A 250,372-nucleotide genomic window follows, 5' to 3' on the forward strand; every position below is an offset into this window, starting at 1 on the left:
GGGCAGCGCAGACACACTGAGATGGGGGTTGTTCAGTTGTTTAATAACAATAATAATAATTGGACTTCATTTGACTCAATTGGCGCACAGCAAATGGTTTGACACCAATGGGGTAATGCGTGGGGCTAGTCGAAATGGAACGCCGTGCTGGATGGAATCAGAACAAAAGGGAAAATGGATGAACTTGGCTGGATTTAAACGGACCACGCCGATGAGCTGCAACCCAAAAATATCAAACACGCACACACGGGAAAAAAAGTTGGTGAAAGTCAAAGAATCGAAAGTCACTCTGGCTAGGTGCTGTTTGCGTTATATTTCCATCCAAAAAACAAAAACGTTTCAAATGTCTCAATCAAATGTGTTACTCTGGCTAAATGCTACTCAACAACAAATCGTCAGCCTGGATAATAAAACAACCAAAAGAGAAATGAGGGACACTGGCGAGTTGTCGCAAAAACAGGGAAAAATTGTGGCAATAACAATAGGGTTTTTTGCGGGTTATTCAATTTGTGATAATGTGTCTAAAATTGTCTCTGATTATTATTATTATTGGGTGGTGTGGTGAAATCAAAGCTTGGCCGTCGAGCGTCCGTCCGTTCCTTCCACCAGCCAATTTCCAGACCAACTAAATTGTTTCGGCCAGACAACACTTGCCTATAGCTGCCCGGCTGCGCTACCCTATAGTCTCTAGTCTATTCCACTGTTGCTGGTGGCTCATCATCAACCCCCTATACTAGAGTAATACTGGGGCGGCCGTTGTAGGTATCACCGAGTCTTATCCAGCCTCCTCCTTCTTCTTCTCTTGGGCTGGGGCTGGCCAGCAGCTAATAAGAGCCGCTCGTAAAGTGGCGATGATGAAACAACCTATTACGACTGGACGCTGTTGGGCTGCTGTTGGGCTGCTGGAGGAAATTGTTGGTTCTATTTTTGGTTCTATTTTTGGTAACCCATCGAGGACCAACGGCGCGTTTTATGTTGGCGGGTCTGGCCGGAGACGACGACGGTGCGTATAGATAGTAGATAGTAGTAGTGGTAGAGCACACAGGTATTCCCTCGCAGCGAGGGGTCAAATTAGAAAAAGAAAAAAGATAATCAAAATAAGCAGGAAGAAGAAGAAGAATATGCTGCTGGGAAGATAGTCGAGAGAGAAAGCCATGAGCGCCCCCTTTTTTGTTCTTCTTCTTTGGTTTGGTTGTCTTTTATCTCTCCTTATCTTATCTTATCTTATATTGGATTGTATATTCTTTTATATGTGTATTCAGACTGCTGCTGGGTATCTCTCTCGTCAGCTCTATAGTCGATGTGGCGTGTGTGTGCCGTATAGCCTTTGTCTGTTTGCCCTTGTTGTTGTTGTTTAGAGACAGTAGGAGCAAGTTCTTCTTCTTCTTGTGGGCTAGCAGCAGCAGCAGTTGACAGTAATAATAATAGAAGAAAAAAAGGCCATCGTCGCCATGGTAGTCCACCAATGGTAAGATGAGCTAGGAGAGGCGCCCAACAACCTACCCAAAAGACTATCGCATAGACCTCAAGGAGAATGAACCAGCAGCTAGCATACAAAGAAGAACAAGAAGAAGGTCCTCCTACTGCTGTTGCTGCTGCTGTTGCTGGGTCATTTAAAGGTCATCACCTGTGTGTGCCGTGTGCCCGTCTCTCTCTACAACATATACAGGCCACCACCACAGATAGTCTAGTCTCCTGCTCACGGGCCTATTCTATTTTTCTCGACATTTTCCGACGGCCGCCCTTGGATAGAATTCGGCCGTCAGATGACATCCGCGTCATGACGTAATAATACGCAATAAATCGGAAGGCGCAATCAATTGCGTCAGTAATTGATAATATCGACCATCTATCGACTTGATTTGGATCAGCAGGAGAATAACATGAACTACACACGACGGTGGCGACGGGCTATAATGTGGCCGGCCCTCCGGTCGGAATAAGGTGAAAGATATACGGACGAGAAAATGATGATGATTACCTTGGCGGATGACGGATGAAGAGGCTACAGGCGATCAGCACACTCATCGGGAAATAATGCCTAAAACATTGTCTATGGCAGACAATGTCTGATGTTGTGGTTGTCTGAAAGGCCTTGCGTGTTGTTGTTGTTGTTGCCTCGGTCAATAATTCCCGGCACTGGTCGTACAAACTGAGTATAGCTGCTGATGGCACCGGTATCATCAACACAAGATAGTTCTATCTGCTGCTGGATGGATGGATGGATGGCGACTACATATATATACGGCATCAGTCGGCCGACCGGTCGGCGCGTACAGCAACAAGTCATCATGCACCACCACCATGAGAAGAAAATATCCAAGGAATAAGATTGGCTGCTGGCATGGCAGCAGCCAATGATGGAAGACGATTCTCTTTTCTTATTTTTCCCTTTTTTGTTTTTTGTTTCCCCAGCAACGTCACCACCACCAACGTTTTGTGCTGCGCTTGTTGCCAAGGGAAAATGTAGAGGCGACCAACTCGACTCTATACGGTCGCTCTTCTCCCATCAGCAACCAGTTTGCCCATCCATCATCCACCCCCCATATCCCCTCTAGATCGAAATGAAAAGGCGCATCTCGAACGATGCCATCGCACACGCAATTGCAGCCTCTTGCAGCAGTAGCAGCAGCAGCAGCAGCAGCTCAAACGGCCATCATCAAATGATCCAATCAAAGTTTATTCGTCTGATCTGGAGAGCGGACGTTATGCTGGGGCGAGGGATAGAAACGAGCATCCGCTATAGAGAGGCTGTGGCTGCTGCTGCTCATTGTCTGTCTATGTATAACACACACGAGAGTATAGGCTAGAGGCGTAGGCTGGGGCTAGACGGTGCACGCGCACCCCCAAGGCTATATCCTCCTAGCTCCCCTACATTTTGATCTCTTCTCTCTACTATGCACTTGGACATGTCAGGGCCGTTTCTCTCTCTCTACACAACAGCACATCTATATAGACGCACACAAGTATATAATCCGCGCAATTGCACGCACAGGGAATCCGGGCGATGTGATGAAAAAGCCTTGAACCGAACCCCGAAATTCTGCCCTGATGATGAGACACACGGCCATCGCCGTCAGTTGGACGTGAGACAGAAAAGGGCGACGCGAAAAAATTTAGATCCCAGCAGAAAATCAATCAATCAGCAGAAAGAAAAAGAAAAGAAAAAGAAAAGAAACAAGTTTATGCCGAATTTGCATATGCGTTGCGTGGTTATATGTTGCGCTGGTTATATAAGAGTGGCAGCTGGCCTCCTATCCAGATTGCGTAAAAATTTGGACACGCGCGCGCACGACTACACATTTTTCTGATTCTCCAGTCAAGTCAAGTCATTTTGAGTGACGTCGCCTCGACCAATAATAACCGCTGAAACATAAAAATAAAATCGATGGGAATCAAAGATTATGTGGCACCTGTGTGCGGACTGGTCCGGGCTGGTCAACCTTGGCCAACAAAGGCCATCAGCAGCAGTGACTATATTATACCCCGAATGTTATTTTTATCCGCATTTTATTGTGTGTCGCCATTTCTGCTCTTTTTTTGTTGCCTCATTTGCATGATGATGATGATGGAGATATGCAGCGACTGTTGCTCTATTTTTAGCGACTGGCCATTTTTTTTCCATCCTCTTCTTGTCCGGTTGCTAAGCTGATGGATGGACTCTGGTCTTTGGTCCAGGGAAATCTGAATCATATTTCTCAAAAGGGCAGCAACTATGAGAAGAAACTAACAAAAAAGGGTCCTTCCTGGACGTTGCTCAACCAACTCTACACCAAATAAAAGAGCCTATATACTACGTATTGGGTTACACACATCAACTGCCGGCCGTTTGGGAAAGAAGGCCAAGGGTGATTTCGATTGCTGGACAGTTGACTAAGGTCAGTCCGTTGCTGCTGTGGTTTCAAACATGCTGCAGTTTACATCAAACTGCTATACCAAGGGATGAATAAGAAAGTGTGGCAACTTGTCATCCGAATACAGAATGTAAACCAAGAGAGAGAGAGAAACGAGAGCGATTCATTTATTAGAATGGACCTGCTAGCTCTCTCTCTTTTGAAAAACACACCTGTCATATGCAAACACAATCTCCAGGTGTGGAAAAAAAGAGAGAGAGAGAGAAATGTTGTTCCTACCTGCGGATTTATTTATAGAATTACATTTTAGCAATTCGTGACAGCCCAAAAAGAAAACCCCCCACCTGTTGATCGAGTTGGCCAATCCAATTCCAGCCAATGTTTACTGGACCGTATTATTATAGGTTGACATTATATTTTTAACCGAGTTTTGCATCACTACACATATCATGTGGGAGAGAAAACCGCTTTGATCGTTTTTGAGACGTTTGAATTTAAGCGGGGTCGATATTTTAAAATCATTTCAATCGATATCTTATTTTTATAATTGCAAGATTAATGTCGTCTGCTTTCGTTTTGGCGAGTTTCGAAAAAGATGAGAGGAGGATGACGAAGAATAAACGAAAAGAGCACTATTGTTCACGTGGCTGCACGAAAAATAACACGACACAATTAGAATTACCAAAATGTGGTCGTCGTGTAAACTTTAAAGTATCTCTTGATGGAATAGTTGAACATACACACTCCAATCACTCCATGCTGTCTAGCAGGTTTTTTTAATAAAACCAAGAATACAAATGGAATGATTATTATGGGAACTTAAAAAGAAGAGCCTGTTCTACAAATTTATGAAATGTAAGTTCTTGATTAGCATTTATCATGGTAGCCCCTGTAGATGCACAGTTTGTTTGAGCACCGTATGTAACCTTTTCCTTTGTGCAAATTTCAGGCCTGAGCCAGTCGTCACATCATCATATGCAAATTTTTCTTGTGCTGGTGATATTGACCAGCAACAATCTCACTATCATCGCTTGGGTAGAATGATTTTCGTTACTTTTATTACTAATAACCTGTAACCTGCCTTAGGTATTTTATTGTTGCATGACTTGCACAAACCCAGTGTGTTTACATGGAAACCTTCAATTCTCCTGTTTATTATACCAATTACGATTACCCAGTGTCTCATTTTCAACTTTTCCTTATATTATACTTGTTAAGTTTCCTGTCAATATTTGACGTAACCCATTTAAAATTTTTTTCATGCAGATAAACAGCATGGCGTTCCATTGAAGGCACTTCCGGTGTCAATCGAGTTATAGGAATCTCTCTTCCTCCCCCTTTCTTCACATATCCCCCGTGACCTCGCGTGCATATATACGTGAATGAGCGTGGGTGTATCACGAGGACGCCAGACGTCCTTTATTTCCCTATTCCTCCTCCACTGGTGCAACCTTTTCAGCGGATGCAGCACGTGTGTGGAAGTCTGGCCGTACTTCCCAGACTGTAAGGTAGGAAACATTTATTTCCAATTTTCGCTTTTTTGACTATTTGAAGCCGTTGATTATAAATCAGAGTACGACTATTCCAGATACTCTAGGCGGGGCAACTCTTATCTCTTGCGGTGTTTTTATTTATCAGTCAGGGTTGAGGGTTCCTTCAATCATTGATTTGTAGAACGGCTGCAGAATGCATGTCAGGCCCAGTTTTGTAGGCTGACAACTTTGTCTGCGGATTTCAACAATATGTATTGAAGCAAAGTGCAACTGGAAAATTTTATGAGCCAGACAGGCAACCAACCTGCCGTCACGGCGGGCTACGTCCTCCTAGTTCTGCGCCACTACACTTTGCATATCATATAGGAAAAAAGTTATTTTTAGAGTTGAAAAAAAAAATTTCTTGTTTGATTGACACCAACTCTCTCTGCTCTTTTTCCTATAAATGGTCAAACCGAATGCAAAGTCTTAAAATAGACGAACTTGATTTCTTCTTCTTTTTGTGATTATGTAAATGTGGGGAAAAAAAGAGCAGCCAGGGAAACGTCAAACACCGAAAGGTCGTACATTTGTAGGCCAGTCCATGGGAACAATAGGACCTCGGTCGACGTCAGCGTTGGATGCAGTCATTCATCAGCTGACGCCAGCAAAGACGAAATTGATAATAAAACAACCGTCCGCCGTGGGGATTTTTTAAATTCATTCAACCGTGACGCAACTGCTCTTCCAACCCACCTCTTCGTCGTCAGACCCCCGCTATACACATTGACAAGTGTCAGTGTCGCATCTTTCTGTCGTCTGTCGTGATTATTCGTTATGTTGTAGCCCGAAAAAGAAATGATGGTCGCCACGAATTTGGCATTGCTCGGCACATTTTTGTGCGAAACAACCCCATCACCTCTTTTCTCTGGCGGGCGGGCGCGCTCTCTGTCACCTGACACGGCACCCGATTGACTTTTGCGATTGTCCATCAGGTCGGTTGATGGATGGCGTAGTCTTGTTTGCTGGGGCAGCAACACCTTTTTACACACGTACGCTCACGTCTTGCTGCTGTGATGGAGATAAATATAGAGCGATCTGGTTTCGCCGTTTGTTCTGTGGTGGTGGACGGCCAGAAGAAACAAGACAAAATGCGGTTTAATCGTATTCACGCGTATTCCACACAAACTCGTTCTGTCGTGCGCCCAGCAGCAACAGGGAGTCTCACGGATGACGGATCGATCGTACAACAACAGCAGCGGATTGTCACAGCCAACGCAATCAAGATTAGAATTTTCTATTTTTATACGCACGCATAATAATGTCGACGACATACAGGGCCAGAGACTTATATAGGCGAACTTGTGCTGCCATGTCTCACGTCATTTTTGTTCTCTTTGATCCAAAAAGGGGAAAATAAAAACAACCAACCAACAACTAGAAACTCGTTTTGTTTTTCTGTTGCAAACAACAAAGTTTCGCGCGCGTATTTACGTGCGACATTTTCCATTTCCAACATATGGGAGGAGGAGAATTCTTTCCGTATAGCTTAGAATCTCTCCAAAGTTGAACGCAAATTCCATCTCTCTCTCTTTCTCTCTCGTCGCAGTCTGTAGGAGCAGCCGGCCGGCCTCTCTCAGGAGCAGCTCGAATCGCCTTAGATGGCCAATCCATTTTCGCTCCTGACTCCTGCAGCTCACTTTTCTCTTTTTTTTCCCTACATGCAACTTTGTCGTGATGGAGAATTTTTTGTTTTTTGATCGATTGATTGGGAGCTGCTGGCCCGTTTGGCTTAGCACCTGGGCCGCTCACTGCATCCACCACCTATAGTCGATTGTAGTTGTATCAATTTGGCAAATCGTCTGACCAGCTTCACATTCTTTTGGGCACTATCTATTATAGTTACGTTAGCTCTGGTTATAGAATAGCCTATAGATATATGTAACATGCGAACCGGCTTTATCGCTCAATCAAATATGTTGGCAGCTTCTATTTTCGGCTTCAGCACATATTCACATTCAGAAATTGTGGAAATTTGAATCAGCCGAATTTCGAATCCAAACGACAAATAAGGCCAGCTAGACGGACGGATCGCTCTCTCTCTATTCGACGTGTTGTTGCTGTTGGAGCTCTCTCTCTTTGCTGCTTACAAATTCAGACTGTGATGTAATGGCACTAGATTGTAGAGAATAATCACATCAGAAAAGAACAAAACAGAAAAACAGGTTGGCCGTCAACCAGATTAGGCGACGATTATAATAAGGCTATAGGTTTATAATAATCAACAAACTCTAGTCGCATTTTATAAGTAAATAATGCAGGTGAGAGGAAATTAATCAAATCAAAAGGACAATGTAAAGGCCAGGCTGGAATCTATATTCATGGCCAATCACCAGCGCTGCTGCCGATCTATCCGAGTTTAGACCTTCAATTTCTGTCATGACTGACAACAAAGAAACATGCGCTTATATAGGCAAATCAAATGTGTCTCTCTAATAGAGCCTGACTGACAACTATAAGGCCAAGGTCGTGCTCCGAAAGGTCACGCTGACAACAATTTCTGGCGTTCACATTGCTTTGATCGAATGACATTCATTTCATTTCTTTTTTCCCGTCGATACGTGGAATTTGAACGTTCATGAATATCAATCGTGACTGCGTTTGCTCATTAGACGTTGTTCATCATCATCATCCATCCAATAATAAATGAATTCAATGGCTCTAATAATAATAATAAAATAGTAGCGCTTTGCCGAGTCGTAGTTGTTGTTTTCCCAACCAGCAGCTGCAAACCAGGGTCTTAGATGACCGGCCAACCGTTAGATAGCGCCACTCAATTGGACGTCTCGATTAATAAAATCCCGAAAAAAATGAGCGACCCCAATCGAGTGAATATAGCCCGAGGCGATGATGACTCGTCGTCGTCCATAAATCAAGGCGTGTATAAATGTGCATTGCATAATGACATCAGCATAAAGACATGTAGATTTATTTATAATCAAAACGGGGGGATCGTATATAGGATAGTAATTGCAATCCATTACACACAGCAGCGCAGCAGGAGGGTCTGGCCCAAGAAATCGAAAGCCGATCGGTCCCATCTCCTTTTAACACGGACGATGAACCAGTTGGCATACTCATAATTATAATATAACAGACACACACGTAGTCGTCGTCGTCACCTATGGTACAGCCGTTCAAAAAGCCGGTAATAATAGTCGGAATAATAATAATTCACAGATATTTATACGGAAATCATAATATGATGGGTATCTCAAAAAACAAGGTTCGTTTCATGCGGACATTGACAACAAAAATGATTCTGGGCTCTCTCATTTGGAATGTGACGATCCTAATTGATATCGAAAAAAGGGGAATAATGAACTGGGAGATATCACTCGGGTTCTCATCATCTGATTTGCAACTAACTTGTACACATTGGCTAAAATTCTGATTATAAATCGGGTTAATAAATTGTCTTTTTTAAATAGTGGAATGGCGAAAACACGGTGGATTAAGGGGAGGCATGGACAATGTTTTGCAGCGCGGCGGATGAAGCGGAGAATGAAGATAGACGCACAGATAAATGGTGTGGCAGTGAGGTCCTATAGTATAGATAATAGCCGATGGAATCCAATTGCATTAGACAGAGAATGAAAAGACTTTGAAAAGGTCAAAAAAAAAAGCCAAAAAAGAAAAGCCAAAAATTAGAAGCAAGAAAAATCCTGGGAAATAATCAAATGATAGCCTCTCATTCGTTCGTTGGTTGTTTTGTCGTTACTGTCGGATCACGGGCATCCGCATTCGTCGACGACCATTTTGGGCAGGTCCCGTTTGATGATGTTCATGTCGGGACCAAAGTAAATGAGCGACATGCTCGAGAATTTCGTCGGAGCGCAGCACGGCTGCAGGTAATTGGCGAACATTTGCTGTTGTTGCTGCTGCTGTTCGGCCAACAACTTTTTCTTTTTGCTCTTTTTCTTGTTGTTGGAGTGGCTGCTCAAAGCCAGCGGCAACTGCTTCCGCACCTGGTCGATGACGTGCGAGTGGTAGCTGAGAAACGATTCCGGCGCTCTCACTCCGCCAGCACCAGCACCACCTCCGCCACAGTCGCCTCGGCAGTAGTTGGCGTAGTATCCGCTAGGGGCGATGATCCAGTCGTCCCAGCCCAGGGCCCGGAAACTCACAAAGAATCTCTGCTTGCAACAGGCCGATGTGGTGGGGCTGCAATCCAGCGGAGTCCGTCGTCGCAAACGGCGCGAACTGCTCGAGTCCGTGTGGATGACGATGAACGGCCGGTGTTGCACCTGTTGTTGTTGTTGCTCCTTATTCCGCTGATCCTCTTCCTGTTGTTGTTTCTCTTCTTCTTCCTCCTCGATCAGTCGCCTCCTCCGCTTCTTTCGCTTCTTGCGCTTCTTCTTCTTCTTTTTCTTGCTGTTGCTGGTCTGCTGCTGGGCATGGCCGTCACCATCGGAGCCCAGCGCATCGACTTGCTGCTGCTGCGACTGAGGGACGACGAAGAGCACCGGCTGGACGTTGGATCCGCAGCCGGAGCAGTCGACCAGTAGACGCAATTTATTGTCACTGCCGGAAGTGGGTGACGACGAGGTGCCGAACCATTTCTGGACGCCTTCGCTAATGTTGATCTTCATCCAGCCGCTGTGCTGGATCGTCACTTTCTGCGAGGCCAACAGCAACTCGTTCCAGCCCTAGAAGAAGAATTAAATTAAATGAAATGAATCGACAGGTGTGTGAAAGGTGCAGCTAGGGTCGGGATATGGAAATTGCACCTTGTCGCTGGTGCCGCTGGCGTTGGCCAACGGTTCTGGCGAGGAAAGGAGCCTGAAGACGTAGAGCGTCGGTGACCTACTCGTCCGCTGCTGTTGTTGCTGTTGTTGGTGTTGTTGGTGTACGTGCCGATCGGCTCGAGTGGGGTGCGGCGGTGGCGGGACTATTAAACTGCCATTCAACTGGACGTAGATCCACAGGGTGGCCGATTTGACGCGGAGGCTAGACTCGGGTGCCGTTTCCTGGACCCGTGAGAACTCGGCCAGGATTTGGCCGTTCAGTCGGGGACCTACAAAATCAAACGAGAGATGTTCACGAGTCAATTTCAAAATTGTCGGGCGTGCGGGAGAGAAATGGAGCGAGAAAAAAGATTGTGGGGCGTGTGTTTCTTTTGGGTACAACTCCATAATTGAATCGAGTCTGGAACGCAATTTGATTTTTTCCTTTTTAACTGGGGATTGTCTGGTGGTTGCCTTCCATTTTCGTCCGGAATAATATTTTCCCTTCTAAAAACAACCACAACAACCTTTTCTATATATAGTCTGGCCACACTATTTAAAAAAAAATCTATTTCCAGCCGCCCATCTATTTGTGAATAAATAGTAGCCGTTCCCCGTCGACTCTTTACACAGCCATAACTTGCCATAACTAAATGATTTACCATTATCATGTTAATCATCCAACATGGGCCATCCAGGCCTGATGCCCAGCCCATTTGAATGCGTCCAACGGGAGAGCGAAGGTAAAAATAGACTGGGTCGAATAAAATATCCCCCCTCAAAAAGAAAAAGTGACGCAACCTACAAAAAGATGTCGGGGCACATGGGGAAAAAGAGAGTCTAGCCCCAGTCTAGACGGGCGCACACACAATCAAGAGCTTCCATCTGCCATAAGTCGTGAGGGCGAAAAAAGAAAAGAAGAAGAAAGAAGAGAAAGTGATGCTTAGTTGTTGTTTGTTGTCTGACTGCATGTCTGGGATGTTCGCATACTCACATAGCCCCCCATCCAAAACAAATTGACTCTTTTTTTTTTTTTATTTATTTGTTTCCCTTTAGTAGAGCAGAGAAAAGAGAAACAAGTCCCTCCGTGACAGGGAGGAATGCCAGCGTGAGTTGCACGCCGCGGCACTCCAAGGAATTTCCCGCTGTCCCACTCCTAGAAATGATTTCCAGTCACGCGTCAATCATTGCCCAGTCTACCCGACTGACTGCTTATGGACTCGTCGTCCTTTTCTCATCGATGGGCAGATGGCGGAGGCTTTGATGATTGGGCTGGACGCGACGGAATCCGATTGATCCGCCGTTGTGAATCTTGTTGTGTCTGTGATGTTATCGGCGGATCGATGGCCGGATCGATGGTGGGGGAAGGACCGGTACACGCTTGGCCGTTTGATACGCGCGTAAAAGTCTGCCGAGTTATGGGTCGCGGCCGAGTATCGACGGTCGGGAATTCACACCCGTGTCGTTCGTTGGCCCTGGTCGCCGGGCCAGTTTGGGACCAGACAAGCGAATAAATAGACGTAGAGAGAATAAGAATAAGAATAAGAATAAGAGAGAGAGAAGATATTTATACACGAATCGTGCTGGGCTATAAAGGCGCCTGTGTGTGTGAATATAAAAAAGGGGAAAAAGAAAAGAAATAGAAAGGGGCCAGCCAAGCCAAGCGCCGAGCCAAGCCACGACCGCGCCCATCCAGCAGCAGCAGCAGTAGTTCCTTCTTCTTCTTGTGTCTGTGCCCTTTCTCTTGTTTTGCCATCAGTTTCAGCCAAGAGCTTCATCTCTCGGCTGTGATATGGCAACAAATAAAAATCTTTTCCTCTTCTTCTTCTTCTTCCTATTCTTTTCTTTTCTTTTCTTTCTTCTCTCTTCTTCTTCTTCTTTTCCCATTTTTTATTGGCAGCCGGCCCGACAGAGAACGAGTTGGCTGGCTGGCAGCCCCGCCATCGTCTATATAGTCTTTCGTTCGCCCTTGGTCCGAACGTTCGCTCTAACCGTTGCAACTAGCGGCTGCCCAGCCCAGCCCTGCCCTGCCAGACACATGCAGTGCATGGACGACAAGCTCCCGCGGTCGTTGTGTCCTTCATCATTAAGACCGACCGCGTCACCACTCTCTTCTCCTTCCCTGTCCCACTTTACCGGGACCGGGACCTGGACAGCCGGGACCCGTTATGGATCCTAATTGAGTTATAGATTACCTGGCTCGCCGAATGCGATAATCTCCGATGTCTTGCCGTAGAAATCGTCGTCCACGATGACGTTGTCCACGCTCCCGTCGGCCTGCGAGTGATGCGGATGATGCGGCTGGGCCTGTTTACCCTGAGGCGACTGGGACTGGGACTGATGGGGACGGGACGAGGAAGAAGACTCTTCCGCCCTCAGCAACGTTTCCAGGATGAAATCCCTGGGCGGAATAACGGACGAGAGCAAATTCGGTTTGGCGTTGAGTCCCAGTTTGATGAGGATTTGACGTTTGATGGACTCGAGACGGGCCGATTCGCCGATCGTCGTTTGATGTTGTTGCTGAGCCACAACCACGTCCAGCGACGACTTTTGTCCGTCCTCCTCCTCTCCTTCCTCTTCTTCGCCTTCCGTCTGCCGATGGACGTGGATGGGCGTCAACGGCAGACGACACGACGGGCAATGCCGGCGACTCCTCCGGTGCGGACGGGTGGCGGCCACGTCGCCGATGGACGCCGACGACGAGTTGCTGGCGACAAAGTGTTGCGGCTGCTGGACCTGTAGATGTTGGACCTGGAGATGGACGTTGGCGGGGTCACTGAAACGCACCTCGGACACGGCAATCAACTGGGAACTGCACAGGATCATGAGAAGAGCGGCCAGGATGATCAAACTGTTGCTGCTGGCCCTTGTCCTCCTGCTGCTGCTGCTGCTGTAGGCTGACGACAACGACGGCCAGCCACAGCAGCAGCCACTGAACCACTGCACTACCACAAACATGATGGTCATTTCCGAAAGCAGCCGGCAGCAGCTGCAGGGATGTGAAATGTGACGAGCCGGCCGGCCGGCTTCTTCTCTGAACTGTGGCCGTCGTCTGCTTCTGCTGCTCTATCTTCTTCCGAGACGACGGGCAAAAGCGGTCGACGATGTTGCTGATGGATCGATGAGAAGCGAAGAACCGACATCCGAACCGACCACTCCAAATCCTATAAAAGAAAACGTCTTTTCAAACACTGTCGGCCGATCGTCAACACTTGTCACGATCTTCACTTATTGCACTCCATTTTCCGCTTCTGCTGCTGCTGACGATGTGCTGCTGTGCTGGTGTGCGGACGGACGGATGGACGGCGGGTAGTCGACTGCTGCTGCTGCTGTCGGCTAATAACTCGGCAAGTCGAGTCGAGACAGTCGACTGTCTCTCTGGCGAAGGCCACCACCACCACTGCTGCTGCTGCTGCGTGTAGCTCCTGGCTCCTGGCTGGTAGACTCTCTCTCTCCCTCCTCTCTCCTCCTTCTTCTTCCTCCTTCTTTTCGGTTTCCTTTCCAGCAGCAGCATAGACTCGTGCGCAGGCAACCCCGTTACAAACAACTACAACAACAACACACGAATTCTTTAAGAAAAATAGAAGAGACGGAGAGGGGGGGGGAAAGAGAGAGAGAGACTACATGCATGTTTATATCTCTGTCTGTGTATCTACTACACACACCAGCTAGACTATTCTGCGGCGATATATTGTGGCCGTCGCCTATAAGGAAAATAGAAAAGCCAAAAGGAAAATATACATGGTGATACTACTATACAAGAGAGAAGGAAGGAAAGAAGAAAAAAACAACCTCGCCCAGCCCAGGAGCCCAGCCCAGTCAGCTAGTTTCTTTTTCTCTTTTTATTCTTTCTTCTTTTGATTCCGAAATAATCTCAATCTTGGATCTTTTCGACTATCCTTATTCTTCGACGTTTTTTTTTTATTGTGTCTTGACGCTGTTGTTGTTGTTGTTTGTTCCATCACCAATCGGCCAATGTCTAAACGTTTTCTTTTTGTCTTTTTTTCGCGTCTAGCCAAAATGAATCCCGACCGATGTCTGAGTTGCCGAATTTTATAATTGGGGTGGAGATTGTTGGCTCGACCAATGTCGAGGTCTAATAACATTCCGTCATCACCACGAGACTTGATTAACAATCAATCATTTCGTAAGTCTAATGTGTCCAGGAGTCCAGTGAACTACAATCGCTTCATCCATGTCGAAGGGTATTGTGTAGTAATGAATGCCGTCCAATAATCATTGCGATCCATTAAGCCTTGACTCCCGACAGACTACACCGCCGTGGCAATGCACACCGGACAGTATAGTGACCCCCCCGCAGACACAAAAAAGATGATGGATAGAAATTTAAAAAGAGAAAAACAAAACAAACCAAAAAAAAAAAAAATCTCAGTCAGAGTCTGTCGGGCTATTGATTGGACACCCCCACGGAAAATTCACGCACGAGGAATAAGGAGGAGGAAGTCGATTGCTGCTGTTGGCCAAGTCTAAATGTGTGCAGCGACATTCAACCGGGTACATTCTATCCGCCTACACAATGGATGACATTGCTGCAAACAACAAAAACAGAACAAGCAACTCGAAGCATCGCCGATAACGGTGATTATATCCCGAATAAAAAAAAAAAAAAGAACCATCAACCGAGAACCCATGGACAGAAGGAGAACTCTAGTTGGGCTGGGCTGGGCTGGTCTACATCACCGAATGGCCGGCATTGATTTTGTCGATCTGCCCATATCATCCCAAGTATTTTTTGGGTTTTTTTTTTGTGATTTCCTTTTGGCAACAACAAACCAACAAGCGAATATATAAATCGGGGTCGCTCGTCTGTAGACTCGTCTGCAGATAAAGACGTCTAATATATCTTTCCATACGAGTCGGCAGCAATAAATCATATAAGGGCACTTGCCCATCCAGGGGGCTTCCATCGCCCGGCAAAACTGAAATTCTGCACTGTGTGCGTAGACATCAGACGACTGCTGAGATTTATTCCGTTATTCAATTCAAAAACATGACGGCATTTTACTCCTTATTTCGCCCGCTTTGATTGATATTATCGCCCGTGTTCGACTGACTTTGTTTCTCCTACAAAATGTTTTTTTCCGTCGTGGACCCGACCTGATAGCGACTGACACGTCATCTATATAAATTCACAACTAGATTTCAGTTTCCAGTGCACAAGCAAAAAAACAGCGCCAGAAACATTTCCTTATTCGGGTAGGGAAAACCCCGCCCTCAACGGGATTCCCATTTGCATTTTATTACGCTGTGAATTTTTTTTTTCTCTTTTATTTTATTTTTATTTATTTATTTTTATTTTTATTTATTTTATTCATTTTATTTTATTTTCATTTTTTTTGCCACTCATAATCCACCTGCTAGCTGGTAGATGGCGCTGTTCTTAAATTCAGATTTCATTGGCACCCGCTAGATGTCGCTAGTGTCGCTCGTTTTGAGCGCGTGCAAATCTGTACGCATAGTAAACGCATTTTCTTGAAAGGCCCGGCTTTTCTGAAATTCCCTTTTGAAACAGCTTTATAACTGTGAGTGTTGGGTTAAGCCGAATACCGATCGACAACATCCAAAGTATCTGCCCAATTTACAGACAGCAAACGACTCAGTTGACTGTCAAGAATGGACGCCGATCTCTACGACGAATTCGGCAATTACATTGGACCCGAACTCGAGTCAGATGAAGACGAAAATGAGGAAGGAGACGAGGCTGATCACGATGACGAAGCCGAAGACTATGGTGACAATGATTCCGAAGAGGCCATGGATCAAACGGTGGTTGATGGCGACGCACAGATGGCCATTGTTTTGCATGAAGACAAAAAATACTATCCATCAGCGTTGGAGGTTTACGGACCTGGTGTGGAGACACTGGTGCAGGAAGAAGATGCTCAGCCCTTGACTGAACCCATCATCGCACCTGTCAAACGAAGGAAGTTTCAGGTACCACAAATTGTTTCGCTGCCATATTTCATTTTGTTGATTAACCTGTTTCCACCCATTTTCATTAGGTTGCTGAGCAAGAACTCCCTGAAACCACGTATAACATGGAGTTTTTGGCTGATCTCATGGACTCTGCAGAACTTATTCGTTCAGTGGCCCTTGTTGGTCATTTGCACCATGGCAAGACTTCCTTCATGGATTGTCTGCTCATGCAAACACACCCAGATCTCCAGACGGGAAAACCTGGCAGTGGAGAGGAGAAGCCTGTCAGATACACAGACACACTCTTTACTGAACAAGAGAGAGGTGTTTCCATCAAAGCGACGCCCATTACCGTGGTCATGCCCGACCTGAACGAAAAATCCTTCCTCCTCAACATGTTCGACACACCTGGTAAATTACAGTTTTCCAACTTGCAAAATGGGGGGGAAAAATGTATTTAATCGATTTTGATGTTTCTTAAAGGTCACGTCAACTTCTCAGATGAAGTCACGGCTGCCCTGAGACTTTGCGATGGTATCGTCCTCTTTGTCGACGCTGTCGAGGGTGTCATGCTCAACACGGAACGAATCTTGAAGCACGCCGTCCAGGTAATTAAAAAAAAAAAAAAACTTCAACTTGGTTATTCCAAGAATTTCTTTTTAACCCTGTCCTTTCATAGGAGAAAATGGCCATCACAGTTTGCATCAACAAAATCGATCGACTCATTTTGGAGCTCAAGCTGCCACCTCAGGACGCATATTACAAGTTGCGCTACATCATTGAAGAGATCAACGGTCTTTTGGGCCTGTACAGCGACGAAGAGAATCCAAAATTCGTGTCGCCCTTGTTGGGCAACGTCTGCTTTGCTTCTGCCCAGTTCTCCGTTTGCTTCACCCTTAAATCCTTCGCCAAACTTTACAGTGACACGTACGCACACGTCCACAATGGCAATGACGGTCTTAAATGAAACTTCATTTTCTTTCATTTTAGATACGGATCCGATATCAACGACAACGAGTTAGCACGTCGTCTGTGGGGTGACATTTACTTCAACAGCAAGACGAGAAAGTTCACCAAAAAGCCGCCACATAGCTCGGCTCAGCGAAGTTTCATCGAGTTCATTTTAGAGCCGTTGTACAAAATCTTTGCCCAGGCATGTACCAAGGACAACTTTGCAGTTAATTTGAACAGTTGATTCATTTCCAATATTTTTTGCTTGTTTAGGTTGTGGGAGATTTGGATTCGAGTCTACCGCAGTTGCTGGACGAACTTGGCATTCGCCTGACTGTCGAGGAACAGCGGTTAAACACTCGCCCCTTGTTGAGACTGGTCTGCAGTCGCTACCTGGGCACTTTCAGCGGTATGTCAATTAAAATGTATGTTGAATTGAAGCAACGGTCTTTAAATGTCAATGTTTGACTGGTGTGTGTAGGTTTCGTGGAAATGTGCGTCAAACACGTCCCGTCGCCCGTAACGGCTGCTCGCACCAAAGTGGAACACATTTACACAGGTCCCCTGGAGTCCATCCTGGGCGAAGACATGGTCAACTGTGATCCCAACGGCCAACTGGTTGTCCATACTACCAAACAGTATCCCACAGAGGACTGCACTGGATTCTATGTCCTGGGTCGTGTCCTGAGTGGGACCCTTCACGCTCACCAGAACGTCCGACTCCTGGGTGAAAACTATTCGCTCAATGACGAAGAAGATTCACGTGTGTTGACGATCGGTCGACTTTGGATATACGAGGCCCGTTACAAGATCGAAGTCAATAGAGTAACGGCAGGCAGTTGGGTCTTGATCGAAGGGATCGATGCCTCAGTGGTCAAGACGTCGACCATCGTCCAGGTTCACGTCGACGAGGACTTGTACATTTGCCGACCCTTGAAATTCAACACGCAATCCATCATCAAAATTGCCGTTGAGCCGGTGAATCCCAGCGAATTGCCCAAGATGTTGGACGGTCTGCGTAAGGTTAACAAATCTTACCCGTTGCTCTCGACGCGAGTGGAGGAGTCGGGCGAGCACGTTATTCTTGGAACAGGCGAACTTTACCTGGACTGTGTCATGCACGATCTCAGGAAAATGTACTCGGAAATCGACATTAAAGGTTTGCCATTCATTTCTTCCCAACTGTTAATTCTTCTAATTTAACTAATTCACTTTGGTTTTTCTTGTAGTTGCTGATCCTGTGGTGTCTTTTTGCGAAACGGTCGTGGAAACGTCCTCACTGAAATGTTTTGCCGAAACTCCAAACAAAAAGAATAAAATCACAATGATTGCGGAACCCCTGGAGAAAGGTTTGGCCGAAGATATTGAAAATGGGGTCGTCCAAATCAATTGGAACAAGTAAAAAAGACTTGGAATTCTTTTTCAGAGAGTAGTTGAATAATTATTTCCTAATTTTCCAAAACGCAGGAAAAAATTGAGCGAGTTTTTCCAGAGCAAATACGATTGGGATTTGTTGGCTGCCCGATCCATTTGGGCATTTGGCCCCGATTCCACGGGACCCAACATCCTCGTTGACGACACACTGCCGTCTGAAGTCAATAAGAGTTTGCTCAACACGGTCAAAGATTCCATCGTTCAAGGATTCCAGTGGGGCACACGAGAAGGTCCCTTGTGCGAAGAACCCATCAGGTACCAAGTATTTACGAAAAGGAGTTTCATTGATCGTGGTTGTAATATTCGGACTCATAACAGGAACGCAAAGTTCAAGATTCTAGACGCCGTCATTGCCGACGAACCCGTTCACCGAGGAGGAGGTCAAATCATCCCAACGTCGCGACGTGTCGCCTATTCAGCTTTCCTGATGGCCACGCCTCGATTAATGGAACCCTATCTCTTTGTGGAAGTCCAAGCACCGGCTGACTGCGTCTCTGCTGTTTACAGCGTTTTGGCCAGGAGAAGAGGTCACGTCACTCAAGACGCCCCCGTTCCCGGCTCACCTCTCTACATCATCAAGGTTCGCGCATTTGGTCTTTGAATTCCTTTATCATTACATAATCTTTCTTTTTTTTCCTTTTCCCTTTAGGCTTTCATACCTGCGATTGATTCCTTTGGCTTCGAGACAGATTTACGAACCCACACCCAAGGACAGGCTTTCTGTCTGTCCGTCTTTCATCACTGGCAGATCGTTCCCGGCGATCCGCTGGACAAGAGCATCATCTTGAGACCGTTGGAGCCCCAACCGGCGACGCATTTGGCTCGTGAGTTTATGGTGAAAACGAGGCGCCGTAAGGGTCTCAGTGAGGACGTGTCGATCAACAAATTCTTCGACGATCCCATGTTGCTCGAATTGGCCAGACAAGACGTGACGTTGACTTATCCGTTTTAAAGGAGAAAAGACGTTGAGACGGTGAATGAAAGTGCAACACACTGGTACGCAATTAAGAATAGGCCTAATTGATGAAGGTGGGGTGGCCCCAGGTGTTGTAGTGCTCTCCCTTTTAATTTTGAATAAAAACAAGTCCTCGATTACTTTTTAAATGTTTCCAAAAAAAGAAATCGACAGAAAACAATTGGCAATTTACAGATTTTATTTTATTTTTTCTTGGAAGAAACACCACCCAAAAATCATCACTTTTAAAAAATACAGATTGAAAAAAAAAATTAAAAAAGGACGGGTAAAAGGGGCAAGTCAAATTATGTGGAGGCAGTACGATGGAAATGTTTTTTGGTCATTTAGACCACGGAAAAGCTTTCCAAAAGGAGGCGACTCCACTGACGACGCTAACGACACTGTTGGTTACTGGATTATCGACGCCCCTTGCGGATATTGGAGGAATCGGACTGGTCCGCTGCTTGTTGCCGTCGTCCGTGATTTCAGCTGTGGAAAGGTGGCCCACCTACAAAAGACAATGACATATTCATGTAAAGAACAATTTGATGGAAGATGAGAAAACAATATTAACTGATTCCCAATCTGCGTTGATGTCATCTTCACCGTCGGAAGAAGAAAATGAAATCAGGCAACCCTCTTCATCCCCGGCCTCTTCGAACCCCCACAGTTCGGGGTGGAACTCAAACGGGCCTGATCTGTATACAACCAAAAAGGGAATTAACTCATCATTGACTCACAGGAGAACTGCAGAAATCTTTTCTACCTTCCCAGGTCGCAAATGTTGGGATCCAGGAGGGTGGAGAGTCGAGCGAGTGGATTTGCATGTCGTAGGTGAATAGGAGCCACTCCTTGTGACGTGCAGAGATAAAGGACGTTGGCATGGAGTCGAGCGATTCGTCCAGCGAAAATTTTGGCATCCAAATCGCTGCTGATGAAATCCGAATGGGCAACTTTCTTAGGCAAACGGACGCCGAAGTAAAAGGCCAGGAGGTTGCAAAGTTGAGTGACGTGCGACAATGCCACTTTGAAATGGCGCAGTTTCTCTTCGTTACCGCCCTTATTGACTTGCTCAACTGATGGGGTAAGTACAATATGAATAAGCGCGTTACGAAAAAGGCGACACATCAACAGACTCGATTGCACGTACCGCATAGCAAGTAGGCGGTCATGTCTCCAGTTCCGGGCAAATCGGCGCCAGCGATCTTGTAACGTCCGTTGTGTCCGGTGTCTGCGTAAATCCACTGGCCACGAACGTAGGTTACATGACTAGCATCGTCCAATTCGTTTTTCACAGTCGCTAGGCTCTCACTGTCTTCCTCCCTTTAACAGTTGAATATAAACAGTTGAATGGGCAATTTAAGGGTTTGAATGATGGAGAAAATAAGATACCCAGTCACATTCAGGCCTTCACAAGTGATGGGAAATATGGTCTTCAGCAACAGCTTCACATTTTCCTGAATGATTTCTTTGAGCAGAGTTTTATCAACCTCAAGCTCTTGTCTGATTCTGGTTAGGCTGCTTGTTGGATTTTGTGGCAACTCTTGAGCAGCACAATTCAAAGAGATCATTTTCTGAGTATCCAGTTTTCTTGCTCTTAGTTCATTCAAAATCGGTTGACCTGTGAATTCAATATGAATGAATAGAGAGCAGAAAAGTTATATAGCCAAAAAGATTAGTTACTGGATTCTAAAGACTTTTGAACTTGCTCTTTCCATTTTTTGAGTAGCTGGATCCTTTCTTTAGTTTTCCTTAAGTTGTGTTGCTTTGAATAAATAAATAGACATCAGGAGGTGCATGAAAAGATTCAAATAAAAGGAATGTGATGCTCACCATTGCCTCAATTCTATTTTTCTTCGCCAAAGCTGTTTGAGAAAGACTCAGAAGCTCTTGAATTTCCCCTTTAACCTTGAGTAAAGCCATTTTCTTTTCAACAAACCTAAGAAACAAAAGAGTTTAAGAGTTGTCGAAGACGGGAAATATAACATTTCAGAGGGGGGGAGTGGACCAAACCTTTGTGAGCTTTCTCTCTGCACAGAGCGAGACGAATAAAAATCTCCATTTCTGATACAGTCGGAGCAAAAGAAATATTTTTTAGCACTGCGACACAGTGGACATTTGTCGGCTATTTCGTTCTTATCCAACAATTCGTCTTCAGAAGAATTTGATAAAGGAAAAACTGATGGAGCAGAGTCGTCCGACATTACAGACGTAATTTGTTTTGTTGTTTATTTATTTATCTCCAGTTTCTCTCAAAGAGACCACAGGTGGCGCTGCTGTGCCTAGTTTTTCTTTTCTATTTTCGATTGAAAATGTTTTGTTCAATAAATTTGAATAATATAATTTTTAAAATTTTATTTAAAAATTCAGAAAGGGATTCAAGCATAGTTAAGTGAGAAACTCGCGACTGTTTGCAATCGGAATTTATAGTTCGCAGTAACAAACAATTCCACAATATGGCAACTATGTCACACTTACATTTCGAAAGAAGAGTTTAAACCAAAACGGTCGAGGTAACAAGTTGTGAATCTATAAAATTGTATTAGCCGTAATACGTGGTTGTCTTATTATTTTGTGTGTTAACTAAAATAGTGTTAAGCAATGGGGAACGTTGCAAGTTATTTTTCTGGCAAAGAGCCGTTAGAGGAGTATGTTATCTGTCAAACTGACGAAAAAATCGTCGATGGCAGCCATCACACACCAGCACGTTGTGGCAAAATTATGGCAGCTAATCAGTTATGTGATCCTAGATCACCAACATTTGATATCGATCGTACGCCTATCGAGGTGAGCATCTCTTTGTAATTCATGTTATTTCAAAATGTGAATGCTTTTTGTTTCAGTTTCAAGTGGAAGATGAAGGGCCAGTGGACCCAAGATCTCCATCATTTGGAATTATACGTACACCAGTGAACCCCACTGTTTATAAAATTCCAGATGTACTAGAAGCTAGTATTGAAAAAGAACGAGAGGGCCTGATTCAGGTTCTGAATTTTGCCGATTTGGACTGCCTCTCTCTCTCTAACATTGAAGAGGATGATTCAATAGTCTCTGATGAGGTTCCTGCACGAATGGTCATTAAAGATATTCCTGTTCCAATGATCACTGATGAACTTCCTGCCCCATTTATTGAAGAAACTTTGGACTTTTCCTCCCTCGTCATTGCGGCGTCGAGCACACCGACGTCAAGCCCAGTCAAAATTTCTAGTAAATCTAGACGTACCGTCACCAACAACGTCGTCATCGATGAAAATAGTATCGGCAAGAGCAACAGTCCAGTGAACGGCGGAAATTCTCTGTTGGCTCGACCCCGAGTTCCTTTTGGTGAAGTTAACCGTCCTTCGTTGGCTTCCCCTCGTCTTCAATTGCAACACAAACAAAGGCATGTTGTGCGAACCGAAATCCTTCAGCATCAACAGCGGTATTGCAACAAAAACGACTAATCTATTGTCCCTTTTATCTTCGAAAACAAAGAAAATTTCAACCCCGTTTGATACAAGTGTAGCTCGTGCACAATAAAATCAAATTTAATTCCATCATTTATATATTTCAACTATCGACAAAAAGTGATTCCTACACAAGTAGAGTCACAAGGTCTATATTTAAGACAATTTGAATAAAATTCCCTTGTCTCCCATTTCTGGATTAAATCCTTTGGCGAACTTGCAGCCCGGAGTCTAAAAAGAATTACCATAGTTATATTTTTGCACAAAGTAGTGTAACAAGTAATGATTCATTTACCTCATCCATTACAGCCGCGCGCACTTTGTTATCACCTGCGCCGATAACGATTTCGTTGCAATGGATCGGTGGCACGTTTAGATGAGCCATCAAGTAATGTTGAGAGTGGGTAAACCTGAGAAAGGTAAAATGGTATTGTAAGAAGGGAGCGTAATGCTTCAAGTTGAGAAAATTTACTCTTGACGACTGTTGTTCCAATCCCACTCGTTGATGCGCCTCCAGTCCTTCATCTTTTCATCATAGACGGTGTACTGATCGAAATCTATGCGTTCAATGTCCTCAACGACGATTTCGGGATCTGCCACTTTCGACCAATCGTAAACTAGAACTTCGGCATGGGTACTATTTCATATATCAATAAACGATTTGTTAAAATACGAAAACTCTTCTGGGCTTATAATAGAGAAATACCTGATATCCTTCAAATAGTCTTTCTTGTAAGAATCTACTAGGGCTTGGAGGTAAGCAGGAGTGGTAAGCATCGAGTCCTTTTCGTTGGGTAAGTTCCTGGCCTCAATTCGTCGACGTGTTTCATCAACAGGAACGTCCAGATAGATGACCAAATGAGGTCGCCACAGTGCAAACAGTGCATTGTTTCTCACTTGGTGGTAGAAGTTGTAAACTATATGGAAATGTTAATTTAATATTTTTAGCTGTTCTCTTCCATAACAAATAATAGGATACAGAGTTGAAAATCGTACCATTTTTGCTGATTACACCAGTTTCCGTCATGGCAGTCATGTAAGCAAGGTCACTGAACGGAGAACGATCCATGACGACTCCTTGTCCTGTATTCAGAATGTGAGCCAAAGCCTCCAAATGAAGTTTATAACGGAGGGAAAGCTTTGTTAGTTGGAAACGCGCAGCTTTGGAACCATTTCCCCGCATAGGGTCTTTCAAGAAATCGTTCTCATCATAACTCTTACAAGATTCTGGCAGTTTGTGATCTACTTGTCTTAGATCATAACCATATTTATTAATGTAGCAATCTGCTACATTTGGCGATGGAAAGTATGCCATATCCAATTCTTCAGCCAACTCTTTGGCTAGAGCCCTTTTCCCAGCAGCAGGTGGCCCTTCAACAACAATCAACTTTGAATTCTCATCTAATCGGCTGGTGGTGGGATCAAACAAAGCTCGTAAAAAGTTGTATCTCTTTTCCTTGTATGGGAATGGAGCTGGCTTTTTAACAGGGGGCAATCCTTGGCGCATTACTTTTCCAGAGATAGAACGCTGTCCTACTGTAATCACACATTGTTGTTGTTTCCTTGCTATGATGACAACACTTCCGCATAGCTTTGGAGAAGACACTCTGCTGAAGAAGACCATCTTGTATCGTTTTAAAGAAGCAAGTTATTCTTTACCAATCTGGTTAAACCCTGCAAACAATCAAAAACATTTAATATTTAACAAATTGCACTCCACATTTCTACTACAGCACATTAAATACAAACAAATTTAACTCTAATTTAATAATGAGTTGGAAGCAACGAAAACGAAAGTAGGCATGGACAGTTTGAAACTACCTCAAAGTTACGAAAATGCTATTAAATACTCAATTTGTACCGAAACAGTTAGTTTTTAAATTATATTAAGCAACCATAACATAATAATGAAAATAGTGTTTTTCTTTTACCAGACGGCCATGTAAAATTTTCTTTACCTTTCCTTCTGGACCGCCAACGTTGCCTTGCAGAAAGAACAATCTTAACAATGAATAAAAATATAATCAATATTTGTCCGATTGGCTAGAATAAAATTAAAATAAAATAAAGAAATGTGTAAATTTTAAAAATCTAATAATCTATACATTTTTGATTTGCTGTCATAACTTGGCAACTGAGTGAGTTTAGTTTGATATTCCAATATGGCGGCATCCATAACGCAAGTGTTCCGTGTCAACTCTTGTCGGCTATTGTACTGTAATCGTTTTTCCAAGGTCGCTTTCCCAGCATTCTCTACTCAGGCCACAAATCTTAAGGTGAATAATACTGAAGTTTCGCTATCGAATTTTGCATATCAATAACACGTAAATCTTGTACAATCTTAGAAAGGTAAAGGCCTGATTTTGGGAGGCTATTCTTCCAAGAAGACCGAAACCGACGTCGACTCTACAAAAGATTTCATTTGGACTCAGGCGGCTAAAAGTTTCAATGATCAAGTGGCCAATCGCTTAAACGATGCGTTGAACTGGTAAGCCCATCCAATAAGTCTTGATTCAATCAAAATTAGGTTTGATGTCAGACATATGTTGTGCATTCAGCAGCTAATCTGACCTGAAATTCTTTATAATGATAGAAACAAACAGAAAATTCTGACTTGTTTGTGATGTGTTTCAGGTCAGATCATCTGTAAATGTGACATACGAAAATTCAAAGCCTGAAGATGGCAGGCCGTGGGGTTAAGAGGGGTCCCCAGTCTCTTCTGTTTGGGGGTGTAAAGGACACGTATGAAGACAGAGATAGTGATCTTCTCTGCCCGGTCTGCTTGGATATGATGTCGGAACCTTACGTGACTACATGTGGGCACAGCTTTTGCCATGGATGTATTGTCAGAAGTCTGGAGTTAGCGAGCAAATGTCCCAAGTGCAGCGGTCCCCTCGACAGTAGTGGCCGAAACCCATCCGTTTTCCCCAACGTAACCCTCAACGCATTAATAACCAAACAGAAGAAGAAATTAGTCGAGAGTCAAGATGGAAATATTTTGATGAAAGACTTTACTACTCTGTTGGATACTCGGGATTGGCATCCATCAGAATTAGTTCGCATGCAAGAAGTTTTGCTTCGGAAACAATGTGATCTTGATGGAGAACGAAAACTGACCGAAGCCCAGCTACTTAACGAATTCCTCCAACAGCTCAAAACCAAGAAGAACAACGAGTTGAGAAATGTTCAACAAGAACTAGAGGTGCTTGACAAGGATTTAAATATGGCGCAAACCCTAAATCCTGGCATCGATTCTGCTGCAATTAAAGTGGAAAATTGTGAAGTCAACGAGACGGCCTTCAATTCATCCATCGCGTCCACACCGTTAAGCATCAGTCAACGTCGTGTAAGAATGCACCAACATTTCGAAGATTTAGAGGGGAAATACTGGGCACTTCGGAACAATCGTCTCGGTGGTGAGGAAGAAGAAAAGAAAAGTTTACTCGACTTTCAATCTAATTTGAACCAGTTAACGCGATGGAGTAGACTAAGGCCTTTGGCTAATTTGAGCTACGGAAGCGAACTCCTCAACACGGCACACATTGTCAGCTCGATCGAATTCGACCGAGATGCTGATTTTTTCGCCATCGCTGGTGTGACCAAACGCATCAAAGTGTACGACTACGCAGTGGTTGTACGGGATGCGGTTGATCTTCACTATCCTGTTATGGAGATGGTGGCGGGCTCGAAGATATCGTGCATATCTTGGAGTGCCTACCACAAATCGGTTCTGGCAAGCTCCGACTACGAAGGCAGCGTATCCGTTTGGGATGCGTCCGTCGGTACTCGTCTGAGGGTCTTTCAAGAGCACGAGAAACGCTGTTGGAGTGTCGATTTTAATCGCATGGACAGTCACTTGATGGCCAGTGGCAGCGACGATTCCCGAGTCAAAATCTGGAGCTTAAACGCTGAACACTCTGTGGCCACTTTGGAAGCTAAAGCCAATGTCTGTTGCGTCAAATTCAATCCGTACTCGCGTTATTGCTTAGCCTATGGCGCAGCCGATCATTGCGTCCATTACGTCGACCTACGTCAGCCCAAGGAGCCACTACGGGTCTTTAAAGGCCATCGCAAAGCCGTCTCTTACGTCAAGTTTCTTAGTGATCGCGAATTAGTGTCGGCCAGCACGGATAGCCAATTGAAATTGTGGACGGTTGAAGACAACGTTTCATGTCGATCTTTTCGCGGACACACAAACGAGAAGAACTTTGTGGGCCTTTCGACGACGGACGGCAGCCAAGACGATCGACGTGATTTGATTGCTTGCGGTTCGGAAAATAATGCCCTTTACCTCTACTCGAAGGGACTCAGCCAGCCTTTACTTCATTATCGTTTCGACGTTGTTAAAAGCGCTTTGCTATTGGACAAGGAGCGGGCCGAGCAAGAAGAGAGCGCCGAGTTTGTTTCTGCCGTTTGTTGGAAACCCGACTCCAACGTAATCGTCGCTGCCAACAGCCAGGGAACTATAAAAATTCTCGAACTGGTTTAGGGTGGTAATTTTATTGTCAATTCCCATCATCATCCATTTTGCGAATTTTCTATTTGGTTCTGGGTTGTCATTCCCCAATGACTTGAATGCTGTGTTCTGCCAAAACGTGATTCCCCTGTTGTGCCTAATCTTCATTTAAATTTTATCCTGCAAATACAGTTGTGAATTTCCTTTGACTATATTTTTCATTTTTTGTCGTTGTTATCCCCGTGTTTATTTCCCCTATCCCGTGTCCTCTTTCAATTCCAATCCCACAGGAGTGGAGTACCGAAGAAAGGCAAAGCTCGAGTGCTGTACGGACTAGATCGTGAGTTTCCGGCTGTAGCCGTCGTCAATTTGGGCCCAAATCCTTTGGATGATTCCACCATTTTCCAAAAAGAAAATATCTTGGAGGAGAGAGACACAGCCAGGGAGAATCTAAGATGCGGAATTGCAGGCACCTTATACTTGTCTAAAATCTTTTTTTTTTTTTCTTTTCTTAATGAATCGTATCTTGCAGCTGGTGTGAAGGCCTTGCAAGAAGTTGGAATTGAAATTGTTTCAGTCGACCCTTGTTCTGATGCCGAATGCGCTGCTGAAAGTGCCTCCCTGACCCGCTGGCAGTTTCAAGATTTGAAAAATGCCGCCAAACGTAAACCCGAACTCGATTTGGTATTGCACGGAAGCGATGAATATGGGTTAGCGAGAAAGAATTTAACGTAATTTTTCGACTTCGGCCTTAATTTATGTTTTGCTATTATTAAAGGGAGGCCCAGTGGGAGAGGGGTTTGACGAAAGCAGCTGGGCAGAACTTGGCCAGATGGTTGATGGAAATGCCCGCAAATCACATGACACCAACTATATTCGCTCGTCACGCAGTTGATTTATTGGGTCGTGCAGGAGGAGACGGAGTATCAATCAAAGTTGAAGCTCATGACGAAGCGTGGGCTTCCAACCAAGGAATGAATTCGTTTTTGGCAGTGGCTCAAGGATCTAGCGAGCCACCCGTTTTCCTTGAAATCACCTACAACAATCTACCAAGCAAAGAGAAGCCAATAGTCATCGTCGGTAATATCCTATTTCTTTTTTTTATATAGGATCATAGAAAGGCGACACTTATAACTTTTTTTTCGATGAATGGGGATAGGCAAAGGAATCACTTTTGATACCGGAGGTATCAGTATCAAACCTTCAGCCAATATGGATAAAATGCGTGGGGATATGGGCGGAGCTGCCTGCACTTTGGCCACCATTCTTACTGCTGCAAACCTCAGATTGCCTCTTCACCTTAAAGGTCTTTAGACGAATGACAAATTCTTTTCAAGCTGCTACAATTCTTATTTGATGTTTAGGATTAATTCCCCTAGCCGAGAACATGCCGGGTGGAAAGGCCATTAAACCAGGTGATGTAGTGAAAGCCATGAATGGCAAGACGATCCAAATTGATAACACGGATGCAGAGGGTCGACTTATCCTGGCTGATGCACTTGCTTATGCTCAACAAACATACCAACCCAATCTCGTCCTGGATATTGCCACATTGACGGGTACATTTTCAAAACATTTTCGTCGGCTAATCATGTTAAAACTGTTTGGTTTTGCTTCGTTGGTAGGTGCCATCAATGTTGCTCTTGGCAGCTCTGCGGCTGGGGTTTTCACTAATTCCAACGCCTTATGGCATCTCGTTCATCAGTCGTCTTTCACCACAGGTGACAGAGTATGGCGAATGCCTCTCTGGAAACACTTTCAATCTGCTTTAGGTAAATGATTTATGACATTTGTAAAGAAAACAAAAATTTGAATTGTTGCAACCGTATTCTCTTTTGTCTCTGTTGGAACAGAATCCCAATTAGCAGACTTAAATAACGTGGGCAAAACGGGAGCTGGAGGTTCGTGTAGCGCTGCAGCTTTCTTAAAGGTAAGCTGATATTGCATAATTTTCTTTTCTCAACAAAACAAGTGTAGGACTACAAATGACAATATTGTTTAAACAGGAATTTACAGATGCTCCTCACTGGATGCACCTCGATATCGCAGGAGTTGGTGGAGTGGTGGATGGCTCTGATGTGCCTTACTTGGCTAAAGGTATGAACACATTTTCTTGGAATGAAACAGAAAGGTGAAATTTATTTCATCCTCTAGGAATGACCGGAAGACCGACTCGTACTTTAATTGAAGTTCTAAGTCGTATTAGTCAAAGCAAAGATCTCCAAAACATGTTTTGAACGCACATTTATACAGTGTTCGGGAAATAAACACAGCATCATTCTTAATTTACATTCAAAATTATCTATGCTGGAACGGGATATTTTGACTTGGTTGCTGTTGGGGTGCCGACGATCCATCACCAACAATAGGTACACCATTGGCCACAGGTGCAGGAGGGTGTGGTTCTCCCAACATATTGAGCCATATTGAAATTTTCTCATAATGTTTTTTAATGAGTTCATCTTTCCTGGCCAACTCTTGTTTGAGCTCAGAGCAATCCTGTTCAATGGACAAGTTGTTGAGAATCTTATCGTTTGGGTGAATTAATGACATTACCTCTTTGATAAGCTGTTCAGGTTTCAAAACAGAGATTTGCAAACGTCGCTGTAGGAAAAATGTTTCCAATTGCTTGGCTACTTCAATGAATTTCGCTACATTCTGCTCGGCATCTGTTCGCAACTCTTCCTTGTTATCCTGAGTGTGTGACAAGCCATCCTCTTTAGTGAAACCGCTTATGATACCCTAGATTAAGTATTTTTGTTATTGGATTGAAAAACCTTTTTTTCATTTTATAGGACAAAATACCTGGAATGCTTCTTCAAAATCATCGACAAGGTTTGTGTTATTGGCCAAGAGACCATGATTTGAGTGATCAGACGCCATCACTTGTTTACTTTTTACTGTCGAATACGACGTTGCCATCACACTTTAAATTAAACATCTTGGACCCTTTGTTGCCTAGCTGCCAGCCTGCCTTTGAAAAATTTGGATAAAGGGTATCAGAGTAAAATTTATTAAAATTTACTTCTTCCTGAAACTTTATTTCTCTTTCCATTATTTGGTCATCCACCCAAAGGTAACTTTCTATTTCATCCGTGGTCATCAAACTGGCTTATCGCTACAAAACTTTTTATATTTATAAATTGAGTCCGGGAAAGTATGGCAATTCGATTCACAGGAGGGTTCCTCTTAAAAAACCAAGGACAGTGAAGCTAAAAATACTGATGAAGAACACTTAACTAGTGATGACGTAATGTAGTACGTACAATTCGGAATTGCTCTCACACCAAAAGAAAAGTTGGTTACCATCGACAGCTAGAAAGGCGGATCTGGGAAGAACAAAGCTTCGTTCGCATGGTTAACTCTTGCAAATTTGACACAGAAAACGTACCTTCGAAACCTTGGGAAATCTAAAATAATTATAGTGAAAAGGATGACTTGCACCTTTTTGACTTTGGATTACTCTTCCGCCCACAAGTACAGTTTAAAAGCTCGTCAGCAAGTTAATTGAAAAAGAGGTAATTTATTATTGTACACAGTTTTATTTAATTTATTTAAAAATTTAAAAATTTTAAACGGTTTGGACTTTGGTTTTATAGGTGATGCATAAAATTTGAGAGATGAGCCCTTATGTCCATCGAAAGAATGCTCCTTTCATAACATCCATGCGGTCAAGGTGAATACGTAAATGTAAGGTTCGTTTATCCTTGAAAGTTAATGTTACACGAGACATCATAGTCACCGTAGTGTAAAACTAGTCCAGGAGTTCCTTATTTGGCCATGGAGAAGTTCCAAGGATAAAATGACGTGAAGAAGATTTGTAAAGAGAAAGGTGGAAATCCACCTTACCCGCTTTTCCCGCTTAGGGCAATAGAATCGAATCATTAGGGTCATTATTTGTCTAGCAAGTACTACTCATACAAGAAACATCGGAGGCGATATAAGTAGCCGAAATTGGCAGTGCAGAATTCATTCGTCCTACTCTCACCTTCGAGATCGGCGGTGCTCACGCTAGTTCCCTGCACTTCATATTCCTGCCATCATGGGTGACTGTTCAACAACGAAAATTCGCAAAACTATCCCGCCGTTCAAAAACTGGCCTAAAGTGGCTCCGCAGGTAAAAATAATATTTTCAATTACAAAAGAAAAAGTATTTCTTTCATTGTTACATTTTTAAGGTGATTGTGTTGTCAGCAGAAAAATAATGCTTTGTGATTGTTAAATAGTGGGTCTGCGATACGGTCTTAATTTAACAGAAAAGCCTACCAATTATTATCCTTTATTAATATAGTGCGGTCGGTTTTGAGCGTACAAACCGATCTGATAGGTAATCAAATTTCTCAGTGGGAAAACCGGGAAACAAAGAAAAAGAGAAACGTGGGTCAAAGAAAGTAAAGGAATTCCTTCTTGAAATAAAAGTGGTCCATTGAAAGGAAAGAAAGTAGAGAGTTGTTAACCTTATGTCCATGTTAATAAAATGACAGTTTTCTCTTTCTTTGTCTTTTGTCATTTAGATTATTTGCGCGGCTTCAGCATCATGGGCCATGCTCTGCACAGGTCTCGTTCGTGGATGGTAATAATAGAATTCATTTTTATATGTCTGTCTTGTATTTTTATTTAAACACTTGTGTTTTATGCGAAAATTACAGGAGTTCGTCTGCCGTTCCGCAGTTGACTTCTGCGAACAACGAAACCTTGCATCTCGAACGAGAGGAAGCCGCATGGATAAGTATGACTTAATAAATATCCAAATACATGATAAGGATTTACTTTCTAATTTTAAAAATAATTCTATTTTTTTTCAGCGTCTTTGCCTCCCCTTTGTGCCATTTTTGGCAGTTTGCTGATCGCCTATCCAATGGAAATGTACGGCCGCCGCATGACATTGGCAACCATTTCAATACCCTACGTTCTAGGATTTTATCTGATGGGATTGTCGTATTACGTGGATTGGGCGCCCCTTCTTTTTATTGGTCGCACCATCACTGGCTTGATTACGGGTGCATCGGCACCCACTTCACAGATTTATGTAACCACATTCTCACTACATAAATGTGATCTAATCACCCATTATTAATGGTTAATTTCTTCATTACAGGTGAGTGAATGCGCTTCCCCAAGGGTGCGAGGAGCTCTAGGATCATTTACATCCACCTTCATGTCGTTTGGTATCTTGATTGCTTACATTATTGGAGCCGTCGTCGAGTGGCAAGTAATGTGCTTCGTCATTGGATCCCTGCCTATCGTCTTGGGTTTAGCAATGGTAAACAAAAGATACATTCTAGAGACTGTTATTGAAGAGAAATTACAGGTAGTTATATGTTGTGACCCTCGGTGTAACCTTGTGAATATGTTTTTGCTTCGGCTATCTTTATGGCATAGCTTTTGATGCCGGAGACTCCTTCTTGGCTCGTTTCTCACGATCAGGAATCACAGGCCAAGGTTGCACTTCAGCAACTTCGCGGCAAGTGAGTATACGATTACAGCAACTTGACGTTGACTTGATATTCCATTTCCAGTTCCATTTTCCCTTGGATTCATGGCCATGTTTACTCTTCCTTATATTTTCAGATACACGGACGTTGAAACGGAATTTGAGCGCATCAGAACAAATGCCAACGCGCAACTACCAAATTCAAGCTATGCCAAAATACTAACCAACAGCTATTTAATGAAACCCTTGCTCATCTCCATGACATTGATGTTCTTCCAGCAGTTTAGCGGCATCAATGCTATCGTCTTTTATTCCGCCAGCGTGTTCGAAGACGCCGGTAGTAGCTTAGATCGTTTTGTATCCAGCATCATTATTGGTCTTGTGCAAATGGTGTTCACTATGGTTTCGGTTCTCTTGGTAAGCATATTTCTTTGGCTTTGATTAAGGACAATAACTGTCATGTTTCCGTCTTATTTAGGTTGATCGATTTGGACGTCGAGTACTACTAATGATTTCCGGAACTTTTATGGCGATATCGCTCTCCGGATTAGGTGCCTTTGTTTATGTGAAAAATTCTTGGAAAGAGTTGTCTGTTGTTGTGGATGACGGTACAGTGGCAGAGCCGACTGTAATTGCTGAACTGGGCTGGCTTCCCTTACTCTGTCTCATGACTTTCATCATCTCTTATTCCATCGGTTTCGGCGCTGTACCTCAATTAGTGATGGGCGAGCTTTTCCCTTTGGAGTATCGTCATCGACTTGGTACCATTTCCGCCTCATTCAGCCTAGGCTGTACATTTTTGGTGGTACGAACTTTTCCTCTGATGACCAGCACTATGGGACTTGCAAGTGTTTATGGCCTTTATGCAGCCTGCTGCTTGACGGCCGTCGTTTTTGTCGGACTTTTTCTCCCTGAAACTAAAGGGAAAACTTTGGAAGAGATCAGTAAATTCTTCGGTCAGCCAGTACCAAAAAATGTTGCAACTTGCATTCAACCTGAAAATGAACCTCTAGCCCTTGCAAATGCGACAGTAGAAGGAATTTGATAGAATTTTCTTTCTTTTATTTTTTTAGAGCTAAATTTGTTTTGATAAATTCTGAGCTGTTCTGTGATCATTATAACTTTATCGATGTCAATGCTGAAACATAAGTGTCAATATTTACCAGATACGTTAAATAGCCTTACCTGCGGATATTATTGGAGCGACCGAAAAGTAAAAAAAATGTTTTGTAAATAAAGGAAGGGCTCGCTTTGTTATTTTTAGTTTCCTTTCACATAGATTTCTTGTTGTATTTTTAATGAAAAGGAACATAAATCCAGTATCGACACAATTAAGTCAACACAATTAAGTAATAACAAAATAAAATAAGTAAGTAAACTTTTGGAAAAGTTCAGAAATTTCGCTAACACGGAAGTCCCTCGATATTTGCCACACATGGTTTTTCATGTTATAGGTGCATTTCACTTCACTTCGTAATTACATTTTGCCGGAATTGATTAAACATGTAATAAATAACTGCGCGGATTATGCGGAATACTTTGTCTCGAGTATCGACTGCAACAGCAGTTCACAGTTTGTAAATTTGAACACGTGTTTAAACCTCACTTTCTCATTTTGTTTCTGAATTTTTACTCTCAATTTATTACGAGTATTAAAGTGGAACCACTGACTGTGAAGCAAGGTGAAACTAATTACTGTGTCTATTACAATCCTGTTGAATAGCATCACAGACTAGGCTAAAAGTTATAAGATAATTAAAAGGTGTTCCAGACTAGTAATTAACGTGCTACTTTTGACTCATGTAGACTCTAGACTGCATATTATTGTTGCCTATTAATGTTTATTTCCTCCTTTCTGTGAAATCTAAATTTGTTTGCCTGCCTATATTATTTGTGAGCTTCTTGCATCGTTTTTGGCCAATGGCTGCCTTGCTGTTGGAATCCACGAGCCATGCCATATAGGTATTTAACTTGATACACAATAATGGAGAAGTACTTTTCATTCTGTATCATCTGTATCATGAGACATTTACAGTTAAATGGATTGTCTTTGCGAACATCAAGTTAAATACCTCTTTGCAAATAACCTTTCAAAACAATTGTTTAACATCTATCTTGCAATTAAAATTTTCATTTGCTGATTGTGTGTGCAGTGAAAGTTTAAATAATTAAAATGTTATGATGTTAACTGATCCATGAAAAAATTTTTTTTTGCTTAATAGGATGGAAAACAAATTGATAAGATTGCAATTGGGCATCAGAAACAGAAGCTGTTACACTTTTCCTTGTCTGCCAATTGAAATGGCAAGACTAAGGTTTTTTAAATCAGATTAAAAGTTGTTTTTTCTTCAGCGTATTCATCCACTCAATTTGTTATCATGTAAGGGTATCAAACTGATGAATGTTCGAAATGTGAGATAGATGATTCGCTGATTCCACAAGGAGAATGTTGTCATCTGGCAAGTATTGCACATTCCCCAAGCAACCATCATGGTCCGGATGCTACTCACGCTTGTTCTGTTATGTAAAAGCGGTAAAAGTATCCCCTTTCAACCTTGAGGGCTTTTTCTTTTACATCTCTACCGATTTGTCCAGCATGATGCGCTCTACCGAGACTATTGGTCATTGCGTAAGTACTAATCGATAATCGCTAATATATGATAATGATTTTCACTTTCGTACTTTTCAAGGATGCATATGGAGTGATGCAAAGACAAGAACTTGAAAGACCAACAATCCGGAAAAGCAAGTAAAAAGTAAAGTAACTTATGGGGGAGAGTCATTAGGGTCATGTTACCTATGCAAGAGTCGTTGGAGGCGATAAAAGTGACCAGTCTCTGACGTTCAAAAAATCATTCACTCTTGGGACTTGGAGAAGAGCGGTGAAACTTGTGCGCGCCTTATTCCCTATCAACTACCGCCAGCAAAGTAGTTGGATTTAGACAATTATGAAGACTCGCAAGACTCTTCCTCCCTTCAAAAATTGGCAGAAAGTAGCTCCGCAAGTAAGTTATTTAAAATTCTGCTCTAAACATATTTCTCGTTAAATTTTTGTTTGATTCCTCCATGGTGATTGTTCGGACTCTCATTTAAAGTTGTCTAGGATTTCCTATTGTCGATGGGGTTCCTAAGACAGCCTTAGGCTAAATTGCTCTTAAATATCATTTTGATGAGGGGAGAATAAAGATAGGCCGAAGGCGATATTCTATTGAATTATAACCTCTAATATTGCGGGTAGTCGAAAGGTGAGAGACGCAAGAGAGTGGAAATGGATTTTTCGGTTTGAACTCCACAAGACAAAGAAAAGAGAAACATGGAACAACATAAAAGAGGGGGCGATAGTCACAGAAAAGAAAGTTGTGGGGGTTTGTCAACCCCGTTCTATACAAAATTGATTTGTTTTATTCTTTCTTTTGTTATTATCGTTTATAATTTAGATTGTTTGCGCAACTTCAGCCTCATGGGCCATGCTCTGTACCGGTCTCGTTCGTGGATGGTAATATCCCCCTTCTCGCTTTCGATTTCTAATTGTCTACTTAAATTATCTTATCTTACTTTTATTTTACAACCTAATGTTTGTTATTTATTTAACGCGATAATATAGGAGTTCGTCTGCCATCCCGCAGTTAACGGCGGAGACAAATGATACGCTGCATCTGGAACAAGAAGAAGCTGCTTGGATAAGTATTGAAATCTTTGGCTTACAAACGTTACCGTCTATTTGCCTTGTGTTACCCCATTTGGAAGTCTTACTCATAACTGTTGCTGTTGACTTTTCTCAGCATCTCTGCCACCACTTTGTGGCATTTTTGGCAGTTTGATGATCGCATTCCCGATGGAATTTTTTGGTAGACGCATGACTCTTGCCACCATATCAATACCCTACGTTTTGGGTTTTTATCTGATGGGATTGTCATATTACGTGAATTGGACGCCGCTTCTCTTCATCGGACGTGTTATCACCGGATTACTAACTGGAGCTTCTGCACCTACTTCCCAGATTTATGTAATACCTATTTTTTTACCTCTCTTTCTTTCAAATTGAATTATTTGCGTTAAACCTTATTTAATTGATTCAATGTCATAGGTGAGCGAATGCGCTTCTCCAAGGATACGTGGAGCTTTGGGTTCTTTCACAGCCACATTTCTTTCATTGGGGATCCTAATTGCCTACATTATCGGGGCTGTTGTCGAATGGCAAATTCTGTGTTTCATAATCGGATCCATGCCAATTGTGTTAGGCTTGGCAATGGTAAATAGGAGACGTACTTTAATTTACCGATTTCTTTTTTCCCGTATAATATAACCCTATTCACCTATTGTGTTTTATTGGTTTGTACTGATCTGTTTTAGATGTTTATGCCAGAGACACCTTCTTGGCTCATTTCTCACCATCAGGAATCACAGGCTAAGGTTGCACTTCAACAACTTCGCGGAAAGTAAGTTAGATGTTAACTTTTTTAGCGGTTGGGGATTAAACAATGTTGTTTAAACGTAACATTTCCTTTACTTTCAGGTACACCGACATTGAGCCGGAGTTTGAGCGCATTAAATTCAATGACAACTCGCATGGGTCTAATAACATCCGCTATATCAAAATATTGACAAGCTGTCATTTAATGAAACCCTTGATCATCTCTATGGCACTAATGTTCTTTCAGCAATTTAGTGGCATCAACGCTATCGTATTTTACTCGGCCAGTATTTTCCAGGAAGCTGGGAGCACTATAGATCGATTTGTATCCAGCATTATGATCGGAGTTGTGCAATTGATTTTCACAGTGATATCGGCTCTATTGGTATGACTGCAATCATTTGATAATAACTTTTGACATTCACAATTAAAGTAGGTTATTTTTACCTATAGGTTGATCGATTTGGACGTCGTGTACTACTGATGACTTCGGGGACTTTTATGGCGGTATCGCTCTCCGGATTGGGTGCCTTTGTTTATGTGAAAAAGGCATGGGAGGAATTTTCTGTTGCGGATGAAAGTACCGTGGAGGAGCAGAATTTACTCGCCGAACTGGGCTGGCTTCCTTTACTCTGCCTCATGTCTTTTATCATCTCTTATTCCTTCGGTTTTGGTGCTGTACCCCAGTTGGTGATGGGCGAGCTCTTCCCGTCGGAATATCGCCATCGAATGGGTACCATTTCTGTCTCGTTCAGCGTCTTGTGTACATTTGTGGTGGTGCGAACCTTTCCTCTGATGGCCACGACAATGGGACTTGCTAGTGTTTATGGCCTTTATGCAACATGCTGCCTGACGGCCGTCGTTTTTGTCGGACTTTTTCTCCCTGAAACTAAAGGGAAAACGTTAGAAGAGATCAGTTCATTTTTCGGTCAGCCACAACCTAATGATGTGGCAGCAGAAGATCCTTGCATTCCATTAGAACATAAAACGGAGCTTCAAGATTCCTCGTTGGCTGATGGTTTCCCCATGAAGCCTGGAATGAAGTGATTTCATATCGACCAACTTTAATGTAGTCGTTATGTATTTTGATAACATTTTATTATCAACCCAAGAGCTTTTTGCCTTTTCCTGTTATTATTTCACATCGTCGATAGGATAACAATTGATGTCAATACACGTATTCGTGTTTGAGCTTTTTTTGTTAGTTTTATCCCTGTAAACATTTATCGGCAGTTGTTGTGCGGTAAACATTTGGTGATTACTTACGATAACTATTCCACCAACAAAGCTCAACTTGTTAAATTTTCGAAGATTACTTTTTTTATCTACTTTTTTACCTTTCTAAATTCGTTAATAAGTTTTAAATATTCGTGTAGCACCGCAATATTATTGGACTGCTTGGTCTTTGCATGGATAACGAATCGAGTGATGGTGACGCATCGATTAGAGTCTCGCTCGTCTTTGAATTCGCCAACGGAGGGACTCTTTTCTTTTCGCTGTTCTTTTCTTCGGTGGCCAAGCAAAAAACAGCAAATTCAAATTAGTCGTGAATCAAAAGATGCTAATCGCTCTCCATCTACTCAGCAGCATTCCACTCAGCAGGAGCCGGGCGGTTCAGTTATGGTCCACCATGACGTGAAATCCACCAATGTTTTACTGCAACGGGATGACGAAGGAAAAGTCGTACGAGCTGTTTTGGCCGATTTTGGTTTGGCACGTTTTCATTCGGATCTCAACGAAAGTGGCTCCGGTTCTGGCCTAGCAGCCAGTTCCATGACAGCCGTGGTAAGTACTAAGTACCCACGGCTATGGCGATCCTTTGTATGCGGAGGTACTGTATATTTTCAACATGTTCCAACTGATGCAGTGTTTATTAATTATTTTTCAATTACCATTGTAGAGTTCAACCTGCAGACGGGCCGGCCAGTTTGCATGTCCTTCACGCTTGAAGGTCACGGTGAAAATTACGTGTAAAACTGTCAATGCGGTGGTGTAGAGGTTGGGTGAGAAAGGTACGTGTTTCATCATTATCAAACAGATAAAATACCCGCAAGGCTCAGCTATTTGGTATTCATTTTGATATTTGTTGTTGTAGACCCATCCCCAGCAACGCCAACCTAAAGAAGGAAAGGCCCTAGTTTGCATTTCCTTCGCGCTTGAAGGTCATATCATTACATAAAACGTATCATGCGACGGCGGAGAGGTTGGGTGAGAAAGGTACGTGTTTCATCATTATCAAATAGCTACAATACCCGCAAGGCTTAAGAGGTGAGGGTGATCAAAAAATCGTATAAAAAGGAGAGAGAAAAGGCCAGAGACATCAGTCGAGTGAGCATCTCCGACACGGCAACAACTGCTGAGGCCTATCTGTCACCATCTGCCACCATCTGCCTTCTTCACCGTATTGCCAGTTCGCATCCATGGGTAAATATTCTCTTTTTTACATTGAGATTGGTGTCAATCCTACTTTTTTTCTTTATGTATGCCTGTCATTATTTAATATTTACGTTTGAATGTGTTTTAATGTCTAGTTAATAAGGCGTCATATGCTGTTGGGTGTTGTATCGTTGATGGCTGGGTCGACCACTGGTGTACCGATGTCTCCTGGGTATGGCGGAAACCAAACCGCAACGCCGCCGCCTTACTACCCAAAAGCAACTTACGCAACGACCAGTTACTGCACCGAGGTCTACAAGTACTACTAAGGCACCGGAGTTTTATACCACAACTTACGCTGCCCCGACCCACTACAATGACGCCCTGAAGTATTACTCTGCCCCGAGTTACTACACCACGAAGGCGACGGAGTGCTACATGACTACGCATGCTGCCCCATCCTACTACACGAGGCTCCCAAGTACTACTCTGTTCTAAGATACTTATTGCACCGATTTTCCTAAATACTGTTCTGTTCCCAGCTGCTACACCGAGGCTCCCGCTGATTACTCCACCAAAACGGTCGAGTACTTCACCGAAGCGGCAAAGTACTTCTCTGCCCCGATCTACGCAATCACAACTGAGGCGGCCAAGTATTACGCAGTCCCCACTTAGTATACAGAAGCTGCTCTTTCGTGCTACGTTGAACAGAAATACTACGCTGATGCTCCAGTTCACTACACCACGACCTACGCTACACCACAGCCCCCAAGTACTACACAGGAGAAACCGCCTATTACACAACAACGTATGCTGCCTAGTTTACTACACCGAGGCTCCCAAGTACTACATCACTAAGGCACCGGATTTCTACACTTGATGTATGCTGCCCCTGCCTACTACACCGAGGCCCCGCATTACTACAACACTGAAGTGCTCAAGTACTACACCACAACCTACGCTGCCCCGAGCTACTACACCTACGTCCCGAAGTATTACTGTGCGTAAAAGGTGTCGTTAAGAAAAAAAGAAGTCGTGCCCGAACTGCAGTGCCCTATCTGTCAGCAACTGCATTCCTCATCGTGTAACCGATTTGCAATTATGGGTAAATATTCTTATTTTTACATTGAGTTTTGTACCAATTCTATTTTTTTTTTCTATTTGTTAATATGCCTGTTAATGTTTGATATTAATGTTTAAATGTATTTACTGTTTAGGCAACTATGGTGTCGTGCTCCTGTTGGGTGTTGTATCGTTGTTGGCTGGATCGAATGCTGTTGCAGCGATGTCTCCTTGGTATGGCGGAAACCAAACTGCTACGCCGTCGCTTTCCTACACAACTAACGCAACAACCAGTTCCTGCACCGATGTCTTCCAGTACTACACCACCAAAGCACCGGAGTTTTATACCACAACTTACGCTGCCCCGAGCCACTACACTGACGTCCTGAAGTATTACTCTGCCCCGAGTTACTACACCACGAAGGCGACGGAGTGCTACATGACTACGCATGCTGCCCTATCCTACTACACCGAGGCTCCCAAGTATTACTCTGTTCTCAGCTACTTGTTGCAACGATTTTCCTAAATGCTCCTCTCTTTTCCAGCTGCTACACCGAGGCTCCCGATGATTTCTCCACCAAGACGGTCGAGTACTACACCGAACCTTCAAAGTACTTCTCTGCCCCGATCTACAGAACCACAACTGAGGCGGCCAAGTATTACGCAGTCCCGACTTCCTACACAAAAATTGCTCTTTCGTGCTACGTTGAACAGCAATACTACACTGATGTTTCAATCTACTACACCACGACCTACGCTACACCACAGCCCTTAAGTACTACATAGAAGAAACCGCCTATTACACAACAACGTATGCTGCCTAGTTTACTACACCGAGGCTCCCAAGTACTACATCACCAAGGCGCCGGAATTCTACACGTCTATGCATGTTGCCCTGCCTACTACACCGAGACCCCGCACTACTACAACACTGAAGCGCTCAAGTACTACACCACAACTTACGCTGCCCCGAGCCACTACACTGACGCCCTGAAGTATTACTCTGCCCCGAGTTACTACACCACGAAGGCGACGGAGTGCTACATGACTACGCATGCTGCCCCATCCTGCTACACCGAGGCTCCCAAGTATTACTCTGTTCTCGGTTACTTATTGCCCCGATTTTCCTAAATACTTCTCTGTTCCCAGATGCTACAACGAGGCTCCCGCTGATTACTCCACCAAATCGGTCGAGTACTACACCGAAGCGGCAAAGTACTTCTCTGCCCCGATCTAAGCAATCACAACTGAGGCGGCCAAGTATTACGCAGTCCCGACTTACTACACAGAAGCTGCTCTTTCGTGCTACGTTGAACAGAAATACTACACTGATGCTCCAGTCTACTACAACACAACCTATACTACACCTAGCTACAACACCGCAGCCACCAATTACTACACCGAAGCAGCCGCCTATTACACAACTACGTACGCTGCCTAGTTCACTACATGAGGAATTTAAGTATTACCCTGACCCAAACTACTACCAAACTGAGGTTCATATGTATTACATCAGCAATTCTCCCGACTATGTCACCTACTTACGTTACTCCGACCTATACACCGAAGTTCTGAAGTATTTCTCTGGATGTGTTGAAAGATTGCTGAAATACAAGATTGATTGATAATTAACAAGTGCATGTTTCTATTTTCTCCTGCTGCTGATAATTGCATGATGTGAGAAAATATTTCTGAGTGCTATGTAAACTTACAATATTGATCTTGCAAAATACAACAAAAAAATTCAAACTCGTGTTTTAACATTTCAATAATATTCAAACTTTTCATTTTATAAATTTTTTTCTATCATTAAAATTCTAAGTTCAAGTCCAACAAACAAATATTATATTTACAAATATTTTTCTAAAAATACAAAGTCCACCACCTATTTTTTTTTTGCTAAGTCCAGACTTTTGTTTTTGAAAAAAAATTTTAAAAATCCCCCCTACACAAAATTTAAAAAAAAATTTTCGCGAAAAATTTTATACAAATTGTTTATTGCAACAAAATTTATTTTATTTTATTCGAATATTTTATTGCATACAAAAATTTTTTTTGAAACATTTACATTATTTATTTTTCCTGTGGCCCCCAGGGGGGGGGGCCTGTCGCTTTCTCTACCGCGATAATAACATGATGCAAGTTATATGCAAGTTATTATTTGTTTGGCGCAGAAAGCTTGTTTTATCTAGCAGTTCTCGACTGTGTCAAACCTGATATTGATCAGGTTGCCTCAATCGTATACTGCACAAGTAAAAACGCAGACGACATATGAATGAAACAATTTCAAATCAGCAACTCACTGGCAGAGCAAAAAACACAAATGAGAACAGATTAAAATATTTCAAGTCAGCAAGACGGGATATCATTGGCAGAGCAAAAAACACAAATGAAAACAGTTAAAATTGTCCAAGTCAGCAACCAAGATATCTCTGCCACAGCTACTTCAGCAAAACACCAGCACAGCAACTTCTGGATAACACTGGAACCACATGCAGCATACAACGGGGCAATTTTTCTTGACAACACCTTTCACCATCTGGCTGCAAGAAGGTGACCACAGCGTAAAAAGAAGTGTGGTTGTTATACCTATTAAACAAAAAAAAATTACTGTTGGAAAACAACGAGATTAACAGCTATCAATTATACTTTTGCTGTAGCATGGGATGAGACATACACCTGGGAATAGGCCGCTAGACACAAGCACAGCTACCTCTGGACAACATCGGAATCACATGCTGCATACAACAGAGAAATTTGTCTCCACCACACCCTTCACCACCTGGCCGCAAGAAGGTAACCACAGCATAAAAGAAATGTGGTTGTTATACCTATTTAACAAACAAAAATTACTGTTGGAAAACACGAGATTAACAACTATTAATTATACTTTTGCTGTAGCATGGGATGAGACGTTCGCCTGGGAACAGGTAGTCGCAGTCACGAGGCCAACACGAGGCACGACATTTCGGGCAAAATGTATAGGACACAAGTTCAGCAAAGTGGTTTTTACTTGCTAAATCACCTGTAAACTTACACATTCATATTTTACATTCAATAACCATCAGAAATTTGCCAAAAAATACCTTTACATTTCCATATTGAGAAACGTCACGACCGACAAGACAACCCATCTCGGCTGCATATTGAAACAAAATGGCCAAATTTTTTCCCTCAAGACACTCGCGCTCCCTGGTGGACTGGTGGTGAACATCATTTTAGCCACCTAGTGACAGCCATTAGATTCCTGTTCAAATGAATGAACGGAACGGCTTAGCTGGATTGCTTGCTAAACAGCAGCTCAACTGGAATTCGTCGCGCCTTTCACTAGCTGGCACGAAATAAAGTGAGGATGAAAACTAGATTACTCCAGCAGCTTTCCCTATGACACAACATACAAATGATTTAGTTAGCTATTTCAGACTTTCGTTAATTTTTTCAACATAAAAATCGATAATATTAACAGAAAGTATATGGGGTCAAGACAAAAAAATAAAACTTACAATTTTCTGAAGAAGAATAATTTTACTGCCTGTGGATGTAAGGTAGCAGCAACGGTTATCTGTGTTTGAGTTAAGACTTAAGAGTTTGGTAATTTCTGGTACGCAACGAAATAATATTAATAAAAACCGGAAGGTGGCAAAACTATTTGAAAAAGCCTTCGACAATGACGGACGATGGACTCGCTCTGCTGCCCTCAGCTACAGCTACACTAAGGCCTGTGATACTTCCGCTCCAAGGTAAACGAAAAGAATATGAGGCCAACCTTTTCAAGTGCTGTTCCTTGGTGATCGACATCGACCGAGCACTCGCTATCGACATCGACCGAGCACTCGCTGCCATGTTTGATGAGATGCCTGGAGATTACCGTAGTCAAATCACAGCAAACACGACTGCAACAACCAGCACGGACTTGTCCCTCTCAGCAGCTTCTATACCGCTGAAGTTGTTGACTTGAAGCTTTCTTGCACCGCAGATGGTTCACGACGCAGAAAAATGAGTCCAAGATTCAGCGAATGCGTTGATGAGACGAGAACGCCGTTCTACAGAGAATTCGATATGAGAAAGGTGAATAAAAAAACCTTATTTAGAGAAAAAGAAACACATGTACATTAATACAAATATAGAAAACTTTGCTTCATAGTATTTTCAATCCAATCTGAAATAACATCAAAACTACCAACGCTTTAGCGTCGGGGGAAGGATTTGTTTTGCTTTCAGTGCATAATTCATGCTTTCAAATATAACAACAACAAAGCAACTGGTAGTTATCATAGAAATTGAAACCGTCGCCCTTGTACCGGAAACATTTGGTAGATATGTTTACAATAAAGGCAAATACTTCAACTTGTATAGAATTCGGAAAATAATGGAACCAGAATGCAGCTATACTCTTATCGTCCAGATTGCAGTTGAAAAAAATTAACGCAACAACATCAGCAAATAATTGAATCTAAATTCAATGCTATCTTACTTTCCTACTGCGCAACGTGTTAATACAAATAAGTTGTTTGATATTACAAATGCAAACACATAAAACTTAAATTCAATCCATTTTCTATTGGAGCTTTCTTACACTTTTCTTAAGTTGAAAAATGTCTTAGAACCAGCTAACGCCCATTCCTTTTAGTTCTTCTTTCCCCAACTCATTCAGTTGATGACTAAAAATGAATCAATCGAAAATCATAGTCGGCACATTTTAATTGTAACTGGGGTAGTTTCTTTGAAAAAAAAAACACTTCAACGCTGATTCATTAAGAAACCAGGGAATGCAAAGAACCCTGGAAGAATCAAAAACTCTAATTATTATTACTAAAATTAATGGAATGGAATGGAATTAACGGAAATTAAACATCGACCCTAAATTATGAAGTAGCTAGGCAAGTCTGAATAGAGTCACATCCGCTTACTTAAACAGCTTTTGGAAATAGAAACACTTAACAACAATTATAAGGTTTATAGTTTAAGTGAGAAATGAATATCAGTTACAGATGATTGCAAACTTTATTTCCACGAGAAAGTAGACGGTCCCAGCTAGAACGTATCCTCCAGAGACAAAACTGAGAAGCGCGCTAATTCCTTAATTAACATTTCATAAACTAATCTATTCGGGAATATGCTAGTAGATTGATGATTACGTGTAGCCTTTCTGTATGCCGTATAAAAAGTCTGTAAAAACGTTGCTCGTCATCGATCGAACTCTGCCCTTTGATTACAAAGTGGATTCATCCTAAGCCAGAAATAATAAATAACCTTGCGTTTAAATCATTTATACAAAAAAGTTGGTGCAATCTATTGGTATTTTCTTAAAAAAACTAGTTTTCTTGTAATAGAACAAAAGTTAGAAATGTCAAATGTGCCGCACGCACTGAATCTCATTATTTTGTTACCATTCGCAATGCTGCACAAGGAGGACGAAGTTTTACTCTTATACAACAGTTTGGGATACGTGGTAACATCACTCGAAAGCATCTCTTTTTCTAAAAAAAACACAACTTGCCATTTCAGTCATGCAACGAATATCTGCTCATGACGAGATATCAGCTTAACTATGAAATAACACTTTGAAATGGAGCCTACGTACTACGTGTTATGGCGAGAATGATCCACTTTACCAACTTTGCCCCATAAGATATTACGAAATCAATAGCACGCTACACTGAATCCGGCAACGGCCTCGAACTAACAGTGTTCAACGCAAGAAGTACTTTATACGCGTGTTCCCGCTGTATTTGAATTGGAATGCAATCTTTTAATGGAACCTCAATTCTGTTTCAAGGAATCAAGGTACGTATTGTACTTGGCATTCGTAGACGGATATTGAGCACGTCACCCGGTTTGTTCAAAAAGTCAAACCTGTCAAGTGGAAGAAGCTTGGGAAGCCTCAATCGCTTGCACTAACAATCTGTTCCATCGATCTTGCATAAGTCGCGCAAATTTCGGAGAGTTATTCCACTTTCCCAAAGGTGAACTTGAAGAATAAAAAATAAGAGAGTCACATGGTCAAGTGGACGTCCATGCACTTATAGGACGTGAGTCGAGGCAATTTGATTGTTCCGCGAATTATTGCGGCCGATAAAATCGTTCAAATTCTACCCTTGTTTTCTTTTTCAACAATAGAGATGTGCACCTCAAGTACCACAACGACGGTCTAGCACTTTCCATTGCTCATCCAAGGACGGAGCCATTGAGTCCATTTGGGAATAATTAATTTTAAACGATTAATCACGAAACAAAAAAGGTTACTTGTGCGTCAAGGGGACAGAGGAATCAAATCAAATCGTTCTTAGTCGGCTTCCCTTAAAGAGTGTAGGCCAATTGGAGAATTTTCATAAAGCCCGTGATTAAGACGTTGATATAAAACGATAATGTTGCTTTCGTGGAAGAAGCGGAATTATGGCAGCGTAATATTGATGCTCATAGATACTACTAGGGTGCCCCCTTCAATCATCTTCCAGTTTCTAATAAATCTCAAATTCTCTGGCGTCAGTGCCTTGAATAATCAACGGCATTTGGATCGCAGAGCGGGGGCGTGCAGAGCCCTGTGTCTGCTTGTGCGACTTTAGCTTTTAAGCAGATCTTACGCATCTCAAAACCATTCCGCAAATTTGGGTGACACGAAAAGGGATTCGCCCTTCCACGCACCCTAGTACAAAGTTATTGTCCAAAACTATTTGTGGTGCAGGCGTCGCAGCACATTCGACCAACCAATCGAAATATCTGACACGCACTTAATGAAATTTAACTAATACGGTACAAATTGAAGGCTGCAAATAACTTGCCAAGTCATTAAAAAAAAAAAGTGTGCATTTGTAAATTTAAAATGTCCTAATGACCGATCCGAATGCCGTGCTCGCGAGTTCTTTTATGCAACACAGACAAAAGTACCGCGGGAGCTCGTTAACGGATCGCCTCATCAATTTCTTCGAAAGTTCAATGAGAACCTGCAAACTCGAATCACAAGTCCTGCGGTGCCTATACAGATAATACGACGTCTTGTCTCATTCAACATCAATTTCCCTAGGATGCCATAGAGAACACCAATGTATGCCTACAATGACACCTACACACATATCTGACAGCGACTCGTGCGGAACGAAGAAGCTCAAGTCGAGTACTTTTTCCCGAATTTTACTGTGAATTATTTAAGCGGAGCTTTCCGTGTGTCAGGGAACATGAAAACTCTTCTCGCCGAGCATAAATAGCCAAAAAAGTAGACATTGCATACAGTACATCAGCACATAAAAGGATCACATTTCTGGGGAACGTCCAAATCAAAGCCGAGAGATCAAACTCTGCTGCGCAAGAGAGAAAACATGGAAATGTCGTCAATGTTATATGGATGTTTAATAGGGTTGTATCATTTACGAGCCGGATGTGGCAAACGGCTTACTTGCAAGTGTACGACGACAATTCCGCGCAATCCGGAAGCAAACTGATCTGTCTGTCGGGAATGACACGTGACGAGTTGATAGTGGGGTGCGAACCCCAAAACGGAAGAGACGGAGGTGGTGCCCTGATTGGATCCCAATTCTCTTTTAGACACAAGACTGCTGACTTTGATTGACGTCAACTAAGTAGCTTCCACGTCATTTCTTTTTCTTCTTCTTCTGGAAATGGCTCATGACTGCGTGCAGCAACGACACCAGGAACACGACGCGAAACTGCCAACGATAAAAGCGACCACCCGTAAAATGTGCTCAAACTGTTTGGGATTTGTAAACCCCAACGATTCAGCCATATTATTACGCACGTCTATTTGTGGCCGTTTAAGTTGCGGCTTGGTGAATGGGCTCATCAAACTACAAAAGCTGTTTGCCTGCCTATAGGATAATTCGGGGCGGCCTAACAAACGACTCTCGCCGCCGTAAAGTAGATGGCTCTGCGCATTCATCTGTTCCTTGTTTCTTGCCATTCGAAAATTCGAGATACTGTTGAAAAAACCAAAACGCTTTTCGGGAAATTGTTTCCCCACGCTCGTCGTCGCCATGTTACGCGTTTTTGTGTGTGCATGACTTGCGCCCTACGTTGATAGCATTACTACGGTACATATCCATAACGTTTCCTGTCGATGCTGTTTGGCTCTCCCATTTTTTTCCCCTTTCTCCAGCGATTCTTGACTGTGGAAAATCGCATTTTCTTTTGCCATTGAAGTCAAACAGTTCTACAGCATTAGGCCGCGCTCGGCTGAGCATTGCAACATTCGATTATTTCCAAACTTGAAATGCATTTCATACAGGCTATACAGGCGGTTACGTGTGCTGCTGCACTCTCTCTCTCTTGATGATAGACCAAGCGTATAATTTCCTTATCTTGCCGGAAGCAAAAGGTTAGATAGCGCAGCAGCCTGTGTAGTTGTTGTAGCAGCACAAAAGAACTTAAACTCGCCAGAGAATACAGTATCTTTGATACAACCATCAACTTGATAATAATAATAATAAAGAAGCTTCCAGCTCTATTTTTATTGCTCCATTTACTTTTGCCTAGTAACGAAACTTTTGTGCTAGTCAGGAGAAAAAAGAAAGAAAAAGCAAATAGGAATTAATTGCCTTCTGTCGACGACGTACGTCATTCAAACAGCAGAATAAAGGTACCGCGATTATACCACGTAGACGATTACGACTTCCGAGATTTCCCACTGATTTGAAAAAGGTGAGCGTTTATAAAAGGAAATGCCCAGGAAAAAAATGTATCGACAAGAATTGTTTTAATGAGATATTCAGGAAAAATTCCCTTAAGAAAAATACGGAGAAGAGTCGACTATTGGCAGCAATTGAGTTCGTTTTCTTTTTTTTTTTGTGTTGGTTGTGTTGTCGCCCCCCCATTCAATATGCCAATAATGTCAGTTATAAATAAACTTTTGCCATTGGATTGACACAGGAAAAGGGGTTTGATGTTTGTAGGTCTATAGAAATTCTGGGCTTTTTGACAAGAGCTTCATCATCATTTAGAGGAGGAGATGAAAAGAAAAAGAAAAATCGGCAAAGTTCGAACGGTTGCCATCGAGTTTGTGTGTATAGAAATGATGATGAATAGTCTGGGGACGAGAGCTGAGCAAAGAGAAAGAGAGAAATTACTGGTGGGCCTGCCTGCAACTCCAGGATAGTCGGATGTTTGCGAACTCTTTTGCCAGTGCACACACAGTTAGAGAAGAGTCGCTGCTGCTGCTGTACAATCAGTTATAGAGCATCGCATGCTGAGTGAAATGATGGATGATTTTCCCCCAAATATGGAATAGACTCTGGGAGCAGCAGTCTATGTTTGCCCGTCCATACAACGCCGAGCTGCTGCTGGGCTCAGCAGCGAGTTGCATTCCACTGGGCGGGTTGTTGATGATGGATGCGCACAGCCGCCGCCGCCGCATCAAAAGAGCGAAAAGAAACGAACGATCGAGAGATGAGACGACGAGGCTTGAATCGCCAACGAACCCGAAACGACATCAAGAAATTGGACAAGGACTTACGGAATGCGAATTCCAACCCACGGGGGCAAAATATAGAGTGGCACGGGGTGCAACCACACACAACAACAACAACATGAAGCCAAGATGCTGGTCATTGGCTTCTTCTCAAGAGCCTTGATAAGAGCCAGTTTGAAATCGTCGTATACATTAAAGAGCTAATGAAAAAAGCCGACTGTCCGTCGCTATATTCTTTTGTTCTGCCGGCCAACAACAAAAGGAGTCGGTTCGGCAGTTTTTGGCTATTCCTCAACCGTCGTCATTGACATAATAGTCGAGCGGAGAGGCTCGTATATTACAGATATTGAGGGCAGCAGCTAAAGAAAGAGCCACCACATAAACGCTGGGCTGCCTGGCCCTGTCTGTCTGTCCGTCCTCCTCCTGCTATTTATTCGGCGACCTTTTTTTCTTCTTCTTCTCCCTATAGCGCCAAATCATCGAATTGGAACAATATAACATCATTCACCGACTGGCCATCCCGTGAGTGCAACTGCCATATACAAGCGCTCACTCTGGCCGTCTCCCTGCCCGCAAAGCACATGGCCAATCTCCCGTTTGAAAAGGGTTTTCTCCCCATCGCCCTGCCCAGCCCTGCTGAATTGGCAGCCATCGATCTGCCAACTCGACTCAACCAAGCGATGCTGTTACGGCGTGTGTGTGTTTTATTTCCACGCCGGCTGGCTTAAACCAAGTCCACCATTCCGGTTAAAAGACTTGCTGGAAGAGAGAAAGAAAGAAGAAAAGGAGTTTCTCGTGCTGTCGATCGATCGCCGTCGCTTTTTCTTTTCTCCCGTACAAAATAAAGGCAACGATTAGCCATTTCCACTCGTCTTCCGCACACGATATAACCGCAGTAGTAGTCGAGGCCAGCGAAACACACACACACACACAGAGGAGAGAAAAAGAAAGGGGCAATCAACGCGTCCGACGAATTAACAATGAATTCCAAGCCTATATAGCCTAGCCTAGCCTAGTCTGGCCTGGCTTGGCTTGGCCGCTCTATCGCCCCAGCTATTTATAGTTTGCCCAATTAGTTCCAACGCCAGCCCCAATTTCCAGCATTTATTCCTCGCAGCAATGTTCTTTCAGTTGGCCGCTCCTACTCTACGCCATCAACTTTTGGTTCCTTTTTTTTCCGCTTTACAACATCACCACGGCTCAGCCCAAAAAAAAGAAAAAGAAAATTAAACTTTCCCCATTTCAATTAAAACGCAAGTTACCGAGAATCGAGCCCCAAAACTATCGAAAGCCTCCTCCCAACGTCTTCAACTTCCGAAAAACGGGAATAATTGAGAGAACCCCCCCCCCCCCCTAGCGGATGTTTTCTTACTTCCGGCCTGTGCGACAGTTTATAGGCTTCCGGGAAAGTGAAATTTGAGTGCGCCATCCCGTCGTCGAAATAATTCCTAACGCAATTCATCGAATATTTGGGCGACATCACGTGGACCATTAGGTGAGCAAAAGAGTCGACAATAATCGGCTTGATGATTCATGCACGATTCACGTGCTGCAGACACGTGTGTGTGTGTGCAGCGCGTCGTGCAGCTGCACTCTGTTTGTCAATTATTCACCGGCTGATTTGACCAGACTGGGAGCTAGCGGAGCTCCTTATGAAAACCAAACTGACGCTGCCGGCTGTTCATTTGCATCGCCTTGCCGTTTCAAATGAAAATGTAACGAGAGCAAGTGAATCAATTTAGAATTTACATGAGTGAAATCGTCTCTCTCACCGTTTCGATTTCCCTTTTTTGTTTTATTTTTGTTGCTGCTGGCGAAGAAAGAGAAGAGGAGGAAATGCTTTTCCCTGCGCAACACTCGACGACGACATCTGCCCGGCTCGAACAATACACTTGTCAGCCTCCTACCCGCACACACACACACCCAACGCACATCACAACTGTCTCCGGGCAACAACATGTAGACGACGACTACAATAACGAGAACGCCTTGGCCAAAAGAAGAAGAAGAAGAAGAAGACGATTCCGGCTTCGTGAATTATTCACGACGACTGTATGGGGTTGGGTGGGGGGGTTATATAGAGGAGCCAGGCCCTGGTACTATATATCCATATCTTGGCTTTTCTTCCTGCCTTCTTGCTGGTTTTTGCATCGGCGATGATGGCCCCAGCCCGGCTGTAATCGAATCATCTAGTCGAGTCTTCATCGGCGAGACGCGCAGAAAAAATACGAAATGAATCGTCATTGCTCTCGGCTCGACTTGTATGTAAATATTACACGAAATTCATGCAAGGTCCATTGGCGGGAGCGAATCCCCCCACCCCCACCAGCAGGCGATGGGCGTCGGTGCAGCGCTGCGCAATTGAGCGGAAAGCGGAAGCGCTAGACGGCGATGCCGAGTGAAAAACGGCGGTAAATATAAACGCATCAGCCATAACTAATGACAAAGAGAACGATAAATTGTTGAAGAAAAGACTGGGGGCCAGCGAGAGAGAGAGAAAATGGCGAATCAATTGAAGAGCGGCTCGTGCTGCACGACTTTTTGAATTATATCTATCGGCGCCAGAAAGTCCAAGAGAGAGACGGTCATTATCCAGGCCACTAAGATATTTAAGATGGCGGCACACGGCCCACTTGGAATCTACGAAAAGGAATAAGCGGCCAAAGAAAAATTCTTTCGAGATTGTAATTCTCAGTTGGCCGGCGGCAGTGGGCCCGGCCGTCGTGACGCACGACACACTGTTGTTCCGCATTTCTATTCCATTTCTATTCTATTGCATCTGCTCTTGTTGTTGCAAACTGCTGCAACGGGCTCTGCTTCTCCGACGCTGTTTGCATCAATGCACGGCGATAAAATATTTCTTGGCTCTCCTGTCGGACGGGCGGGCTCTCTTTTACAACGGCAGAGTCACAATGTAAACGAGTTCCTGGTAGACGGACGCTGACGAGAAAACGCCAAAGTATTTTGCGAGCGTCTACCATCCGCAGGAAGGAGAAAATAGAGCGGATGAGAAAGGGACGGGCGGGACTTCAACTGTCACTCTGCTGATGTGATGCAAGAAGTTCGCAGAAATCCCATTTCCACGATTCCCCGCTGCTCCTTGTGTGTACACACCGGGGCTATAATGGAGGTTTAATGAGCGGAGCGCGTATACACAAACCCCACCCACCTACCCATCCATCCACCCATCCATCGAGTTGTTAGACACCACCAGAGACGACGCAGCGACTGGAGCGACGCTTTAAGTGAAGACAAACTACAAGACAAGAGAGGTAAACTTAAATAAGAAAACGGACAGCATCAGTTTCAAGTTGTTGTATGCAGTCACGCCAACAGAGAAATGTTTTTCTCGCAAAAATATCTAAAAGAAAGATGCAACAGCAGCAGCAGGGAGAAATAGATCTCTTTCGGTTCTTTCTCTTTTTCTCCATTTGAAGAAAATCATCTTCAAAAGCTCCAGGACGGCTCTGCTCGCACGACTCGTTAATGAAAGATGAGAGGAAACGGAAAGAAGAAGAAGAAGTCGCTGCTCTAGAGTCGGTCTCTGTCTCAGTTCGTTATACGGCAGCAGCAGCAGCTCTTTGCCGTTTCCTTCCCACTCGCTAGTCTCTAACGGTTTATTTATGAGCCCGAGAGAGGAGGGACGGGAGGACGTCTCTCGCATGCAGAAATGCTAGCGCAACTTGCAATTGAATTTTTTCGTTTCTTTTTCCTCCTCCGCCGGAATAAATGGGTCGAGGAGAGGAGTAAAAAAAAATAAAATAAACCGACGCGAATCGAAAAGCAAAGATATAAGACTCTTCTTTTCATGTGTGCGCACAGCCCAGCAGGAAAGTCCGTGGAAATCTCTTTGATGCCGCGGTACACCAGCAAATGTACAGAAGAGGAGAGAAAAAGTAACAGAAATTAGTACAAGACTACGGGGAATTTCGTGCCCATGCAAATGTTGCGCGCGAGTATTACACTTCGTCCCATACGCCATTTCCAATGGCCAGGCAGCTAGGAGAAAAAACATCAAATGCATCGGTCGTCGAGGTAACGCCAAAATAAGAGGGCAAGATTTTAACAGCAGCAGCAGAGGCGTACTTCCGTGTAAATGAATCAAGCCAATCTAATCCCGATTCTCGAGACCCAACCCGGTTGTATAATTTTCAAAAAAGGGCTCAGACTCCAATATGCTGCTATATACTACACGTCCAAAGTGAATCAGTCGGCACTCTGCATTCGAGGAAAAGCTTCTACGAAGACGACGACGACTTGAAATATTCCTAATAGCAGCTGCTCGGAGATGGGCACGATTCATTTTCTAAATAATATGCACCTCATTATGTAATTCGACTCAGCCATCAGCGCCTTTTCTTTTTAAAAACAAAATAAAACAAAAAGGGAAAATGTTACGGAACGAGGCTTTGCCTTGTCCAAAATAGGTTGCCTTTACGTAATGTTTGAAGTTAGCTCGGTCGCCAGCATCAAAGACGATGGGGGGAGAAAAAAGAATGAAAGGCTGCTGCCAATAGCTCTACAATATTAGGATCTTCCCCCCCTTGGAAAAAGAGTTGATTGTTTTGCTGGCGCGCTACTCCCGCCCAGTCACGAAGCGAAGCGAGAGAAAGAGAGAAATCAATAAAACAACAGCTTCCTTTTTTTCGTTGGTTCGTTCGTTCCCCTTCTTTTCTTTCTCCTTTTTCGTGTTGTGTAGATCGAGTGAAAAAGGGCCGAAAAGAGAGAAAAAGGGACGACATGTCAACTCATTAGGTCGTTGATGTATGGGGCCCGAGCTGAGGCGACGGGTCAGTCGGCAGCGTCTGAAAAAGTCATTCAGCTCACGCACGAAACCTTGCGCTGCCCCTTCTCTCTCTCTCTCGTCTACAAGTAATTGAAGATTACTTGCCTCCCACTACTATCCTATATACTTTAAGACTTAATTTTAGACTTTCTCTTTTTCTCTGTCTGTCTGGCCGCCCTTTTGTATTGTCCGGCGGCTTATTCCGGCCAGCTCTTCTTCTTCTTCCAATCTCTTTATATACACTGTCCATAGCAATCAATGGATGGCCGGTTGCTGGTTACTGCAAAGTCTATTGAGTTTGAGATAAAAGCAAAAAAAAAAAGGTTTTGGCCATTGGCAGAAAACGATCCAGGCTGAAAAGAAAATAATAGGAAAATCCACGAACAAGTCCAGGGCTCTTTTGACCCGAAATAAGTCGATAATTGGTGACGTACTATCTATACAATGTGGGAGGTTGAGTGGAACGGATGTGGACTGGCGGGGGGGTTAATGCGATTATTACAGAGAGCTGAACGTCGACATCACGCGGCCAACAGCAGCAGCAGCAGCAGCACCCCATTCTTTATATCAACGACCGCACTGGACACTCGGCCCAAATCTCCCCAATTTACCCTGGGCGGGGATAGACGTTTCAGGATCCTGATGATGGATATTCCTAAACGGTGCCCTCCTCCCCCCCCGTTCACCTCGTTACCGCCCAGTATACGCACACACGTCGGTCGGGATCCCATTCAGGAAACTACTGGGAAGGGAGCGACGCTAGTAAATTGCCGTATTATTTCACACAAGCAGAGGAAACAAATGGGGACGTTTGGATGCAATCAGTCGACACACGAACGTATCGATTCGGATGGATGAAACTCCACCCAGCACCGGCGTCAAACATTCAAGTTGAAACAGGTATCAAATGTTTAGCTCGAGTTTCTGTCAATAAGTTGCCTGATATGTCAAGTTTGACATTTACACAGAATTATAAGGTCAAAGTTTCGAAGGATTTCGACGTTGTCGGCGCCAAAGTTTACCCGTTTCTTTTCTCTCGAAGAAAAGTTGTTCGTCTTTTAGGAACGATCCTCTTACGAAAGGCTCAAGAAAGTAAAAAAACAAAAATTTTATGAAACTACATCTACGAAATAGAGTCAGGTATTTTGCCTGGGAGGGAGAAGAGATTGTGTTTCAACTTTTTTTCAGACTTAATCAGTTGCACGAGGCAACTTTCTGGGGGCCAGAAACATTGTGAATCAAATTAGATTCCTCCTATTGAGCTCCATTGAGAGAATCACGTAAAAAAAGATCATTCAGAGAATATGTTTGAAACAAGAATGACAATGGTCTAAAGTGATTCGAAACGGGGTTGCAGCAATACATCGAAACAAGTCCAAAAGGAGAAAAAAAAAGAACGATAATGAAATAAAACGTCGGGCAGTAAAAGAACGAACGAAAAAGTTCTCCCGGCAGCTTTCTTTGTCAGACGACAGACACGAGGGAATAAACAAACGGGAAAAAGAAAAGGTTTTTCCAAACTTACCCATTTCCAAAGGAACTTCTTTTCGTCTTTTCTTCTGTTTCAAGTGACAAGTTTGCTGGATTTCCATTAAATTGCAGGGTCTCTGTCGTGTGTGTAAAACGTGTCACTCACAATGACAGCATTGATCTCTGTCTAGTCTAGCAGACGACATTTTTCACCAAACGTTTTCCAGTGCCACCTGGTGTCTGATTAAAACCCAACGAAAATTCGATTCGAAATGGTATGTATTGAAGAACACAACATCATTCATAAATATGTCATCATCGTTTTGGAGGAGGTTTTTCGACAAAATCTGAGACTCGGGTGGATCAGAGGAGAGAGAAATCAACACGAGGGCGGTAATAATTATAAGTGGAATCGAACATAAATCAGACTGGGTAAATATAATTTTTAACCTTTTTTTTTCCAAATGGTGGGCTGCTTTCAACTGTTGGACACCTGTATTATAGGAGTGACAATAATAACGTATTTACACGAGAAATGATGATTGGTGAGGGCTCTGATATTAATTATCTGAAATTTCTTATTTGAATATCGAAAAGGGTGTGAAGCAGTGAATAAAAACACGTCATCAAATTTTTGTTTCTTCTTTCTTTTTCTTCGATTATTTTCTAGAAATATTTGCAAAATGATTTTATATTTAAAATTTTTTTTTCCATCGGTGGATCAAATGGAATTACAATATCCCCTAAAGAAAAATGGCCGCCTGTTGATTGATTTTGCTGGATCAAAAAGAACGATGATGCATCTTGTTTTTTCATACTCGCTGCCTCTAAAACACTACGTCCTACAGGATCACGCTCTTTCCCGCACTGAAACCTCCTTCCGTGTAACCACGCCCACCTAGTCTGACAACCCAATCGCCGGGCGTCCGCCGCCGTCACGAACAATTTTGTTGTAGAAACGTGAAAAAACGGCGCCATTCGTAGATATAGACAACTTTTGTCAATAACACAATCAAAATGAAGGAGGGAAAAAATTCTAAACGAATCAAAGATGACCGCGTGTGGTTTTGTTGGTTTTTATCGGGCGACAATCATAGGAAGAAAGAAGAAGAAAAACGAATCAAAATTGAAACCAACGCGCACAATCATCAACTGTTGCTGGATGCGAGAGTGTCTCACATCCGAGGCGGTTGTATCATGAGTATGTGTGTCACGATAATCATCGGGAGGAGGAGGAGGGGGGGATCGATGCGTACACAATGGTTTCACGCACGGAAAACGGCCTAGACGCGCGCGTGCACTATAGGATATAATAGTATATAAATATAGATATAGTTGGGTTGGGTGGGTTTTGAACGGGTTCAGACATGAATGAATAGTTGGTAAATTGGACATCATTTCCATGTGTACAGGTCAAAAATAAAATAAAAAAATAAAAGTTCCATTTCTTCTGGGTGGGTTTGCACCACCATTTCTCCTCCCCCAACAGGATCGCTCCCATTGAACTCGACTCGTTTTCTCTTCTCCACATTTCCGCTAAACATTTCCTACCAAAATGACCGAGGGAAACAACTGAAATATAAGTTAACAAATGGAAAAATAAACTGATTGGGTGCTTCTGCTGCGCTCATTCACATTGACGAATAATAAAATCATTAAAGCCTCTTCTCATCTTTCCCAACTTTTAGTTTGTTTGTTTGTTTTTCGATCCTGCACAAAGTTGAAGAAACTGGTCACGGGGTGGCGCTGGGTGATCACGTGATCCAGGCGACGAGACGATGATCGAACCGGCAGCAGAGCAGTGGAAGGAACAGGAGGAGAATCCAGTGGATCGAACAAGGTGATGCTCCGTTGCTCTGCATGGCAGCTGGTCTCTCACCTGAATGATTTTCGATTTTTTTTTTTTTTTTTTTAAGTTTTGAATGAATCAACGTGTTATATAAATGAGGGGGATTACCTTGTAGGACGTGAAGGGTAACGGACGCCGGGTCAGCGTTGGACGGCGTGCACGAATATTTGCCGGAATCGGAGAGCCGCACTTGGCGGAGCAGCAGGGAAGTCGAAGTGACTGGATTTGTCTTATCCGTCACGATGGCGACGCCTCCACGCGACGAATCGTGTCTCAGCTCCTTTTTTTCCCATCCAGAAAAAGATGAAAAATATTTTCAGCTCAACTTCTCTCGTTAGGTCGGTGTGAAATGAATACGCACGACATCAGCATCCAGTCATGTGATACCATCTCTCACATTTCTTTTTTGCTAAATTACAAACGACGTGCATGCAGCACACGGAAATGCAAAAACAAGTTTCGGGTGGTAAACCCAAAAAATTGGGTGGGAAAAAAAAGATTTTTGGAAATTTTCAAATTTTGGCGATGCGACTTTTTGGACGCATGTCGGGCGGCCGAGTGAAAATGACCGAGTACCTTTCACTATGCAAAGCATCTGGTCGTGTTTGAATTATTAGCCCCCACCAAAAATATGTCGACATTACGAATTTTGACACAAATTCTCGACATTTGAAAAATGCCCGCCAAAAAAATATTTTTCAAAATCAAATAAAAATGTGACGATGATTGAAGGGAGACAAAATTTTTTTTGTTGTTCTTACTTGATCGTGATGATGCCAAAAGACGTACTCTGGAGGTTCGGGACTGAACTGGACGATACAAGTCAGATTGACGTGACTGCCCACGTCGACGTGGAACTCGGGGCCGCCCAGAATCACCGCCTTGGGAGCTGGAAGCGTTCAGAAGATTTTTTTGGTTTCACAACGGCACACGATAAAAAAAAAAACGGGACAAGAAACACGAAAGAAAAAGCAATGGCCAAAAAAAAAAGAGATACACAAACGCGTCAGATTTGGTAGTCAATTGGAATTTTGGATATTTTTAATATTATTATTTGATGAATAATTAAGAGAATTGAAATGAGAGAAGTCAAATGATGTACTTCAATCAATTGATATCAGGCGAGAAAGAGACAGAGTACGTAATGCCAAGCGCAAATAATAATAGTAAAAAAATATACTATTTCAATTCATAAACAACAGCAGCGATAGTAGTAACAAAATGTAACTCAATGAACTCAAATTACGGTACTGGGCGAGATTCTTTTTGCCTAGTTTGGATGACTTTGATCCGGTGCTGGCCGCGTGACCCTGATCACCGACGGGACTGTCATCTGCACACGACGGAGAAGAAGCGCGGGAGAAAACCAGAAAACAGAAAAAATAACCGAAAAAAAAAGAATAAAATAAAAATAGAAAACAAGTTGACACACGGCAGAAAGGGAAAAATATGAAACAAGAATAAAAAAAAAAGACGCTCAAGTTTATCAAAAAAGAATTGGAAATAACGAGCGCACCCAAGTCTATGGCGAACGGAAAGAGAAAATAAAAAGAAGATCAACTTCACGCACACAACACTGGTGGAAGAGGAGGAAGCAAAAAGAGTCGACATTAACAAGGCCGTAACGACCGACGAGCTATAAACATAAATCAAAAAAAGAGAATATTGCGGAGGGAAAAGAAATAATCATAATAATAATAATAACCCCCTCTATATCTTTTTCCGAGTGCATAAACATACGCAGCAGCAGCAGCTGGTGACGATATGGATTTTTGTTTGTTTTTGGGGGTCTCGTCTTTTTATATGGGACTGGCCCGAATTGTATCGCCTCGACTTTTTTGTTGTTTTTGCCCAGGGATATAAATCAAATTCCTTTTTATTGTTTCCTAATCGTCACTTTTCGCACGACTTATGGACATAAAAAATCTGCAAAATCCTGCGACCAGTCCCGAAGTTCAATCCACCCACTCCCGTTTTTTTTCCAGCAATAACTATTGGACGTTGATCAAAAGTAAAAAAATTGAATCCCGTACGTATGAAAATTGCGGTCACTGCTGGCGGAATTCCGCACACTAGGCTATACGACGGTCAAGTGCCGTCCGTCTGTTTGGAATAAATTCCATATAATAAAACATTGTTCTTGACTTTGATATTTTGGCCGGGCAGCTCTCAGAGCAAAACGGGCGGTGCGGATTGCCAGCAGCAGCAGCAACGGCGTCGGCCATGTAGTAGACGGACGTGACGTAAATTTGAACGTCACCAACACAGAAACGGGCCGGGATCTATGGGCAACAGCCGAGGGCGACAGTTTTCGTGAGTGTTCTTTGTCTCTCTCTCTCTTTCTTAGTTATTGACGGAACAAAGGCACAAGGAAAAAAGACACGCCGGATGCGATCCAGTCTACATGATTCGACGTTTTCTCTTTTCTTTGAGCACTTCATTATCGGGCACGCCCCTCCACCCCGTCGAAATGGCAAGGCCGTGAGTCTGAGACGAGACGGCGCCCATCGATTGGAATGAACGACGATTGATTTTTTCTTGGTTTTGATTTTCAGATATTATTATTTGGGTAGGTTGACTAACCGACGACATTGAGGCGGATGAATTGGCTGCGGTGGGGTTGAGTGGAGACCTGGCACTCGTACAATCCGGCGTCCCTGGCCTGCGTGAATTTGATCTGCAGCGTCCAGTCCTCGGTGGGTCGCGACTTGACGATAGTGAACCGCTGGTCGGATGCGTACGTGTATCGACCCACAGTCAGGATGTGCACGTCACGGTGCCGGATCCAGCTCACCTTCACCAACAAGAAAGAAAAGAAAAGAAAAGAAGAAAAGGAGAAAAAATCATTTCGGGACTATGGGGCCCCGCCCAGGGTAGCTAGCAGCTAGCTAGCTATCTAGCCGGCCCTTCATTATTCATAGGCCAAACACACACACGTCTCTCATCTCTCAAGGCGTGTGAGAGAAAGAGCCAGCAGACGCCAAAGTCTGTTTTCCTCGTGATTCAATTGGCCAGTCTGACATCAATGCGGGACTCTCTATGTGTTGTGTCGGGAATAGAAAAGAAAAGAAAAGAGTCTAGCGGGGCGCCAAACAGTTTGTCAAATCAAGTTGACTGATGCTGACAAAAAAAGATGGCCGCTTTGAATGCAGAAAATGAATCGAAAAAGAAATCGAATCAAATGGGCATCTCCATCTCCAGCAGCCAGCAGCTGTACAAGTGTATAGCTTTTTTCCGGCTAGGATATATATGGGGCGAATGACTGGGCCAAACTAAACAAGTTGCTGTTTTCTCGTTATAGCGACGGATGTGATCAATGGCCAAACTCCTTTCGACAAGAGAAAAAAGTGCCTCGTGTCGGACGAGTTTTTCTTCTTTTTTCCAAGTGACACGAATTGTCATTCTTCCTGGAACCAACGCCGATCGGATCCCGTCCGTATGTCCGACGACATTGTGTGTGTCGCTGGCCCCGGCTAAAGTGGCGGATTGGCTGTTCCCCCACTCGAGCGGGAGGAGAAATGTGCGCATCACACATTGTTGTCCGCCTCGTCGTTGGCATTTCAAACTCCCGAGGCAACATGCAACTCTGGACCCTGGACTTTTAGACTCTTCGACTCTGGACGGATGGATATGCTCCATGTCCCAGGGGTTGACACCGGGTAACGGGCGGATCCGGTGGAGCGTGAGTTGTGCGCTGAGCGCAGCCAGGTGGATAACAACAAAAGAAAAGAATAAGAATAAGAATGGCGCGGTTGTGCTGGGCGAGACAACCACCGAGGAGGAGATTTCAGAGGGCGCCTGGCCTCCAGCGCTGCTGGGCTGGTCGTGATGGTCTCGTCTTCTTAATTGGATCGAACCTGATCCGCTTCTCCGAGCTCCGAAACAAACAAGGAACGTGTCGATATCTCGGCGTGTGTACACATTGCCGCATCTCGGCTCCTCTTTCTCACGCTCCACTGCAGCCACTACTACTACTACAGCCGGGCAACTCTTTTAAATAACCAGACGGGCGACGACGACACAAGAGTCCGTCAATCAAAATTGGCCAATATCAGAAACAAAACGCCAGTCTGATGGGCATGAGGAATGGCCAATCAAAAGTGTCGAAACCCATTTCATAAGTGGACAATGGGAAATTCATGTCCGGTCGCTAAGCGACAGACTCGTGTGTTAGACTCACCGTTCGGTTGCCAAGGTAACGGACGCGGCAATGCAAATTGGCCGTCCGTCCGACCAGGACGGTGACATTTCGCTCGGTGGTCGGGTCGAAAAGCGGACCGGATTCGCTGCCACCGCCCGAACTGCTGCCGCCGCCCGGCTGCAGCTGCTCGTCGCCGTTGCCGGCCAGTAGTCCCGTCGAGTCGAGTCCCATCAATCCGGTCGACAGGTCCATCAGTGACGGAGTGGCCACCCCGTCTCCGTTGACGACGGGCTGTTGTTGGTTCGGGTTGTTGTTGTTGTTGCTCCAGGGCTCGTCGGCCTGGACGTCCGGGGCATCCAGCAGCGGATGAGACGGAAAAGAAGAGGATTCGCCGGATTCCATTTTCTCGATAGCTCTGGTGGCCTCCGCCGCAGATGCTGCAACTGTTCCTATTTGTTTTGGGGAGTTCAGACGAATCAATCAAAAAATAATAATATAATAATGTGCACTGCAAACACACGCCCCAATCCATCAAGCGGGCGTGATCCAATATCGAAAGCATTACTTCTCCCGCCGACGCCATAATAATAACAACAACACAAATGTGCACACAAACAGTCACCAATTTTTCCTTGTGCCAATAACTCGATCCGAATAATATCGAGGCGGAAGCGGAAAAATAATACGAGAAAAAGAGAGGCCTGTGTGTGTGTGTGTGTTTAGCCCAGGCTTCAATTCTCATAATAAATAATCCGAATATACACACACATGTATAAACAGTAGGATCGTCGCGTTGTCGGGAATCCCGACAAGTGAACCGAGCAGCCATCCAACCCGACCCGCCGTGAAAGGCTTAAATTTAACGGCGGTGCGTGCGCCAGCAGAGAGACCCGATAAAAGTCTGACCCCTTTGACACTGGACTCCCCCTGGACAAGAAGAAGAAGAAGAAAGGAAGACCTTGACGCCCAGGAAAAACATCAAGGGGGCTAGAAAGAAAACGTCAATTGAATTTGTGTGACTTTTTTTGGGAGGTGGTGGTGGTGCATGCAATGTGTATGTCTGGCCCAACACTTTTTTCTCTCTAGCAGACGACGTTTGGGGTGGTAAGCGCATTGACTTTTGATATTTATGCACGTCGCGCGTTTGACACGGCGACACACGAGTTGATTCGATTCCTCCTCCTCACTTTCACCTTTTTTTGTATGGCCGTCGTCGGGTGACGTGATCACACAGACAGGCGGCGGCCAAGCACTCGCCTTTAGGGGGCCAATGAATCAAAAGGCCCAGCTTCGACATCACTGCCGAATGATTGACGCTAACTCGGAAAAGGTAGACAGTCTCTAAAAGCTTCTTTTGAATGATTTCACGTGGGCGCATTAGATGAGAAGTGGAGTGGGCCTATCAGATGTGATTCCTATTCAATTAGTTGCCAGCCCTTATTTTCTGGAAAAAACTACTCGGGCCGGCGAATATCTAAAGAAAGGCCGTGCCATCTCTCATTTCGTGTCGTCGCCTTATATTGTTTGTCTCTCCTTCTTCTCCTGAGTAACCCAACTTGATTTCATCACGTACCGGAAGAACATGGCCGGACTTTTTTTGTCTGTTCCCCCCCCCCTCTGCCCGTGATATAGTAGTGTACGTAAGAACTGGGCCCGTTCATTTGGTGTCTCTCTGGGTGACAGACTCTTTTATCCTTTGGTCCGGGACACAAGAAATAGGAGAAGAGAGCAGCCGGATTGCCAAGTGCTGCGGGTTGTCCACCCTCATCTCTCAATCGCGGCGCGGCCCGTCTCCCCCCGTCATTCACGTCGTCGTGCGTTTCTTCTTGATCGCTGGACCACCACCACCAGCCACTTTGATAAGCGGCCGACTGCTGTCATCTCTGGCTGCTGAGCTGGGAGCTGGGCCTCTCTCATCGCATCCATAGTTGATGCCATCCATCCAGCCCATCCAGCCCAAAGTGCTAAGAAGCAAAAAGATTTCTTCGAGTGGAGTTTCTCTCCAGAGACATTTGATCTCCTACCGCTCCCAAGAAAATCCAACCGGAGAGAAAAAAGGGAAAAAGTTTTTTCCTTTTTCACGGGAAAAGTAAAAAAAGGAACTGGGGAAAATGATAAAATCAATATTCTTATTCGCGGTATCACAACAAGAGTATCGGCCGTGTTTCTTCTTCTTTTTTCCCCTTTCCATCTCATTATTTTTGTCCCATTCTATGGAAGGTCTGTACGGGTTACAAACTTGGTTAATTGGTAAAGTGATCCAGCATTGAGAATCAAAGGCATTTCGTCATTTTTCCTAATTTTTCTTCTGATCTTCTACTTCTTCTTCTTATTGGACGAGGTGAGTGGACAACCATCTGAAGCATCCGAGTACACATCTCACTCCCGATTAACACCCCGCGCTCTTGTTTTGACGCCCATCAATCCTCGGCGACGACGAAACGGACAAACGGATGGGGGAGAGGCCAAAAAGTTAATTTCACACGAATCGATGGCCTGCTGGACATGATGTGGGGTGGAAATGTTAAGCAACTTTTGAATACAGCAGAGGAGGAGGAGCAGCGAGTTGCAACCAACGGGCAAGTTGACATTGTCTCCGGTCGTGACTCTCGTCGCTTCCATGGTGAATCTATTGAAATTGTATCTCATCTCTCGTTTCATCCTAATGGACGACGGACAGCAGCTCATCTCCCGCCGTCGTCGTTGTACGTCATCACGAGCAGCAGCCAGAACAAGAAGAACAATCTGACGTTGTTGTGTGTGACTGAGAGTTTGAAATGACAGTTGGGCGCGCCCGTCTACTATCTCTCCATCCGCTTGCGACTTATACATACACGAAACACACAAACAGAGAGACACATGAACTACATATTGCCTACAAGAGAATTAGAAACTGGGCATCCGGCTGCTGCTGCTGCTGGCCAAGTTGAGTCTCTCATCAAAGGAATACGAGCCGGAGGAACAGGGTGAATCTAAGGCAACAAAAGCTTGAAACTTTAGAGTCGAGACTACGTACTGTAGATATTATAGAAAGGTCATCATCTAATAGTTCGGGCGGGGCTGGTGCTGCTCAGCACGTGACGACGTGAATCGACATTTTCATCATGTCGAGCTGCTGCTGCTGGCAACATAATCAAGCAAGCCCTGCTGGGCTGGGTTCGGGAGTTTGGAACTTGATTAGGGAAATAATTGTGCATGTGACCATTTCATTTCGGGATCAACCCCCCCACCGACAACTTGAGGCTAAATTCTATATCGCTATCTCTTTCTGGCCAGCTCTAAAATGCCAAAAGTTGCATCCACCCGGCACATCATCACACATCACAGCCTGGCAGTGCGGCGGTGCTCCTGATTTGGCCTCCCACCTCCGGGCCAAAGTTTTGCGCATCAGAGGACAATAGTCAATCAATCGTATGAATCCAATGAGCCGCAGCACGCAGCCACCGCCGACGCAACTCTTATTCTTTCTCTGCTGGACGTGGTTCATTTTCACCGGCCGACGCCTTTCCCTTCCACCCAGCAATTCTTCTTCGCCTTCTCCTTACCACCACCACCAGTGCCATTGCACAATAATAATAAAAAAACATAAAACAAAAAAATAAGAAACAAAAAAACGAGCCCCGTGCAACGCGTTGAATAAACATCAAAAGCCGCCAGTCGACCGAAAGGAAATCGATGGCCATCGATCTGGGTCGTAGTAGTACAAGAAGAATGGCGCCATTCCAATTCGAGTGCCGTTGCCATCATCATTCCAACCGCCCGCCATCTTCCACGACGACGAGGCCTCAAATAGAAAAATCAAAAGAGAAACAAACACAAAAGTTTGTCCCCGACCGAAATCAAGACAGGGAAACGGACAATTTATACCCATGCAGGAGTTCGACTTTGATGTGCAATGGGGGGAGGCTAAAAGTTTGCAGCCGGATCGATCGATAAGTTTGTGCAGCACGGCAGTCGATTCACGCAAAATGTTGCCGCGTGAATAGAATTCCAGACCCACCAAAAAACCAAAATAAAAGTCTCGAAAATTCTGGCGTACCTGAGAAGAGGAGGAGGAGACTCGTCTGGAAAATGAGGAAATAATAAACGCAGAGCGGCGCTATTCTAGTCGTTGTCGTTGTTGTCGCTTCCCTCATTTTCTTCATTTTCGCTTTGATGATCCCCCAGCGGGAGCCAACGGGAACTCTTTTAGGCAAAGATTCAAAGCAAATGAGCAACTTTTCTCCACCACACCGTCGGGACGACTTTTCCGTTCGAGATTATACCGTCCCGCAATCTGCAAATAGACAAACAACAAAACGACACGACAAGATTTATTAGAGAGACAACAGTAGCAACAACACGCACGTTTTTATTGTTTTTGAAATATTTTTTCCAATTGTTTTAAGCGTCGTCGTCATAACGGAGAAAGGGGGGAAATGCAAATAAATAATTGGTTTTAAAAAATGAAATAAAATACGGCGACTGGGCGAGAGGAAACGAAGCCTGTAATGATCCAACAATCGCCGACATGATTCACTTTTTTAATCACCCGTACGGAACTCGAAGGAGCGCCCAGGAGCCATATGATAAGTGACAGGCTGGGCATATACACATATATTATCTCTCCTTTTATATTTTTTAAACGAGTTATGTGTCCGGGGCTAAACATAACAGCACAACTCTGCTGGGCCGGAATAATAATAATAATAGAGAAGAGAGAGAGCACACACACAGTTGGACATCAACTATAGACACAATAACTCATTGGGAAGAAGAAAAACGGAGCAGCTGGGGGGTGGTGGTGGTGGGCCAGCAGCTATTTCCAACTCTTGGGTGGATGCGTGTCGTTTGTCCCTGTGCGAGGGGACGACACGCAGTGACGTCAAAAAATCTTCCTCTTTCTGCGGGTTTGTTCATATTATTAGAACCGCTGAACTGGTGTAGCGTTCAACTACAAGAAACAACTACAACAACAACAACAACTGGAGCCAAAAATAGGAAGAGAAGAAGAGGCTCTAACGTTCGTCTCTCCGAGTCGGTGGCAACATCTTTTCTCGGTCGTTCGGGACCGGGGGTCCTTTTCCTTTTTGTTCTTCCATTACGGTAATTAACGCCCTCGTACGAAATGAATCTACCGGCAGAAAATAAGCCATCGGGTCCCATTTGAAAAAAGCAACTTGGCTCTATCTCCAGTTGAATTTTCAGGATCGCGTGCGGGGGATCTTGTCTTTCTTTTTTCTATACTGGCCAAACTCTTTTTTTTTCTTTTTAAACTCGTCACGATCACGCGGATCCGCCCGTTTCCAGTTTGATGCACATCTTCTTCTTCTTTCGTTCTTTTTATTCTGGCTGGAGGACCCGCATTTTTTAGGGGTTCTGTTCTTCTGCCGTTAGAGTTAGGAAGGATCGGGTGAGTCTGATTATTCATTCGTGCCGATGCCTCGTTTTAGGCAGTTGCAGTAATACTGCAGCACACCCTGGGCAATGGCCGATGACGGACGAATTAGAAACAAGGAAGAAAGGCGGGCATGACCGCGACAGCACACGCAATAACCCCCCCAAAAAGACACAAGAAGAAGAAGGAAAAAGACGAAAGTCTAGATAGTAACATATATAAAGTACTCGACACACGTAGTCTGTACTCGGCTATAGACTCGGCTCTGCTGGGCTCCTCTCCAGCCTTTTGAGAAAAATCCCAACAAAGTTGATGTTTTGGCACGGCGACAAAGGCACAAAAGGCAACGACGAACGCAAAGAAATAAAATAAAAGAAGAAGAAAAAGCCACTTTCTCTTTTATATATATCGATGTAACAGTAGTGGCAGCCTGGCCCTTTTCTCTCTCTCTCTCTCTTATATCTCCTTAAATAAATATCAAATGCTGGCCGGTTTTATTTTCGAAGCCATTCCGTCCATTTGTGTCGATGGGGACTCGATTCTTTGATGGAGAGAAAAAGAAAAAGAAGAGACTGGCCACCACCACCGCCGTCGACCGGATTCGATTTGTCGGTTTCAAATGTCCCGCAATAATCTCAAACGCACCATCACGACACGCCACGACATTTCTCTTTCTCCAATGCCAAGCGCTTGGATTACTTTTTTTTTTCAAAAAAGTCAAAAGACTTGCCGGGAATCATTTTAAAAATGGCAACGGTGAAAGAATAAAAGCAGCTAGAATTCCAGGGGAAAAAAAGTACTTTGGCACTTTCTTGTTTTCCTCGTCCTCCCACCCTGGAAATAAATAAAACAGGAGCTCAATATAATATACAGGCAGCCCCGTCGATTCGTTTGCCCTTTGTTTTATTTTATGCCCAGCATTTTATTATTATAGATAAGGTTGACTCTCTCTCTCTCTCTCTTATCAGTTTATACGACGGACATTTGCGCAGACGGTGGCACAGATGAAAGAGAAAAGGGCGAAATCTTTGGCTTCTATTGTATTTATTTGATGCCTCTGTTTATTCGTCGTTGTTATAGTTGCTGGCCCCCATCGACTCCTCGGCCGGCTCTATATAGACTACTCAAAATCTTATTGCTTGTGCTGTCCGGGTCAAGTACCTTCTACTCGATCCGTACGAAACCCAAAAAAGGAAAGGAAAAGAGAAGAGGAGAATTGGACCGTGACGATCATTCAAGAGCATCACTCGACTCGTTTTCTTCTTTCTTTTCCTTGTCTTGGCCAGCCAGAAATTTTTTGATTTTTCATCAATAATCGACCTATCTCTACCTCGTCTATTATTTAACTAGAAATGACAATTTAAAAAAAAATGATTTCCGGCCCTAAGAATGGCTGTGGGAATCATCTCACGGGACTAAGATGAACAAGTTGGGCGAAACTCTGCTGCTGGTCTCTCTACGAAAAGAAGATGGTAATCAAAAAAAGAAGAGAAACGGGCCAAAGTGTGTGCACACACTGAGCTGACTGGGCTGAAATGGAACCACTTAATGGGATAAGAGAAAAAAGAACTTTTTCTTTTTTCCTTTTTTCTGTTGTTTCGTCCGTCAGACGAGTGATGCCATCATCATCATCTACAGCATCAGCAGAGGAACTTTTGTGTTTTTTTTTCCGCCTATCCCAGCAAACAATAGCCTGGCCGTCTATTTATCCGCCCCGGGCTTTCATCTCTCTCTCTCTCTGTACACGAACGTATTAGAACTCTCGTCGTCGGTCGACTCTTTTTTTTTCCTTTTTTTCTGTATTTTCACTCTGGCTGAGCTGAGCGCATCGCAAACAGTTTGAACAATCTCGCGTCCCGCCGACAAACGTTCCCCCGGCAACGCCCGGCGCCACAAGGGCCTCTCTCCCCATCATCCCATCGCAGCAAACTCTCACTGATTGTACAAGGGCAAAAGCAAACTCGATATTATATATTGCCGGCGTCGAGAGAGAGGGAGAAACAACAAGCGGACGATATGATGATGCTGGCCCTGGCAATACTCAACACGCCGCCCAGCACAGCCCTTGTGGCTTGACGTCTAATACTACAACTTGCGTATTAGATTTACTTAGGCACCAAACTCTTTCATTTCATGCCCATTCCCAATATCCTCCATGTTCACCGGGAGAGGAACCCAAAAAATTATGGAAAAAAAAACAAAAGAAAAACAAGCCGGGAATCTTTTTTTACTGGTCCGGCGGGAGTCAACAGTTTTCGTTCACTAGTCATCATTTTTTCTCAAGTTATTTTTTTAGAGGCTACACTGCGACGCGGCCGGCAGCTGGATATTCCCAAAAGTGGCCACGTCGGGCCTATTTTTTGGGGGGGATTGGCCGGCGTGAACTCTTGGATGATATGACGACACTATTGTGCGGATTTTAGTGGCTGCCACCATAATAACGGCCGCCGCGACTTGCGATCCCCCCTGCCCGTCTGAGATACGACAATAGCGCTAAAGCAATTCCAGCAGCAGCAGCAGGGGGTTGGGCCGGCCGCAGTGCAGCTCAAGACAAAAGCCCCAAAATGCAATCCACACAGTCCAGTCGAAAAGGGAAGGAAGGAGCGTTTCATTTCCTGGGCTGGTGGATGGACGACGACCATCACTTCGACTGGATTTATCCCAACCTGCCGGGGTTGGCGGGCGGTCCCAGCAGTGGCCGAGCCCAAAAAGTTCGAGTTTTGACTTGTATACCCCCGACCGACATTGTCAGGATTCCCCAGTTTGCTCCTGCTCCTGCTATTTGGCTTTCTACCAAAGAAAGAAAAAAAAAGTCGAGAAATGTGGGAAAACATTTTGACAATCGGCCGGCAGACTCGACTCGAGTGCAAAGTCGCTGGCGAGAAGAGGAGGGTGAAAATATTAGATAATCCTCCCTACTTCTTCTTCTTCTTTGTGATGGTAGAAACGACACAGTTGCTGGGCGTGCCATCTCAGCTGCTGCTGCAATAAGCTTTATATCATCACCGGCACTTTTGCCAGCAGCCGGCCAGGATTTCCTCTCTCTCCTCCTCACTCAAACAAACTTTGGTCTATAGTGAAGTATATTCTTATTGTTGCTATTATTATTATTCTCTTTCGATGCTTTTAAAAAAAGATATAGGCGTCGAGGGGGAAAAAGAAAATCCTTTTTTTAAATGTTGGTCGCCGTCGTGCTGGATGTGACGGCGGAATAAATCCATTCCGACGACGGACGGGCAATGCTTTCCACCAGTCAGGTGGAATGTCGTCGAGGAAAAAAAGTTTTCTCCTATCCCCATGCACTTTATTTGTGTTGAATTTATTTTCCCGTGGACGGACAATAGGGTGCTGGTGCTGTTGCGTCGCCAATCCGATCCTCTTATCAGAGTTGATGTGTTCCCCGTGTTCAAGTTGAATCTCATTCTTTACCCCCCCAGGCACAAGTCCCGAATTTCTTTCTGCGTCACGGCACTTTGTTCATTTTTGCACATTTCTTCTATCGGCAGAGAAGAACCCTCTCCTTTCCCTTGTGTCATCGCCATTGCGCGTTTCACTCTGCCCAGTGTCACAGAGAGAAGAAAGAGAATCCTGGGCCAATCTTTCCAGCCCCAAAAGGCCCCGGTGAACTGATTTGATACTCTCGTGAAATGACGTGAAATGCCACCAGACATCAAAACACAGATCGATAAATAGTATATAGGCGCTCGGTCCTATTTAGACTCTTTTCTGCCATTACTCTGTACTCTACTGTACTGCACTGTACTGCAGTTTAGCGGGGTGTATTATGGAAATGGAACCGGGAGTTGTATAAGAGGCCGCACGCCGGAGGATTAGAGATCTGAAATATGCCGTCGGACGGGATTTGAGAAAATGGATTCCCCCCCTGCCATGTTGTCCTACTTCCGCCAGCGCACACAAGTCACGACGTCTGTCAGTCTGAAATAGACAACGGAACAGCTCAGAAAGAGAAAAATGCCGTGAGTGAGTGACGAGGTGGCCCAACTTTTTTCGGTTTGTTCCAGTCGACAGGAGCACCGCACAGAGCCAACGACGCCGACGCCGCCGCTTATTATTATTATTCATTCGTGACAAAAAAGAGAAACGGAGACTCGATCGATTGAGGAGGCAACACCCACCCACGTCAGGCCCCGTCGTGTGTGTCGATTGCAACACGCACGTCCAAAACGGCGGGACTAGGGAAAATCCCCGCCGTTCACTTGTTACACGCAGCCACGACATTCACGACAACGACGACGCCTACGCCTTGGAACGGCGTCAGTCTACCGATTCCAGGTATTCGACGAGTTATTTTCTTTTGTCAAAACACAACAACTTGTGTGTTGTTACCTTAACCAGAGCTGACAACTCGACGCTTATTATTGTTGTTGTTGTTATTGCAACTGTGGGCGCGTTGAAAAGAAAAAAAAAAGAAACTCGACGCTCCTGTTGGCAGACGCCAATCGGCTGTCACAACTCGTCAAAAACTGAGCGACACCCAACCAAAACAAATTGGCAAAAAGAACAACAACAACAACAAGTATTTTTCTTCTCGTGTGTGTTTGTGTGCGCGCGTCGGCATGTGTCCGGTGTCGGTCGGCTTTCATCTCGTCATCAGCCGCGGCCAACTCATTGTCAGCGACGCCTCACGACAGGATCACGACGACAACAAAGTGATTCACGCCACTCTCTTTGTTCTTGCCCCAAGCCCCAAAAAGATGACAAAGGAGCAGAACAATCACGACGGCGACACAACAAGACACGACGAGTCAAAAAGAATCAAGAAAAGTCAAAAGGAGCGAAATTAAGGATCGATTGGCGAAAGATAAAGGAAACAACAACAACAACAAGACGAGGACGACATCCTGGTCGTTTGCCAACCGAAACCTCAAACACATAAATATTCGGGAGTGGGTGGGGATGTGACGGATCTGGCGACGTTATTGAACACGACGTCGCGTTGTGACGCTGTGGTGGGGGTGGAATAACAAATCTGAAGTGTAATCGAATAACGGCGCGCCTCGCATTATTTCCCACCGAGAGAGGAGAAATATTACACACTACAACTCTTCATGGCTTAAATCGATAATCAAATGCACACACAAACTTGTGTGCAACATCGATCGTCGCTCATTATTCTCTTCCGGCCCGCCAGACTTTTGTTTCACGGCTGATTGGAATCATCGACCTCCCAACCGACCCCCAAATTGATTAGAAAAGTCTGCCGGGGGGCCCGCCTCCGGGTCTGGTGTAGCGCAGCTGTTGCCGTCTAATATGCCAAGAGGATTTATTAAAAATAATCATCAGAATAATAATAATAAAGTAGAGAATGACTGACAGTTGTAATGCTCCCCCGGCGGATGCAAAAGCGACTTGTGATGTAGAGAGAGAGAGAGAGTCGAGATAGTACATCTCGGACTTATGGCAGTCTTAATACTACTACTACTACTCTCGCTAGATCCCTCGTGGGGGCCGCAAGTTGAACCTGTTAGCTCTCTCGGTTATCAATTCAACCAAAGTTCGTCTTCTTCTTCTTTTTCAGAGTTGAGAGAAGAAGAGTCGCCCCCCCCCCCTTTTACTCTCCACAAAGTGAAAAGGAGTCGAGACAAAGTCGCTTAGAGATGAAAAGAAGAAGGCGGGCGCCCGCTATCTTTGTACAACAGCTAATTGAATTTGCATTCAGCGATTGCCTCCCGGCCATCCATCTCAACACACAAAAAAAGAGAACCCTCTTCCACCCGTGTGTTTCCTCATGGAAAAACAAATTGTGTAGCCTGCTGGCGCTCGGCAGTCCCGATAATGAGCCCCTCCCACCACCACCACCTCCATCCAGGATTTTCTATTGTGTCAATTTATATTTGACAGCCCGGCCTATATAGAGTCGACGACGGAATTAGAATCAAAAATGGAGACTACGGCCTATATTACGGCCAGGACACACCTATCGACGTTCCCGCAGCAGGAACAGCCCAAACACAGACGACTGGACGCCTGCGGGACAGACACAATCCACTATAAAGGGGAATAGGAATGTAGAAATGGGCGGGCGAAGGGTCTAGCGTGTAATTAGCTTGGCGGTCGTGCGGAGAGCCACACGCGAGATGATTGCGTCCCTCCTGTTTGAATTTTCCTCCGTGAAATGGTTCGACGACGACGACTTCATTTTCTTTGGGGGGTTCATCACGGCGATTGAAGGCAAAGCGACGAATGAGGTGATGAACTGGCCGTGGGCTGGTCGAGGGATGGACGTGAGCGGCAGATAATCAGGGGCAGTCGTTACGCAAGAAAGGTGAGTGGGCGGGATTTGGCCAGGACTTGGCAATCATCTCAAACTGGACTCGATGAATGTCAAAACACGGCGGCGGTGGTGGTGAGGCTCGACTGTGTATCAATATCTCTGGCTGCTGCTCCTTCTATATCAGAGCAATTCAATTGCTCCCACCTCTTATTGCACCGTGGCCGATCCTGCAGGACAAGAAACCCGCCGCCGCCCCTGGCAATTGTGTGTCCAGCCCGAGACTCGGTGGAAGGATCAAAGGGTCCGTGGAAAATCCGAGCTAAATATTGAGTGGGATATCATACGACATTCATATCCAGCTCAAAGAAAAGCAGATGGACGGACGGACCAAGCTTAGAGAGAGAGATTGGTAGGCAGGGGGCGGAAATGTCTATATTGAGCAGGAACGAGGAGAGAAAAATAGTCGGTAACCAACAAGAGATCCTGATATTCTTCTCCTTGATCCACCCACCCACTACCGTGGATTACATTGTGCAAGGAGTCCGGTTGTGCTGTGATGGACGCGCACGCTATTCTATATCGACACATCCTTTTCGGTTGGGCAGACGAAATGAATACGCTCCGTCAATCTCTCCTAGGAGCTTTAGGAGCCGGGAGAAAGAGAGTGACCGGGTACTTTTTTGTTTTGTTTTTCTTTTGACCCTCACGTTGCGATGGCAACGTGAAATCAACGAGGCGAAATCCGCGGTTCAAAGTGAAATCTACCGCAGCTGCTGCTGCTGGCCGGCAGCACATTCCTCTGTGTGAACCCGACCGTCGACGGGGTGACGCAATAGACATCGACCTCTCTCTACTGCTCGCACAAGATGAAGGATTTATCTAAAGCATCGCCCCTCAGATGCTCTGATCAGAAAATGGCTTCCCTGTCCTCTCTACAAAGACACACGGGAGGTAGGAGCGGGCCGTTGATTAACTTCATCAGGCAAACGCCAGCGACGCCAGCGACGTCGACTAGGCAACCGAAAGAAACTTGTTCTTTTTCCCTCCTTTTTTTGATATCGGATAGACAAAATGGAAAGAAAATGAAGACAATTAAGTGGAGAGATGTGAAAGTCGTCGTGATTGGAGACAGACTCGTGGAAAATTGTGTGTGCCGATCCCGCCCGTTGGCAACAAGTGCCGTTGCCCCTTATTGTTTTAGATTCCAAAGAAAAAGAAAGGAAAAAGAAATCTCGCTAATGATATCGGGATCCAGTCGGGGAAATGCAATACAAATGGAATCTTCCACCCAGCAGTCAGACGGGAGAACCGAGACAATAGACCCAGCTCCTGAGGGCTAGGGGAAGCGAGGCTTTTGCCGGATATGTTGATGATGATACAGACAGGATCAACTGGACTATACTGTTGGCCCAACTTTTCCTCTTTTTTTTCCCCATTGGCGCTGGCAATGATGACAGGAAAGAAGAAAACAAGAAATCCATCACATCCCGTCCGCCGGAATAATCAGGGGCCAAAAAAATCCCGAGCATAACTGCAATCGTCGGCGATATAGAATCGAGAGACGTCCGTCCATTACAGTCCAGCAGCAGCAGTAGGTGAGCATCAGAAGAATATGAGATTATGAGAGAGACGGGCAGACGGATGAAGAGAGAAAAGAGGAGATCAAACAAATGTCCGAAAGGAATTGCCATGACAGCGGGGCACGCCAAGCTTCGCCGGAATATAGGAGAATAAAGGGAAAAAAGATGAAGCATCCGGAAGAACAGAAGGGACCGCATCCAGTGGGGGTATAAAAAAGAAAAAAAAAAAGAGGAAAAACAATGACGGATGGCCGAGCTATTCTCTAGACAACTGAAAGACATGATCCGTCGCCCATCCGGCACGATGAACACTCCACCCTATACTCGTCTGCTTTTGCTAGACTGTGCGGCACAGCTGGAATAGAGATAGATATCCGTCTCATAGATTTCTCATTCTTTCTGCTCCGATTCCATCCCCCCCCCAACCCCCAACAAGACGTGCAAACATATTCACTCCCGACCCCCCTTTTCACGATTTGAACGGTCCACACTGTGTGTGTGTGCGCCATCATCTCTTGCTGGGCGACTCACTTCAAAGTGGCAACATTTCTTCTTCCGGAATACATTCAACGAGCATACCACCCTCCCCACCCTTAAGAAAAAAAAAATCCAATATCAAGTAGAGAAGAAATTCCCAGCAATGTTGACATTCCAGGCGAAAGCCAAAGGAATTTCCAGGAGCAGTGCTCTGGTATTGCCGTGCCCCATTTTCAAATGTGGCGTCTTGTGCTGGACGACGGTACACACAAAGTTGATGTGTGTGTGTCGCCTTAGATATTGCGACACGCGGGTATTTGATGCGCACACGACGACGATGAAGCCACTCAATCAGCAGACGGGAAAATCAACATTCCTTTAGATTTCGCGCGCGCCATTTTGTGTCCGGCTGTGGTGTCTCTATCGACGGCTGTGCGTTTTCCCCTTTTTGCCTTGGCCCCCCTATGATATTATTTATGGCCTCGTCGAGTGTTGGGCCGGCGTATCGATCCGGCGAAAGGAAAAGAAGAAATGGGATCGGAAGGAGCAGCAGCATCCCACACCTTGTGGAGAGTCACATCATTTCACCGAAGAAGAAGAACACGAATCTATCCGACACGCTCCGGTGCGCTCAATAAGACGCGATGCCGCGATCAAATTCGCATGTGATTTTCTTTTCGTCTTGTGGGCATGTCGACAAGAGGATCAGCTTCTTCCTTGCAGCCCATCCATTCCCATCACAGCGACTCTTTTCTGTCACCTCTCGTGAAAAATGTCTTTTAATAATATCAGAAAAATTGTCACGCGAGAATGTCGTCGTGGTCGACTGTCGAATACGTCCGTTTGATGCGCATCTACTAACCGCTGGGGTTTTTTTTTTTCTTCTCTTTTCCCCCGTGCGTAGATGACCGTTGGAATCGGGAAAAAAAATATTGAAATCTCCCGGGGACGGAATAATCTGCGAAATCTCAACAGGGCGACGACACGGTGAACACAGCCAACAACTGACAGCCAATATGACACGACGGATACTCAATCCAATATCTAAGCTGCCACACCCGAAATAAAAATGATGAGGAGAAATCCAAATCCAATTTCATCTCACGACGACGGCACATTTCCTCGAGGAGAAAAACAAAATTTCTTCTTTTTCTACTAATAATAAACGAGCGAAATTGCGCAGCTGCTATGCAATGAAGAAAATGGGCGAATAAATCAAAAACAAAGGCAAACACGGGTCTGGACGAGAGAGGGGAAAAAAGGTGGCCATATCATTTTGGCCGCAACGGTTTATACCCCCGGCGGCAACAAACGACCCGCGAACTCGTGTTGCGAAGAATGAACCATGAAAAAAGCCGAAAACGGTTATTTTTTGGCGGGATCATAAAAAGAAGCCGCATATAGTATAGACGTTTACATCCCGGCCCATGAGCTGCAAGGGACTTGATATCTATCGTCAAAAACAAAATAGAACCCCCCGAACGTCCGTCCGTCCGTCCGTCCGTGTGTGGAGGACGATAATACAAAATGTTTCGTCCATAAAAACCTCGGCTAGAGTTTGTGGAAACAAAAAAATGAATCACCCAAAAAAGGCGACGAATAAAAGACCAAAAAAGTGTCAAAAACACACAAAACCTTCCACAGCTCGGAAGTTGTGGCAATAAAAACTTGGCCAGCCAAAAAGTTATATTCTCTCGTATATGCACAATTTGAGACTCGCAAGTTAATGAGTGAGACATGAGTTGCAGTTGTACAGTTGTATTCTAATTCGCCGTCATTTACCTAATGGCCAATTGCTGGCCTCTTGCTGAAATGAAACACGGCTCGGCGTGTGTAATTGCCGATTACATCATTGGCTGTGCTCCGTGTCTAGTCGGATGACGAGAAATGATTGAATCGACTCGACAACTGCTACTACACCAGCAAATTATGGTAATAACAAGATCTGACCTGTTGTCAATCGATGGGAGGCCACCAAAAGTCCTTTCACATGATGATCCGTCACGCACTCGAGACTGTAGCAAAAGTCCCGTTCAAATCAAACAATTGGCGGGATCCTGTTTTGTCCACTCGATAACCAACAGACGGAAATGTCTAAAGAAACGATCAAAAGCAGATCAACCAAACTGGGCAACTTTGTTTTAAAAAATGTTTGGCGCAAATAAAGGAACTTGGAAACAATTTCAAAGAGACGTGAGGTTAAGAGAGAGAAAGAGAAAAGCGACCGGTTGGCTCGACGTCGACGACGGCACTGACGCCCCCCGTCCCTACACTGTCTGACTTGACTCCCACCGCGCACCTCTTCCCGCAGAAAAATAAAAAATAAAAAAACCTTTTGCCATTTTGACTGGGAAATAGCGGGCGGCCGTATATATATTCTCTCTTCCAGCAACCGGATCTTTTCTTTTTTTTTTTCTATTTCTCTCTTTTATTCTTATACGCATACGTTGTGAGTTTTTATTGGGTTTTATGTGTCTCGGCTGCGCATCTTCCCGTCGTTCCGCTCCACACCCCACCGACTCTCCTAGCTCTCCCAGGGCCTCTATTTCTCTCCATCGTCCCTTTTCTGTTTTTCTTCTATTTTTATATTTAGTGATGGGCGCGCAAAAAAACTTTGCATTCTTCCGCCAGCAGGCTGATTATTATATAAGAGCCACGATTATTATATGGTGTCGACTTCATTGCGGCACGGCCGTATAATGTATTGCAGCTCGGCTATTTCAATCGAATAATGGAAGACAAACAAACGGGCCAAATCGATTTAAATGGAGGACCGCGGCCCTTTGAATAACAAAATAGAAAAGTTGCAGATTATGTAGACACAGCACTCGTGTGGGTGTGTGCCGGCCGTCCAGCCGTCCGCGAAACTTATCGATTTCCTGTCAACATTTCAACTTCAATTTGGGCATCAAATGGGATCCTCCTCCCATTTCCTCCAGGAAGAAGCGGAGATCCATAGGAGGAAGAAGAAGAAGAGTTTTGTTTCCTTTTGAAAAAAAGTTCAAACGACGAGAGAATTTATAAGGAAAAAGGAATTTTTTGAATGTCCCGCTTCCCTCCCTACCTCTCCCTCAACACACATGGCCACACATACCAGCAGCAGACCTCCCGCGTCCGGCTGTTTCACTGTCTGCACGGCTGCCTCAATTTGTTGTTGACTCGGATGTTATAGCGGCTGGTTTTCTCTCTCCCCCACCCACTCATCCAGCTCACCTTTCTCCCTCCTTCTAGTTGCTGCGTTGTCAATAGTTTCACCCTGAAAACGGGCGAGCTGCTGCTGCTGCTGCTGCTGTAACGCTGAGAATTTTGAACCATTGTTATTTGTTTGTAAAAGTTTGTTGCGTTCGAGCTTCTCTCTCTCTCTCCTACCAGTTGTGTTTTCCATCTATCTATCTACTAGCTGGCTGGCTGGCTGGCCGTGGGCTTTTCTCTGAGAATACCCACGCCACAGTGTACTGTATAAGCGCGTGGGGTTCGGGGCCCTTGTTCGGTGGGGCCCAAGTTGCTCACGACAAAAAGAAGAAGAAAACGCCGTAGAGTGGAGAGAGCGCCCGTTTTAAGAATAGAACACCACCACCACCAGCGGGCTGCTACTGCTGCTGCAGTACGGCTGCTGCCGAGAAATAGTAATACAACGACTATACCCGTGTAAAAAAAAAAAGTACGCGCTAAAGACGTCGTCGCCCACCCACCCCACCCAAAAATGTACAACGACGATGAAGATCAAAACCTTTTTTAAATTGTTGCGGGAAGAATTCCGGATGGAAGATTCCGGCGGATTCCCGCACAGCAACAGCAGCAGATTCCCTTTTCATGTTGGGAAAACCACACAATCTTTTTCGCAGAGTGGAGGAGGATAATAAGAACAAGTCCCACAATGCACACACACACACACACAATCGACATGATTATGGTAATGGCCTATGTGTGTTAACACATTACTATGCAGATCGCACAAAAGAGAAGGGCTGCTGCTATTGCGTAGAAAAAGAAAATAAAAAAGAAAACAGGATCGAGAGAAAGAGAGAGAGAATCCACCAGAGAGATAACGACTCCGGCGGGACTTGTTCCAACAGCCTCGGCTGATATATACCACCCATCCAATCCACCGAGGCCGCCGCAGATTTTCTTTGTGGCTGGAGCAATAAGAGACATTTTCATTGATTTCGCTAGCTGATTCCATCTATTGTTTCCAGATAATAATAATATCTTTAGGGCATGTGCGGGCTGTAGACATGTATATCTAATATGAGCTCTCTGAATGTATGTGTGTACACATGGGCTGACGTGCCGTTGTTGGGGAAAGAGCACGTCTATACTAGACCTATAGTCCCCCCCCCCTTCCCCCCAGGCTATATAAACAGATCCCAGTCCGTGGAGTGGATGGGAAGGAGCAAGTATTTGATTGGTTTGTGCAGTTTGCACTGAGATCCCCGTGCATCCGGACAGAAGAAGAAGAAGAAGAAGAAGCCAAGAAGGCCTTGGATGTATATTCTAGATCCATCTCTCGACTGTTTAGCCAAGCAAGAATGGATTTATACGCCGTCAAGTGCTGCTGCTGGATCACAAAAGAAGCTCAGACGGACGACGGGCAACTCTTCAACAAAAAAGAAAAATCGTGCGGGACCGTTGGCGTGTACACGGGGGGCGCAGTCCATCGGAAGACGAGAGGGCGTCGCAGAGTGGCGAAAGCATTGACATGTTGTGCCATCAACTGAATTGAATCCAGCTGCTGCTCCGGCTGGATGTTTAAGAGTCTGAAACAATGGGGGGTTGGAGTTTAAACAAACGACGACAACGACAACAGGGCGATTCCCGTCTGCTTGTTGTTCCCCAATTGTAGAAACGTCAAGTTAAACGGATTTATCACCCGTCGTGTGTATGGACAATTGAAGCGAGCGGCGCTGAACAGTGAGCACTTCTTTTTCGATCCTGAATATCTCTTCCGCCGAGTCACTAGCTGGATTCGAAAAGAGCTTTTGTGCAAATAAAACCCATCGCGCTGCTGCGCCAAACGTTATCTTTATTGCTGCTGCTGCTGCTGCTGCATTGTGTCCAGCAAGACGACGATGGCCAGCAGATTTCGCCGACGTCCATTCGTTTTTTGGACCGAAATTTCCAACCTTGAACTTGACCCGTCCGCCAGTGGGGAATTCATTCGTCTATGACACAAAGCAGCAGCAGCACATAAGGCAAGTCGGCAAGTGCAGTTGACTGGGCGATGGTCAATAAATCAACAGACGCCAAGCAGACTGCTAGCAACTGGCCTATATAAGCTGATGCTCGAGACTCGAACCGCAACTCGTATCATTTCCCCCCGTCAACCCAGCAAAGTTTGACCTTCCTTCCTGTAATCATAACCGAGCGAGACGCACATAACTGTAATTCTAAACGCCACGGCTAAAGGCGAGGGGGGGGGGCGCGGTTCATTCAAAAATGATTCAACGGCTGCGGTCACACGCGGAGGACAATTTCAACCCGCGCGGGCTGGAACGTTTCCAAATACACAACGAATGGCAATCGCCATTACCATTAGCAACCGCAACACAACTGTGTAACTAACTAATGAACATTCGAGTTAAATAGCGGTTGCGATGTTTCACGGTCGGAATGATTGGGCGACGTGATTCCGCGATGCATTGATGAGCGCATTTTTTCGGGCCCTACTGTTCTGACGTAAAAGCGAATGGGATCCAAGGCTACTTTCAATTAGATATTTATAGTCGAGAGCTTCTTTTTTGTTCCCCGTAAGGATCGAGTGGTGGTGGAGGTCGTCATCCATCTTTCGTCATGTGTAATAGCGAAACGATACGACTACTGGGCCAGCACCAGCAGCAGCAGCAGCACTACTACTACTACTATAGATAGATGGATAGCTGGAGCTGCCGAGGCAACCGAGGAATCCCGATTCGGAAACACGGCATCAGTCAAGAGGAAAAGAATGGGGAAAAAAGAAGCTGAGAGAGAAATATGACGTGACATTTCTCTCTCGGCTCTTTTTCCAACAGCACACAGTTGCCAAAATGGCAAAAGACAATCTGAAGCTCGTTACGCTCGACTTGATCACACGCAGCAGCTCTCAACACATCCCAGTTATGATGTTAATTGAAGTTTGGTGAGTCCCATTTTCTTTGTTGTGCCCGTGAGTTCTTTATTGTTTTCGCACAGCACATCATTCACGGCTTTGCTGCTGTACATATCTCGACTCTTTCTCAACGTCCGCTATTATATATCTGCGTGTGTGTGTGTGTGTATTACTGAACATCATCATCATCGCCGGCAGCACTTTCTTCCACCCCACCAACAGATTCCGGGCCCCTTTGAAATGAAACAACAACAAGACAAGTCAAGAGAGAGACTGAGAGACGGCCAGGATTTTTCAAGTGGACTGGAAGAATGATGGAATGATGTTGCCAAGGCAATAAATAATAGGCGCCGCTTGCATAAATATACATCTAAGAGACACGCATCGCTGCCCCGCCTATCCTTTTGTCTTTCCTTTTGATTTGTTAAAAGAAAAAGAGAATAATATTCCACCCGGCCTACACACAATCGCAATTTTAGACTGATGATAAATAATAATACAAACTGTAGAATCCTGGGAGCTTTTGTAATGAATCCAAATACTGAAAGGGGGGATCACATAATGTAAACTGCGGGCTAATACATCTTTAAACGGTATTATAGCTGTTGGGAATGGATTAATATGTAGTCCGACTGATTGACGGATTACGGCAATTTACTCTCGAGTATGGATTTCCACTGCTCACACGGAATACTCATATCACACGCCCACCCACATCTCCCCCATGTTTATTAATGGCCGTGTGTATAGTGAGGAGGAGGACGCACTAATCGCCGGAGCGACTATATATAGTATACACTGCGTAATCTCAAAGTTGATTCATTCCGGACTTACTAGATACACATAATACGAACAGGGTTGGTTTTTATTTGATTATCTTCTGCTGCTGCTGCTGCTGCTGGAGAGGGACGTCAATGAGATTAATTCTTTTTTTTTGTCTTTGGAAAGAGCGCGGCACATCTCATCAATAAATGATGTACACTAATGTTCTCCTTATTCACTTCGCCGTGCTCCTTTGCTGGTGTGGCAGTCATGAAAGACTGCGTCTTATTTATGGCATGTTACAATCCGACTGATCATTCATTTAGCCCCAGCAACAGCCAACAAGCGCCCAGGCACCCCACCCTATAGTACACAAGTGCGCAGATTTTCATAGAACGACGGAATGGGAAAGAGAGGGAAAAAAAGAAACAGGGGCGTGGACGCGGATAGATGGGCTACTTGTATACGGCGCTTGATTAAAATTGCACGAGAGCGACTATTGTCAATGACGGCCAAAGAAGAGGCTGTCGGATCCAACCTCGGGCGACGATATTGCTCATGTCTAAAAGATTCGCCCACTTCAAAGTGCGTTTCAAAGTGAAAAAATAAAATCCCCAACAAATAATTCGTTCGTGAAATTCGAAGAATTGCTTCGGATAGCGGGTGGTGGACTTTTGCTATCGACCCGATTTCTTGCAGTTCAAATAGTCGAGATTAAAGTTAAGTTCCAAAGTGCACAAATGCATAACCAAACAGCTAGATGCGTTTCTTGCTCGTTAAATAATCGAGGCCTTCGAACTTTCCGCAAAACAGTTAGAAGCTAACATAATGTTAAAAAGTCAAAACACTGCTGTGCTCGAGAAAATGCTGCCCACCTGAATCTTGTACTACTAGCACCTTAAAATACTGCTGTTGGAATTTTTGATTGCACGCTGGATACGGTAAATAAAGTCAAAGGCGAAAAAGCTCGTGTGAAATAATAAATGAAGTTGAAATAACGTATGTCGTCAAGTGGGAATAAGCTTTTCAAAAAGACAAGAGGAAAAACAAGAGGAGGAACAAACGAGAGCAGCAGCAGCAGAGGGCCGTGGCTGTTCATCCATCAAACGAGAAACGATTCCTCAGATATTTATCACATTGTGTATCAGCTCCTTTTTTTTATTATTGTATAAAGGACTGGTCACAATAGAGTCTGCACATCAAGCGTCCGGCTGCACCCCACCCACTCGGCGCTTAGCTATTGATCTCGGTAACGGACACCCGATAAAGCCGAGAGCAATAAGACGTCAAGGGAAACAAAAAAGAAAAGAAAAGAAAAGAAAAGACGATCAAGTTGGCGGATATTTGTTGGAAAAGCCCCTCGGCTTTGCTCAACGAGTCGCACCCATTTAAAAACGCGACAAAACTAATTGTGCTGTCACGAAAAATAAGCGAAATATTTATTTTTCGTTTCAATAAATCAAGTGGATCCGCATCGATCGCGTTAACAAGAAAAACGCTGGTAGAATCTTGACGACGAGTGGCTTCCAGAGAAGGAGCCAAAAACGGCAAGACAATCTCCAATTAACGTGCATAATGAATGTAATCGCTATAGGATAATACAAAGACAAAATTAGAATCATTTGATGATTCCAAACTCTGGCCAACAGAGTTGTTGCCAGCAGATCCAGGAGGAAGTCCTGGCCAACACGTTTGGCAACTTGGCCGGACCTTTGGGAGATTGCTGGTCATTAAAGAGGATAATACAAAAGTTCATCGAGTGTAAGACCTTTGTGTTTGCATGTAGAGAGCAGTAGCAGGAGCAGTAGCATCTCTGTGGAGAGATACCGCCTGGGCAGAAACAGGATCCCGACTCTCGTTTTCCTTTCGGGTCGATATAGACTCGACTACGCAAGTCCCTACCACTAGTCTATACGTACATGTAGACTCAACACATTGGCCAAGCGATTTTGACGACGAGCTCTATAGAACCAAGAGCCCTGGACGGTTTTCATGGGCTTAATATATAGACGCTGGAAGCAGGGAGGGCCAAACTGCGCGCCAGCCCGGCCGATGATGATGGTGGGCGACGTCGTAATAGTCGAGTATATACAGGAACATCCAAAGAATCAGAATTGATAGCCATTCGTGGACTACGTATAGATGTAAGCAGTGAAGCCGCTTGAATAGAGCCCTCAAAAATACGTGCCAACACACTTTCTTCGCCGCGAAAAACTCCACCAACCAGCGGCCACCGACGTCGGTCTGACAAGAAATATGATTTCCCGCTCCCTTAAAGAAACTTATTCAAACGGCCCCCACTCGGATCCTGATAAATCGACGCGGCTTTTTCTCTCTCTCTCTCTCTTTTTCATTTCAATAGCAGCTCCTCTCTCTCACTATACTTTATATGCTAAGAAGAAGAAGAAGGGGTCCTTCCTATCTAGCACTGATTGACTCAAGTCCCTTCGGTCTCCGTCGTCAAGTTTGTAAATCCTGCGCTCTCTGTTGTTGTATCATAATTTCCCCCCAAGAAAAAGTCGAAGAAGAGACCCGAGTCTAGAACAAAATGAAACACACAGCCGAGCGGCTTTCTCATCATCGCATTCTTTTTCTTGGTTTATTAGACAACCATAAAGTCAATTTGGTTATCTATACAAGTCTAAGAAAGAAAGAAATGGGATCGTCGGCTATTTTATATTTCTAATCTGAAAAATCTATTTTCTGGGCGCTGCCATTCCATCAATCCGCTGGCATGACAGGGTTTAAGAGAGTCGGCCAGAAAAAGAATAAACAGGGGGTGGGTGGGATCCTTTTAATTGGCAATTTAGGAGCGCAGTTCTTCTTGTTCCATAGCAGTTTGTGCTGCTGCTGGAGCAAATACGGAGCTCATCAATCTAGGGGGGGCGGCGCTTGCGATCCCCATTGCCCTGTGGAGATGTGTTGCTCCATGTAAATTGATTAGACAACCCAACTCTGTCGCAGAAGAGAATCCAGCCAGGCGATTGAGTGAATCACACAGACACCGACTGTGTTTTCTCGCAGGGGCTAGACGACGACGACGACGCACACACACAAACGGACACAAGTGTGGGTATACAGAGTGCTGCTAGACGGATGGACGGGCCTAGCTCGTTAAAAGAGTGTCGCAGAAACAACTACAAATGAGCCACTCGAGATGCTGGGCGGTATAGGGGCGGCCCAAAGCAAAACGGGATGCAGCAGCAGAGACGAAATTCGCAGCCGTTGCTGGGCTCGTGGGAGAATCGACACGACGGCCAAGGATTTATGGACTGGTCCTTCACGCAATCTCTCCTGATTTCTTCGTTTCAGAGGAGTCAGAGGTGGTAGTAGCCCTACGAATGTCTTTGTTTGTGTGTGGCATCGGCCACCATCAATCAACTCGTTGGATATCTTTCCACTGACAACGCACTCGTTTGTTTAGAAGCACCAAACACTTTGGATGATTGCTTTGTGGCTTCAAGGTATACTATAACTTGACCAAAAGTCAAGACAATAACACAAAGAGTTTTGTAGAAAAGGTTTTCTAACTCGTTCAAATGCTCTCCGATATATCTGACGACATCAGATATGTTTGATTCAAAAATACTACGTGACGGCTGTGGATGTTTTTCCAGGAATTGCAGGTAGAGCCTACTAATCTTCTTTTCAACCTGCCAACATCACCTTATTCAGCATCAACAACACAACCAGGAATACAGTGTAGGCTACAAGCAACTTGATCATTCACCCACTTAAAAATTAAGAATAGCTGCTTTCGGTGCGACAAACTTGACGAGATCTATATAGAGAGATAATTTAACAGTTTCCTACCTGGTTATAGTGACAGTGGCATGGCAACCAGGTTCCATTGAAGTTCTTTCCGGGTTCTTTCCTGTTTCCTGAAAACGATCGAATAATAAAATGGTGATTCATCAAAAAATGTAACGAATTTGAGTGAGGGTTATATAAAAATGTTATTTCTACATTATTCTTGTGGGATTCCAAATCCATTCCAGCGAGCACATTGTTTTGAAAGATTATTTTCTTTCTGGAAAAGACCAGTGGAAGGAAGGATTCGAAAAATCGTAACATGAGCATGAGCACTTTCAATTTTCATCAATAGGCCTACCCTCTCACTTTTTTCATTCTGCACCCATCTGCACCAAACTACAGCAGTCAAAAAGAGTTAGTTCAACAATTGGACAAACGATGGCGCTCGTGAGATATGCGAACTAAACTAAACGCCGCGATTTATTTGAAATTTTAACCGTGAATTTGCAGGTATAGCATAATTCTTACTACCGTAGGAAGGAGGTAAAGTAACACCAAACTACCAACGGAAATTTTAATCTTTACCTTTGGCAATTATCGTAAAATGTATTGAAAAACTTGGTTAGTTGGTTGAAAATAAAAAAATAAGTTTCATCTTATGAATTCGAAATTATATTCCATCTAATGAAAAGTCACATAAGAAAAACAATCTATTATGCATTTGCACTGTGGATATTGAATTAGCAGAATTAGCTCATTTATTAGCAGAAAATTTCGCCCATTCATTTTCATCAATGTTAAATCAGTTAAATTTCCTCCAGCAGGCAGAATTTTTAAGTCTTGCAACTCAGCATCCGGTCTATCTACACATTTTGTTTCGTCTGCTAACCCATAGCCTACTTTATTATAGGAAGCCCAACGGTTTGGGCTTTTTTTGGAAGCCAATTTGGGTTCCCTTCCTCTTATTTGGCTCCGCCCTAAGTGGACCCACGGGAGCCAATTTATCGTCTAGTGGCGATATTTGAAAACACGGATTTGTTTACGTTTCTATCGATATGATTTCATTTGCGAAGGAATGGAATCAGATTGAAAGATGGAGGTGTTTGTGAGTTTGTTTTGTTTTGTTTTCACCCCGGTTCTGTAGCAAGTTCGTTTGAGAAGTAATCCCCATATTAGAAAGTAGGAGAGAGAGAAGTAGGAGGTGTCATTATTTCGCTCACCAGATGGCCCCCCTGGGTCCACTTGGAGGATGCTAAATCGGAGGAAAGGTGAGCAAAGTAGGCTTCACTTTTCCAACACGCGAGAGATATCCTTCCTTTGGGCTTCCTATAATAAAGTAGGCTATGGCTAACCTCGTGTGTGAAATTGAAGTTGAGCACTTGAGCTGTCCCAGTCGTTGCTTGTTACTTTGCTAAATCAGTTGCGAAAATCCGACAAGTTTCATGAGTGAATGTATTTAATGCCGTACTAAGAAATAACTATTCATCATGGTGAAAACAAAACCTACAAAACACAAGGAAGACAATACGTTCAAGGTTAGACAGAGTTTTTTTTTTCAAATTAAAGTGTTTCAAATTTCTACCTGTTTCCTGACACTTAGTTTTAAAATTTAATTGCTACCCAAAATTTGAGATTCATACTACTTTTTATTATAAATTTATATTTTGTCTTTAGTTTAAAACATTTGCTGAGCGGCTCTCTTCAGTGAATGTTGATGTCATCCATCGAGTCAACCTCAAACGAAATGTTGTCCCTGATGAGACAGAGACTTTCTTTTTCGAAGCTTTAGAAAAATGGACAGATCTAAACTGTACAGAAGGATTTACCATTTTCTGTAAGCGTGTAGGAAGAGATGTTCAAAGCTTAGGTCAACTTCTTTTACATGAAGATAGAATCCTAAATTTGCTCTTGGAGCATATTGACAAAGAAAATGTTCTTTTTCTGGAGCCAATTTTAGAGTAAGTCAGATTAATAGTTTCATAACCAAACATGATTTGATTGGATATGTGTGATATTTTAGCTTGGTGGTTGCTGTTGCCAAAGATCTACAATCAGATTTCTACCCAAAGTTTCCAAACTTTTTCAGCAAGTTAGTTGATCTTCTTCAAGTACGAGAACCTGAAATAACAGAGTGGACTTTCACCGCTCTAGCTTATTTGTACAAGAACTTGTGGAGATTGTTAATTAAAGACATTGACAATGTATATGGGCTTCTACTTCCACTTTTGGCCTCCAATCAACCAGAACATGTTCAGCAGTTTGCCACTGAAAGCTTCGCGTTTATTGGACGAAAAGTTGGAGACCGAGCTGGATTTGTGGAATTAATTTTCACAAAGCTTCGAGAAAATGCTGGTGACAGCTTGGGTGTTGGTCAACTTTTGTTCCAAATTGTAAAGGGTATAAAGAATCAGTTCCACACTTCATTGGAATTGTTCCTTCCCATATACTTCAAATCTCTACTTTCTATTGAACAAAATGTTTGCAATGACCCTGTTTTCATTGCTGTCAATCATTGCTTCCTTCTAATGGCAAGGCACACTTCTCAGCAACACTGTGCCAGAGTCTGGATTCTTCTTTTGGTAAAATTCATCATTATTTTTTTCTGATTACGTTACTATATCATTTTTTTTTATATTGCAGGCAGCGATTGATAGTTCTAAGAGACCAGGAGCTCTCGGTTTGTTACTTCTATTCCAGCAATGGGTAGAATTTAGAGAAGGTGAACTAATTACAGACACGCTTGCTGTATCGAAGACTCTCGTGTCTCTCTTGAACGACCAACAACTGGATGAAACAGAGCAACAAAGCGTGTCGGTAACTGTTGCGGAACTAATGAAGTCAACTAAGGTCAGTTTACCAATTGAACAGACATCGAAACTTGGTCATCTGGTTTTCGCTTATCATTGGAAACCTGAAATTGTTTTGGAATTTACTCTACAAGTGTCGACGTACGGCTTCTTCGAATCCCATTTGCTCCCACACTACATCACTTTTTGTCACTCACTTGGCAAGAAAGATCGAGAAACACGCTCGCAGTTATTGAAAAACCTGGCAAGTTTGATCTCCATCAAAGCTTCCCTCCCGAAAAATGGCAACGACATGGACAACTTCAAGATCTACCCGCTCGAATTTACTTTTGCCATGAGAAAATCATCGGATACGGACAGTGTTCCTCATCTTATTCAAACTATTCTAGAAGAAAATTTAGAAGTAATGATCAACGAAGATTTTCAAATGTATGTTAATGCGCTGGTCTGTCTTCCCCATCTTCGACCGATTGATTCCGTCAAAGCTATCAAAGTTTTAAAAAAGATTGTCAAAGAGATAGCCGATACGGTTGAAAGCAATGCTGAAGAACCCCATACTAAACGGGCGAAAACTACCCGCCCAGTGGATTATTCCGAGAGACTGGGTCTGGTATTGAGTCTTGCCATTCTAGGCATCCGACATTTTTCATCGAATTTGGAAAAGGATGTCCCTTGGCAGATGATAAAATCCGCCTTCCTCAACGAGACTATGTCTACTAGCTTATTTTATCTACGTGCAGCAGATTTTTATTTGACAAGCCTTCACGAAAGCGGTAACGAAGATACTTTTTCGTTGCAAGTCCTTTGCCAGGTCTATGACGTCATTGGCCAAAATCTTGGATCTCCCTATCACGAGGTAATAAACATTTTGAATGAATTTAATTGAACTTTTTTATACCACTAGATTTGTTTTAAATTATAGGTTAGGTTGCTGACGCTTCACATCTTGTCGCTCTTTTCGCCCCCTATGGCAGCTCCTCCGGAAAATGTAAATCCCACACCGGTTTTCCAAACCTGTCTCAATGCAGAATTGATTTCTGCCGGCGTGCGAGAACAGCGTGAAAAACTTGTACATCTACAAAATTTGGAGGCCGAACGTGTGATTTACAGCTTGCCTGCTGGTGGTCACTTCGCGAAAGCTCCCTTACAATACTTGTTGAGCCAACTTTACATCAACTTCCGACCACTCTGGGAGCCGGTCCTTAAACTCGTAGAGTCTCACGCTTTCAACATGGATTCTCCCAAGTTTTGGTCTGTGTATTTACCTTTCTTGGAGCGAGTTCGTCGATGCCAGGCAGAAGAAATTCGTGATCCCTCGGCTCAAATGGAATATTTGAATCTTGCAGTTACCGTTGAGCGAATTGATTTCACCAATACTCGATCCTTGGCATGGTCTGGTCTTTCAAGAATCGGGAACGTGGCCGAAAAAGAGCACGCGATAATCGTCCCTTTGTTCTTGCATTTTTGGAACACTGAATATTGTGTAAACGACGGGAACATCGCGCAAACCCAAGATCTTACTGATGGAGTTCAAGTGGAATCAACTAAAGGAGAACGAGGCAATATTATAAAGCTACTGTCTTCGTATCTCTCCGTTCTGGCGTCATTTCAGCAACCTCAGAATATGACTAGTGAACCGGAAGTAACCAAAATTCTTCTCCGTTTGCTTTCCCATCGTTCGGGTGACATTCAAAAGCAAGCCCTGGACTGTTTGGTGGCGTACGGATATCCCTACTTGATGCCATACAAGGACAATTTATACCGAGTGCTTGACGACAAATCGTTTCGGAATGAAATTACTTCTTTTTCTATCGACACTCTCAGTTCGTCCATCAAGTCCGAACATCGTGCCGGTTTGACATCCATTCTCATCAGGATTTTATATGGTAAAATGATGTTCAAAGCTGGATCCGGATCAACTGGTAAAGATAACATCCAACTCAGACAAGCTGTTATTCTTCGCTACGTTGCCGGCCTCGCCGATTCTGAAATCGATGTATTCCTCGATTTGGCTTTCCAACTGTTTAGTGAGTTTACGCGAACGGAAGACGTCTACCAGCATGTCGTCCGAACGATGCGAGAAGCTGATCCCAAACTTGCACTGCCCCTCAAACGAATTCAAGGAGCTCTAGTTCTTATGGGCACCATTTTCTCCAAATTGGGAAATATTATGAAATCCACTTTGCCGAAACTGCTACATATGTTACTGAACATCAGTGCTCACATTATGGGAATGCTCGATAAACGAAATGAAGTGGAAGCGAGGCATATCGCACAGTTGAAGAATTTACGAACGATTGGATGGCAGCGAATCACACAGTTTTTCAAGAAGTTTGAACGGTATCCTTGGTCATCAGCCGAAATTGAAGCCGTTTTCCACGTGTATATTTGGCCTCAACTGGAAATGTTGTCCGATCAAGCTTTTTCTGGTGTTACTCCAATGCTTCGCTTATTTCAAGTGTGGTCTGAAAATCCGAGGTTTGCATTTTAAATTAGTTGATCGATTTTTTCTTTATAATACAGTTTATTGATTGTTTTTTTTTCCCCCCTCACAGATACTTTGTTCTCTTCGGTAAAGCTCACCCAGAACGCCCGGAACTTACCGTTCTACAACCTATGCTGACATTACTTTCTGGTGGCAAAGCGGTGACCTTGGTTTGCTCATTTCTTATGGACATAGTCGACAAGTTGGTCACAACAGCGGATTATGGGACAGTGGTTGAAGAGGACGACGATGAAAAAGAAGAGCCAATTTACATTAAACCCGCTTTTTCAGTGGAATGGGATTCTCCGTTGGATTCGATGGTGGTGGATGATGTCGGCGAGGAGACGAAGCCTAATCACGGTTCGAAGCTCCTTATTCCCCACATGTCTTTGGTGCTGGTTTATCTCCGCAAGTTTATCACTCACGGGTTAAATGGAAGGGATTTGAATGTACTTATGCGAATATCCGAATACGTCAACGAACCCCAACTGAGCACTGAGCTCGCACGGATGATTATTCCAGCTATCAAAGTCGCCGTAAATCGCAATCGCAACAGTTCAAATCTTGAGGAGAAACTTCTTCGATATCTGAGTACTTTAGCTAATTTAGTAAAGACTGCCAACAACCCACAGGAGTTTATAGGGTAAGGGAAATTTTTAATTCAGCGGAAATAAAGTTTACAGTGATGTTTTTTTTTTTTTTTTTTTTTTTTTAATCTAGGGCGTTATCTGCGCTATTTGGGACTATCGAAGGAAGAAATGTCCGACACAGTTTGTGTAAAGTTATGGAAGTCATATGTGTACGAGATTCTTCACAAGGATCTCTCGGTGAATTGGTGTCGTCGATGAATAAGTGGGATCCTCAACGTCTTGAAGAGCCCGATTACACGCATCGTCTGAAAACACACAAAGAAATCAATGTTGTTCTCGAGACTGGAACACCCTCCTTCGAATGGGCAGCCTTGGCATTGTATAATTCGTTCAACTTCATCAGAACGGTATGTAGTCCAATTTTTTAGAAGGCGTACGTTTCTTTATCACGAAATTCAGGCGGTCCCTACTTCTTATGTTAGTGGGATCGCTGGCATTAGTGGTATATTAATTGTTGCATTTCAAATTCGAACGGAAAACTGAAATAGCTTCCACTCATTGATGTTAAGCAACTGACATATGTTGGCGACTGACAATTACCCTCTTCTTATAGCAAGCAAAAATTAACACAGTTTGCTCATTTTTATTTATAGGAACCTGATTCCTCGTTGATCGACAATGCTTCGTTGACTCTTCAAATTATGACAAGTGCCTTTGACCGTTGGAATTTTGGCAAGACTTTACTGAATGAGCATTTTATACCTCAGCTGCGTTTACTCATCCGCTCCCCCAAGGAAACAGTGCGACACGAAGGTGTCTCAATCTTAAGCAAAGCGGTTTCAAATTGCGGTTCAATGAATGCATCGCTTAATAGTTTGCGAAAAATTAGGAAAGAGGGAGATGTTGAAGTTGATTTTTTCGAAAACTGTCGTCATTTGCAGACTCATCGACGCTCACGTGCCTTACTTAGGTAAACGTTTTTAAATGTTCTTACTCTAGTCAAATCTAATTTATTTTGTTTCTTAATTAGATTGTCAGGTCTTTTAAAAAAAGATAAGACGTGCATAAATGGCGAAACCATCACTCAGTATCTTTTACCGTTGGCTTCCTGTTATCTCTTCAATGAAGAATATGCCAAGCATAATCACTTGATAGATGCTGCACTTGAGTGTCTGCAGGCCATCGCTCGGTGTCTTTCTTGGCAGAATTATGAAAGTCTTTTGCGCTTTTATTTGTCCAACATGACTCGTCAAATTGAATATCAGAAACAAGCTGTTAAAGCTGTTGTGGCGATTCTAAACGCGTTTCATTTTGACTTGAAGAACTCAAAATTTAAATCCTACTATGCTGCCAAAGCTATAGCCGCCCAAACATCTGAAGTTCAAGCTTCTGTTCCTGAAGTGCCTGATGTTCCTGACACTCCAAAAGAATCTTCCGTTGCTGCTGTTGTCGAAGATGGCGTGGTGCCACCGACTACTGAGAATGAGAGCGCCGATCACCCAGATGCTAGTTCTGAACTACCGGAGATGGTACCCGAAGCAGAAGAAAAATCTTCGCTCAATGATGCTATGGCAACAAAAATTCATTCAGTCATTTCACAACAACTTCTTCCTGAACTGAATGCCATTCTCACCGCACGTTCAACTCGAGAGAAGCAACACAAGACTGTTAAGGATCACTACCCAGAGGATGATGAAATCTTGCGAGTTCCGATTGCATTGGCCCTCGTTAATCTCCTAAAGAATCTTCCACCAGGAACGTTGGAACGTAGTTTGCCTGGGTATTAATTTATCACATTGTTTTTTAGAGCTCCAACTACTTACACTTTTATTTGATAGAATGTTTTCAAAGGTTTGTACCTTCCTCAAATCACGCTGCAATAGTGTGCGTGAAACCGCCCGCGAAACTTTGATCGAGATGGTGATTTCCCTTGGCCCGGAATGCCTCAGTGCGCTCATGGATGCTGCCTATCCCATTCTTCAACGGGGATATCAAGTTCACGTTTATATTTTCACAATGCACGCTATACTGGCCAAGTTGGGTGAAATAGGCCAATTGAAAGCTGGATCTCTAGATGCAGTTGTATACCCACTAACAGAGGTAACTAGAAATTTTCTACGATTCATAATTGACTTTATTTTCCATTTTAAAAATTATTAAATATTGCAATCGTTTTCCGTTTTTACAGTTGTGTAAAAAAGAACTCTATGGTGACACGGCAGATGAAAAAGAAGTTGATAAGATTGTCAGCAAGCTTAAAGAAGCCAAAGGAGTGAAAGCCTTTAACACACTGCAGATCATTGCGAAGAACGTCTCTCAGTCATCTCTTTTGCGATTGATTGTCCCTTTCAAAGACGTAAGTTAATTTGGGTTTCTAGTAAGTTTATTTTTTAAATTTATTTCATAGTAATAAAAAATTTGTATTCTTGCAGATCCTAGCTTCGACAAAGTCGTTGAAAATGACCAAAAAGGTCGAGGAATGCCTTCACAATGTTGCCTTAGGCCTTGCTGCTAATTCCGGGCTGTCGATTGAGCCATTGCTAATTTTTATTCATGGTGTGATTTCATTGTCTATCCCGGAGTTGAGACTCCCAGTCCAACGTGTGCAACAAGATCCAAATATGACGGCTTCGGGTCGACCTATGAGAACAGATTCACTAGTACTTGCTCCTGTTCCTAAAAGAAAAGTTGCTGCTGCGGCGCTTCCGTCCGTCACTGGAGCGTCAAAGTCTGCTTACATAATCAACAGCCACATTGTGATTGAATTCGGCCTTCTCATCTTCAGTCTCATCTTGAAACGCGAAAAATGCCATGAAAACGCCAGCACCAAAGTCATCCCCATGCTTGACCCCATTGTGCCAATAGTCTACAATAACCTAAATGACCCTCATTCCAAGGTGATTCATTGAACAAATAATTATCAAAACATATTTAACTTTTGTCTTAATTGTGTTGACAGCTGGTGGCGTTATCTTTGAGATGTATTTGCACTTTGCTCCGGATACCACTACCTAGCATAAATGAATATGCGCCCAAGATGTCTACATCTATTTTTGGTCTTCTACATAGGTATGCTGGTAGCACAGCAGGTGAAAATTTAGAAATGGTGCAAACCGCGTTCAAGGTAAAAATTACGTATTCTCTAGTATTAGTTTTCTTGAGAAAAATCCACAAATTCAGGCGATCAAGCTCGCTAAGAAGCTTTATCGCTGGCAAGAGTGGGAAATTAAAATAGCAGATTGCATTTTGTGTATGAGTCGAAAGCCATTTTGGCTCGATTTACGTCAAATGTTCGGCAACATAGTTTTTATTATTTTTATTTATCGGACTACCATCTGTTGCCCTTTTTAACAAAACATTGTGATTTGTTTTAGGCGATTTCCATCTTGGTTCGACACGTTACAAGCCACAGCATTGATACAGATCAGTTGAGAGTTTTACTGGTGTATTGTGAACAGGCCTTGTTCGACCCCAAACAGCAGTCGATTGCGTTTGGTATGTTGAAGGCAATTGTGAAGAGGAAAATGACTCTAGAAGAATTGCCTGATGTGATGTTACGAGTCGCGGAGCTTAGCGTCAAAGCCGAAGCCGTACCCGTCCGTGTACAAAGTCGAAAAGTACGTGTTTGAATAAGTTTTTATTAATGTTGGGTGATCCACGAATTCAGGCGATTACGTTCGCTAAGAAACGTAATCGCTGGCAAGAGTGGTAAATTGTAATGACAAACTGAAGTGTATTTTTGGGGAAAATTCTTTTTTGAGTTTAACCTGCGTCCGTGTTTGCCGACATAACCTTCAAATTTTAATATCGCCTTTATCGTTGTTAGGTTGTTTTGCAGTACATGGTTGACTATCCACTTGGAAAAAAGTTGATGCGTTATGTGGAGTTCTTCCTCAAACAACTAGACTACGAAAAAGAATCTGGAAGATTATCTGCCATTGAGTTCCTGGTCTCCGTCTTCAATTCTTTCCCGAAAAATTTTCTCAGTCAACAAAGCACATTCTTTTTGGTCACCATGAGTCCATACTTGATAAACGAAACCTCATCCAGTTGTGTTAAAGCTGTGGCTGCTGCAATCAGGATTCTGATTGAGAGGCTTAATACTCCCACTGCAACCACGCTCTTCGAGGTATTTATCGCTCTTTTTTATCTATTGAGAAATTTCTTATAATCTAAACTTATTTTTAGATTTGCCTTGCTTGGCTAAGAGGTCAAAACACTTCGCACAAACGCTTAGCCGTTCAGCTTTGTGGTATATTTGTGGCAGCTGAAAAGTCTGGCTTTGAATTCCGCATGAAAGAGATCCTACCGGAAATAGTTAAACTGTTGGATCAAACCCACAGCGATTCTGATGGTCGGGAAGATCGTGAATCTGACCTGCTACTCATCCAGACGCTTTACACAATTATCAAAATGACTCAACATTGCGCTGCCGGCTTCCAAAGTGAAGACAACAAAGATTTTTCAGAACCAATATGGGAAAAGATCATTCACCATTTATCGCATCCTCATTTTTGGATCCGCACGCTGAGCTCCAGACTCGTAGGCACTTTACTCGGATGGCATAAGCCTGAAGAATTAGCCGCATACGTAGTGAAACCTTCTGAAGAAGTGACTCGTAGTTATTTTTTCTGTGGCGAAATATCCAAACGACTTCGATCACTTGCAAGAGATTTAGTTATGCAACTGCAGTCCGAGATGCTAGACAATCAGTTGGCAGATCAAGTCATCAAGAACTTGGTGTTTATCGGCAAAGTTGCAAACCGCATTCCAGTATCGGAAGAATCCGAAGAAGAATCCAAGATCAAGGCTCCAACGCTTGCTTGGTTGACCGGTAAATTGAGACGAGAAGTTAACGCTGAAGTTGTTCTTCATCCCAAAACACCTACCAAGGTAACATTTCTTACTACTTCTTACTAAGAATGCTAGTGTATACAAGAGTTGGTATACATACCTTATTGGTTAAATCTTGACTGTTTTCAGCGTCTTGCCGTGTTCAAATGGATGGCGGCTGTAGCTGTGGACTTGAATCAAGTTGCTGGAAAAGAAGGACTTGAGACGGTCTTAAAGTTTTTCGTTTCGCCACTTACGCGCGACATCAACGACGATGGATCCCCTAAGGAAGTCAAGGACTTAGCGCATGAAGTTTCAGAGCTTATAAAAGGTACAATAATTTCTTGTTTGTTAAACTTTAAATTTTAATAACCATTGCATTTAATTGATTCAATTTTAAGGATTGGTTGGTACGGAAATGTATAGTGAAGCCGTGGTGGCTGCTAACAAAGTTTTGGCTGTTCGCCGAAGAGATAGGCAGGCAGTCCGCAAGGCGGATAGCGTGATTCGTCCCGAGAAGGCGGCTCAATTGCGCATCAAGAAGCATTTTGCCAAGAGGGTTGCAAAGAAAGTCAAGATTGCTAGACTGAAGGGTGTCAAACCTAAACTAAAGAATTTGGCGATGAGAAAAATGACCATAAAAAAATAATGTTGCTTTCTTAGTTCCATTATTTTGCATTACAGGAATAATTTGACATCGTCGATTTGCAAAAGAAAAAAATGTTTTTGACTTTTGTTTCTCGTGTATAAATACTGACTTAATAAAAAAAATTTCCCCCTAGTTTTTTGGCGTTGGTGACGTTTTTACCAGCTTCTGTTCCACGTTTCCAGTAAGACAAATTCTATAATTTTTCATTCAGAAATTACAATATTTTTTAACTTTCTTTCAAATTCCTGTATATATCAAATCAGTATATTTATTCTTTGCTTTTTAATACTTGGTATACCCATGAGCAAATTTAAAATGTGAATGGACTTGTGGGGGTGCTTTTGCGCTGGCGTTAAACCCTGCGCAGGCGCATCGACAAGCGTAAAATCAATACTACTGTTCCCCCCCAGTTGCCGACGAGTGTAGTCGGCGGAATGGCTTGGCGATGTTCTTTAAATTGTATCGCCTGCCTTTCATTGCATTCTGTCTAAAGCAGGCCTTAGTTTAAATTTTCGGTGTGTAAAAGAAAAACATGAAAATGGATTCGGATCCTGATTTAAGTTTTTCCGTTTGGGGATCTTTTGGTAAAGCACGAAATCAAATGTCACAATTTTGTGACCTTTGCAGCGAATTCAGTCGATTCATTGCTCCAGCCTATCATCACGACCGATGCGAAAGGTATAGTGTATCAAAAACCTAAGGAATATTGTTCACATTTTTACAACCGTCTTTTTAGGTCCGTTCAAATGCGATTGTATTCGATGCACAAACGAGAATTTGGATTGGTTTTCTTGGCCTTTTTTGCCTGTTTTGGCATGTGCGTTTTCATCGGTCTAGCAGGTAGGTCTAGCAATACAGAAACGCAATCAACCAAAATCTTCCACCTTACTTTTAATTATTTTTAAATAGGTCCTCCCATCACGTCCACCACCAACCAGAGCATTTCTCAGGTCAATGGTCATCCCAACGGGAGCGATATGGCTACCGGACCGTACTATCTCGCCACCCCTTTGCTAACATCTTACCATCAACAGTTTTGGGTGATTGCTCAGATCGTGACTGAAAATAAAGATGGTACTCTTGACTTCATTTTAATTCATTTTCCTGAATTGATTAATATAATTTTTTTTCCCAATTACGACGAATAGACGAAAGTTTCGAAAAAAAATTTCACGTGAGCATTGCAATGGACGGAATCATTGAAGACGATCAAGTTATCAAGATGGTCTCTAACGATCACACGCACAACCGGTATCAAAATTTAATTTATTGGTAACAACACTAACTTATGCCATTTCTTCTTTTTTTTTTTTTTGTTTTGCTTGAAAGGACGAGGGATTTGCAATGTGAACGGCAAAACTGCAGTGAAATTCTAATTTTACACATGGGTTACTTTGACTACTCCCATTACGCCTTGACAATACGTTTTTACGGATTGGAGAGCATCCATAACAGATACGTCATCAGAGATGTCATCTTTTTCGTGAGTGCTATTTCTGAAAACGAAACCATAATTATTGGTTGCTCGAGGGATGGCTCGGCCATCTCGACGGGCAACCGGAATTGGACGAAATCGGAGAGAATCCTTAGGGTCCCCCAGCTAACCAAAAATCTGTTTTATCTCGTCATGATTTCTTCAGTTTCGAAGCTACAACCCGGCATTCACGCGTCTTGAAATTTGGTTCCGATTCGTTTTCTTGCTGAGCACATTCATAGTTACGGTGAGTAAAATTTTGTTTCCATAGAAAAAAAATTCCTTTTTTTTAAACGCAGTTTTAATTTGTATTTTCAGTGCTGGTATTTTCTCTGCATGAAAAAATATTCGGTCGTCAATTGGTCCCTGGAACAGAAATGGATGTCAGTTTTGATGCCGCTGCTTATTCTTTACAATGGTACTAATATTGTTAATATAGATATTTTATTTACTAATTATTCCCCATGCTTTTCATAGATCCCTTATTCTCATTGAGCTTCTTGATCGATTCGTGGTTTCCAGGAGCTCTTGACGCCGTATTCCAAATTACCTTCATAAGTGCACTGCTCCTTTTTTGGCTATGTGTTTATCACGGACTTCGACAAAATGATCGGCGTTTAATCTTTTACCTACCGAAAATACTTCTTGTCGGTTCCATCTGGCTTTCAATGATTATAGTAGCTGTATGGCAAGAAATCGAAGAAGTCAACGACCCTACTTTCAGCTACAAACTAGATACGGAACATTTTTACGTAATCAAATTTGATTTCACAGTAAAAGGGATTTGTATTTCATTTCATTTTTTAAATATCCTATAGGGATTTAAGGTATTCCTCATTGTAGCCTCAGCCATATATCTGGCCTATTTGGTTTTGTTAATGATCAAGGCATACAGTGAACTCAGATCGATGCCTTTCTTTGGTACCATAAATTTTTTTTTATAATTTTCGGCGATAAATCTGATCTTCTTTTTTCTACAGATATGCGATTGAAATTTTTGACTCTACTTGTGCTATTCGTGCTTAGCATCAGTATCTCGGTGACGTTTCTCCGCTACGGCATTGGTGTTCTTCAAGATAATTTCATAGCTCAGCTCAGCACCAACTACCGCAATTCAAGCGAATTCCGTAATTTTTCTTTTCACAGAATAATCTGTATTTCGGTTCTTACGGAATTTCCGGGATTTTTTTTTTTTTCAGTGGCTCTGTACGGACTACTCAACTTTTACATCTACACAATGGCCTACGTTTATTCGCCGACAAGCAACGCAGTTTTAGGTACAGCATAATTTCAACTTTCTTTATTCTGATGCTAGTAAAAGTATTTTAACTAAATACTTTTTTTTAAATATCGTAGAACATAGTGTCATGAAAGACAATCCGGCCTTCTCTATGGTCAACGATAGCGACGAAGATGTTGTTTATGGATCGGATGACGACGGTCGGAAACCACTTACTATTAACCTTACTTCCAAAGATGATGACAGTGATTAGAATTTAACATTTAAAGTATTTGAAGTTTTGATTTGACTTTTTTGAATTTGAATCAAGCTTGCAAATTACTTTGTCACAGGCTGTGAATTCATCATTGTGAATTTTCAAGGTATGTTATTATATTTTCATACGCAATCTTGTTTTTCTTACCCGTTCATTAAGAATCGTAACGTACTGTCTCTTGGTCTTGGTTCACAGTACAGTATCATGTCAAATATAATGTACTATCTATCAGACTGAGAGTTTTTTTTAAGTACAGGGTACAAATTAGTACTTTGAACAATATTTTTTTTTCTTATATTTCAAAACGACAGGTAGAGTAATTTTGATTTCTAAAATAATAAATTATTCTATCGTTGAATTAAAAGCTCACTTTCGTAGAAAGAAATTGAAATAGTGATCTTGCGTAACTAATGTAAATAAATGAACATATAAAGTAGGATAATTAACCCCATAATCAAGTAAATTTTCTTCATTATTTAGTGTACAAATAAATGCAATTAGACTAAATACTTAAAACTACTGAAACAGAATCAAATGCAAAATGGCACCTCATAAGGTCTTTAACAACAAAAAAGGAGGGGTAAACACAAGCTGATAAATGCCAGCTACCTAATGAATTCAATCAATATGGGTACTAATAACATATCCCTTGTTTTTTATGATCCCTCTGCAGCGCAAAAGTGTTTGATATCTTACAGTCCACAATACTTCTTCAAGGGATGGTACAATGTTCTTCAAAGTCTCAGTTGGTAGAATATTTTGAGGGTCATTGTGAGTTAGCAGTTGAATGTTGTTCTCCCTAGTAAAGGTCACCAATTCAGGTGGCACAACACAACAACTTTCCAAGTTTATCTGAATAGCCTCAGGTTTGATTCTTGCAGAATTATGCAGCTCCACAAATCCTTGGGTGTCAACATCACTTACTCCTAATGAATGTGCTTTTTCTTGATCAAAGACATTCTCCATGGCATTCCACAAAGTTTCACTATCCTTCAAGTTGATCCCAGAAGGCCAAGAGATTAAAAATAGGTCCGCATAAGTTGCTCCAAGTTCTTGAAGAGCTAAATGGTTGAAACATGTGTTTTGAATGAGAAAAAAATTTATTTTAATTTAATATACCTGCATCTAAGGCAGTTTTCACATATTCTGGTTGAGGTGTGGAAAGAAATAGTTTGACCGTAATTTTCTGTGAATTACGTTCCTCTGGATTTAGTAGGGATGACAACTCGGATGGAGCAAATATCTTGCAATTAAAATATCTGGTTTAGACTTCTGAAGATCAGATCACAAATTAAAACAAATTACCTCATGACTTCCCTCAGCCAATGGTTTAGACAGTTGAATTTTCAAAGTATCATTAAGCTAGTAAGGAATAAAAATGTAAAAAAAGAAAGTATGTAATTTTATTTATTTGCTTGGTAATTCAAACCTCGTCAGCAGGTGTGTGGCCGGGTTTTCTTTTCAGATCTGGAAGCTGTAAAATGTTACCCGTGTGAATGATCAATCCTTGTGTCATTTCAGTATTTAGACACTTGTCATCGGCAGAAGGATATAACAATTAACAAGTAACTGTGAAATTGTGAATGTGTATACCAATCGGAACCGGCAGGAGATTCTACAGTGACTTTAGACGAACTAAGGGCGATTAATATAGTACACTTATCTGACAAGAGACAAGAGATCTACTTTCTAGAATCTTTTTATGGTAAACATTTGTATTTCTAATCATGACTTGACATTTATACTTAGTTTTTGAAGTATTTTATTTTGTAGACACTAGGTGGACAATTTGTCGAGCTCTATTGCGCAAGATTACTGTCAAATCCCTTCGTGAGTCCTTGTTTGATTTTCTAAAGATCGTGTACCGCACCTTCAGCAGTTAAGCAAAATGATACAATGCCGAACTTAGGTAATTTTTTGAAATTAAGAAGAGGTATATTTCTCTCTGTCACATAGCTAAACCCAGTTTTTATTGTTTTTTTAATAGATATTTTAACACGGTTAGACACTGCTGCTTTTTTACTATGCTAGTGCTAAGAAAAACATGGTAAATTATTAAATTTAAATATCATTTCTCATAAATTGCCTGTTTAAATACATCGAACATTAAACCACCAATCGCAAGTCTGTGATTCGAGGTCGAATATCGTGCCAAGCGGACACAAGAAAGAATCCTGACGACCATCATGATGACAGGTGTGAAATACCTATACGACGAGGGATGAAATATTGAAATATCACGAAACAATTCAACTATTACACTGAATGATTTTAACACACCTGGCATCCAGCTTCCGGATCGGAGAACATGTAGCTGAAATCGGCGTTTTTCAAATTCAAGCAGTCGAAGGAAGTCTCCGGTATGGCCGTGTAATTTGGGTAGTCTTCTCCGGGATTGCCTGGAATGTGGCTGGGACGATAACTAGGGGTGGTGTATTTGTCGGCATAGGCGTTCGACTTGAGGGCCGTGCTGGGCTGCAGCAGAACTATTTCCTTGGGGTAGGTAGGCCGGGGTTTGTACGGTTTTGGGACTATAGGTTTATATGGTTTAGAGACTACAGGTTTCACTGGTTCATAGTCGTCGTATTGCGGTGGGGGAGGGACGTAAGGTTTCGGATCTTCATATTGGTCGTATCCGTCGTATTCCGCTTCGGGTTTCTGGTGATCAGAGCCATAAAAGTTGATGTCAAAATCGACCGGTTTAAAGAAAGAATTTTTGTCATCGTCAAATGGCAGTTTGAATTCGTCCTGAGTGTTCTGCCATGGCTTGTTATCTTCACCATAGGTCGGCTTGTCGTCATAAGCGGGTTTGTAGTCATCTTGATAATTCGGTCTGTAATCGTCATCCTCATAAGTTGGTTTGTAATCGTCTTGGTAAGGAGGTCTCTCCTCATCTTGGTTATTTGGATTGTAATCGCCTTCATACGAAGGTTTATAGTTTTCTTGGTACGGAGGTCTGTCGCCATAATTCGATGGGTAATCGACGTCTTGGTTAGGAGGTTCATAATTGTCCTAATCAGTCTTTTGTTAAGTCTTTGGTCAATCTAGTATATTGTCACTACATAGGTCGCATTATTATCGTCACGTACCTGATACGTTGGCTTATAGTCGCCTTGATTCCCTGGTGGATAATTATCTTGGTACGCTGGTTTAGTCGGCCGCTCGTAGTGATCTTGTTCCTGCGGAGGGAAATACCCCTGTTGATTGACTAATTCAGGTCGTTTGATTCCTTTCATATGGGCGACTTCATCACGGAAAATCTGACGTCGTTCTCCTTCCTGTTAAAAAAAAAAAAAAAGTTCCAAAAGAAAACAATACAAATTATTTTATCCACCCAGAAAACGACAATAGAAGAAGGTCAAAATTACGGGCTGATGTAAAGTATTAAAAAAAGAACAAAGGATAAATTTCCCCATCAGCATTTCGACTTGGCCCTATGTACTGATGTTCGTTGCCATAAATCCACTGGTAACTTAAAGTCCATTAGAACAGAGCAGTTCTTTTTCTGCAAACCGCAAATGGAACCATTCCAATGGAATGTCCTCCTTTTAATGTCCTTATGCAATGGTTTGTTTCGCAAACGACCCCCCGAGCACAACATAGGCACTCGTTAAGCATTGGTGGGCTACATGCACTATGTCTAAGATTACAAGCCCTTTAGATGTTTCCATTTATAGCGCCGGATCTCACTAACGATGTTCGCAATTAATACGAAGCCTCTCGACAGTCTTTCCATACAGACAGCACAACCATTAAGACATCCCGTAGAGTTAAATCAATCACAAGTGGTGTCGTGCAATCAAAACAAGAATACGGATCACATAGTTGATGATCTAGCCCCCCCCCCCCCCCATTTGGTAAATGAAATTGTAGCCATGAACAAGAGTCGCCGCAGCAGGAAAACAAGATAAAAACGGTCAGTGGAACAAAATCAACTTTACCGGCTTCGTTGATCTTGCGGCGGAAGTCACGGCTAGGCAGCTGACGCAGAGGACCATGGTCAAACGTAGAAGAATGCTCGGCTTCATGATGGGAAGAGACGATGCACGAGAGCGGAACCTCCAAGCAAAAGCAAAAGAAATCTGGTGTGAGGGCGAGAAGCAACACGACTTGATGATGATCTAGACGACCGAGGAAACCAACGTAAACTGAGAGCGAAAAAAGTTGGCGATTTCGCGCTACGACAGCGATACGAGAGAGTCTACGTGGTTACAAGACTTAAAAGGAAGGAGAGAGGGAGTCAGACCACACCCTTGTCAAATGCGTTTCCCCCCCTTAATAACCACGGCACGAAAAGCCGAACGAAACGAAAAGTTGAACCAATGAATCCGTGGAAGGATTTCGAAAGGGAAACCCAAGTGCGTCTGCTCCATTTCTACCGCAAAAGTCTCCGCAAGAGAATTGTTATTTGGCTCAGACGACCATACTGGGCGTGGTGGAGGTCCGTTCATAAAATAACACACACGGTAGTTTATTAGTATGAACTACCTGTAATGAGGCAGAGCCTTGTATCTATTGGTTTTAGGGTATTGGCCTTCTCCTGCATTGCTCGCAATTAGCCTTCACCGAGGGAGCGTGAGGAGAGCGGCGACGACGGCCCGTTGATGGGCGCGGACCGACAATGAAATAAAGACGAGTGAACGGCTTAGGGTCTTTGGTTGAAAAAAATAATTCAAAATCAAGGCGTGGCTGAGCCTCGCGTCCTCGACACCAATTCCTAAACTCGATCTCCCCAACTACCCCTTCCATCCTATATAATGTCTACCTTTTGAAACACATATAAACGGACGCGGCAAAATTCGATTGCCAAATCTAGCGATTATCTCGGTGAATAGGCACGCGCCAAACCAGTGTACGCCGGTTAATAATAATGGGTACTGACCAAATATCAAGTAAAAGCAACTTGTTGGACACGCTTCAATGCCAAGTCGAACGTTTATTATCGGCATGATTTAAAGCTAAACTTTTCCAAACATTTCGCAACGCCGCCCTATTTTTTCAAATCATCTGCTACGATGTTGTAAGAATTGTGTAAAAACAAAAATGACTTTTACGTCATATTCCCATTAAATCAATACCTAAGAAAAGAAGAGCGCACGTTCAGCGATTAAAGACAATTCACGGCATAACAGGCGTAAATGATGCGACCTATCCCAAGTGAAACGTGTTGGCAAAAAAACTAGCCTCCTTTCATTATTTGCTTTTCTAGACTTTGGCCTGTCCTACTTCTTCTATCATCATTTAAAAAATGGAATTACTTTTAGACTGGGCTGACGTCTCGTTCAGGATCATTTAAAACAAAAAATCGGAACCAAGCCTCACGGTGACAGACGTAATAGCCGAGAGAATGCTTCCCTTGCATGCCACAATTTTCCTCCTGGGGGTTGCATCTGTCATGTTTTTAGTACGGTACTTGGAAATGTGCTATTTCTAATTTTCCACGGGGACCCTGGCTGATATCAACGATAATATTCCGCGCTGGATTCCAGTAACAGGATGAACTGACTGTCTTTAAAGAAACGGGCCAGTTGGGTTCAATAGAAAGAAGGAATGAAGAAAAGAGAAAAAAATCAGCAAGAAGCGGCTGGTTAACAAAGGGTTTTCGACAGTCTCAATAAAGAAAGAGGAAACCAAACGAGGAGTTGGTCAACTTACTGACTGGATGTTAACCGCCGATTTCCGTCAACGGCGTTGGAGAATTGTGAGCCGCGCTAGCAGCAGGAAACAAACGAAAACGGGCAAAAGAATGGAGTGAGAAAAACCAGTGAAGAAACCCGCACGCTTCGGAGGATGATAGTCGACTGATGGCCATCCAACAGTGCCCTGGAAAAAGTGGATAAAAAGAAAACCAAAAAATAAATAAAAGAAAATAAAATAACTGAGGAAAATGTAGACCATATGTTGTGTGTGTTTTCTTGTGTGTGCGTGCTGCATAGAAGCGTGAGACTACTGCCCTCCATTTCCTCCTTCAGCTCCTCCACCGTTAGGCTTCACACCATTTCTCCGTCTCTCAGAGCGGGAAAATGGGCCATCCGACGGCGAGTTGTAGTCGTCATCGTGCTATCACTTGGATTGTTGAGTTGTCGTCGCTTCTTCTCCCCCTTTACCTAAACATTTTACACGGGAAGAAAAGAAAAATAACTGAGATTGCGTGATTGAATTGGAAGGGGGGTACAAATTTCATCGTAAAAAATATTCAGAGTCCCGTTATAGAGCAAAAAGGCATTCAACTCGACGACTATTTCGAATACGACGACACGTGCATGAAATCGTAGAAAAGATTTACACCTGTCGTGTGGTTTTTCCATCCCATCACGAGTGATTGGAAAACCGAATCAAATTGAGATGAGTGGCCATGGAGCCGAGCTCTTGTAGTTATTTAGATCGCCGAGGGAAAGAGTGGCACGCACGAGCAAGTGATTTATTTCTACTCCGTCCAACAATTTGGGTTGAAAAAGCAATTCGAATGGATGGAAATCCCGTGAAAATTAGAGGCACCTCTCTCAATGTGAAGAGAAATTGAGGAAATTCAATAAAGAAGCTGATCTCTACATCGATTTTTAACTTGCCATAAACGGGTGGGAATCTGGCTTGATTTCCTTTTAGAATTACAATCGGAGGGGAAATTGCGATTCCGGTTGAAAATTTATATATAAACTCGATTGCCATGAATGTAAAAGGAAATTTCATTGCCGTCTAGGTCTCACTCCCATGTGACGCCAGCGTCGAGGAGCGCCGCACGCATGCATCCATTTCAGTGGCTGATGCACTACGATAAGAGCTTTTAGGCTTTTCCCCCCAAAAAACTATTCAAGTAACAGAAATAAAAAGAAATCCCAACCGTCTTAGTATAAAAAGATTGCTGCTGTCTTAGATGTAACACCATTTTTCAAACGCATCGATCGCAGAATTGACTATTCAGTCAACAAACAGAAAACAAGTGAATCTTTGATAACGATTGCGACATGCGTTGAATCATCCATCAACGCTCTTCTTCCTCTTTTTGATTTGCCGCCAACTTTATTTTCGTTACAACATTCCCCAGCGGGAGTACTTAGCCTTGAAGCGTTGGAAGCGCATCACGAAACTCAATCACAAAGGCCCCGGTCGATACCGCCAACAGCTTCGCACACACCCAAAGAAAACGGCCGAAAGAAGCAAACACGACGACCTTTGACGTTTGGCGACACACACAAAACAGGCGTTGCTAGTAGTATATGGTGATGTTCACGCTTCTGGACATGATGCTAAGATAGAGCGATTTGTCGACGCAAACGCAAGCAATCCCCACGTTTCTTAGTGTTTACATAATCAAGAAAAAAAAGGAAAAATGTAAAACCTTCGACAAACTTGGGCGACTTGGCAAACACTTTGAGTTGACGTGACCTCACGTATCGACAATTCCGGCAAATACCAAAAAGAAGATTCACAAAGTCAAGAGCCAATATAACGTGGTCTTTCCATACCAAAGAAAAGAGCAGAAGAAATACTATAAACAATCACGAGAGTCGAATAAAAGTCTCGAGACATTTTTATGGTAAAAAGAATGACAGGGCGCAGTAGTTTTATCTGTAGTAGTAGCCTTTCATGTATGAATGCTACTTTTTCTCGCCGATCGATACGAACGCGACACATATTTTTTGGCTGATGCATGCCAGTCTTTTGTTATGCTACTTCCTGTTTATTTTGAAAATTGAAAAATAAATAAAATAAAATAGCTGAGCACGAAAAAATGAAACTAGGTCTATCTACTCAGCCGAGTGTGGAAGAATGTTTGGCATGTTTATCAAAGTGGAAGCCTATTGCGGACACATAACAAATTCTGGTCTCGATTTTGAGGCTTCTGTTTTCGACTAACTACGCAACCTACGGCAAACTAGGGTCTTCATAACAAAGTAGTTTGTAGCAGCACATGTTGTCCCTGCTGCACAATTGAGTTCCAATCAAGTGGACTGGTGCGGAGCTGTTGGCGGTTCAATGGACAAGGCAGGAGGAATCCATGCATCAACGCCGAAACAGGAAACTTTCCTTTCTGTGAGCCTGCATCAGTCAGTCAGCTGCTGCTGCAACATAACTAACTAATAGCTTTAGTCCCTACTTCAAATGCGGAGAGTTTGGCTGGCGACTTGCAGACTCAAACAAAGTATCTCGTGGCAATCGAAATGGGAAGCTCAGCTGTACTACTTACACACTCTACACCCACTCTCTGCTGTCTATTTTCGGGGAAAGCGGGAGAAATAAAGAGAAATACAAGTGGCCGGTGTGCAGGCTACTACTACCTGGCAATAAAACTCATTACTATTTGACAGAAGAAATAAAAGGAAAGAAAGCATGTCTAAATAATTAATGGCGCATTAGGAGGCAACGTCCTTCGAAAGCAATGGCACAGAATCTTTCACGTTACAAGGACCTGACTGCTGAAGTTTAATCTTTGTTCCGAGTAGAACGCTAAAAACAAAAAAAGCTAGCTCTCTTTTTTGAATGCTAAATTTAGGATAAAACATTCCCCAAAGGAAAACCAATAACCAATGCGACGCTATGCAAATTACAGCGGAAATTTGAATCTAAATTGCTTCTTGAGCAGCCAAAGGCAACTCATAAAACATTCCCGTTCTTCTCGAGTTATTAGTTATTCATTCTACGCAGTATGTGGACAATGTCTCGGTCCTAAATCCTATCCCAACCGTCGAATGCCATGAGGATCAAGCGTCTCTCTGCAAGCCGTCCGTTAAATAATCAACTTTGGATGTCATCCATTTTAAAATACTACGTAAGAGAGGATTATAGAACTTTAGCAAGTCAAATTTCCAGAAAAGGTCGTATTCGTGTCGACGAGGAGAAGGAAAATAACCACTCAAGACTTCCTTTCCATCACGCGTCCTTATTTGCAAAGACAAGGGCTTCTGTCAGCTGACATGCTCCCGTCGTAAATCCTTCGAGGATATTGGATCAAGGGTGTCGAGACCTATATACTGTAATAATACTGATACGAATATAAATCGGTCAAAGAGGGGGTGGGGGAGGAGGCAACATTCCAGCAGATTAAGCTAGTCTTCAGACAGAACCATCAGGCAAACTAAAAATATGATGAAGAATGTAATACTACCCTTTATCGTCTGAGTTATATATTAATGGATAAATCACAGATATTACTGAACTAGCTTTAATGACTGCCATCAACAAACATCAGTCCTCTCAATATGATTTCGAAGACATCAATTCAACATGCCATTGAGCAATTGGGAATTTTTTGAAGACAATTGTTTGACGGTTGACAATTGACATAATGATAGAGGTCACTAATAGCTAAATTTTCATTTCCTTGGTTTACCAGAGCAAAAAGTTCAATGGACAGGCTCTAGATCGTGGCCTACATTCCCAGGAATTCAGCAACCATTTCTCTATAAAAGATTTCTATATCTAGATATATACAAGTGTGGGTATAATAAGTTTAACCGATCGAACGGGAACGGCAGTTAAATAAGTATTTACTGCAGGTGACTCAGTCGTATAAACCCATCAAAAGGAATTGGAATATGTTGACAAGCACCAAAGTAGTAAAGTTGTAGTGAGCACAAGGTCAAAAATAAAGCAGAAACATAATTACCTCAATGATCGAATGTCGGATAAGACGAAACGGGACTCTGGTTGCACGAAGGTCGTTAAATCAAAGTTGATTTCCATGGTACCGTGAGATAAAAACCACTTTCAGATTGAAATGAACTCGAGACTTGTTCGTGATCATGTTGTTTACCTTAATAATGCTGCCACCTGGTGACCAGGTAATGAGTTGTAAAATTCGATAACAATTTGAAAAGAAAAATAATAATAAGAATTTAAAAAAAAATTGTTCCGAAGCAAAGCACAGTAGTAATAAGAATTACTATTGACAGGATTATATCGTAAGAGATTGTTGGAGGATATCGATTATTGTGAATGTTGAAAATGCAGGTGGGCGAGCCTACATTAATGAAAGATGAAATCCGAGACTCACGAAGTTCGGCGATTCTCGGAATAACTTTAACGATCCCGTTATTAGCTCCCACTCCCCGAGTCAGAGAATTTTATCCAATTTTCCTGCTAAACTCTGCCGGGGTTTTAGAGAGTGGAATAGGACATCTTAACATTTTTGTATAAAAGGATTAGAGCGAAATGGATTTCAAATGTATTGAATGGAGATAGTCTGCTATATAAATGTATACAAACAGCATTGTCATTCTGTACAACATAAACGGTCAAACGGGAGCGACAACAAAAAAGAACATCCGACACTTTGACAAAAAACTGTAAAAAAAAATGTCTTTTCTGTTTTTATTTTTGGTTGATTGTTTTGTTGTAAACTGAAGGAAAAATTGGGGACGACGGGCGCAAATCGTAGTAGAAAACAGAATTTATAAACCATTTTTAAAGCCATTTTTTTTTCACCGCACATTTCATTTCGTCGTTTTCGCCAGCGTAATTTAAAAAAAAAAAAAGACACATATGCTGTTTTTTGATTGGCTACAGGCACTTATTGTGGAGTCATCAACACTCGACAAGAAGATCTACACATTTCTGTTTTTTTTTCTCTTTCTAAATTACACAAAGACAAAGAATCAAAAGTACAAAAGCTATAAATGGAAGACCGATATTCAATTCAATTCATGGTATGTGATATACCGGAATAGTCGCTCAAATTAGTGGTGGCGCTGCTGCGGCGTCCTGTGCATCATGACGACATCGGCTGGTGGTGATGCCATCTTGTAGAAATGATGATGGTGATGGTAATCCTGCTGCTGCTGTTGCCTTGACGAAAAGACTGGAGGCTGCTGCTGCTGTTGCTGCAACAGCTGGGCCTGGTGGTGGTGATGCTGCCAGGTTGCAACCGACTGCGGCGTCGGCGTCGATTTCATGACAGAAGGATGGGCCGGCATGTGGTGTCCACCACGTCCGCCGTGAGCAAAGTCCCAGCGGTAATTATCCGATTGCATCTTGTTGGAAATTGCGGAAGACGTCGACGAAGATGCCGCCGATGACGGCAGCACTCGGTGGCCCGGCTGTCCAGCTCCATAATATCGACCTGAATCCAATTTCAATTGCAAAGTTAATCAAGATTCGTCCGTCCGTCTTAATTAAGCCAAATCGTTTTCATACCTGGGGATGTAATCAATTGCTGCTGATGGAGACGGGGACTGCGGAAGTCGTGGTACTCGCGACGTTCTTGACGGTATTCGCTCAATTCTTGGGTCATCACTTTGCCGTTGTTAATAGTTGGGTTGCCGTTGGTGCTACTGACTACGTGCTGCTGGACGGGCGTGGCGGACAATCTGGACTGAGGCGGGGCCGGCTGCTTGACATTCATTCCCGATGGATTGGAAGAGCGGGCCAGAATGGTAGGGACAGGGGGCGGAGACGAGATGCTCTCCTCTTCCGACGTGATTTCGGCCAGCCGTCTGTAAATGTTGCTGCTGGATTTCTTCTTCTGCTGGGCGGCAGTGGCAACGGCGTTGCTGTTGTTGTTGTTGTTGTTATTATTGCGCTCGGGGTTGTTGTTATTCGGCCGCTGATCAGCGAATTGAGCGACTCCGTTCGAAGTTCCGGCCGGAATTCCAGATTGAGTAGTGGTGATTGCAGCCGATCGGGAACGTGAACTGTTGATGACTTCCCGACGGTAGTCCATTTGCGGCTGGATCGTCGTCTTCTTCTTTGCGGAATCGACCACGTCTTCCGAACGGATGTTGCTCGATTTGCCCCGGTTGTTCCGCAACTGCTGCAAGGCGGAAACTGGAGTCGATGTAACAATAGTCGGTTCCTTCCGCTTGTCTCGAGACTCGACGGCAGCTGTCGATCGAGCGTTCACGGATTTCCTTACGGGCGGCGACTGCTGGACAGGAAGCTCATCGCTCGATGTGCGATGGTGCGAAATGGAAGAGGGAGCTCCTTCCGGATCGAGCCGAGCGATTCTCTGCTGCTGGTGGTGCTGCTGCTCTCGTAGAATCATCAGCTGTTCTTGATGTTTGTAGTGATCCAGCTGGAGTACCCGCAACTGCTGCCGGATGTTGGCCTTCTCCCTGGCTCTCTTCTTCTGGAATTCCTCCTCCACTCGCTGCATGGCCTGCGTCTCTTGCAGACGCTTCCGCTCCTTGTGTTCCGCTTCTTTCGACAGTTTCTCCTCCAGCAGACGCTTCTCGTGGACGCGCACCGTCGACTGGAACGTGAATTTCTTGCTACCGGGCGACTGGCCGCTGCCAAACAAACGCTGGCCGACCGATTGCTTCTTGGCTTCCAGGAAGACCGCATCCGCCGACCTGGCTCGCCGCATCATGTCCGATTGGTCCATGGACACGGGGCGGCCCAGGCGCGGCTGGCGCTGATGGGCAGAGACGATCCGCGAATCGTATTGCGGCAAGTAGACGATCCTCTGCGTGGACAAGACGGATGGCTGGCTGTAGGCCGGATACTGTTGGCCAATATGGACGAATCCACCGTGACTTTGCTGGGCCAGAAGGTCGGCCTCTGAGCGGCTCTGCAATTTGCGGATCGACGGATACGATCCATCGTCACCGCCAACAGATCCGTTGAGGACCGAATTGGGAGCGCTGCGGCTCAGCATCCAGTTGCCGTCGTCGCAATTGTTGCCGGACGAATGGTGACCCCCACGAGTCGCACACTCTTCGTCGTCGTGGTCGTCGTCGGAAGGCGAACATTTGCCCCGGCGGAAGGCCGTAGCGAAAGCCCCGGAAACGGATCGTTTCAATTTGCGCAAACTGTTGTACTTTTGCGGAATGCAATGAGCCCCGGCGCCGGCGGATCCGCCAGTTCCTTCGTCCCCGGTCCGACTGCTTCCGCCCGTCTCGTTCCGTTTGCGATACTTGCGCCCTCCTTTGGACATGGAAGAGGAGCGTGATCCGCCCGTCTGATCCGTCATGGAAGAGTCGTTGAACATTTGAGATTTCGGGATGATCTTGGGAGGTGTTGGATCCAACGAGTTGCGCTGTTTGCTGGACGGGAAGCAGGAGCCGTTGCGGGCGCCACGTTTCATGTGATTGCCGGCCTCGTCGTCGCTGCTGCTGTTGCTACTGTCATCGTCCAATAGATCCTGCTGCGGAGTCCAGTTGCTCTGCAACTGATTCCGTTGCTGCTGCGGAGGCACCGGCGAGGACATGGCCAGAGGCTTGTCTCGACCGCTGGCGCCACCGCTGGCCACCATGGCCGCATCTGGACTGCCAGCGTCGCCGGAAATGCCGGAATCGGCCGATTTCTCGTTGGAGATGCGAGGCGGATGCGGGGCCACGGGTCGGAGCGCGTTCTTGGCGATCCTCTCCTCCATGACGTCCTCATCTTCATCCTCCTCGTCGCTCAGATCCATGGCGCTCATGTCACTGGCCTTGCTGCTGGATGCGTTGAGCTTGTTGTTGCTAACGCTGCTCATCGAGCTGGAGCGCTGGTGGTAATTGTCCGACTGGCCCAGGGCCCTCCAGGCCGCCGACGGCGAAAATCTGGGCAATTGTTGAGGTTTCTTGGGCAGGGTGGGTCTCAGACTGAGTGCAATGTCCTGATCGTAATCGTCGTCGTGATCCAGTTGGTCTTCGTGTAGAGTTGCCCGGCGACTGCTGGACGAGTGGCGGATGACGGGCGGGGGAGTTGACGAGTGGCGCCTTGGCTGGTTGGAACTGCTGCTGCTGCTGCTGCTGGCACTTTTCGACGCCCGCCTGGTCGACTGCCGAAGACGGACAACTTCCTTCTCGTCTTGTTCCGATTTCCGATCGATTCCGCTTTTGCTTTCCGCTAGCACGGCGTCAAACTCTTCCATCACTCGTCGACTTTCCTCGTCGAGATCCAGCGACTGGGCGGTGCTGGCCGGAGTGCCAGCCGGGCCGGCGGCTACGGCGACATCACCCGGTGCCATTCCAAAGTAAAACTGTTGTGGCTTGCTGTTGTTGTTGTTGTTGTTGTTGCTGTTGATGCTGGTGTTTGCCTGCTGTTCGGCCGGAACTCGTGCGAAGGAAGACGACGGATGCATCTCCTCCCAATCGTCGTCATCCGTCATGGTTCCGTTCAGTTTCTTCTGGCTGCTGAAAACCGTCACTGGGCCGTTTTTTATGAAGGCCAGCAGAGATTCGTCGCCCGACAGATCTTCCCGGCTGTTGTTGTGACGACGGCGGACTTCCTGCGTCTCGTCGGCCACATCCGCACGGAGATATTCCATACTGCGAGCCCGGATGCGTCCGTTCTCCGAGTCGGCCGCTTTGCCATCGGTCGATTTAGTTTTGAAGAGCCGCAGTTTACCGCGTCCACTCGATTTGCCCCCTCCGCTGGTCGGCTGCTGGCCGTCGTGATCCACTCGACTGCTGCTGCCGGACTTGGCCGAAGCCGCCGGAGTGGACGGGGCCGTGTTGGGAGCTTTGGCTTTGGAATTCTTCTTGCTCTTTGAGGGTTTTCGGCTGCCGCTGGACGAGCGCTGCTGCTTGTTGTTGGCGTCGTAATCCGGCGTCGGACTCCGCATCTCGTCGGCGACGTTGGCCAGGAGGTTGGGGATGATGGGCGGCTCGGGTTGATCGGCGACGATGAGGTTGTGATTCAACTCGGTCAACTTGTTGCGATTGGCGATGTGAAGAGTCCCGACTTTCTGCAGGGCCAGACCATTATCGGTAGCTCTTAACTTGACGGCGCCCACTCCGGTAGTGCCCGTGGCCCCGTTGGCTGCCATGGGCAAGACCCGAATCTTCTTGGCTTGCTGGACAGGAGCCTCCGCAACACCCGGTCCGTATCTAAATCAAACAATTCGGTCATCATTCATTCTACAGCAACACGTACAGTCAGCTGAGCTCTCACTCCCGCCATAACTTTTCCCTAGCCCCGTAAAATGTGGATTTTCGAAATGAAAACTCGATTCGCTTTCTAATTTTCTTTTGACTTGGGTCTACTCCTCCCTCCGCCGTCGGATGGAAAAGGAAACTCGCCAATTCATCACGAAAAAAAAAGAACAGCGCTTGGGGAGAAAAGAGAGAAAGGATAATACAATAGCCTTCAGATACGATTCGTCTTCACCGTCGGCTTCACTACTCGACTGGATGGATGGCGAAGTGATTGCTGTGCGGAGTAACAAAAGGGAGAGCTGAGCTTTATTCCGTGTCCCAGAGGGACTCGATTACGTGTGTCGTAAGGGGCGAATTCGGGGCCCCTCGCTGATTGCGGAAGAGAAAGGCGATTTCTTTGAGTTGACTGTCCTATAAATCGATTGCCCCTGACTACATCAAACGAACTTCACGGACGAATAACTGTAATCATATCACGGGAGAAGAAAAGTACTAGTTTTGTATATACGGCACCGACTATATAATAAGAGCGGATCCAGCGTTTTCTCTCGCCGTCTAGCAATCGCAATGGCTTCCTCTCTCTCAATAGCACCAGCAGCGGCCATCAATATAATCTCTAAAAAGGTTATCGACGTTTTTGGCCAGCAGGACACTTGCGATGCTTCGGCTGGGAGATTCTTTTTCAAAAGAGAAAATGCGACAAATCCTATAATAGCCACGGTAAAAACTATCTATTGTAAAAATAAATAGAAAAACGGGGTAATATCATTACGATTGCATTAAAAGAAATTGTGTTCACAGTTTCTTTCTTTTTCCGACTGCTGGGCGACCGTCGTCTTTGTTGTATAGGACACTCGATGGACTGTCCATAAAAATCAATAACGAATGGCGAATGGGGAAAAAAAGGAGTCGACGACTCTTCCAAACTCTTTTGTCCTCGATTTCCCAAAAGGATTACACTTTTGGATTATACGAGTGCGGGCTAGTAGTAGAGCCATGGCTGTTTTGTTTTTTGTTTTTTCTCACTAGAGGAAATGCTGAGCGCAACCGTGTCCTACCCCAAATAGCTGTGCGGGACATTATCGATAGTTAACAAAGTCTAGCTGACCTCTTTTTTCTCCCGGCACCACTACTGGCCTATAGGCCACCAGCGGAGCATATGGTCGTGTCTCGACTGTTGTGCACAATCATTAAATTATTCTCCGCTATAATTGCAGACACTTCTCAATGGATAGACAACAGTACATTTTGGTGTGCGTCCTGAATGAATATCAGCTGTAATAGTAGTAAAAATAAGGAAGCCCGGAAACTCTAAGCAAACCGGGTGCTATGGCCAGGCTACTCTGATGACATTTCACAGGAAAAAAATACCATTAGACACCTGACCTCAAAAAAGTAGTAGAGACAAACTGTACTTATCTATAATACTACTACCACTATCTAAGCTCCAACAACAACAACAACAACAAAGACAAGATAATTTGGTGAAAAATAACAATAATCATAAATTGTGTGCAAACAAAAGGTAAGACAGCCGTAAAAACGGTAATCTTTTGTTTTTGGTTTTTTCGTTAGTTCTTTACCGGCCGTCTGGCTGGATGCGACCGGACCGAGTTCGGTGCTGGGCTACTATTAACTTTATATTAGGAGAAGCAACGATGGGGGTACTACTCATACTATACAACCAATCAGCTTGGTTGGACCTCGTACGGGTTAGCTGGGCTCAATCTTTTTTTTCTGATGATAAACGACGACAACTACTACCGAGCCGTGCAACCGCAAGATCCCGCTTCGACCCTTCGCTTCAAATAAAATAAGAAAAAAAAGGGACTCCGTTAACGACCCGCAACATCGGCATGGATAGCCCGGAATTTACTACGTCGGGATACGGTAGGCGGAAAGAATCATGTCCCAAATTTCTAGTAGTCTGAGCAATTGTTTTGCAAACTTTGACGCACCTGGCGAAGCGTAGAGGCTGTTGATCCGATAATTTCGACTGGTGGTGGTTCTGCTGCTGCTGGTGCTGGATGCATTCCTGTTCGAATTGATCGTAGTGAGCGGAATTGAGGTGGCCGTTGACCATGACGCCGCTACCGGAAGCCGATGATGCCGGATAACCTCCTGCCGAATGCTTTTGTTTCGCTTGATTTGGTTGGTGTTGTTGTTGTTGGTGGTGTTGAGACTGTTGTTGTTGTTGTTGCCACTGCGATCGGTTACTGCGCTCGCGCTCGGCTTTCGGATAACTGTTGTTCCAAGTCTGATCCAGCGACGACGGATCCGGACTGCGCGATCGGTAGCGAGGTGACGAGTTTGTATTGCCCATTTTTTTTCGTTTTTCTCTTTTTTCTTACAATCGCCGGAGAAAGTTGGTCGGACTCTATTGACAAAAACGATGGCGCGTCGCTGCGGTTTCCGCGTGTGTTGGGTTACAGCCGCCGGAACGGACAGCGACGGACGTTGAAGGAGAGAAATGAGGGAAACCACTCAAGTCTATTCTCTCTCTCTCTCTCTTCCGGCCGCAGAGGAGTAGGCACTACAACCAAACGACGATATTTTTCCTGCATAACATAATAACAACGGTAATTATGAGACATTTTCGGGTGCGCAGACATATAAATCAGTCGGAAAAAAAAGAGAAAGAAAATCCAATCAAAATAGAAACGAATCGGCCGGAAAAACGAGACGGGACAACGAAACCAGACAGTCGAATTTATATATTGGGCAAAGTGATCGGTGGTGGGTGGGTGGGAGGTTTACAATACTCTAGAGCGCCGGAAACGTTTGGCTACTTAAATTAAAAAAAAAAAAAGGAAAATAAAGAAAACGCAGCAGGCCATCGATTTTTATGAATAAGAAGAACAACAACAACGACAACTGCTGGTCAGTTACACAGGTTGGCTTCCAACGACGCAAGAACTCGGGTAAGTGTGAAATAGTTTTCCAGCCGGAAGGGCAGGACGTCCGAGCGCGGTCACGAAATCATAATAACCCAAAGGTAAAAAAAAAAGGGAAAGAAGAAGAAAACGACGCATCCGAATAGAAATCTAAAAATATGAAAATAACTAATTTAACAGAAAAATAGAAGAAGAAGAGTTGAGGTGGGCGTTACCCATTGGGAAAGGAAGTACCTCCACACCCTTAAAATAAAAAAAAATATATCCAGCCGCAAGTCGTTCTCAACTTCCGGTTAATTTCTTCCAGGAGTTTTTCACAAGAAATTTTGTTTTGTTGTTTTTCTTTTTTAGATTTTTTAATAACCACAACGTCCAATTTTTCTCACGCGGAAAATTTCCAAAAATTGTTTCCTTCCGCCTTTGCGGATTGGACGAAAATCCCCCTCCTCGCCCAATAGGTCAACCGGGTAGTGTCTTAGTATTTGTTTGTATAGTATCAAATACTAAATACTAACTCCACGTTTTTAAACACACACACACACGCACAGGCATTGATTTGGCTTTGGTTTCTTTTTCAGGAGGCTTGGCAGATGTGGCTTCTCTCTCGCCTTACACCTGGGCACACCAGTCCTTTTTTCAAAATGGCGAACGGAAATCATTAAACGAAGAGAAACCAAACAAAAAAAAGGAGAACAAGGGCGCAAAATAAATATTTAAGATTCTTTTTTTGTTCAAAAGAAAATGCGAAATTGAATCTAGTTGATCTTGTTGGCACTTTGATCTCGTTTGTCTTTCGCTTTGCATCCGGATGAGAAAATCAAAAAGGGGGGCGATGGATTTTTTTTTAAATCCTGGGGAAATTTTCTTCCATTCTCCTTGTTTCTTTCTTGTCTTTTTGTGTGTCATTTGATGTAAAAAGGCAAGTCCTTGACAATTGAGGGGAACTCGAAAAAGGGGGGTGGAAGACAATAGCCCTCCCTGAAGCGACTCGATTATACACGCAGCTCGCAAATATCTATACTACCTGGAATAAATAATGAACGACACGGCCCTGGAGACACAATTCCGAGAGATCAGACTTCCTCCGTGAGGTAAAAATAAAAAATAAAAAAAACGAAATGAAATAAAAAGCTGCTGCTGCAATCATTATTAGGGTGGAGGTCGTACACGTAGAGAATATGTAGGCCAATTGCCGCGCGGCTCTCCTCGGATGGAGAGGGGGGAAAAAGTTGATTCGATCACGAAACGCTAAACAACGGCAACAACATACAGCCGACAGAACACACACAACAACATCATCCGTCATAGATAAGACGGCCATCAGCGTTCAAGGAATATCCCCCCACCTTCTTCTTTTCCACTTTCAAAACAAAAGTGGAGGAACTCGTTAAAGAGATACGAAAATGCCTGCCAGGTTGTTGTTGTTGTTTGGTTGTTGCTATTTTGAATATTCAAAGTGAAATCACCAAAAAACCGTCGGTCGTCAAAATGGTGGATGATGATGATGATGATGTTATCGTGACGTCATCGTCTCCCATGTCCGGTCGTCGCCACCCTGTTTACCAGACATGAAAACGGACAAATTTCCTGTTCAATCGGCCGAATCCAAATTTCCAATGAAACGCATAAACCTGTTTCAATTTCTGGTCTTTTTATTTCCTTTTTCTTCTTCTCGGTGTGTTTCCCTGGCATCGGGGTGTTAACCCACAAAAGAAACTGAGAATAAAAAGGTTTCAACCTGAACGAAAAGACAGAAAAACAGCACAGCTGGCTGCCTTCAGTCCAGACTGTGTGCCAAACAAGCTTACATGTAGCATTATTATATATACCTATAAAACTAGAGAAAGAAAAGTTAACAAAAATAAAAAGGCTACATTTCCTTCTTTCTTTTTTTTACACGTTTTCCACTCGCTCGGACGCTCGTATAACGCTGGATAGAGCCAGCAGGAGTCGAAGAGTTCGAGTTTTTAATGCTCCCAACCTTGTGGGGAAGCTCAGGTGCAAGAGGAGCAGCTGCGTGGCCGGCCCGCGTGAGTTTGTTACATTCCCATCGGGCCGAGAGAAAAACGGCCAGACGTGGCCAACAGTTTTTCTTTCGCACACACAGACACACACAAAAAGGGTTTCACAACCCAAAAGGATTTTTCCTCGTTTCCACCCCACGATAACGACGATCCACTTGGCCAATCAAGTGAATAATCAGGTAATTGGATTGATTATGGATGGCGAATATTGCGCCGCAACGAAATCGCAATATTTGTGACACTCCAACGTGTGTCCAACTGATCGCATCATCCATCTGTTGCGATCGGTTGACCAACCACCGCAACAACACACTGTGACTCCCACCTCCCACCTCTTGCGTTCGTGTTTGCGATTAGGTTACATTCGCCAATATCCGCCACCAATTTTATTGCCGCCCATCTGCGACTGGTCGTCCGGACATTGTCGTCCACTGGTGACCGGTGATATTTTGTTGTCGCCTGTTGCTGGCCTCGTTCATTAAACTCATTGGCAGGGAAGGGGAACAAAAAAAGAGAAGGTGGGCAGTTGGGGGGTGGGGGAGATTGGGTTTGTTGGCCACTTGCGTCAACAAACGTGAGCGCCGACCGCAGAGCGAAACGCTGGCGCAACTGCCAACAACATTCACGAATTGCGGTTCACATTCGTACACGCGAGATCCACTTTCCCTTTCAACGAATTCAGCCAAGCCAAAAGGAGCCAAAACAACAACCAAAACTGTAGCCAACTTTTCTCTTACAAAATTCGACTTAAAGTCCAGCGTTGCAGAACAACTGCAGACCCACCACCACGGCGTCCATAAAATAATCAACGTATAACGACTTAACAATTATAAAAACATAATAATGTAAAAAAAAAGATTCTTACACGGCAGTTAAATGGAAGACGATGAAATTTCGTTTACGCGCCACTCGGTTTGAACGGCGACTAGAAATTTGTTCACTCATTAAATTTTCTTTTCTCTCTCAAAAACAAGTTCTTTTTTTTCTTCCCCTCAGTAACGCAAGTCAACACAACACACGTCTCTAAGCGGCCACTGTCAGGAACTGAATAAAGAAATCAACAAGCCGAAACCGGGACTGAACTCTGTGCGGCCATGGCGAATCATCGCCAGATTTTTGCTTTTTTTTTACAGCTGCCCTTGACCACTATTATAATATTAAAGATAGAAAGAAAAATATGACTTCTTTCCTCATATAACATCTTGTGAAATGGCAAGGAGAATTTTTTTTTGGCGTATCTCTACCAGCGCGCGCATGTAATTATATAATCACATGAAAGGTAAAGAAAAAAAACGAACGAACGAGAGAGAGAGAGTCGTAAACAAAATGAATCGTCAAACGGACAGAAAGAATGATTTGTGCAACATTAGCCAATAAATAAATAAAGGCCCCCAACCCGGTGTGTACGTAAAGTATAGTATTTCAAGGACTGATCTGGCGCTGGCCTGGCTCCATCCAGTCAGCCACCAGCATATCTGATTGGAATTTACTGCGGGGGAGTCTTGGAATATTATTATTATTACTAAGCTCTTTCTGTGTGCAAGTGTTGATCGTTACACCGAAAAAAGCCTTTCCCTTTTTTTTTGTGGGTGGCTGTTGCGCATTGAAAAGCTTTTTGACGGAATATTTGCATTGTGTTATGCACATGCATCACATGGAAAAAAAGGACAGCGCAGAAAGAAATAAGAAAAAATAGTAACCGGACGATAAAGGACGTTGGAGAGATAGGAGTGCCCATTTGATGTGCTTTAGGCTCGGCCTCTGATGCAATAAATGATGCTGGGGGGTAGCATGAGGCCAGCACCAACAACAACAACAACAACGCAGTGAAAAAAAAAAGGGGGTGAAGGCAATGGAGCGTGGCCAAAAATCTAAAAAAGAAAAAGTTTCGGTTGCTGCAACTTTTATTCTAGCTTCGGAAAAAGCTTGCCAAAAGGCCCTTGGGCCTCAGCCTCTTAAATTACCATCAGCTGCCGTTGTTGTAGTTGTGTGTATCGTGTCGTGACACACGTTTTTATTTCGTGTCTTGCGCTCTCCGCCAAGAGGAAGAAAAAAATAAGAAAATGGCGAAGAAAACAATCGAAACAAAAATTCCTGGAAAGTATTTAGTTGTGTGTGTGTGTGTGTTTTATCCTTCCTTTTCTCCGATTCCCATTTGTTCAACAGACGGTTGTTTCGGGGGATCCAATTTCCATGAGAAATCGATCGATCTCTCGTGTGGATCTATTCAGAAATTGAACGTGACGTGGTAAAAACTGAAAACATTCCGCTAACGTTGGGGGGGGGGGGGGGGGGGGGGGGGGGGTTGGTAGAAACAAAAACAAGAAACAGGAAAAAAACAAAACCGAAGGCCGTCCTTAAAAAACTTGAAAACCGGACGTGATCCATCGCTTGTCAGGTTGTTGCTAGTTGCCATACGTTATTCAATATTCAAGGCACACACACACACATACACACTCACGATAAAATTCCCACACGGGAGGTGGGTAGGTATAATCTAGAAGGAGGTGTATCGTTTTCGGGTAAGGTGATATTATATTCCGGAATAGGTGTGTGGGATGGATACCGTTCAACCACAAACGTCTAAATGCCCACTGACGTCAACAGCGCCACCAACAAACTGCCGGCGTCCAGAATTTTGATCAAACCTCAAACAACAAATTCTATCCGCCTTGATTGATTTTAGTATGCAAAGCTGCACGACGCATGGGGGGGGGGCATTGACGCCATCGTGTCCGGCCGAAACAGAAAAATTGGCAAACGAGGAAAAAATAAAATAACAAAATTCAACGGCGGCGGCACCGTGTGTGTGGGTGGAAGGTAGAAGCTTTTACAAGTTTCCTCGAATGTAATTAGGTAGACGAGAGCCTCGGAAAAACACAAGATGGGAGGAGGAGGGTTGGACTGAAAGGCGAGGGGGGTTGTTTACTACTACGTACTACTCCTACTTACTTACTACTACTGTCATATGCACATCACAAGGGGGGAGAGAGAAAAGAATAGAATCAAAAGGGCTGGCGCGGTCGTCGGCTGTATGACGTCGAGTTCACCAAAGTCTCACGAACAGAAAATGTGAGAACTCGTCGTCGTTGCGCAGCGCGCACACACAATCCGCCGTGAACAAAAAAGGAGAGAAAAAATAGAAACTTTTGTGACTCTCTGTGAGTCACCGGCGACGACAAACTTTTACCCTTTTCCAACCACCGAGCGTGTAGAGAACTGGTAAACTTTTACCTCCGCCTCGCTCCCTTCAGAAAATCCAGTTAGCAGTTAGCCCTTCTACCCCGAATTGATTCCTCCTATTCTTCAATTCAATTCCGTAATTAAATCACGTTTTACTTTTTTTTTCAGTAGCAGAAAACTCAATTTGATTTTGACGGGAGAGAGAAAAAAAAAAGTTCAGACCTTGTGAAACGGGAAATAAAGGTGAGGGGGGTGTTATTTAATCAACGGCGGTCGGAATTCCGTTGGATGGTTGGCCGTTTGGGGTGGAGGTGGTGGAACAATGACAACCATCCCACCACTGGTGACCATGTGTAGAGCGCGTTATTCAACAGGTTACGGTCGGAAGAGCCAGCAGGAATGTTTCCGTCTTTGTTGTCTGTTTGGCCATCGCAGAACAAAAGACTGGCGCAGACTGTAACGTCACAAACACAGCAACAACAAGATCATTGCCAAGTTGGCAAAGGTATTCACGGGAATAAGACAAATGCCACCACCACCACCAGTCGGCGATGAAGTTTCGTGAGCCGGTCCAAACCGAAATCATCATTATGGGGACTGCATTTTAATGATAATAATAATAATCACCATCATCATCATCGTCGTCGTAATCAAAAGAATGAATTTGTATCGTGTGAGCCGAGTCGCAGCCGAGTGCGATTGTGCCCGTCCGAGGAGCGGGAATGTCGACGCTCTTTTCTGCGCCTTTTGAAGGAAGTTGTGAAAAAATATCCCGCAACAAACAAAAGAATGCGCATGTCTTTTCTTTCCCCCCCCCCCCATTGTTGCAACAAGTCAAAGAATCTGGACCTCTTCGTCGACCGTTGGCGACGCTATCAAAAAATCACCTGGGCCGCACCAATCAATGGGGGGTAGATTTTACAAAGACGGACGGACGGACGGACGGACACGGTCAGAACAGAAAGAAAACAAAACAAAAATAAAGGTTTGAAAGTCAAAATCGCCTTACGGTCAGCAATCGCCCAAAGGACTTTTCTTCTTCTTCTATTTATTTATATTTAGAAGGCGCTTTTTTATGTCTAGCTCATCTTTTTCTGCGGCCGGGAGAGAGAGAAAGAAAGACGGAAAAAATGGCGCTGTTTAGTTGATATAATGGGCAGAGACGAATGTTTCGGAAATGAGGAGGCAGAAAAGCAAAACACACGGCCCATCCACAGTAGTAGTATGTCTGGTAATTACCCCAAGAGCTGTTGGCTTATTATTACATTGCGCAGCCAACGGAGACCTCAAACTTTTTTTCGGGTTTTTCGACAGAGAAACCGCACAAGGTAGAGATAGGAGAAGAGTAGAAACCGCCATCACCACCTTGAGGGTTTTTTTTTTATTTTTGGTTGCAAGTCTTTTTCCACGTCTGCCTCACGCAAATCAGATGTCTAAATGTGAGCGATGGTCATCCCGGCCGATCGACCATTGCAACTCGCTCGGCTGCAATTCATTTGAAATCAAGTTGTCTCGTTTGTTTTTGTTTCTTTTCGAGGCCGTGTTAAGCCAAAGCCGCAAAAACATGAGTGCTATACTACTACTACTACGTCAGTTGGTGACCCGTGAAACCAGTTGGTTACACACAACACGAAAAACGGTACCTCTCCTTACATGGCCAAGAGACCTAACCCCCCCACCGAAAGTTCGTTTTTTTTTTTCCCCGGCGAAATAGACACACACACAAGAGCTTCAACTTCCTGTGTGTCCCCAATAACACACACACGGCACGTAACACACACACGGAGAAAGAAAAAAAAGAGGGACGCCCTATGCGAACGGTGAACTTTTGGGTGAAAAAAGGGCGAGCGCGTGGGGCTATAGAGTCGATCGTCGTGAGTTGTTCTCCTTCGGCATTCTCTTTTATTCTCTTTCTTTCTTTCTTCTTCTTCTCCATATCGGGCGTGAGTTTGGTGGAGGAGAATGGACGGAGAAAGAGAGGGGATGATAGTGCACACATAATAATAAGACAAGGCGGCCTCAATTCGAGTTTCACAAGAGAATCAAGACGACAAGAAGAAGAAGAAGAAGAAGAAGAAGAAGAAGAAGCAACGGTACCTTGGCGAGTCCTTTCCAAGGCGGGAATTTTCGAACGGAACAAAAAGAAGAAGAAGAAGAAAAAAAAGAAGAAAAACACAAATCCAAAATGGAAGATCAGGTCATGGTGTCGACGATGGCCGATCAGATAATGACGTAACAGCCAAGTTGTCTTTCCCGCTACGACAACAGAAGATGGTCAAATTCCCGGCCAAGTTGTCGGCAAGTCACCGCGTGTCAAATGGCAAACGAAATGAAAACTTTTTGACGTCTCGGCGTCTGTATCCGTGTGTAAGAGAAATGAGCGGCTGACAAGAGTCACACGGACGAGTAGAAGTCGGTTCAGAAGGTGCTGGTAGCGACACTCGACACACTGTGCACATGGGCGCTGGGCTGTGTGCACCTGTCCGATCCCGACACAATGTTTACGCGTGGGGGTGGTGGTGGAAGTAATGATTATTCTTCAACCGAAATCTAAACGATGGACACACTACTAATCCGCAGCGAAGTTGGATTCCGACTGGCACAACAGAAAAACACCACGGCCGGCTATACAGCAACCACACGACCACCACCGCCGCCGCCGCCGCCGCCACCTCTTTTCCATTTTCCCCCCTTCACCACCCCACCTCACCTCCTGCCCGAGTGTTTCGCCTCACGGCGGCTCACACGCAGTGTTATTCACCGGGGCGGTCCTAATTCTCTCTCTCTCCCTCTTCTTCCACACATATACACGTACCCCCACCGACCCAACTAAACTCCACCTACTTCGACGTATTTTTCTTCTCTTGCTTAGAAAACGCATAAAGGTAAAATGTTACATGTAGACGGGGGGAAAAAGAAGGACCCCGAGGGGGTAGCGCGCAGTTCTCTTACCTTTTCTCCGGTGTAGCAGAACCGGAGTCGGACGCGGTTGCAGGTTCTATTTTCTTTCCCGAGCTGACTGGAAGGAGATGGAAGGACTGGAAGCCCCAGCACTATGCCACTATAGACGTCATCGAGCGTCAGCAGCAGTAGGACCAGACGACACATCATATAACCTGTCCCCTTTCGGCTCCTCCTGCTCTACCTGTATCGTCATAATAATCACAACATTGAGACAATTGAACATAATAATCATCATACAAGAGTCCTAAATCATATCAGCTAGAAAAGAAGAAGAAGGGGGACGAGATGTCGTTGTTGTTTCATTAGACCCCTCCTTCCCCATGTCCCCCGGGATGTCTGTCCCGTCATTCCGTTTGTTAAGTCCAAAAAGAAGAAACTGGTCATCATCTCTGTACGCATTCTGGATGGAATTCCGGCTCGTTGTTTGAAAAAAAATAAATAAATAAATAAATCCCAAGAAAAAGAGAAGAATGAAAACGCCACTGGGCAAACTGTCAGCAGCACAACGCACACACACAAGGCAGGCACACAGGTGCGTTATATTTATACATACGCACGCACACGGAATGAAGGAAAGGAGAGAGAAAGAGAGAAAAAAGGGGGCGGGCATTCCAGGTGGATGAACGGAAAACTGGAGGGGAAAGAGAATGCCGGAATAATAAAAAAGAAGCGGAGAGAGAGAGACAGACGCAAAAGTATATGCATGTACACACAACCAGCGTCGTGTTAAAAATGTGTGGGGGGGACCCGAAAATATTTTTCCAGCCTCTTTTTTTTCTTTTCCTGTTTTCAAAACAATAAAGGCGCACGTCATTATGTGAGGCGGCGGTTTTAGTTCCGTGACAGAAAGGGAAGAAGCGGAAACGCCATCGAAGCGAACGTCCCAATAAAAATTACCCGAAAAAAGTCAACAGAATTTAATAATAATATCCGAGAGAGCGAAGAGAACAAAAAGAAAAACCAATAAAAGTGAACAAAGACGTCAAAAACCGTTTGGGACGACGATTGGGTGGTTCAATCAACAGGTGTGTGTGTGTGTGTGTGTCTCAAACCTCCGAAATAATCATCTCGCTTTTATTTTTTAATGGTTTTTAAATGCTCGCCGGGGTCGAATTGTTCGTACGACCTCTTCACCCGCCGCTTTTATTTTTAGATAGGATTTTTTGGTTTAAAAAAGAAAAGGACGACTGGCGAAAAATAATAATAATAAAAATAAAAACTTGAAAGACTACCGTTTTTTTGATATTTCTGGAAGGCGATGATTTTGTTTGGCTGTTGTTTCATTGCTGGAACTCACGCAAACTTTTGGAGATTGTGGCCGCTGTGCGTGGAACACCCTCCTCCCCCCCCCATCGGAAAAAGAGGGAAAACGTGACGAGCATCTGGAAAAGAAAAAGGGAATTTCTTTAAAATAATGATGCCGACGATTTATTATTTATTATGGAACGTTACGTCAGGAGAAGAGGAGAAAAAAAAAGCTCAAAGGGGGCCATGCCCGCACGGCTCATTGAACTTGGGGCAGATTGGATGATGAATCGCCCGCGCTGTTGTTCTCCCTTCCACCGTAACCACCAAATTGGTTAGTCCGGTCCAGTCGGTCCGGGGTCCAGTCGCCGGTGCTAATTGAATATCTCTCCATCTCCTCCTACAACTACCTCCTCCATCGCCGCCATCCATTTTCATCATCATTTCCAAATCTTTGAGATTATCAAGTCGAGCAAAACTCGGGAGTGAAAGTTTTGGCTCAGCCATCAGTGTGTGTGTGTGCTGTGCTGTGAGGGACCATTAGAGAGGCGTAGCGACTCTAATCCGTAATGAAACCGGCTGATACGGACCTGATGGATTTTTTCTGGTCCTCCTCCTCCACGACGCAATCTCGATGGAAACAAAATTTCAAAAGAAATAAATTAATCAGAAAAAAAAAATATATGAAAATGGCCTTTGGAGCGGCACGACACGCTCCTTTCGCACGGATGGGTTGTGCTGGATTTCGAAATTTTGGCTGCCACATGGATGTAATTTTTTGTTTCGCGTTTTTTCATCAAAAATCAGAAACTCGTTTCACCATTTTGTGACAGCAAAAAGGTGAAAATTTCCCTTTTTTTTCTACTCACCCAAATAAAAGATAGTCGAGTCAATTTAAAGTGCTAGGAGACAACTGTTTTGAGATCCCTTGAGCTCTTCACGCTTCAATTTCTATCCGATCCATTGTTCTCCATTTTCCATTGGCGGACTCACTTACGCCGTCCAATAGGATGGGGGAGACCAATCGATCGGGCGGAAGAAGCTTTTCAAATTGGCTTTTACCCCATCCATTCGCTATGGAAATAAGACTCGGGAAAAGCTCGTCGCTTGTTTTCACGTCCAGCTCCAATCTGCTGGCGACTTTTCTTCTTTTCAACTTTCAACAGCTCTCGTCCCCCCCTACGGACACGGACAAAAAACAAAAAATGTGCGCATTCCGCAGAAAGGCCACTCTCTTTATTTCTTCTTCTTCTTCTTCTTTCTTCTCTCCTCCAGTCCCGAAAGAAAAACCGAACATTTTTCAAGTTCTTCTTTCTTTCTTTCGCCGCTGTATTTGCAACAGACACACACAAAAATGAAAGAAACGAAATAATAATGGTTTCAATGGAAATGCGGATAAAAAAAGAAGAAGCTTTTTTGAAATGATTTCACGCCAAAAAAGAAAAGAAAAATGAGAAGAGACCAGCGTGCTCATTTTCGCCCGTTCTTCTCTCTCTCTCTCCCTTTTTTTCCGTCTTTGTTAGACAAACAACAAAAAATCACCAACATCCGCCGCTCACGCGTCTCAAGGACATTTCGTTTTACTTTATATATTTTTTTAAGACGCCAAAAATGCATTTACTCTTCTTTTCTTGCTTCCATGTTTTCGCGTTGAAAATTTTCCAGCCAACAATCACACAAAGAATACGACGAAGGAAAGAGACCCGTGTAGGAACATGAATTGGAAATTAAGTGGAGATTATTTTTTGTGTTTTGTTCCCCGGGTGACGAGGAAATGGATCAGATAGTAGCTATAGGATGAACACAAAAGGGGACATGGAGGGGAGACGCGACTCTTTTTCGAGGTGGTAACTGCACAACACGCAAAGACACCGCAATTTTGCCTGAAAAAAAAAAATCCGCCAACCGGAAAAGGAGGGTCGACTGGCGAGGGAAATGAGAAAAAAAAACCGTCCATCACACACACACACACAAGACAAGACAAGACGAGAAAAACCTCAAGGTGAAATGAATCATCGCCTTCCGAAAAAAGAAAAGACACAAGACGGAAGAAGAGAGAATAGCGTGGCAGCAGCAGCAGCAGCAGAGTATTGCGCTAATCACGATAAAATTCCGCGTGACTTTCTCTTTTTCCGTCTTCATTAACATTTTACACACTCTTCCCAAAAAAGAATCAAGAAGAAGAAGAAGAGTCTTCCCTCCTCCTTCACCAACAAAGAAAAAGAGAAAATCGGGGGGTTGAATGATTTGTGTTTCCTTTACAAACGTCGGGTCCCGGCCTCTTTTTTAGAACATTCCAAAGAAAGACGCCAGAGGAGAAGTTAAGAAAAAAAAAAAAAAAAAAAAAAATCAAAAGATAAAACGTTTTAATCTTTCTCGGAGGGGGGAAAAAAGGGGGAAACAGGAGAAAGTAGGTTGCGGAGAAAGGGATAAAGATGATGATGGATAAACGAATGACCCCACTCTATTGTTAACTAACTAGGAGAAACGACCAACAAACAAAAGGGAAACGGTGAAAGGACATACTCACGCACGCAAAGGGAACCCGCAGTGAATGAACGACCCAGTCAGATGAAGTACCCAGAAAGAAGCCGAGAAATGTTCTCTCTCTCTCTCTGTGTGTGTGTTATTTGTTTGATAGGCGACCCGCCTATCGTGTGGTAGAATCGTCGTCGTGAAGTCGTGAGGTCCGGCTCACAAATCTTTTTAGGAAGCTCGCTGGGCCGTGGCTGGTGCAGGTGATTTGGCCAGGTCGTTGCTGGCGCCAGTATTGGCGGCGGGAGCCATCGCCTTCGAAGAAGAAGAAGAAGAAGAAGAAGGACCTGCTGAGTAGGTCAGTCGAAGGCATCCGATGAGATAGCACAGCCGCAGGGCCAGCTCCCAATTGAGGGTCACATAATCCATGATATCGGAAGGCTCAAGGAGCAGGAGAGATGGCCCGTCCACTTCGTACTGGAGAAGGCGATCGGCCAGGGGACGACAATCGGTGGACTGGAGGAAGCGCCAAACGTCGCCGGCCCGCCATTTCTCCAGCGCAGGATCGGCGAGTTCCAGTCGACGGAAAACGGGCGCTGGAGTCTTTTCTTCAACAACAGCCGGAGCCGGATGATGCGGTGCTTGACTCGGACGGCGATCTTCATCCGCACTGGCATGAGTGAGAGTCATCAGCGGAATCGGATTCTTTCTCGGACGTCCACGCCTCTTCTTGGCGGCTGGTTCCTCAGGATCGCAAATTATCTGTGGCTGCTGCTGCTGCTGCTGCACTGGATGATGTGATTGATCACCTGCCGCATCGTCATCGTCTTCATCGTCGCTGTGTTCGGCCGATTCAATGGCTGCCAGCGAGGCCGGACCCAATTTGGCGGAACTGTTATGTTGCTGCTGGAGTTCGGCGGCTGTCACCAGGTCCATTCCGGTCGGGAGGCTCTTGATGATGTCCACAAAACGTCGATGGCGCCAATTGGGGGCTTTCTTCTTGTGCTGCCAAACGGTTTTGGCCAAAATGCAGCAACGGTGCGGACACGGATCGCCCACCAATTCCGGAGCGAACAAGTACGGACAGCACTGGAGCTTGCCGCAGACCCAGCGACAGTATTCGGGTACGTCAGCGGCCGTCGAGGCCATCGGCACCGTCCCACGATACGTCGTCTGCCTGTACTTGGCTTTCAGCGGCTCCAGTTGCGTTCCAGGCGGAAGCGGATCGTTCGGCTCGCCCTGCAATTGTTTCAAAACGCTTCCAGGTTTGTAGGCGCCGTTGAGCAAGAGCGACAGAACTTCTTTCATCATCAAACTGATGGGCCCTGGACCTACGCTTCGAGGAAGAGCCGCCACGCGGATGCGACTCAGTAGAGGCCCAGTGAAACACCGGAAGTTGAAATAGATTTTCGGACACCAGTAAGAGATTCCGCCCGATCCGACCGGAGTTGATTCCACTGGCTCCGGGTTCTGTTCGGTTGAACTTGTTGATTCCTGGCATTTCTCTTCCGTCTCGATCGGATTCCCTTCGGGGATCGTTGGCGGATGTTCCGTTGACGGCGGAGGAATTACGGGTGGCGCTACCAACGACCAGCCGCTGTCATCACACCAACCAATTGGAAATAATTCTTGACTGGACACGGGCGCGAGAAATTCAAGCGGATGGCCGCCATCCGCCTCCGATTCCTTTTCCATGCGGATGCGTAAGAGTGTCCCCGATCGCTCAATGGTCGTTATGACGCCAACACAAACTTCCGTCGGTTTCCATGGGTTGACAACCTCCATGGCCATGCCCTTCAAGAAGCCGGATTCGTTTTCTTCGTCATTTGTCTGACTGCCGGAATCACTCACTTCCGGGCGGAAAACAGTTTCGACAAAGCAAATAAATTGGCCTTCCGCTTCTTGACCGTCATCTGATTGCGGGTCAAATCGGATGAGTAATCGTTGCGGATCCACTACTTCGATAACTGTTGCCGGTCGTAAGGCGACTGGATTGGACGGATCGAGCGTTTCAATGCGGTCGCCAACGTTGCAGCAATGAGCCGGAACTTCTTGATGCAACTGCCATGGTTTACCGGTCATATTGAGGAGCTCGGCTGCCATGGTCGACCAGTTGTCATCTTCAAACTGCGAACGGATTTTTCCCGGCGGATTAAAGTTCCACTTAGGTGACTGCGAGGCGGCCCACCCTTGCCAGTGCAACCGAGGAGAAAGGCAAAATAGCCATTCGTGCTGTTGTTCTTCTATTCCATCGTTTACCAACGGCGAGTTCGTTGGTAGAATATATTTGAGCAACAGTCGGCCGCCAACATTGCGCATTACTGTAGCCGGCCAGACGGTGCGGGGTTCGTGCGAGTCTTCGACTTCGATCGTCATGCCAGTTTTCATTTGTTGAGCGGGGCTGAGTAACGAGGCTTCACAGTCGGCCGCTTTGTGCTCCTCTAGGAGAGAAGCGATAGCTCCTGATCTGAGGGGTTTCAAATCGGCTGGCGGCTCCAACGGCCATCCTCGGCTGCTGCTGTAGCCCACAGGGTGGATTTCCACTGACGATGGGTCGGTCCAGATTTCATTCGAGTCTTCTCGTCCAACATGCTTCAATCTAAGCACAATACAAATCCGTGGATTTCCACTGTATCACCTTGAGAAATAATTCAAATTTCTCTTCGCACAATAACAGCAGCTTTTCGTAAGGAAAAGCTGTGGGTGTTTCAAGATTTGTACATGGAAGGCGGGAACATTGAAAGCATGCAATATGACGGGGTAGCACATGCTAAAAATTTGGGTTTCTTTTCGCAGGAAACTTACCTAAGAAATGGTCCACACTTCAGGGTAACATTGGCCAGCCAGAACCTGGGCCGTTGACTAGTCTGGACTTCCACCATCATCCCCACCTCAAGCAGACTTTGCTGACTATTGTCCACCTAAGTGGTTAAGAAAATGTGATGTTACGACAGCCAAAAAAAATTTTTATTGAAGGAAACACACATTGATGAAAGTAAAGAAACACAACTTACATGCTGGAAGGCAAAGTTTGGCGCCGCTTCCAGCTCCCTGCTTTCTAGGTACCGGTCCCAATCGAATTTATCTTTGGAATCTGTTTCGCGAAACATGAAAAAGTTATCACGAGCCACAAGACGTGGAATATTTAGATCAATCTTTATTTACCACGTAATGAATCCATTATTATATTAATTCACCCGAGCATAGAGCGAAAAAGATTTCAAAATTAATTGTGTATTATTCAAGCCCAAATTTCTCTCACCAGCTACTCACAACAGCCAGTTATTCATATCGTCTGCATGACGTTGCCAAATCTCAAAATTCATTTCTCCATCGAGCGGTTTTCTAATCTTTTTCCATTCTTTTCTCACAAATTGGCGATTTCTACACAGATTGCACGAATGCACGCACATACCAATCACTCAGAAATGATGCACGAGAAAATTTCTAGCCTTGAGGATAAAATATTGCGAAATGATGAAGTATAATAACACGAAAAAAAACAAGAATAATTGAGATTCGAAATTTCACGCACAAAAAAAAGAAACTGCAAAAGAATCTGGTATTTTGTTATTATTCAGTTTATTAATATTTTTTTCTTTATCCATTATATAGCATTTCAGAGAAAACGGGCCATTATATATTTACTTTCTCCTTTATCTCGCGTAATGGAGGGTTCGGATAAGAAGAAAACTACTACCGGCACTGACGGACGAATGGACTGGAGTATCGAACGGGTTTTTTATTTATTTTTTCTATTGCGTAGGATGATCCTGGCTGGACATGTGCGTTTCTCTGTCTTTGTCACTAGACCGACAAAGTCGTTATCGAAAATCCGATGCAATGCGATATCAATCACGACCGATGCCATGGGTCTGTGACGGCCGATCAATGCGGAAGAGGCGCTCAGCTGGCGTGAAGTAGCCCTCGTAGACAACTGTTTCTGGACTGACGTCCTCGTGATAGTGGCCGCCTTCGCCGTGAGTGGAAAAGCAATGAGTGTGCTCCACCCGTAGATCCAGCCCCTGCAAATCCAACGCGGGAAATCCAGTCATTTCATTGGAAAAAAGGCAAAGAATAAATCAAGGCAACTACACAAGTATATACACATAAAAATCGGCCAGCTGGATAAAAAAGCTCTGGCAACTTTCAATCCATTCAAATGATTACGGGGTCGTGCGAGATGAACACGCTGAGGTTAATCAATGGCCCGGTGGCGTTGTAGAAGTGGAGCCAGTTGTTCACATCGGCGTCCGTCTGCAACGGACACGGGGAAAAGTCGGGCATGATGTGTAACCTGTTCAATGGATTATTTGGTTAGACGGCGCTCTCTGAATACACAATCACCCGCCACAACTTCTTATCTGCATAATGCAGAAAGAGAGAGACAGATAGATATATATGTACCTACCTGGCTTGGCCGTTTTCCAGCATGAACACGCCCCCCATACCTGCGCTTTCAAAAATGATTTGAAAAAGAGCATTTCAAGTGTCGGATAAATTTTATGAACTGTCGTGAAACGAAGGAATTCAAACGAGAAAAAATACAAAAAGAAAAACAAAATTTTAATCTGACCGACTGGTTTATCGCCGTAACGCTCTCGAAGGGTGTTGCGCATGCAGGTAACAAAGTTGTCTGGGCCGGTACGTTTTTGGCAGCGGATTCTGAGGACGGGCGTACGGGGGAGTCCGCGGGAGACCAACAGGTTATTGAGCAAAGAGCAGCGAGTCTGTTTCGGCGGCACGACGTGCAGAATTCTCCGGCCGGCCGGATCGACTGTGGCCAATCGGGTCCCGTTGTCGACGACCAGGCTGCTCTTGCCGGCCACCAGCGAGAGCGACAGATTAGTCATCATTTCGCAGTTGGTTTCCAGATGTTGCCACGGTCCGGCTCCGGCTCCAATCATCGAAACTGTGCCGTCCTTGACGTTCATGACGGCCGGCAAATCGGCCAGATCGTAGATTCGATCGCGATGGACCGTTGGCACCAAATAAGGAACGCCACCTAAATCTACCAAAGATGGATCGCCACCTAAACCTAAATATCATTGCCATTGTAATGATAACCGTTGATATGATGCAGTGCGTATGCTGCCAGCAACTATCAAGCCATTTACATAACCGAAAAAATAAAACAGGTTCAGAATTATGACTACAAATCCTTCCGGCAATTCTGACAACCGAGGGCGTATAAACTCCAGCATAAAATGTCGCTGAACTTTCCAGGGCGATGTATAAAAACGCCATGAAAAATGGGTCAAAACAAAAATAACTTTTGAGGGAAACAAAAAACTAAAAGACATTCTTGAAATGTTTGCTTTGAATGTATCAGATGGCGGTGTTCGATATTCTGCCTCTAGGCAACTCAAAATTCAATAGAAATAGTCATCTGAAAATGGAGGCCAGATTTGTTGGTAGTACTGATGAATCCATGGTCATTGTTATACTCAAAAGAATTTGATTTTAGTAGGTCATGTGTCATTTCATGTCAGGAAAGAGGGAATCAAGAGAGAAACCAATATAGGAAATGTCTCAAATAGTATATACCAGGTGCAGTTAGGTGGAACGGAGATTGGCTCAGATCTGGACAGTCGACGACATCCACTTGGACAAAAGCGAAATGTAAGGCGAGGCCTTGACGAAGGACATGGGCCAGCTCGTCCAGCGGAGGCACGTGCAGTTGGCAGCTTTCCAGTGGCCAGCCTTTTCGGTTGGCGTCGTCGTGCTCGTCGCCCATTTTGGAAGGAGAAGAAGAAGAAGTTTGTTGTTGTTCACTTTTATGGCCGACAAGTCTCGATGATCGATTCGCTCGAATTTGGCACACGACTACAAGATACTCTGACAAAGTTGGGCGATAAGATCAAAACCAAAACGACGATGGGCTCTGCTGACGTGTCCAAATCGATTCACGAGGCGAGTGATAGTCCCGCTCATAATCAGCAGCGTCAATAACATCCCATATGATAAAAACAGACGCCCAAAAACACCTGAAAACACCGTCGAAAAATCCCAACAACAACAACAACCGTGACTCCCTCTATCCGCTCGACGGCAAAGCTTTCTTTCCATTTTCACGAATCCAAAACACAACCAAAGAATCGATTTCTAAAAGAATAACCTCGTTTCTGTTCCATCTCTTCTTTATAAAAGAGAAAAACGACGAGGGCTTACGTAACAGGAAAGGCGAGCTCTATGGTTTATTTGTTAGTCTTCGTTTAAGGGGGGGGGGGTTGTTACAACAACAACAACAAAGCTGAAGAACCGGGAAAAGTTGAGTACAGTCTAGAAAGAAAAAGTAAAATAAAATAAATATAAACACTTCGCCTTCCAGGTCGAAACAATAAACACGAAATTCGACAAACACTGTGGTTCTTTCATCCGACAGACGTCAATGGCTCCGAAGCGTTACGAGAGGTGGTGACAGCACATTTTACAGCAGCAGCAACAACATAATATTATAACAACCAACCTAAATTATACCGTGTCTACCAGATTAATTCAACACCAACAACGTACCTTGCTGTATAACCGGGCCTGAATGCAAGAATGGGATTATACTGTTCCGAGTTCAAACCAAATCAGAAGAAATAGAAAAATGTGTGACTTTGTGTGCGTGTGTGTTTGTGCACGGCATTCAAAATCGAGTGAGTGAGCTTGAATTTGTTATAACCCAATCAGTTAAATTTGCTTATCGGGAGTGGGGGGAGGGGGGTGGAAGCGGGGGAAAAAAAATCCACAAATTCAAAGGCTCTAAATGTGATTTTGTTTGCACGTTGTTGTAGTGTTAGACTAAATTGAATTTCAGCAACTCGATTGTTTGTCCAGCGGCGCCTGCGGTTGCTGCTGTTGATGGATTTCTTTGAGCGGGATTGCGTCGGCGTTTCGGTGATTCTCGTTGTGATTGCGACGGTTGACGGACGTGCTGATGGTGTTTTGTCGCCGACTGTTTGAGCGGTGAGTGATGACGGTGGGGTCGTCCGACATGAGGGCGGTGCCAGCCCCGCGGCTATTATTGCCTGCGCACATTGAGCCGCCGCAGTAGCTGACCGGCCCGGAGCGACTGATGATGGATCCGTCGCGATCAGCGCTGCAGCAGCAGAGCAGTCGGTTGAAATGTTTGCGAAAGCTGGTGCTGACGCAATAGAGGGCGATGGGGTTGATGCAGGAATTGATGTAAGCCAGGACGAAGCCGGCGATCTTTAGCGTGTGCCAAAAACCGTTGTACTGCTGCAGAGCCGCCGGATGGAAGTAGAACCAAAGGAAGAAGACGTGGATCGGCAGGAAGCAGACGGCAAACAGGACCACAAACGACTATGTACAACCAGCGCGAGCCAAAGGTTAATGCACAACATCCCGACATTGGCGAATACAAATAGAAAGAACAACAGCGCGATATTAGAGAGTCGACGTGATCCGGACGGATATAATTGGATATATCGCAATATATAGCAGAGTAACACTCACAAACAATGATGAAGTATGTCTGGAAATAGGAACAAGAAAAAAAGGCACTTACCAGCACCATCTTTGCGAGTTTGCGACGTGCTCGATTCTGGTTCGGTTGTTGTTGTTGCTGGATCAAAAGAGCTGGATCGGTCTGGTGTGTATGTGCGTCCCACGCCGCCGATTATCAACAAAGAAAGTTACAAGAGTGACGACTCGTAGAAAAAAGGCGAAATTTATTTTGAATAGAGAGAGCACTCTAATCGCGAAAATACTACTAGTAGCACTTTTGTCGTGAATAGTCCGACCGAGAAAAATGTTCTTCCCCAACTTGGAAATTTTCAATGGCCAATTAAACGAAGCGAATCTTTAAGCCTCATCTTCAAGGGGGGGTTCAAAGAGGCGTATCAGCTGATGTTTTATATTGGACTGACAGGTTTTTCGGTTGATGAAAATTTCACAAATGGCGATGGGTTTTTTTTAAACCAGCCGCTGTCCCATCGAATAGAGTCTGAGCCGGAATTACACGACGTTGATGAAGAGATTAAAAATAATCCCAACGTGACGGAGATTAAATTGCTGCCGTTATCTCTATTTCTCTAACGTGATTTTTTCTATTTCCAACTTCTTCTTTTTATTTCACTCTTTTAGTTTGGCCCAAAGTAGCCTGGAACACATCGACGCATTGGACCATTAAAACAAGTTGTTAAAAAGTTTATCTATAGTTTGACACTCGTATTAAAAAAAAAAAACAAGTTATTTTAAAGAAAAATAGAAAACTTTCAACTGTAAGAAATTTTAAGTTTTTTCTGCTGGGGCGTGTTTTTTCCTAGTGAAAGTCTATCGAGAAAAACAAAAGTCATAAAATAAAAGGAAAAAATCGACCATATGGTACCGTACGCGGCCGCTAGCCTACATATATGTGTGCCTGTGCCCGTCTGGTTCACTCTAGCGTAACTGCGTTCTTCCGCCTCAGATTTGTTAAGAGACGGAAGAGAGTGGGCTGCTGGAAATTCTCCTTTCGGTTGGCGATGACGATAAAACAATACGACACCGATGCTGTGAGAGTGTGTTGGGCGTGGCGGCCTCGGAACTGCTGCAGCAGCAGCAGCCACAAGTTTTCTGTACGACACGGGACGTTAAAAGCCCAACTGGATATATCCTGGATGTTGGAACTAGCTTCCCTCTCACCAAAGAAAAATGCTCCGCATAACACTGAGCTCCTCCATGCCGAGTGCCTTTTTCTGTAACGGTAGGGTATACACACCTCGTCGCCTATTCTACTCGGCCGCCATCTGTCCAAGATGATTCGATCGTGCCAATGAAAGAGATATGCCCAGCTGTCCTACTACTCTAAAAACAAGAAAATATACTATAAAGGAGAAAGACACAGAGGTGTGTGTTGAGAGAGAGAGAGAACTTTTCAGATTCCCAGTTAAGCGACATCCATTCAAGTTTTCTTCGTACAACGCCGTGCACGTATTACATCGCGGTTGAGATCTTTCAGCGACTGCTGGCCACCAGGATAGACTTCAAAAAGGACCATCTCCCCATAGGGTCTTTCACATTCTCTGTCCGGCTCTCTCGTTTTCCGCTTTTGTGTTTAACGAAGGCGACGCTCGACTTCCAACATTTGCTGCCTGGCACACGGTGGACGCTGGGCAACAATGGACCCAACCTGAACACACGGGGACCTGAACAATCGGTCGGGAACGACGGTCAGCTTCTCTTCTTATTCCCGGCGCTTTGACAAGAATAAGAAATTCAAATTTATGCCCAGGCGAACAATACGTTCGCATCACAAGAATATTCCAAGTTGGATCGGTTCATAATCAAATACGGCTGCCAGCTCCATCACATGGCATTAAATCATATTGGAATTTCGGAGAAGTAAGTACGTGAATTGTCTATACCTTGTTGGTGGAAGAAGCATCCGCAGGATATCGATGACGCACCGATGCGGTTGTTGTCAACGTCGCTTGCCCAGGGATATTCTGGACGCTATTCAAGAAAGAAGGAAATGAAACATTTGGTTCTCAATTACGGAATGGAAATCTGTGAATTAATTGAACCTGCGCAGGAGATGGTAGGCCATGATTACGTAAAAAGTTCCGATGGTGAGTAACGGTAGGCAGTAGTGGAGTAGAAAGCGGAGTAGGATGACAAGTTTGGGGTAGTTGGGTCCGAGTTCGGGAGGAAATGGGTAGCAGATGTAAATGTCGTTGAACATGGGCCCGATGAAGGTCCCGTTGGCGTCCATTTCCCTTTCTTCATCCGGAATCTTGGAGCCGTTGGCCTTCATCAAATGGGAAAACATGGCGGCCGGGGTGGCCAGTATCAAAGAAGTCACCCAGATGACCAACAGACAGACGATGACCACTTTGGACCTTGGGCCACTTACAAATGACTGAACGGGTCGCACGATGGCCGTGTACCGATCGAAGCTGAGCGCCGTCAGGGTGAAGACGGAAACGCCAACTGACGTGTCCTATACACAAACACACAAAAACAAAACAGTTAAGGCAAGAATAAATAGAGTCGTTAAAACCGCCGAGCTTTATTGACTGGCTTCCAAAAATCTTTCTCTGTATTCCATCCATCTCTGAAAGCATCTATTGCCTTTTTTTTTCTTTTTCTTAAACCCTCCCGCCGGACTAAATCACCCGTGTCGAAGCAGCAACAACTTCCAGCCAGGAAAAACTATCGGGAATAGAAGACTGCTGGAAGTATAGAAAAACTGTTGGATTATCTACGGCCATCATTTAGAATTATTTACGAGAGTTTGAAAGTGGTCTGTGCCGTGTCTAAATCTTTCGGATGGCATCCGCCGGCTAAGGCAGTACGTCTACAAAAAACCATCAGACCTACATAAAAGTCGCTCCCGGTTTCAAGTTATAGTGTCGTCATACTGGCCGGCGAAAAAAACCCAGGTGGAACGACGAAAAACCGTTAAAGATTTTCTAAATGATCAAACACTGGAACAACATCACCGACGATAAAAGATAAACAACGAAAAAAGCGTTTGACAAGGCCGCAGAGTTCATTAATGACTGGACCGGGGTGTATATTTTTAGTCTTTTTACCTTGGCAAATTCAGAGGCTTTGCAGACAAACTCGCCAAAGGGCCACGAGTCCAGCGTGTAAACGGTGGACGTGAAGGGGACCGTGAAGATGAGGATCAGGAGATCGCCCAGCGCCAAATTGAAGATGAACGTGTTGGGGACGCTGCGCATCGACTTGTGACGACACAGGACGTAGATGAGGGACCCGTTGCCAAGGACACCGACCAGAAAGATGAGACTGAACAGGATCGGCACGACGTACGTTTCCGGTCGATCCCGGTACTCGATGTAGCCGTCCTCGTCATCATCTTCGTACATCGGCGACGACCAATTGGATTTGTTCATCGCCCACGATATCGATTCGTTCACCACTTCGTCCAGCATCATCGCCAGGGCCTTGATATTGTTGCCGTGTTGAATCGCTTTTAATGGCGAGCAGGTGCGCACCGGAAGAAAAGTTTGGGAACAAAAGGAAAAATAATTCGGACGCCAGGATCGAATCAATGAACATAAAATTTAAAAAAGTTGAACAATACCGAGAAATCGGACGTGTACTCCGCACAAGGATTCGCCCTTGATTCTGGGAAATTCCGGTCCGCCCGACTTGGTTTTTAGAAGAAAAAAAAGGCGTCACGGCGTCGAAGAAATGAAATTCACAAGCCTCCAGCTATATAGTTTTTTTTTATCTTTCTTCGTTTCAATTTATTAACAAGGTGACTGTGCTGTCATTTCGTTATGGAGTTTGCGCTTTCCTCGGCTATATCGATATCCTGTGCCAAAAGAAAAATAAGAAAAGGACGACATTAGATACATACGAAATGGAGAAACAGAAATCGTCATCAATAAATCGCGGGGAAATGAATAAACAATAATTCTAGCTGGCTGTTTGTCTGGCTCAAATTTCCCCCCACGACTGGATTCGGGATTTTCAATTCGCCGTGAAAAGTTCAATGGCGTGGGCACATAACAATCAATGATGAAGGCTATTTTTTTTTACGCCCCACTTGAGAGTATAGTAGTGCAGCCACCCACTCAACTGGAGAAACTCGCTTCCTCGGCCGAGCTGATTGAAGGTTTCGACTTTCCAGCTCGTTAGGACTGACGCGACTGATGTAAAACTTCTCACATTTCGTGGCAACACAAACTAATGGGAAGCACTAAAAGGCGAATCGCTGAGAAACAGCCAGGTCGCAACAACAACCCAAAAAGAGCCAATTGAAAAAAGAAAGAAGAAGTATCTCTCTCGTGAGAGAGCTGGCAGCACCCCACTGAATTACCATTGGGTTCGTTAACTTGAAGGTTTGAACATCGCCCGGCACATCATCATCGGCGATTGATCTAGTCAGCTCACTTCTTCCCTCCTTATATAATATCGACTCACACACCCACTCTGCATAATTTTTCACGTTCTGAATCGTTGATTTCTTTTTTTTCGAATCGAAATTCAATTCGGGAAATGCACCCGGCAAACAGCGAAGAAGCCGCATCTCATCGGTAGGCACTTCCAATCATTTCGAGAAATTCAATAAAAAAAAGACGATTTCGGTTCACACTCGATTCGAGGGTTGTCTGGACTTGACTATGTTTGGCATCAGCTGATGTATACGATTGGAAATGCCGGATTTGCATGTCATCAGAAACTAAGATGGAGAAGATTCCAATGAAAAAGATGAAAGTGGAAAAGAAAAAAAAGAAAGAAAGAAAAAGAAACTGTGTTAACATTTGAAGGGTGGCTTTAAACACGTTAGGTGAAATCAAATATTGATTCATGCGGTCTTATAAGGGAATTTGGGTGCGCAACCCGACGTACACATATCGGATTAACCGGTAAAATCATTAGCAAAAAAAAAAATAGACGCAAAAGAAGAAGTGAAATAAATTCAAGACTACGCAGTCAAATGAGATGATTGGGGAGTGTAACAAAGGCCAGTTCTAATGTTGACGAATAGACTATTGTCTGTATCTATATTTGGCATGTGCAATGCCAAACGTCTATTCTACATTCTTTCTTTTCTCAAATTTGGTCCGACGATGGATCATGTCGTGCAGGTTCAAAATTTAAGAGCGGCCTAATCAACTCGAAGGAGGGCCGCGGGATCGAGCCAAATATAACTGAATTCGGGCGATAAAGACCAGCAAACTATTACAAGAGGCAAGTCATTCATCGCCGTTGACTATTATCGAGCCATCCACGTGAGTCGCTCGAACAGCCGTTTCGTCTGTGCATACATCACGGCTGCCATACAAGTCGTGACCCGCTGACAAAGACAAATATAAAGACAAATCAAAGCCCAACGACAAAGGACTTACCAATGATCAAAAGAAAGAAGATCCTCCGGCAGCTGACGGATGCTAGATGCGACTAAACGTCCATTTCCACAGCAGCAACACAGTCGTACAACACAGACGGAGAAAATCAACAAACAAACAAAAGTTTGTTGTCGGCAGGGCTGCTGCTGCCGTGACGACTAAGCGATAAATATACCGGCGAAGAGATGGGCTTAGACGATAGTCGTCGACGAGAGTCAAAAGTGGAAACACCAAAGTGGCAATCTTGTGCGTGTTATACTAGACACTACGGGCGGAGTAGACTGCACATCCATTGGATACGAAGGACAGAGAGACACTGAACCATTCTGTGAGAATCGGCGTCGGCTATGCTCGGCGTCGCTCTCTTCTATGCACGTATACAGAGAGAGAGAGTCTCCTGGAAAATAAAATGTCTAGTGAAATCTAGCGGCTGCGTCTGCGTCACCTAATCCTACAGAATGGTGTCTGCGCCGGGGATGTGCTGCTGCTGCTGCTGCTGTGAACGCAGCTAGACACAAAAGAGAACAACTATTATAATATGGCTGTTACGGCTTGTCTGCACTTGTCCATCATTTGAAATAAAACATTTAGTGACACGAAAATAATAACATTCGCCCCCGGCCCCCCCCCCCCTCAACATAAACCTTCGTTACTAATTAATCGCCACCTGGAAAAAGATCTATACATAGCCACAGTTGCACAACCAACCGACACGCAGTGCATTACAACACGGCTTATTACTCGACAGCGGTGCATATGTTTCTATCTAAATACAAGTGTTTATAGTAGGCTGATAGCGTCACTTGCACAAAAAAGGGGTTAAATCCGATAGCCAGGAAATGCTATGGGATAACATTCGGAAGCTTATATACAGCGGGGATATAATTCACTCCATTCCACCGCCCATAAACTATGAAGCGGGCGAACGACGGCTTTATGTTTCAGTCTATCAATTCCGGCAGTCTTTTAATAAATTGCACGCTTCAATTTAGATAAATTCCAAAGCGGCAGTAATGCAGAAATGAACCAGAGAGCCGACAAGCTGTCAAGGTATAACAAGGACCGCCTACGATGAAAATAGGAAAAAAAAAAGAAACGAAAAGAAAAATGGTCGAATGTTTTTCTATAGCGAAAAAGCAGCGACAAATGTACGACGTCTGTACGGCAGACATACAGAGTAATACAAACCCAAGTTGATTACACGCTGGATGCATTATGGATGCATTGCACACTTTGGTTGGCCGTCGCGAGTGGGGGGGAATGGAGAGGGAGGGGGGATCTATTGATATGTGTGCGGAAAGAAACTGTACAACGACCGGAACATCCGAGCATACCAACTACTATACCGACCCCTTTTGTTCGTGACAACTTTATTTACTTAGATGGCGAAAACACGCAGTTTTTTTTTAAACGTCAAGTGTACTTGTAATTAAAAAATAAAAATGGGAGGGAGGAGCTATTTGGCTGTCTGTCTGCTCTGCCTGGCTGCTCCAATCCTATCTCACCAATATGACACGAAAACAAATTTTATTAGACGACACAACAGATGTCTGGCGTGATGGAATTATTCAGGTTGAATAGCTCGTCATCTCTGGATGAGAGCGTTTTATTAATAAGAGGCCGATGGGGGCAATAGCAAAACCCTATTTATAGAATAAAGACAACATCGAAATGGTTTGTACAGTGATGAAAAAGATCTTGACAGCAGCGTGAAAATGAAAAGTCGAGATTTATAGATACAAATTTATAGCCACATGTAAAAAAAAGAGGGAAAAAATGTAGTAAGTTATTTCTTCTTTCGCAAAATTGGATGACGACGATGGATAAACCACAAAGACAAATGAATGTTGGGTTTTTATCGTTTAGATATATCACCAAAACTACCAATAAAGGACAAGAGATAAAAGGGAAAAGAAACTTTTGGGGAAATTTTCTGCTAAAATTTTTTTTTTTTTTTTTTTAACGACATACATGTGACATTCGGCCCGGAAGGTATATATATACACATCTCTTACACTCACGGGTTGAAAAGAAGAGGAAAAAAAGAGGCTTGGCTCTTTTCCCTCCATATCTTAAAGAGATCGTCAGCGAGTCCACCGAATGACAAAGGCGCATTATTCAAATGCGGTCAGTTGAGTTTTGAGGTTACGACATAAAGAGTTTACGTGAAATTATTCGAATTGCGTATGCGCCGAGGGAAACCTTGGGGGTCCAACAACACAAAAGGACGGCAAAGGGAAAAACCACCGAGTTTATTCTATACAGCGATTGCTGTGAGTTATTTATATGCAGATGCACAAAGAGTTAAGGACTTGACAAAATCACGACAAATTCTCATTCCCTCCGCCCACTACAGCGACAAAGTGTTCTTTTTCGTAGAGCTCCTAACTGATTGGTGTGGTGGTGTTTGTTATTGTTGTAGTGGAATACCCCATCTATTGGTCGCCGAACAAAAGACGACAGACGTCAAAATTCAATTTTCTCTTTAAAGTCTAGTGCCACTTTGAAATTGAAAAATTGATCAAGACAAAAGGCTCTGCTGGCGCCTCGAATGTTTGCCAGAAAAGTGGCCGGTTGATAGCTATCGACCATTTCGATTTATTTCTGGCGACATGGGCGATGATGAGACTCATTCGCATTGCCATTGAAATCTACACCACGTCACTAACGACCGAAAATACAAAGTCGGATGACGTCTTGTGGTGATTCGGAGAGATTTTTAGTTTTATCTGGCGGGCCGACAATCACCTGTCTGACATGATTTGTAAGGAGAATGTCATGATTTCGTCAAGCGTTTAAATATGCGATCGCAGTCACGAACGCTCGAGTTTGTTTAAGAACGCAAACAAGTCGTTCTGTATACATCGATTCATTCTATCAATGATTTCTTATCAATTCGAGAGAGAGGGGAGACGGTGTTTAAGCTGTTGCCCCCAGTAAGACTTATTTGAAAAGAAAAATTACAAGGAAAGTTTGCTTTCAGATACCAGCACTCAAAGTCAACTGACTTTTGAATCGTGTGAGCTTTGAAATGAGGATGAGAAGGAAACAAATGCCACAACAAAAAGGGAATTTAATCGGGGCATCATTCAGTCAAATAGACAGGAGAAAGACATCGGATTTACTGTTATCAGCGATAAGAAAGCAAACAGTAGCGAAGAAAGGAGGAGGTAAAATCTCAATATGAAGGAACATCTGGAACCCCCCCCCCCCCCGCCCCAATGACACGTTCCATCAGTGAAACATCAAACTGCCGACATTTCCCCGTTGCTATGGCAACAAAGTGCCTGTCTGTTTTTATGAATCAAACTCAAAACGATATAAAAACCTATTCGACTGTTTAAGAAGAAAAAAATGTCCGTTTAACTTCGGGTTCAGCGAAACCAGACAAGAATTACACCCATCAAATATCCATCCCACATTTCCTTGTATATATATATATGTAAATGATATAGCCCTAGATATGGTAGATGAACACACTCGACAGTATAACATCGGGTATGACGTCAGGCACAAGAGTTTGTTGGCCAACACTGTGAGACCTTGGTTAGATTTTTGCGTCTCTCTCGTACACACAAGGTACAATAGGTGTACATAGGGTGATCGAATACAGCAGGTATTCGATAACGAATGTATTGACACTGCGGATTTCTGTGGACGGCCCAACCAGCGACGTATACAAGAGGCATATAGCGTACAGGGAATAAATGACGTGGCACAACAAACTTGAAAGGGCCAAAAAGTTCCGTCTCGATTAGAAACGAGGGCATGTGTCATTTCTATAAATAGGACACGTCAGGTATGGTAAAAGTTAATACTATCAAGTTAAATCAACAAAAATGTGCCTGATAATATTTTGTAGACACTGACGCAAAAGTTAAATAGATCGGTTCGTTTCGCCATCGAAAAAGAAAAGGAAAATGTGTTTGAGTAGGACGGCCAAGAAAAAGAGGGGAATTCTTTATGGGGCAAAAGTACAAACGTCCTGCAATTAAACAAATATTTCCCTGGCGTCGACGAGATAAGAGTGCGGGCGACCGTCTCACTTCATTGTGAAATATAAGCTCGTAAGCGTGACGATAAGCTGTTATTACGAAATTTCCCAGTCCGACTAAACGTTACTGACTCTAGGATCTCGATCGAAATTTTTCAACTGGTAACCTATGCGTCATCAAGACACGTCCCGGATCTTTTTCATTCCCTGCTGCAACAGTGATAAAATAAAAAAAGGCTCGTTCAAACATTGGGGAAACAACTGAACGCCAGTCCAACTACATCATTTTATGAAGCAGCAGAGCAGCTGCTATACATGAAATTGAAAACTTGGAAAGATAAGAAGAGGAAAAGCCGTGAGTTTTGAACGAGGGGAACATTTCAAAGCCATATACGATATAGATATACTAGAGTTTCGAGATTTACATGGCGTATTTCAGCTATATTGGCTAATTGCCGCTAATTGCTCTACAATATGCGTTGCTATAGTATACGCGAGTTTTACGAACGGACGGTTAAGATAATGGGAAATCCATGCGCTCCACCGCTTGATAAGTTTCGTTTTTATTAGGGGTAAAACAACTAAGAACTCAAATTAAAATTAACAACACCTGATAATTTTGGCTATATAATGAGGTCGTCTGACTAAAAAATGTTACAATTTGAAACCTGCAAGTTGGTAAACGTGTTTTGCTGAGTTAGTAAGTAATTATAATTGGTCGCTATGGGTTTCATCAGTTGGCTGAAGAGTCTTGGATTTTGGACAAAAATGCTCTTGGGCGTGCTCGCAGTCGGCGTTGTCGTTACAGGTTTAATAAAAAAAAAGGGTTTTAATTTTCAATTAAATCAATAAAATATTTTTTCATTCATTTTAGCCATCACAGTTCCAATAACCGTAACCGCAAACAACCAGAAAGTTCCCATTATACCATCTTCTAACTCTTCCAGCACTACCACCTCTACTACCACATCGTCTTCAACCAGCACAGCATCTATTACATCCACGTCATCTCTCACCAGCACAATATCTACTAATGAAACACCTACTAGCACCACAGAATCTTCAACCAGCACAGAATCGACGGAATCTACCACCATATCATCAACAACCCCATCTCAACAACACCACCAATCATCTACATCTCCAGAGTCTACAACATGGTAGATAGATTACAACCGAAGATAATCGTCTTTGATTCGCAAATACAAGAAATATCCAGCGAAATATCATGGAAAACTTTTACTCTTAGGACTACCAAAAATGCAAGTGAATGAAGATGTCAAGTTTTCAACCAAAGGAGTCGGGACATTAAATATTTTTTTGATGCTGTAACAAGTAATACCCATGTGAAATAAAGGCCTTTAATGGAACAGTTTTTATTTTACAAACGAGAAAGTGACGATGTGGCGTCGGATTCATCTGTGTCGCACAAATTTCTAGTTGCACTTTGCTTGAAATGCTTCAAGTTAAAATATTTTCAACTTGATTTTGTTTACTCCTTTACCCACAGACAAAGACTTTTTGAGGTACAAAACCGGGCCTAATCAGCAGTCGTTCTACAAATGATTTATTTCTAAATTTTAAATTTTAAGTTTCCCATTTCCATTTGTGATTCAATGAATCCTTACTGAGTTTGCAAACAAAAACGCAAAAAGAGAAAACAGTTCCAGTCAACGAGGAGGTACCTGTGTGCCTGTGTGGTGCTGTAGGATATCCTCTGAGTCATACAATTTTCTAGACTTTGCACTTGCTTGAAGTGTTTTAATTGTTTTGATACAATTGTTTCCCACAGACAAAGTTGTGGGGTAAAAAACAAGCCTGATCTGCAGTCTTTTAACACATAATGAGTTAAACTTAATGAACCCTGACTAAGTCAACAAAAACGGCAAGAGAAAACAGTTGCAGTCATCCGCCTAGCTCAGGAATAATCAAACAACACCACCAAACAATCAAAAAGGAAGAATAGAGACGCAGTTTTCCTACCTTTAAGGCTAAGCCTGGGAAATTCGACTAGGCATCCACAACTGCTCCATCCGCAAAATAGTTGAATCCACCACGATAGGAGAAAGGGTGTCCTCGTGAATACACCCACCACTCACATGGGTATAGTACACGAGGACATTTAAAGGAAAGGGAAGAAGAAATATCCGTATTCCGTAACTCGACCGACATCGGTAGTTTCTTCAATGAAACGGGATGCTGTTTACCTAATAAATAAAAAAATAGAAAATGGGTTACGACAAATATTGACTGAAACAAGAAGGAGAAGTTGAAAATGAAACAGTGGATAAACCCCTTATTTTTAATAAATGGGAGAATTGAATGTAATACACTGCATTTGTGCAAGTCATACATCATTAAAATAACTAGCAGCCTAGCAGGTCGCAGGAACAAAAGCAACACAAATCATTATCCTAGCGATGATACTGAGTTTGTTGACAGCTCAATATCAGCACAAATAAAATGTGGTTTATGATGGCTGTGGTTAAGATGGTTGGCTCAGGCTTCAAATCTGCACGAAGCAGCTGAAGGTTAACCTACATAATGCAAACAAACTGCCATCAGGTAACATATCACAAATTGTGCAAATAGAAAAGAACAGGTTTCTCTTCTATTTAATAGCTCCATAATCCCATAATCATATATATGATATGATAATCCCATTTGTATTTTGTATTCTTATTTTTAATTACCTACCTAATGATAACTTCACAAATTAATAACTAACAATTTAACACAACCAAAGCAGAGTAGCAGACGACACTTAATCCCCCAAATGCAAACCGCTCAAAAACAATAAAACAAAGAAAAAGCGGTTTTCTCAAACGCGCTCGTCATCCGCTGAACGGATGGGATATCAAGTTGAGCCCCCGCCCCCCCCCCCCTACCACAGTCATGATATCCAAGTATAAATTTGAACGAAAACCGCATATAAATATATTATTACTGTAATATCAAAATTGCTACAATAAGACCCTCCAAGAACTCGTAGCCGGAATAGACTGAATTTAAGTAAATAAACTTGTTGTTAATTCATGCTTTAGCCTCACGGCAAAATACGAAAATTTGTACACTGATAAGTAGATCGTTTGAAAATAAAATTCAAACCTGATCGACTTATTAAGATGCAGAAGACGACAGGTATATGAAGAATAAAGATAGATCCCGATAGATCCATCGGAATAACTTTGAGAGAACAATCGGAACGCCAATCATTCTACACAGTTTCATCAAACAACAGTAGCTGGTTGAAAACTTAGAACGATAAGCTTATGAGCATTAGTGAGCTTAGAACCATGAGAACATTTCAAAGCCACAAAACACGATTTCGATATTCATGCTCATCTTGTTCAAGGTAATTTTGAAAGTGTTTTTACGGTACAATCCCAATTGCCACCCATCATTTTCTAGATAAAGTATCAGAACAAAAGTGAAAAAATGTCTTACCTGCTCAAAAGCAAATAACGACTTGGCATCGTACCAACGGCGTCTCCTTTCATTAAAGCCGATGCGGTTTTCAGGACATGCCGATATGTCCAAGGCCAAAATACGGACGTGAGAAACGCTACTTGGACCAATGGACGGTTAAAAGATAATGAGAAAAACAAACTCTCTTCCTGATAATTTCGATTTTAATAGTGGAAAACAAAATAATTCGTAATGAAAACGTTCTAATTATCAATTAGTTCTTTTCGTCATTGTTCACAAGGAAAAGTTTTATCCTCTACGATCCTCTATATAGTCGCACAGGCTTTAAATCAGAAAAAGTAGATTACTCTGTTTCCACGTATGTGCTGGTTTATCAAGACACGTTCCTGAGTTGAGAAGTTTGTCGAAACAACACTCGAACATCACTGTGAACGAACTCGTTTGATACAGAGATTTGGTTTGGGAATCGATACCACTTGGAAGGCCGAGATGGCCTTTCTTTCATGGTCACACACCATGGGAGAGGTTTATAACATATCCGGGGAAGCAGTCGAGCATAAAAATGTTCGGTGATCGTAACAACAAATCATTTGATCGCCTATAGTACAATATTGAATTAGCACAACTTAATGTTCAAACTGAGTTTAATGTTCAATAAATCACTACGGCTATTATTCAAGCACTAATTCAAACCATGCGTATTTACAGCTGGGTTTCAACAGACATTGTTGTCAAAAGTTGAGTGCATCTCAAAATCTGTAATATTGACTCTTTCCAGAGTTAAAAATGATCTCATTTATTCGAACGAAAACGAATCGACCACAGATGTTCGTCAATAAGCTGTCAATTTATCAGTTAAGCAGAACTGAATGACGGAATAGCTAGGACGGGGAAAATAAATAAAAAAATCTTACGGGTAAAGTTCAAACAGGAGGAAAAAAAAAACGAAAGGAAAAGATGTCGCAATAACTAAAGTTCCCTACAGTTTTCCATTGTGAAATTACGGACAGCACTTTAGTGTTCTGTTGCAAACAGTGCGGTTATCTTCAATAAATAAGTTAACCTAATTGATGATTAAGCTCCAATTTTCAGTTTTAACGCTAAATAAAAAATTGAATGTAGCAATTGTTTGAGTTTTCTCAAATTTAGAATGCACTGTGATAGGGCCTAATTTTTTTCTTATCTTTTTACTGGCTTAGCCATTAGCCACATGCAGCAAATCGCTCCAAACTTCTATCCTGATACGAAGTTCAAATAAACTATCTCCAGCTGATAATCTGTACTATAAAGAGGTTGTAAAATTGAACGAATGTAGCATTTGAAGCCTGCAAGTCGGTAACACACGAATAATTTTCCGAGTCAAGTAATTCATTCATCGTCATGGGTTTAATCAGTTGGCTGAAGGGTCTTGAATTATGGGCCAAAATTCTCTTGGGCGTGCTCGCAGTCGGCATTGTCGTTACGGTAATAATTTTAGATAATTACTTAAAAATTTTTTTAAAAATTTAATTATTATAATTAATAATAATTATTTTACTTTTATATTTTATCTTAGGTAATTACTGTGCCGATTGTCGTAACATCTAACAATACAACTACTGCCACAGAATCGACCACAATTACTACAACTCCGATCACAACAGTATCTACTGTAACATCTACTGATGTAACCGACACAACCGAGGAGCCAGCCACATCTACACCAACAACCACAACTACACCAGCAACCACAACTACACTAACAACCACAACTACACCAACAACCACAACTACACCAACAACCACAACTACACCAACAACCACAACTACACCAACAACTACAACTACAACAACATCCACAACTACACCAACCACCATCACTACACCGACTGACGCGACTGACGCAACCGACGCATCGACCGACGCATCGACCGACGCACCGACCGACGCTCCAACCGATGCACCAACCGATGCACCGACCGACGCTCCAACCGATGCACCGACCGACGCTCCAACCGATGCACCAACCGATGCACCGACCGATGCACCAACCGACGCTCCAACCGATGCACCAACCGATGCACCAACCGACGCTCCAACCGATGCACCGACCGACGCTCCAACCGATGCACCGACCGACGCTCCAACCGATGCACCGACCGACGCTCCAACCGATGCACCAACCGATGCACCGACCGATGCACCAACCGACGCTCCAACCGATGCACCGACCGACGCTCCAACCGATGCACCGACCGACGCTCCAACCGATGCACCAACCGACGCTCCAACCGACGCTCCAACCGATGCACCGACCGACGCTCCAACCGATGCACCGACCGACGCTCCAACCGACGCAGATAACAGCAAAATATTGTGGAGAGCTCTAAGGACTGCCAAAAAGGAAAATAGTGCATTGGAAATACGTCCATCAGGCTTTCAACAAAAGGAGTTTGGACGTTCGAGATAAATTCTGGCGCCAACCAATTGGTACATAGTAAATAGGAACGTTTGTGAAATAATAAGTTTGATTTTACCAGATTTGACAAACAAAGCTGGTGTCAACTCATTTTGTTAGCATTTATCATTTTTCTTGTCCATTTAGTTGATTGGGGTTTAAACGATAAATATACGTCTCTGTCTCATTTCATTTTTGCCAGCTTAATATGATTAAATAAAAGTTTTAAAAAAGTAATCCCACATTATCATTTAAACAACAAAATCTGAAAAACTTTAATTGATAAACAGATCAATAATTTCAGGTGTCAACAATCCATACCAGGGTAGTCAAGGATTCCTTCCTTCTTCACCATATCCTCATTGCTCAGCATCATCATTGACAACTTCAATCACACCTTTTTCTAGCTGAATATCAGCCATCACCAGCATGATAGATAGAAATGCACAATGAAGCTCACACTTTGTGGAGTTCTCAAATTCTTCAATAGTCAAGCAAAGGGATCTCCTCCGTGGGTCAGTGAACATCAACTAATAAAATCTATCACATTAATGCAGGCAAATTTATCAAAACACAAAACAAAATTACTTTAATTGCCTTGGGACGAGACGTAAAGCCAGCTGCCAGCCCGTACAGGTAACAATAGACGACATTTCGGCAAAATGGACAGCAGTTTCAGCCCACACGATCAGATTATTTGGTCGAAGGGGAAATTTAAAGTAACATTTAGTAAATTTAAGAAATTCCTAGAATTACCTATTACCTGTGCTATTACTTATGGCTGCAAATAGGAAATACTGCAACTGCAAGACACCGTAAATCCCGAATGAATTTAAATACATTTTCATTAAGTGCCCATGAAGGCATGAACTATAAGCTAAAGCGGGGTAACGATGGCAATCAAACGCCAAGATTTTTAATGTACCTGGCTACCATTTCACCATCTAGTGGCCGAAAAATAAACTAAATTCTCTGCCCGACGCAGAATCAGCATCGGCGCACTTTTTTTTGTAAGGCTCATCGTTCCAAGATTAAGTCTTCTAGAGGCAATTTTACTCATTTGGTTGACAAATAAAATTTGCCGTTTTAATTGTACTAAGGGTGATACGAAAGTTACTGAATTAAGTTAGCCTGCATCGACATCCCTCAACGCCTCAAGAAACTTACACGAAATTATGTGGCAAATTCGTCGTCGGCGCATTTTTAGTTAAAATATCTACATTTATTTGAAATTATGTATACATATTTCGGAATAACACCTTTACATTACAAACGCTCCAAGCAAGCCGTTCGCGCAAGAATATATATTTTTTTAAATAATTTTAAGTTATCCAAAAATGAGATGCACTTACGAAAAATCAAGATTTAACCTCGAAATTGTGATGTAGAACTTTTTACTAAGGATTTTATAAATTATATTATTATACCTAACACATTTTTCAATCTACCAATTAATTTTAATTTGAAATATTACGATTAAGAACAAATGTTATGATTGTTCTGAAACTAGGCTAACAGCAAATAAATTGTGGTTTTGATTTTTCAAAAATGCAATTGAGCAATAATTATTTGTAATGAAACCATGTCAAATTAAGTAACATAATTTGTATTTCATACATTGTTTGCTTTTTTGGAAATACAACTTGCCATTTTTTCTTGGCAGATTATTTTACTTGGTACCAGTGGAAAGCAGGGCAATAAGACCACTTGAGAGGCCTACAGACAGGATGTAGTTGCTGTAAAAAAAATACATTAATTAGAAATGGAAATATAAAATTCATGTTGGAAATATTTCTACTTACAAAGAAGGTGAAAAAGATTTCAGGATGAAGAAGCTTAATCCAATCACAACTGCAAGGAAAACAGCGTTGTTGTAGAAAATAGAGAAAGTTGTGGCTTCATAGTCAGAAACTTCATTCTTTTTCCACAAAACCCTACACAATATCAGTGAAAGTTAGTGATGAAATATATATGTTAACACTTAGTTATTACCTTTCATCCTTTTCTTTCTTGTTCATCTTCTTATCTTCAGAAATCATTTTTGAGATTTCACGACTAATGGCATCCTCCCTCTTCACAGCAACCTATTTACATTCAACATTACATAAAATTCAGCACAGGGAAACGGTAAAACAAAATACCTTGTGTTTCAAGACAAACTTGGTCTTCTTGTAAGCAAAGGAAACCAAATAGGTGCTCAGACAGGTGATGATGAGAAAAAGTGGGGAGGAAGTCAGCAGGTCCATAAAATGAATTCTCCAGAACAACCCTGCAATTTTGTACAGAATTAGGCACAATAAATAATTTGGTAGAAGGAAATAGACACAAGATAATTTTGGTTAGGTTTAACTCACAAATTGGAATAGCAGAAACGATGAATGCATTGCCGTAAAACAAGGCGTTAGATTTTGTTGAAACGTTTCGGCTGAAATCTTGTAAAAGAATTTCTTCTTCTTTGGAGAGAGCTTTTTGCTTTTGAGTCATTTTCACTGCGCTGTAATTTCCAAAGTCTAGAAGCAAAAAAATATATTAACCGTATGACAGCAAGAAGAATCTGTCGGCAGTTTAAAGCATACCCTGAAGAGGCCGAAAAACGAGTGACAACTAAGCTGAAAATCGCGCCACCTTTCAGCTGAGGCTTAAACTAATCTTGACGTGTAGATATTCTCAGGTTGGCCAACACACATTGAATTTCTGTTTATCCCTAAATACAATTTCCACTTGTTGTTTTGTTTTGCTTTTGAAACTCGCTTTTTGTTCAAGTGTTGTAAACAAACATCGCGCGATTTATTATTATGCAGGCATGGCTGTCACTTTAAGAAACGGAATTTGCATGCCGTTAATTGGATGTAAAAAAATTTCATTGTTGAGACATAACTGCTGTCCTTCGTCTAAAAATCTTTTACATTTTTTACAAGCTTTTTTTTACCAAATAACGATAATTTTCCTATGTTATTTAGTTGGTACGTTCAGAATCAAAGGACGGGAAACCATTTTAAATTGCCTTGAAGTTGCTTTGAAAGCGGGATACAGATTAATAGGTGCTGTTTTTAGACATATTCTTTAAGTATTTAATAACTTTGATAGATACACACTATTACGCAGATTCAGCTGTAATTTATCACAATGAAGAAGATATTGGATCAGCATTAGAAGAGCTTTTACCAAAATGCAATTTATTAAGAACTGATCTCTTTCTAACATCTAAGCTTTGTAAGATTGTATGAATTCTTCTACTATATTGTTTTATTAACATTGTTTTTATCAACTTAGCTCCTCGAAATCAAGGATACCAGCCATGTATTGAATCAGTTAAAAAGTCCCTAGGATTTCTGAAGACTGACTACTTGGACTTGTATTTGATTCACTGGCCTGGGACTGGAGGAAAGAAAGTAGATAATGTTGTTAACATCCAAATGAGACAAGAGAGCTGGCGAGCACTGGAGGACTGTTATGACAAAGGACTTATTAAGGCTATTGGGGTATCGAACTATTGTTTGAAACATCTAGAAGAGATGAAATCATATGCTCGAACATTACCACATGTCTTGCAGGTAACACTTAATAATAGACAAAACTATTTAGAACTTGGCCTTTCTTCTAGCTCAGTTATTTACTGCTGTCTTAAAAAATGTGGAATAGGTTGAACACCATCCTCACTATGTCCAATCTGAACTTGTGGAATATTGTATTCAGCACAAAATTCATTATCAGGCCTACTCATCTCTGGGGACTACAATTGAAGGCAAATGCAATCCACTGTTAAATGATGAAGTGGTGCAAGATGTTGCCAAAATTTATAAGAAATCACCTGCTCAGATACTCTTAAGATGGGCAACTCAGCAAGGAATAGGTAATATTTCATATAATAATAACAATTTTCTCTCAAATTTACTTCATATGTGCCTCCTTTTGTTTTAGGTGTTTTACCTAAATCACTTGACCCCATCCACATCAAAGAAAACCTGGAGCTGGACTTTGTCATGGACGATAAGGATATTAGCAGATTGAATGCCTTAGATACACGATGCAAATACGCTTGGGACCCAAGCATCGTTATCTAATATTCTTATACTATTTTCTATGATTTGCTGTATTTGTCATTTGGGAATAGAACACGGAAATTTACGACGTTTAAACAACAAGTGTAGAAGAATTTCTTTCCTTTTTTCTATTGTTAGTATTTTTCGGGGGATTGAGAGCGACTAGAGCCCGTAGAGTCGATGTCGTGATGCGGAGACTTGGATCTCTGTCGACGGTGGTTCGATCCGGGTGGTTTCAGAGTCAGTTTAGTATCCCAGTTGCGAAAACTATTGGACATTTCAACAGGTATAGTGTGTTAATAGAACGGGTTCCGTTATTTTATGCAATATTCATTACCGAAGTCTAGCGGTCGACGGATCATCAAAGACTCCCTGCAAAAGTAGACCTAATGGCCAGCTAATCCACGAAGACCTTAAACGATGGAGTTAAAAAATGAGTCAGGAACGATTGTATAGCCTCAATGCTGACTGGACTTACGGCGCATCTTTTTTATCTATGGTTTCTTCACTTGTTAACTCGTCATCAGCTTCAGAGAAGTTGGAGGACTTCGCCACGATTTTCGGATTGTAAATTTTGGGATCGCTAACCATGCGGACGAAGAAGGAACGCTTGTACTCCAAGTCGTTTCCTTCACTTCTGCGCAATTCCCTTCTTCTAGCAGCTGCGGCCAATCTTGGATTTCCTGAAATCTAGATGAAGGACAAGCAGATACTTACACCCCAAAGTCCAAAGCTCACTGCCATGAACTACAGTGACTGGAAACTTGCATGGGAGAAATGTCAAAGATTTACTTAAGATTTACTTCTTGATTGAAATATGCTCTACGTGGTGATGGTGCAAAACTGAAACAGGGATGAGTGTGTGGGTAAATAAACTAAAAACAACGTTCTTTTTTTTTAAATGTTCATTGAATTTTTCAAGGAATAGAACCAGGACTGAAACCAAAAAAAAAAACACAAAAGAAAATCAAGGGAAAGAAGCAAAAGAAAAAAAAAAACAGTAAAATGTACACACAAAACGGAAAAAAAAGTAGGCCGGAATCAAGAGAGAAAAATGAAATAAATTGATGTGGCGGTGGGGTAAACGTAAAGAAAAAGAGCAGAAAAACTATTTAAAAAAAAATAACAATACTTTGTCCGACCCGATTTTCCCCCATAATTTAAAATGTTAACCGCGCATCATATCGATTACAGTATGAAATATATACTGGAAAATTGCGCAATGTTACATAGAAATATCTGATTTCGTTCCATCTCGTCAATCCATTCAATACAGTCTCGGTGTACCGCACCGAAACATCTGCAAAAGCCTTTCTCTTGCACATCCAATGGTTTCGTGACGGTACACATATTTAATAGTTGAGATAAATATTAGTTCTGCTTCTGTTTTGTTGTTGTTTCTTTCCACGAAAACTTAATTGAAAGAAAAGCCTTATATACTGTGAATAGTTGAGATATTGCTATTGAGAAATTGTTCTTATTAATGTGTTCATGGGTTCATGCTCTCGTCTTGAGCGGTGTTGACCATGCCGACGAATTCGATCGTGTCGGTGAAACTGAACTGACGCTTGCTCAGTCTCTTGGCAAGGCTCGGTCTCTGCTTGGGCTTGTTAGCCGTCTCTTGATCGCCGGATTCCGGAAGGTTGTTGGTTCCAACTTCTCCGATAGCGGCAAGGCTCTGCTGCCTTCCGATAGAGGCAAGGCTGTGCTGCCTTCCAATATTGCCCAAACTGCCTTGCCTTCCAATGCTGGCCATGCTGTTTTGCTTTTGGATTGGCAAGTGGACGCGTTCCATCAAGTCCATCAGCTCCGAAATTTCCACTTTGTGCGCGACTTGACCAACCTCCTCGTTGCTGTGTTCCAAGACATCCAGTGGAAGTCCGGATTTCTCCTTGACGATCTCGGCCTCCAGGAGCTCAGTGGCAAAGTCGGTGATGACATCCCACGCGTATTCAATGTCAGAATCCTTGGCATCCTGAGCGCAAACGCAGAAGCGAATGACAAATTTGCCGTGAACGGAAGCTGGCACCATGTGAAGTTTGCCGGAAGCGTTGATGTTCGACAGCAACTTTTTGTTCAGGTCGTTGTTATTGTTACCCTTGAGGCGGAAGCACACCAGTCCCATCTGATTCCGGGAAAATAATGGATTAGTTACCAGCCCATTCTATATAGGAGCTTAACTGATCATACCCGGACAATGTTGCTGACTTCGAAACGGTCATCCTCTTTAACCAGAGCTTCGAAACACTTGGCCAAGCGGCAGTGCTCACGGATGTAATTTTGCAAACCGGCCACACCAAAGTTGCGGATGACAAACCAAAGTTTGAGAGCGCGGAAGCGACGGCTCAACGGGATGCCCCAGTGCTGAAATAATTAAAAACAATCCAAAAATGAAAAACCATCCAACAGCCGAATGATTTAAGAAAGGTGTGTTATTACTCTGTAATCAATAGCTTTGTCGGAGTGACTATGTTGCAAGTAAAGCGGATCGACGACCATGGCTTGGGTCAACTTAAAGCGATCTCGAACCCTATAAAACGAAAATCAATTAATTCCGGCCAAAACAGAAAGGGACTAATAACATCAACGGCAACTCACCACATGGTCGAGCAGTCAAAGTTGGTGAGCAACCACTTGTTGGGATTACAGTTGAACGACATGGCGTGCTCAATACCCTTCATCAGATATTGAAATTCCGGGCAGATCATTGCATTGCCGGCGTATGCGGCGTCAACGTGCAGCCAAGTTCCGGCTTCTTTAGCAATAGGGCCGATTTCAGCCAAGTTATCAAAGGAAACGCACGAAGTAGTTCCCAAAGTGGCCGACACAAAGAAGGGCACCAATCCCATAGCTCTATCCTCTTCCATGGCCTACAAATAAAATAAACATTTGCACATGATGGATCTATAATGGCGTCAGTGACGTTCAAATTATACCTGAGCCAGAGTAGCCCCGCGAAGGCTCAAGTCTGCATCAGGGTCGAGGATGCGCAGCTTTGTGAAAGCAATCATGGCTGCTTTCTCTACGCAGGAATGAGCCTCCTTGGAACAGTAGGCGATCAACTTGGAGAGAAGGACGCCCTCCTCAACAAAAGGGTGCAGGGCTTTCAGTTCCTTGATCTTCTGAGCACGGGCGGCCAACAGGCAGACCAACACGCACTCGCTAGCCGATGACTGGATTAAACATGAACAAAATGCATTATCTTCTTTTTTTCTTAAATTGCGCAAAAGTTATTACCTGCATTACGCCACCACCTTTGCTGTTCTCGGTGAAAGATAAGAAATCAGCCGGAAGACTAATCATTTGGCCTGTTTTGAAAGATTTTCAAGGTTGAGTTGAATTCATCAGTCAAAAATTTGACATTGAAAAATGTAAAACCTACCGAGCCAATCCAAGACGATCGTCTCCAGTTCCGTGCAGGCTGGGCTGGCAGCCTGAAATTTGCATTAAAATCCATTAAGTTTGGAAATTCTAATTCTAATTCTATTTTCCTTATTTAGATAATAGAGCAGCAGAGACATCCTTGACCGCATAAAAAATTAAGCGATTCAATCGACATCATACCAAGGTGCTATTCTCGTGAAGAATCTCACGATGCAATGAAATGACGACAACATTGGGATAAGAAGGTACAGCAATTATACAGTAGACGAGTTGCTTTTGCGTTTTTTGTTGACGTCCTTGGCCAGTTCAATTCAAGGTAGACTGCGTTCCGACGCAGGTTACCTCGCCAGCAACATTCACGAAGGAAAAAGTCTAGCTTTGCTTTTATTTTCTATAAAGGTCTCATCTAACTGTGGCCGTGAGTCGAAAAAAACACGCACTAGTAGAGCCACCAAACGCTTTTCAAGTTGAGGGGGGCAGATACGAAAACGGAACGCCATCAGGCTGGAAAGAGGCTAGGCATTCACACGTTTTTTTTTTTTTTGTTAACACATCGGATAGTTTGCTCCACTTTGCGGACTAGCTTACGAAAAAAAGCCTTGAAAAAATAAAAATTAACAACGGTGAAAACGTTTGAATGGGAGCAAAAGAATTTAAAAGGCGATTTCATTTCGCGTAGTGAGGTCGTAAAAGCTTCTCACTATTGCATCATTTTCCAACTGAAAGCGATTTTAATTTCATATTGCAATTTGGTTGGTTCCGTGAATATCGAGAGGCTGTGAAAAAGTGACGGGAATGAGGCTTGTGCGTATCGTTGGAAAGAAAGAGAAATAGTACTTATCGATTATAGTATGATCTACATAACGACACACATTGCGGTAATTTTGAATGTGAATGGCACTTACCCAGGAGAAACCAATTGCTCCAATGCCGTCAGAAAGCATGTCGCCTAGAATGGACGGGAACGAGTTGCCCGAGGGGAAGTAAGCGTGAAACCGCGGGTGCTGCCAGTGGGTCACCTGTTGGAAGACAATTTTGGCAATTTTTTTTTTGTTTTCAATTTTCGTTGCTGTGTTGATGTATAACTAGCGGCACTAGGACTAATAATGCCAATATGGCCAAAAAGAAATGAAGGGAAACGACAACAAAAAAACACGGAACGAAGTGAAAGTTTTTTCATTATTTGGTTTCGTTCAATTTGTTGTTGTCGTTCCAGTTGCATCATCCGCGCAATAATGATGGCATGGACAATAATGAAATCTACACCAATAAAAGCTGAATAGGACAGTCGAAAAAGCATATCAAAAAGAGAGTTTCACTTACACCGGGCATAATCTTGGTTTCCACGTCCGACATGATATCGGCCCAGCCTTCGCCGTCGTTGGGAGCTTTCTTCGGGATCAGGTCGCGCAGGTAACCTGGCTCGACGTCGGGAGTCACGCGCCTTTCTCCCACCGATTCCATATACTCGGCGATGTAATCGACCATCTCTCGGCCGCGTTGACGGAATTCCGTGCTGTCCATTTTATGCTATTGGGCGTATTATTGACCTTTTGTGAATGAATCCAAGAATTTTCCCATCAGTCAACACGTTCATCTTTCATTTTCGTCGCTCTATTGTGCGGGCGCACGACAACAAATGAAGAAATGCCGAGAGCCGCGTTCCGATCTTTTTCTTTTCTTTTTTAATTGACATCGGCACCCGACGCCCGGCTATTATTGTCCCGCTGGAATGCATTGATCCGTCTCCATTGAGATGTAAAAACACTTAAAATCATCGCCATGTTATTGCAGACTTACTTGAAATTGAAAAAAAGTTGAAATCGAAATTGATTCTGTGTTGCTGGCGTTGGAATCACCGAGTGTCACTGACGGCTGAATATCTTGGAAGTCCTGGATCCTTTGGACGAAATTTCACGCTAAACAGAAGTGAGTTACAACAATAGACGGGGAGAAAAAATGGTGTTTAAGTGAGAGGGAGAGAGAAAGATCCTCCAAAGCCGACAATTGGCGTTAGATGTCTACTGGCCCTTAAGTGAAGGAATCAAGGCATTTTATAGCGTCCTCGGAATGGCGCTGCCGATTCGGGGGGGAGCTAAAGAAGGAGAGAAGGTACTAGGAGTAGGAGGGGCATGGGCGGAAGAAATAGAAAAATGCGGTTAGACGTGTACATAGGACCCAGAGAAGATTGAAAACCAAGTGAATAAAAAGCAGCATAAGGAGGGTGTGATGGAGGAGGAGTCGGCGTTACATACACTCACATACACGTTATCGGGTGAAATAATAATCCGCTTTTTTTTTGTCATTTACCTCTTTTTTGGACTGGTCGGATGGAGTTTGACGTCATCGCCGGTTCATAACGACATCCGCCGGGTACCGTGAATGCATGCACCCGAAATAGTTGATTACAAAAACCCTGGGGTATTTTTTTTCTCCATTATCCAATATCTTGGATTTTTTTGGCTTTCTTCATCGTTGGGTATTTTGAAGTTGGTTCGGCAGAGTTCAAATCCTATGTGGACTTATATAGCACTATTATTTTTGTTTACAACGAGGAGGAACAGAAAAGTCAATAACCTAAGAAGAAAAAGCGGGTGATATTAATCTTTGAAATTTCAAACAAGATGAATGACGGGAAATTGGCGACAGACCCCAACAAGTACCTATTGGAAAGGTCAAGTTTAATCTCCCTCTTTTCTTGACGTCCTTGGGCCTAACTAAATTGCTGCCATTAAACGAAACTGTCTCCTTTTTCTCCCTTGGCTACCATGGAAAATTCCAGACCAAAAGTTTTTGTTTCAATTTCGATTCTTGTTTACCACTTCGCTTCAGCTCTTATTCAAAGAGTGATCTCAATGTGACATCCCAGTTCCAAGGACAACTTCAACTTTACTTGGGATTTCTAAAAAAAAAAGAAAAGATTAGTTATCGTGCGGAAAATTCTGGTACTGGTGCTTCCACTGTAATATTGCTAGATCTTCAATGGGAAAAAACATATTTCGCAATTTAAGGAACGAGTTTGAATCAAATCATAAAGGGAAATTCCCCTACCTAGCAAAATATCCCAAAGGGCAACATGAATTTCGTTGAATATTTAATTTTTGAACTGATTAGAGATAGCGAGAACGCCAATGGCTTGTTCAAATCTAGTTTTCAACTGTACCCATATATTGACGGATGAACATTAGAAAGCCGCAATGAAACAAAAGATGAAAGATTTGTTTTTTCCGTGTTTGTGAAAACCCGAATTCATTTTTGACCTTCATCCGTGATGAAAGAGGATCTGAAGTAACCGCAAACGTATTCCCTAAGCATTTTTGAATGACGTAGCATTTTTCGACGATGCTCAGTGTTTTTTCCCCCTCACGGCTTGTTCATTATAATCGCCAAATTACCAATTCCGGGTTTGCCTAAGAAAAGGGTGCCCAGCTCGGTGCTAGTCCGTGCCAGTCAGGTAAAAACTAAGCTTCCTGATGAATTATTGTCCAAAACTTTAGTGCGGAACGCCATCTGACATTGACCTGAATCCTAGTCGAACACGCCTATTGAAGGTCTTTCTACAGTGTCCTAGAGTGTATCATTCCGATCAATATCTATCAATTCAACGATGTGTGGAATGTGACGATCAAACTGCCTAGTATTATTTTTTTTACTACACACTATATCACTATATCAATCAAACGACCTCAACGCAAATCACTCGCCGTTTTCGAATGGGTAGGTCGATTTCTAGTTGATGCGGAATAGTAACCACCCTCATTCACCCTGACGGTGGGATGTCAAGCGATTCAATGCCAGCTAGGTTTAATTCATACTTTCCCGCGGTTTTCCCCGGCCAAAACTGCGCTCATTGACAAGTGGGCGTTAACCGATTGTTTTGACTATTGTTCTCCTTCCCTTGCTCCTGCCAAACGAAGTCTTGTTTTAATGAATTCGAATCTTTTCATTAAAACAAAAGAACTTCACATTAAACACGTCATTCTTTTATATCGTACCCATTGACTTGTCAGTCACGGGAGTACATTTTCACGAATTGCCAACAAAATCGGCGGGGATGTTATGTAACATTCGACCAAGTGAAAGCGGCTGTCGGCGGTGACTTGGCGAAATCCCAGCAAAGTGACACGCAGATGAATTGAAACTAACAAAACAACCTGCTGTGAAAGTCTCAATTCGATTCTCACGACGACGGTTAAGTCTAGACGATGAATTACACTTTTGTGGTTGAGTATTGTTCAACAATTTTATCGATTAGGATTTCGTTGGCCAATAAGATTTTAACGGTTGCCCACAGGTTACCAAAGCCTGACGACATTTAAAAAAAAAAAAGAAGATTGGACGGATGTTATACATACGGAATTACGGATATATTTTGTTCGATCCTGACATTCAAACTTTAGTGGTTTTCCTGCAGGTTAACCCCATCCTGGATGTCGTGGTCTGTTTTCAACATCTCAGCTTTTTTCAATCCGGAAACGAACCTTTCTATTAACGATAATCTTGATTCGACTTGACACTTTCAGTCTCGGAGAGCGGAATAACGAATAGTGCCGATTGGGTGGGTTTCAATTTTCCTGGAAGAGAAACCATCGATCGTTCCAGTAAAAGAGAGTTGGATCAAGAAGAAAAAACAAACAGCTAAATCCTTGCATAATTCTAACGTTTCTAATGAAAATCCAAACACAACCGCATTGACGACACAGAATGCGACGAAGTGCCGCAATACGAAGGCCGTCGACGAACGCATATACCGGTCACTTCCTTTTCGGGTACTCCAGCGTACATAGGAAAGTGTGGCAAAAAGTCGACTGTCGGTCTCTCTATCGACACGAACGAAATTCGACAGCCTTGAAGACAGCCCATCATAAAAAAATTCGAAATCAAGAAACCCTTCTAAAAAGAGTCACAATAAAAAATGAATCAGTAACGGATTGCTGAACCCGATGGAACTGATGAATCGCGACACTTAATTGGCTTAACTTTCTTATCTCAAACTCGGTGAGTGTTATTCGTTCAAACTATGGGGTGAACCAGTAATAATACTTGTAAACGAGTGGCAGCAGGAAGACGTACATGAAAGTAGTTAAAGATTAAAGCAATCGACAGGTTAATACTCTAATCAAGAAGTACGACCAACTTTACGAGTCGAAGTATTTTAAAATGCCGTGCGCTAATCCATTATTTTTTTTACCAAGTGTATCAGACACGCGCCACTTTAAAATATGCGATCAGACCCGCAAACTAGTTTCCCAGTACAGCTTAAGGGGAATAAATAAAACAAAAAAGGATGAAAAATGGTACGTACCAGCTTGGGTTGGTTGAGAATTGTGAAAATGCAACGACGCTAGATGGTCATGGTCAATCATGGTTCCTCTAATTCCAAAAAAGGGTTTTTTTTACTTTTATAAAGACAAATAATCGACAAATTAGGAAAATGAAAGGGGTAAGGACATTTAACAAAACTCTCGGGACAGAAATCAGTTCAAATGTATTGAGATATAAGGTGAAAAGAGGCTTTTGGTGCAGGATATCAAGAAGAAATGAATAAATAATGACAGCCAGATAGATTTAAGAGAGACAGAGCGGGAAAGAGACTGGGATTGTGTATGTGTGTGTGATGGTCAAAGCTGTGCGTGGACGAATAGTTGATCATATAGTAATCCGACACGGATGACGACACACTCACGAATTAATATCTACCAATTCACCAGAAACACAAAAAACTAAAAACAGAAAATTGTATAAATATCCTATGCAAAGAGTATTGAAATACTGTTTCCTTAAAATATGGAGGTTAGCTGCAACATGGTAATTGTCGTCACACACCGTTATTAATTTTTTTTCCCTGACTAGATGCGATTAGATAAAGAAAAAAAAAAGGAGAAATAGAGACAGACAGAAAATGGGATGTAACCTTCAGATTACAAATTGAAGGCTTCCTTAACTGCGACAATATTTGGGTTTCCATTTGACAGAGGGAAAGGAATCTTAATAAATTTAGGCCGGAACGTGCACACAACGACCCCGTACAGAAAGTGAGGGTCGGGAATAAGGGAATTGCGACTCGTACACACATACACCAGAGTATGAGGCGCGTGAGAAAACGGGCAATTTTCGGGGAGACAAGCAGCATCAGAACATTTCCTTACTCGTACTACAACAAACGGGGTTTTGTGTAGCCTATGTCCTTCGACAATTGGTGGGTGGGAGGGAAGTGGGCATTAAGGAGGGAGACGACAAGGCCGCTCGCAATCGTGCGATTCAGTTCAGAGAGTCTTAAAAAAAATGTTACTCACTGAAAAAGAATCCAATGTCTCATTGTCTTATTACTTGTAAAATATCTCTTCTTCTTCATCGACGAGATTAGTGGTTTCATTTCAACATTATTTTCCTTCAAAGCAAGTACAATATCAAGTTATGTGATGAGTACCACCAAACGAGTGCAACTAGTGCTGGACTACCGTAAGGAGAGTGCACACAACGCTAGTCCTATGTATACAGTATTAGTGTTGAGATTAGAATGTAACTTAAGGGAAGGCAAACCACACAACACGCAAAAAAGTGAGGAGAGAGAGAGAGAGAGAGAACTCAGAATAGTAGGAAAAGTATTCATTCAGTTGGTGCCGGATTTCTCGGCAAGGTGGACATCGCGTTCCTTGTAGTAAACTTCCTCCGCCTCTTTGTCGCACATGAGAAGGACGGAGGCGCCAAACAGGAAAATTGCAGCACCCCAAGCAACTCCGTAAGCCTTTAAACAATTAAAGTTTAGGCGGGGCTCGACCCAAAAATGAAGATTTGATTTTTTTTACCCAGCCAAATTCCCAGACGGATCTGTTACCATGAGGTAACTCACGTGCGAAAGAGACCGGGTACAGAACCAGGGCCACCAGCGCTGATACCACTGCATAAATAGATCAGATGACGCAAATCGAAAAATGTTTAAATCATTGTAGTACAATAAAAAAAAAGCCAAAAACATGCAATGTTTTCTATTATTTTTCGAAAAAAAGGGGGGCCTATTTACGGAGTAAAAGAATCGTTACCAAATGAAAAGAAATGTTGTTCCATGCTCTACAGACAATGTCGACTTCCCCAAGGTCTCCATATTTTAGTCGGCTAAGATGACTATCTTTAACGGTTAGTCGGTTAGCCTAAAACGATCTAATTGCTGTCTGCATTGTTTCCTTTTTAAGTTTTCTTTGTTGAGAGAGTTGAAGACTTACGACACCTCCGTGAACTTCAGCTCATGGGGTGTGTAGTTGCCAATTATGTTAGGCGTAACGTGAGCAGTAACACTTTTCTTGAACGAGCACCTTTCTCTTTATTAAACACCGACCTCGCTACCTAGCATTTTCCATTTGTTAACACAAGGTTGTTCTGCTTCAAAACGTTTTTGATAGCAAAAGATGACCGGCAATCCTGACTCAGCTGCTTGTGCATGTGAGCAACGACTGTAACAGCAGGAAATTATTCAGGCAAGGCTATAAAACACTTCCACATTCCACCCATAGTTTGACGGATGCCGATTTTTACGTTAGACAGTTTTAGATGGATAGAATAATAGACTATAGACTAAAATTATTCTATCTAAGATTGGATCGACCTCTACTGTGCGAAAAAAGGTGTGTAATCAAGAGTGAAAGTCTTACGTGACGCCAGCATGACGGAGATGGCCAAACGGTAGTACTTCCGCTTTTTTAGAGGATCTCCACTCTGCAGTCCCAAACCTGAATTCGAAAAAAAAATAATGTTGATTATTAAGGCCAATGTCATTGCTCTACTTTCCTCAATTACCTGTGAGAAGAGTAGCGAAAACGTCCGTGGCCAAAGCCAAAATACAAAGAGCAGCAGTAAATTGAATATAATCTGCAAAAGATCAATTTAGAAACATGAATGAATAAGTGACGCAACAGATGACATTTATGAAATGTTTAGTACATTCATCCCGAACGCGGTAGCAGCCGACTTTTTCTTCCAGACCAAAAGGTAAGGGTCTTTCGGCCATCTCATCGACACAGTGAAGAAAGAGTCCTTGACGCCAGCCATGGGCTAGCAACCAATCAGTCGAAGCTAATGACATAACCAACAAGGCCAAAGCCAGGGCACCGCACAAGAAGGCTATTACCTGCATCATATTATAGTACAATGAGTAATGAATTTTATAAAGGTAAATAATTAACTAACGAGATATACCTTCAAAGGCCGGGTAATGGTGATTGTTTCAATAACGGTTATAGGCGCCATTTTTCCTTCTGAAAGTTTCCTTTAAATGCAAAACGGAGGATGGATCGTATCAGTATTGCTGACAGTCCACTACTCCGTATTCGGTGATAATACCGGACGTGTGTATACCTTTTCTTCTATGAGGGTTGGGAGGTTATAGCAATCGTCCGTCAACCGATGCCGGGACGGATTAGCAGCTGATTAATAGAGAAAAACAGGGCAATAAGTTAATAGGTCGCATGCCACTGCCAGATTCTCATTTTGAGGGACATCAATGGGAAGCACACATACACACACACACTCATTTAAACCTTGAGAGGAGTAATATACTAGCGACGCGGCGATTCAATTGTTCAAGGTTTAGAGACGGGACGAAGTAAATCGTGCAACATTCTTAAAGTTAACATGCAGCAAACGTAACAGAATCAAATGATGGGGCCTTGGATTATCAGGGTAAATTGGAAAACGCGAAATTGGAAATGACCTATATTAAATTTCAGGTTTGCGCAGGAATGTCGGCTAATTTCCTAGCGATTTTATCACCAGGGGCTAGTGAACACATGTTTGAAATGGGAAAAATGTAAACATCAACTATTGTGGTGAAGCAAGGTTGCTTATTTTTGGCAAAATTGCTATTAATAGTGGGAAATATTTTCTGGGACATTATAACAAAGCTCTTTCCACACCTTGAACAATGTTCATACTTTCAGTCTTAATCTTGCCTTACTCCATTTTATTTGACATAATCAAATTGTTATACAACTAGTTCAAGTAAAAATTTATTACCTTAAGTTTTATAACCTCAGACCAGACAAAATGTTATCAAAATAAATTCTTTCTTCTTATTTACTCAACAAGAATTCACTAACACCAGCGAATCAAGAAAGAGGAACTGAAAACTTTTGAACTTGTCTTAGCTACAGCAATATTGATACTGCATAGAGGATTGTAGGACTGTAGGCCAACTTTTGAACGATTCTCATTCACACTTTGACCCACTAACCTTAAGAGCCCAAATTTTGGGAAACTTCCTTGTTCCCTCAGACTAACCCTATGACATTCTAGAATCGGTGACTAATGTATTTTGCGGTTAGCCTAGGTACGAAGATAATTACCTTTCGTTCTTGTAGGCAAAAACTTCGCTAGGTGTGTCTTCAAATTCAGAAAACTCAGGCAGCGAATCTCCTTCAAAGCTGAAATTGCCGATCACTGAGCCCCGGCCATTAGGTGCATTCATCGTTATAATGCTAGAGGCTGGTTATTGAAATGATATCGTATGACTCACGAATGAAAAAATACTTGAAATATGATGACTTGAAACAGGAAACCCCGCTAATTTTGATTATAAACAAACTTTTAGCAGGGGTAACGCGGAATTCCAATCCCAAGTTTGGTTTTTAGTTTACTCCAACAGATGGAGTTTTAAAGGGGGAGGGAAATCAATAAGAGGGGTTGCCGGAACTGAAAATAAATTCAAAATAATTGTAAGAAAGCACTATTTTAATATTTTATCAGTATTTATATAATTATAAAAGTAAAAAAAAAATTATTTTTAGTTTTATAAAGATAAATCAAGTGAATTAATCTCTCTTACCAATTTTACCGTTATGGCAACGTAACAACCCATCAGCTGAAGACTGTGGAAGACCGAAGACCAGAACTCCGGAAAATAGAAAAACATTAACAAAGTAAGTCAAATCTGTTTACCAAATTTAGTGGAACATAATTTAGAATTAAATATGATAATTTTTGTTAAGTAAACTGTGTGATTTATTCTCGTTAGTGCTGCACTGCAATCGCCTAAGCAGTATACAAGTGCCTTATCGTTAGTGGATTATGATGTGGTGTTTAGGCCCCGGTCCATGATTTTTCTGATTCCCGATTTTAACAATAGCACATAATAGCGCAATAATCAACAAGTTTGCTATGTGTAATGTACTTTGTTAGTGGCAAATAAGAAATAAACTTCTTTTACTTGACTTGTTATCAGTTTTAAGAATAAGTTCCTTACAGTTGTAAACAATGAATGAAACCTGGTCTTTTTTATTTCAGATGTTGCGCTTACCATTTTTGCGCTCAATCCCCCAAGTCACCAGAGTAGCTTCTCTGGGTGCTCGAACTAATTCAACAGGAGCACCAGAGAAAGTGGAAGTCTTCATTGATGGCCAGCCAGTTCTAGTGGACCCAGGAACTACAGTGTTGCAGGTGATTCTTGGCTTATGAGGTGTTGCATTTTCTTGTAATCGATTGCTAATTATTGTTTGCCATTAGGCTGCTGCCATGGTTGGAGTTGAAATCCCAAGATTTTGCTATCATGAGAGGCTCTCTGTAGCAGGCAACTGCAGAATGTGTTTGGTTGAAGTTGAAAAATCTGCCAAAGTAATGAAAAAAAACGTTATTCATTGTAATTTTAATACTTAGCGAATACCTTTCATTTCCAAAAATAGCCCGTTGCTGCTTGCGCAATGCCCGTGATGAAGGGCTGGCGAATCAAAACAAATTCTGATCTAACCCGTAAAGCCCGAGAAGGTGTTATGGAATTTCTCTTGGTAAACCATCCATTAGATTGTCCCATTTGCGATCAAGGAGGTGAATGCGATCTTCAGGACCAGTCTATGGCTTTCGGCAGCGATCGCAGTCGCTTTACGGATATCGCCTTTAGTGGAAAACGGTGAACGATATTTTCTGCATAAATTTTATGATTCGCAAACCATCTTTATTTACAGTATTTTCATTTCAGAGCTGTTGAAGATAAAAATGTTGGACCTCTCATCAAAACCATCATGACGAGGTGTATTCATTGCACACGCTGCATTCGTTTCGCCTCTGAGGTAGCTGGTGTCGACGATCTTGGTACTACCGGGCGTGGTGGAGACATGCAGGTATTTTATACATTACTCGTTGACGTATTTCATTTAATAAAAAAATGTCTTACTTAGGTGGGAACATATGTAGAGAAAATGTTCTTGTCAGAACTCAGTGGCAACGTCATCGACCTGTGCCCGGTTGGTGCACTAACATCTAAGCCATACGCCTTTATGGCTCGTCCATGGGAGACCCGTAAAACTGATTCCATTGATGTTATGGACGCAGTTGGATCGAATATCTTTGTGACTCACCGAACGGGTGAAGTCCTTCGAGTATTGCCTCGTACTCATGAAGACATTAACGAGGAATGGCTTTCAGACAAGAGTCGTTTCGCTTGTGATGGTCTTAAACGACAACGATTGGTTTCCCCCATGGTACGTGATAGTAGTGGCAAATTGGTTATGGTTGAATGGGAAGATGCTCTTGTTGCTGTTGCCAGAGCACTTCAGTCTGCCAAAGGAGATGAATTGGCTGCCATTGTTGGTGGATTTGCGGATGCCGAAGTAAGTCTCTTGATATGCTCATATAGTAATCTAAATTAATTGTATTTTTTTCAAATTCAGGCCCTTGTTGCTCTTAAAGACATGCTAAATCAACTTGGCTCCGAATCCCTCTGCACCGAAGAAGTATTTCCAATGGATGGCGCTGGAACTGATCTGCGATCAAACTATCTTCTGAATTCGACCATTGCTGGTATGTTTTTTATCAATTTGGGTGTTGAGAACATTATACAATGAATTCTTTGTAGGTGTCGAGGAAGCGGACGTTGTACTCTTGATTGGTACCAATACACGATTCGAAGCGCCACTTTTCAACGCTCGTCTCCGCAAATCCTGGATCAATAATGACCTTCGTGTTGCGACTGTCGGCCCAGATGTTGACTTGACTTACGAAACGGAGGTATTTACGATTCAATATTTTCGTGAGCTTGCTTAATAATTAATTTTAACAGAATCTGGGAGACTCGATGCAAGTACTCCAGGATTTGGCAGAGGGTCGTCACGCCTTCTCCAAGGTCTTGAACGGTGCTAAACGTCCCATAATCGTAGTGGGTTCGGGAGCTCTGCAGAGAGAGGATGGCGCAACTGTTTTACAATTGACTCAAAGAATAGCACAGAATGCCCGTGTGGCCGCTAACGTTGGTCACGACTGGCGCGTGCTTAACGTCCTCCAACGTGTTGCATCCCAAGTTGCCGCTTTAGATTTGGGATACAAAGCCGGTATCGAAGCTATTCGCGCGAATCCGCCAAAGGTTCTTTTCCTACTGGGAGCTGATGAAGGCGTCATTAGTCGTGAGGACTTGCCCAAGGATTGCTTTGTTATTTACCAAGGTAAATTTAATTCAAGTTGCTTTATAAGGCAGACTGATAACCCTATTCTTTTATAGGACATCATGGTGATCGTGGAGCTTCAATGGCTGATGCTGTGCTCCCTGGAGCTGCCTATACAGAGAAACAGGCGACTTACGTCAATATGGAGGGTAGAGCGCAACAGACGTACACGGCGATAACACCCCCTGGCTTGGCTCGAGAAGATTGGAAGATTCTGCGTGCGTTGGGCGAGGTAATGGGAAATTGAAATTTAAAAAAAGTTCATTATTATATACAGGATTTTCCTCTGTTCAAAGGTTGTCGGAGTAAAACTACCTTACGATACACTTACGCAACTTCGCGCACGACTAACTGAAGTTTCTCCCAATTTGACCCGCTACGGAGACGTTGAATCGGCTAACTACTTCGCTCAAGCCGTTGAATTAGCCAAGGTAAATTGTCTAGGTGATATCAAATTCAACACATTAATTACCATTGTTCTGTTTCCAGCTGGTTAAAGCCCAACCTAATAGTGCACCACTGGATGTTAGACAAAAGACGCTCGAAGATTTCTATATCACAGACTCCATCAGCCGAGCATCCCCTACTATGGCGAAATGCGTTCAAGCAGTGAAGAAGCAACGACAATCTAAATATTGATTATCGAGTGCTCTTCACTTCCTTTAAAAATCCAACAAATTGTACATGTATAGGAATGCTGCTGCCCTTGCGTAGGCCAATGTTGATGAGAAGCATCATGTTGAGTAGGAAACAATACACGATGTTAAATATATCAATTGGTACTTGAACAACATGTACCATAAATCAAAATTTTATGTATTAAAGTTTAGAGGAATGTTAGTTTCACGATAAGTAACACCATACTCTATATATAAATATTTACATGAACAAGGCTACCCTTTTAAAGGCTTAAAAACATTATAAAATATTAATTTTACTATGATTAATTCGTAATTAAAAATATTTGACTAGCCGTTTTCTTAGCAGTAATGAAGTCAGCCTTCTTCCGGATGAAAATTAGATGATGGATTCAAGCAAGTCCAAGGTGACCAAGCTAGAGGAAATAAAAACAGAATTAAGTTTAATCCATATCTCGGTTGGTTACAATGATTCAGTTTTCGATCGGCACGCCCACACACATTCTCAAAGCTATTAACCAAACGAGCGTAAGCCACACAATTTTCAACCACCCTTAAATGAAATGATTTGCAAATCCAACCCAAAGAGAGACTTTGACAGATCTTACGCAAGTTCTTGGAAAGTAGAATAGAAGTAGGAAACTGTGGTGGAAGTAGTGGAAGAATAAAATAGTTAGTATCGAACCTACACAGGAATGATGAGGGAAAAATAAAAAGTTTTACAAACATCTGACCAACTTACCAGGCTTTGACGTTGTTCCTCTTTCTCTGCAATCCTCCTAGTCTGCTCCGGAGTGAACTTAACAATAGCAGCTACAACTTTGGAAAGCGTCTACAAGTATAGAATAAGAAAAATTTTTAAGCATGTTACAAAAAAGTACTGATTATAATGAACACTAACGGCTGGCTGTCGCCCCATCATGTACTCGAACATGATATTGCGCAAGTATTCCAATTCTGTTGCTTCCTCCAGTGAACCATGGAAATTATTCTCCACGCCATTACTGGCGCCGCTAACACCTGATCCTGTAGTTTTGCCCAACTCGATTACGCGCCTCAACTCTGTTGCTTCGACCCTGTATCGCAAATAGTTATAAACAAATATGAAGTTTCATGTTTTAGAAAACGTTTCTAATCATAACTGACTGATGTTGATGACGGACGACTTCAAGTTCTTTCTGCAGATTGGCGATTTGCTGTTGGAGTAATTCTTTAGGATCATGCCCCTAAATTTTAAGAATACTTGAGTAAATTCATTCATTTTTTACTGCGCCATTAATATATGCAATACCTTTAATTCATTTTGGTTTAATTCTGCTTGCATAATGTTGTTAATCTTAGCTTCTACAGGTGCTTCTTTTGGTGGATTGGAAACTTCAATTTCTTTCGATGCATTCGCTTCCGCTGATTTCGTCGCAGAAAGCAACTTCCGCGTGTCGGCCAATTGGACTTTGAATCGTTTACACAAATTTTCCAATCGACTTTTCTCTTCAGCTAAAGTACTGAGCTCCCCATTTAAGGACTGTAAATATATATTTTAAAAAACGTATTAAATTGCCAATTCAGTGAAAAACGAAAGTATAGATTACCTTTATTTTATTTTCCATGAGCTCCAGAGCACCAGTTTCAATTTTCTTAGATTCCAGATCTTCCTTTAGCTTGTCATTTTCTGTTCTAAGGATTTCCTTTTCACTTTCATTTAGGGCTTGCTGGTCGACCAAAGATTGAAGTTTCATCTCGAGCTCATCAGCTCGAGCACTGGCAACGTCAAGTTCATTCTTTTTCTGAAGTAATTCTTGGTCCAGTAATTGGGTTGAAGATAAAGCGGCCAAAGAATTTTGGGAAACCTTTTGCATTTCAGTTGAATAGTTTGTTTCCATTTCTCGAATCGCATCTTCCTTTGCGGCAAGCTGAAGCCTCGATTGCTCCTCGGCCTTTTTCATGATGCTTAGCTTGTCGTTAAGATCTGCAACTGTGCTTTGCCATTCGGATTCCACTGAAGAAATTTGACTCTTGTATTGCTCTGCCAGCGTGTCTTTCTCAACCAACAACTGCTGACGTTGTCCCTCTGCCAAAGTTTGGATTTCCGACATTAGTTGACCATTGCGTGCCACTTCGCTCTGTAAATCAATGATGACGCTTTCTTTGACGGCTAAGGAATGGTTCAGCAATTCTATTTGACGAGTCGATTCTGACGCAGTAATTTCCAAAGAAGACAGAGTCTCTTTAAATTCGGAAATCTGCCTTTCGCTATCGTTAAGTGACTGCCTTATAGAATTTAGTTGAAGCTCGCTGTCTGCTAACTGTTGTTGACTTTCATTGACAAGATTTTGCTTTTGTTTTATTTCGTTTTCCATTTGAAGCACTTGTTCTTCCTTGGTTTGCAAAGTGCAATTCACCGTTTGTAATTCATTTTGCGCAGTTTCCAACTGATTTGAAAGTTCATTGGTCTTCTCTTCCCATTCAGTAGACAACACATTAGTTTGTAAGAGTTTGGCTTTCAATTCGTCCAATTCCGACTGAGCTGACTTCAACGAATCGGATAAGTCTCGATTGTTTTGTTTCAATTCAGAATCTTGAATGTTTAAGTTTAAACTAATCTGTTGAAGTTCTTCTTGCAATTCATCAATACGTTTCTCTTTCGAATCCAGCGTCTTCCTTAGCGTTTCAAGCTCTGTATCATTCGCAGTTAAACGCTTTTCATTCTCATCCACAATCAACTTCAATGAAGATTCTTCGAATACCCATTGGTTTTGCGCTTGTTCAAGCTGATGGACACGTTCTTCTTTGGCACTAATGGAACTTCTGAGCTCTTCTAGCTCGAAATTTGTTGCTTCCAATTTTGTGGATAATTCATGGGTTTTTAGATCCCATTCGGCATCTCTTGTCGTCACGTTGAACTTGGCTTGTTCAATTTCTCCCTGCAATTCTGTAATACGCTGGTCTTTGACTTGGCAGATAGCCGATAAATCAGCTTGGGTAGCAGCTAACTGTTGAGCAATTTCTTCCTTAGCCCGCTCCAACTCTGAACGTTCTTCTATCATTTTGGAAACACTGTCTTCCTGATTTTTAAGCGACGATCTCAATGTGACTAATTCGGCTTCTGAAGAAGATATTTGTAAGTCTTTTTCCTCGATGACATTTTTCAGTTGAGATTCAGAAGCAATGAATGTACTTTGAGCTTGTTCTAATTGAGCAACCTGTTCGTATTTTGCGTCTAGCGCCGATTTGACATTAGTCAATTCTTCCTGAACAGCTTGCGACTGTTTGTTCAACTCTTCAGTAATTTGTTGGAGTTCAGATTCTTTAGCGCTTGCGGAATCAATAGCTTTTTCAGCTTTAGCTTGCAATTCTAGGACCAATTTTTCCTTCTGATCCACAAAATCTTTTAATTCGGCAATTTCCAGCTTCATTGCGTCAAGTAATTCCAATTCTTTCTTGTATTGATTTATAGTGACGGTTGAGTCTTCTAATTGAAATTTTAACTTTTCGCATTCTTTTTCACTCTCTTCTAGCTGTTCTTTAAGTCGAGAAACTTGAACGCTATCGCATACTGAAGAATTTTTTAGAGCATCTCTTTCTTCTTCCAGTTGACGCATACGGGAGGTCATGGAGGCAATTTCTTCTTTGGCTTTGTCAAGTTCAAGATTCAATGGCTCCAGTAGTTTAGTTTTCTCAACTGCTTGTTCTAATTGAGCAATCTGTTCGTCTTTTTTTTCTAGTGCCAATTTAACGATAGTCAATTCTGCCTGAACAGTTTGCGAGCGTTCATTCAACTTTTCAGTAATTTGTTGGTATTCAGATTCTTTAGCGTTTGCGGAATCAACGGCTTTTTCTGCTTTATCTTGTAATTCAAAGACCAATTTTTCCTTCTGGTCCATAGAATCTTTTAATTCGGCGATTTCCAGCTTCATTGCGTCTAATAATTCCAATTGTTTCTTGTTTTCATTTATGGCAGCGGTCGAGTCTTCTATTTGAAGTTTTAACTTTTCGCACTCTTTTTCACTCTCTTGTAGTTGTATTGAAGAATTTTTGAAAACATCTCTCTCTTCTTCCAATTGACGCATTTGGGAAATCATGTAGGCAGCCTCATCTTTCATTTTTTGAAGTTCAAGATTTAATGGCTCCAGTAGTTTAGTCTGCTCAAGCGCCGAATTCAACTGCTCAGACACAGCATTCATGGAAGTAACTCGTTCTTGAAGGACATTTATTTGGCTAGATAGATCGCTGATGTTGAGCTCTTTGCTTTTTAAAAGCTCTTGAAATTCCTGAAGCGTTGCGCTGTGTTGTGACGTTTCAGAATCTTTGTCACGCAAGAGGGTGCGAAGCTGTTGTATTTGATTCTTGGCAGAAGATTCCATATCTTCATTTGCTGCTTGAAGAAGTTCTTCGTGTTGTAACTGATATTTCTCCAATTCCATCCTAAACGCACACAAACGGAACTTGAGGTTAATTTTACCACTACCTGTCAATAACAAAAATCTTACGTGTGCTGTTGTTTAAGACCTAAAACGGCAGTGTCGATCGCATTTTGATGACGTTCTTCAATTTCTTCGACAAGTTTTTTATTCTGCAAACTCACAGACTGGATTTCCTCTAAATGTCTCTCTCTGTTTTCCTCGATTTGTTGAACCCAAGATCGTCGCTCTTCCAGGCTTTCTTCTCGGGCCTTCTCAGCAATTTTTTCTTTGTTTTCTATCTCACTCTTTAGATTTGAAATTTCTTCCTGTTTAAACATTTATAAAAATATATAGTAAAATTCAAACCATTTCTTTAAAAATCATTATGAACCTGCAGTCCTTGTTGGTTGTTCTTTTCTCGAGAAATTAGCGAAGCACAATGCAACTCTTTTTCTTCCAGAGCCAAAGTTTTTTCCTCTTGCATCTCGGCCAATCGCGAACGATAATGCTCCTCTGTCTGACGTAGCACCCTCGCGTGGTTTTCTGCCTCTTCACTTAATCTGATAAAGCATACTTAGCGATGAACAAAAAACTCCTGTAATTAACTTTTAACCTAATATACTTTTTCTGTAAAACAGCTTCCCAATGAGCGTCTCTCTCCTTTTTCGAATCTTCCAGACGATGGCCCATGTCCTCGTCCATTAGTTTGAGTGCCTCAGTTTTTCCACGCGAAAGTTCCTATTAACGCAACAAAAAAGTTTTGAATCTCTGAATTCTTTCTCTTTCTTTTTACAGTTCAGAATTTACCTTGAGAAGCTTTTGTTTTTCCACTTCAAGAACTGCTTCCGCGTCTTGTAGCTGCTTTGACGTCTGTTCTTTGATTTTATCCATTTCTGTCTCCAACAGAGTCACTGTATTGTTAATAAAATGAACCTTAACAAATGCGTTTTTCAAGCCAACAATGAAGTAATCAACCTTTGTTATTAAGTTGCTCGCGCTCATTACGGAGCCGAACCATTTCCTCCTCTTGTTTGACAAGTTCAGCATGAACTTTCTGCTTAGTTTCAGCAGATGCCAAAGCAGCTTCTTGTTCTTGACGTCGTAGAGTTTCAATTTCTGTTCGGGCCATATTTAAGCTTTCTGTAAGTTGAGCTAATTGATCTCGATGCATTTTCTGTAAAACATTACAACATTGATTACTAAAAAATCTGGAATAACGTAATCGTTCTCATTACCTGAACGCTGTCGATTTCTTCGTTCTTTTGGGTTTCTTTTTGTTTAAAGGTTTCATTCTCCGCCTGAAGCTCGCTGTTACGTTCGATGTGTGATTTAATATTTTCTTTACATTTCATAAGAAGTGATTCAAAACGCTGGAGTTTCTCTGAAAATATAACAAAGAACCATTCTAATGAAAAAAATATACACTTTACAAAACAAAAGAAAATTACCTTTCAATAGTTGAACTTCATTGTCTGTAGCTTCTCCCTTCACATCTTTGTCGGTCTCATCAAACGATTTACTGCTGGCAGTCTCGGAATTGTTTAAGTCTACTAATGGTCCCTCGGAGATGGAAGGCGAAGGGGAAGCCAATAATTTGACCTGGGCGGTAAGAAAGTAAGAGATATTGCGAAATTTGGACAATTTTGATATTACTTTTGTTTGCAGGACGGCTATTAAATTGTCTTTTTCTTCTAAATCCGACCTCAAAATTTCTTCCAAATGGGCTTTGGCTTGTTGCTCCAGAACACATTGTTCTTTGAGTTCCGATATCCTTCGCAGACTTCGATCTTGGGTCTCAGTTAGTACGTGCTACATGGAAGGGCAATAAGCAATCAATAAGAATTGGTGTTTTGGAAACCAAACAATATTCCCACCTTGACTTTTTCTCTGTCGCGCTCTAGTTCTTTATAATGTCGTGCCAAATCAGAGTAACGTCCTTTATATTTATGATAGCGCACCCTCATTTTCTGGTAGGCATTATAAACGTGCTCTTTGGATATTCGATCAACAGCATGCGTACCACTCTGGCTGGCGGAATCGTCAAATTCGCTTACATTAGACTCTAGATCCGACTGGACAGGAAACGTAATTCGATTAGGTTAGTTTATTCGATGCTTTGGTGAGGATATAGTACCTGGAATTGATACGGGTGATATGTCGGATCTGAAGAACCAGGAAGAAATGAGACATCACTGAAAACAGAGCTAAGTGATGACTGGCGGGATAGCCGACCGGTATGGTTAGCAGATTGTGGAGTGCTGGTCGTCATTTCTCGTTTGGGTTCATTTAGATTCACAGGTTGAAATCGTCCTTCTTTGTTTGAGCCTGATGGTGATGACGGTCGACTATCAACGTCGGCTATGCTAAATGCGTTGATTCCTGCTTCTCCATCTTCGGCGATGTCAACTAATGTCTGAGAAGATTTAAAATTAGATGAATGAGTTTTATGGATTTAATTAAATACATAAAAAACGATATGCATGTAATGTTGATGCAGAGGTAAGGCAAGATTTCAACAATAACAAATTGAACTGATATTTCTTATATTTCTAAAGCCACAGTCCTGTAAAGCCAACATGAGTGCACAAAATTACTTAAAAAAATGCAAAATTAATTTGCAAAATGCATCATTCATTGAATATCATCTCTAAGTTACCTCATGAGTTCTTTGAATTGCAGCATTTTCCCCCAGGCCACTTTGAATCTGTTGGGCTTCTATGACATCACCATTATGTGCTTCCCGAGTGAAAGGAGAGTACTGAAGGTTGTGAAGGAAAACAGGGTAAAAGCACAAAGCAGCATAATTAAAAGCTTGTTTTTCCATGCCCCACAACCAGACAAAATAGCTTGCACATTAAAGACCTCAATAGTTGATATTAAAAATACCGACTTGATCATCAATAAGCCATGACAGTAAAAACTCTTATGGTAATGAACACGGAGAATTCGGTATAGAATCCCTACCTGAGACAAATGTTGCTGCACAGAAGTTGGAAGCCGTAACGGAGATTGCTTTACTTCCTCAGCAATTTTATCCTTTAATTTCTTGAACATGATCGAACAATATCGGAGCAAGATCCACCTGTCAAAACTTATTGTATGACGTCACTCACACCATTAAGCGCTGGTGCTGCTCTCAAACCGTCAAACGTTATTTCAGCTTTAAGAAAATCTAATTGATTATTTCAATAATAATTTCACGTAAAAACTGCTATATTACTCAAGCGTAGTCGTATTATTATGTCTTCAGGGATCAGGAATATTTTTGAATTGTAAAAAAAAACTACAAAATTAGTTTTTCATACTAGGGCAACCGCAACCCAAACTAAATTTAGAGTTGTCTGCTAGAAAACCTTATTGTTTACGTCTCTGCACATATTCGTTCAAGTTAATTTCATGAATATTCTTGTCTGAATTAAAATATTCGATAATTTATTTACCTCTTTCGAACTTGTCGTGTATAAGAAATGGCCGATGATGCGTTGTTTGATTTTCTTCATATGGAAATAGTCAGTCAAGTGACAAAATCTGATCCTGGCTCCCTTCAAGATGGAGTAAGTTTTGTTCAATTCACATAGCTTTTTCAGAATAAACACTGACTGTTCTTACAGGATGAAGCTATGTCTAAATTGGAACAAATTGGCTACTCCACTGGCTATAGATTCATTGAAAGGTACAGAAAAAATCCTTTTGTATGTGACAGTTGTGACACTTAGTAATATTTATCATTTCTAAGACTAACCAAGGATTTATCAAGATTTAAAGATGAGCTAGAAGTCATGAAAGCTATCTGTAAAGATTTTTGGAGTGCAGTTTTCAAGAAGCAAGTTGACAACCTCAGGACTAATCATCAAGGTGTATATGTCCTCCAAGATAACAAGTTTAGGTTCCTTGCCTCAATATCCAACAGCAGGCAATATCTAGAATTAGCCCCAAAGGTATTTTATAACTTTCAACCATATTCATTTCTTTTTGTCTGATTATTATTCCTTTATGTGATTTCAGTATCTAGTTTTTACATGTGGTTTGTTGAGAGGAGCTTTAGCCTCCCTAGGACTCACCTGCATTGTTACTGCTGAAGTGACAACCATGCCAGCTTGTAAATTCCAGGTCCACCTCCAAAGAGCTTAATCAATCATATTAGTTCACATCATACTTTATTTTTGTTTGTTTGTTTTATATATGCATAACAAGGTGGCTGATGTCTTGGATGAAACATTAAATAAATGCAATTGAAATACTAAATTTTACCCCTAAACTTATTCCACCATAGTTTCCAAGGGAGCAGATTGTTCCGCTGCGATAATTTCGGATCAAAGACATTAAAATCCGCTGCCCTCAGTTGATCTAAATACGAATCCACACTGATTAAAGGCATTAGCGCAATCTTCGCTTCAGACGGTACTTTTGGGATAATAGTTCTTGCCTAATAAGAAAAGACGTTTTTAAATGAAACGAATTTAAACAAATAAAGAATGACTTTACCTTTTGAATATGGGCATTAGCTGTACTAGCTACATCAAAGATCAAGTCTTTCACTTTCTTGTCATCAGAACCTCTTAGAAAATCATTTTGAGAAACTTTGTGTTGAACAAGAAGATCAAGAGGCACATACACTTGTTGCCTTTTTGAATTATATGGGATTGCTCTCAATAGTGTAACGAGTCCTTGAGCTCTCCCAATGTGACTAGCAGCATGATCACTATCAACTTTTCTAATATTGAGAGACTCCAATGTAAGGTACAGGACAGACGAAACAGAATGTTCTGCATAATCCTCTACTTTTGAAAGAGATTGAAAAGCTTTGGAAGACAAGTGATTTTCTCTACTGGAGATCAACCTTTGCAGCCACCTTTTGGAGAGATTATGACGTTGGACAGCTTCGTAAAGCTGCAAAGCAACTAGCTGTGCTGGTGGTGTGTTTTGATACACAGCTTCTAATGTTTCTGACCAGAATTTCATTCTCATTTGGCCAATTGTACCTTGTGAGACTTGATCCTGAACTTGAGCTAACGAAACATTGAAAGCTCTCACAGCGATCGTAGATTGGCGTGAAGCTGGTGGCAAAAGAAGAGCTGCTAGAAAATTTTCATAATCGTGTTTCCTGTAAAAATAAAACACCGGCGTGTGATAAAAGTAGTTTATTAATTTTATTTACTCGACGAACGAGTTTTCAAATGTTTACCTTACTAATTCCTGACAATACAGAAAACTATTTTTTGAAGTCTGAACTTTCGACGAAAGTTTTCTTGCAACGAAGAATATGCTTCGTATTTTGTAAACATTGCGCTCGATTGAAAGGCCACTGAGAACCGCCATTGGTTTATGTCATAATCGCTCCCTCTATGCAATAAAATTTCTCCAGTGCTGTCACAGTTTCAATTCATTATATGAAGAACGATTTTTCAAATGATAAGACCATGTGTACACACCCTGATCCACAAATACTCAAGAGGCCATTCAATATTTAAGAAATATTTATTTATTTGAACAGTTGTTGATTTGCTATCTCTCATTTGCTCTTCCCTGACCCTGCCGTTATATATTTAGGTCACGAAATTGCACGCGACGATTTTCGACCTGAAAAAATTAAATTACGAGTTAGATTAATTCTCATGGAATAAAAATATTTAAAAAATTTACGTTTGGCTTGAATGATATTTAAGTAAAGGGATTTAAAAGGATTAAATGTAATTAGCGATATTAATGCAAATTTCAAAAAGAGATCTGGCAACCGTATTTCTTCCTATACTAGATGTCGGTTTATTGCAGTAAAAAAGGAATTTTGGTCGAGTCGATTCGTTAGCTCATATTCGATGCATTTATATATCTTTGAGCAGTTGAAGTAAAGGGAAACTTTTTTTGAAATTCGTGTTGACGTCGCTTGCGAGTTTTAAATATATTTGAACCCGCGGACGGTCGGGCCCTGCCGACGAGAAGAGAAATGGTGCGCAAGGAGGAGATAGTCGTTTGGTTCTCGCGTCAGCCCAGCCACCAACGGTTGGATGTCCTCTGCACTTTGGCCTCTATCTGTCTACCGCTCGAGCTACGGTTTCTCAACACATGCGTTGATTTCCTGGCCAGGAATAAAACACCATCAGCCAGAGATGCAGAAATCCTTGCAGCATTGGAAAAAAACTGCCTGCAGTTGAATGAAGTTGACTTGCATGATGAGGGATCCCGCAGGAAGCTCATCTTGGCTCTCACTCTGCTCCATGCTGGTAACAGGATTGTAGCCCACACCATTTACAGGATTCTGTGCAGCACCTGCTCTGACTTGAAAATGTTTGGTCCAGACATCACCTTCGAGTCCAGTTTGGAGTTAAATCTGATTTTTACTATGGCACTACATCACCCTAGTTTCACTTTTGAAGAGAAGGTTAAACTGGGAGATATCTACCTATGCATGCAATCTCGCTTACCTGGGCTCAGGCCAACCTCTGACAGTGTCTCTCCTGTCCCTACATCAACTCCTAGCCCGCAGCCTCAAAGCAGCCCCCCAGATATCTCAGAACGATCTCTCAACAATGGATCCAACAGCAGCAGCAGTAGCAGCAGCAGCAGCCACAACAGTACCAATAGCAATAGTAGAATCAAGACTGGTCAGAATGATCGGTCAACGATTCGTCGCAATCGAAACAGCCCCAAGTCAAACGGATCTGCCAATGTGGATTCTGTCACCACCCAGTTGAAGGAGCAATTGGGTAAAGACCGTCTGCCCAAACATTGGAGACAATTTGAGCACCTGAATTCTACCGAGCTTATAAACTGCAGCGACCAGGAATTTCTCAGTTGTGGACTTAGCCCGAATTTCATCAGTCACTTGCGTAAGGTGCTGAATCAGTGCCACCACAAGTCGAACGGCGGTCTAGCAATACCCAACGAAGAGACCAAAGTGGTTCAGCAAGTCAACAACAGCAAATCTACAGCGTCGACAGCAGCAACGCGGCCGAGTTTGGTCAAAACCTGCATGGGCCCACCCAACGTCCAGCCAGCCTTCAACAACAGTCAGCGAATTGCGACAACACCGATCGAGAACCAACCATCACAACATCAGCAACATTATCAGCAGCAGCAGCAACAACAACAACATCAGCATTATCAACAGCAGCAACATCATCACCAACAACAACAGAATCACCAACAGCAGCTGCAGCAAGATTCATTAACTAATCGAGCAGGATCATCATCGAGCAGTGGTAGCAGTAGTTTGGAAACGTGCAGCCCTCCGAGCAGCCCGACAGATTCGAGTAGCACTGCCCCTAGAGATAATCATCGAAAACACTATCCAGTTCCCCAGACTGTGATGGTGCTCAATCCAGGTATTCTGAACATCTCGATTCAAGTCATATCTCACAATCATGTTAGTTTATTGTAAAACAGGAACCAGACCACAGACTCGTCTGCCCAATTCGGGGACGGTGGCCAATGCTTCGCTGCGCGGTGCCAATAACATTGGTTTCCCAAGACCGATGGGCGCGACCAACACTAATGCTGGTGGTCCGATGCGACAGCAGCAGCAGCAACAGCAGCAAATCTCAACGACGGCTAGCAGAGGAGCTTCGCAGCCGAGAGAAATGTCTTTCCCCGTCAGTCTTTCTTATGCTGTGCAACCCGCTCAACAGCAACAGAAGCAGGTCGTCCAACCTTCTTCAACCCAAGTGCAGGGCACGTCTTTCATTGTCGATAGCAGCACGCCCCCGCCTCACTTGGAAGCCCAGGCAGCTGGGGTAGCCCAACAACAAACACAGCAGCCGGCACAGTCTCCTGCTCCAACTCTGTCAGTCTACTCGTACCAATATCTACATTTGCCTAATGGTAAATTACTTGAAAATAGTTGAAATAACGAAGCGAAGAAGAGCTGTGGCTCATTTCTGTCAAAATACTTCATTTTTATATCAACTACTAGGAGACGGAACTCAACCTTTTCCGCAGCATCCGTTCACTTTTATTACTTCGGGACCGCCGCCAAACTCTGCCGGACTTCCCGGCAATACGCGGGCACCAGGTCCACACGACATGATCTATTCGCCCCAATCCTATGTGGGTCAAATCGTCGCTCAACCTCTTGGTTCTCATCACGGTATGCAAAATAAAGTTTCGTCCTCTGTCAAGTCTTTTGTTGATGTAAAAATGTCGTTTTGGACTCTTATAGGATCGAGTGCTGCAAATGGTCGCCCGTCTCTGATGGAAATACCGTACTTACCACCGTTATTCATGGCTCGCTCTGACCAAGGTGGGGCCACGGATTATAGCCGACCACCACCCCCTGGTTCTCAATCCTCTGCTGGCGGTCCTAGCCCAATTCCGGGCAATAACTCTTGTTTTAACTGCGGTGCGTCTGGCCATCGTGGAACTCAGTGCCAACAAATTACTTTTGATGAAATAATTAATCCCTCGCCCGTTTGAGGGCAAGTTTCACATTATCAAACACACATACACAACACATACACAACACATAATCTGGTCATGACAAGTGGGCCAAAATGGTGGTGAACTTCTAAAAGTCGACAGATAGATCCCACCCTTTCAAATGATCCTTTCTGTTTCTTTTCCTTTTTTTTTTACAATTATTATTGATGGATTTATTTAAATTTTTTTTTTCCTTCTGAATATTTGCTGTTCCAGAGAATCTTCAAAGAGAAGGCAACTTGGATGCAGCTTGAGCTTAGGCATTTTTGGATGAAGATTGCTTCGCCCCTAGTTCAAGGATCGTTGCCAAATCGATTCGCTTTTATGAACTTTATTTTCATTTTTTTTTTCTTTTCATTCACAAAGTCATTACTGATGCATTGAAACGTCATCATTCAAAACAAACAAAAAGCTTCTCACGCTGCTCTAGTTTCGTTTCTCTCCCGTGTAATTCCACAACCCACACATGCAGCGAATGTTTGTTTTTTTCTGCTGCATTTAAACAACAATTTGTAAATAACATTATTTAAAAGGAAACAAAAAAATTATATTTAAAAGGATGATTAATAGGGAAAAAGCCCAATTCTCAATCCGACTTCCCCACACACGAAAGCCAGCGTTGTATCGTTTTCAGCTCCTACTACCATCCTCTTACTACCCTATCCCCCTTGCGTGTCATCAAAAAGCAAAAAAAAATTTTATATCTTTTTTTTTCAGAAATGTTCAAGAGTGTTTTTTAGGTCTGTCAAATTTAAATAAAAATAAATACACGGAAGTTTAGTCTTAAAAAATTGTATTGGGTTTTGTTTTCTTATTTTAGGCTTGTAACATTACTTAGTCTGTAACGTTACATAATCGGCAAGAATTTGTATATAATAGTAGCTATTAACTTTTTGTCAAAACCTTAAAAATCTTCCGAAACTTTAAATCGTTGAATATCGCACCTTATAAAATAGAAATACGTTTGCGTCCAGGTGATCCACTGGTGAATGGATGGGAGAGTTGTATGTTGTACCGGGTGAAAGTGGACGGCAAAAATTTCCGTTTCTGCACGAACCGATGCAAAAACGCCTACTAGTAGAAGACTACTGATAAAAATATTCCAAAATCAAATCTGTTTTTTTCTCGTTAAGGTGTCAAGGCTCTATGATTGTGACAATTCCATTGTGCAGCTCGTGGTGAATGTGGTTGTTGGACATTGCTTCTTCTTTTCCCAGGTTGATGGGCGCCACAAAATGGGACGTGCAAAATTGGCCAATACGGTGGCAAGCTTCACGCAGTTGTAGCTCGGGTACCGTTAAGACGATGCGGAAATAGTTGGGGTAATCGAAGCACTGAATAACATAAAATTATCAAATCAAGTTGTAGAAAAAGAATTAAAAGTAATTACTCGTCCGGGAAGACAGAAGACAGATTGTTCCGTAACCATCCGTTCCACGAATTGCAAGTCGTTTTCAAACTCGGGGAAATTGGTCATGTCTACACCAACCTAAAAAATAAAAACCCGATGATAAATAAAAGTCCTTATTTAGACTCGTTTTGATGGTGTTTACCATCATGTACATTGCCCCGGAAGGCATGATTGGTTTCATTCCAGGCAAGCCAGACAGTAGTTGATGTGCCAGTTGGGCGTTATCCTGTTATAGGTCATACGAGAGCATTAGATAACCCAGAATAAAATATTTGGATAAGCAAAGATCATTCTTACGTAAACTTGTGCGATGGTTGACTGGAAAAACTCGGGTGGTGTTTGCGTCAGAATTCGACTAAGGGCACCTTGCAGGACGGTGCTACTGCCGATAATTCTCTGACTAAGGCTCTGCAACCCTTTCCTAACCTGATGACGGCGCAATTTAATTTCATAATTCATTCAAACAGAAATTAAGAAATACCTCTTGTGATAGTGCTTCGTTCCTGTCGTGCACAACAATCCAGCCCATTCTCCAGCCAGGTATAAGATACCTATTCAATACACACAGTAATTGTTAAAAATGTTCAACTTTCAACAAATGGCTGACTAGAAATAGATTGAAATGAAACCTTTTAGTCAATCCTCCGCAAGTGAGAATGGGAACTTCATTCGTTAACGAAGCAACCGGATGAAACTCGTGTCCCGGAAATACCTAAAAAGAAATAAAATAAAATTTAAAGAACGTTACAAAATTTAAACTAATTCAATTACAAAGTAGTCGTAGATTTCATCTGCAATAATGGGAACAAAATTGCGAGCTGCAATTTGAAGAATGGCACTCAAATGTTCACGGCTGTACACGGATCCGCATGGATTAGATGGATTGTTGAGCACGATAGCCGCCGTTTGGTCATCAATTTGTGCTTCCAGTTGCTCCAGGTCGACTTCCCAACCATTTTCCGGCTGTAAAACAAGGAAAGTTAATAATACATTCATGCCTACAGATGATAATGACCCTGACCTTCAAATCGTAAAATTTGGTTCGGATGCCCAATCCTTCCGCCAACGTTCTATACAGTGGAAATCCGGGACGAGGCACAAGAATATTTTGTCCCGGGTTGGCCAATACAGAAATGCACAGATCAAGGGCACAAGAGCAGCCAGAGCATAAAATTATGTCCTAATAGGCAAAAATAGTTTCCATCAAAACGGAGAGCGATACATTTTAAAAATAAAACATTCAAATGTTTTACCTTAGCCTCAACAGCGGCTCCAGGTACGGAGACATAAGACGCCACAACTTTGCGAGATTCTTCATAGCCTGTGGACCATAGATAGAAAGAGAAGGTTGTTATCTAAATGAGATCATGGGGAAAAACAAATGGAAAGACGAGAAAGTTCTGTCAGATGATTGGCTGAACCCTCGTCAGTCCCTTCAAAATGTAACAAGCATCATTTGTTGTTTTGACCTGATGACCCCAATCGATTGCCTGACCCCATACCTTCGACTGTTGCCAATCAAGTCGAAAAGAGAGCAGTTTTCAGAAAATGAATGACTGAATTCAACCTAGCCTAACCTTAACGAAATTAGGAGGCCAATCGAAGCCTCCAAGGCATTGTAACAACTCACCAGTGCTGGGAGCATAGCCGTTGTATTTCATGGAGCGAACACTCTCGACGACGGCCTCGACAATTTCCTCCGACGGGCACAGATTTCCAAATATCGTCGGATCACCTACCAACGCAAAAATTGAAATATGCAGAAAATTGTAAACAACGACGAAACCGGTCTAAAATAGGACAAGAGATCATAGAGTTGAAAATATTTTGCGCAGTTCACAAGTAACACCTGGAGCGAAATTGCATAATTACTCTCACTACAACACCAGTAAACCTAAATTTGAAGATTCCTTACCAGAGGGCAAGCTGACTTGGGCAAGGGCAAATAAAATATACGAAAAAGAAGCAAAATAAACGTATTTTTAACGTAAGTACATAGTCATCAGTGAAAGAAAAGGGGGAGGATCTCACCTTGATCTTCGTTACAAAAATTTTTTGAAAGAAAATTTGCATGGATTTTGGCGTAATGCCACAGCTGTTTGATAAAAAGTGCCGCCAAGCCGGCGGCATCTTTCTTTTAATTCTTAAAAAAAATACAGTTTTACATCCCCAGAAGGCGAATGTTTCAAAAACAACTGCGCAATAGTCAGAAAAATGTGCCAAAAAGAAATTAAAGTCTAATTTTGCTTACCAATAGACAAGGCAATCATAGGTTTCTCGGGATTGGGCGTCAATTTCATCGATTCCACCACAGTCCGGATTGGGTTGAAGGTGTTTCTGGCAAGGTCAGACGCTGTCACAGACCAACTTCGTCGCGATTTCATGGTGACGGATGCAAAACTAAAACACCTGGAGCTAACTGAAAGAAAAAATGACACGTCACTTGAATTAATTTTAAAAATTTTCCAGGTTGTTAATAGATAATCAACCTTAAAACAGAGATTTGAACGCGCACAAAAAGTGGTGCAGACCGACGATCAAGAGCGAGTATACACAAGCGACACGATACCCGATTGCTATATACTACCGAAAAGGTGGTAAACGTTTTTTACGAATGGGGTCTGGCTGAGAATCCAGTCGGAGATTGGTGGAACGGTAGACTTTACCTGCTCTCATTGGTCCATTCATTATGGGCTTGCCCGTGTAGTTCCTTGGGGGCCGTGGTCAGCTTTTTTTCTCTCTCTCCCGCGGGGCCTCTAAAAATATGCCCTAACCTTTTGGTCTATCTCGTTCACCTGTGTATCTAGACAACAAAAAGGCAGAGAATGAAAAATATATAATAGAAAGACCTTCGAATTCCAAAATTTGTATACTACGTTTGATGATTTCCGATTGGAAATGTCTACGATGTTTTAAGTTGCTTTTTTTATCAGAGTTAACTGACAAGTTTGAAAACAAAATAACTGTAACTGTGATTTTTTAATGGTCCGTTCAACTCTGTAATGGTTGATACAACTGCCGAGCAGTTGACTTGGTGGTTCAACAAAAAGAATTGTAGACGCCTGTAGACGGCAAGTCTTTTGGAATAACGTAATAAAAACAGGTTTTCAATTTCGGAAATGCACATCGTGCTTAGATTCCCCAAATCTGCCTTGAAGAAGCTGCAATATATCAAAATGAGCGCAGATAACCACACATTTTCTCTTGGGGCATTAAATGAGATTTAGAACAGGTGCAAAATGCTGAAATATAGTTCGATCTGAATATTATGTTATGCAACATTAGTGAAAGTCAACTCCCGATGAATTAAAGTTACTTTTAAAAATGTCTTGGAAGAATGTTGAACCAATTTACCATGATTGTTGATAAAACAGAGTAGGTAGATCCTCCATCGGGATGCCCTTGACAGAAGAAAATTACAGGTGGCGAATCTATAACCAGAAATGATCATCTTGACTTTATTTTTCATTGAAGGTCAGAACAATAAAAGCTAAAATATTTTAAAATTATATTTCTTAATAATACTGTTATTTAGAAATTCCCTTATGGTTATGTGGACACTGGCCTTCATAACCGTCACGTAAGCGTGGGATGCCACTACAGTAAAGGGGGGAAAGAATCCAAACAAGAAATTCTTTAAAAAAAAAAAAAACTTCCATGTAAGGTTGAATAAATGAGCTCTCGCTCGCTACTGACATCTTTTAGTATTCTGTTGCCAGGGCCTTTTAGTCTTTATAAATGACGTAACTGGTGATTTGTGTCCTACCTGACATTGCACAAGGTTCCGAAAAGTGGATGAGTACGTCTATGCCTCCAGGAAAAACATGATTTTTTTTTGGCTAGAAATGGGCCTTGAACGAAAAAGGGACCGTTTGCGTAGCTTTGGCATTCGCCTTTTCACATCGTTTCCGATTTTAACAAATTGTATCTTTATGCAAATATCGTCCCCCCAACCTTTACGAAATTTAGATTGTGAATAAATGTCTGACTTTGAGAAACCTGTTGATGTTTTTCTCCGACAGATTTGGTAGTAGTACGAGAAAAACAACTACTACAAGTTTTTCTCACATATTCAGCAATTGTTACAAAATGTTTTAACGAAAACAACACATTCGCCATCGTTCTGTTTTTCACTCTGTTACACGTGATCGGTTGTGTGTACTTTGATTACTTTAAAAAAAGGATAGCGATTGAAAGTTTCTTACCTTATTTTATCATATTTTCTGAATCTAATGGACTGGGACAACACAATTCCTAATAACTTTTTTCCTCCAAGCAAATATTTGGGCACTGCAAAAACAATCGACTATTCTTCAAATATAGTTACAAGGTTTTGATATGGCAATTCCAATAAGTAATAAAACATTGTTAATGTTTTCAACACCTCATCGTGCAGTTCTCGTGAAACATTTTTCAAGCATGCCAATAAGTTGCCTACGCTGCTTATTGTATTACAACAACCCCGTGTGGTCCATTTTTCTGCAACATGCTGCCGCCCAAGGCACAACCCGATTGCCATTATTTAATTTGGAAAATTATCAGAACCGAAGTAGCACAAGTCACTTAAAATATTACGTAATTTCTGCAAAATGATTTCTCATACGCATTTAACAATTTTTTTCCTTCTCTAAAAGTTTTCAAAAAATTTACCTTTTTAATTCGTAGTTTTCGCGCCTTGAAATAAAGAAATTGCAGATGGCGTGCCTGTTGTAGAGAGAGTTGATGAAAAAAGAAAACGGTTGGTTTCGACGTCACTTCCTGCAAGGTCTGCCGAAAAGCTAGGGTTGTCTTTGGTTCTTACAATTTGGACTTTTTCGTTTTAAAACTTAATAATCAAACAATGTCTGGCCGTGGAAAGGGAGGTAAGGAAAATCCACGTTTTTTATTTAACCTTTTTTCTTCTTAATTTTTCCCTGAATACCAAGAACTGTTTGTGTGACTGTATGCCGCTTGTTGTAAAGCACAAAGTCCTTGTTCTTTTATTACTTTAATGTTTAACAAAACAGGTAAAGTAAAGGCTAAGGCCAAGTCTCGCTCGAGCCGTGCTGGACTTCAGTTTCCAGTCGGCCGTATCCATCGTATGCTTCGCAAAGGCAATTATGCTGAACGTGTGGGTGCTGGTGCTCCTGTATACCTGGCTGCCGTGATGGAGTACCTGGCTGCTGAAGTCTTGGAGTTGGCAGGAAATGCTGCAAGAGATAACAAAAAGACCAGGTAGAAACCTTATTTCAATTATGCGTCTGAATATCTTGCTGAATCCAAATGTTCTCTAGGATCATTCCAAGACACTTGCAGTTGGCCATCCGAAATGACGAAGAGTTGAACAAACTGCTTTCAGGAGTTACTATTGCTCAAGGTGGTGTGCTGCCCAACATCCAGGCTGTTCTGCTGCCCAAGAAGACCGAAACTGCCCCAGCAGGAGGTTCCAAGGGGGCTGCTAAAGGAAAGGCCAATTCTCAAGAATATTAATGTATCTGAACTTGGTCCTAAATTCATTTTTCATCTCTAAATGTGTTCCAAACCTCCAGGATTTTTTGAATTTCCATTTTAATTGCTTTCAGTCTTAATACTTTTTGATCAAATTCTCCTGTAAGTCCCTTGTCATCCAGAATAAATAAAAGCGACTCTTGTGCTACATATGAATCAGTGTAATGCAACATTATTGGTATTTAAAAACAATATTACAATTGAAAGATTAAGGAATGCTATTTGTAGCAGTGGCAATGGACCAAGTAACTGGTGCAGAACATAATATATCTGCCAACTTATGTTTAATTGCTAGGAAATGTCTTTTAAAATCAAGTCCACAGCCTCTCGACAATCGAAAGTCGAGTAACACCATGGTCTGCATATCGTAAACCGTTGCTTTGAAGACGAGTTGCATTTTCCGTCGATCTTGCGTGGATATGGTTACCTATGAACGCAAAAAGAACGTTAACATACTACAATATTCTTTAAGCATTTTATTTGTTATACCACGCCAGGAGTGTGAATTTTCCAAGTGTAGCCGAGTTTGATTAGCTGTTGGCTCAAATGTTTGATTGCTTCTTCACAGCTAACTTTTGCCACAAGACGAGTCATTCTCTTGACAAGTCTTTGGAGAGGCGAACTGATGCTTGAACCCGAAGCAGTTTGTGTGTTCAGCTGAGAGTTCAGTAGCATATCGTCGATATGAGCAGGTTGAGAGAAGCTAAACATCGCGCCTGGCAGATGCTTGTTAGGGGCTTGATCATCGTTAGTGTCGTTTTGATGGACAGGTTGAGAACCGGAGAAGAATCCAAGTCCAGGCTGAGAGTAGGACAAATGGGTTGCATCGGATGAGGGCGGTGATAAACCAGCATCCACTACGTCAGAGCATAGGCGTTTAGAGACTGGCATGTTTTCCTCTGTCCGTAGAGATGTACCTTCAATTCAGAGAAGTCGGAAGTTAAGAAAGGCATCAAATAGTAAACAAGGATTTCATACTAGGAACTTTGAATTTCTTCTGAAACCATTGATGATTAGTTATTTGCTGAATAGTGTAACGTTTCCCGGGCAACGGCATCAGCACTTTCCGGAGTAATGACAGAGCCAATGTATCAATCTTGGTCCATGGCAATCGCGTGATCTGACATTCCTTCCAGGATGTGTAGAGAGGGCAATCATTAGATGGGACATCCCAAGGCAATTCTCCGGCTAACATGGCAACAAGAACGACGCCACAAGACCAAATATCGGCTGGCTCTGCTGCGTACTTGCGACAGAGAACCTCAGGAGCGATGTAAGGTAACGTCCCACAACGCTTGTCCAGATGCCTTTCTCGACCTTGAAATCGAAAAACTGTTGCCATTCCAAAATCAGATATTTTCAAATTGTCATTGGCATCCAAAAGCAAGTTTTCCGGCTTTATATCCCTGTGAGCAATCCTATAATAAATATAGAAGAAATGTTGTATGTTCGAGATTCGCGAAAGCGTCTTGGTAAAATAATCTTAAGGGGACATTTGTTTAAAAAATGATGAAAAAACTTGAGTTATGTTATGATAATTACCCTCTGCTATGCAAGTAGCTTACACCAGCAATTAACTGCTTGAAATAGCGCTGAGCTTCTACTTGAGGCATTCCCACATCAGGCTCTGAAATTAGAGTAACAGGTTATCATTGCAGACAGTATTATTTTAAAAATTAATATATTACCAATTCTGTCAAATAATTCTCCACCAGATGCATATTCCAAAAAAATGAATTCAAAATTGCCATTTTCCCTTCTCCCATAAAACCTTATCACGTGCACATCATTCAACATCCGGTGCACACAAACTTCTTTTTTGACTGTTTCAGCAGCATTTGCGTGCTTCTTGAGATCAATCACTTTCATTGCAACTGCTTCACCTGTTTTGGCATTAACTAATAGTTTCACCCTAGAACAAATTTGTTAAATTATATATTTTGCATGATTCTTACAATTTTCTTACTCTCCAAAAGCTCCTTCACCCAGTGTCTGAATCATATCCCAGCCTTCTACAAATTCAATTACACTGTTTTTTCCTTCATATTTTTTACTTTGGTCTTCCATGATTGAATAAATATGTATTGTACAACGAGATTAACTGAAAAGATACAAGCTGTTTTAGACACTTTAAAATGGAATACAAAATATCGCAAAAATACCACTTTTTCCGTTTCTTTTTGGTGTAGGGAAGATCTGCTTTACAAAATTACCACTGACACAGTTTCCAGTCTAGTTTAACAAGTTGCACCAATTCATTTTCCTAATAAAATGTTAAAACAGGTGTAAGCATTTTGACTCGCTAGTTTTCGTCAGCTTGTTGTTTGGCTTCTGTTGTTTGCCGCCCAGTTATGGGGTGCGTTCGTAAAAAGGTGTGGCATGTGCGCCACAACCACGTATGAATTTTCTCAGAATTAAAATCGTAAAATATAAATTACACAATATCAATCAAACTTGAACGTCGTAAAAAATATTAGAAAAGGTACGAATACTCTAAAATTATTAGAAAAATGTTATGACAAGAGTTATGATGAAAAAGGTGAACATATTTATGTCATTTTATTTTTCAGTTTCATGTACGGATACATGAATACGTAATAGGATTCTCCGTTAAATTCCCTACGCAATTAATATAAATTTAGGCAACAATACTCCAATTTTAACTAATCCTTGATGTTAGACACTTAAGCTTGGTCTACACCTGGATTTAGGTGGAGTTAGCGAACTTTGGATATTATTCATTTGAATTCAAATTAAAGACGATTGTATTCCAAAGTGTATTAACTCGGGTCCCTTCTTTCATTTCCCATTTTCACATATCATCATTGCCAGAATCTGAATCATCTTCAAGTGCAGATTTTGCGTATCGCTCAACTTCAGCAAACACCTCCTGAGAGACTTTCTGGTGACGTCCTTGGGTGACAGCACCTACCCAGCTCAGCTCCAGTTCAAAATGTTTATCCTTGACTTCATCATGGACAATGTAAATGCTGCATGTACAAAAAAAAAGCCAATTATTAACCTGAATTAAATAGTTAAAAAAAGAGCTAACATCTTGGCAGCTTCTTTGATGAGTTCTAGACAGGTCATATCCTTAAGCTTGAGCTTTTCCATTTCTGTTTTAGCAGCCTGTCTTGCTTTCCCCATAGCACATCCAAGATATCCCTAAAATATGGACAATTTTGATATTTTTTAGATCATAAACAAAAATTGGTGGAAAAAGTGAGCATACAAAGGAAACTCCAGATGGATCCACCATATAAAGCTGAGGGCCATCAATTTCATCATAAGATCCAAGAGCAACAGAACAACCAAATGGCCTCACAGCAGAATACAGAGTGTAAGCATGCTTGTACATGGCAACACGATCTGCCAGATACTAATTTTTAAAAATATTAAGTTTAGCTGAATGATCAAAATTATCCAATGCTAGAATATACTTTGACAGGAATATTGCCTCCATATTCAGCACGGTAATTTGAAGCTTCTGTCCTGGCAGTTTCCACAATTTGCCTGGAATCAGCTAAAAGGCCAGCAACAGCCTAGAAAAAGCATGAGTTTTTAATTGTAGTTTCATAAAACAGCTTAATTTTCAGGACTTGCCATTCCAATATGAGTGTCAATATTGAATATCCTTCTATTCGCTCCAGCTTCATACAGCTTTGATGTCACCAGCTTTTCCACAGCAAATACAACACCATCTTTGCCTCGCAAGGCAACAGCAGTACTATTGTCAAAAATGACTTATTATTACTGATACGAAGACATTAGACGTAGACTTACCCGCTGTTTTCGACGGCTTTCATGGCATATTCGACTTGGAATACTCTGCCATCAGGAGAGAACTGCGAAGCTGACAAATCGTACTGAAATCACAGATGAGAGTAAGCATCAAGATAGAAGGTTTAAGTCAGTAAATTTGAAATATATTACCCCAGTACCAATAGAACTCATCGTGTCTTTGAGAGAATGACTCGTGAAATCGCTAACTCAGGTATGACAAGCGGTTTCAAGCTGTAGCAGACGACATTACGTTAGCGGTTGGCAGCTTTCATTTGTTTCTGATAGGGAACCGGGCAACGTTTGAATTTTTTTATAATCGACTCACAATTTTCGTTTAATGAAACGGTTGAAATCGTTTGCAATGAAAAGGTTAAATAATTAATTGGTAATTTAGGGAGATTAAGAAAAAAATTGTTAAATAACACTTTTTGAATAGCATAGCACATAGCAGTACAGTTCTATGCTCTGTTGGTCTTCAGTTTGAACTGCTAAAAATTTTTAAAATTATAAACTAGTTTCACTGCCGATTACATGCTTATGATATTAAGCGACGATAACATCTGAACTTTTGTTTGCTTAACAAGAGTTTAACATGAAAATCCAGTCATGTTACATAAGTTTATGCATGCATGCAGTATTTTAATTGTGAAAAAAATAGTTACTAGATAAAGGGAAGTCAAGTGGGATTTTTGTAAACATGTAAGTTTATTTGCATACAAATTTTGACAAAATATTTAACAATTCCATGTAGTTTTAATAGCTCTATGTTGCCGACTGGGAAATTTTCAGAATTTCCCGTTTAACACCTTAAGAACACAAAAAAAAAGATTAATCAATGAAATAGGGATAAAGCTGAATGCGCAGACCTTCGCTTGAGCAAAAACATATTGACGAGGTCCACCTTTCGTTTTGTCGGATCATCTTTTCAAACTCGTAAAGATTTCCTCCAACACCAAAATAGAAATGTTTTGCGGCAACATAACTGGAAAAAATAATAAAGAAACAATGTTAAGCACAAATACAATAATTCTGTGAAAATTAAAGTTACATCAATCCAGATTTCTTCAGGGTTTCCTCAAAAATCCGAATTAATTTTCCATAATTTTCAGGATTGTAAATTGTTTCAGAGGTGAGAATAATATCATATTTATCAAGTTTATGAAGTAGAGGTCCCCAATCACCAGCAAAAAATTTTGCTCTATCCTTAAGGTCTGGATTGTTAAATATCACATTAGGAATTGTACAAAGGGAAAGCACCTCAGCATTCTAAGGACAAATGAAATCCTTTTAAAAAAAGTTACTTAAAAATGTATTTTTTTTAATGACTTACATAATCCTGGAAGTGGACAGATAAGGCTCCCTTGCTCAATGCATACATACCCAACAGGCCTGAACCACAACCAAGATCAAGAACATTCAATCCATCAAACTGAACAAAGTTTTTTTCAAAGTAATCTAGAAGATCAAGTGTGCATTCCCATATCTTCATTCCACCTAAATGATTATTTTAATATAAACTCTTAATGAATACATATTGGTTTAAGGAGTTATTAACCTTCGTATACGCCACTGATGATATCACTATTCATCTGAAAAGCTGCCTTCAGAGATTCAAATTCCCCATTTGACTGTGATGTTATGAGCTCTTCTACATGTTTCACGTCAACAAGATGAAAATTGCGCACTACTGTTGTGGGGGAACAATTGTCACGATACTGTTGAATATTCTGATGATAAATATTTGAAATTTCAATTTCCTTTCCATCAGCTTCTGGAGGACAAGTCTTATGGTTTGTATCGTCAATCGTGTCTTCTGTTTTATCCTGATTATCAGACGACGAGAAATTGAATTTAAACATGTTTTCCACCTGCAAATAGACTTTAGTCAGTAACAGTTTTGCAATGGCAGCATAAAAGATGTATACTACTATCAATTTCTGGTTCAACAGTATAACACGAGCACGAACACGCTACGCTTACAAAAATAATGAGCAGAAGCTAAAACAAAATCAAAAATTTCGGTTGCCATAGTAACCCAAGGCAAATTGACGTGGTTGTGTCTGCTGTAAGGCACGCATAGACAGGGCAGACAGGAGCAATTCTGTCGTCAATACATTAGGGGAAAAACGGGTGTGGATTGACTTAACTTTTATTTTTAAAGAACCATGGCCGAAAGAGACATGGAATCTAGTACAGGAAAAATGAAAGCAGAAGCATCTAATGGCTGTGGAGACCATTGCGATGGACACCATCACTCCAACGACGGGTAAGTTTGTGTTCCACGTTTCGTTTTTGTGCTGATGTGACCGTTAGTCAGCAAATGGTTTTGCCGATAAGTAAGCTTGAATAGTTGAATTCCTTGTTTACAAAGTTCATTCTTACTTTTAGGGGTGCCAAATCAAAAGACAAAAAGAAAAAAGGAAAAAATGTAAAAAATCATTTGTCCAAAGATGATGGAGAGGAGATGTCTTTGCCGCCTGCTAGTCTTCAAGTAAGAACATACTTCTTTTTGTTTTCAAGGTACAGGAATCCATGTTTGTAAACTTTTTGCAGGACTTGAAAAAAGCCATGGAGTTGCTTTCGTTGACCCACAGTCAAGGTGCTGTCAAAACGACTGAAGATGCTATGGCCAAACAGTATGAATTTTGGAGCACTCAACCCGTTCCAAAAATTAGTAAGATCTTCACAGCATTTTGTTTCAATTTCAACTTTATCTGATTTTTGTTCTGCAGATGAAGATATTACTGTCAATGAACCAATTGAGCCGGACACACCTTTTTCAGAAATTCGTCCCGAGCCATATACATTACCACAGGGTTTTGTGTGGGATACTTTGTCATTAGACAATCCACAGACAGTAACAAAAAGAATCAAAAAACTTTTTTTAAGACTTGTTTACATTTATCTTTCTTCCATTTTATAGTTGCAAGAATTGTACCAACTTCTTAATGAGAATTATGTAGAAGACGACGATAATATGTTTCGGTTCGATTATTCGGCTGATTTTCTTCTATGGTGGGTTTTAACTTAATTAAAAAATGAGTAGAAACAAAAATAACAAAAATATTATTGATTTATAGGGCTTTGAAACCGCCTGGCTGGTACAAGGATTGGCATTGTGGCGTTCGAGCAGAGAAATCGGGAAAGCTTTTGGGTTTCATATCTGCAATCCCAGCCACCATTCGAATATATAATCAGTAAGATCATAACGATTCAAGATTCTGTGAACTCGCATTTAATTTGTTTTCTCAACAACTTTAGTACCCAGAAAATGGTGGAGATTAATTTTCTTTGCGTGCACAAGAAGCTTCGCTCGAAAAGAGTGGCCCCCGTCCTCATTCGTGAGATTACACGACGCGTCCATTTGAAGGGAATATTTCAAGCCGTTTACACGGCCGGTGTTGTGTTGCCTAAACCGGTCAGCACTTGCAGGTATTTGTCTGGCAAAATAAACAAAGGCTTGTCCTTAATTGGTCCATTTTAATCCTATATTCAGATACTGGCACCGTTCTCTGAATCCCAAAAAGCTGATCGATGTCAAATTTTCGCATCTGGCGCGTAATATGACAATGCAACGAACATTGAAACTTTATCGCCTACCAGAAGAGACGAAAACTCCTGGATTCCGTACTTTGGAACTCAAGGACATTGAGCAGGCTTATCGATTGCTCAACACGGTGAGTCTACATCAGGGTCTGTCTCTGTGTGTGTGTTATGTTAGCAGTGATGACTACCATTGATAGCTCGAGGCGTGTAAGGCGAGTTTACTGGGAAAACGGAATTTTTGTTCATCTCGCAACGGATTGTCCGTGTTCAAATATTGATATCGACTTTCCTTTCTTTCCTTGCATTTTCTGTGTTTAGTATTTGAACAAGTTCCACTTGGCGCCGTGTTTCGACGAAGAAGATTTCCGCCACTGGTTTTTCCCCAGGCCCGGCATCGTCGACTGCTACGTGGTGGAGAACGACGGTATCATCACCGATCTGGTGAGCTACTACACGTTGCCATCGACGGTGATGCATCACCCGGTTCACAAGTCGCTCAAAGCGGCCTACTCGTTTTACAACGCATCGTCGACGACGCCGTGGAATCAGCTGATGAGCGACGCTCTGGTCACGGCCAAAAACGCCGGATTTGACGTTTTCAACGCCCTGGATTTGATGGAGAACAAGACGTTTTTAGAGCCGCTCAAGTTCGGTATCGGCGATGGCAATTTGCATTACTATCTCTACAACTGGCGCTGTCCGGACATGCCCTCAAACTCTGTCGGCCTGGTCCTTCAGTAACAAAATTTCAAGCAAAAGAAACAAGTTTGGGGGGACATCCAAACGAATCAGAAAAAAATGGACGTAAGGAATCCTTTTTTTCTTCGTTCGATTATTATTTTCATTTTTAAGTTGATTGAATAGAAGGAACCCCCAATTTCTTTTTTTTCCCTTGTGTATGTTTGTGTGTGATTATGAGCGTCCGTCGACCCGAAAGGTTATTTCCTTTTTGTACCAACAACAAATCTTTTTTGTTGAGAAATGAGACTTAAAATAATAATAATAAAAAAAAGAGTGTCGACGGAATTTGGGGCGCATTTAATTTCGCCACGTTTTACTTTAAGGCAGTTTGGCGTTTTAGGAAATTGGATTTGGATTAGGTGGCTGTAAAATTCAATAACATTGTATTAGCTGATGGAGAAGGGACCTGAAAGTAATCAATGGTTAATTAAGCCCCCCATATAAGACCCTGGACTTTAGCTATATAGAGTTGAAGGTCTGCCTGACTAGTCGTTTCTTTGGTTGGATGGATTGAGTAGAGACGTAACTCTTGCTTGGCTTGCGGCTTTTCCTCTTAAACCGATTCTCCATTACACCCCGGTGGAAATGTTTGCACCAACAAATCCTCAATTTGTGGACCAAGAAATCTACCAGCAGCAGAAGCAGCGGTGTGGTCTACATCCACTCAAATGTCGACGGGGGGTTTGGTAAACTTGTTAAATAAATCAAAATGAATGCTATCCCGCATACAGCACGCGATCTTGAGAACCCAAAGTGGAGTCTGGTGGAATATTTAGTCTCGGTCTGTAAATAGACCAAATCCTCTTTTGTCTTTTGGCTGCAAACTTTATGATTTCGGCGAAATCAATATAATGTCTCTTTCCTCGATTCATTAAGTATTTAATAGCTGTCATTCACGGTTCAACAATGGCATCCAGTTTGACATAAGTCGTACTATACTAGTAGCCCAGACTCGGGAATGAATTCTGCCCAACGTCGAGAATGTCTATCCCCATCAGCAATAAGGGGACTTGATAATCACTACAATCTCTCATCAAGACTCGCCGCAGTAAACGGATTTCCACTTGCTAAGGGCCCGTATTATATACTCCTCCTCTTACACATATGCAGTCTGTAAAATACACCGTACTCGCACCAGTATTTAAAATATGAACCAAATCAGATGGACCGTGAGCCGAACTGTGGCGGAGGGTAAAAAAATTCGCCAAGATCCGGATTTATTGTCGTCGCTTCATTTCAGTTTCACTTGACAGTTTCTCCTTCTTGGAAAAGGTTTCCCCCGAAGGTTTCGCGACGGTGTATGCCCAAGTGAAAAGTCTACAAATAATTCAATCGCCGTCTAGACGTCAGCAACAAAAGCGATTGGCTTTTTTTCCCCTTTTTTCTCTTTCGGGAATTGAAAAATAATAAAAAAAGGTTGGTTTAATTGATTTTGTTTTTATTCGCTCCTTTTGTGACGTATGCCGAGCAATGTGTGGAGAGGGTGGGAGAGAGACAAGGTTGGCGGGGCTTTTAAGTGGTTATAAACGGCTGCCGCCTGAATTCATCGGGAAACGGACATTAAGGCCGAGTGCAGCGGAGAGGAGCACTTTCCGTCATTGTTGGTATTACGCCGTTGGAGTTTGCTCTCTCCTTCACTCCCCTCCTCTCACACATTCACGCAACGGGAAAGCATAGCGCTCGGGAGTATAGTGCACAGCGGAGAGAGTCAAAGTTGGCTGGGACTAGCGTTCATTTGGCCGACGACTGGGGACGGAGTAAGTCGCTCCTCTCTCCCACTCTCCGCTTGTTGTTTTTTCTCGATTTCGGTTGGACAACTTTTGGCAGTCGTGTTGACTCGCACAACCCGTTCTCTCTCCCTCTCTCTTGTGTATTCAAAAGTTTCGAATCAATCGTGAACAAGGCAACAAAGTCACGCTGACAAAAGGGGGTGGCGTCGGTGGGCCAACGCAATTCGGGATAGAAATATCAGATCATGTTTGAGTTTGGTGAGTAGTATTGTGTCTGCCCGGCTGAATGTGCCAAACGACGAGAGTGTCCAACACACTGGTGCTAGAGCGGGACCACCATGAATTGGACGGGCACAAAAGCGGGGCCGGCGGCCCTGACAACGGCGATGTTGCGGGACCCGAGCGAGGACGAATTGATCGACGCCAATGTGACGGCGACGTTATTCTACAACAATTCCTCGTCATCGACAGCCGTCACCACTTATCTCAACAACAGTTCCGACGTCCTTTTGGCCGTTAATGGACTCGACTCGCTGATGAATGTCCTCATCGCCATGGTCCTAGTCGTCCTAATTCTAATCACCGCAATCGGTAAGTTCTAACCAACACCCATCGGTAAGTGTGTGCCTTATTCATTTGGGACTGCTACTCGATTGAAAAATATCCTTGGGTGAGTGGTGCGGGAATGCCTGTCATCGGGATAAGGGGGTGGGGTGGGCATGATTGCGAGACAAATCAATTGTCGTTCGTGTCTTATTCTAGGGCTGGCAAGCCAAATAGGCGGCTAATATTAACCCGACTGCTCATAGCGCACGCGGGCCTCAAGGAATTTCGTGACGGAAAGTCAATAATGCGCCAGCAAAAATGTTGCGACGTTTTTCCCGTTGAGGTTCGCCAAAACTTCGTCATCGTTTTCACGCTGTTTCATCATCTCTCCGATACCAATATCAAGTCTGTTTCTGTGTCGGCTTGTTTGTATTGTCCCACTAATCAGCCACTATGCGGCTGCTACACTTGTCGTCGTCTACCTAGAACACTCGAATAAGTTGATGGCGTCTAGGAGAAGCTCGTAGCGATTCAGGGCGGGAGCTGTTCCCGTGTTGTGTCGTGAATCGCAATGAGATGATATCAAGGGGGCCGCCCTCCAAGTGGTTTCCCTCCTCTATTTTTCTGAAAAGGGATTCTTGAGATTTATATGTGTATGCCTTCGATCCTTTTGGTTGGTGGCGGTGGAAATCCATCTCCATTCCTGAGCGCAGCGACGCTTTACCGTTTTCCTATATTTTAAAAGAGACATGCGACCGGCTGTCTCTGAAGGGCGCGGGAATGTCGCACACAGGATCGAGATTGTGTGCCTCTGTAATATCTAAACTCGCCGACGTGTGTATAACTTCCTCCCCTTTACCCCACCCATCAACATGCGGGGGCCAAACCGAACATCTGTCGTCGTCGTCGGGAGATCAACGTGAAAACTCAAAATTTCGTTCACTTTGCTCACTATTTTCCTCCTTTTCCCTCCGCCATCAGGATTTATTGAATTTCTCAATGACATTCGCGCTTGAACGTCATGTGTCGGGGGAGATCCCGACCGGAAAAACAAAACAGGACAACAACGGGACAAACACTCGGTCAGTCACGATAAGACGTCCGTCATTGTCTTTGGTCCATCGCGGGGATGGCTGTCGGTCCAACAGCTGCGTGTTGAGATTAAGCGTTGCAAATCTATTTTTGCCAATATTTAGTTTTATCGTATAATCCAATTTTATTCAATTTATTTAGTTTGATTTAATTTTATTATTTTTTTTTACCCCATCATTTTTGTTGAATTTTATTTGGTTTTTTCAAATTCAATAAACTCGACAATTAAAAAAAAATTCGAATCATTTTCGCAATCTGGCAAATCCAGAATCGCGCCATTTTAAATTGCAGACTAAAATTTAGCGAACGACACATACACGTGTTTAGAAAGACAATTAGAAATAAACTAGAAATCTTAGATAAAATCTACAAGGAAATAGTTTGAGCACTTCATGATGGACATTCTACTATATTTTGGCAGGTATGTTTGTCTTAATTTTGTAAATCCCGAAGTGTCAATTATTTGGTAACTTGTAAAAAGCTGGCAGAGGCAGACAAAGACTTAGCCTTTTTTCTTGTCAGAGACCAGGCTGAGGACATTATGGTCGAATTTATTAGAAAATGATGAAGAGCATCTCAGAGTTTCCTTGTCCAACATCACCCATGTGAACAAGTCACTTGATGAAGTTGGTGATGCAAACACTGAGAACTACGTTCAGGTTTTTCGAAACATTAGCTCCTACACATTTAGTTCATTTTGCCCAATATTTTTTCTTTCCCTACCCACCAGGATCATTGAATTTCTCGATGACATTCACGCTGGATTGAACGTGATGAGGGCGTGATGGGGGAAATCCCTGCCGAAACAATGGGACAAACTCTCGGTCAGTCACGATAAGGCGCGTTTGTCATTGTCTTTGTGTCCATTGCGGGGATGAATGTTGGTCCAGCAGCTGCGTGTTACGATACACAACTGGCGTCGGTTGTGTGTGTGTGTGTGTGTTGTTTCTATTGACCTTGGGTAAACAAATAGGAGCCCTGTAATCCTTCCTTCCCGTCTGGGCGGATATGCCCGGTCGAACATTCAATGGGTCTGGCGAAAGTTAGCGACAGGTTGGGTCCGCCCGACACAGTCCACATGTGCTGCTGCTGTTGGATTCCACGGGTCACGAAATTTCCTCTTCTTGTTGTGTCCTTCATCCGGGGGGAAAATAGGAGCGGCAGCGGCGGATGGAATTGGCAAGCGATGGGTGCTCCATCATTTCCGTCTCTCCCGCAATCCGGTTGGCGGCCGGCTGACAAACTTTGTTTTCTTTTGACACTCCCTTTTTGGCGAGACGGGACGGGACGGGAGAGACAAACCCCCTCAATCTCGACCTCATCAATCGTGCAATCAAAGATGCCGTTCGCTCGGCTGCTGCCACCCTCATGTCCTAAAAGGAGAAGATTAGATTTTCCCCGGGCAACTTTCTCTCATCTGCTGACTCGCCTCTCTTTTCCTTCCACCCATCGACCGTTTTTCTGCGCAGTCGATTCAAACTCTCAAACTCTTTACACACACACGCAGCTCGGCACAACACTTCGGGTATACCTTTTTTTTTATATTTTGGATCAGGATCATCGGTCGTAAAAAATTCCAGGCCACACCATTTTACTTTTGCGTCTTGTTTGTTCACTTTCCAATCATTGGAATCGCATCCGTTTTCTTTTGTATATATCCGTGCAGCAGTCGCCATGTTTTTCTCTTTCCCTAACGATCGTTAAGGGTCGAAAAGAAAAATACCGGGCCCGTTATTTATTCGACAACAACATCAAATCCAAACTGACGAAAAAGGAAAACAACATTTCCAATGAACTGTTGCTGCTGCCGGGCTGATTGTATATATATCTCACGCGGTCCAGGGAAAGTGCATTCAGAATGACATGTCTAAAATTGGCGCCGCTTCAACTTTATTAACGATCGGTACTTTAGTTCGAACTTAACGAGAACCTTTGACGCTTATCCCCTTAACGAACAGTTTTCGCGTTGTGTTTTCGCCAATTTTGAATTGGAAAAGTTAATTTTTTTTTAAATCATCTCAAAAATATCAATCATGTGTCGTTTGGGGGGTTATTTTTTAATGAGCTTCAACAAACTGTCTTATATAAATAAGGGGGAGAAAAAGAAAAAAAAAAGAAAATGGTTGGAGAGGCCCTGACGCAAGTCCCGACCGATTATTTCGCATGGAGAGTCGGACCAGACAGTTGAGAACTCTCTCAATTCCGAGATGGATGATTATGATCCTCTTTGACTGCACGGCAAAGATCAAACAAACATTGAAGTACAGGGGGGTTGGGGGATCGAGTCACGGACATGCCATTTCCGCTTTTAAGAAAACTGAAAATGATTGCAGAGATGACGCAAGTGGCTCACGCATGGCGTGCCATTTCCGATGAATCCACTCGCTGATCCCCACAACCGCCCAGGATCTGCCGAGACTCCAATTCGCTAATGGAATATCACGAGTTCAATCCTTGTCCTTTCAAATTAAAATCATTTCATTTCTAGGGTAGTTATATACATTGATGAGCAACAAGTCCCCCCCCCCCCTCCGGCCGGATGAATCCTCCTGTCCATAATAATCTTGTCATTTCTCTTAGGTTTGTTTCACCGATACCCTACACACGTGCAGTCAATAGTACCGCCGCTTTTTCACCTGCTGGATGCGACGTATACGCACAGCTCAAACAAAGGAAAACCCATTAGCTAATGCGAGACTTACCGACAAACTTTTTGCGTTCCACCACCACCGCCGTCATATCTGTGTGTGTAGATATTTTAGTACTGATGGCATTATATGTACTACCGCCTCCCACCAACCCCCCGGAGCTACGGAATGTTTTCAGACTCTGGGTTGTCTCTCACCGCATTATTATTAGATCGCCGTGTAGACACACAAGCGCGCGCCCTGTATATTACGTAGATATGATTTGACGAGTTTAATATGTGGGCGGAATGTTTGTTTGTTTGTTTGTGTTATAGCCCACGACGAGGGAATGGTGAGAATAGTGCCGTGTCATTGTGATATAGACGCGGATACTTTATTCATATTGATTGATTTACATCCCAGTGTCACTGCATCCCCCCTTTGCTGGCCGACGGCCAAAGAACGTAATGGCAAAATCACTTATAGATGGGGTGAATCTATTCTGGGTAGATCTAAACGTCTTTGATTATACAGATGCACTATACTATGACTACGACTACTAGTAGGATAATATAATGGCTGACAAAGTAAAGACGGCCCGTATATAGAGTTCTTCTTTTTCTTGGCCCGGGTTTGAGTCCCATCGAGGAATCAAAAGAGAATAGCGACGCTATATATATTCCGGCGATGGAAAGGGGGGAAAAGTTGGGAGGCGCATTCATCCGCGTTGGGGGAATAGAAGAAGAAGAATAAGAGTCTTAAGGATATAGTAATTGCTGCTCACTCCCGTGTCTTGTCCATGGCGCCCGCCAGCCTCCCCCTTCCACCGACCAGAGACGTGCCGGCTTCTCAATTGTTTGCTCCCGACTCTTTAGACTCTCGATTTCTATAGGCCGTCGTTGCTGCTGCGCTGCGTTGATGCCCAAGTTGTTCTCCAGAGGTCTGTACTTCTCTCTCCCAAGACGTTCGTCAGCGTGCGTGTGTGTGTCTGTATACAATAACTATTGGATTGCACGGAGGAAACGACGGCCGGGAAAAAAAAAAGAAAAACTTTTTCTTCCGCTCGGTGCGGAAGAAAAGCTTCCGCACACTGTGCAAAAGGGGCTTATATAGAGAGTAGTATGTCGTACTAGCTGGGGCGTATGCAAATGAGACGTCGGAAATGGATGTGTATGTAGTAGCGGGTCAATATGAAATTCAAATTGCCGAAAAGAGAAATCTGTTGAGCCATTATTTGATGTGCAACATTTTCCGTCGAGATGGAATTCTCTCTCGTTCAGGAGGGGGGAGGGAGAGAAACAAGGAGCCATTAGGAGCTGGGGGGAAACATCTTGACGTGGAATTGATCGATGACGCAACTTGTTGACAGGAGACTTCTTGACTCGATCGTTGCTTTTATGTGTGCCAGCCAAGGAGCCAGCCTCCAAGGAGCTTTGAACAACATTTCAGCTAAATGACCCAAAAGTGCCGAAATACTTGATGGGACATTCTCCTAATGTTGAAATGATTTAGAACGCGACCCACAACTTCACGGGTTGAGCCCGTGACGCATTGTCGGGCAAGAGTCTATACGTCCCAACAATCGACCGGCAACTTTTAGGAGCGTTCCTCCTGGCACTTTGTCATTTATAAATGTCTTTCCTCGTTTCCCTCGATGGGTTTATAAATACTCGAAAAACTGGACGCGCCCGTTTTTTCGCGGCCAGCCCCTGTCACTTGCGTGGTAAATAATCATCCACCAACTTCGGCATCCGCAACTTTTCTTCTTCTTCTTCTTCTTCTTCCTCGCCGCCGCCATCATATTCTTCCGGTTGTATGAGCTTAACGACAATCTCGCTATTTATGTCCAGGCCGGGGGTCTATGAGCCATGGGGGCGTCACATTTCCCACCAAATTGTCGCCGGCGGATTTTTCTTTTATGATTTTCCCGTTGTTGCAGCGATGCCAACAGCAATTCTATACGATCGAGAATAAATGATTGACCTTTTACATGCATATCGCATTTCAAAGCGCCGGGAAATTGTCGATACACACAGTCACGCAGTTGCTGTTGTTATGGGTGTAGCATTGCGCGTCAGTCGTCAGCCAACAACTTCTCCCAGCGTCCAATTCACATCCCCTCACGTTTTCTTTTTTTTTCACGATTTTTTGCGCTGCGGCTCCCGCCGGGTACGTTGGGTTGACGTTTTCAGGCGGGGGCGACGAGGCTTATGGCTTGTCACACATTTTATAGCGCCTCGACATCCAAATGGTGAGGGAATAAGGTCACCGAGTCTATACCGACAACAACAACAACTGCCAGAAATCATTTGACACACGAGAACAGGCCAGCGCCCAGTCCGATCCTATTTGCTGTGTTTACTCGAGTTCTATTTCCATCGACGGACCATTGCGTCTTGATTCTGTTACCTTTTTTATTTTTTCCACTTTCCAACAAGAAAGATTTTTCTTTTTTACTTATGAAAGGTTCTTTGGGGGGGATGCGGGTCCTGTCTAAATGTCACGCTCCTTATTTTCCCCCCTTAGACATTCTAGTAGGATCGGATCCTTATTACACACTCATCAGAGTGCAGAATAAGCAAAGCTCCACTGCCGGCTGTGCCTGCGACTCTCATTTGGACTCATCAACTTAAAGGCTTAAATGTCACTCGTCGTCCAATCCTCCTACCCTCCCGCACGGCCCTCCAGCCAGCCAGTCAGCAGATGCCTAGCGCTCAGATTCATTTCGAAAATGGCGCCGTAAACGACGACGACATACACACACACACGGCCTGGCAAACTTTTTTTGTCATTTCGACCTTTGATGTCATTTGTGTATCCCCCCTCCTCGCAATAACATAATGGATCTTGCCATCCAGCCAAAGATTACACACACACTCGACGTATTATAACTAGCTGCAATGATCACTGATATGATTACACACACAGACACACTCTCGGTGTGTATTGGCAGATGGAATAATGAAAAGCCTCATCTTATATATTAGAGACTAATGGAGCACTCTAGGCGTTACATTTTGACCGCGCGCCGGAATAATAACATATAAGAGCGTCTGCGCCGTCCATCCAGACATATAAGAGAGAAAGAGTAAGGTCGTTTTTTCTCCTGTGTTGTATAACATGTAATAAGAAACTTCTGTGTCCGGCGTAATGTACTCGCTGCTGTGCAACTGGAGATGCTCATGTGTATGTCGAGAGAGAGAGAGAGTGACTGTTGATGGGGCTATACATGGGCGCTCTAAACACACATTGATGCTCGTTGAGCTCGTAATTAGCTACTGAGTGCTGCCAGCTGAGTAGAATTGATTACGGACAGCAGCACAATGGACAAAGAGGGTGGAACCTTTAGCGTGTTGGAGCTCCTAGTAATCTGTCGCGTAACGTGTCGCCCGGGACACTCTCTTCTTCTTCTTCTTCCGCGTGCGGTTGTTTCCGTAGTCGTGATGCGATTATTAACCGGCAATTGATTTTCTGCTTAAGGCAACGTGTTCGTCATCGCCGTCATTCTGCTGGAACGGCATCTGCAATCGGTGGCCAACTATTTGATCCTGTCGCTGGCCGTCGCCGATCTCCTGGTCGCCTGTTTGGTCATGCCGTTGGGGGCCGTCTATCAGGTGACTGGCAAATGGCTCCTAGGACCCGAACTGTGTGACATGTGGACCTCTTCAGATGTCCTCTGCTGCACCGCCTCCATCCTTCATCTCGTCGCCATAGCCACCGACAGGTAAAAAACAACAACCCCACCCACCACTTTTTGTAATCACGTCACGGGGCTCCTGGCTCTCCCAAAGTCAAACAAGGTGAAGGATCCAAATATTTATTAATTTCTTGATAGGATCAAATAGACCCAAACAAAAGCTACGGTCCTTTTTTGATCATTTGATCCGATTTGGTTTGGTTCTTTTGCGACCGCCGTTGGGCCTTTTAATGATGGCAACCCTGATACCTACCTACAAGGAGCCGGGGCTGCAGAGTCTAATATTTATAGGAACGCGATTCTTTCATTTCTGATGGGATTTTTCATTTGATGACGTCTCGCCAGTCACGGATCGAAAGGGGGAAAAATCCTTTTGATGTTTGCAAGAGGTCAGACCAGTCCAACATTCAATATTGATTGGAAATTGCGCGGCTATATATATTTATATACTAGCCATCAACTTCTATATAGTCTGAGAGATTGGACGTGAGCCAATCGGATGTTGATGTTATTAAACTGGGTAGAGCCCCCCCTCCCAAGAAAAAAGGAGCGCATCGTTGTTTATTTATACGGTCCGATTTGAAATAAAGATGCAAATACTCCCGAACTAAGCCAGAGGGTTAAGTTACTAATAAAAAGAGATGCGGTAACTTTGGCGTGTCGCACGCGAGAGAGATGGTCGATTGTTGTCAAACAAATTTACTCCTTAGTAGCGGATATCATGTGCACACAGTCGTGTGCCATCACACTGCCAGCGGAAGGTGAATAATTCACATCCGCAACCCCCGAGCGCGGGATTGCCTACATGATCAAGTAGGTTGTAGAAGATATACGTACATATCTATCCAGTCGGGGCTCTATTCATATTTATTATGCCTTTACATATCCATGGAGGGAATAAAAAACAAAATCCCCTCCGCTGGATGTGTGTGTGTATAGTCGAAGCGGGATCGATCGACGTTCAGACTATTGACCACTTTGGTAGTCTGCACACTTCTTCTTTGTGTGTGTGTGTTGTGTCGGAGAAATTTTCCGGGAAACAATCGGAGAGAAAAGGAATTGTGTATTTTGCTTTGTTTCTTTTTTCGTTGGAATTGAATCAGTTGAGTTTATTATTCATTGTGTGCTGAACTCAGATACTGGGCGGTGACGAGCATCGACTACATCCAACAGCGGACCGTCGGCCGGATCACGTGGATGATCGCCACCGTTTGGCTCGTCTCTCTGCTCGTCTCCTGTTTCCCGCTCTTCGGATGGAAGGACGACGACTGGCAGAAGCGCATCCAAGTCTACCAGCAATGTCTCATCAGTCAGGATGTCGGTTATCAGGTAGAGTCAAATCTCCTAACCAAATCTCTTTTCTCTAGTTGTCGTTATTGGAGGCGGTCGGGTTAGATGTTGATCGATTGTTTTTGGAAAGAAGAAAAAAGATAAAACGACAGGGCCGGCGACCCGATGAGTGTCACTTGTACATGTCCAACATTCAGTGCCGGACTCTGTTAGACTATACTTTGGTCGTTAAAAAAGAAGGACGGCTGGGCCCGGCACACTCGACCAAATGTTTTCGTTGACTGCGGCCGACATGTTTTTCTACCCCTGGGCTCGGCTTTCCGTTTGCCATTTCAATATTGAGACGGACGGTGACGGGCTGTGTATTCGATTTCAACGACGATCGATACACACAGCGCTCCTGGGCTCCTGTTCCTGTTCCTGCCATCCGACGTGATAGCCTCGATGAATAGCCGGGACATTTAGATTATACAACAGCAGACTCTTTGGCCGATTTATTTGGCTGTCGTCGAGTTTATGTCGAGACATTTTGTCTGGGCCCGCCGTTATATATCAAGTCCGGCTCACATCCACATTGAACTTCTTTTGATGTCTTGACCATGATTCTTCTTAGCTTCTTTTGACTGGCCTTTTTTTTTTATATTTGGTTGGTTCCAGGTTTTTGCGACGCTGTCGACGTTTTATTTGCCGCTGGCCATCATCCTGTTTCTCTACTGGCGGATCTTCCTCACAGCCAAGAAGCGGATTAGGAGGCGCAAGGAGCAAAGGCAAAACAATGGAGTTTCATCCTCATCGGCTGCGGCGGCTGCCATCGGCGGATTGCGGCTCAGTTTGAGAGGAGCCGTCTCGTCGGCCGCTCCCACCAACTCGACGACCAACAGCACCGGAATTTCCTTCGTTTCCACCAGCGAACCGGCCACTTGCACCGTCATGGCCGCCGCCGTCGGTGTCTTGAATCTCGGCCGCCCGCCAATGCCAATTTCATCTCCATCAGATACCCTGGAAAATTTATACGTCGAGCAAACGGTCGCTATCGTCCCTCCGCCAGCGCCAGCGCAACCGCCAACTCAGCCGGCCAAATTAACGCGACGGATAACATCGGTGGCCGCTGCAGCCGTGGCGGCCGCCGCCTCGACTACCAATCGCCGGCGGAACATGGAGTCGAAACGGGAGCGCAAAGCGGCCAAAACATTGGCCATCATCACGGGAGCGTTTGTCGTTTGTTGGCTGCCCTTCTTCGTCATTGCCCTGCTGATGCCCGTCTGCCAATGGCCGCACTGTTACTACGACGACAACATGGTGTCATTCTTCCTCTGGCTCGGCTACTTCAACTCCACTCTCAACCCGATTCTCTACACCATTTTCAGCCCAGAGTTCCGTAACGCTTTCCAGAAACTACTCCGGATGAAGAGCAACCCTCCACGATCCAGCCAGCCCATGCCCACGGCCCTATCCCATTCCGGTGGCGGCGGTGGCGGTGGTAGGGCCAGGGAGAGTCGACCAAATGTCACAGTTTTAACTGTTGGCAATAACAACAAGTTCAATGATCCGGAACGCCAAAGTGTCGCAGCCGTGTCCAACAACTATTCCGGATAGAGAGCTAAAAAAAAACCAAACTGAATAAAAGATTGTTGTTGTACCAATAATAAAAAGAAAAGAAAAGAAAAAGAAGAAAAACTACTATTGCTATTTGATTTCTTGTTTGTTTCTTGTTGCAATCCTATTTATGACGTCAATGTGACACGACCTGGAAAGTGTATAACAACCATCTAGATATTATATATTTCTCATTCCTACTCTGACGACGTGATACTCTCACACGCATAAAAAGAAGAAGCCATGTTGATGTTTCATATCAAATATATATATATATATATCTATACTTCATTGATTGTCTAAGAAGATTATCATTTCCAATTTCACTTCTATGGCTGTGTTGTGTTTTCCACTTATTCTCGTTTCATCATTTGTATATATTCGTATAAAATGGGGAGAAACGGAGCTGTGTCGACGCTGTATGCAATACAACGGGGCAATTCTTATACCTATATAATTCTTTTATTTTATTTTATTTCCGGCCTCGGTCTTTTTGATGATCAATCCAACGCGCCATTGTTATTATTCCACAGACATTCGCCCGCTACCAATCAATGAGTCGGATCAACTGCCCGGAGGGAATTTGGCTGATGTCGTCTGCTGCTGCTTCCTCCTCCTACTTTTACTGTGTAGATCTAATCATTTAAACATAAAACTTGGGGAAAAATGTTATTCGAATAAAAACAGGAGCAGCGAATCAAGTCTGGGGAATGGTTTCTAAGTTTCGCCTTCGATGGTGAATGAAAAGCAATCAAAGGAAAACACCTCGACACGAATTTGTGTCCCGCCATTATATTAGGACGCAGGCCAAAACTTATTTTCCCTTTTTCACCAACCAATTCCCACGACGGCCAGGCTGGACACACACACACGTGGCTACTTTTTTTTCCGTGGGATTGTTGTCGGCCAAAATAGAATAGAAGCAACCACGCTAGTAGTACGTGTACGTGTTTGCTCGATAAAGTGGATTCCCGCCTCTTGTGACGACTACCCAAAAAAGAAAACTTTTCTTTTTGACAAGGCACAAAAGTGAATGAAAAGTGAGTGGACGATGGTTGACGGTTATTACACCACGTACTACTTTTTTTTCTTTCTTCTGCACTCGGTGAGATGTCAGTCACGATAATTCGTGTCACTCACGAAGAAAAGTCGGGATTACGGCACGTATAAAGAGGATACATGGGGCTACCTACGAAATAAATAACGAGATAAATAGAAAAAGTCATTCAAACGTTTAATTTGACAACGTTCAAGTGCAGACGAATTGACCATTCGCATGTTGAAAAGTTTTTGACTGTCATATCGATTTTCGCGCCCGATGCTAATCTTTTTTTAATGGGCGACGATTACAACTCTGCTCAATTGGTCGTTGGCAAGTGCTCAACATTTTATATACCACGAAAACCTGTTTACGAAGGGCTTTGATTAACTATTTGACGAGTCAACTGCTGTCTCCTGGAGAATTAACGATTCAGTGGATGCCACCAGGTAATGTGCAAATTAGTCTTACCCTTTATATAGAACGTGGCAGATAGGAAAACATGATAAACTACAGTGAAACTTAATTGTTACATTTACAAAGTTCATATTTAATGTCTGATTGACAGAGCACTCTACTTGATGCAACTTGTCAAGCTGATTTATTTGTATTGAGCACTTGCAAATATCATCGTAAATTCAAGAGATGATGTGGCAGGTTTCGTATCATGACTTATTTTGATTGTCTCTCACTTAGGATTGGCATTACATCCATGACAATGAAGCTGTGACTGCAACCAGGACTACAAACGGTAAGCTCAGTTACCATATCAATCTCAGAATGTCTATATATACCTACATGTGCTACCATGCTGCTAGCATCACACATAAATATCTAAGTCACATTATTTTTGACTCTTGGTCGTCCACTCGAGAGTCCCTAGGCGTGTGTACTCGCTATATTGGAAACAAGAAACCGATAGACAACGATGACAATAAGCTTTCAAACTCTCGTGCTATGTTTGGGTATTTTTTCTCCTTCCAACTGGAAGCTACTTGAGCAAACCCCCTGGTCCCCCTCAAGGAAAATTCCTGTGAAACAACTACATCAAAATTTCTGTTTCACTAGAGTTTCCATCATCTTGTTATATTGGCAATTCCTCCTTTTGTTCTCTCTCTTTTTTTAAGCCTTAAAGCGATTCGATCGATTGAAAAAAAAAGTGTTTTGTTTCTTTTTTTTCATCCAATTTTCTTTTATTAATCAGCTAGACTCGAGGGAGAATATTTTATATATTTCCAGCTCTTTGAATGATGAAAAATGGCTCTCCTCCCTTCCACTGTCAAATTCCTGGAATAATTCTCCGTTCGCTTGTTATCGCAAACGGATGAATTCGGCAAACATGTTGTTATTATCTTCTAGTTTGAGTTAACACAACTCCCTAGAGAAATTCTTGACGTACGTCACATGTTGAAGTGATTCCGTGACTGCCAATGGACATTGTGCAGAAACTTATTGTAGCGAGTGGCATTCGATCGATTCGTAGACCACATGACCTATCTTCTGAGCACTGCCTCTTGCCGTTCGTTCGTTTCTTTTCTCGGCGTGTACATCAGTGCTGTATATATATAGTTGCGCTCTAATCCGGTATATACAATAGTAGTAGTAGTGTATAGTAAAGGTCCTTATTGATCCGCCGAATGAAAAAAGAGGAGCTGATTTCTTTTTCTTTACTTTTTCCGGTTGTTCCGTGACGGATTGCATCGACTTTGTAGCAGCAAGGATCCCATGTGAAAGTGATAATTCAGTTATTCTGTCTCCATAGTCAAACAGGGTGAGCCACGTGCCTTTCCGCCAGAGATGTGGGCCCTGACTGACGGATGTTGCAGACGGGGAAAATCGGGATTTTTTTTATTTTTTTTTTATTTTGTGTTTTACACGACAAAAAAGACATTCAATGCCCGTTGCCAGGCACAAATCGCGACGCCGTGGATTGAATACGATTCGAACGCACCGCACACACACACCCTCTATTACGTTAGACTTGTCGTTTTTCTTTTTTGGTCCTACCCTCTTTTTTGTTTCACGCTAAACTAGTCGCTCCATAGTAACACCGTCGCTCGCCGTCATCGCCGCCGTTTATTTTTGATACTCTTCAATGTCTCCGTTCAAATTCTCTTTCTAAACGAGTATTTCCCGTTGTTTTTCTTGGAAAACGATTTTTTGATGCGCTCCCGACACGACACTCGGTCACGCCAATCATATATTTCGCCGCCGGCCAAATGCCGCCCGTCTCCACCCAATTTTCCCGATAATAATAATTGAACGTGAGCAATAGCTTTCACCGCCATCTGTCGGCTGCACAAACAAGCGCTTCGGAGACGCACATAATTATGTAGCGTGAACACTTTTTCCAAGAAACTGACGATGATCTGTTGAGGGCGTGTGGCGACAGAAGGGGAATGTGTGTCCAGGACGCAGAAAACGTAATCATTTTCCGCCGTCGGCCCTTCTTCCCCCACCCATCACTAAAATCGTGTCTGTGTCGAATTTGCGCGACCAATCCGAGCGGCAAAAAGATTTTCTTCCGACGAAAACATTTTTTTGGGGATAATGACCTTCTTGTGGGTCTGGGCTGTCTATTTATTATTATTTTTTTATTTAAAGAAGGATGAGCGCGCCTACTTCCGGCCGGATGAACCGCCAGCGGCCGCCTCAATGTTTTGTTGCTTTTTTTTTTCGGTGTCCAAGATTCCGTTTGCTTTTTTTTCTTTTGGCGGAGGATATTTATGTTTTTGATGTGAACCCGACTGAATAATGAAGACGGAAGAGAAAAGCTCCATCCGATTTCTAATAAGAGGCAAAACAAAAATTCTGAAAGGAAAAGGATAATAACCTAAAGTTCCGGGGTCGTTTTGATGACGGCAGCAGATGTCAGAAATCAATGTGCGAAAAATGGCAATAAATTGCAGAGAAAATGAGATGGAAACGTTTCTCCCATCTTTTTTTTATGGACATAATCAATCAATCAATTGGGTGCCCATAGAATATCTCCCCCCGGGCCAGCTCTAGCGGAGATTTGTGTGGTGAGACTCGGTCACGGCATGTTCATTACTACTCGTTTGTGACCGAGGACTAACACGGCCGTCTAGGCAGCACTCACTTTCTGAAAGGCACCAATAGATTTGTTTTTCATTCATGGCTGGTGACAAAAAACGTAATAATAGAATCCGGAACCAATGGGCGACACGACTCTTCTTTTCTGGGTGGACTGATTGACCTTGGCGACGTAATCACATTTCTTTCCGGAAAAGCAAGCAAAATAAAATGAAAAGGATTGCAGACGGCAGTTGTTTATTGTCCCGGTTCCAATTCGTCGTTTATAATGTGCGATGAATATATTGCTAGGCTTGTTTTCACGTATTGATTTATTCGATGATCCTTTATTGTGTGTGCGTGATACACCCGTTCTATCGAGGACTGGCAGTCTGGCCGCTAGATGGTGGCTCATCCTGAATATGTTGTGCAGTCCTTCCCCACACGATAGGAGAGGCCTTAAATTAATTGAATTGCCGAGCGAATGAATTGGGAGCTCCAAAACAGCATCAGGTGTACAGAATTCAATTACGAAAGGCATTCCATCCGGTTTTTCTTTTTTTTTATACCGATTCCACGCCAATAAAATGTTATTAGATTGGCTCCCGCCGGTTGCAGATTTATTATTGGAAAAACAAATAAACAACATGGAAACAATTTGATTAGTGAACCGCGAATAGAATTTTTTTTTTCTCTCTTTTTCTCTCGTTTTGTTTCGCAACGCCATTTCATTGAAACAGACGGTCGCCCCCGCGATGGGATTTGGATTTATTTGTTATGACATAAATTCGAATTTTTATTTACAACATTTTGGCCACCGAAACGGAAACACGCCAAAAAATGGAAAGAGATCAAAACAGAACAAATAAAAGGTATAGCAATAATCCAAACACGCAAACATTAACATACACACAACAAATCGTGTTATACATTCACCGTCCGTGACAACAGCACAACAACATGTGTATCACGCACGCACCGCGCTCCTCTTTCCCTACAATCTCTTCCCCCTTTTTTTATTTAACTTTTTTTGTTCTATTTGCCCCGGCGTCGAATAAAAACTTTTTGCAAAAGTTTTTCAAATTGATTTATGCGTATATACATAATTTTGTCGTAATAATTCGTGAGTCGTGGGTGTTCCGCTAGTGACAGGTGGACCGTGATATATAGTAAGGGGAGGAGGTTATTTATGATTTTTTTTTTTCCTTTTTGAAATTTTTTATGCTTGGCATTTGAGGTTTAATCATTTTTCTTTTTTATATAAAACTTTTTCAACCCTTTTCCATGTTTGGTTGTATGATATAAATCGGATTAAAAGATGAATTGTCTTAAATAAAAGAAATTCACCGTTGCATACTGGAAATGTTTCGCCGAACACTCCGCCGCTGGGCTGAGGGGTTCATAACTTTTTCATAAGAGAAGCAAAGGTTAAGTGATGCAAGGGAACCATTGAATGATGATGACATATCAAAAAGGATTTCTGAAAAACAACAAAAGGTCAATTGTTTTTTGGGTTTTTTTTTTTTATTCGATTAGATAAATAGAATAGATTTGATGTTAGAATTTATTATGTAACACGTAATATGGCGCAACCCGTCTATCTAAATGCGTAAATGTTTATGTTGGAAATTCTTTTTTCTCTACATCAATATTTATACAGTAACAAACATTCACACTCACACAAATTGTACATCCAGCACACTGGGGATTTTATTTTATTTTTTTCGTGTTGTTTTCTGGGTATGGGGTGTGTTTTGGTGGTGAAATTTGTTTTGTATTCAACGAAGTTTCCGTGGTCGATACGCCGAAGTTCCGTTGACGGCCGCCTTGCCGCAAAGTAGCCGCTTGAAGGCTTGCCGGAATTCCGGGCTGAAGATGGTGTAGATGATGGGGTTGAGCGTTGAATTGAAATAGCCGAGCCAGAGGAAGACGGACAGCATTGTCTCATCAAAGACCCAGTCGGGTCTCAAAGGCATCAGCAGGGCGCAGACGAAAAACGGCAGCCAACAGACAACGAAGGCGCCCGTGATGATGGCCAGCGTCTTGGCCGCTTTGCGCTCACGTTTCGCTTCCAGCGTCTCTCTTTTCTTCCGCACTGCATTCTCGGTCGTTCTGGCCGTCGCCGCCGGACCCGCCGACGGTGTTTTGATAATGACGGGACTGCTGCTCAGAGCCACGGTCGAACCGTTGAGCGGCGACTGCCGGTTGGCGGCGGCCGCCACGGCCGCGTTGCTCTCCGGCGTGATGGGCATTGCGGCGTTGACGTCGGGAATTTCGATGGTGAAGGCCGTCGTCTGCTGATTGGGTGTGTGCTGCCCACCGTCGTCTGCGGTGGCGATGGCCATGGCGTCGTCGGAGCTGGTCCTAGCAGGTGGCTCGTCTTCTTTGATGTGTTCCGATTCTTCGGCCGACGATGAGGCGCCAGCTGCCGGGCACTTGAACCAGCGGCGCATCATTTTTCGATTGTCGTTGGCGTCGTGATTGAGGTGGCCGTGGTGGTCCAGCTGCTGCTCCTGCTGATGGTTCTGATTGGGACGTTTGCGTATCCTTCGCCTGGCCGTCTGGAAGATCTTCCAATAAACGATGAGAATGACGGCCAAAGGGACGTAGAATGTGGCGCAAGTGGCAAAGATTTGATAGGAAACGTCTTGACTGATGAGGCAGCGCTGCTGGATGTTGACTCGGTCCAGGAATTCGGCGTCTTTCCAACCGAACAGCGGCGCAACGGACACAATCAGCGCAACAGCCCAGACGAGGAAAATCTTCATCCATAACATCAAAAAGGGATAAAAGGTTGTTAGCAAAGAAGCATCGATGATGATGCAACGGAATCATTTTGGCTTTACCATCGTCCCGATGCGGCTGACATTGCGATTGTGGATGTAGTCCAGATTAGTCACGGCCCAGTATCTTTTTAATCAAAGAGTAATAAGTTAGCAAACAGCAAGGCAGGCAACAGATAGAAGGGGGGATAACTGTCAGAGTCTCAATCGAATCGGATGCCCCAAAATAGTTCAAAGGAAAATCCCAACCCCGTATAATAACCGATTTAGTTGAGACGTCTTGTTATGTGCGTGTACAGGCTCTAGATGTAGTTCTCTACACATCAACTCGGAAATTGCTTGCCGATAGTGAGCAGGTTGCGTCACTACCCGACCGTGTAATTCGGCATCCCACCGAGTAGAAATCGGACTAGCTCTTTTCTCTTTGAAGTAAGAAATATACTATACTACTGGATGTAGCAAATAGTTATTTAATCAGCTACTTCAAATGGCTTTTGGGGATATGTTTTATTTTCGATACGGCAATCTATTGAATCAAAGGCAATCGAATCCGATATACTACCAACTTGTTTTTTTCCTTTTCGGATTGCTATTCTGATTCACTTTTCTTGTTCCACTTGAGACAAATGACGTAATAGTTGATTGCCTGGAATACTCTCTGAAATTGGGGGGATGTGTGTGGGGTGACGGGGGGATCGATTGTGTATAGGGTACAGTTCTTTCATTACCTGTCGGTTGCTATGGCCACCAAGTGAAGAATGGATGCCGTGCAGCAGAGGACATCTGAAGAGGTCCACATGTCACACAGTTCGGGTCCTAGGATCCATCTCTGGCTGATCTGTTTTTTGTTTTTTTTTTTTTTGCCCACCAAAAATAGGTACATTCATGCATCATAGATTAGATTAGAAACGTAAATAATAATGTCATACGACATTCAATGGCAACAGGAAGAAGGATAGCACTTTCCCATCGTCTGATGCCGATCCACTTTATCCCCTTGTGTGCCTGGCACGCATTGTTGCGTTGCCACGCAACAACCGAAAATATTCACGTTCAGCCTCCTCTCACGTAATCTTAAGAGGCTTTCCCATTTTTAATGCCATTCCTCGTGTTATATGTTATTTAAAAGGCGAGTAAAGGCCCACAAGTGTGTCTCTTTCGTGCATTGAGAGAGAGAGAGAGTTGGCAGCAGCAGCAGCGCTACTGGTTGTAGTTGCAACACTCGACAACACAACACAAAAGAAGAGCTGAACGAGCGATCTCGACAGGGAGGAAATTTTTCTCTTTTTTTTCTTTTGCGTCGTTATTAAGCCGGAAGGAAGTCCCTGGGCCTCCGTTTATTGGAGCGTAGCTGGGAGGTGGGTTTTTGGAAGCCTGGCTATATTATATAGCATACTTTATTGTTCATATGGATCTGCTGACGTCCAAAGAATATCGCATTTAAAAAAAAATAAGACTTGTATTGCATAGTATATCAGGCTCTCTGTTGACTGGCGGCTATACATGTTCGCTACCGCCGGCAAGCGATGAGGATTAGTGTAGGCAATTAACGAGATCCTCCGCACACACGGCCGTCGGCCCGTGTTAATTGAAGCGACAAGAGTTATTAAAAATATAAACTGCGAGCGGCCAAACTCTCCGTTTTGCACGAGCCCTTTTGTGTAGTCGAGTCTAGACTGTTTCCGGATTTTACTCATTCAGAAAGTTTTTTTTTTTTTCCGGAACTGCGGATAACGAACCCTTTTGAATGGAATGAATAATTTCAGTTGGTTGTGCTGCAAAGTTGTCGTGGGCTAAATATAAACCCAGCCAACCCGTAACTTGTCGAAATAATGAGCCCATTATTATGAAAATGTTTACCTCGTAGACGGCTCCCAGGGGCATGACCAGACAGGCGACTAGCAGATCGGCCACTGCCAGCGAAACTATGAGGTAATTCGCCACGGAATGTAGATGCCTCTCTAGCAGGATGGCCGCAATCACGAACACGTTACCTGTCAAGAGGGAGAGAAATGGGGATTAATCGAATGTCTCCGTTTGTTTGGCCAATTGGTCTCCCATCCACCAGAAAAGTTGTAAGACGATCGGTGGCGGCTATAAAAAGATGGGAAACTTAATAAGCTGCCATCGAGACTCTGCATTGCCGTGGCAACAAGTGTCGGATGTCATCGCCCCAAGTTTGCGACTCCCTCGCAGACCCCTATAGTTACACGGAAGGCCCAGCAGCCGAACTTGTTTGCTTCCGTCCCTTCTCGCTCCCGCTCTGTTCCAACTTTTGGCTATAGGAAAGTTGACTGAGATCGCAGCACCGGGGGTCGAGTGTAGATCTCTCGACGACGTTCACGTCATTTGATACTGTATTGACCTGTCTCCATTTTCTCTCTCTCTCTCTCTCTCGACAGAGACACACCGCATACACACACTCGACTTGGGCTCTGATCGTCTGTCCGTGATGGCCAACGTTACAAACACTCTAGGCACGAGCCCCCCAAAAAAGAGAGTGTCGATCCTTGTAAAATGTCACTTGTCTGATGGATATTATTTTCCCAGGGCCCCAGGACACTTGTCAGAAATGCAAGTACAAACGGGTCGGCCTTTTATGCGCATGAAAAATTCAATTTGACGGAATGCCTTCCGCATCTCGAAGCGTAAGGGGGGAGCAGCGTAGATTTCTTTCCAGCTCTCTCTGTGTGTGTGTGTATCTTTATCGATTTGTTATTTATATCCGCCCCGATCAGATGCTATGCAGACACTTATCTCTCTCCGTCTCGATTCTTTGCTTGGTTTCATTCTACTGTTGATATCTACTTTTTGACCGATGCCCTCGCGTATGCTCCACTGGCGTAATCTTTCAAGGGGGAAAAAAGAAAAGGAGATTCGATTTTTTTTGGGGTGATTTCTGCTGCATCTCAGACTTTTGTCCAACTTTGTACTCGATCCAAAGGCCACGACTTTCTGCTGGCGAAAGTTACTGGGGCGCGTAGGAAAAGTTGTTCTTCTACTCACCTCATCAGTTCTCGTTCAGATTTTTATGACCAAGTTTTCCCCCTCTTTCAGAGTCATTGACCGATGATGAACTTTTACGAGTCGGCCGGAATCCTTGACGAGCTCTCTTCATCGATGAGTAGCCATCAGATTTGGGCACATCAAAGGTGAAAGGGCCCGTCAAAGTGGGGGTTTTGCCAGAGAAAACAAGACAAATCATTTTGCCTTGTGCCTACGCCCAAACTTTGATCAAAAGGGCCTTCATGGCTGCTGCTGCGCCTATATGTCTATTCACTTGGGTTTTGTAAGTGAAGGTGCCGACTTGCGTTTGACGTGCGCAGTTTGGGCATTTCTGTCGATTAGGAATCGGCCAAAGTTGAACGGCCAACAGCAGCAGCAGCAGGGGGTTGTATGTATAAACTCGCACTTCCTTTAACGGGGCTTGTCAATCTCGAACGCGTGATTTATGTATAATGTTCGTTCAAACCCTATCCAAGTTTCGGCAGACGTATTTATAGCAATGTACACTAGTACTAGACGAACTCTGGAGACCCAACGAGTGTGTAATGGAAAACGTGCATAATAGACGGCTCCCGACAGTTTTCCATCTGCTGATGACATATACGCACAAGAGAAAGTGTACACTGCTGTAATCTAAAGGCTTTCAGAGTTTCGAGAGGGGGGCGAGGGAGGCCTGAGATTTTGTTTTCTCTTTTGTTTCCTTTTTGGCTATTACTCAGCCAGCAGAGAGCTGCTGATGGCGAATTCTTGTTTGGATGGAAATGTGTAGTATGTTTTGGGAAAACATTTGCAGGAGGGCGGGCAGCAGCTATTACATTAAGCATTCATCATTTAGGACCAAATGTCGTCGTCGTACTTTCCCTATTCTTGGCTCTTTCAATTTTCAAGCTTGAGGGGGCACTTGTCTTGTTCTCCTCCGTCGCAGCTGCACATCACTTGACTCGGGCACGTTCTTCATCATCAGATGTGTGTGGGTTTCACGTTGATGACAATTGAGCCAAATGCGGAGGGAGAAAAGGGAAGGATCGCAATAATCTAACCAGGGGAGAGCTAACCACATCTCATTCACGGCTTCACGAATCGGACGATATGCCACGACCCAACTGTTGGGTGCTGCTATCGCAGTATACGGTACTAATGATAATACAACTCGTCCCCTTTTCCTTGTCCCGGCTCTCCCTCCCGACATGAGACGACATAACCCTATCGATCGGTGGCCAGCACCAACCAACAACCCGTGATCGATTTGCCTGCGTTTTGAAGCGTGAGCGTGATTGTATTATTTACCGACGATTGTGGCCAGTATGAGCACTCCCAAGATGGCCGAAGTCAAGCTGGTGAATATCAAATTGTCTTCGGGTCGCTGTGGGTTTGTCGAGTTGATCCAATAATCGCTGGCGTTGCCGCTGTTGTTGTTGTTGTTGTCGTCGTCGGCGCCGGACACCTCCAGGAAAATATTACCGGCCACACTGCAGTTATTCCATTCACAACAAGCGGCGGCGGCGGCAGCAGCTGCTGGCGTGCTGTTGTTGTTGCAATAGTGCAATAAGTAGTTGTAGTATGATGAAGCGTCCACTGGCCACGAAGATAAGTTGAGGTATTGCGGTGGCTCCTGTCCGGCCGCCGCTAATGATCGGCTTTGATTCCCCGCCATCTTTGCAGAAATTGTTTCCGATGGCCCCCGCTGATTTATTTATGTTCCTGGACAAGGCAGAAAAAAAAGAGAAGGAGACATGTTAGAAGTTGACAATGGGATGCGTGTACATATGCACTGGTAGTATATCGACCCATACGTTGCGTCTAACAATAGGATCAAACGACGGAAGCGGAATCGAAAAAGAGTTGGTATTCCCAATGCGCGTGTAATAGACCAACCCGAATATGGATGATGAATGTGTCCATGTTATTCAGTTGGACATTTTCCTGTAATAGCAGAAGCAGCAGTAGAGCCAAGCGGATAACTAATAGCCGGCAGCTCTCTCTGCGAATCAATAATCCTAATGGTCTCCTATCGAAAGTAATTTCATTTCCCTGTGTATTTTTTTTCTCTCTTTTCTTACTTGGGATTTGTTTGGAGTCGACTTTATTCTTATTTCTGTGGATATGCCAATTGAATGATGATGGCGGGGTAAAACATAAGAAAATGGGATCCGAGTTGCGTAATGAAATTGTCGCTTCTCTTTTCAATCTCGTCGCCGTTTTGCTAATAATAAATTCAGCACAACGAGTAAACCGATTACGCGTATTCGGGAAAATTGGAAATTGAATTGTGTCTCAGATTCGATTCCTCCCTCTCTAATCTCATTCGTTTTTCTACGCGGTTACCTTTTTCATTATAGCCTACTTCAAAATGCTTTGATTTTATTACTGAGAATGGGAGCGACGTTAATCTTGATTCAGGTGTCTGGTTCACATCGTTTCTCTCCCGACGCATGCACAGCAACGGTAGCACTGCGCTTATTGCTCGGCTGTTAAAATTGGAATTGCTTTAGATGAAGAAGAAGCGGCCAATCGAATTGGCATTCAATAAAATGAGTGTGCCGGTGTGTTAGACCGGATTGGATAGGGTGGTAACATATAGCAGCAACAGCAGCAGTGAGTCGGCCTCCATACAGGTTGATGGGTGCGGCGCATTTTGCGGGCGATGAAATCAAATTTTCCCGGGCTGGTATCTCATTATACCTGGCGGCCTTTTCTGATGAAAATACTTCCGCCATGGGTGATGGAGTCTGCCGGCGGAAGGAAATGATTGGGCCCTGCCCTCTCTCACCTTCTCTTTTTTTTCTTTTTCTCGGAATCGAAATGAAATGGAGTTTTATCTTCTCTCAAAATATGCTCATCTGATCTACAACATTTGCCAGAGCACTCTGGCTCCCGTATTATTAGTGTAGAGTACATTTCCGTGTGCTCAGTTATTAGGTTAGCCATCTAATCGGATGGAAGAGTGAGAGGCTGCCGTTGACTTCCAGACATTCGCTCCTCATCCTTGGATGCGCGTTTTTCCTTTTTTCTTGCCCGTCTTCTTTTATGGATGCGACCGTCAGCGTGACAGGGTACGTCATGGATCATTCACCCAAAAATTGTGGAGAGTCATCCTTCCTTTTCACTTTGATTTTCTTTTTTTTTTTTCCATCTTCGCATTACGACGGGGCTTAAAATGTTTTGTAAATATTTTGACCCCCTCCTACTCGTTGGGATGGAAGAGGAGGAGGACGTTGTTATTGTTATGACGCGGCCGTGTATTTGCATGTAAATATGGAGGGTGAACGGATGGTCGTAATATGGGTCCCGCACGTAGTGCCATAAAGGCCGCTGTGTACAAGAGCGGCGGCAGCAGCAGCCCCATGCAGATTTATTGGACTGGCGGGTAGGGTCTCTGCTACTGGTTGACTGGCTGTGAATTGTTAAGGAACGTGGAATTATTAATATCACGAAATGGGTTATAAGCGCATTCAGGCGCCAGCGTCAATGCCCTTTATACACACGCAGTGCTGCAATTCCAAGAATGCAGCCAGCCAAAATCTGCCTGGGTTCGGTTGATTCCGAAATGAAAATTTGATCCGATTGTCTTTTCTGCTACACAAACATTGCGCCCCTTGAAAAAGTGAGAGAAAAAAAAAAGAGGAACGGGGGGCAATTTGGGGGCGTTTAATTGGAAGAATTTCGGGTCATCGTTTACTCGGTTACGGTTAGAAGCCATTAGTACATGACATTGAAACGTCATGGCTAAATCAGGAATGCCGAGGCATTATTTTCAGGGTCAGGGACGGTACGCGGTTAATTAAAATCTAACCACTTGGAGAATCCAAAAGTTGAATTTGTTATGTAATGGGAAACAATTTATGTAACGATACCCCAATTATTTTTCCTATTTTTTGTTACTTGACTCTTCCTTTTAATTTACAACTAGTTGGGGCACTGGGTATGCACTTCCAACTTTTTCTCGCTGCCATTTAACATAACCTTTGTGAATTTTTCATCTTGTCAACTGACGCTTTCGAAACGCTAAACTTCTCTTTGAAATTTGTTTGACAGGTCAGTCGTCTGGTGTGAACGGAGTGTGGGAGTGCCAATCAACTTGGTGAATATCTGCAACTAGTTTACCATTTCGGTAAGTCGGGATTTTGCTTGCTTATTCATTGGCCCGTCACTCTTCTTCCATCCTCCGTAAACCCCGTTTAAACGCCCACATCGGAAGTAGATTCCAACTGTTTCCGGTTTCCCATTTTAAACCGCGATTGAATTGCACCTGCGTGTGCCCGGTTATGCTGTCAATTACTGTCGCTGGGCTCTGCGCTTCCACATTTCCAAAGCTCCGCTTCTTTAAACAATTCAGCAGCTTTTGATTTGATTGTGAATCATTCCCGGCCGTCGTGTACTACAACACCGTCTGCAAACTTGTGTTGCTACACTATGTATAGGTTAGTGTAATAGCATCATCATAGAGAGATGGAGAGGGACAACAGTAGACTTAGGAGGCATTAAATTCCGTTGCTTGAGGACGTTGCAAGGTATTAGTCTTGTAGTCCGGCAAATCGGCTTAAATGCTATATTTATATGTTATACAAGTTTTTCCGGTTTAGGTTTATCGAGCGTGTGTCTAGTTCCTGGTTTCTCAATGTATACTGGCCGCCGCCGCAATGATGTACAGGAATAAAAAATGAAGGGGGAAATCCTCGCTGTGATGAATTAGACCCGCGCGTTCCGGGTTATAACTTTTTATCCCAATGAAACTTGCCACTCCAATTGATTTGAAACATTTCGAATCACCCACCAAAACTTTGCTGCTGCTGCCTGTTTTTTTATTTTTTTTATTTCGAGTTTTAAATTCAATTTATTCGTGGCAACTTTCCTACCCCCGTTTTTCCGTGACTGTCAGCGAAGATCTTTTTTGATTGTTACTACCCGTCACCGAGATGTAGACACACGGCGTCTCTCATTTCCGGTCGCATTTCTGGTGAAATCAAATTGAGAGAGAGTCTCCGACGTCCGACTTGAGATGTGGACAACAATAACAACAAGGAGCGCGGGGGGATGGTCCGAAAATTGCGCTCAGCATTGGCATTGTGCCGTTTCCGGTATGATGAACTCGCAGAGTTTCTGCTGCACCAGAGAGAAAGAGAGAAGGGGGGGTTTGGTCCAGTCTCTCTTATACAGTCTATCCTTCATTCCGTTTTTCCGTCTATGTTTTATGTTTAGACGTAGCTACTATAACAAGAAAGACTCTCGACTTGTCCCTCTTGACTGACAGACGGGTGCTACAACTGGAGCGCCATATAAGTTGGCAATAAGATTCGGTCCCGAGTCGAGATAATATAGATAGGCTCCTCCGCCATGGATCGAAATTTGTTTCTCGTCGCTATTTTGTTTTGTAGCTGTCAATATTATACGACTGCGCTGGTGGCGGGTGGCCGGCAGTCTTGCGTCCGATAGCAATTCTATTAGCAATTGTGGCAAAGAGACGAACGCCATTCCAGTATTGCTTGCCGTCGCCGGAAGCTGCTGGGCGACGACTTGTCCTTGTTTTTCACATCGGGGGGACGCTGCCTCAATGTCTGTCTGTTTACTCGGCTGGAATCGGTCGGTAGACGAGACAATACGACATTCATTACAAGTCTGTATGGAGTATGCGGACTCGGCTGGCGCTCTGCGCGATCGCAGTGCAATTCAATTATGTACAGCTCATCCCAATCATTCTCTCTCTCGCTGGCTCTTTGAGCCATGCACAACACACACACACACTCGCGCTCCTAGCTCCTTCTTCCGACTCAAGTGCTTTTTTTAATATATTTTCTCTTCTTCTACTTCCAGCGGCAGCTCTTTGTGCCAGTCTTTCGTTCCGTGTTGTTGATGTCCTCCTCGATCTCTTTTAGCCTCTCCCCACTCTTCTTTTCTTTTCTTAGCTGCGCCGTCCATCTCCTTTTAGAGTCGGCACAGCCACCAACAACTACCACCACCACCACCACACATACACACAGACGATGAGTTATTGATATTTATCTATGGACCTTTACTGATGTTGCAGTATCTACTGCAGTCCAGCGCATCAGCTCCATAAATATATCCGTTTTCCTTCTTGCCCGTCTCATTTTCCCTCCTTTTTATAAGAATTCGGCCGATATTGGTCTCTGTCTGAACATTCGGCACTCTTTACTTGTTGTCCACTTCGATGGCAATTTGCTTGGCATCTATCGTCGCCCTACTGCCCTTTCACAATGCGGTGAAATGGCCCACATTTATTGTTTGTATCGAGATGGGAAAGATGCGCGCCGACGTCTGTGTGGGGGAGTTCGTGCGGCCATGTGAAATTCCGCTCTGCTTATCCGTGCGTGATCGCGATCCGACATTCCATCGATTTCTATCAAAGGACTTTTGTCAAAAAATTTCCAGGAGTGAAATTGGAATTTTTGGAATTTCTTCTCGTTTTGTTTCTTTTCATTTTTCTTCACTTGGAAGTTGTTTTTCTTTTCTTCTTTTCTCTTCTTCTTCGTTTTCCGTGGCTTTTGATTCGACTTCCAAGGATCTTCCGTTTGAGTTTTCCGGATGCAAATCGACAGAAGGCGCCCGTCCGTGTAGACGGACGGAGATCGTCGAGTCGATTGCGCCGCCATTTTTAATTGAAGCTTATTACTAATGGCATTGGGAAATGAAGACGGGGAGGGAAAAGGACGAACCCGACCGACTTTAGCGAGGAGGAACGGCAAAAGTGGATCGCGTCACGAGTGGATCATTAGAGGGAACCAATTTCAGGATGACGAATGGCGTCCCTCTCCCTGCCCGGAGGATAGCGAATCTTACCCTGCTGCTATGAAATCTGTGGATTGTGGAACCAACAAGAAAATGGGGAAGAAAAGTTTTAATTTTTTTGACTGGGAAGTTTTGCAGCTCTTAATTTACCCTCGTTTTTCAATAATCAGCATTATTAAGACTCGCGCAATTTTATGTACGGCCATTGAATTAACAAAGTTTCTGCAGTAAGTAGTTGCCACTAAAGTCCCCCCACTTCATCTTGTATCCCTTTAGATAATATATCCAGTCAGTTTTAATGATCATTTCTTATGCGCACATACGTGCTCAGCTCTCTCTATAAGACACCCCCCCTCCCCCGGGATTCTCGAATTTTATTTGTAAAGAAATGGGGGGGGGGCGGGAGAAAGTTCTTTCACGTTGAACATGGATAATATTTGTTTGTTGAACAGCGAGAGAGACAAATGGAAAATGAATAAAGGCGCTGCAGCATCCGTTAAGAAAGCGGGCGGAGGATTTTGAATATCATATAAATATGTAGGAACAACATCACACACACTGGAGACAAAGAAAGAGGGATAAATAAGAGCATCCATTATTTGTGATCAAAAGTTTGTTTGTTTTGGCTCCGCTCTGTCGCTCCTATTTTTCTTTCTTTCTTTCTGAAAAGTAGTTTTGACTTTGTTTCTGCTATCCCGTATCGCCTATAATTAAAATGCAGTTTCGAGAGCTTCGCTAGATGCCAAGAAGAGGGATAGAACGGGTAAAAAAAAACGGGTCCCGGCTTTTTGCTAGCGGGAGTTGCGCTCACGACAGGCTAAAGTCGATGGGAATAATGAACTTTGCGCTCCTATTTAGCAGCATCAATCGAAGGACGAGAGAGAAGGAGCTGTAAATGAATGACGTTAATGTGTTCTCAACTTTTGGACGCTGCTGCAGCTGCTTCGTGCATTTGCGCTGACAAAAGCGGATTCCGCTCCAAAACTGAAATGCAGCCCGGACAACTCCGGTGCTGGGAGGGATTTTATTTTTCATCCCTCCATCCTTCCTGTTCAATCTGTTTCTTCTTCTTTTTTTTTTAGCCAGCACCGTGTGTTTTATAGCCACATCAAAAGATGTTGATGATGTCCTGACGTCGCCATCGTCCGTGGTCTGATGGGTTTCCGGACCTTACGAGTCCCTTTCCATCTCCCCCCCTCGGTTGCTCATCGTCGATGCAAATCTGATGAAGGGACGGACCATCTCTTGGACTTGTCATTCGTCTCTATATGTCGAGTCTGATTTATTCCTTCATCAGATTTCGTCTTTCTAGTCAAAACAGTTCACCGTAGAAGGAGGGAGAAAAAAAAAACACTGTTTATTATGTGTGTACTCTTTTTTTTCTATTTTGGCTCCTGTGTAGGATCATATCGCGTGGGGGTTCCTTTTCTTTTTTTTCTTCTCCCTGATGTGACACACACACACTGTGCTCGCTCGGATGATTTTGATAAGAGCACCAAAAAGACCATGTCAACCCTACCCCGGTTCTGGTCAATACATCTCGAAACTTTTCTTTCCGATAAATTTCATTTTCTTGGCCCTTTTTATTTCTCCATTTTTCTTTTTTGGCTGGAAGCACAAGAGCAGTAGCCCCACGGTTTTCCTTATTTTTTTCCCTTTCTTTTGGCCGATAAAATAGAAACGAGAGCGCACCCCAGACACAGCCTGTTCGTGTCAGGTGGTATATATCATCACGCTCAGTTGGGTTCTTTTCACTCCCTCCTCTTCTATAGACTCCCTTGATGCTGTTGTCTGGGTGTTTCCCTTCTTATCCCGTCACGAAACGCGCAGGGGAAAGAAGAAGAAGAAAAAAAAAAGTCTGCGCAAAAACCACAGGCCAACAAATAGTTCCGCGTCTTCTTCTATTCTACTCTCTGGTCCGTGTGCCAGGAGAAGAGGCAGCAGCAGCAGCAGCAGCAGCTCGTCAAAGGAGATTTGAGCTTTTTATTGATTCGACCCGATGTTTTTATACGACCGGTGCCCTACATATTCCCAAGTCGGGGGAGAGAGAGAGAGAGAGAGAGGGAAATTCACGGACATGGGGACGTATAAAATGTATTCCGGTTGAATGGGGAGTGGGCCAGCCGTTTCGTCGAGTGTCTGTCCATGTGTAAAGGGAAACAAATTTGGCAGAAAACAGGAGAAAGACGAGAGGCCATTTCGCTCAGTTGCTGTCGAACCGCACGACGGTTCTTTTCTCTTTTCTCAAATTTATTTTCGATCCCAAGAGCTCTGCTCTGCTCGGCTCCTGTCCTCCTCGGATGTCTACTCGACCCGACTGTGCCGGCCAAGATTTCAGAGTCAAACCATCTGCGAATAATGGCCGAAATAGAAAAGATTCTTTTTCGGCCAATATTTAACTTTCATTCCGGCAGGAAAAAAGGGAATAAGCCCAACAGCTGTTTTGATATTTGCCCAGTAATCAAAACGATGTTTTTAATCGAGGACCAATTGCGAGAGAGAGAGAGTTAGAGAAAAGATGCGTCATCACCGGCACTCCTGGCTGTGATCGCATCATCCCAAATCCATTTGCTTTCGCGTGTGCGAGTCAATATAAACAAGATTTCAGAGTGAGATGGAGAAAAGTGGCGTCTGCCAGCGTCTCTTTTCTCCTCGCCTTTGATATCAAATAATAGGATTTCCGTCCTCCTCCCTTTCATTTTAGGTGGGCGGAATTATTCTGTTTGACTTTGTCAAATATAGTGTATTATAGATATATCTTTTGCAACTGGGCTTTCATCCTTTATTCATCCAACACTCTTTTTTTTTTATTTTTCGCCTTCCTCCTCTCGACTAACACAACAAACAAACGGCTGGGCGTTTGGAGGTAAAAGAAAAAAGGGAGATAAACGAGACACGAGTGTCGAGCGGATGAAATCAATCGGCGGATGCCGGTGGAGAGAAAGGTCGGCACGGTACAGGATGGAGAGGGAGGAGGATGTTTGCGCTTGCTTGCCGGATCAATACACCGTGAAAAAAAAAAAAAAAGGGAAAGTGACGAGAAAATGTGCGTGTCTGTGTGGCTGGGCCCTTATAGTTTCTGTGAAAAAAAAAATCTAAAGAAAAGTCTGTTGGTGTGAGCGTGTGCGTGTTCATTATATTATAAGGCAACTCCACTCGAGCAGCACTTTTGATTCTCCCTTTAAAAAAAAAATAAAAAAAATAGCATAGCGGGGAAAATCATAAAAAAGTTGAAGAGAAGAATAGCATAATTCAAAAAAATTATTATTATTCCCGCTTAGAAAAAGCCCGTGAAGAAGAGAATTGTGAGATGGAGAGAGAGAGAGAAGGCCAATAACAAACTTTTTCCCTTCCATTAAGAGATTATTTGACTTGAGAGAGTGATAGCTAGGATCTAAATTTCAAAAGAGAATTTTCAAACATAGCCCACTTGATGATGGAGACAGGCACACCTTTACAGGAGCGACCGGTTGGATGACGTCATCCAAATCGAAACGATAACAGAAAAGGATGCTGCCACTCTTCTTCTATTTTATTTCTTCTTCGCCTTCTTCCTTCCCCCATCTCTCTCTCGACTCGACTTCTTGACAAAAGATTGGCCCACTCGAGCTCCTGGCAGCTCCTGGTAGTTCCTCCTTGTCTCTTGTCACACGCATACACGGCCCATCTGTCAATGGTGTGGCAGTGGCGGTGATGCGCATCTTCCCCCAACTAAAAAAGGAAAAAGAAGTCTCGGTGGATGGCGAACGATATCGCCAGCTGCGACCAAGAGCGAGAGAATTGATTGATCAAGAAGCAAATGAAAACTTGGGAGGAAACATGTGGTTCAATATTGATGACGACTCGAATCTCAAACGAGAGAGGAAACTTTTTTTTGGCTGAAAGGTTTTTTCTTCTTCAAAGCCTCGGGTGCGAAAAACCTTGACGAAACCTTTTTTTGAGAATGCTAGACAACCAGTGAAGGAGGCAGGAAGACATGCCTATTGCCCGTACGTGTTAACATCCCATTTGATAGATAAGATATAGTAGACGTTTGTATATACAGTGCGCGCTGACTGTCGGCGTGATTGGTTCTCTCGGCTGCAGCAGCAGCAGCAGCAGCAACACAATGCTGCCTTGATTTGGCCCATTTTCCTTTGGAGAAACAGATGCAGTCAGACTGGGATATTTTCTCCCCTTTTTTGGCTTGCCTCCTACACTTGTTATCAATCTCTATTTTTCCCCGGAAAGAGGAAGAAGAAGGAAGGAATTTCTTTTCCATATCTAACGTCTTTTTCTTTTCATTTTTTCTTTTTTTATTTATTTCTCGTTTGCTCGCTCACTTCATTCTCCGGCGTGTTTATTGATTTCATTGTAGGGTGGAGTGGGGGGAGGGAGGGAGAGGCTTAGAAACCTCATTGTCGATTGTGTTTTGTGTGTATCGGACGGTTATTATTATTTGGGGTATCTGAGAATTATTGGGGACTGGGGGGGATCTCGTTAAGAGACTGGCAACAAAAGGAGTCGAACACACAGAGATCGTATCGGTGACGATGTAATCGAATATTATAACCCCACCCAAAAAATAGGAGAATAAGGAAAAGGGCTTCGATATCAGATGGGATGTTTCTTCTTTTTTTAAAAAATATTATCTGCTTGCAAAGTTATCGATCTCGTTCGTTTCTTTTTACGCTGACATTTGCACTGTCGTATTAGAGAAGTGAAGGCAAACCCTCGTGACCGGAAAAAAAGTGCTAAAGTCGGTTCCGGATGGGGGAGGGGAGATAATAAGAAGAGCAGAAGAACTATAGACGAGTGAAATGATAATGAGGAGACATGCAGATATCAAGACGTTTGACACATTCCAACTCTCCACGACGTCACGTCATCAATTTCTGTCTGGCATATAGTACTAACGAAGGGACCTACTAAGCAGATGATAAATAATGAGTCGTCGTCGTAATAAGCGAGGCAAAATGAGATGGGATATATAGACAGTTTGGAGGAAAACCAGAAGTCGAACAAAAAGGGAGGCTAAAAAAAGGAAAGAATCGGAGATGCCAAGAAACAATGGCGACTTTATTTACTAGCAAAAGGCAGGGCTACATACAGCGTCTATCTAGAGTATATAAATAATCCGATCCAACTGGAAACGATTGTTGAAGCAGCAGTTAGTTATTTCTTTCTCTCTCTTTATTCTCGCTTCCTCGATTGTTCCCCCGCTCCTTGCAGGATCCTCAGCCGGGCGCGCGTTTCAAGACAATTGCCCGTCGAGAATCTTGAGAGGAGCCGGGGGCACACACACACCATTTTGCGCACACCGTTTATATCTAACTCTGGTGGTACTATCCGAGATGGGGTCGACCCAAAAAAATAAGGAGAAACGAAGGAGTTGATCTTTTTCTTCTTTCGCTTTTGCTCAACACTCCTTTGCACATACAGTGAGTATGGCTCCTAACCTATAACCCCAGCTGCGCGTCGCCCATCAGGCCGTCATCCATATATACACTTACCGAGATTGCCTCTTCTCTCTTTCAAACCCCGTTCGTCTCTTCTCTCTCTTTTTCTTTTTTCGCTTTCTCGCTCTCTATCTCTGTGTGCGTGTTGGAGCTGTTGTGATTCGTGGGCTCCCATAGTTGCTACTGCTGTGTGTGTACAACACACAGCTCGATCCTTGGCTCCTTGTTGATATTCTACCAGAGTTTCGGCAGTTTGAGTCGTTTCTTTTATACGTTTGTCGCCCTACCCCGGCTGCCATGGTGCGTGGGTGTCATTTCAAACGCCAAACCTCCCCCCATCGTGCGAGTCGCTCTTTTTTTCTTTTTTCGCCAGTGATGTAATAAAAAAAACCCGTTGCTGCCTTCTTTTCTTGTAAATGTTTTGTTGCCGCTCTCTTGTTCAACATCTATTCTCTTCTCTTCCGCCATTTACTTTGGACGCCCTGGCGAAAAAAAGGAGAAAAAGAGAGAGAGAGCTCGTGCCACGCACTCCAAGATAAGTCAACAACTGGCAATTGTCATGCGACCCCCATCATATCATTGTTGTTTTCCCTTTCCTCCCTCCTCCCCCATGTATATAGCCTTGCAGGCTCGTTCACTGCTGCTCTGCCTCTTTTGTGGGTTGTCTCGACACTTTGGAATGCGACGTGAGTCCCGCACTTTTTTTCTTCTTCTTTTCTCTATGCAACCGCCGGGACTTGCTCTATACTCCACCACCCAGCAGCTGACTTGTCTTCCGCACTCAAACAATATAAAACTTAACGAGCCAAGTCGTTTTAGCCCTGCTGCTGTGGCACCCTCGCCAACTAACCCTAAGACGTACGTTACTGTAGTGTCTTTCGATCGGCGCTATATGCTGGGCGAACGTGTCAGAAAGAATAAGCGGTTTTCAGGCTGGTGTGTTTGTCTATGACCAACAAAACTTACCGTTCGGGGTTGGCTCGAGTTGCCCTTTTTTTTGGATCTTTCTCCGTCACAGTGTTTGTTGTGTCTGCCCGTCTCGTTTCCCTTTTTTAGTGTGTTGGCTCCTCCGTTCGTCGGATTTGAAGAGGCAAGGGATTTTTGGTTCTCCCACCAGACACGACTATTCGAGTTCTTGTTCACACTTTGACTGGAGGGGATCTATTGAATGTCGTCAGTACACAAGGATCACTAAAACTTCCGGTCCCGATGAATTACAGGCCATGGCGCTGGAGGCAACTTTTTATTTAAACTTTTTTGAAACGTGACGGAAACAAACTGCACAAAAAAGGAGGTCCCGAAATAAAAAAGAATGGACGAGTGTCAAAGCCGCGGCCCTTAAAGAATTTGAAAAAGGGTTCAACAGAAATGTGTCGGTGGGGAAATGGGGAATGGATCGAATATAGATACGGAAGAGGCGGATGTCGGATGGGAGAGCTTGGGATTCCGTCGACAGACTGAGACGACTGTCGAGCAGTTTGCCGAGCTCAAGCATCCGCCTCGGAACAGGTATCATGGGTATCAAGTGCTCTGCTGCTGCTCTGTCTGGGCCGCCCCATCTCTTTCCCAGCGATCGCAGCATTTGACCTGCGCAGCAATTCCGGGCCCCATTTTTCCTGCGTCGTCCCTTTTTCTTTAGACATCGCAATGATTATCACACGCCTTTTTCCTACCCACTTTTCTCTTGTACGCTGGATTTCGCACTTTTTTTTTTCAAACAACCAAAAAGTGTACAAGGCCTTTTGATGTTTCGTTGCATTTTCGTGTTTTTTTCTTCCGGCGCCAATACGTCCATCAAAGACACGCAGCACGCGTTATTCGTTGTCGATGTGACGACCGAGAACACTTTGTTCGCCCGCAAGTAGAGTATCGGGGGAAGAAATGACCTGTCGACCCTCTCTTCTATTCTTCTTTCTTTCCCTCTTAAAGTGGTTGACGACAGCTGATTATCCCGAATCAGGTTCTTTTTGTGTGTGTGTGTGTGTGTGTCCCTGGTGGAACGAAACGAACGGAAAATATAGCGGGTGCTGGGGGGAAGCGTATCTTTTGTCGAGAGACCCTCTCTCGTAAATGAACGGCCATTGTGAGTCTAACAGGTCGGCCGTTTGATCGATTTGACTCGGCGCTGAAATATCGTCGAGTAGTTTGGGGTGGAAAAAATAAATCGAAATTGCCTGCCGTGTTTGTGGGTGTGAAACGTGTTGACGTTAGGAAATTGAAACGTTCCCTTCTCATATTGTCGCTTCTCACCACCGTGTGATGATGTGTATTACACGTATAAAGAGGTCGGCGAACCCTCCATGCATTATATAGCTTGCACCCGCTTCGTGACTCCCGCTTCGTGTTTTGTAGTTGAGGAAAAGAACACCCACATCAGGCGGACAGGCCTACTTGTTTGACAAAAGGCAACACTATTATTATTGCAGCACTGCACAGCCTAAACTATACACAATGTCGGAGGCGTGTATTTTGATATAAATCCAGGTCGCCAGCCGTGTAGGCCCGCATAATAGCGGGATCAAATCCTTGATGAAAAAGTTTTTAAAAAAATCCTTTTACCGATTTTTCCTTTTTTTTTTCCCCCTCCACACCCCACAAGCTTTGAATATTGAGGCGGATTATTCTATCGTCTATTATAAATCTCGGCCGTGTGTGAAGAGAATCGACTTGATAGTCTGCATATAGGTGTTTGTGAAACACGGCTGCCGCTCTCCTGTGCTGGAAAGAGATCCCGCGGGATCTACACCGCGCATAAACTAGACACACACGCTCACACTCTAATGTAATATGTATTATTCCGTGCGTACCAAACTCGACTATTTGCTGGTCCATTTTCTTTCTGGGTTTTTAATTCCATTTTTATTTTTTTTTAAACAAAAGAAGAAGGAAAGTAAGAGAATCTCTGTGTTTGTTTTTCTCTCCCCATTTTTTGTTTTTATTCTTTAAACCACCGCCATGCGATGTGCTGATGCCGAGTTAATCCCGCGGGCCGCAGTGTATGTGTAGCGTTCATATCCCCTCCGGGGGGCTTAGATACTGTCGTGTGTGTGGTTGTGCTGCTGAGCTTTTTTATGTATTGCAATAAACGAAGAACAGCCCGGAGAAAAGTCCTCCAGGAGAAGAAGAAGAAGAAGAAGAAAAAAGAAAGCAGATGAAAATGCAAGTGACAGCAAACTCCTCCTCCCTCAGCATTGTTCTTTTGGTCATTATAATGAAGAGGGCGCCAGTCTTTTTAATAAGAATTCGCTTTGATCAGAATTTTTTCGTATTTTTTTTTTTCGTATTTTTTTGTCGACTCTTACGCACATCAGACTAATTAAGGGTGTGCTGCTGTTGTTTCCCTTTTTGAGAAAGTGGGGAATAAGAAAAAATCTCCTGCCAACAGCAGTGCGGAATCCGATTGTTTGCCCTCCATCCGCCGAGTGCATTAATCGCACCCTCTCTTGTTTTCTTTCTCCTTTTTTCGCCATAGACATTGACGTCGGCTAAGTCTAACACTGTCGGGTTTACGCTGGCCGAGCTATATATAGTGGTGGTGGTGGTGTGCTAGTAGCAGTTTCCGACGGCCATTAATCTGTCTGTACATATACGCGCGTATAATAAGTGTATACATCAGTAGCTGCTGGAGAGCGAGCGGAGGGCTGCTCCTTTTTTCTTCTTTTTCTTCCATCCGCCTTTCCAGTTTCCACTGATGCAAGAAGCCAATTATAATGAAGATGTACTCGCACAATATATCTACTAACTAATGTTTGCCCTAGTAGTAGTATAGCAGTACATATTTACGATTGCATCCCGTTCTCTCACACCGAGTCTAATAATTAGGAGCCTATTAGGAGCTAGCTGCTCGCTGTGTGGATAATATGTCTCGATCCCCCCATGTTGAGTCTATCAGCTTAGCCGGAATAGTTTCAAAAGTGACTTGAGGGCGTTTAGTGCTACATGGCCTGAGATTCACCAACCAACCAACATCGAAACTGCTTTACAGACTGTGCGAACTTGTAGCTCTTGGGCAAGTGCAGAAGACGAAAATGCGTCGAGTTTTAGGAGCGAAAAAAAAAATCAATTCGTCTGAATTGTCTCTTGATCAAAGCGTGTACAGGGTTTCTACTAAATAATCATCAATGATGAAAAGAAGAAGAAAAGCGAGAGAAAATGCTCCGTTCTTGTCATTTTTTTCATTCCCCCCGGCTTTTCTTGTTTTTGTTTGTTTTTTGGGCAGCCTTTGACGTCGAGTTTTTGATTGGCTGCCAAAGGATGAGTGCACATCTCGTTCATGCAAGTTTTTTCTCATTTCTCGTTTATTTGAATGCGCATACCCGCATCGAAGAAATAATATAAAAAGGGAGAGTGTAGCAGCTAGATGTTACCCAGAGATATCAGCTATTTATAATATAATATAATAATATAAATATGAGATGATGAAGAAAGTTTCGTTTCTACTTTTTCATGGCGTCGCCATGGTGACTCTTTTGAATTTCACGTCGGTGACTGGAGATCTCTTTTCCCGCAGTGGCGTCTAATTGAGGGAGTGAGCGGATAAACAGGCCCCCACCGAAACGGTAAAAGCGGCGCCCGTCTATAATATTTCGACGACGTTTTCTTTTCTTTTCTATTCATTCACGTCTTCTTGATCTTCCACATTTGTTTGATTTCCCTATCATTTACCTCGATTTCATTCTCTTTCTATTTCGTCGCCACTACAAAGAGCCACCACGAAAAAGACAAGTTTGTTTTCTTGTCTTCAAAGTTGTCGGTGCGTTTGGCTATCAGACCGGGTGACGTATTACGCAACTCGTTTGTTATAAATTGGATTCTTTTTTGTTTTGTTTTGTTTTTGTTTGGTCGCACTCTGGGACCGATGCCTGGCTTTGTAACTTTGTTGCGGCCAAAAGTTTTGCAATGCCCTTTGCCAAAGGAAAACAAATTTGCCAGTGTTTTGAAGAAAGTCAGAAAAAGGGCCACCAACCGCGTTTGGATTCCGAGTCATTGAGTTAATTAAGGATTCGGGCCGCCTAGTGAAGATTAACGACACGTGCAATCACGAGTCATACTCGTCTGGCGGGCGGCAGTGAAATGAGCCAATAAAACTGGGAGTCGGATATCGTCAATCAGCTAAGGTCTCAGGCCCATGCAGGAAACGTAATAAATATTATTATTACAGTCGCCTACTGCTTCACTTATTCAAGGAGGCCCCCCCCCCTTCCCGTAATGGACTATTTAGCTCCTAGGAGCGCACAAAGTACTCAGCCAGAGGACCTTTCACTCGAGCTTGGCTGTGTGGCGATGTGATGCGACGTGATCCAATACTCGCAGCTTTTGGATGGAGGCCAATCACATTTTTCATTACGTCAAATGGGCCCAGCCTAAATACAACAGCCCAGTGCGTCCCACACGCTTATAGATTCTCATCTTTTATCCGTGAAAAAAAAGGGGGGGGGGCGTCTTTTTATTTTTGTTTTTGCTTCCATCGGGAATATGCGAAGGCGAGGCCCTCCGGCGAGGGAGTATCAGCATTTAATAAATAAATATTATTCCCTCTTGTCTTCCAAGAGGGTCCTGGGGGAGTTTATTAGGACCGTTTTTTTTTATTTTCGGACAATTTGGGGGTTTCGTACAAAATTTTACTTTGATCTTGTCTGTTTTGGGTGGGCTTAATCCAAGTTGTTGGGAGACGAACAATTTGATGTGGAAATATAGTCCCGATTCGTTCAGCGGAAGTAAGAATTTAAGGTGGGGGTGTCGATTTTGAATAAATTCTAATCGATATCTTAAGTATTGCTAATTAGACGATAAGTGTCGTCTGCTTTACTTTTCGTTTACAAGTAAAGCATGATGAAGAGAAGCAATACAAGTTTTGAAAAAGGGACTAACATTTCAAAGAACAACGGAACGATAACTTTTCTGGACGTGGATGCACGGAAATGAAATTACAAAAAAATTGGTCATCGTTATGTGAACTTTGCTGTCGCAGCTTTTCATGCTCTCCACTCTATGCTGTTTGGCGGGTAAAGGCTCAGAATAAAAATGGGATGACCGACTTTGGGAGCTTAAATAGAAGAGTTAAACGTGTTCCAGGTTTCTGAATTGTTACTTCCTCACTACTGTTAGCATTATTTATCCACTTTAAAAACCTTTCCTCTTTGCAGATTTGAGGCCTGAGCCAGCCATCGTAACAGTAGCAAAGTTTTGCTTGTGCTGGACCTTCAGTCATATGATTTGACTGTAGACCTCCTGTCATCAGGAACAATCACAGTATCATCACATAGGTAATAACTTTTGTTACTTTTATTGACCTGCATGTGACATGCCAAATTTTGCACGATGATGCATGACTTGCTTAAATGCAACTGCATTTACTGGTGTATTTCATGGAAACCTTCAATTACCCTCTTTACTAACAATTAGGGTATACCACGTTCTGGTTTACAACTGTTGTCTTGTTTTCAACATTCTTCCTTTTTATTGTTTCTTTAAATATTTTTCGTAACTCATTGTTGACATTTTTTATACAGCATCCTCTTTAATTGGACAAACTTCCAGTGTCGACTGAGTTAAGGATCTCTTCAATTTCCCTTTTCTTTCAATGTCCTCGTGTACGCCCCTGCGAGTTTGGGTGTCTAATCACGAGGACTCTGTTTTACCTATCCCTCGTCTGCTGGTGGATTCAACTTTTCTGTGGATGGATGGAGCACCTGGATGTGGATGCCTGGCTGTATTTCCCAGTCTTCAAGGTAGGACAAATTCATTTCTATCTTTCCTTTCTAACTATTGAGTGGGGTTTATTATAACTCGTTGCGGAGTACGATTACTCCTGAGCCATGCAGTTGGTTGAACCTGTTTCATTTTGCTGTTTTTGTCTTGTTTTCTCAGTCAGGGTTCATTAAATAGCTCACGTGTAGAACCACTGCAGATCAGGCCTGTTTTGTACCTCACAACTTTGTCTGTGGGTAAACAATCAAATTCAGAAATATTTGAACTTGAAACAGTTGAAGCAAAGTGAAACTTTGCTAACAATTTTTCCCACCGGGTATTGCCGCACCACTGGCACTTCCTGGTTGATGCAGACGCGTACTTTGAAATATCAGGCCTTTTTAACGAGAAACAACAATCAGGAGATGGAACAAATAAGACTATTACCAGGGTCTTGTGCTTACAGATAAAAAGCCATGCCAGTTTTAATTAGCTTGATGAACATGTCTCTCTCTCTCTCTCTCTGCGCTTGTTGGCCTCTTGCATCATCCCTCCCGTAGTAGTATAGACAGCGGAGCTCTACTCATTGGAAGTAAATATATAAGGCCCGACAGAGACAGAGAGGATGAGGCCACATCATCACGTTAAAGGAAAAGAAGAAGTAGACGAAGCAAAGAGCAGAGTTGATCAGGCAAGAGCTTTTCTCCTCTATCCCCCCACCACCACCACCAAACAAAAGAGCCGTGCCATCCTATCCATCGCGTCCTATCCCAAGTTCATCATTTGGCACTAGGAAAAGGAGCTCTCCTCCGCACAAGTTTTGGGCACATCCGCCAGAGAAAGAAGAGAGGGAGATGTTCACGGGGGAAAAGACGGAAAGAGGAAACAAAAAAATAAGAGTGAATAGCGTCTAGTAGCGGTGCTTGGAAATATATAGGAGGGGGGAAGATGGGTCGTATCATCCGTGATGGGCGCTGTGTGATTATACCGACGACGACGACGTCGTAATCCTTTAGCAACAGTAGCCAGTAAGAAACAGTTGCTGCTGCTGCTGTTCTGTCCGGTTTTTGTGGCGGGTCGTCACCCGATATCCTCAAGTCAGACCGCCGCAGCGGACCGCAAAGAAGATGATACGCTCTCTCTCTCTCTCCATGTCTCGGAGACTGTGTGTCTCTCTGCTCTTGGGTCGTTGAGCCAAATCGATGACTTCATCATCGTGTCCCGCCGTCAAAAATCATGTCGCAGATATGTAGAAGACGTCGTCGTCGCTCGGGGCCACTACTACTATAATACGACCCAACTTAGAACTCATCAGCAGCAGCTATTAACTTGATAGGGTGGCAGTAAATTTTGATGTTTTCAAGAGGGGGACAACCCAGCAGACTTGGAGGTTTTATATAGCTGTCAAACATATAAACATGATGAGCTATTCAATTAGAATCCATTAGCCGACTGGAGCGTGTGCATGTCTGAAGAAGAAGAATAAATAAAACCCCAGCGGAATTGAAAGTCTCGTCTGCATATAAATCAGTTTTGCATGAAATGCCATTCCGCCCAAATACGATTGCCTCTCGTTGATCTCTTTTCCGAACCGACTAATGTTTATTTCTCCCCCCGTTATTTTTTTAATGGTCAATAACCAACTTATTGTCTGTTTTTTTTTTTTGTTTTTTTTTTTTCCGGCCGATTACGTTGTAACGCAAAGGGGGCAAAGAGGCCGTAACATAACGTTAGCAAATTGTTCAGCTAAATATATGCGGAGAAATGCCATGAGAAAATCTGATTCTCTCTATTCCATCTCGCGTGTGTGTTTATTTTGGGAGAGGTTCATACACGAGCAGTGTGTGTAGTGTGCATATCAGTTGACCAATTAGGCTGCTACTGGCTGCCGACGTGTAGAAAGAAGGAAACTTCTTCCAACTACTCTTCAACGTCACTCGGTATATAACAGAGTGGATCGTCTTTCTAAGCTCAGCTCGGAGACTAGTTGAACGTCGTCACAGCTAGGCTGCATCCATTTAACTCGTGTAAATCTTTCAAGGGTTTTTCACTTTTTTTTCCGTCTGACAATCTTCATTTCTTGTTGTTTGTTTGGTCTCTAAGGAACTGAGATACTCAATGTGAGTGACGCAGGGCCTTAACGGCAAGCCCCAGTTTAGTAGGCCAGGAAATTCAATTGAAAATGTATGATCGTATCTTCTAATGGGGAAAAGTTGTAGGTTGGTACGGTACAGAACCCACAGTCTCATCAATGTTTCAGAGGACGCCAACTTCATTATGTATACATATACACAGTGCACATAAGCACATTGTGGAAGACTGGATTTAAATGCACACTACGCAGCAGGTTATACTCTCCGAAGTTTTGCTGCTGTACATCCAAACAAATTAGCTTTTCCTTTAAAAGTGGCATCGTTTACTCTATACGCTTGTAATGAATTCTCGATAATTCTTTAGCGAAGCGCAGGCAAAAGTGAGCTCTTCCTCTAACAATTAGCATTTCCCGAAAATCAGGTAAATATTGAACTTTTAACAATTTGAGTTTGTTGAGAACTTCCCAAACTTTTTACGTCATTTTAAAAATTGAAAAAAAAAGTTTTCCCGCTTTTTCTCATTTTTTGTTTCTTTTTGAAATCTTGACTCGTCCTTGATGTACCCGCTACATCATTCCGGATGCTTAGATATCCAGAATCTTTTGCCGTTCCTTTTTGACAGCATTCACCTTGACCGCCCCCCCACACAAAAATGCCAAGTTATTGGCGAGCGCCGTAAGTTAGTCAACTAGAGAAAAAGGAAAAGAAAAGAAAAAGGGAGTAAATATTATTTCGCCGTTGAGCAATTAACATTTGTAGCCCCCCATCGTCATCACTAAACTGCTGATGTGTGGGTCGAGGTGGAATGACGAGCCAAAACGCTTGGCTGGCGCTCGATGTGCGGATGAGACGGCCAGAATAGTCGGTGACGTCTTTCGTCTTCATTAGCGGTTGGTTCGTTGCCGCACGGGGGCGGATGGCAAGGCAAAGAGATAGAAACAAAACAACGAAATTATTATACCAACAAACAACCCCGCAAAAAAAAAATGAATACACGCACGTCGCGACGGCCACCGTTTTGGCTCGACAGTAGCTTTTCTGTGTGTGTGTGTGTGTGTGGATATGGTCTATTATACACGCCCCATCGTGACTGAATGCGGAAGCGATTTGGGGACTCGGAATTCCTACGCAACGAGTGGGCATGGAACGAGTAGCCTTGGGCAAGCGTACAGCAGAGATGATGAGACATTTGACAAAGTCTACGTGGATCCAATTAGACCTGGCTGCTGTATATCCATCGGGTATTGTTGTGTACAGTCACTTTGCAGCGGAGGTGATACGATCCCTACAGCACATCCATCAAGTCCTATATACTATGCGATGGCTAAAATAATCTAATTGCTCGTATCTTCACTTGAAAGTTGTTTTAAGTGACTGGCAGCTCTCCGTTTCGCTATAGGCAACGTAAAGGTCCCTCCCCCTCTTCCAGCTGGCAGCTGAACAACCGACTCTGTTTGCGTCTCGCCCTTGTTATAAGTTTATGGACAGTGGGTCATCTTCTGCCAAGCCAAACAAAGAAAATCCCTGCTCGTGCTCTACATATCTATTGATTTACGTCATTACGCAATGACGAATTCATAGAGAATAAACCGCACATGCGAGGAGGGACATGGTCAAAAGAGTTTTTCGCTTGGATAATCTTCAAAGTTTATCGTTTGCGCATGAGCTTTAGCCGTCGTCGCAACACGCCAAGTTCTCCGGCTCCTAATTATTATTATAGACCGCGGTGGATGGGGGAGAAGTTGTCGTTAAATCCAGGTGAAACTTTTTTTTGGGGGGAGGTTTCTCGACAGCCACTTTTGCCGACGAACAAACCGAGTTTTTAATATTACACAACGGTCGCCGTTGATTAAAATTATACCGTGAAAGCGGCTGAAAAAAAAAAGTTTGGTACCGAAACGTAATCCAATGCGAATCATTTATTACGACCGTGGTTCTTTGTATAAAGTTGTCTTGTTTTTATGATGACAAAAGAAGTTTTCTCGGCTGGCGAACACTTCCTTCCGGCCTTGCTCCTTGCAGCTACTAAGGAAATGCCAGAAGACAACGAAATTATTCATTATGTGTCTAGTTTTGGCGAAGCATCAGCAGCAGAGCGCTGGGATCGCGATCCATACACACGTGGCGGATATGTACAGAATCCCAGAACAATTTCCCAGAGTTTACCTATGGAGTACACGTTCCCTGGCCGCCCGCCCCCAGTTGCATTATTGTAATTTGTACTTGAGGAGAGCCCTATGATGTCCCAAAATTTGATGTTGCTGAGTTATACAATGAAAAGGGAGAATGGCATCAGCAGAGAATGAGATTATTATTGTTATGTGTGGCCTCCTTGATGTAATGGAAAAGATATACACACACACACACACACGGAGTAGCAGAGGGGGTGGGTTGTGTACATACTCTCCTTTAGGCCGGCCTATTAGTTGTGTGTCCGCTCTCCTTTGAATTCAAACGAAGTCAGATTGGATGGCAACGCCCACTCACTAGGCCAGGAACCTTCAACGACAAGAGACTCTTGTTGTCTATTCAAGATGACAGTGTAATCCTGATGCGCCTCTTTCTATGTTCCTAAAACAAACATAATAAGAGAGAAAATTGAAGAAATGGAGAAGGAGCTGCTCGAGAGTTTTGTTTTTCCACTCTCTGGTACTTGTGTTACACTCGATGTAAAACTCTTGAATCGGTTGACGTGTGCGTAGCAATCACGACGGCAAATGTCTGACGAAAACAGTGGCTTACGCAGATCGTGTAACTCGATGCTAATGATGCAAACGATATCCAAAAATGGAGCAACGTTTCGTCTCTGATTCAATATTTATTGTTGACATCGTTATCAGACGCGTTGTTCCAACCTGTTTGGGTGTTATTCACAAGTCATACGTGGAAGGATCCCCCCCCCTACCATTTATCGGTGAAAATCGTCAACCGTTTCCAGTGACATCCAATAACGATCGGCTTACACGGAGGCTAATTATTACCTGCACGCGCCTACACGTACGAAATATAGGCGAAACATTTGAATTTCTATTATTCCTTTTCCCTTTTTTTTTTGTTTTTTTCTATTTGAAATAATTACTTGTTATGTAGTTAAACAGAGCATCTGCTGGGATACAGCTGAGAACTCTACATGGGAACTTGGATGTGCAACTTATCCGGTACTCCCCTGAAGTTTCGGTTAATACGACGCATTTTTTTTTTTAAACAATTGGTCGCTTGTTTTGCTGATTTCCTATCCCTTTAGACACGCTTGTTTTCCTCCAAAATGTGTCTGGCGAGAGTATTTTTACAAGACAAGTCCAGCGTGACAAATGTGTACGTTTCCGTCGCTGGAATCCCGAATGTCCAGCAGTTATCGATTTCGACGTGTGCAAAAGTGTATTCCTTTCCGATATGATTTCTGTATTTCTTTTGCTTCGTGATCCTGGCATCTTATTCTGCGCTGTTCTTCTCTTTACGTAATATCAATAAGATCCCTCACGCTCCTTCTTCTTGTCTTCCAGCTGACGGTGCAGCGCCGGAGCAGCAGACCGAGTCTATTTGAGATCGTTGATATGATTTATGTATTAGATCCTTTTTTTTTATTTTATTTTCTTTTCTCTCTTGTTCGCCCTTTTACAGGCCGTGTATCACTCGATACATAGACGGGCCAAAGACTAGGCCGATTGTATGTTTTAGAAATGAACTCGCACGGTTCAATCACTTTTCACTCTCTTGTGAGATCCGAACCCGTCGGTGAGAGCGTCGATTTTATGTTTTTCTCTCGTCTTTTGAGTCGACATGCACCGCTCGATTCCCCTCCAACTTGAAATGGACAAATACGTGAACGTGACGTGTCCGACTTGTCCGCCATCGACTGTCAAAGAGAAACGGTCGAAATGCGCCATTTGGAATCCGTGCAAATCTCCGGCTGTCGACGTTCTTATTCGTCCGGCCTTTTTTTTTTTTTTTCGAAAAAAACCAAACGTGAGTGAGCCCAGTTGGCAGCCACCAACCAAGGCCGCGTATGTTGGGTTGCATTGTATTCGACATGTTGAACGAAGCTTCCAGTTGCTACACACTCGAAAACATCTATAAATATCTGGCGCCCCGCTCCCGCCATTCCCGCCGATCCCGCGAGATTCACTCTGCGCAAAAAAGCGATGGGGGCGGGTTGCGGGGACTTGGAACAAACCTAATGGCCTTCGCACGCACATCAGGATGTGCTCCTGCTCCCGAGGGAGAGGTATGCGGTGTCGACTTGGCTGGCTGGCGTTCAATTCCCATCCGCGCGATGCCAGTTTTTCTCTTTGACGTTTTGTGCCTCCAAATTATTTTTTCCGGCTGCGATTATTGGCCGTGAAAAAGAGCCAAGTGAAACACCGGGCCCATGTAGAGAGAGAGAGAGCGACAAGGGCAAGGTGGCGCGCTTCATTTGTTTGCTATAAATACGCTTTTCTGGCGGCGGTGGGTATATGAATTGCGCCAGTCGGGAATGTCACGTAGACGCGCCGCCTTCGTGCACTCCCGTCGGCGCTCTCAACCCCCCTCGCCCCTCCCGTCCTCAACCCCCCCCCGTCCTCAAGTCAAAAGATTCCGCCAGGCGGCCCTTATAGGAGAAGAAGATGTGTACTATACTATTATTCAAATAATATAGTGTATAATATCATCGTGAGTGTAAAACCGAAAGGCCGTGTGGTACGAGATGCAAAGTCGAAAAAGAGAAAAAACGTGAAAGAACAAAAGGAGAAATGGAAGAAATGCTGGGGCGTTTTGCGCGCGTGATTTCTCACGCAACGTGATGAAACAGGGAAACGGAGCGAGCGGGATCGCACAGCTGTGCCGGAGATAGTGTAGCAGCAGCAGCAGCACACACACACACAAAGGAGGTGGTGGTGGGAGGCAAAAGAAGAAATGGACGAGCGCGACACACTTGACGTCATCAGAGATTGATTACAATGCAAGGCATTCAGTCTTCCTGTTAACCCTTAACTCTTTTCTCCATCTCTCTCTTTTTCTTCCGCTTCTCTCTCCTCTGACGATTTGATTTTCTTTTTTTCGAGTGCGATTGCCCGCGGGAAAAAAAGCTGGGTAGGGAACCGGGATGTTGCAGACGAACCATCCGTGTCGTCGCCCGAGACTATCATGCAAATTTGTTTGATCTATTGAGTAGAAGGAAACCCGGCAGCGGCAAGTTATATAGAGACGACAGCTTTTGATGTGCATTTTGATGCTGGTGATTTTGTGTTTATTCCCGAAAATGGGAATCACGGCAAAAGGTCGCCGCCAGTAACTAGGATCGACGTTATTAGTGCACGGGATTGTTGCGTGGCTGATTTGAGTGCGGGAGAATCAAACTCCCCACTCCCCCTAGATCCCCCCTAGACACGTACGCACGTACAAAACTGGCTCATTAGATTTGCATATATGTGCTGTGTTTCATTGTACCTCTCGCCTTCGGGAGCGTGATGATCTTTTTTTGATCATCGTTCAACGATGTATATTCCCCTCCGCCAATCCGTTATGAGAGGGGCGGAATCCGAGCGGAAATTCGGTACACTCCGCATCCACTACTTATGGAAGCATATCCTGCAGTGTACATATGTACATGTGCGT

At 43.2% G+C, this 250,372-nt stretch overlaps 35 protein-coding genes and 4 long non-coding RNA genes across 73 annotated transcripts; 17 read left to right on the plus strand and 22 right to left on the minus strand.

The window, feature by feature from the left end:
- Positions 1–8,250: 8,250 nt before the first annotated feature.
- LOC124210030 (inhibin beta chain-like) lies at positions 8,251–13,774 on the minus strand. Its single transcript, XM_046608305.1, has 3 exons — positions 12,309–13,774; positions 10,117–10,403; positions 8,251–10,035 (listed from the first exon to the last, which is right to left on the minus strand). The coding sequence occupies exons 1-3, from the start codon at positions 13,078–13,080 to the stop codon at positions 9,115–9,117; spliced, it is 1,980 nt and encodes a 659-aa protein (XP_046464261.1). The 5' UTR covers positions 13,081–13,774; the 3' UTR covers positions 8,251–9,114.
- Positions 13,775–15,527: 1,753 nt separating this feature from the next.
- Positions 15,528–19,530, plus strand: LOC124210029 (116 kDa U5 small nuclear ribonucleoprotein component-like). The gene is made up of 11 exons (XM_046608304.1): positions 15,528–16,068; positions 16,137–16,461; positions 16,534–16,658; positions 16,730–16,977; positions 17,041–17,203; positions 17,275–17,410; positions 17,483–18,160; positions 18,231–18,399; positions 18,469–18,690; positions 18,754–19,015; positions 19,085–19,530. Exons 1-11 carry the CDS (start codon positions 15,748–15,750, stop codon positions 19,385–19,387), a joined length of 2,952 nt encoding a protein of 983 aa, XP_046464260.1. The 5' UTR covers positions 15,528–15,747; the 3' UTR covers positions 19,388–19,530.
- Positions 19,531–19,571: 41 nt separating this feature from the next.
- On the minus strand, positions 19,572–21,633 carry LOC124210031 (beclin 1-associated autophagy-related key regulator-like). The gene is made up of 8 exons (XM_046608307.1): positions 21,404–21,633; positions 21,224–21,329; positions 21,074–21,155; positions 20,783–21,011; positions 20,541–20,713; positions 20,157–20,466; positions 19,965–20,088; positions 19,572–19,898 (listed from the first exon to the last, which is right to left on the minus strand). Exons 1-8 carry the CDS (start codon positions 21,592–21,594, stop codon positions 19,731–19,733), a joined length of 1,383 nt encoding a protein of 460 aa, XP_046464263.1. The 5' UTR covers positions 21,595–21,633; the 3' UTR covers positions 19,572–19,730.
- A 119-nt stretch (positions 21,634–21,752) lies between these two features.
- On the plus strand, positions 21,753–22,926 carry LOC124208543. Its single transcript, XM_046606360.1, has 3 exons — positions 21,753–21,903; positions 21,983–22,177; positions 22,234–22,926. The coding sequence occupies exons 2-3, from the start codon at positions 21,992–21,994 to the stop codon at positions 22,831–22,833; spliced, it is 786 nt and encodes a 261-aa protein (XP_046462316.1). The 5' UTR covers positions 21,753–21,903; positions 21,983–21,991; the 3' UTR covers positions 22,834–22,926.
- On the minus strand, positions 22,917–24,834 carry LOC124208542 (NADH dehydrogenase [ubiquinone] 1 alpha subcomplex subunit 10, mitochondrial-like). 4 transcript variants are annotated; one of them, XM_046606355.1, is made up of 6 exons: positions 24,768–24,834; positions 23,833–24,510; positions 23,543–23,753; positions 23,309–23,473; positions 23,132–23,246; positions 22,917–23,067 (listed from the first exon to the last, which is right to left on the minus strand). In XM_046606355.1, the coding sequence occupies exons 2-6, from the start codon at positions 24,458–24,460 to the stop codon at positions 22,993–22,995; spliced, it is 1,194 nt and encodes a 397-aa protein (XP_046462311.1). In that variant the 5' UTR covers positions 24,461–24,510; positions 24,768–24,834; the 3' UTR covers positions 22,917–22,992. The 4 variants fall into 4 exon arrangements, with proteins under 4 accessions (XP_046462311.1, XP_046462315.1, XP_046462314.1 ...); XM_046606359.1 differs by having other exon boundaries at positions 24,795–24,823; XM_046606358.1 differs by having other exon boundaries at positions 24,698–24,776.
- Positions 24,835–24,951: 117 nt separating this feature from the next.
- LOC124210032 (E3 ubiquitin-protein ligase COP1-like) lies at positions 24,952–29,577 on the plus strand. 3 transcript variants are annotated; one of them, XM_046608310.1, is made up of 11 exons: positions 24,952–25,112; positions 25,182–25,324; positions 27,583–27,761; positions 27,825–28,002; positions 28,071–28,372; positions 28,452–28,598; positions 28,657–28,851; positions 28,918–29,064; positions 29,146–29,222; positions 29,299–29,389; positions 29,447–29,577. In XM_046608310.1, exons 1-11 carry the CDS (start codon positions 24,999–25,001, stop codon positions 29,527–29,529), a joined length of 1,656 nt encoding a protein of 551 aa, XP_046464266.1. In that variant the 5' UTR covers positions 24,952–24,998; the 3' UTR covers positions 29,530–29,577. The 3 variants fall into 3 exon arrangements, with proteins under 3 accessions (XP_046464266.1, XP_046464265.1, XP_046464264.1); XM_046608309.1 differs by having other exon boundaries at positions 27,583–28,002; XM_046608308.1 differs by lacking the exons at positions 24,952–25,112; positions 27,583–27,761; positions 27,825–28,002; ... (5 more) ...; positions 29,299–29,389; positions 29,447–29,577 and adding an exon at positions 25,471–27,501 and having other exon boundaries at positions 25,183–25,324.
- On the minus strand, positions 29,412–30,250 carry LOC124210034 (mediator of RNA polymerase II transcription subunit 28-like). The gene is made up of 3 exons (XM_046608316.1): positions 30,098–30,250; positions 29,849–30,034; positions 29,412–29,791 (listed from the first exon to the last, which is right to left on the minus strand). Exons 1-3 carry the CDS (start codon positions 30,212–30,214, stop codon positions 29,591–29,593), a joined length of 504 nt encoding a protein of 167 aa, XP_046464272.1. The 5' UTR covers positions 30,215–30,250; the 3' UTR covers positions 29,412–29,590.
- A 96-nt stretch (positions 30,251–30,346) lies between these two features.
- Positions 30,347–38,331, plus strand: LOC124210033 (facilitated trehalose transporter Tret1-2 homolog). Of its 5 annotated transcripts, XR_006881130.1 has the most exons (11): positions 30,347–30,810; positions 30,892–31,409; positions 31,807–31,865; positions 31,942–32,021; positions 32,098–32,321; positions 32,391–32,555; positions 32,675–32,760; positions 32,864–33,143; positions 33,205–34,688; positions 34,949–35,355; positions 35,417–35,670. XR_006881130.1 is itself a non-coding variant. In XM_046608312.1 (10 exons), the coding sequence occupies exons 3-10, from the start codon at positions 35,675–35,677 to the stop codon at positions 38,185–38,187; spliced, it is 1,548 nt and encodes a 515-aa protein (XP_046464268.1). In that variant the 5' UTR covers positions 34,078–34,408; positions 34,949–35,355; positions 35,417–35,674; the 3' UTR covers positions 38,188–38,331. The 5 variants fall into 5 exon arrangements, 4 of the variants coding, with proteins under 4 accessions (XP_046464267.1, XP_046464268.1, XP_046464269.1 ...); XM_046608312.1 differs by lacking the exons at positions 30,347–30,810; positions 30,892–31,409; positions 31,807–31,865; ... (3 more) ...; positions 32,675–32,760; positions 32,864–33,143 and adding exons at positions 36,164–36,222; positions 36,331–36,410; positions 36,509–36,732; ... (2 more) ...; positions 37,243–37,525; positions 37,594–38,331 and having other exon boundaries at positions 34,078–34,408; positions 35,417–35,731; XM_046608313.1 differs by lacking the exons at positions 30,347–30,810; positions 30,892–31,409; positions 31,807–31,865; ... (3 more) ...; positions 32,675–32,760; positions 32,864–33,143 and adding exons at positions 36,164–36,222; positions 36,331–36,410; positions 36,509–36,732; ... (2 more) ...; positions 37,243–37,525; positions 37,594–38,331 and having other exon boundaries at positions 34,484–34,688; positions 35,417–35,731.
- A 4,227-nt stretch (positions 38,332–42,558) lies between these two features.
- Positions 42,559–44,385, minus strand: LOC124209490. The gene is made up of 6 exons (XR_006880925.1): positions 44,345–44,385; positions 44,082–44,140; positions 43,665–43,960; positions 43,469–43,603; positions 43,228–43,409; positions 42,559–43,167 (listed from the first exon to the last, which is right to left on the minus strand). It is a non-coding gene; the product is annotated as an uncharacterized LOC124209490 (long non-coding RNA).
- A 5-nt stretch (positions 44,386–44,390) lies between these two features.
- Positions 44,391–56,428, minus strand: LOC124209491. Its single transcript, XR_006880926.1, has 2 exons — positions 56,308–56,428; positions 44,391–44,621 (listed from the first exon to the last, which is right to left on the minus strand). It is a non-coding gene; the product is annotated as an uncharacterized LOC124209491 (long non-coding RNA).
- An 85-nt stretch (positions 56,429–56,513) lies between these two features.
- On the minus strand, positions 56,514–78,166 carry LOC124209492. Of its 6 annotated transcripts, none has more exons than XM_046607496.1 (9): positions 77,862–78,141; positions 77,694–77,780; positions 66,282–66,518; positions 62,282–62,691; positions 60,685–60,895; positions 59,372–59,434; positions 58,863–58,990; positions 58,210–58,381; positions 56,514–58,131 (listed from the first exon to the last, which is right to left on the minus strand). In XM_046607496.1, exons 3-9 carry the CDS (start codon positions 66,385–66,387, stop codon positions 58,007–58,009), a joined length of 1,215 nt encoding a protein of 404 aa, XP_046463452.1. In that variant the 5' UTR covers positions 66,388–66,518; positions 77,694–77,780; positions 77,862–78,141; the 3' UTR covers positions 56,514–58,006. The 6 variants fall into 6 exon arrangements, with proteins under 6 accessions (XP_046463452.1, XP_046463450.1, XP_046463449.1 ...); XM_046607494.1 differs by having other exon boundaries at positions 59,348–59,434; XM_046607493.1 differs by lacking the exon at positions 77,694–77,780 and having other exon boundaries at positions 59,348–59,434; positions 77,862–78,162.
- Positions 78,167–87,418: 9,252 nt separating this feature from the next.
- Positions 87,419–98,007, plus strand: LOC124209494 (small subunit processome component 20 homolog). The gene is made up of 18 exons (XM_046607499.1): positions 87,419–88,046; positions 88,186–88,469; positions 88,532–89,090; positions 89,152–90,174; positions 90,241–91,796; positions 91,874–92,446; positions 92,524–92,800; positions 93,047–93,363; positions 93,424–94,173; positions 94,232–94,493; positions 94,582–94,749; positions 94,826–95,290; positions 95,353–95,517; positions 95,768–96,010; positions 96,220–96,522; positions 96,582–97,286; positions 97,377–97,557; positions 97,628–98,007. The coding sequence occupies exons 1-18, from the start codon at positions 87,999–88,001 to the stop codon at positions 97,873–97,875; spliced, it is 8,127 nt and encodes a 2,708-aa protein (XP_046463455.1). The 5' UTR covers positions 87,419–87,998; the 3' UTR covers positions 97,876–98,007.
- Positions 98,008–98,168: 161 nt separating this feature from the next.
- On the plus strand, positions 98,169–101,127 carry LOC124209495 (transmembrane protein 181-like). The gene is made up of 12 exons (XM_046607500.1): positions 98,169–98,553; positions 98,612–98,715; positions 98,785–98,949; positions 99,024–99,126; positions 99,205–99,358; positions 99,516–99,596; positions 99,668–99,767; positions 99,827–100,101; positions 100,168–100,270; positions 100,330–100,476; positions 100,549–100,626; positions 100,706–101,127. Exons 1-12 carry the CDS (start codon positions 98,408–98,410, stop codon positions 100,840–100,842), a joined length of 1,593 nt encoding a protein of 530 aa, XP_046463456.1. The 5' UTR covers positions 98,169–98,407; the 3' UTR covers positions 100,843–101,127.
- A 160-nt stretch (positions 101,128–101,287) lies between these two features.
- On the minus strand, positions 101,288–102,599 carry LOC124209496 (glutamate--cysteine ligase regulatory subunit-like). The gene is made up of 4 exons (XM_046607501.1): positions 102,275–102,599; positions 102,151–102,207; positions 101,965–102,088; positions 101,288–101,906 (listed from the first exon to the last, which is right to left on the minus strand). The coding sequence occupies exons 1-4, from the start codon at positions 102,359–102,361 to the stop codon at positions 101,464–101,466; spliced, it is 711 nt and encodes a 236-aa protein (XP_046463457.1). The 5' UTR covers positions 102,362–102,599; the 3' UTR covers positions 101,288–101,463.
- Positions 102,600–102,654: 55 nt separating this feature from the next.
- LOC124209508 lies at positions 102,655–102,956 on the plus strand. Its single transcript, XR_006880936.1, has 2 exons — positions 102,655–102,754; positions 102,833–102,956. It is a non-coding gene; the product is annotated as an uncharacterized LOC124209508 (long non-coding RNA).
- LOC124209501 (adhesive plaque matrix protein-like) lies at positions 102,794–110,583 on the minus strand. Of its 3 annotated transcripts, none has more exons than XM_046607510.1 (7): positions 110,453–110,583; positions 106,741–106,952; positions 106,501–106,668; positions 104,787–104,904; positions 103,935–104,123; positions 103,126–103,857; positions 102,794–103,052 (listed from the first exon to the last, which is right to left on the minus strand). In XM_046607510.1, the coding sequence occupies exons 4-7, from the start codon at positions 104,871–104,873 to the stop codon at positions 102,936–102,938; spliced, it is 1,125 nt and encodes a 374-aa protein (XP_046463466.1). In that variant the 5' UTR covers positions 104,874–104,904; positions 106,501–106,668; positions 106,741–106,952; positions 110,453–110,583; the 3' UTR covers positions 102,794–102,935. The 3 variants fall into 3 exon arrangements, with proteins under 3 accessions (XP_046463466.1, XP_046463467.1, XP_046463465.1); XM_046607511.1 differs by having other exon boundaries at positions 104,787–104,927; XM_046607509.1 differs by having other exon boundaries at positions 104,787–104,966.
- Positions 110,584–110,987: 404 nt separating this feature from the next.
- Positions 110,988–128,691, minus strand: LOC124209497. 3 transcript variants are annotated; one of them, XM_046607504.1, is made up of 6 exons: positions 128,161–128,691; positions 127,941–128,090; positions 126,697–126,889; positions 117,602–118,201; positions 111,979–115,595; positions 110,988–111,904 (listed from the first exon to the last, which is right to left on the minus strand). In XM_046607504.1, exons 4-6 carry the CDS (start codon positions 117,964–117,966, stop codon positions 111,522–111,524), a joined length of 4,365 nt encoding a protein of 1,454 aa, XP_046463460.1. In that variant the 5' UTR covers positions 117,967–118,201; positions 126,697–126,889; positions 127,941–128,090; positions 128,161–128,691; the 3' UTR covers positions 110,988–111,521. The 3 variants fall into 3 exon arrangements, with proteins under 3 accessions (XP_046463460.1, XP_046463461.1, XP_046463459.1); XM_046607505.1 differs by lacking the exons at positions 126,697–126,889; positions 127,941–128,090; positions 128,161–128,691 and adding an exon at positions 125,842–126,467; XM_046607503.1 differs by lacking the exons at positions 126,697–126,889; positions 127,941–128,090; positions 128,161–128,691 and adding an exon at positions 121,427–121,705.
- Positions 128,692–129,526: 835 nt separating this feature from the next.
- On the minus strand, positions 129,527–133,865 carry LOC124209498 (scm-like with four MBT domains protein 1). The gene is made up of 4 exons (XM_046607506.1): positions 133,594–133,865; positions 133,443–133,522; positions 133,234–133,349; positions 129,527–133,027 (listed from the first exon to the last, which is right to left on the minus strand). Exons 1-4 carry the CDS (start codon positions 133,607–133,609, stop codon positions 130,660–130,662), a joined length of 2,580 nt encoding a protein of 859 aa, XP_046463462.1. The 5' UTR covers positions 133,610–133,865; the 3' UTR covers positions 129,527–130,659.
- A 128-nt stretch (positions 133,866–133,993) lies between these two features.
- Positions 133,994–136,464, minus strand: LOC124209502 (ester hydrolase C11orf54 homolog). 3 transcript variants are annotated; one of them, XM_046607512.1, is made up of 5 exons: positions 135,976–136,464; positions 135,005–135,466; positions 134,840–134,879; positions 134,599–134,725; positions 133,994–134,453 (listed from the first exon to the last, which is right to left on the minus strand). In XM_046607512.1, the coding sequence occupies exons 1-5, from the start codon at positions 136,163–136,165 to the stop codon at positions 134,280–134,282; spliced, it is 993 nt and encodes a 330-aa protein (XP_046463468.1). In that variant the 5' UTR covers positions 136,166–136,464; the 3' UTR covers positions 133,994–134,279. The 3 variants fall into 3 exon arrangements, 1 of the variants encoding a protein (XP_046463468.1); XR_006880931.1 differs by having other exon boundaries at positions 134,313–134,453; positions 134,524–134,725; XR_006880932.1 differs by having other exon boundaries at positions 134,318–134,453; positions 134,536–134,725.
- A 136-nt stretch (positions 136,465–136,600) lies between these two features.
- LOC124209499 (neuropeptide CCHamide-1 receptor-like) lies at positions 136,601–149,421 on the minus strand. Of its 3 annotated transcripts, XR_006880929.1 has the most exons (8): positions 149,221–149,421; positions 141,470–141,703; positions 140,955–141,355; positions 139,944–140,359; positions 139,785–139,872; positions 137,945–138,025; positions 136,945–137,739; positions 136,601–136,710 (listed from the first exon to the last, which is right to left on the minus strand). XR_006880929.1 is itself a non-coding variant. In XM_046607508.1 (7 exons), exons 3-7 carry the CDS (start codon positions 141,318–141,320, stop codon positions 137,230–137,232), a joined length of 1,461 nt encoding a protein of 486 aa, XP_046463464.1. In that variant the 5' UTR covers positions 141,321–141,355; positions 141,470–141,703; positions 149,221–149,421; the 3' UTR covers positions 136,601–137,229. The 3 variants fall into 3 exon arrangements, 2 of the variants coding, with proteins under 2 accessions (XP_046463464.1, XP_046463463.1); XM_046607508.1 differs by having other exon boundaries at positions 136,601–137,739; XM_046607507.1 differs by lacking the exon at positions 149,221–149,421 and adding an exon at positions 143,244–143,768 and having other exon boundaries at positions 136,601–137,739.
- Positions 147,883–148,615, plus strand: LOC124209507 (cell wall integrity and stress response component 4-like). Its single transcript, XM_046607522.1, has 2 exons — positions 147,883–148,045; positions 148,112–148,615. Exons 1-2 carry the CDS (start codon positions 147,961–147,963, stop codon positions 148,399–148,401), a joined length of 375 nt encoding a protein of 124 aa, XP_046463478.1. The 5' UTR covers positions 147,883–147,960; the 3' UTR covers positions 148,402–148,615.
- A 2,541-nt stretch (positions 149,422–151,962) lies between the features above and the next one.
- Positions 151,963–153,340, plus strand: LOC124209504 (mucin-5AC-like). Its single transcript, XM_046607515.1, has 2 exons — positions 151,963–152,130; positions 152,222–153,340. The coding sequence occupies exons 1-2, from the start codon at positions 152,047–152,049 to the stop codon at positions 153,113–153,115; spliced, it is 978 nt and encodes a 325-aa protein (XP_046463471.1). The 5' UTR covers positions 151,963–152,046; the 3' UTR covers positions 153,116–153,340.
- A 1,353-nt stretch (positions 153,341–154,693) lies between these two features.
- Positions 154,694–155,817, minus strand: LOC124209506 (translocon-associated protein subunit gamma-like). The gene is made up of 6 exons (XM_046607521.1): positions 155,680–155,817; positions 155,458–155,613; positions 155,245–155,372; positions 155,096–155,187; positions 154,906–155,037; positions 154,694–154,839 (listed from the first exon to the last, which is right to left on the minus strand). The coding sequence occupies exons 2-6, from the start codon at positions 155,585–155,587 to the stop codon at positions 154,773–154,775; spliced, it is 549 nt and encodes a 182-aa protein (XP_046463477.1). The 5' UTR covers positions 155,588–155,613; positions 155,680–155,817; the 3' UTR covers positions 154,694–154,772.
- LOC124209503 (uncharacterized oxidoreductase YtbE-like) lies at positions 155,803–157,248 on the plus strand. Of its 2 annotated transcripts, XM_046607514.1 has the most exons (6): positions 155,803–155,952; positions 156,064–156,144; positions 156,209–156,316; positions 156,377–156,657; positions 156,746–156,956; positions 157,025–157,248. In XM_046607514.1, the coding sequence occupies exons 1-6, from the start codon at positions 155,907–155,909 to the stop codon at positions 157,165–157,167; spliced, it is 870 nt and encodes a 289-aa protein (XP_046463470.1). In that variant the 5' UTR covers positions 155,803–155,906; the 3' UTR covers positions 157,168–157,248. The 2 variants fall into 2 exon arrangements, with proteins under 2 accessions (XP_046463470.1, XP_046463469.1); XM_046607513.1 differs by having other exon boundaries at positions 155,865–156,144.
- On the minus strand, positions 157,160–162,626 carry LOC124209985 (tyrosine decarboxylase-like). Its single transcript, XM_046608238.1, has 13 exons — positions 162,331–162,626; positions 161,854–162,080; positions 161,436–161,549; positions 160,529–160,580; positions 160,384–160,454; positions 160,083–160,319; positions 159,745–160,016; positions 159,586–159,676; positions 159,337–159,510; positions 158,639–159,271; positions 157,625–157,836; positions 157,484–157,558; positions 157,160–157,413 (listed from the first exon to the last, which is right to left on the minus strand). The coding sequence occupies exons 2-13, from the start codon at positions 162,052–162,054 to the stop codon at positions 157,281–157,283; spliced, it is 2,265 nt and encodes a 754-aa protein (XP_046464194.1). The 5' UTR covers positions 162,055–162,080; positions 162,331–162,626; the 3' UTR covers positions 157,160–157,280.
- Positions 162,627–166,001: 3,375 nt separating this feature from the next.
- LOC124209505 (transmembrane protein 47-like) lies at positions 166,002–170,169 on the minus strand. Of its 5 annotated transcripts, none has more exons than XM_046607519.1 (8): positions 169,869–170,008; positions 168,883–168,950; positions 168,724–168,793; positions 168,469–168,655; positions 168,325–168,396; positions 168,180–168,257; positions 167,340–167,431; positions 166,002–167,278 (listed from the first exon to the last, which is right to left on the minus strand). In XM_046607519.1, exons 3-8 carry the CDS (start codon positions 168,772–168,774, stop codon positions 167,144–167,146), a joined length of 615 nt encoding a protein of 204 aa, XP_046463475.1. In that variant the 5' UTR covers positions 168,775–168,793; positions 168,883–168,950; positions 169,869–170,008; the 3' UTR covers positions 166,002–167,143. The 5 variants fall into 5 exon arrangements, with proteins under 5 accessions (XP_046463475.1, XP_046463476.1, XP_046463472.1 ...); XM_046607520.1 differs by lacking the exon at positions 169,869–170,008 and adding an exon at positions 169,540–169,771; XM_046607516.1 differs by lacking the exon at positions 168,883–168,950 and having other exon boundaries at positions 169,869–170,169.
- Positions 170,170–170,334: 165 nt separating this feature from the next.
- LOC124209511 (NADH-ubiquinone oxidoreductase 75 kDa subunit, mitochondrial-like) lies at positions 170,335–173,724 on the plus strand. The gene is made up of 12 exons (XM_046607527.1): positions 170,335–170,441; positions 170,806–170,958; positions 171,025–171,132; positions 171,201–171,424; positions 171,494–171,635; positions 171,693–172,124; positions 172,185–172,314; positions 172,370–172,521; positions 172,574–172,952; positions 173,009–173,184; positions 173,249–173,383; positions 173,442–173,724. The coding sequence occupies exons 2-12, from the start codon at positions 170,806–170,808 to the stop codon at positions 173,589–173,591; spliced, it is 2,181 nt and encodes a 726-aa protein (XP_046463483.1). The 5' UTR covers positions 170,335–170,441; the 3' UTR covers positions 173,592–173,724.
- A 23-nt stretch (positions 173,725–173,747) lies between these two features.
- Positions 173,748–181,158, minus strand: LOC124209509 (golgin subfamily A member 4-like). 2 transcript variants are annotated; one of them, XM_046607523.1, is made up of 18 exons: positions 180,955–181,158; positions 180,647–180,748; positions 180,125–180,403; positions 179,865–180,062; positions 179,644–179,799; positions 179,439–179,589; positions 179,226–179,371; positions 178,966–179,164; positions 178,798–178,901; positions 178,613–178,728; positions 178,382–178,550; positions 178,078–178,316; positions 175,180–178,012; positions 174,882–175,112; positions 174,737–174,816; positions 174,492–174,666; positions 174,333–174,422; positions 173,748–174,006 (listed from the first exon to the last, which is right to left on the minus strand). In XM_046607523.1, exons 1-18 carry the CDS (start codon positions 181,042–181,044, stop codon positions 173,983–173,985), a joined length of 5,382 nt encoding a protein of 1,793 aa, XP_046463479.1. In that variant the 5' UTR covers positions 181,045–181,158; the 3' UTR covers positions 173,748–173,982. The 2 variants fall into 2 exon arrangements, with proteins under 2 accessions (XP_046463479.1, XP_046463480.1); XM_046607524.1 differs by lacking the exon at positions 180,647–180,748 and having other exon boundaries at positions 180,955–181,157.
- Positions 181,159–181,302: 144 nt separating this feature from the next.
- Positions 181,303–182,235, plus strand: LOC124209517 (trafficking protein particle complex subunit 6b-like). The gene is made up of 4 exons (XM_046607538.1): positions 181,303–181,544; positions 181,602–181,663; positions 181,727–181,928; positions 181,996–182,235. The coding sequence occupies exons 1-4, from the start codon at positions 181,458–181,460 to the stop codon at positions 182,119–182,121; spliced, it is 477 nt and encodes a 158-aa protein (XP_046463494.1). The 5' UTR covers positions 181,303–181,457; the 3' UTR covers positions 182,122–182,235.
- LOC124209516 (NADH dehydrogenase (ubiquinone) complex I, assembly factor 6-like) lies at positions 182,131–183,522 on the minus strand. 2 transcript variants are annotated; one of them, XM_046607537.1, is made up of 4 exons: positions 183,423–183,522; positions 183,176–183,357; positions 182,476–183,094; positions 182,131–182,416 (listed from the first exon to the last, which is right to left on the minus strand). In XM_046607537.1, exons 2-4 carry the CDS (start codon positions 183,307–183,309, stop codon positions 182,231–182,233), a joined length of 939 nt encoding a protein of 312 aa, XP_046463493.1. In that variant the 5' UTR covers positions 183,310–183,357; positions 183,423–183,522; the 3' UTR covers positions 182,131–182,230. The 2 variants fall into 2 exon arrangements, with proteins under 2 accessions (XP_046463493.1, XP_046463492.1); XM_046607536.1 differs by having other exon boundaries at positions 183,176–183,516.
- A 202-nt stretch (positions 183,523–183,724) lies between these two features.
- On the plus strand, positions 183,725–187,193 carry LOC124209510 (ell-associated factor Eaf-like). Of its 2 annotated transcripts, none has more exons than XM_046607526.1 (4): positions 183,725–185,312; positions 185,374–185,808; positions 185,900–186,073; positions 186,146–187,193. In XM_046607526.1, the coding sequence occupies exons 1-4, from the start codon at positions 183,935–183,937 to the stop codon at positions 186,397–186,399; spliced, it is 2,241 nt and encodes a 746-aa protein (XP_046463482.1). In that variant the 5' UTR covers positions 183,725–183,934; the 3' UTR covers positions 186,400–187,193. The 2 variants fall into 2 exon arrangements, with proteins under 2 accessions (XP_046463482.1, XP_046463481.1); XM_046607525.1 differs by having other exon boundaries at positions 183,728–185,312; positions 185,359–185,808.
- On the minus strand, positions 187,179–192,156 carry LOC124209515 (tyrosine aminotransferase-like). Of its 5 annotated transcripts, none has more exons than XM_046607531.1 (15): positions 192,019–192,156; positions 191,168–191,244; positions 190,690–190,974; positions 190,480–190,616; positions 190,065–190,232; positions 189,444–189,548; positions 189,067–189,134; positions 188,835–188,993; positions 188,585–188,776; positions 188,443–188,525; positions 188,295–188,364; positions 188,111–188,239; positions 187,956–188,039; positions 187,793–187,891; positions 187,179–187,736 (listed from the first exon to the last, which is right to left on the minus strand). In XM_046607531.1, the coding sequence occupies exons 4-15, from the start codon at positions 190,499–190,501 to the stop codon at positions 187,539–187,541; spliced, it is 1,377 nt and encodes a 458-aa protein (XP_046463487.1). In that variant the 5' UTR covers positions 190,502–190,616; positions 190,690–190,974; positions 191,168–191,244; positions 192,019–192,156; the 3' UTR covers positions 187,179–187,538. The 5 variants fall into 5 exon arrangements, with proteins under 5 accessions (XP_046463487.1, XP_046463488.1, XP_046463486.1 ...); XM_046607532.1 differs by having other exon boundaries at positions 190,687–190,974; XM_046607530.1 differs by lacking the exon at positions 190,690–190,974.
- On the plus strand, positions 192,010–193,456 carry LOC124209518 (histone H2A-like). Its single transcript, XM_046607539.1, has 4 exons — positions 192,010–192,143; positions 192,210–192,675; positions 192,820–193,027; positions 193,087–193,456. Exons 2-4 carry the CDS (start codon positions 192,654–192,656, stop codon positions 193,280–193,282), a joined length of 426 nt encoding a protein of 141 aa, XP_046463495.1. The 5' UTR covers positions 192,010–192,143; positions 192,210–192,653; the 3' UTR covers positions 193,283–193,456.
- LOC124209512 (serine/threonine-protein kinase grp-like) lies at positions 193,447–195,646 on the minus strand. The gene is made up of 7 exons (XM_046607528.1): positions 195,463–195,646; positions 195,267–195,401; positions 194,989–195,212; positions 194,843–194,927; positions 194,279–194,718; positions 193,790–194,217; positions 193,447–193,727 (listed from the first exon to the last, which is right to left on the minus strand). Exons 2-7 carry the CDS (start codon positions 195,365–195,367, stop codon positions 193,509–193,511), a joined length of 1,497 nt encoding a protein of 498 aa, XP_046463484.1. The 5' UTR covers positions 195,368–195,401; positions 195,463–195,646; the 3' UTR covers positions 193,447–193,508.
- Positions 195,647–196,063: 417 nt separating this feature from the next.
- On the minus strand, positions 196,064–199,028 carry LOC124209519. The gene is given in 12 exon segments (XM_046607540.1): positions 196,064–196,290; positions 196,353–196,465; positions 196,533–196,679; positions 196,741–196,842; positions 196,904–197,027; positions 197,084–197,189; positions 197,851–197,889; positions 197,950–198,065; positions 198,132–198,349; positions 198,414–198,577; positions 198,639–198,951; positions 199,009–199,028. Coding segments are annotated over 11 exon segments (1,611 nt in total). The 5' UTR covers positions 198,943–198,951; positions 199,009–199,028; the 3' UTR covers positions 196,064–196,112.
- An 80-nt stretch (positions 199,029–199,108) lies between these two features.
- LOC124209514 (glycylpeptide N-tetradecanoyltransferase 1-like) lies at positions 199,109–201,515 on the plus strand. The gene is made up of 9 exons (XM_046607529.1): positions 199,109–199,349; positions 199,472–199,574; positions 199,637–199,757; positions 199,816–199,940; positions 200,007–200,098; positions 200,164–200,280; positions 200,345–200,515; positions 200,580–200,760; positions 200,948–201,515. The coding sequence occupies exons 1-9, from the start codon at positions 199,249–199,251 to the stop codon at positions 201,368–201,370; spliced, it is 1,434 nt and encodes a 477-aa protein (XP_046463485.1). The 5' UTR covers positions 199,109–199,248; the 3' UTR covers positions 201,371–201,515.
- A 1,592-nt stretch (positions 201,516–203,107) lies between these two features.
- On the plus strand, positions 203,108–214,400 carry LOC124209520 (5-hydroxytryptamine receptor-like). Its single transcript, XM_046607541.1, has 4 exons — positions 203,108–203,691; positions 210,846–211,089; positions 212,199–212,391; positions 213,010–214,400. The coding sequence occupies exons 1-4, from the start codon at positions 203,439–203,441 to the stop codon at positions 213,946–213,948; spliced, it is 1,629 nt and encodes a 542-aa protein (XP_046463497.1). The 5' UTR covers positions 203,108–203,438; the 3' UTR covers positions 213,949–214,400.
- Positions 214,401–215,240: 840 nt separating this feature from the next.
- LOC124209523 lies at positions 215,241–227,991 on the plus strand. The gene is made up of 3 exons (XR_006880938.1): positions 215,241–215,436; positions 215,684–215,738; positions 227,845–227,991. It is a non-coding gene; the product is annotated as an uncharacterized LOC124209523 (long non-coding RNA).
- On the minus strand, positions 218,653–237,534 carry LOC124209522 (5-hydroxytryptamine receptor-like). The gene is made up of 6 exons (XM_046607542.1): positions 236,961–237,534; positions 225,097–225,510; positions 222,664–222,797; positions 221,532–221,641; positions 220,867–220,930; positions 218,653–220,782 (listed from the first exon to the last, which is right to left on the minus strand). Exons 2-6 carry the CDS (start codon positions 225,461–225,463, stop codon positions 219,799–219,801), a joined length of 1,659 nt encoding a protein of 552 aa, XP_046463498.1. The 5' UTR covers positions 225,464–225,510; positions 236,961–237,534; the 3' UTR covers positions 218,653–219,798.
- Positions 237,535–250,372: the final 12,838 nt, after the last annotated feature.

Source organism: Daphnia pulex, chromosome 12 (genome assembly GCF_021134715.1).
Source record: "Daphnia pulex isolate KAP4 chromosome 12, ASM2113471v1".
Taxonomy (NCBI): Eukaryota; Metazoa; Arthropoda; class Branchiopoda; order Diplostraca; family Daphniidae; genus Daphnia; species Daphnia pulex.

Bases quoted from the DNA above. Each gene is read 5' to 3' on its own strand.
- LOC124210030 (XM_046608305.1), bottom strand. From the start codon at position 13,080: ATGACCATCATGTTTGTGGTAGTGCAGTGGTTCAGTGGCTGCTGCTGT. The intron at 10,404-12,308 runs GTAATCTATAAC...TTGATTTTGTAG, and splicing joins TATCGCATTCGGCGAGCCAG to GTCCCCGACTGAACGGCCAA. The intron at 10,036-10,116 runs GTGCAATTTCCA...TTCTTCTTCTAG, and splicing joins CCAGCGGCACCAGCGACAAG to GGCTGGAACGAGTTGCTGTT.
- LOC124210029 (XM_046608304.1), top strand. From the start codon at position 15,748: ATGGACGCCGATCTCTACGACGAATTCGGCAATTACATTGGACCCGAA. The intron at 17,411-17,482 runs GTATGTCAATTA...TGGTGTGTGTAG, and splicing joins CTACCTGGGCACTTTCAGCG to GTTTCGTGGAAATGTGCGTC. The intron at 18,400-18,468 runs GTAAAAAAGACT...TCCAAAACGCAG, and splicing joins GTCCAAATCAATTGGAACAA to GAAAAAATTGAGCGAGTTTT.
- LOC124210031 (XM_046608307.1), bottom strand. From the start codon at position 21,594: ATGTCGGACGACTCTGCTCCATCAGTTTTTCCTTTATCAAATTCTTCT. The intron at 21,156-21,223 runs GTGAGCATCACA...ATTTATTCAAAG, and splicing joins AAAATAGAATTGAGGCAATG to CAACACAACTTAAGGAAAAC. The intron at 20,089-20,156 runs GTAGAAAAGATT...GGTTGTATACAG, and splicing joins AACATTTGCGACCTGGGAAG to ATCAGGCCCGTTTGAGTTCC.
- LOC124208543 (XM_046606360.1), top strand. From the start codon at position 21,992: ATGGGGAACGTTGCAAGTTATTTTTCTGGCAAAGAGCCGTTAGAGGAG. The intron at 22,178-22,233 runs GTGAGCATCTCT...TTTTTGTTTCAG, and splicing joins TCGATCGTACGCCTATCGAG to TTTCAAGTGGAAGATGAAGG.
- LOC124208542 (XM_046606355.1), bottom strand. From the start codon at position 24,460: ATGGTCTTCTTCAGCAGAGTGTCTTCTCCAAAGCTATGCGGAAGTGTT. The intron at 23,474-23,542 runs GTATTTCTCTAT...TATATGAAATAG, and splicing joins GACTATTTGAAGGATATCAG to TACCCATGCCGAAGTTCTAG. The intron at 23,068-23,131 runs GTAAATGAATCA...AATTCTTTTTAG, and splicing joins GCGCGGCTGTAATGGATGAG to ACTCCGGGCTGCAAGTTCGC.
- LOC124210032 (XM_046608308.1), top strand. From the start codon at position 25,517: ATGGCAGGCCGTGGGGTTAAGAGGGGTCCCCAGTCTCTTCTGTTTGGG.
- LOC124210034 (XM_046608316.1), bottom strand. From the start codon at position 30,214: ATGGCAACGTCGTATTCGACAGTAAAAAGTAAACAAGTGATGGCGTCT. The intron at 30,035-30,097 runs GTATTTTGTCCT...TACTTAATCTAG, and splicing joins ATTTTGAAGAAGCATTCCAG to GGTATCATAAGCGGTTTCAC. The intron at 29,792-29,848 runs GTAATGTCATTA...TCCATTGAACAG, and splicing joins CTGAACAGCTTATCAAAGAG to GATTGCTCTGAGCTCAAACA.
- LOC124210033 (XM_046608311.1), top strand. From the start codon at position 31,335: ATGGGTGACTGTTCAACAACGAAAATTCGCAAAACTATCCCGCCGTTC. The intron at 31,410-31,806 runs GTAAAAATAATA...TTTGTCATTTAG, and splicing joins GGCCTAAAGTGGCTCCGCAG to ATTATTTGCGCGGCTTCAGC. The intron at 32,022-32,097 runs GTATGACTTAAT...ATTTTTTTTCAG, and splicing joins AGAGGAAGCCGCATGGATAA to CGTCTTTGCCTCCCCTTTGT.
- LOC124209492 (XM_046607493.1), bottom strand. From the start codon at position 66,387: ATGAAGAAAATGAGGGAAGCGACAACAACGACAACGACTAGAATAGCG. The intron at 58,991-59,347 runs GTAATTTGAGTT...GAACGCTTCCAG, and splicing joins AAAGAATCTCGCCCAGTACC to CTCCCAAGGCGGTGATTCTG. The intron at 58,132-58,209 runs GTAATCCCCCTC...AAAATCATTCAG, and splicing joins TACCCTTCACGTCCTACAAG to GTGAGAGACCAGCTGCCATG.
- LOC124209494 (XM_046607499.1), top strand. From the start codon at position 87,999: ATGGTGAAAACAAAACCTACAAAACACAAGGAAGACAATACGTTCAAG. The intron at 97,287-97,376 runs GTAACATTTCTT...GACTGTTTTCAG, and splicing joins ATCCCAAAACACCTACCAAG to CGTCTTGCCGTGTTCAAATG. The intron at 97,558-97,627 runs GTACAATAATTT...TTCAATTTTAAG, and splicing joins AGTTTCAGAGCTTATAAAAG to GATTGGTTGGTACGGAAATG.
- LOC124209495 (XM_046607500.1), top strand. From the start codon at position 98,408: ATGAAAATGGATTCGGATCCTGATTTAAGTTTTTCCGTTTGGGGATCT. The intron at 99,597-99,667 runs GTGAGTAAAATT...TTGTATTTTCAG, and splicing joins TGAGCACATTCATAGTTACG to TGCTGGTATTTTCTCTGCAT. The intron at 100,102-100,167 runs GTAATCAAATTT...AATATCCTATAG, and splicing joins TAGATACGGAACATTTTTAC to GGATTTAAGGTATTCCTCAT.
- LOC124209496 (XM_046607501.1), bottom strand. From the start codon at position 102,361: ATGACACAAGGATTGATCATTCACACGGGTAACATTTTACAGCTTCCA. The intron at 102,089-102,150 runs GTAATTTGTTTT...TTTAATTGCAAG, and splicing joins TGGCTGAGGGAAGTCATGAG to ATATTTGCTCCATCCGAGTT. The intron at 101,907-101,964 runs GTATATTAAATT...TCAACCATTTAG, and splicing joins GAAAACTGCCTTAGATGCAG to CTCTTCAAGAACTTGGAGCA.
- LOC124209501 (XM_046607510.1), bottom strand. From the start codon at position 104,873: ATGAAGCCGAGCATTCTTCTACGTTTGACCATGGTCCTCTGCGTCAGC. The intron at 104,124-104,786 runs GTAAAGTTGATT...TTTTTTTAACAG, and splicing joins CCGCAAGATCAACGAAGCCG to GAAGGAGAACGACGTCAGAT. The intron at 103,053-103,125 runs GTGTGTTAAAAT...CTCGTCGTATAG, and splicing joins ATCCGGAAGCTGGATGCCAG to GTATTTCACACCTGTCATCA.
- LOC124209497 (XM_046607504.1), bottom strand. From the start codon at position 117,966: ATGGGCAATACAAACTCGTCACCTCGCTACCGATCGCGCAGTCCGGAT. The intron at 115,596-117,601 runs GTGCGTCAAAGT...TGTTTGATTTAG, and splicing joins CAGCCTCTACGCTTCGCCAG to ATACGGACCGGGTGTTGCGG. The intron at 111,905-111,978 runs GTATGAAAACGA...AATTGGATTCAG, and splicing joins GCAATTGATTACATCCCCAG to GTCGATATTATGGAGCTGGA.
- LOC124209498 (XM_046607506.1), bottom strand. The intron at 133,350-133,442 runs GTAAGTTGTGTT...TTAACCACTTAG, and splicing joins CAAACTTTGCCTTCCAGCAT to GTGGACAATAGTCAGCAAAG. The intron at 133,028-133,233 runs GTAAGTTTCCTG...TATTGTGCTTAG, and splicing joins AAGTGTGGACCATTTCTTAG to ATTGAAGCATGTTGGACGAG.
- LOC124209502 (XM_046607512.1), bottom strand. From the start codon at position 136,165: ATGGGCGACGAGCACGACGACGCCAACCGAAAAGGCTGGCCACTGGAA. The intron at 134,880-135,004 runs GTCAGATTAAAA...TTGAAAGCGCAG, and splicing joins TTACGGCGATAAACCAGTCG to GTATGGGGGGCGTGTTCATG. The intron at 134,454-134,598 runs GTAATCATTTGA...TTGGATTTGCAG, and splicing joins TGTTCATCTCGCACGACCCC to GGGCTGGATCTACGGGTGGA.
- LOC124209499 (XM_046607508.1), bottom strand. From the start codon at position 141,320: ATGATGCTGGACGAAGTGGTGAACGAATCGATATCGTGGGCGATGAAC. The intron at 140,360-140,954 runs GTAAAAAGACTA...GTTTGTGTATAG, and splicing joins AAGCCTCTGAATTTGCCAAG to GACACGTCAGTTGGCGTTTC. The intron at 138,026-139,784 runs GTATAGACAATT...CATACACACCAG, and splicing joins ATGCTTCTTCCACCAACAAG to ACCGATCCAGCTCTTTTGAT.
- LOC124209507 (XM_046607522.1), top strand. From the start codon at position 147,961: ATGGGTTTCATCAGTTGGCTGAAGAGTCTTGGATTTTGGACAAAAATG. The intron at 148,046-148,111 runs GTTTAATAAAAA...CATTCATTTTAG, and splicing joins AGTCGGCGTTGTCGTTACAG to CCATCACAGTTCCAATAACC.
- LOC124209504 (XM_046607515.1), top strand. From the start codon at position 152,047: ATGGGTTTAATCAGTTGGCTGAAGGGTCTTGAATTATGGGCCAAAATT. The intron at 152,131-152,221 runs GTAATAATTTTA...ATTTTATCTTAG, and splicing joins CAGTCGGCATTGTCGTTACG to GTAATTACTGTGCCGATTGT.
- LOC124209506 (XM_046607521.1), bottom strand. From the start codon at position 155,587: ATGACTCAAAAGCAAAAAGCTCTCTCCAAAGAAGAAGAAATTCTTTTA. The intron at 155,188-155,244 runs GTATTTTGTTTT...GAATGTAAATAG, and splicing joins AGTTTGTCTTGAAACACAAG to GTTGCTGTGAAGAGGGAGGA. The intron at 154,840-154,905 runs GTAAGTAGAAAT...TTTTTTTTACAG, and splicing joins AAATCTTTTTCACCTTCTTT to CAACTACATCCTGTCTGTAG.
- LOC124209503 (XM_046607513.1), top strand. From the start codon at position 155,907: ATGGCTGTCACTTTAAGAAACGGAATTTGCATGCCGTTAATTGGATGT. The intron at 156,658-156,745 runs GTAACACTTAAT...AATGTGGAATAG, and splicing joins CATTACCACATGTCTTGCAG to GTTGAACACCATCCTCACTA. The intron at 156,957-157,024 runs GTAATATTTCAT...CTTTTGTTTTAG, and splicing joins GGCAACTCAGCAAGGAATAG to GTGTTTTACCTAAATCACTT.
- LOC124209985 (XM_046608238.1), bottom strand. From the start codon at position 162,054: ATGGACAGCACGGAATTCCGTCAACGCGGCCGAGAGATGGTCGATTAC. The intron at 160,455-160,528 runs GTAGGTTTTACA...CTTTCAAAACAG, and splicing joins GATCGTCTTGGATTGGCTCG to GCCAAATGATTAGTCTTCCG. The intron at 160,320-160,383 runs GTAATAACTTTT...TGTTTAATCCAG, and splicing joins AAGGTGGTGGCGTAATGCAG to TCATCGGCTAGCGAGTGCGT.
- LOC124209505 (XM_046607516.1), bottom strand. From the start codon at position 169,990: ATGAATGCACCTAATGGCCGGGGCTCAGTGATCGGCAATTTCAGCTTT. The intron at 168,397-168,468 runs GTACTAAACATT...GATCTTTTGCAG, and splicing joins CTACCGCGTTCGGGATGAAT to ATTATATTCAATTTACTGCT. The intron at 167,432-168,179 runs GTAAGACTTTCA...CTATTTATGCAG, and splicing joins CTCCGTCATGCTGGCGTCAC to TGGTATCAGCGCTGGTGGCC.
- LOC124209511 (XM_046607527.1), top strand. From the start codon at position 170,806: ATGTTGCGCTTACCATTTTTGCGCTCAATCCCCCAAGTCACCAGAGTA. The intron at 173,185-173,248 runs GTAATGGGAAAT...CTCTGTTCAAAG, and splicing joins TTCTGCGTGCGTTGGGCGAG to GTTGTCGGAGTAAAACTACC. The intron at 173,384-173,441 runs GTAAATTGTCTA...TTCTGTTTCCAG, and splicing joins AAGCCGTTGAATTAGCCAAG to CTGGTTAAAGCCCAACCTAA.
- LOC124209509 (XM_046607523.1), bottom strand. From the start codon at position 181,044: ATGTTCAAGAAATTAAAGGATAAAATTGCTGAGGAAGTAAAGCAATCT. The intron at 178,729-178,797 runs GTAAATTCTGAA...TTGCGTTAATAG, and splicing joins AAAAACAAAAGCTTCTCAAG to GAACTTTCGCGTGGAAAAAC. The intron at 174,423-174,491 runs GTTAGTGTTCAT...CTATACTTGTAG, and splicing joins TGATGGGGCGACAGCCAGCC to ACGCTTTCCAAAGTTGTAGC.
- LOC124209517 (XM_046607538.1), top strand. From the start codon at position 181,458: ATGGCCGATGATGCGTTGTTTGATTTTCTTCATATGGAAATAGTCAGT. The intron at 181,545-181,601 runs GTAAGTTTTGTT...CTGTTCTTACAG, and splicing joins CTGGCTCCCTTCAAGATGGA to GATGAAGCTATGTCTAAATT. The intron at 181,929-181,995 runs GTATTTTATAAC...ATGTGATTTCAG, and splicing joins ATCTAGAATTAGCCCCAAAG to TATCTAGTTTTTACATGTGG.
- LOC124209516 (XM_046607537.1), bottom strand. From the start codon at position 183,309: ATGGCGGTTCTCAGTGGCCTTTCAATCGAGCGCAATGTTTACAAAATA. The intron at 183,095-183,175 runs GTAAACATTTGA...TTATTTTTACAG, and splicing joins TATTGTCAGGAATTAGTAAG to GAAACACGATTATGAAAATT. The intron at 182,417-182,475 runs GTAAAGTCATTC...TTTTCTTATTAG, and splicing joins CTAATGCCCATATTCAAAAG to GCAAGAACTATTATCCCAAA.
- LOC124209510 (XM_046607525.1), top strand. From the start codon at position 183,935: ATGGTGCGCAAGGAGGAGATAGTCGTTTGGTTCTCGCGTCAGCCCAGC. The intron at 185,313-185,358 runs GTATTCTGAACA...CAATCATGTTAG, and splicing joins TGTGATGGTGCTCAATCCAG to TTTATTGTAAAACAGGAACC. The intron at 185,809-185,899 runs GTAAATTACTTG...ATCAACTACTAG, and splicing joins ATATCTACATTTGCCTAATG to GAGACGGAACTCAACCTTTT.
- LOC124209515 (XM_046607530.1), bottom strand. From the start codon at position 190,501: ATGAATGGACCAATGAGAGCAG. The intron at 189,135-189,443 runs GTGAGTTGTTAC...TATGGTCCACAG, and splicing joins CGGCTATGCTCCCAGCACTG to GCTATGAAGAATCTCGCAAA. The intron at 188,365-188,442 runs GTTTCATTTCAA...TGTATTGAATAG, and splicing joins TGCGGAGGATTGACTAAAAG to GTATCTTATACCTGGCTGGA.
- LOC124209518 (XM_046607539.1), top strand. From the start codon at position 192,654: ATGTCTGGCCGTGGAAAGGGAG. The intron at 192,676-192,819 runs GTAAGGAAAATC...TTAACAAAACAG, and splicing joins GTCTGGCCGTGGAAAGGGAG to GTAAAGTAAAGGCTAAGGCC. The intron at 193,028-193,086 runs GTAGAAACCTTA...AATGTTCTCTAG, and splicing joins AGAGATAACAAAAAGACCAG to GATCATTCCAAGACACTTGC.
- LOC124209512 (XM_046607528.1), bottom strand. From the start codon at position 195,367: ATGGAAGACCAAAGTAAAAAATATGAAGGAAAAAACAGTGTAATTGAA. The intron at 194,218-194,278 runs GTATGAAATCCT...TCTGAATTGAAG, and splicing joins GAAGAAATTCAAAGTTCCTA to GTACATCTCTACGGACAGAG. The intron at 193,728-193,789 runs GTATAACAAATA...TTGCGTTCATAG, and splicing joins AAATTCACACTCCTGGCGTG to GTAACCATATCCACGCAAGA.
- LOC124209514 (XM_046607529.1), top strand. From the start codon at position 199,249: ATGGCCGAAAGAGACATGGAATCTAGTACAGGAAAAATGAAAGCAGAA. The intron at 200,516-200,579 runs GTATTTGTCTGG...TCCTATATTCAG, and splicing joins AAACCGGTCAGCACTTGCAG to ATACTGGCACCGTTCTCTGA. The intron at 200,761-200,947 runs GTGAGTCTACAT...TTCTGTGTTTAG, and splicing joins CTTATCGATTGCTCAACACG to TATTTGAACAAGTTCCACTT.
- LOC124209520 (XM_046607541.1), top strand. From the start codon at position 203,439: ATGAATTGGACGGGCACAAAAGCGGGGCCGGCGGCCCTGACAACGGCG. The intron at 203,692-210,845 runs GTAAGTTCTAAC...TTTCTGCTTAAG, and splicing joins AATTCTAATCACCGCAATCG to GCAACGTGTTCGTCATCGCC. The intron at 212,392-213,009 runs GTAGAGTCAAAT...GGTTGGTTCCAG, and splicing joins GTCAGGATGTCGGTTATCAG to GTTTTTGCGACGCTGTCGAC.
- LOC124209522 (XM_046607542.1), bottom strand. From the start codon at position 225,463: ATGGCGGGGAATCAAAGCCGATCATTAGCGGCGGCCGGACAGGAGCCA. The intron at 221,642-222,663 runs GTAAACATTTTC...AACAAAAAACAG, and splicing joins CCCTGGGAGCCGTCTACGAG to ATCAGCCAGAGATGGATCCT. The intron at 220,783-220,866 runs GTAAAGCCAAAA...TTATGGATGAAG, and splicing joins TCAGCCGCATCGGGACGATG to ATTTTCCTCGTCTGGGCTGT.